Source organism: Mercurialis annua, linkage group LG8 (assembly GCF_937616625.2).
Source record: "Mercurialis annua linkage group LG8, ddMerAnnu1.2, whole genome shotgun sequence".
NCBI classification, from domain to species: domain Eukaryota; kingdom Viridiplantae; phylum Streptophyta; class Magnoliopsida; order Malpighiales; family Euphorbiaceae; genus Mercurialis; species Mercurialis annua.
This window is the reverse complement of record NC_065577.1, coordinates 2,246,569-2,490,970: the sequence shown is the minus strand read 5'-3', so window position 1 is coordinate 2,490,970 and position 244,402 is coordinate 2,246,569. Positions and strand designations below refer to the sequence as shown.

The following is a 244,402-nucleotide window of genomic DNA, read 5'->3' as shown; positions in this document are numbered from 1 at the left end:
TTTGAGTTGAGCTCGTGTTTTAAGCTATTGAAGTCAATTATCAAGTCGAATTTAAATATTACAATATTTGACTCAATAGATTTTGCGAGTCAAATCAGATATTAATTCATTGGGATTTTTATAAATTATTTAATTTTACAATAATAGCTTTACTTTTATACTAAACTTAATTTTTAAAAATTTTGTGTCAATTATTTCCAAATTATACAAAATGAATGTGCTCAGGGACCACCATAATTCAATTAGAAGTTATTAATTTAAAATTTGAGAATAATTTCTTTAATTGATTAAATATATGTTTGAATTAATTGTTTATGGCACGCGAATTCAGAAATTGCAATAATTCACTATTTCTCTTTCAATTTTAAAAATAATTTATATTTTTTTATTTTTACAACAACACAAACAAAAATTTATTATAAAAAAAACATTGGACATGTTTAACATTTTGTTTAAAAGTGATGAAAAAAAGACCGCCGAGTGACAACTCCAAGCCTATTTATTACAATAAGCGATATTTTTATTATTTATATATTTGTGCAGAATTATTAATTTAGGAATCCTCCAATCATTATGAATTCATGGCGTTTTAATCTAATCAATTTAAGAAGCTTTTTGTTGCTATAGTTAATGTAAAAATACATTAAATTAAAACTATACTAATGGTACATTATATTATAATTTGGATTTATTGTGTTCCAAATTAAGTCTTAAATGTTATTTAGTAAAGTAGTCAAGATTGAGTATAACCGTTTCTAATATTTAAATGAAAAATCCATGTTAATTTCCTCCAATAACTCAAAATTATTTTGATTTTCTTGTTCTATAATACTTGTGATGATAAATAATTTGTTATTTATGTATTTTTTTAGGATTTTAATTTGAATTATCTCAATAAACCAGTTTATCATTATAATTATGTGTTTGTAGGAATCATAAAATTATCATTGTAAAAGTTAACATTATTCATGCACATAAGATGGTTTAAGTAAAGTGATAAGTTGTTGGATTTATAAATTTAGATTTTATTATTAGATCTAGTTTTAGTTTACAAATTTGGGTGACCCTTGGTGGTTAGTTTAACCCTAGTCGATGACTGTATTTTTACAGCTCTCATCATCTTTTCTAGAATAGTTGACTCAGTATGTTGAGAAACCGTTCATGTAATTTTCGTTATTATTAATGGAAATTTTAGCTTTTGTTAAAAAAAAAAACCAATTGTGGTTTTATAATAGTGTTTTAGGAAGCAAACTGGTCTGACCGGTTCAATTAATTTGATCGCAAACCGTATGTTATTATTGAGATTAAATACTTTGTAGGTTACTAAATTTTAATTTATTTTAAAAAGATTAATGAAAATTCAATTTGTTTCAAAAAGGATATCGAATTTTGATTTATTTTAAAAATATTATCAAACTATCAATTTATTACAAAAAGGATACCAAACTTCTTAAAAAAATCACCAAAAGTTAATTTTAATCATCTGGATCACAGGGGCAATTTTAATATAATTATTTTCCGCATAAATTATACGTGTATAAATCCTCAATTTAATTAAAAACATTTCATTGATAAAAAAATTAATATTTGATAACCTTTTAGAAATAAATGAAAGTTCGGTATCTTTTTTAAAATAACTTGAAATTTCGGTAACTTTTTTGAATTAAACTAAAGTTTGGTATCCTTTATGAAATAAATTGAAAGTTTAGTAACGTTTTTAAAATAAATTAAAATTCTATAATTTTTTTGAAATAAATTAATAGTTCGGTGATCTATCAAGTATTTAATCCTATTATTTGATTCTTTCATAAAAATGAGAAAATTTATGATCCAACTTCTTTGAAGTGAAAGAACTCTTCAAAACTAATGACTATTCAATTCAATAAATTAAAAAAAAATCATATTGTTTTCTAATTAAAGTCTAATGGTGAACAAAAAAAATCCAAATTTTTATGACTTGTTATAATTTAATTCAAATTTTTTAATTTTTGTAATAATAGTCAAATTGAATTTTTATGTTGCAATAATAGCTTAATAGCCAAATTTTGATAAAAAGAAAATTAACCACCAATTAAGCTATTATTGCAACGGAATTTGGCTGTTGTTGCAACGGAAAAATACAATTTGGTATTATAAGAATTAAAAGATTTGAATTAAATTACGACAAGTTGTAAAAGTTTGATTTTTTTTACTATTAAACCTTTAATTAATTAAAATATATTTTTTCTACTAATTTATGAATTCATTAGCTAATTGGAGTTCTATGCATATGTATAAAATTTACATATGTAAACTAGTCGGAGTTCTATGCATAATAATTGAGAAGGAAAGGGAGTAATTTACCTTTTTTTTATAGACTAGAGATCCAATGGACAATATAAGTTATACAATGAGAATAATGCATACTCTTACAATCGTCATAAAATTTAGATCCTTATCTAACTAGATGAATGTGGCGATGTAGAAATTTAAATTCAAACCCTGCATAATTTCCACATAGTAAAAATACCAGTATGATCACTCTCCGACTCGATTTCTTTCATTCCTTAAACCTGATATTTAGGAAGAAAACATTCCTTTGGAAGATTGTTATGAAATCTCACTTTATCAAGACAATAGTCATAAATCATGTGATGTGACCTAACCCATTTAAACCATCTTCTTCTTTTTTTCAAATTAAAAGTATTAAATCTCTTATTATTTCACCAATTTGTAAGACTATCTGCCCAATGTTATTAGTATCAGAATTAGTTTAATAGTCCATAAATACATGTGGAATTCCAAGTCATTATTCACAATTCATAATCTGTTCCAAGTCATTATAGCTTTCTTCGATAAAAAGAAATACAATAATGAGTTCTAGTTTTTCTCTCATAAGCATGAATCGGCCCATAATTTAGATGAAAGTGATCATCCTGATTGGCTTCAACTACCGGACGATTTAATAGTAAAAATTCCAACTGTAGGACGTGGTGGACCGTGTAATGTTAAGTGGTGTTTCCAAAGTCATGAAGTAGGGTTGCTTTATCTATCCTCTTTCTCTCTCTAAAAAAATTGCTCTCCCTTCTCTCTAAAAACTTCTTCTCCATTTTCATATTTTGAAGGGTGGGAGAAGGTGATTTCCGATTAATCGGAAACCACCTCCTCTACGCCCATGAATAATATATATTATATAGTTTACTTTTGTTTTCAATAAGACCTCTTCGATTTGAAGGCTATCGCTCCGGTAAGGATCTTATCTTTTTTTGTAAGAATTTCTTTGTATTTTGTAGGATTTTGTGGCTTGATTTCTTAGATCGTTCAAGAATGTTTAGCGATTGTTCGGGCTTTCGAAGTAATCTCTTGTAGATCTACGATTTGAAAAGCTATTGATCTATCTTCTTAGAATTTCATTGACAAGATGATCGGAAATACAAACTTTCAAAGGAACAAGCGGGTCGTGTATGGCCGGTCTATCGGAGTAAAGGGCATATCCAAGTCCCGCTTCAACGGAACTCTTGCTTCTCGTTGCGTCAAAAATTTATGCGGAATCTATGGCTAGATTTGCCGCTCCTTCGATTTACTTAGCTTGTATGATAGTTTTGTTAGTTTTCTAGATCTACAAATTGAAAGATCATATTTTAATTTTGTGATGACTTTCTTTATGTAATTTAATCTTGATTAATGAATTCTAACTATGGGCCTAAAAACCCTTTGGTAAAAAAAAAGTAGGGTTGTTTTGAATAAGGACATTTCGGTTCATCAATTCCCGCTGGTGATGCTCCTTTCTAAGATCAAGTGTGATCATGTTCGACTATTCGACACCTCTCGGTCTCTAATGTACCGATAAAATCTTTCCAATTCAGTTGTTCGAAGAGGAAGATGGTGCTTCGGTTCTACTTCGGTTCTATTAATAATTCTACACAAATACATAAATAATAGGGATTATGTATTTGTGTAGAATTATTAATTTAGGAATGCTCCAATGATTATATATTCATAGCGTTTTAATCTAATCAATGTCAGAAGCTTAATGTTGCCATAGTTAATGTAAAAATACATTAAATTAAAACTATATTGCTGGTACATTATATTATAATTTGGATTTGTTATTTTCCAAATTAAGTCTTCAATATTATCCAATTCGAACCAGCATTAACTACCCTCGGTAATTTAGCCAAGATTGAATATAACCATTTCCAATATTTATATGAAAAATCCATGTTAATTTCCTCCGATAACTCAAAATTATTTTGATTTTGTTATTTTATAATACTCATAATGATAAATTATTTGTTATTTCTGCATTTGTTCTTTTAGGATTTTAATTTGAATCATCCCAATATACCAGTTTATCATTATAATCCTATGTTTGTAGATATCATAAAATTATCATGCACAGAAGATGGTTTAAGTTAAGTTATTGGCTTTAACCAATTGTCGTTTTATAGTATTTAGGAATCCAACTGGTCTGACCGGTTTTTAATCTAATTGCAAACCGAATGTTATTATTTGGTTCTTTCCTAGAAAGGAGAAAATATATGATCCAACTCTTTTGGGCAGAGATTTTTACGCTCCACACATTCATTTCTGCACTCCAAAATTCAGTAATTTGTCCTTAATGCCCTTAAGACTTCCACCTTTTGTCTTTTCCTAATACTAGTTTTGCATTACGTGCTATGCACGTGGCTCGTAACGTTACTCGTCAATGAACATATTAATAAATTAATTATAATTATATCAATTTTTTATTTATAATTAATATTAAATTAGTTAAAAAAATTTGTAAAAGTAAATATAATATATTAGGCTATTAAATTTTTTTCCATACTGAATTTATTTTTCTTTTGGTTTTATAATAATCATAATTAAATAATTAACTTAATTTTATTAATAATACCTTTAAAAATAATAATATATAAATTTAAATAATAATATATTGACTAAATACAGTATTTTAATTTTGTAGTTCAATCAAACTAAAAGATAGGTATTTCTACTAATTCGGAGACAATTTAGTTATTTTTTAAATACTAAAAACGAAATTGGAGATAATTTAACTACCTGTTCTAATTAGGACTTTAATTACAATAGTGAACTAATTAGTTAATGACTATAAAACCTTTATTTAGTAGTAAACTGAAAAGGATTATTCAATAAATTTGCCTCCCCCCCATCCGTGCTTTTATATATAGTATAGATTACTTGCACACTGTCAATTAATAATCTCCACCTTCATATTTCTTCTCCGTCCCTTCTACTCCTTTCTTATATTTTATTTTTTCTTCACATAACTGTAAATATTACCACTATATATTTTTTATCACCTTAATTTATAAATATATATTAATTTATTATTTTGAATATAACATTTGATAATTTAATTATTTAGTGTCCGTGATATAAAAATATATAAATTTAATTTTTTATATATATATATTGCTGTAATTTATTATTTTTTAAATATATTTTACACTGATTTCATAAAATTTATGAACATGAAAAAATATGAACATATCAATGGTTTAAAATTTTATAATTATAGTTGGACTGATACTTTTTAACGAAAAATGAAGCTAATGAAAAGAAATTCAATATATTTGATAAAATAATAATAAAATATTTAATTATAATTATATATATATATATATTGAAATTTTAATAAATTTAATCTACAATTTATATAATATACAAATTATTAATTAAATATTTATTCATATTTTTAGACCTTTATAGTAATTTTAGATGGGAGATTTTAAATATTTTGAGATAAAATATCTAATTGACTAAAAATAAAATATAAGTATGCAAATGTATATATATTAAATTAAGGAAGTTCACTTTTGATACTTTACAATCTAATTAATATCTTTCTAACTACTTTTGTCATACAGACTCTAAAATTGAAAGTGAGTATAACACAAGAAGTAAATTATATAATGTGCCAATTTATTCCAGCTAAGCATAAATGAATAAGGAGAGTACAGTAGAAAGGAGAGTGAGTGAGAAAAGGAATAAGATTTTAAGGTTAAATTGGTCAATCTAAGAAAATTATGGAGTGCAAACATCAACTATTGGAGTGTGAAAATCGGTACCCAACTTTTTTGAAATGAAAAAACTCTTCAAAATTAATAACTATTGAACCGGTTAAATTATCAAAAAAAATCATACGGTTAAATTATCAAAAAAAATCATACTCCCTCCGTTCCATTTAAGAAGGGACATATCTTATTTTTATTTGTCCCACTTATGAAGGCCATATCGTGTTTTTTGTGCCAATTTATATGAATTTTTCTTTTTTACCTTATTTTCTCTTTCCATAATTAGTATATACATAAAATACAACACTATAAATAGGGGTAAAATAAGAAAGCATTATAATAGTTAATGCTTTCTTAATCTATGTGAAAAAGTCATTTGTTCCTTCTTAAACGGGACGGAGGGAGTATTATTTTTTAATTAAGATCTAATGGTGAAAAAATCCAAACATTTATAATTTGTTGCAATTTAATTCAAATTTTTTAATTTTCTAATAATAATCAAATTATAGTTTTCCGTTGTAATAATAGTCTAATAGCCTAATTTTGATAAAAAGTTGGCCACTAATTTGGCTATTATTGCAACGAAAAAATGCAATTTAGCTATTATTATAAAAAAATTGAATTTAATTGCAACAAATTATAAAGATTTTGATTTTTTTCACTATTAACTTTTAATTAATTAAAATGTGTTTCTTCTACTAATTTATGAATTCATTAGCTTGTTGAAGTTCTATGCATATGTATAAAATTTACATATGTAAACTAATAGGAGTTCTATGCATACTATCCGGAAAAAAAGAGAATAATTTATCTGTTTTTGTTTAGATTGGAGATGCAACGAACCGTATAAGCTATACATTAAGAACAACGCACACATTTATAATCACCATAAAAATTAAATCCCTATTTAACTAGATGAATGTGGCGAAGTAGAAATTCGAACTCAAAGCCTCCATAATTCTCACAGAGTAAGAATATCAGTATGATCACTCTCCGAGCCGATTTCTCCCTTTTTATAAACCTAATATTTAGAAAGAAAACATTCCTTTGGAAGATTGTCATGAAATCTCTCTTTATCTAGACAATAGTCATAAATCATGTGATGCAACCTAACCCATTTAAACCATCTTCTTTGTATAGAAGTAAGAGTATTAAATCTCTTATTATTCCACCAATTTGTAACACTATCTGCCCTACAAAACCTTGGATTTCCAGTCCAAACACACCCATCAATGGTATAATTACTAAAAGATGCAATAAATGGAGATTTTGACCAATCAATTTTGACTTTTCCACCACTTGTTGCCCAATTTTCACCATTCCATATGCTAGCCTTGATGCTCATTGGTTGCCATCTTGGATATGCCACTCCTTTGTCTGCATGGTTTCTGTATACTCTAATTGGAATTGAATCCACCATGAACCTATTATAAACAACAGAGTTTCATCTATTAAGGTTTTTTTTTTGTCAAATTACAACTATAAGTAGTTATGTAGAATTCGGAAAAATTGCAAGGACTATTCAAAAAGGATTAATGTCATATAAAATTACCAACTTTACATATTTTGTCGTTTGATCACGCCGTTTAAAAATCGTACTAATTTTCATACACGAACTATCAATTTTTCTCAAATCCATAATATCGTTTAAAAATTCGGTTAAAATTGTTGAGTTGACAATCACATAGTGACATGCCATAACGAATCTAATGGTGACACATCGGCATTTTTCACCGGAATTTTGAACTGTATATGGATTTGAGAAAAATTGATAGTTGGTAGCAGTGACGAATCTAGACCGTAAATTGAGGTAGGGCGCAATTCAATTAAAAAAAACAAAATATTATACATTTAAAAATATGCACTAAAATTATCCTATTTTCTTTAATTAAAGTAGTGCATTTTCTATATAAAACACAATCAATTAATCTATTTTGAATGTAATTTTCTAGTAAAATATAATTGGGGTAGGGCCCAGGCACAGCCTGGCCCTAGCCTAACTCCGTCCCTGGTTGGTAGGAATATATGAAAATGACGATTTTTTTTAACGACATGATTAAAATGACAAAACGTATAAAACTAGTGAACTTTTATGATATTTTTCATTTTAAAAAGAAAAAAGAAATTCCCCAGCTTTTACACTTTTAACTACACTTTTTAGAATTTGGCACATAAAAATTCAACTTTATTTATTGCCATTTTACAGACCTATGTTATTATTTGGTTATTCTATTTATTAAAAATCGAAAAAAAAAACCGACATCTTTTGGTGAGAAAAATAATTTTGGGCCAAAAATATCAAAATATAAAAGGTTGAATTTTTTTAATCAAATTTTAAAAATATACTTAAATCGCTCAAAATGTGAAATAGTATATATTTTTTTAACAAATCCTACAAAATACAATTCATCTATAAAGTAATTTAACCAACTCGAGAGCCATTTAAAAATAATTCAAAATAATAGTCAAAATTTTAGTCGAGCTTCACCAATTATCAGTTATGGATTTTTTTTTATACATTAGAAATGTTGTCAATTGTGCACAAATGCATTTTATATTTTGATATTTTTGAGAAAGTTATAGTTAAAAAGTGGCACTTACACAATTTGATAAATGTTCCACAAGATAGAATATGTATGGAATTTAATTGTTGGATCGAACCAAAGATTAACTCTCTCTTCTCTATCATCAAACCCATCAGCATAAACATTGGTTTGAAGAATGTATGGTTTGCCAGCCACATTGCCAAGAAACTCAAAATCAATCTCATCTCTATTGGGTTGATTTGATGCCAACTGTAATAATATTCATCAATTCAAAAAAAAAACATATGAGGTCAAAATTACTATTTAGCCCGACATTTACGTTAAAATTACCTGTTTCCCTTCAATTTTAAATTTTTTATATATTTTGTTTCTAACGTTTAGATATTAGATAATTGAAGTTCCCCTATTGAAAAGTTTCAATCAAATTAAATTATATCGTAAACTATATATAATTTTTTTAATGTAAACTGAATTAAAATAATCAAACCGAACCAAATACGGTTGACCAAATTTGATTTGGTTCAATTTGAATAATACGAATCAGCTCGGTTCTGTGAAGTTTGAACCAAATACATCCTTTAGTACGTATACTTACATAAAATGCCACAACTGTGCCAGCTGAATTGCCCGGAACTAATTTTATTTGCACGTCAAATTGCCCAAACAAAAACATCTGATTCGAATCGAACGCCGATCCTGTGACATATTAATTCATTCGATTATGAAAGCTTATAAGAAACATGATAATTCATATATTCTACGTAAAGTTTCGTACCGGATTCTTGATCGAGCTTCAAGCTTCTCGACGTGCCATCTTCGGAAGTATTTACATGGCTAGGAGACCATGACACAAAAAAATCTTGGTTGAAATTTCCAGTAGATACAACAGAAGAAAATGAAATTTGGATGACGTTAAATATACAAAACCCAACTAGAACAATGAGTTTGATCATGATAAAGTTTGAAACGATCTTTGATGAATAAGGATTAATTGGTATATATTAGGAATATTATATAAAGGATTAAAATGCTCTATATTTATATAGGTATTGCATGGAAATGTGAAAAGAAAACGTAGTGTTTTGTTAAAGAAAGAATATCTTTTCAAAGAAGCAAAGGACCTCTTATTGTGAAAATTCCATTAATTTAATCTCCACAATTATGAAATTTCAGTTTAGTTACTTTAGTTTAGTTAAGTAATATGTTTCTTCAGTGAATATTAGCAGGTGTTTTAAAAACCGAGCCGATATGGCCGCTTGTTTATGATTCAACCGGTTCAACGACACCAATTCAACCAATTAAATTAAAAATACACACACACACACATATATTAGTCTACATAGTCAAAGTTTAGTGAATGATTAAAATTTAATAATTAAATCATGCTCTAACTATAAATACCGAAATCATATAAATTTTACGGTTTTATCAGTTCAATAGTTTTCAATACTTTTTACATTCTTGTCTAATTCAAAGATGTTGAACCGAAAATTTAATTTTCAAGACAAAATTGAACCGTACTGATTTTTTGGTTCACGGTCGATCGAACAAAATGGTCAGGCAAAACCATTGATAATTAGTGTGTAAATCATAATTGATGATAGCTTAATTTCTGGATAAAGTATTGTATAGTAAGCTTTGAATATGTCTCAGGCTTTCTCAAATCAAAGCCTTTTTGAAAAGAAATTAAGAAAGTGAGAAATTGTGTACTTTGTTTAATCTTTTATGAGTATTTTTTTGGTAGAATAACTTGTTCTTTCAAGCTTCTCTTTGTGCTATTTTGGAGGATTACATTTTATTCTTTGCCTCTTTGCCTAGGGTTTTTTTGTATGGATTATCTCACATTTTCTAATGTGCAAATATATTACAATCTCATTACATTCTATACATGTTTGTGTCAAAATTTAGGCAAAATTCGTATTTAGGTCTCTGTAAAGTCTAATTTTTTCCATTAAATCCCTATATTTATATTTGTCAATATTGGTTTCCTACTCATATAACTTTATAGACATTAGATCATTCTATTACGAAAATAAAAACTTCATGCGCTCTTAGTACGACTAAGATAATTTTTTTTTATCTATTTTTTACTTAAACTTTATTAAAATTTAATGTATGCTCTTTTATTCTTACTAACATTAAATGTCTAAATTGATTTTTAACAGTCTGAATTAACAAAAATGTGTTACACCCATGTATATTTTAGGGAATGTCAAAAAAATCACGAAAGTTACATGTTTTCTCATTTTAATTTTTTTCATTTTCATACACGAACTACCACTTTTTTTCAAATTTATATACGGTGCTAAGCTGGCACTCATTCATTGTTGTAAAATGACCTTCATCTCAACGAATTACACCAATTAGAATACAAATTAAAATTTAAAATCAGTTCAAAGGCCATAGTTCAAATATAATCAAAGTAAATTATTACCCATAGATTAATATTACTTCACTTTATAATTATGTATTTTAATTTTGTTAGTTCAAATTACATGTTTTAATTTAAAACTAATTTTAAATAAAATAATATCACGTGAATTAAAGCACAAGCGTCGGATTAATTAATATTTTATCTATTCTCTAATCTGTCACCATTGTTACCCCCGAAAATAAGGCAGGAAGTGGACGGCAAAAAATTTGCATGGTCCATCACGCCCAGCTCTGGTCGATACAAAATTCAAACAAAAACTACCCATGATCGGCTTGTTTCCACAATGACAAATAAGGTTTAATAGTAATAAATAACTTAAATAACAAAAACATTAAAGTTTTTATTAATTTAATTTGTAATATTTTATATATGTATGAACTATTTAATAAATAATATATATGCAATATAAACCAGTGTTGTAAGAATTAAACCGGACCGACCGGTTCAACTAATTTGACCATATACTCCATTACTATAATTTAGTTCAGTTTGATTTTTTTTTTTAAAGTAAAATTTATGGTACAATCTCTTTGAACATATTAGAAAAATGAAATTCAATTTTTTTTTGTATCGATTAGATTATAAAAACTGCTCGAGTCTTTATTCATTAGTTAGAATTTGATGTATTGACTAGTTACAATTTTATGTTTATATTTACATTTTAATTGTATAGCTCATTTTTTTTATAAAAAATATTCAGATTATAATTATTTATGTAAATTTATATATTTTTACTAAATCAATTAAATTAGTACTTGGATTAATTGATTTTAAACAATTACGGGAGAATTTTTTTCAGTCTGAAATAAATGATTTGTGACCATCTAATTCATCTTTGACCCTCCATTATTTTTAAAATCGGGAATAACCTTCCTCTAGCATTGACTTTATTACAAATTCTATATTTTTTTGAAATTTTCGGATAACATTCCGATAGCTACGTTAATTCCGCCCTTGACTATATACTGAAAGCTACGTCGCTTCGACCATCTGGTCCGGTTTTTAAAACACTCATGTAAACAAACCAACCCACCACCCTACCCACTACCCACTAACTGCCTAAGATTCATTTAATATCCTAAGTTCATTTTTAACAAACTAAAAGAGATGAAGTTTCCTAATTCTCACAATTTCCACTTAAAATCACTTAACCTCTAAAAACTTTCCACAACTTGAAATAAAAAAATAAAAAAATAGTTCACCTCAAGATCAAAATAAAAATATTAAAATAAGAAAAAATCAAATCTTTTACTAAACTAGAGTTTCATTTCATAAACCCTTCAAATTTCCAAAAAAAGAACTGCCCTTTCTTTAACCATCTCTAATTCCTTGCTTAGATTAGTCATTTTTAATAGCTCAAGCAATAAATATTTTCCACTCTCTCACTCTACATCTTCAGGTACTTCATTTTTTACTTAGATTGATTGATTAATTATCTTTTTTTTTTCGGATTATTTTGAGCTGTTTACAGTTTTTTTAATGGCCATTTGATGAATATTTTGTTGGTTTTGTAATTGGAAACTTGTTTTGAGCTAATTTGGCATTGTGGGTATTGATTTTAATGATAAATAGATCAAATCTTTTGGATTATTAGTTTGTGGGTTTTGCTAATTGGAAGATTTAGTGTTTGTTTTTTTTAATTGGGAACTTGTTTTGAGGTACTTTGGCGTTATGGGTTTTGATTTTAATGATGAGAAGTTTAGATTTTTAGGATTTTAATTTGTGGTTTTTGCTAATTTTGAGTTTTAGTGTTTGTGTTTGTAGATTTGATTTTTAGGGTTCCTCCTTTTGCATTGTGTTTCTAATTCTATAAAAAGTTATAAGCTTTCTTTTGTTGTATTGTAAGCCATTTCCATTTTGTGTTTGGATTGGATTTAATGAATTTTACATTTTCTGGTATGAAATTAGACTGAAAAATTGAATGCTTATTTTGAAGTTCAAAAGGAATATGATAGAAATGAGAGTGTAAATTGTGTTGTTCTAAGTAATGTTAGTCAGTCCTACAAAAATTCTCGGTTTGCATATCAAAATCTGAACATTACACTAGATTGAACTCCCTTTATGATCATCTTAATTGTTTCTTGTAATAACAACTATGAAAGACGTAATTACGAGAACAAAATTGTCTCGGTTGTGCCTTTTCCGAACACTTGATATAAAAAATGATCATAGGCGTTTCATTGAAGTTTTAGCTAAGTCTTGTCAATATGTTCTAAAATTTGGAGTGATATAGTATTTTATAAAACTTGAAGATGGTTGACCTTTTCAAAAGTTTGAAGGAGACCGCCTAAATGATCATAAAATTAGGTGTTTCATCGAAGTTGTAGCTAAGTCTCGTCAATTTGTTTTGAAAATTGAAGTGATATTGTATTTTAAACAACTTGAATATCGTGGACCTTTTCAGAGTTGGAAGGAGACTATCTTTTGTGTACCTTGATTGGGAGGGCAATAGATTTCAATACCTACATTTTTCTAAGTAATAAATGATTGAAGAAATATAGTTAAAAAGTTGCTTTAATGTGTCTGATAAAGGCTCCAGACTTGGTTAAAACTAGTGGACTTGGTTTTTCTTTTATTAACTTTCTTATTTTTTGTACTTTGTGTGAGATCTTTAGAAAATTCACGTGGTGCATGGTAGATTTAAGCTAGTTAAATGGGTGTCGGTTCCACGAGCTGCATAAAATTTTGGGACTGTTCTTCGGGGTTTTATGTATCCGTTGTTGGCTAAACTATTGAATTTGGTAGCTTCTTAGGATTTCATACTGTAGAGTTTTAATTTGGTTGTTCAGTATTATAGTTTTATTATCTTTATCAGTTTACGTTTTTTATTTTAAGTTTAACCGTGACATTAATTAATTTTGAATTTTTGGCCATATGCAGTTTTTTTACTTGCCATATCCAGAAGGCGACACGAGCAGTAGATTGTTGGAGTCCGTCATGATTAAACGGACACCAAATAGAAACGCTAGATCCAAAGGCTTCAAGGCTAAGCATGCTCTTCAGATTTGTTTATTGCTTGGTGTCTGCTTCTGGTTAATCTATCAAGTCAAGCATTCTCATGAGAAGAAGAAGGAGTTTGATGAGAAAGATGCAAAGGTCTCTATCAGAAGTCAGAGCGGTGACGATTTCTCAATCTTAGGAAGGAAAAGTCTACTGCCTCGAGTGCAGGAGACGAGTAAAGATGATAAACACGAGGAAGATGATGAAGAAGAAACAACAACAGAGGAAGAAGTTAATAAGAATGAAGAAAATAAACTTGAGCAAAAGCAGGTAGAAAATGAAATTAAGCGTGAAGAGGAAGAGCGAGAAGACGGAAACAATCCCGAAGACAAAGAAGAAGAAGAAGAAGAGGGGGAAGAAGGTTTTAAGAAGGAAGAAGCAAAAGAGGGAGAAGACGGAAAGAAGCATGAAGATGAGGCACGAGAATATGAAGAAACTAAACGGGAAGAGGAAGAGAGAGAGAAAAATGAAGGAAACAAGCCCGAAGATGAAGAGCAAGAAGAAGAAGAAACTAAGAGTGAAGAAACGGAAGAGGAGGGAAGAGGAGGGGGCGATGATGAGATAGATGAACATGATCAAGAGAAGACAGAAGGAGAAGTTGATCGTGAGGATTTTGTCGATGACGAGAAAGAGAGAATATTAGAAGGTGACGAGAAGGAAAGTACAAATGATGAAGGTGAAAATAAGGAGTCTCTAATAGACAATGAAGCTTCGACTGAGGATCGGGATCACGATGGCGGTGTACAACATGATCACGAGGCTCGGGAAGTTAATTACAGGGCTGATGATGCTTCCAGTGCGGTGACCCATGATACCCCAGCCATAAGCATGGACCTTGAGAAAGGAAGTTCGGATAGCTCAGATGTGAACTCAGTATTGAATAATTCAGAACTGGAGATGAATTCCGATAATCACAGTGGAGATCAGAATAACTCGACACTACCGCTGAAAGATGGTGAGAGTGACCCTTCATTGAATGTCACTCATGGTGAAGACAAGGGTGATGAGATTATCAACTCTGAAAAGCTGCCGAATAATGCAACGACAGATTCCCAATTTAATATTCAGATTGAAGCAAGCAATGACACGATGAATGTGAATGCAGAAGGTGGCAGTAATCCAGCTGATGGGAGCAATGAATCTTCTGGTACGACCGAGAAGAATGAAACGGTAGAGACGTATGATTCAAATAAATCTCAAAATGTGACCAGTGGTGGTGATGGGGAAACGTTGAGCTTAAAAACCACTGAATCAGAACAAGTCAACAATGCGGTCACTTCTGATGGCAAGGAACTGATTTCTAATTCAAATATCTCGGATATAAATGCGAATAGTGACTCGCTTTTTGGAGACTCAAATAATGGTTCAGATACGACCGTTAAACCTGAAGTTACAGCTGAAGTAGAGGTCAATACTGACTCAAGTTCAGCGAAAAATGAGACTACCGATGCTTCTCAAAATGAGAACTTGATCATCGAGAGTAAATCAGGTGAGACCGACGAAAGCACGGACTCTTCTGCAACAGATGGCGATGGGACTGAAGTTGTTCATGACCCCATTGACACATCCGATTCTTCCATTGGACAAGACGAGAAAGAGGCTCGCATTGATTTGGGTACGCTTCCAGATAATAACTCAGAAGCTGTTAACAGCCGCGATGCAGCAACAGAATAAGAACTCTTACAAAACATCTTTTCGTGCTTACTGAGCGACTTGAAGTTTGGAGTCGACTCGAAATATCAACCTCTGTCACATGTCAGTATGCGTGTTTTTTTAGCATTTCAGGGAAATGTCTGCAGTTCGACGTTGTTAACGGGGAGTTTGATGTTGTTAACGGGTTCGTATCCGTGTAATTTATGGTAACTTGATTTGTTTAAATTATTTAACTTTATTCTATAGGTGTATGCTGATGTTTGTTGTTTTTAAAAGCAGAAAGGTTTTGTTCAATGGTAATGTATCATAGATGTTGCAATTGGAATGAGTTTAGGTTGAGAAAATTTAGTTTGAGTTTCATCTTTAGATTGTCTGCTTCCTGGTTGTTTTGGTTAATTCGGTTAATTTTGTTTTTGGTTAATTTGATTACGGTTAAGATTTATGTGTGGCATCGGTTTAAAATATTTTGATTTTAATCGATAAGTTTGTGATGTCAAGTCATTTTGAAGTGCAAGCAAAAGTGAAAACACAAATTTAAGTCTTTGCACTATCCCATTTTTTTGAATTAGATCTCTTCATTTTTATTTTTAAGTTTCAGTTAATGTATTTTTAATATAGTAATAATTAAGTCCCTCTATCGCATACAAGTTGTAGTGGATGGATCCAATTAAAAAAAAGTGATAATAGAGGGATCCAAAGATATATTTTGCCTAAGCAAAATCAAAGTCGGTCAATATGTATGGGTTGGATAGCACCACTTGGTTAGCTAAAAACCAAGTCTTGTTGATTCATAAAATGTTAATCACAATTTACAACCCCACCACCTCTCCCATTCACAAGCCTAATGCTTCCTTTTCTATTGGGTAGGTGCATGAGAAATTTATAGACCGGGTCTAGGTAAGAATTTTCCGATAAGAAAATGACAATCAAACATATTGCTACTATTTGAAATTGTTATTTATTGGTGGTCCGATAGTAAAAAGATTTGAAAATGATTGGCATTGAAAATTCAGAAATTAAACTGAATTAGAGAGGTAAATTTGATTCGGATTGGTTTTTGATTTTTTTAATGTTTTAAAATGTAAATTATTTTTATCTTAAAATTTTATAATAGATAAACCAAGTCAATCGTTTAGGAGTGCTTATCCCATATAGCTATTGCGTCACGTTATTTTTACAACAAGATAATGAGTATTTATAATAGGGAATTTTTTAATTATTGTTTATTTTTTTATCATTCAATTTTTCACATAATCAGCGTACTATTGATTTATTGTCCGAATAATATGGCACAACGATTGTGTTGTATAATTATACATCGTTTGGACTCGGGAAACACCCTTGGCTTGCTATGCATCCCGGAAGAAAACAATAGGATAAATATTATATTCTCATCTTATTTGGAAAAGGTATGAGCTATCATACTAGGATAAGTGTTTTGCACCCTTTTCTGACAGAATAATTCATAATTCAGATTTCAATTTTTAATTCATCTCAGATTTAAATTTTGACATTACAGATTCACTTTTCTTGATTCAGCATTATTCATACATATTCAGAGATTAATTACAAATTATTAGTGAAATTTGTATAGCACTAATTTAATTTAGACATATTTAAGTTATGAACTATGTTCTTAAAAATAATACTCTATATTGATAGCACTATTTTTTTTAGGAAAGCAGTAATTTAATTTTAGACATATCTAAGTTATCAGTTATTTTGATCATTTTATTAAATATAACTTTTAAAAATAATTTAAATATTTTAATCTATTATTTAACGAATTGAAACAAATTATATCAAAACATCATTTAAATTTATTTTCGATTATATAATTCTTATATCTAACTTATACAACTCTCTCTAGACTAAAATCAAATACTAGTTATGTAAAATAATTATTTATAAAAATAAATAAATATCAAAAATAGGTATGAATTTGGATTAAAATATTTAAATTATTTATTAGGAATATACTCCAAAATTATAAATATAAAGAAATTATTAAGCTTGAATTGTTAAGTTTGACCTAGTTATAATTTCAAAACTTTCTTTGCAATTTCCACCAACATTGGATTCTGTTTACAAAGTCTTTTACAAGGTCTTCAAGTTATGACCAATAAATTTATAAGTATTTTAAAACTCAAATCCCTGGCCGACTTGGTGTAAGCATATGGTTCCTTACAATAAAATAATTTCAAAAACTAATGTGTTTACAGTTTAAACACGTACGTAAAACAGTTTTTCGCTATTTAATGAATTCAATGATTTTTTATTTATTCAATTTCGATTCAAAAAGGTTGAATTAAATTTTAATTTGAAGGAAGAACCGACTGAACTGACCTCTAATTCTCGGTAAAATCAACCGGTCCGATTTGATTATTAAAACAATAGAACTTTTAAATAAAAAAATACATTAACAAAACACATAGCACAAGAAAAGAATTAAAAGAATTGTTTATTTATATATAATTAAATAAAGCCTGCTTAGTCATTCCTCACTATACAAAAAAAAAAAAAATTAAACAATTTAATAAACATCCAGCTCAAAAACTTCTGTAACTAAATGTCAGCCAAAAGAATCCAAAACCTAACCAACTCATCAAATTATCCTAAAACGACAACTGAATCCTCAATTAAACGACAAAACTCTGACTCTGTTGTTGCCTCAGTTGTTTCCTTAGCTTCTGAGAGAATAGTTTACACGCATCCATACTCAGATCCATCGCCGCCGCTAATGCCACGTAAGCCGCCGCATCCTCCTTGCAATTCACATGCTGTACCCCGATTTCCACCTCCGGCGTACTGCAATTATTGTCGCCTTTCACCGTGGACGACATTACGAATCCTCTGTACAAAAATTGCGAAAAAACTCCGAATTCGGATCCGGACCATGACCCGGAACCTGACCCATACCCAGATCCGAAATCACAGCTGCTATGCGGGCTGCAAACCGGAGTGGTAACACTATTAGTCGTGTCGATGGTGAATTTGCCCCCGTTTTTAGTGTTCACGGTGGAATTGACTAACGTGGTGTTCGTTGGAGTGGCGGTCGCAGTGTCGTGAATTAATTCGAACCGGTAACCCAACTCATTGGTTTTCGGTTCCCGCCATGCTTCCATGCGGCCCCATGGTTTCCATGTACCGAGTGATGGGCGGAGGATTAACCAGGCTCCGGGGTTGGATCGGTCGACCCGATCCGAACCCGGGGATGGGACAAATGGTGTGACCATTGATGCCATTGCAACGGGTGACCCGGATAGATCATGGATTGTGATGGTCCAACCCTTTCTTTCTTTTGTTGGTTGGTCCTTTTCATTTCCGAGCCAATTTCTTGATGTGCTTGGTTCTAGAATTGATTGCCTGTAAAATCACAATGTAAGATTTAAAAATCAGCATTTCAATAAAAATCATCAATAAATTGAAATGAAAAACGGCAAAATATCGCAAAATTAATTTTTAAAAAAAATATAAAAGAGATTTCCGAAAAATATAGATCACTGAAACTGAAAAAACACCAAAATAAAAAAAATCGAATCGGAAGAAGTAATATTTTTACATAACAAGATAAATATAAACTACAAAAATTTCAAAAATGTTGTTAAAAAATAAATAAAACGATAAACTACAACACTCAAATAGATTTTAACAAAAAAAATAAAAACCAAATCAAAGGGTTTTCCCCGTCTCTAACGCCTATACGTCACGATCAATTAACTCACATTTAACAATTTTAGTTAATTATAGGACTAATACTCTCTAATCTTAAGTAATTAACTCCAAATTATATAAAACGAACGCGTTCACGGACAACGAGAATCCATTTTGGCTAAATATGAGTTAATCGACTCTACCGCACAAGTTCAGACACCGAATCGACCCTTTTCTCGTATTATAAAAGCAAATTACCTTTCTCCAGAGTTTCTCAGACCAAATTTACAAGTAAAAACAGCTTGTTTAAGATTTCCTTGAACTTGAAAAACCTGGGGACTACACTCAGGTTCGCCACCAAATTGAAACACAAATCTCGGGTCGGGTTCACCTCGAACACAAAAATAAAACTCAATCTTCTTCTTCGTATTATTATTATCTTCCCCAATTCCAATCCACCCATTATGCATAACACAAGCCCTAGTTTCACACTTTTTCAAGTCAATTAAAACCCTAACTTTCCCCACAAGCTTCTCACTCTTCACGAACCCGCACGAATTTTCACTTCGAGAGTATATTTCAAGAATCAAATTTGTGGGTTTTGTAGAGGCCGTGATTTTCTTGATTTGGGTACTGTCAAGATTGAAACTTGCCGCTAAAGAATTTGAAACGCAGTTATTTTCTTGATTTTGCAGTGTGGGAACTTTTGCTGATTGAGTGGTGAAATTCTTGAGCTTAATCTTGCAAAAATATGAGTTTTTTAGGGTTGAAAATGAGTTTGGAAACTTGATTGCCAAGTTACCGACTAGGATCCGGATGAATGGGCATGGATCCATTTTTGTAGTGGTGGTGGCGCCGCCGTGTGCGGTGGTTGGAGTGGTGGTGGGATTTGAAAAAGTGGGGAGAGATGGGGGTTTGAAGAAGTTGGGGGATATATAAGAGTTGGCAATTGGAATAATAATAATTAATAAAATAATGAGTGATATATTAGCTGTAATATATTAGCTGGGTTCTATTGGATTAAATGAGTAAATGGTATAATGTGGTCAAGCTCAGTTTGAAGGTGTGAGATCTCTTATTTTGTAATTATGTGATTAGTGTGTAATTAATTGATTAATTTTCATAGGATTCTCTAGTTCACATGGTTATGAAACTTAGAAACAGATAAGAGGGGGAATCATTAGTGGTAGATGATTAGTCATTTCCTAATTAGTCTTTTAATAAATTTATGAGCTTAGTATTGTCTTTTATTAAGAAATGATAAGGGAGATATCAAAGTTAAAATTTCAGATGAAATTAAAACGTTTTATAGCACTAGATTAGCATAAATTAAAATAAATTGCTTAATTAGTCATTTTTTTTATGAATTATCATATAAATTACTTAATATATTAATACAATTAGTAAACATGTTAGACAGAATAAACCCGTTTTATCTATTTTTGTGTGTCTCGTAAATTTGACTATACTGTTCATGCAAACTCATTTAAACTCAATTCATTCGTTTAATTTCATGTAGTATCGTGTATTTTAACAAAGTATAAAGTAAACTAATGGTCTTAATTTATTTTATGAAACTTTTGAAAAACCCTAGTCGTCTCTCTCTTTTAAAAAACCTCTCAAACTCTAATAAGTTTTTTTCTCTTATTCATTTGGGGGTGGTTTTTGGCCATTTTGGTCAAAAATCACCCCACCAATCTCTCAAATTTAGTTTTTTTCATAGTTTTTATCTTTAGTTTTTGAATAAAGTTTTTTTATTGGCCAATTTTGGTCTAGATCTAGAAATTATTTTCTATCATAATATTTTAATTGAGATTAGATCTAATCTAATTGAAATTAAGAGTAGTTTTTTTTCATCTTTGGAGATGAAATTGTTTTTTCCGGTGCAAACGACTTGGATCTCTGAAACAATTATAGGCAGCATCTTACGACGGATTTCATCAAGAACAGGTATGTTTTGCGTCAATATCGATGTTGTTGTTAATCTTCAAGAGAACAGATGTATCACATAAGATGTGATCAGTCGTGCATTCGAAGTTAGACTTCCTTAGAACGTTCAATAAATCTAGATTTTATTATTAGATCTATTTTTAGTCTACAAATTTGGGTGACTTTTGGTGGTTAGTTTAGCCCTAGTCGATGACTGTATTTTTACAGCTCTCATCATCTTTTCTAGAATAGTTGACTCAGTATGTTGAGAAACCGTTTATATAATTTTCGTTATTATTAATAAAAAATTTAGCCTTTGGTAAAAAAAAAAATTATTATATGGTATATAGATATAGAAAAAAGGATTTATAAATATATATACTTGGAAAGCAACATATCAATATTATTTATTCAAGAATAATAAATCATAATCGATAGTTTTGATCACACCTTAAAAATTTATATATTATTTTATTTATTATGTGAACAAAATTATAAATAATATCATAACTTGAATTATTTTACCAACAATTACTATATATATATATAATTTTTAAATAATAAAAATGTATGATATATTTAATTCTATAATCATGTTAAGAGAATAACAAAACAAATAATTTAAAAAATAGTAATGCAAAAAATGACAAAAAGGAAAATAAAGAAGATAAATTTAATTGGATGCAATCAATAATATGGTTAGAGTGTGGTTTATGAGGAAAGCGAGCGCACGGAAAGGCACAGTAAAACTGAAAGTAGGGGAAATATTTGGGTGGGAAGGAAGAGAAAGCGATAGAGTGGGGGGATGAGCTGGCAAGACAGTTTCGCACGTACAGTCAGCTATTTGGCCATTGCCAGCAAAGCAGTCCTTCTCTCTCATTTATTATTCCTTTTCTTCAATTTCAAGAATTCTTCTTTCATGAGATTTTTATACTCTTTAATTAATTTCATGGGTCGTTATTGATTTATGATATTAAATTGATTTGATAGTTTTGTCCAATTTATTTTTATTTAGAAAGATTAGAGCATCCCCAAATGGACTCTCTAAAATTGTCAAACTCTTTAAATTAAAGAGTTTGACAATAAATTAGGAGTCCAATGGACTCTCTATTCTTTATATTTAGAGTAGAGAGTGAAAATGGCTCTCCACATGTAGAGAGTCATTTTCACTCTCTACTTCATTTGTCAAATAGTAAAATTTTAAATTTTAAAAAATAAGGTGGTTATTTTTACTTTTAAATATTATATTTTTACTTTTAGTCAAAAAAATGAATAAATAAATGAATAAAACATTAAATAAATAAAAATTATTTTATCAATATTTAATATTTTATTAATATTTTATATGAAAACAAAATAAAATTTAATATTAGAGAGAAAATTAATTTAATATTATTATTATTTAATACTTTTATTTTATTATTAATTATTAAAATTATATATAATAAAAAAACTGATATTAAAGAGTCTATTGGAGTAAAATTTTAAATATCACTCTTTATCTTTAAGATGCTCTTTATTTTATAAAAGATGCTCTTTATTTTAAAGAATACCATTGGGATGCTCTTAGAGCACATCCGCTACTCTACTACACTTCATGCTAACAAAACAAATTATTTTTTCTTATTTTATTAATATTAGAGCTTTAAATGCTCTTTTTTTTCCATCTAAATATACAAATTATTATTCTTTAGAAATAATTCATTTCCAGATCCTTAAGCAATACTTGTTTTTTTTTCATTCGATCTTTAACCTATTTTTTATTCTTATTTGATCGTGCACCAAAATAAAAAATCATTTTTGAGTAATTGATTAACAAAAACGACACTATTTACGATAACAAATTGCATTTTTGAAAATAACGAAATAATGTTGTTTTTATGGTTTAGAGATTTAAAAATAATTTTTCGCTAAGTTGAGGGATCAGATAAGGACAAAAAATAATTTAAAAACTGGATGAATAAAATAATTATAGTTTAAGGACCTAAAATGGATTCTTTTCTATTATTTATTGATCAAACACCATTCTTATGAAATTTTGTTGAATTGGAACAATAGGAACATGATATAGCATAGTAAACAACAATTCGACCAAGGTATAATATAAAATCCAACCTTTTTCTGCAAAACATGAGACGCTTAGATAAAAAAGACGAATATTTTTTAATTGCATTCCGATCACTCCCGAAGCGACATACTTTATCAAATTTGAAGAATCAAAACGCCTAGTATCTATTCTATTCATTCAAATGAGAATATCTTTCTTCTTTAATTTAAATTTATTGAATGGTGGTAATTACAATTTTTGGTATTGATCAATGCAAATGGCCTTAAACATAACTAATACTCCCTCCGTCCTATTTTATTTGTCCATTATATTATATTTAGATGTTCTAAAATATTTGTCATAATTGTGTTATACACACATATTTTCCTCTTTTACCCCTAATATTTATGGATATAATTTATAGAATAATGTGTACCATAAATATATTTGTGCTGGCATTTAATGTTATTATTATTGTATTGACTATTTTTTTCTTTTCCAATATAGTAGTTCTAAATTAACTCAAGAATCAAAAAAGGGTATAAAAGAAGAATTGTTAGTATTTAATGTTTTGTTAATATGTATGAAAATAGGAAGTGGACAAATAAAATGGAATGGAGGGAGTATAATTTTATCAATGGCTAAATCACGATACCTAATACATATCACATATGATAGATACTCCTTCCATATCACATATGATAGATACTCCTTCCGTATGTGGAAAAATATATAGTAATACATTAGTTATGTCATATTTTTTTTTAAAAGACTAAAACTTTCATTGATAAAATAAAAATACATAAAGGAATAGTTTCTCAACAAATTAAAAGAACTAATCTAGAATAATGATGAGAGCTGTTTGATACATTCATCAAATAAGGCTTTTTCAACCATCAAAAGGTTACCCAAACACATAAATATTGAGACTACGATTTTGAAATCGCTTGATTCTTGAAACTTCAATCTTCAAACTTTTCAAGTCCTATCTTCAATATAGATCCAAAAACTATCTTCAATCCGCGAGATCTGATCTTCGTCTTTAAAGAAATTCTAAACAAATAGATTTTTATCTCATAACATCTTCGATTATCAAGAACATTCAACAAAAACTACAACAATTCTTAATAAGATTCTAGATCTAGAAAGATTTATATTTAAAAAGACATAAATATAAAGAAAAACATAGAAATATTAATAACTTGGGCGGAGAGGATGATTTTCCGATTTACATCGGAAATCCCCTTCTCCCACCCTTCACAAGATTAAGATGAAGAGAGTTTTTAAAGAGAAGGTAGAGCTTTTTAGAAAGAAGGCGTGTGTGATCGTCATAGATTATTTAAACAATAACTAAAAACATCTCATACCTAGACAAATTTGAAAAGCAAATTTTAGCAATTAAATACGAGTGTTTATTTCATACATTAATTATGTCATGTCATATTTACAACAAGCCAATGAGCATATGCTATAATTTTTTTAATTATTACTTAATTTTTTACAATTAATTTTTCCACATGACTAACGCATTATTGGTTTGTTGCACGAATGACATGGCACAACAGTTGCGTGCAATAATTTTTCATTAAATGCCTATAGAATTGGTGACATAGTTGAGTATGGAACAAAGGATAAATTCACCTCCTGAAACTGGCACGAAATATCAGAAAAGTCATTAGCACTGGTTTTGGTACAAATCAACCCGCAAATATATCAAAGTATATCAAATCAGGCCCCCTGACACAAAAACACCAGAAAAAGAGTTTGAGTATGTCTAATTTTAAAATTTAATCCTAATCAATATTGATTTAATACTAATTAAATATAATTAAACTTCTCATTAACTCAAATTAACTAAAAACCTAAAATCGCCACTAGCCATCTCAATTCCATCGCACGCCATATTTTCAGACGAGAACAGACACGTCTGAGACCAAACGGATCTGTTCTTGATATGTTCATCGTCTTTGAGGATAAACAGATTTGGGTCCATCTTCAAAGAGGATGTACACAAATTCATCTTCTTTATAGAGGATGAACCGAGTTCATACTCTTTCAATAAATTAATTGAGGATAAATTTAAAAAGTAATTATTAATATGTTTTTAATGTGTTAAAATAATAAATATTATAAATTAAAAAAATCAAATGTGAATACTATGGACCGGAGAAATTAATAATTAATTACATTTGATTCAAATTTAAATTAGTGAACCGTTAGTGAGATAAAGTTAGATATATAATGAGAAATAGGAAACTATATAATATAGATTCCATAACAAGAAAGATTCCATGCTATGATAAACTAAAATGGATTGGTGGTGATCACACACAGTGCGATCTTTGTGGAACATATAACTGGAACACAGCTGTTCCCACTTAGACCTTCCTTGGACGGTTCTTTGACCTCTCCATTACCTTAACCATAACCGAACCAGACTGGCCGATTCAATTGATTGAATCGGAATCGTTCTGATGTTGGACCAGTGATCTAATCGATTATATTTTTAAAACATATAATCGTCTGTCGTATCGGTTGAACCGACGATTAGACCCTGAGCCATACAAGTTAGGCCTAATTTATTTTTTATTTTAACTTTACTCAAACGGGTGGCCATGTTGATATGTTACACTATGAATATAGTCATATCGGTTCGACCACTATTTTAATTTTTTTAAAGCGCATACGGTCAATTTTTTTGAAAAATGAAATAGTGACCAAACCAGTAGAATTGTTGGTTAATGATTCAATCTGTTTACCAAATTATTAACTATTTAAATAAATGTAAGGACATTTATATGATATATAATAACATAAATTTATAGTATGAACTATGAAGATCCAAAGTTCAATCTGATTGTAAATTTTATTACTTCTAGCTAAGTTTTTTGATTTTATAAATTACTCCATAATATAATTTTAAGAATTTTATTTTATTGTGGTCGAATTTTCCTACTTAAGTAAGTTATTATTTTACTAATACGACAATCATTCTATGGCGGTTTATTAAAGACAAATGTACTAAATTGATTAAAAATAAATAAACACGTGAATATACACTCATTTAACGACTATCATATGAGCAAAATAAAGACTGAATTTATTCAATTAAGACGACTTTGCTATAATTAAAATTAAACATTAAAAATTATGCTATAATTGAAAAAATAAAAACAGTTATTTACAATTGATATAGTTCCTATAATTTTTAGTATAAGTCTATCTATTTAAAATTTTAACACTTCCATAAAATTTTAACAAAAAAATACATTAAAAATTTATTAAATAAATTATCATAAACTAATAAAATACAGTTTTATGGTTTGCGCGGTTGCATAGTTTTCAGTTTATTTCACTTTCGTTTGTTTATAGGATATTAAATTGTAGTATTTCTACATTAGAAAATGTAATTTAATTTACTATTTAGCTACCGTGGCGTATCGGTTGAACCTTTTGGTTTGATTCGGTTCATAAAACACTGGATCCAGTTCCATTACAGTTAATATTATCTTCAAATCCTTAATTATATAACCTACTTGATTAATCAATTACTTAGTCAGTTCAATTAAATGGGACCCATTTACAGCCACAGCCCACTAATCACATTTTAACGTTATTAGGTTGGTAAGTGGTGAATGGTCAGTCTTTATTTCATTTGGAATTTTCGAAATTTCCATTTTATCTGCCTGTAATTTTCTAGTATTTGATGTATGTATTTTCTATTTTGTAGATCTTCTTCTTTTATTTGTTGTTATTTGCTAAGACATTTATAATTATTTTGTGATTGTTCTATTTTATTCACTACATCACACGTGCATTCCAAAAATAATAGGACAAATCCACTTCAGGATATTATTAATAAATAATTAATTAATAGTAATTTTTTACTTGTTCATTATAAGGGTGAGAAAAGAACTAACCGGCCGAATTAATCGACTAAACCGATGAATTTTGTTCGGTTCAATTTGGTTAAAATAGTTAAATCAGTCAATTTAGTTTTTTATATAATAAATTTAGGTTGTGCGGTTAGTGGTTTGATTTGAATTTTAAATTCTTCAAACTAACCGAAACGACCGAACTAACAAAAATTTAATTTTTTTGAATTTTCTTCATAGCTTTTTCGGTTTGAACCAAACAGACCGAATTAATCGATTTATTCAGTCGGATCGGTTTTGAAATATTTTTTCTATCTTATTCGATCGATTCGGTTTTCAATTAAATGTTCGAATTCATTCGGTTCGATTTTGATTATTCGATCGAACGGTTAATTCGGTTAAAAGGATGTTAGTTTGGTTTTGATCAAACCAACTGCCTGCTCACCCCTAGTTCATGAACACCTATTTGATAGTTAAACATCAATTTTATTCGGTCGGATCGGCTTTGAAATATTTTTCCTATCTTATTCGATCGATTCGGTTTTTGATTAAAAGTTCGAATTCATTCAGTTCAATTTAATTATTCGATCGAACGGTTAATTCGGTTAAAAATATGTCAGTTCGGTTTTGATCAAACCAATTGCCTGCTCACCCCTAGTTCATGAACACCTATTTGATAGTTAAACATCAATTTTAACATAACACCCAACTTCATTTAGTTATCCTAAAAGCAATACTAATTTTTAGGATTAATGTCATAAAAATTCACCAACTTTATACGTTTTCTCAATTTAATCACATTTCTTAAAACTACTCATAAAAATACATCGACTTTTATTTTTTTCCCAAATTCATACACGGTGCTTATGTGTCACTCATTCATTGGTTAAAAATGACTTACACCTTAGCAAATTGCACCAATGAATGAGTGTCATGTCAGCAACGTATATGAATTTGGGAAAGAATGATAGTTGGTGTATTTTTATGAGAAGTTTTAAAGAACGTGATTAAATTAAAAAAAATGTATAAAGTTGGTGAATTTTTATGATATTATTTCTAATTTTTTATATAAAAATGTAATGTATTTTATTGATACATTTGCGATTGTAAATAAATGAATGAGCATGATAATAATAAAATAGTTGTTATTGAAGAAATGGCAGAATGAAAATCATAAAATATAAAATAACGTTGAGAGGATAAAACAAATATTTTTTATACAATCAGTGAGTAGTGATAAAAAAGAATGCTATCAATACCATCCCTTATTATTGTTCCTCGCTTGAGATAAAAAAATATAAATATAAATTTAACTTAAAAACAAAAAAAGTTACAAATCTGTTAATAATTCGTTGAGAATACACTACTAAAATGTTTGCTTTTAGCGACGGATTTTTCCGTCGCTAAAAGCATGAAATCCGTCGGGAAAACGTTTCCCGACGGATTTCCCGACGGATTCAATCCGTCGGCAAAATCCTCGTCGCTAAATTTTTGGCGACGGACCGAAAAAATTGGCGACGGATTTTTCAGAAATTGCCGACGGATTTTAGCGACGGATTTAAATCCGTCGCTAATTACCGACGGATTTTAGCGACGGATTTAAATCCGTCACTAATTACCAAAAAATAAAAAAAAAATAAAAATCGTAAAATAAATTATTATTATTTAATCGGTCACACACGTCACACTCCGTCAACCTCCATCCCCCACCCGTCCCCCGTCGCCCTCGGTTACCCATCCGTTGCCTCCATCACCCACTCGCAATTTTTACAAACTTCCCAGTAGGTCACCCATCCTTCCCACTGCTCCCACTCATTGCTCTTTAACTTTGAAGTTCTCCCGCGCGTATCTCCACCTGAACCAGCTCAGCTTCTTGTTATATATATATGTATATTTATATTTAAATGTAATTAAAAATGACAAATACTTCCTTCCACATTTTAATATAATTATTTTTTATAATTAATAGTTATTTTAAATAATTATTAATGAATAAATAAATAACAATATTTTCAATATATATATTTATGTTATATTTAAATAATATTATATATAATTAAAAAAATAATTATTATTTTTTCTTTAATAATTATTTTTCTAAATAATTTTTTGATAAAAAATTTATTTAATTTAATAATTTTTTGATAAAAAATTTATTTAATTTAATAATTTTTTTACGATTTTTTTTATTTTTTGGTAATTAGTGACGGATTTAAATCCGTCGCTAAAATCCGTCGGTAATTAGCGACGGATTTAAATCCGTCGCTAAAATCCGTCGCTAAAAACAGATTTTGCGACAGATTTGAAATTCGTCGCTAAATACATCAAAAATAATTGGCGGGAGTGTTCCGGCCAACTTTAGCGACGGATTTTCCGTCGCTAAAGTTGGCGGGAACACTCCCGCCAATTTAAATGACAATTTAGCGACGGATTTTAAATCCGTCGCTAAATCCGTCGGTAAAAAAAAATTAGCGACGGATTTTGAATCCGTCGCTAAAATCCGTCGGTAAAACACAGTTTTTTAGTAGTGATATTTATAATTTTTTTTAAATATATTCTCAACTTTGCAATGATTTTAGTACATTATTAAAATCCGTCTCTAATTTATCGATTTTTAGTAGAATTATTAATTCAAATACCTTTTTGATCAGGAGGTTAAAATTTTAACAGACAGCTCATGGTTTTCCATTTCTTGTACATGAATGCATTTCCAGCTCTTTCAAATCTGTGTGCTAAATATGGAGTCTCTCACATTGTGACAGGATATTTTTAGAGCATTGAATCATTGAAGTAATGATAGAGTCGGAATTATATAATTTTTTTTTTCATTTTCCAGATAATGTAGTATATAATTTCTTCTTGAGCTACTAGACAATTTATAAGTTTTTTCCATATTAAAAAAAACACACACACACATATATATTAACTTTTATATTTATATTTATATTTATATTTATATTTATATTTATATTTATATTTATGTCAATATCATTTGACATCTTTTGGTATGAGAGAAAATAAAATTTTGCTAAACTTAACGATAGGAGTAGATGGTTGCGTTATGGCTGGCAAATTAAGACCATTAACATAATTTGTGGCTAATCAACTTTAAATAAAACAAAGTACATTTTATAACTCTATTTTTTTGTTGTTGTTTGATGTCCATCTTTTTATTTTATTTTTCTTAATCCTTGTTTCATTCTTTTTGTCTTTTCTTATTTTTTTTTTAAATTCATATGCGTACTTGAAATATTTTTTTATGCCAGGTAAAATATGTTAAAATGTGTTCTTCTTTAACTTATTACTCAAAACATAACCTAAACTTTAGGTATGAATTGGTGTTGAAAAAAATACCTACGGTAAATTAGGTTTGGAATATGAAGGAAAAAAATTTAGGTGTGGAAATGATATGTACATAATTATTTTATTAATGTTATAACTAAAATCGATTGATGTATTTTATTGAATGTTATTTTTTATACATGTTAAAGGCATAATGCATATCTTTTGATACATGATAAATGAGGTGATATGAACGGATTTCAACTATAAAGCAATATATTTAACTTTTTATATCCACTCGAATTAAGTAAAGTTTACAGTGGGAGACAAAGCTATTTTTGAATATCAATTCATACTTACCTTTTAACCATTTTTAGCGCGTCAATATATTTATATATGTATATTTTGCCTAATAATGTCGATATCCTCACAGTAAAAAAAACTCAAAATTGCCAAGATATGACATTTTCAAAAAGTGAATTTCCTCAAAATTAAATTTCAAAATAACAAATAATATATTAAATTTCCACCTATATTCAAAATTTTATAACACTCTTTACTATCTAAATTAAATGCTCCGACTCTGATCTGCTTCCAAATTAAATATCCATAGCATTTTCATTTCGATTTAGAAGCAAAATTCTTACATAATTCGATCATATATATAGTTGATATGATGAAGTAGGATTAAATGTTACAAAGTTAATTACTAACGTCGAACACAATAAGTATACATATATTCCTTAACCAGGGGCGGAACTACGTTAAACGGTAAGGGGGAAACCGTCCCCCAACTCTCCTTGTCCGTAACGAAGTACAACTTAACTCGATCATAATATATATTTTCTTAAAGTAAGAAGCAAAAATTATAATCAAGGGGTAGCTGAAGAAGGTGGTGGAAAAGGGAAAGGGAAAGAAGGCGTAGTAGTTGGGAAAGATGGCACATTTGGAAATGGTGGACAATTTGGTAAATTTGGCTGTGGAGAATTGGGGAAATTGGGAAATGGTGGAGTTGGAAAATTAGAAAATGGTGGAATTGGAAAATTATTGGGGTATTGTGGATAATTTTTCATTGAAGGGAATTGTGGCATTTGCTGAAGATTACGAGCACCTAATACAACTTTTATGCATAGAGCAATGAGAAGAGCCAGCATGAATAAAATGAAATTTGTCATCTTGAAAGGATGATCAATTTAATGCAAAGAGATCAGGGTGAGAGAGCTCAATGCTAAGCTTATGTATATATATAGAGTCTAATTAGTGGGTGTGCTTTTAATTCGAATCGAATCAATCCAAATGAATTTTCGATAGTCAAACTGAACCGAATTTATATAAATTTTTAAAATAATTTTATGAATCAAACTAATCATAGCAATTGATTTAGTTTGATTTTTTTTTTTATAATAGCAAACCGAAATGAACCATGTTTGTTGGTGTGGTTCAGTTGTTCAATTTTGATTTGATTTTACACACCTTATGTGTAATGGATTAAACAATTAGAATCCTTTTTATATATATATAAATCCAACCAATTTTTTAAGTTCAGTATTTTATCATAATTTTAAAAGTTTACATCAATTCTAGTTTAATTTTAATAATTGTTTAATAGGGATATGATATAAAGTATTGAAATCAATTTACAAAAATTATACATATAATTAATATATATATTTATGATTTCAAATTGATTCTGATCCAATTTTAATTTTAATTGATTTTGAGTCGATTTTTGAACGAATCGGTTTCAATTACTCGGTTCAAAACTGGCCTGTGGGTAGGGTTGGTGGGTTGCAAAATGGACAGTGATCTTTTTTTGTTTTAATGTGACATGTTGACATTTGATAGTAGTTAATTTTGTTGTTTAATCATGTTGAGTATGTGAAATTGTCATACGACTTCAAGCTGTTGACCTAATGACCTATTTATTTGGTCGTCTAGCCATTTCGAAGGGCTTGTAGTTGGTGCCACCAAATTCTTTACATCGATGTCTTATCATTTAATCGTGTCGCGTTTAACATTTTTCGAGTTTAATTGGTGGAATAATAAAATTAGTTAGCATGTTTGACAGACGGGCATATAGAAGCTAACATTTTTAAAATCGGGCTGGAGATCAAACGCTTCATGAATAATTCATGATTCGGTCACTTCAACTGGAGTTTTTTAATTATTTTAATTAGTAATTAAAAATTAAAAAAATTATGTAATATTAATTTTTATAAATAAAATGATATATATATAATGTTATGGGCCATAGCTGTGATGTGAATAGTTTATGGGCCTTTAAGCTGCAATTATGGTTATGGGCTAGCAATCTTATGCGATGTAATCTGGGCCACTTCATCACCACCTATGCACGTTACCTGCTCGATCAAACTCCTGATAGAAACCGGTAAAACAAGACGCACCAAATTTTCCTCAAATTTGGCAACTTTTAACAAACATTTTTATTTGTTTTCTTTATATGCAAAATCACAATCACAAAAATTAATTGTCTAACTTCATCAAACATTATGGTAGAATACAAATATCTTAATTACTTAATAATCATACTCAACAAGGAGATTAATGAGCATTATTGAATTAATTTGTCTAAATCCATAACTTACAATAATTATTGAGCATTAATTCACTAGTGAGATACTAGTTTGTAACCTCCTCTCATATTTAATAAAATTTATCTAAAAAAAAACTCAAAAAATCCCTTGTGGGTAGTACCCAACATTAGTCTTATTCTCATAATCTAAAACATGTGACCCTATGCCATTATTTCCTCCAAAAAATTGGGAAGAATCAAACAAAAGTTTGTTCACTTGTTTAGCAACATTTTTCTTTAATTCCTCCAATGCATACCTTAATTCTTCTAATTCTTGCGATCCAAGTTTATCAATAGGACTCTCCCACCAACACATACTTTGGCTAGTTTTTTTAATTTGATCTAGTAATTCTCCTTTCTTTTTTTCATCTTCTAATTGATTAAGAATATGAGTCAGTTGTGAATTCAGCTCACGAACGTTGGCATTTCGATGCGCTTCGATCAAATGTCGGGACCCTGAATTCGGAAGAGGATGTCGAGCGTGGAATCGGTCCAAAATTAAATCAACCTCGGGGTGACCGAATGAAAACACCTTATTAGCCGGAGAAAAAACAAGAATTGCAATTTCAACCCCACAAAGTGTGCAAAGCTCACTAGCTTTCTTGAATAATCCGGCTCTACGTTTAGAAAACGTAACTTGTAAATGTGTTTTTCTTGAAATTTTCTCGATTGCAATTTTTTGGCGACCTAAAGTTGAACCTCTCTTTACCATTCTTGAAAAAATGTATATAAAGTTAGTAAATACTTAATCTTTTTTCCTTTGGTTTGGATTTGTGATTGTGAATTGGAGGGAATTGGGTATTTATAGGGTTTAATTCCCTCCATTTTGTCCAAATAATGGTGTTTTAGTGTCTTAATTGTATGATATTTTTTGTGATTCCTCAAGGATATGAAGGTTATGTAATCTTTTGCTTTTATTTGTATAGTAATTAGTATTATTATGAAACTAACAAAATTAACTTGCTATGTAGCTAGTTGGCATCTTAAATAAAACCATTTGACATTTGTAACTCAATGTCAACGTTATAAATGAATTAATAGTACCCTAAACGAGTATATCTTCTTTTACTTATTTTCTTCTTTTTAGTGATTATCTAAGTAGGGGCGATTATTTGGCTGATTAAACCAAACTTATCGGTTTAACTGACCTCTTTTGATTAAAACTAGATAAGTATTTTTGGTTAATTAGGTTAGTTGCGGATTAACCGAGTTAATCTAATATACTATGTATTTTTATTTTTATTCTATATTTTTTCTAGATTAATACAATTAGCCAAATTAATCGATAGAATTTAATTAGTCTGATATCGTAATTTTAGATTAGAGTTAATTTGGTTAAATTAATTTCAGTTGAAAATGATAATTTGGTTGATTCGGTTAAAGATATACAATAATTCAGTTAATTTAATTTTAATAATTAATCCATTTTAAAATGAACCTGCCATTTTCTCAACTCTATTGTGAAGTGCTACTTTAACTAATAAAAAAAAGATTATTTGCGAATAGTGAAAATTGTTGGATCATGTACATATGTGTATAGTGTATTTGGCAATATATACCAAAAATAAACAAAGCAAAACTTAATTTAAATTAGAATAATAAACTTTATTTTATGGTAGAATAATGAAGATTGGCTTAAGATCAAATACGAAACGCATGAAAAATCTAATGGGGTTTATTTTATAAATCCATTAGCCTCATAAATTATAATTTGTTGTCCAATAATGCAATTTTTGTGTATCAATTATGATCTATTCCATTTTTGTGCTACTAATTTCCAAGTTTTGCCGTTGCTCCATAGCTAAGTTAATTAATATTGTTGAATAATTCTAACAAAAAAAAGTTATTAAAATTTATACATATGCATTTTTAAAGAATTTATATAATTGACACCAAAAAATAATCCTAAATATTTCATTATGACAAAAGTTATTTTTCTCTTTCTTATATGCATTTTTAAATCATTAATTGATAGAATAGATATAGATGACGTACCATTGCAAGAATAAATTACATTTTCAAGAATAAGTTACATTTTTATTGATTCAATAAAAAAATTACATTATGAAGGGTTATAAGTTTGTATTATACTGCTATTTCATAGAATAAGGGTTTAAAGATGATAAAAATTAAAGTTGGACGATCCGATTGAGCGTGATTGAAGTATAGAAACCCAAATGCCATAAAATGCTAAACATCGGGGACCGGGTTATAGATTTTGATTTTCAAAAACAATGAGAGATAGAGGCGACTAAGCCGAGTCAGCAAATTATTCGAGATTAGTTAATGTAGAAAATATTTAAGATCATTTTGTTAATAATTGAGTGAAATTCCGATTCATTAGTCCGCTAAAATTTGGAGAGAAGATATTCGACTTGATTTATTCAATTTTTAATTATTGTATCGCGTGCAAATTCAAGTAACTAGATAAAAATTGACTAACAAATCCAATTTTACGTTGCAAATTTTAGAGTTTAATCGGGTTCGATATTATTAGTATCTAGGTTCAACTCAACATAATTGTATACCTATTATTTCAAATGTTAAAACTATAAAATTATACTAGTACTATTTAATATACATGAAATATACTCCTAATGTTTAACTTAAAAAGCAGATATGCCCTCTATTTTTATTGAAAGCAAAAATGGAACCAAATCTTTAAAATAGTATTTATGCATAAGTGAATCTAATTTATATTAAAATTTGTTATAAAGTTATGCAAAATGAATGTCAATAGTTTAAATTTTTATTTTTGTTATTTTAAACATAATTTGATTGCAATTATTTAAATATTTAAAATTTATGTTTGCACAATAATAATATATTAATTATTTACTTATTCCAATATAAGTTGATGACAAGAAACTTTTTACAGAAAAATAAATAAATATGTTTCACAATATGAAATTTTTTATATAGTTTGTTTAAATCAAGTTAAATAAAAGTTCATTAAAATATAAATTTTAAATAATTTCAAATATTTTATCTCTGCTGATTAATTTTTTTTACTAATAGTTATTTTGTTATATTTAATAATAAATTATATGTTCCATTCGTATTAAAATTATTTTATTTATTTACTATTTAATTAATAGTATAAAATATCAGTTAAAAGTACATAGTGATAATTTTGGAAAAAAAATGACATAATCAATTAATTACTTCCTAATCTTATTTATTTAAATCATTTTGATTTTTTCATTAAGTATTTTTCATTAAAAAAAGGCTAAGATTATTAGTCTAAAAATATTTAGTTGGAATAAAAGTAGTTTTATATATTTTTATGATTAGTTAATTATTGTTTTTATAACTTTATTCGAGATGATAAATATTGTGATTATTTTATAATTATAACCAGTTATTATAATGCTTATAGAAACATTAGATGTATATCATTCAGATTTTGTTTTGAATAAAATCTTGTATTATATATATATTCATATATTTAATATTTAATATATAAAAAAAATTACAAGATTATGAATAATATATAATAATGTGCCAAAAGAATAAATATATATTATAAGTATATAATAACCTCGAAAGCAAAGCATGAACGTCATGCTGGTAATAAATGAAAGCTAAAAGATCGTATTCATTGTTTTTGGTTTGCAAAAAGTGACTCGAAACGTAATAATTATTTAATTTATAATTTTGAAAAATTTGAACGTTTTTTATTTAAACTTCAATCCATAATTTTTAAACAAATATTTTATATATATCATATTTATTGTATAGAGTATTATCAATTATTTTTATTTTTTCATTTAACTCTGTGTATATATTTTTCGAATATAATTGTCATATAGAAAACCTAGATGATTATGCATACATACATAATTGATTCTTTTATATTTATATTTCATTTTGATATCATTAGGTTCAATATAACCAAATAATTAAGCCAAAATTTTCTTTTACTTATATAATCTATTTTGAAACTACTAATATTTCAATTTTTTGAACATAGCTATTCTTAAATTTGGGAAGCATAACCTCCAACTAAAATTCCATTTTAATTTTTAAAATATAAAATAATAAAATACAAATCAAACTTACCACATGACCTTAAAAAAAAAAACAAAACAGATCCAAAAACAATTACATTACAAATCCATTTAATTCTCACTACATGTGTGTGTTAAAAAATTCTTCAATATTATAAATTTTCTATTAATACCGTAACATGTTACATAACGGATTCAAATCTCCGATCAATAGAGATCACATCAATAGAGATCACATCAATTCTGACTAAAAAAAACTCAATGATGTGTCTCGTATAAATTTAAGATTTAAACTCATTACGCCATATATCATACTATCAATAAAAAAATTATAATTCTATAAATAAACTGATTTCGCGCAAGAAATCTTTCCGTATGTGGCTAATTAAGTAAATCAAGACATTGATATCAACTTCTCCAAAGATAGTTTAGTAAAATCCATTACCAAGCCCATTTCCATATCCAAAATTATTGAATCCAAGATGAGGATTGGTCATATTTGAAAAATCGAACATGAGATTATTATTTCTTGGATCCAAATTAGGAAAAATTTGAGGATTAGTAGAACTTGAAGCATAAAATTGTTGAGATTGAGCAGATTGAATTAGAAGTTTGTCAGCTTGCATTGCCACATTTTTCTTGAGTTGCTCCAATGATGACCTCAATTGATTTATTTGAGGCTTAGTAAGTGTTTCAAGTGGAGCCTCCCACCAATGTTGATTACGCCTTGACTTCCTCAATTGGGTAAGTTGTTCCCCTCTCTTTTTTTCAAATTCTATTTGGCTTGACAACTAATTAAAAAGTAATATTTCAATTAAATATTCTATAAAAATAATAACATTTTTAGTTAAAATAATGAGTTATGATAGATAAGTAAAATAAAAAATATTTTTTTATTCCTTGCTCGAGAGATAGTGTAAAGAATTAGGGTTTACTGCTAAAACCTGAAGGTTGAGCTTTCGATCACCTTTCCTATACATATATACATGATTGAAATATCATCTCAACATTTTATAGTAGTACTATTTAACGTAAAATTAAACTATGTGATATATATAGTAAAAAACACATCAAATTATGTCATTTAGTACGTAGTATCAAATGACGTAATTTGAAAATAAATATATGTCATTTAATTGATGCAGAGTTGAAATATATATATTTATACACACTCGTACCTGAGTGAGTTGTCCATTGAGGTCACGAACGTTAGCGTTACGATGAGCCTCAATGAGTTGCATAGTGGGTGAGCGTTGGGGAGGATTTCGTGTAAGGAAACGCTCGACCAATCCTTCAACACTCGGATGACCGAAAGAGAAAGCCTTATTTCCGGGTGAAAACACCACGATAGCAACCTCGGCACCGCAAAGAGTACAAAGTTCACTTGCCTTTTTGAAAAGGCCGGCCCGACGTTTTGAAAACGTAACTTGGAGGCTGCTTTCATTAGGCATCTTCGCCATATCGACCTTTTGACGACCTTTGCTCCTCTTTGACATCTCACTAGAATTTTATATAATATTATTTATGAGGTTTAGAGTGAATAACATAGATGATATGTGCAAGGATTTATAAGAAAATGTTGAGGATATAAGTTGTTTATTTTTACTATATTTCTTAGAGCCAAGTTTTTAGCCATTTGCTAAATTAATTTTTTTACTATATTTGGAGTCTGTAGAATCTCTTAAAAATAATATAAATGGAAATGAACACCCTCAAAATTAAGAATTATGGACCAAATTTGTAGATTATGATTCATCAAAAGAACTATACTTCCAAATTTGCAAATTTTATTGGAAATAATTTACTGTGTCTTACCCTGATTTTCTTACTATGGTGACTACTATCTTAACCCTACAACACTTCATTTTCAATAGTAAATCTTATTAGGGATAGTTTACCGTAGATGTTTTTGATTGATGTTAAAATTTGAATTTGTTTATCTTACTACAAGAAAAACAATCTATTTCATGTGTTTTTACTACTAAATTGTCACGACCCATTTTCATGAATCGTGACCGGCGCTAGGGTATGGGTATGGTTGTACCAAAATCCGTAGCTAGCCTTGCGAATAACCAATTTATAACATTTAAAACAATGTACCTGCATAAAACCACATGCTCGGGGGCAACCGAGACTTCAGCCTAATCTAGCGATACATATAAACAATATATATTTAAAGTACGCTTATCTTAAAATAATATCTAACAGCATGGCAATAATATATAATACCAAATCACTATAATCATGCCAAATCTGATAAAATAATAGTTGAACCATGCCAACCAACAATAGTCTAAAAATATAAGTGTAAGACTAAGACATAAATAAACTAATACTACTACTGCGGTCTAAGAGTTTAAAACAGTTCGACTCTTTTATTTCTGAAATAAATAAAGAACCTCCGAGAATGAAGAATCGGAGATCGACCAAATGCTCAATCACAAACCTGGAAAATTTGGAAAAAACAACGGGATCAGATTTACTGAGTAGAGTTTATATAACCATTTACATTTATTAAGTTAAAAAAAAACTTTAAAACGTTTAATAAAACATTTTCATTATGGATTATCAATGAAACCCTAAACCACAATTCTAAATCCATTGTCGTGTCGGTGAGACGTATCTCAATAACCGATCCCCGACTATCACTTAATAAACAGTGAGCCCAGGAGACGTATCTTCCACCGGTGCCCTCACTAAGGTGAGACGTATCTCAAACCTACCTCAATACCATAATAATCATTACCGGTGCGCACGCAGTCCCGAAGATGCCCATCGAGTAGCACGTTCCAAATCAAATCCACAATGCCGAAAAACAGTTCAAAAGCTGTTTATACATATACATATACAAAATATAATATTTGCTTAATAAAGAGATAAATAGAGATATAAACTCACTGCTTGCTATTCCACGTGAAACCTGACAAGCAGTCTAACTCTGGTTCGCCTCTGAAGTACGAACAGTCGACGGGTCTAAATAAGATATTAAAATCATAATTAAAAACAGACCCTAACTCTAGAGAGTACTAGACACCACATAGGACTAGCAGAACATAATATCAAGCCACATTTAAATAAACACTTAAATTAACACGATTCAATCACAACCCAAGTTATATAGTACAAATCATATAAACGCATTTCGAATGATTCGTAAAAATAATTTAAAAAAAATCCAAGTTGAAAATCAAATCAGTAAGTCAGCCGAGTTATTAAAACTACCAAGATTCTTCCCACTTGTTGGACGACTACAGTCCAGCCCAATCCAAAAGTTTATTAAATTATAAACCCGAGTTTATAAATTAAAATGCTTGATAAAAATAATCATCTATTTTAAAGTAGAACTCAATAACTTCAATTTCAAGTAACCCAAGTTACAAATCAAAAACTTAACTTGAATAAGTTTTTAGAAAATTATAGGGGCTAACTTTAAATTAGCCAAGTTGACATATCAATCAAAATTAAATATAATTACCCGAGTAATTATAATAATTTAGGTTTTAAAATAATTATCATTTTCAAATTGACAATTTATAATTGAAACGAAATCCCAAAGTTCAATATCAAAACCAACAACCATAGATGTGATTAACTAGAATTTAAGTTAAGGAATCGATTTGTTTAAAATAAAATAACTTAAGGACCACTCTAAACCTTTACCCATCACTTTCCATCAACATAGTAAGGCCAAATTTACTTCTGCCATGCACATAAATCACCGCAACAATTCAACAATATAAAGGTTATCATTTTCATTTAATATTTAAATAATCAACAAATTGCCATTAAACCCAATATAACTTCCATTAATTATAAACTAACCAATCAAAGAACTTCTAAGAAATCCAAATTCAGATTTGGGCATCTTTGATTCACGTAAAGCAGTAGCACATTAATTGAAATAAAAACGTTAAAAAGGTATAGTGTAACTATAAGCTGAAGAATTGCTACATAAAATTTCAATAAATTTCCAGCCATACTACTCATAATTAACCAATCAAAAACCAATCTTAATTTCATCCAAATATGAAGACATCATTAACCAACCACTAAAGCTAAAGAAAATTAAAAAAAATCATACCTTGAGCTTCAAAATTCGAAACCCTAAAATGAGGAAATAAGATTGCAAACAATCTATTTACTTCAAATTTCTTTAATAAATCGGCTATGGTAATGATTAGGGGAAGATTTAAGTTAAATTAGTTGAGTAATTGAGAAAAAGAGAAGGAGAAGAATGAATCAAGCTGATGGGGAAGAGAACAATGCTTTCTCAACTTCCACAACTCTCCTTTTAATTTTTAGGTTATGTAATATTTATTTATTATTATTATTTTTATAATTTAATCATTTGGGCCTAGAATTTAGCCCATGTCCTTCTAACTTACTACCAGCAGGTTGCCGAGGTACATCTGACACCTCGCGATTTCTCGATATTTATAATTTGTATTCTTTTATCCGGTAACTATTTACTTTTAAATTCCGAGTAGTAATCGAATACTGATTTCATAAATCCTTTAATTTCATTTTATCGACCCGAGAAAGCCGATTATTATTTTCATAAATTTTAACTAACTCAAATACAGATAATTACTAACTTCATTATATTTTTTTCTTTTATTCATCAGTTATATCTATTTATTGAATTACAAAGTTTTTAATCCGTATCTATACATTTTCATTATTTTCTCCTAATTTTTAAAATTTTAGCTTTAATTCTACTATTAAATCTTAAAAAAATTGACAAACCCGGTTTTATACCTCAGATGTTTTACCTCGACGGTACGGGGTATTACATTCTCCCCAACTTATTAAAAATTCGTCCTCGAATTGAGAACAAAAACGACTAACATAATACACAACATAAAATTACATACAAAACGCATATAACCAACGTAAAACTCACAAACCAGATACCCAAGGTAATCAAGGACAACAATAATAATAATTATGCGTAACGAACTCTGTCTGTTAAGAATATTCCTCAACCAAGTAACCAATAAAACTAAAACCCTGAAGCAGTTAAGCCCTGTCGAGTTCCATTTAAAAACATAATCCGGAAACCTTTTCAAACCATTTGGTAAAACAACTAAAAAAAAAACAAAATGGTACTCAGCCGAGTCAATCAAGACTTCCAAGCTTAAATCACGTGTCGGGCGACCCAAGTCAAATCCGAACCTAAGAAACCAATATAAACTAATGTTTAAAATTTGAAAATTCATTTGATAAAACAACATGAAGTTTGAAAAACAACGGAACTCAACATTACTTAACTAGTCAACAATTAATAACACACACCCAGAGTGTTCGATAAAATCTAGAACAACAAACATGCTAAAAATGGCACCACAAGTCTCAACATAGTAATTTCGTGCTTAACGACTTAAGCGCTTGCGTATACAAAACTCAACAGGTTGTTCCTCGAATGATAACTCAACATTACAACCCATACACTAAACAATCTCAAATGGTCACAAAAAGTAATAACACTAACTTTCACTTGACATAAATGATAACACCATATCTAGGTGACATTAACGAGAGAAAACAAACTCTCCCACTAAAGTTTTGACTGAAAAATTTAAAATAATCTAGAACGAAACCTCGAATCTCTCGCAATGATAACTCCAAACAAAATTTCCACTCGGGAAGGTCAACACAAGACGAAACACGTCGAAAACATATGGGGTATTACATTCTCCCAAACCTATGAAAAACTTGACCTCAATTTTTTTTTAAATCTGAAACCGACTCGCAGTTTAAACAGTCACAACACACTTATGCGCAAAATTCCGATTCTAATAACTTAGTGCCCCAACGATCACTCGATCAACATAATGTAAATAATCAACAATTATCCAATTAAGAACCACAATTACTCTTACAAGTTGGCTTCCAAAACTAATTTAAATCTATATGATTACTAACTCCATATTATCAAAGTTCAAGAACAAGCCCTAAGCTCAACTATAGTTCTTACAATTCCACACTCTATCGTTTCATACATGGTATTAAAAACACAAGCTGAAAAAAAATCTTCCGTTCTACAACACCTACTCACTTATCCACTTATAACGAGCTCGGCACCCAAAGCAATCGATAACTATACTCCACAACAACTAATTAATATTTTGGCCAAAAACAGCCGCTATTTGAATCATTTGGTCCAACGATTAACACCAATTTCGATAATTCCATTAACTTCGTGAATCATAAATACAAAACTCTTACCGTCATTCAAAAGAATACGTAAACTTAAGTCATGATAACAGAATCTCCAGCTGAGCAACAAAATCTCAATCCTAGTTATTCCTCCAATCATTTAAAAATAAAATAGGTCGTAATAATCTAAGTATCTAATCATCAACTTACATTCTAACTATGTCTCACAAACTTAACTTAATTCCATACAAGATATTGTTTTTGAACAAAACGATATCAAAACTCTCAACAATTAAACCCTCAATCTATAGTGTCGACCAACCAACTTTGTTGTCGAAACTCATCAAACACAATCATCAGATTTTTTTTCAAATCAACTAGTTCATATACCCAAATCAAATCTAAATTCTCAAAAAAAAAAAATTCCATCAATTGACTATAACCTCGTATACAACAAAAAGTCACCACGACCAATTTACGGATTGTTAGTTATGCTCAAAACCAAACTCATGGAAGTTTAAAATTTTCTAATACGCGGAACATTTTATATTCAAAATTTTCCACTTTTTTTTTTTTTTAAAAAAAAAAAAACTTAATATTTCACACCTCCTTTTTATATATAAATATTGAAGTACCTTTACCATTGGAAAACCATCAGTTTTGTAAACCCTTGATATATATATTTTTTTTTTAAATATTTACATTTTTAAATTCACAAATTCCCCTTACTTTTTAATAAGTTTGCAAATTTATGAAACAGTTCAAGTGACAAAACTTATGTTATCTTTAAATCAAACTTGTTAAAATAATTTATCATTTTTCGTAAAAATCAAACCATGGAAAAATCCTCTGTATTCAAAATACACATTGATGTTTCAAAACATCCAAAATTTAAGTCGCTCTCAAATAAAAACACGATTTGAAGAAAACCGTTCAACCGAAAAATTTACTATTCCCCTTTTTAAATCAAATTTGATAAAATTCTTTTCTTTTCATCAGGACGTAAAAATTTAGCAATGCAAACCTCTTTGTTTATGAAAACACCTTTATATCAATATACCGAAACATTTGAATAAACAACTTACTTTTAAAATTCCAGTGTAAAAAACATAAATGGAGCATAACCAAATCCCTTAATCTAACAATCCTCTAATCAAAATTGTAAATCTTCCACGAAAGTTTTATAATCTACATATAACTATATACCTCACTTAGCAAAACTAAATTCTCGCACGCAACCTTAAAATATTCCTTCAATTCCATACTTACAATCTACCGAATCATACGATACCACCAAAATAAATCAAAACAATATCTCCACTAAAACTCATAAGCATAAAGTAGTATCCAATAAAACACCAAATAAACTGAAACTTAATTCAGAGGAAACAACAGATCACGTACATTTCTACAAAACTTACCACCAATTCCCGCATCACACCGAATCAACTTAATGAAAACACCAAAGTATTAAATACACTGATTTATCATCTCGGGTCAGGATTTCCAATATACTTTTCCAGTATAATCAGAAACCACCAACCGTTCCAAGAAAAAAAAATTCCCTACACTTTCTTGATATCAAAACCCAAAGATTTAGACTCACACATAAAACACCAAATCCATCGAAACTAAAAATGAAGATATAGGAAACTAGGGTCTAAACAAAGATCTTACTCACAAATTAAGACCATACAACAAGATAAGTCATCCATGACCGCGTGAATTAATTCATCTCACGTGTTACTCCAAACGAAGAGACAAAATAAAAACAATCAAAACAGTTCAACCAAACATGACATTCAGCAATATCAGACCAACATACTTAAAAGACAAAAATCAAGACATGCTACAACAACCTTGAATTTTCGTAACAAACGCAACTTGCAATTATATCATCTTATAAGAGTGCACTTCAAAATTCATTTTGAAATTTAAAGTCAATCATAAAACTATTCAAGTCTTCCGGGAAAACCTTCTTTACAAGTTAATTGTTTTAAAAGTACTCAAGTATCTTAATTCGTAAAACCATCAAGTTAGCCGAGTCATTACAACTTCCAAGCTCAACTCCTAAATTTGGGTGACCCAAGTCAAACCCAAAACAACCGTTTATAAAACGTATTCTAAATATTTGTAAATCCGGAAAATGCACTTAAAACAAAATCTAAATTTTTTTAAATAAGAAGCTCGACGTCACCCAAATAGCAACATAGGACTCATCACTTAAGTGAGGAAACAATTAATTTTTTAATAAACTTTTAGAAAACACATACTTCGGCATAACTAGCAAATCGAGTATGAAACTAACGACACCAAAGTGTAACCAAAACACAACCTGGTAAATTACAAAAGTATTATTAATTCTTCAAAACAGTATCACCTTTCAAAATAATTTTATCACAAAAATCACTCTTTTCGAATTATTAGTCAAAATAAGTTTTGAATATGGGAAAAATATTTTACTGGCAACGTAATAAAAATCACCTTTTAGGGTATAATGCTCAGACTACTCATCCGACTTTTATGTCAAAACGTGAATTAAAAGAAAAAAAAATCTTAAAGAATTACAAAATCAATACGTGGTCAGCAACGAAAAGTCACAAAATGTGATACAAGATTTTACGATCAAAATCATTTAAACTAGACACAAGACCCAAGTCTAACGAAATATTATTTTCAATAATCCATGTTCTCGGCCAAAGTCAAAACTACTCACCAAATAACCCAGCATTATTAAAATCATTAAAGGCATCTAAGTCAAAATTATATTTCAGGTGAAATGCAACATCAACAAGATAACGTAAACAACATCATACCCAAGTATGAATTTAAACAAAATGCCAATATAAGATTTTTCCGATAAATCAAAAGCAACAATAATCACCCAAGTGAAACAACAACAATTTAAAATATTAGCATCAAATCAACATAATATAACTGACTCGACGCAATCCTATCGGTGTTGGCAGAAGGTTTTTAAAATCAAAAGATAACGTTTCAAAAGACAAGACTTGAATCCTAATTCCGCAGTAGTTCCTAGGACAAGTTAACCACTTAACATGTTAGAACAATTAAACATTTAACACATAAAAGGCCTTGGTTTGAAACCAAAGCTCTGATACCAAGTTTGTCACGACCCATTTTCATGAATCGTGACCGGCGCTAGGGTATGGGTATGGTTGTACCAAAATCCGTAGCTAGCCTTGCGAATAACCAATTTATAACATTTAAAACAATGTACCTGCATAAAACCACATGCTCGGGGGCAACCGAGACTTCAGCCTAATCTAGCGATACATATAAACAATATATATTTAAAGTACGCTTATCTTAAAATAATATCTAACAGCATGGCAATAATATATAATACCAAATCACTATAATCATGCCAAATCTGATAAAATAATAGTTGAACCATGCCAACCAACAATAGTCTAAAAATATAAGTGTAAGACTAAGACATAAATAAACTAATACTACTACTGCGGTCTAAGAGTTTAAAACAGTTCGACTCTTTTATTTCTGAAATAAATAAAGAACCTCCGAGAATGAAGAATCGGAGATCGACCAAATGCTCAATCACAAACCTGGAAAATTTGGAAAAAACAACGGGATCAGATTTACTGAGTAGAGTTTATATAACCATTTACATTTATTAAGTTAAAAAAAAACTTTAAAACGTTTAATAAAACATTTTCATTATGGATTATCAATGAAACCCTAAACCACAATTCTAAATCCATTGTCGTGTCGGTGAGACGTATCTCAATAACCGATCCCCGACTATCACTTAATAAACAGTGAGCCCAGGAGACGTATCTTCCACCGGTGCCCTCACTAAGGTGAGACGTATCTCAAACCTACCTCAATACCATAATAATCATTACCGGTGCGCACGCAGTCCCGAAGATGCCCATCGAGTAGCACGTTCCAAATCAAATCCACAATGCCGAAAAACAGTTCAAAAGCTGTTTATACATATACATATACAAAATATAATATTTGCTTAATAAAGAGATAAATAGAGATATAAACTCACTGCTTGCTATTCCACGTGAAACCTGACAAGCAGTCTAACTCTGGTTCGCCTCTGAAGTACGAACAGTCGACGGGTCTAAATAAGATATTAAAATCATAATTAAAAACAGACCCTAACTCTAGAGAGTACTAGACACCACATAGGACTAGCAGAACATAATATCAAGCCACATTTAAATAAACACTTAAATTAACACGATTCAATCACAACCCAAGTTATATAGTACAAATCATATAAACGCATTTCGAATGATTCGTAAAAATAATTTAAAAAAAATCCAAGTTGAAAATCAAATCAGTAAGTCAGCCGAGTTATTAAAACTACCAAGATTCTTCCCACTTGTTGGACGACTACAGTCCAGCCCAATCCAAAAGTTTATTAAATTATAAACCCGAGTTTATAAATTAAAATGCTTGATAAAAATAATCATCTATTTTAAAGTAGAACTCAATAACTTCAATTTCAAGTAACCCAAGTTACAAATCAAAAACTTAACTTGAATAAGTTTTTAGAAAATTATAGGGGCTAACTTTAAATTAGCCAAGTTGACATATCAATCAAAATTAAATATAATTACCCGAGTAATTATAATAATTTAGGTTTTAAAATAATTATCATTTTCAAATTGACAATTTATAATTGAAACGAAATCCCAAAGTTCAATATCAAAACCAACAACCATAGATGTGATTAACTAGAATTTAAGTTAAGGAATCGATTTGTTTAAAATAAAATAACTTAAGGACCACTCTAAACCTTTACCCATCACTTTCCATCAACATAGTAAGGCCAAATTTACTTCTGCCATGCACATAAATCACCGCAACAATTCAACAATATAAAGGTTATCATTTTCATTTAATATTTAAATAATCAACAAATTGCCATTAAACCCAATATAACTTCCATTAATTATAAACTAACCAATCAAAGAACTTCTAAGAAATCCAAATTCAGATTTGGGCATCTTTGATTCACGTAAAGCAGTAGCACATTAATTGAAATAAAAACGTTAAAAAGGTATAGTGTAACTATAAGCTGAAGAATTGCTACATAAAATTTCAATAAATTTCCAGCCATACTACTCATAATTAACCAATCAAAAACCAATCTTAATTTCATCCAAATATGAAGACATCATTAACCAACCACTAAAGCTAAAGAAAATTAAAAAAAATCATACCTTGAGCTTCAAAATTCGAAACCCTAAAATGAGGAAATAAGATTGCAAACAATCTATTTACTTCAAATTTCTTTAATAAATCGGCTATGGTAATGATTAGGGGAAGATTTAAGTTAAATTAGTTGAGTAATTGAGAAAAAGAGAAGGAGAAGAATGAATCAAGCTGATGGGGAAGAGAACAATGCTTTCTCAACTTCCACAACTCTCCTTTTAATTTTTAGGTTATGTAATATTTATTTATTATTATTATTTTTATAATTTAATCATTTGGGCCTAGAATTTAGCCCATGTCCTTCTAACTTACTACCAGCAGGTTGCCGAGGTACATCTGACACCTCGCGATTTCTCGATATTTATAATTTGTATTCTTTTATCCGGTAACTATTTACTTTTAAATTCCGAGTAGTAATCGAATACTGATTTCATAAATCCTTTAATTTCATTTTATCGACCCGAGAAAGCCGATTATTATTTTCATAAATTTTAACTAACTCAAATACAGATAATTACTAACTTCATTATATTTTTTTCTTTTATTCATCAGTTATATCTATTTATTGAATTACAAAGTTTTTAATCCGTATCTATACATTTTCATTATTTTCTCCTAATTTTTAAAATTTTAGCTTTAATTCTACTATTAAATCTTAAAAAAATTGACAAACCCGGTTTTATACCTCAGATGTTTTACCTCGACGGTACGGGGTATTACATAAATATTAAAGGATGTTGTAATTTTTACTGTTTTAAATGCGATAACAACTTTAATTTCCCTTCCAAATTTACTAAAAATTCTAAATTTATGTAATACACACGTAATGAATTATACGTGCATTACACGCACGAGCATTGAAAATTAGTTTGCGTACAACGCAGTACACGTTTGTGACTTCTTATGATACTTATATTTAAAGAATCTAGCATATGATTATAAGATATAACTATCATTTTTGAAATAACATATTAATAATAATAAGTTTAATTATCAGAGTAATTCTATTAATTTCATGTTTTAAGATGGAATTGAAGTGTGATATGGAGATTTAAAAAAAATTGAAGGAAGTAAAGGGCTTCTACATAAAAAAAAGAAAGAAGTTATTAAATAAGTAAAAAAAAAATTATACATCTTAGAAGTTAATTATTTCGCAGTATGTCCATAATTAATTCCTCAGAAGTATTAAAAATTATCATATAATTAAATATTTTACTTTTCAAATATCGATCTTGATAATTGATTTTTTTTTTAATATTTTGGAGGCTTAATTGCGAAAAAGCTAAATTTTTACGACTTGTTGCAATTTAAATCAAACATTTTAATTCTTGCGATAATAGCGAAATTGTATTTTTTTTTACTGCAATAATAGCTAAATTAATAACCAAACTTGTTATTTTCAATTAAGATATTAAGCTATTTTTTTTATGAATAATAATATATTAAAAAACATAAGAAGTGGCAAAAAATTAAAAAAAAACTCAAAATTTTTCAAAAAAATAAATAATAATTTGGATATTGTTACAAAAAAAAAAATATAATTTGGCTGTAAAAATTAAAAAGTTTAATTTAAATTGTAACAAGTTATAAATATTTAACTTTTTTCTCCCTTAAGTCCAATTTTATAAGCAAAGGCAGTACTGCTTATAAAAATAGACTAAGGTCAAAAAATTTAAGGGCATATTACTAGTGGCAGTTTGATAAATATATAAAAATTGATTAATTATAATTAAATCCATTTAATTAGACATAATCAAGATTGACTTAAATAGGATTTATTGCTACAAATCATGATTTAACTACATTGAAAACAGGCAAATAGAGCCACACAAAAGACAAAAATGGTGGCAAACTTTCACTTTTGTTCCTCGATTTTGTATGAAGTTTAATCGGGTTCCTGAATATGTGAAACTGACAATTTAACCCTAATGAGAAAAAATACCAAAATGATCCCTTGGTTAAATCCAGTTTAGTCTCTCAAGTTAAAAGAATTGCAGATTTCCCTTTTGATAAAATTTCAGTTTGTTCCTTAAAGTTCAAAAAGTGACTTAATAGCCCAACTATTTATTTTATTCTCTTAAATGTAATATGTATTAATTTTGCCCTCTTTTTCCCAATATGTTTGTAAATTTATAGGAAACTAAAATTAATAAAAATAGTTAATTGTCCCACTTCATTGCATTGTGTTTATTTGCCTTAATTAGATTAAGTAAATATAAAACAATTCCATAAATTATAAATGTCAAAATTGGACATCAACAATAATCATACTCAGCAAGGAGATTAATGAGCATTATTGAATTAATTTGTCTAAATCCAAAACTTACAATAATTGTTGGGCATTATTCACTAGTGAGATATTAATTTGTAACTCCCTCTCATAATTAATCACAATTATAAAAATAAAATAAAAAATCTCATGTAGATAGTACTGGACAATTTCTTTCACTATAATGTCATAGTTATATATCAAATACTTTAAAAATATATAATTAATATTTCTTCGATTTTTCTAATACCGATATAGGATGACAAAGTGAAAACTTTCCAACATAAAGTTAAAATGTGGAGTATATAATTTCTTTTGTCGAGAGAAACATATTTTTATTTTTTTGACCTTAGTCTATTTTAGTGATTTTCCGTTTTTTTTATAAGCAACTCACAATTATTAAACTTAAATTCTCCAACTTCATCTTTTTTTTTTCCAAAGCTCCAACTTCATCAAACATCACATGATGGAAGATTATTTTACAACACAAATCTCTTAATTAATAAGCATACTCAACAAGGAGATTAATGAACATTATGAGATTAATTTGTCTAAAAACTTACAATAATTATTGGACATTAATTCACTAGTGAGATACTAGTTTGTAACCCCCTCTCATAATTAATAATAATAATTAATCAAATATCCCTTGTGGGTAGTACCCAACATTAGGCTTATTTTCATAATCTAAAACATGTGACCCTATGCCATTATTTCCTCCAAAAAATTGGGAAGAATCAAACAAAAGTTTGTTCACTTGTTTAGCAACATTTTTCTTTAATTCCTCCAATGCATACCTTAATTCTTCTAATTCTTGCGATCCAAGTTTATCAATAGGACTCTCCCACCAACACATACTTTGGCTAGTTTTTTTAATTTGATCTAGTAATTCTCCTTTCTTTTTTTCATCTTCTAATTGATTAAGAATATGAGTCAGTTGTGAATTCAGCTCACGAACGTTGGCATTTCGATGCGCTTCGATCAAATGTCGGGACCCTGAATTCGGAAGAGGATGTCGAGCGTGGAATCGGTCCAAAATTGAATCAACCTCGGGGTGACCGAATGAAAACACCTTATTAGCCGGAGAAAAAACAAGAATTGCAATTTCAACCCCACAAAGTGTGCAAAGCTCACTAGCTTTCTTGAATAATCCGGCTCTACGCTTAGAAAACGTAACTTGTAAATGTGTTTTTTTTGAAATTTTCTCAATTGCAATTTTTTGGCGACCTAAAGTTGAGCCTCTTTTCACCATTCTTGAGAAAATGTAATTTAAATTACTAATTACTGATTTTTTAATTCTTTGGTATGGATTTGTTGTGATTGTAAATTGGAGGGAATTGGGTATTTATAGGGTTTAATTCCCTCCATTTTGTCCAAATAATGGTGTTTTAGTGTCTTAACTGTATGATATATTTTGTGATTCCTCAAAGATATGAAGGTTATGTAATCTTTTGCTTTTATTTGTGTAGTAATTATTATCATTATGAAATTAGTATTAAAATACACTTGCTAGTAGCTAGTTGGCATCATAAATAAAACCATTTGACATTTGTAACTCAATGTCAAAGTTATAAATTCATTAATAGTACACTAAATGAATGTTTCTTTTTATTGGTATGATTCTTCTTTCTTGGTAATGATTATTCGGTCATTCAAACCAAAATAATTAGTTTAACCAACCTGTTTTAATTAAATTGAGTTAATTTTTGTTGGTGTGGTTAGTTTAGTCCGATTAATAAAAAAATAAGTTAACCGAATTAACCAAAAAGTTGATATATTTTTATTGTTCTGCATTTTTATTAGTTTAAGCAAATTAATTTTTTTGATTCATGGTGTATCTTTTAGATTTTAGTTAATTTCAGTAAACTGATTTTGCTTGAAATTGATTATTCAGTCAATTTGATTAAAAATACAATGTAATTTTGATTAAATTGATCGTTCTAAGCCGAACCGACCGTCCCCAAAATTGTCAAGTGCTAGTGATGTTTTAATTTAACAAAATTTTCACTAACCAGAAAAATCCTTAACTAATTATTAATACATAATGAAACTGAAAATTGTTGGATAATGTACATATGTGTATTTGACAATATATTCCAAAAATAAACCAAATAGAACATAATTTATATTAGAATAATAAACTTAGTTTATGGTAGAATAATGAAGATTGGCTTAAGAACAAATAAGAAACGCATGAAAAATCTAATGGGGTTCATTTTTATAAACCCATATAATTGGCTTTATAATTACTTGTCCAATAATGCAAATTCAATTCCATTTTTGTGCTGTTAGTTTCCAAGTTTTACCATTGCTCGATGGCTAAGTTAATTAATATTCTTGAATAAATATTTATTCTAACAAAAATGTGCACCCAATTTTTCTTTGGTGCCAACTTCTGTATATAATAAATTTTATTCAAGATTACATTTAATTAAATTGCAGAAATATTATCGGTTAAAGTTAATTAATTTCTCTTATTTAATTTGGATATTTGGTTCAAGATTAATGAATTAAAAAAATTGTTCCATCATATTTAATTTTTTTAAGTGAGTTTAATCGGTAAGGAACTAAATATGTAGCCAAGAGAAGTATGAAAATATTCATGAAAAAAAAGAGAAATATAAAGAACATAAAAACAATAATATTTAAATGTAGAGAACAATTAAAAAAGAAAAAAACAACTTACGGCTTATGATGAGATTGAGATTAAAATAATGTACATGTATATTCTAAACAATTTTATGACAACAACTATAAAAAATATGAGCATTAATTAAAATTCATGAGAATAATATTTCGATTCAACTCGATCGGCATAATTATACATAATAAAAATACTCCTAATGTTTAACTTTTTTTTGAAATAAAAAGTTCTATTAATTAAAAGCTGATTGATCAGCCAGTACATAAAATTTGATAATCGAAAGGACATGCCCCAATCAATTAGATAAACTAAAATAGTCATATGCTACCACATGAGATTTTCTATCGTAATTAAAACAACATATATGCATCTCAATTAAGATAAAGTAGTCATGTGCTATCAAACTGATAATATTATAAAGCAAAAGTTGTTGTTGAAGGTATCCATTACAAAGGTAGACATGCCTCTGTTATTTCAAAGGAAGAATAAAACTAAATCTTTAAATATTATTTGTGTAAAATTAAATCTAATTCATATTAGATATTTATTTAAAAAATGCAAAATGAATGTTCTTTTTTGGTATTTTAATTCCTTGTTTTAATATTTTAATCATAATCTGATTGTAATTTATTTTAATATGGGTTAATTACATATAAAATCACCACCTTTACACGAAATTGTAAAAATAATTCGACCTTTAAAACGTGGCAATTCAGGGCACCACCTTTCGTTTCTTTTCAAAAATAACATGGGCACATTTTCAGTGGCATTTTGCTGACGTGGCATGACACGTGTCACTCCCATTGGGTGTCCAACTCAGCAAAATTTTATCTAAAAACGTGCTTATGTTGTTTTTGAAAAGAAATGAAAGGTGATGCCCTGAATTGACACGTTTTAAAGGTCGTGTTATTTTTGAGAATTCGTGTAAAGGTGATGATTTTATATGTAATTAACCCTTTTAATATTTACATTATATGTGTGTATATTGATAATAAATTTATTATTTCTTAATCCCACAATAAGTTGAAATCAAGAAACTTTTTACATATAACTATAACCTGTTTTTTTTATTAATTAGTAATATTATAGAAATATGTCTCATAATATCAAAATTTTACATAGCTAGTGTGTTTAAATCAAATTAAATAAAACTTCACTATATTTTTTCAAATAATTTCATATATTTTATATCTGTAATTGTTTTAATTAGTGGTTATTTAATTGTATTTAAATAATAATTTACATGTGCCATTTGTATTAAAAATACTCATTTATTTTTTAATCAATTAAAAGTATAAATAGTTAAATATATGCATTGTAATAACTTGAAAAAAAAAACTCAGTTTAATAATTACTAAATTTGTTGATTTTATTTATGTTGATTATTTCAATAACTATTTTTCTTATTTTAAAAAAAAAATTAAGATTGTGGAAAAAATATTTAGTCGGAATAATAATATAATTTAATATTTTATTAATGATTAATTAATTACTAGAGATGATAAGCATTGTGATTATTGTATAATAATATTCATTTTATTATATATATTTATGTAAACATTGAGATATACCATTAATTTTTTTTTTCTGAAGAGATCTTTTATTTACGTTTAATTATATATTTAATGTTTACTTGTTAAACGTAATAGCAAGACTATAAATAAATATTTAAAATTATATGCCAAAAGAATATATATATATAAATATTTTATAATTAAAATATAATCTCGCAAGCAAAGCACAAACATCGTGCTAGTAATAAATGAAAGCTAACATATTTTATTTGATGTTTTAATTTTATAAAAAATAAATTGAATCAGAATTATTATTTTTTTTTTAATCTTGAGATTTTTGAACACTCTTTATAAAAAATTTCAAACCCTAATTTTAAAAGAACTTTTTTTACATACATCAGATTTATTGTATGTATTATAATCAGTTATTTTTCTTTTTCATAAATAAAGGCTAGATATGATTATACATGCATATATATAACCGGTCCTTTTATATTTATATTCTTTTGAGAAGTTTTTATATTTGTATTTCATTTTGATATCTTTAGGTTCATTGGATATAACCAAAAAATGAATTTTTTTATCTATATATTCTATTTTTAAATTACTAATATATCTATTTTTGAACATAACTATTATAAATTTGGACAGCATATTCTCAAACTAAAATTTCATTCTTTATTGAAAAATACATCCAATATCATAATAGAAACCTGACTTACAACATGACCTTAAAAAACTATTAAAAAGACCAAAAATGAAAATTGCATAAGGAAAAATCATAATATTTATTACTATCTGTGTTTGTTCAAAAATTCTCTAATAAACCGAATTCATCATATAAAATAATAAATTTCTATTCATAGCATAATACGTCACATAACGGGTTCAAATCTCCAATCACTAGAGACATCATCAATTCTAATTAAAAAAATTAACTCAATGATGTGCCCCCTATAAATTTGAAATTCAAACTCATTCACGTATCATACTATCAATAAAAAAATATAATTCTATAAAATAAACCGAGTTCACGTAAGAATTTTTTGCGTCTGTGGCTAATTAAAAAAATTATGACATCAATACCAACTTCTCCAAAAGTAGATTAGTAAAATCCATTCTCATTCCCAAGTCCATTTCCATATCCAAAATTATTGAATCCAAGATGTGGATTAGTCATATTTGGAAGATTTAACATGGGATTATTATTTCTTGGATCAAAAATAGGAAAAATTGGAGGATTAGTAGAACTTGAAGCATAAAATTGTTGAGATTGGGCAGATTGAATTAGAAGTTTATCAGCTTGCACTGCCACATTTTTCTTAAGTTGTTCCAATGATGACCTCAATTGATGTATTTGAGGCTTAGTAAGTGTTTCAAGTGGAGCCTCCCACCAATGTTGATTCTGCCTTGACTTCCTCAGTTGAGTAAGTTGTTCTCCTCTCTTCTTTTCAAATTCCATTTGGCTGCCCAACTAAAAACAATACAATAATTAGCGATTCTATAAGCATAAATTTTTTAATTATAAGAATCAGTTAGGATCGATATGTAAAAACATACTATTTTTTAATTACTTGCTCGAGAGCAAGCGCGGAGAATTAGGGTTTGATGCTAAAACCCTAAAGTTGAGCTTTTGATAACCTTTGCTATACATATATACATGATTGAACCCACGGATTAAATGGCTGATATTAGTGTTATTTAACGTAAAATTGAACTCTGTGATATATATAGTAAAAAAATTAATTACGTCATTTAGTAGTATCAAATGGCGTTATTTGAAAATATATATACGTCATTTAATTAGTAGATGCAATGTTGAAATATATATATATATATATACATATATACACACGTACCTGAGTGAGTTGTCCATTGAGGTCACGAACGTTAGCGTTACGATGAGCCTCGATGAGTTGCATAGTGGGCGAGTGTTGGGGAGGATGTCGTGTAAGGAAACGCTCGACCAATCCTTCAACACTCGGGTGACCGAAAGAGAAAGCCTTCTTTCCGGGTGAAAACACCACGATAGCAACCTCGGCACCGCAAAGAGTGCAAAGTTCACTCGCCTTTTTGAAAAGGCCGGCCCGGCGTTTTGAGAACGTAACTTGGAGGTTGCTTTCGTTAGGCATCTTCACCATGTCGACCTTTTGACGACCTTTGCTCCTCTTTGACATCTCACTAGCGATATATATATATAATATTATTTTTGAGGTTTAGAGTGCATACAATAGATGATATGGGTAAGGATTTATAAGAAAATGTTGAAGATATAAGCTGTTTTTTTTATTATATTTCTTAGAGCAAAGTTTTTAGCCAGTTGCTAAATTAACTTTTTTACTTATTTTGGATGTTTTAGAATCTCTTAGAAATAATATAAATGGTAATGAACATCATCAATATTAAGAATTATGGACCAAACTTGTAGATTATGATTCATCATAAGAACTATATTTCCAAATTTGCAAATTTTCTTGGAAACAATTTACTATGCCTTTTTTTCTTACTGTGGTGTCTACTATCTCAACCCTACAACACTTCATTATCAACAGTAAATTTTTAAGATATTAGGGTTAGTTTACTATAGATTTTTTGATTGTTGTTAAATTTTAAAGAAAGAAATAATTCTTATTGTTTTAAATGCTATAACAATTTTATTTCTCTTCCAAATTTAATATCAATTCTAAATTTATGTAATATACACGTAATGAATTGTACGTGCATTATACGCACGAGTATAAAAAATTAGTTTGTGTACAACACACATATTTGTGACTTATGATACTTATATAGTTATATTCAAAGAAGCTAGCATATGATTATAAGTTATAACTATCAATTTTTGGGCTAGCAAATTAATAATAATAACTTTAACTATTAGAGTAATTCTGTAAACTCTAACTTCATGTTTTGAGATGGAATTTAAGTATAATATGGAAATTTAAAGAAAATTTTAAAGGCAATAAAGGGTTTTTACATAAATAAAAAACAATGTTATTAGATAAGAAAAAAAAGTGTACATCTTACAAGTTAACTATATATATGTCCATAATTAGTTCCTCTAAAGTATTCCAAATTATCTTGTAGTTTAATTTTTCACTTTTCAAAATATCAATCCTGATAATTGATTTTTTTAAATATTTTTATTTTAGTTAAGGTAACACGTGCAAATAAGGTTTGTTTTGTTCAAGCATATTTTTGACATCTTGTATATTCTAGATAATGTATAGCTAGAATAAACCTATATATATATTAATTGGATGGAATGTGCATATAACATATTATGACTACATCAATCAAAATTTACTACTATATAATAAAAGGAAAATAAATTATATATCCAACACAATAGTACTCAATTTGTTAAATATATCATACATAAAAAATTTAACAGTTCGATCCAACAATTATATATGTCAATTTTTGAATGGTACAAATGTAAAAGAAAAATAGTCAAATTGACAATATTAAAAAAGAATTTCACCGCATACTTTTAATGAAAATTAGTCCATTTCTAAAAGAATTCATAAACAAATCTCAAAACAAATATTTTTCCAACCTTTTTTTATAATAACTTATTGATATTTTATTTACTAACTATTATAATTTTAAAAACAATACGCATTTTTGTTTAAAATATGGTTTGATAAATTTATAGAATAACCAATAGGATATAGTTCAAACGGAATAAGCATCGTGCAATAAACTGCTAGGTCGTAGATGCAATTTCTCCCACAACCGCTCCCCCTTCCAATTATCAAAACAATTATAGAATATTTCATAGAGAAATAACTAAAGTTAATTAATTTCACATAATTTTTTAAAAATTAAATCTAAATATTAAAGAATAATTATATAAATAGAGGATATTTTTTATTTTGTTAATTAAATTTTAATTAATACTTGATATTTTAAAATACAATAGCTTTTATAAAACTTAATAAATATATAAAAATTTATAAACTTATGAAGTTTTTTAAGTATTATTTATCAAAAAAACTTATGAAAACCTAAAGAACAAAATTTAGAAAATACTAAGATTTTATTAAAGTTTTAATAAAACTGATACTAAAAAATATATAAATATTATTTATCAATATTGACTTAGTTAATTCCAAGTTATAATTTTAAATATTTATTTATTTAAATCAAATTATAACTACTATAATTATATACAATATACATGTAATGAATTAACCAGAAATTTTAAATAATTCAATGACATTGAACATATATTTTTTATATATGTAACTGTGAATCAAAAATAAATTAAAGACTTGATAAAATTGAGTTAAATTAATTTTTATATTTTCTTATTATACATAGAATCAATTTATAGCACAACAAAATTAAATGAATAAATTACAATTTATTTCTATTAATTTGGTCTTTTTTTTTCTCTAGTTGATACCTTAGAAATAATTTATACTCTCTCTGTCCCGTTTAAGAAGTCTCATATTCCATTTTGGAATTTCCTATTTAAAAAGTCTCATTACTATTTTTAGAATATTTTTCCATTAAATATTCTATTTTAACCTTCTTTTAGTCATCTTAAATTAACAATTTGAAAAATTCCACTATAATTAATAGGGGCAAAATATGAAAAACATAAAAAGATAAAAATAATAAATATTTTTTTAATCTGTGTGTAAAAATAAATGGGACTTTTTAAATAGGACGGAAGGAATATATATTATAACTATTAGGGGTAGTTTACTATAAATTTTGTTGATGGATGTTAAAAATCGATTTCTTTATCAAATCATGTGTCTTTACCATTAATTATTAAAGGACCTTATATTGTTACTATTCTAACAAATTTAACTCCCTTCTAAATTTGCAAGAAATTCTATATTTACATAATACACACGTAATGAATTATATGTGCATCCCACACACAAGCATTGAAAGTTAGTTAGTGTATGGCGCACCACACTCTTGTACTAATACATATAACTATCATATTTGGGCTAGTAAACTAAAAATAATAACTTTAGTTAGTTAGAGATTAAAAATAATAACTTTAATTAGTTAGATTGAGAAAGTAGATCGATTGAAAAAAATGAAAATGATAATTAAATAATTATTAGAGTAATTCTATAAACCCTGACTTTATGTTTTAAGATAGAATTAAATGTGATATGGAAATATTTTTTTTAAAGAAAATAAAAGGCTTTTACAAAAATAAAAAACAATGTTATTAAAAAGCAAAAAAGATAGAGTATATAGTTTACAAACTAATTTTATCAAAGTATATAAATAACTGAAAGATCTATAAAAATTATATATATATATATATATATATATATATATATATATATATATATATATACTCATTTAATTATCCATTGTAACTCAACACCAATTCTATAATTTATTAAAATTTTATACAAATAATTTTTTCTAATTTCACATAGTATGCTTACCCAAGTTTATCAAGATTTTTTGCTCGGTTAAAAAATATAATTTTAATTTTCACATAAAAATACTCAATTTTATAATTATTTATAATTACTTTTGTTGATACAATTTACTTATAATAATAATTTATAGATATTTCAAAATTTATTAATTCGTAAAATAAATAAAATAAAGATTGCAAAATAAAATGAAATAAAAAATTTAGATAATATTTTATTTATAAATTAATTTTGAGTATCACTTTTTTTAGATTCTTAAAAATATTAAATTTCCATCATTTTTAATAATTTATTGAGTGAATAATAAAATAGTGTTAGACACTAATGAGTAAATTATAATTAGTTAATAAAAATGTTTTGAATAAAATGTTTAGATATTTTAGAATAAATTTATTATTCTGAACTGGTATATTATAAAAATAAATTGAAAAAACTAAAAAATATTTCATTTTTACTTATAAGATTGATTGATTTATTGAAATGACACACACACGCACGCACGCACGCACGCACGCTAGCACACACGCGCACGCGCCCACTCGCACGCGCCCACGCACCCACGCACCCACGCACCCGCACCCGCGCACGCGCACACACGCACGCACGCGCGCACGCGCGCGCGCGCACACACACACACACACATATATATATATATATATATATATATATAAGAGTTGGTGACAAAAATTATAAATATAATATATACATAATTTTTTATGATTAATTTACTTTCAATATCTCAAATGAGGCTAACTTAATATCGATAGGTCAATTTAAATTATTGGACTTTTTTTTGATGCATATAGGTGTTATTTGATTTTAGACTGAATTAAAATTCTATTCTTTTGTTTGTTAAAATCAAATCGAACCGGAACTAAGAGATTATAAATTTCCAAACCGAACTAAGCTACTAAATATTTAAAAATATGTTGTCATTTTTATATTTTTAATAAATTAAAGTTAAATATAATGGTTTTTTATTAGATTATTACTATTGTGATATTGGCTCTATTATATGTAATATTTAACTACTAAATGTTAAATGATTTTATAAATATATATATATTATATATTATGTGCATTGTATACAAAAATAATTTTATTTACTATAATTAAAAAAAATTATTACAATCATTTCTTTGTTTGACAAATGAACCTCTTTTAACTTTTGACTTAATCACTTAGAAAAATTAAAATGTACAAAAAATTCCTAATTAAACTAATCTTTGAAGGATTTATACTTATTTTCAAATTGGTGCAATGAATATCATATGTATCTCACTTTTTTATATAAATATATAATGCTATCGAATTTTAGTTGTTATGTTGGAATTATTTTAATTATATAAATAATATACTTATATATTTAATTAAAATTTTATCAGTGTATTTGTTATGTTAGACTTAATGAACTTCTGTTTTATCTACTTATCATAATTTATAACTAATGCATTTTTATTTATTTAACTATCATAACTTATAATGAATGTTGTTTATCTTTCATTGTGAATTGCTAAAAAAATTATATTTTCTTTCGCATAATAATAAAACCAAATTTAATAATTCAAGTGCTTATATGATTGAGTGTTTTTAAAATATATGCAATGTCTTTTAATAATTTGGCTTCCCAAAATATAGTATTACATGTGTATTTTAGCTTTCTCTATTACTATTACTTTTCAGGTGTTATAATTAAATTTTTAATTATTTAATCTTTTTTAGTATTGTTCTAGTCAATAAATGTAGATATTTATCAAATTATTTACAAGTTAGTTACTATTATAATGTGTATATGATAGATTAACGATTGACTTAATTTAAAATTGTTAATTCTACCTTATTTTTATTTTTTACTTTCAATTGTAACGATTTTTAAAGTGGGATTTTTTCCACTTAAAAAGAAAAGGCTCAAATGTCTTTCATATATGACACAATCTCATTTTTTTATATTTTTTAAAATATTAAAAACTTATTTAGACTAAGTAACAAAGTTGATGACATATTTATTTATTTTTTTCAAAGTAAAGAAAGTCCTATTTAAGAAATGAATACGATTGAAATTTAAAAATTGAAAAATGAGATAAAATTAAAGATTTTAAATGAATACAAACAAAAAATGGTAAAAAGAAAATGAAATATTTTGGATGATTAGACCTTAACAATTCTAAATTTTTTAGCCATTTGCAAAAATACATATATTTTTGGCTAACTATTTATTATAATATGCCCTGATTTTTTTTATATAAAAGTACTTTTTTTTACAAATATATGCTTTTAGTAAACTATTCGTATATTTAAAAAGGAGTGTTGTTTTTATATAAAAGTACTTTTTTTTACAAATATATGCTTTTAGTAAACTATTCGTATATTTAAAAAGGAGCTAGGGGTGTAAATGAACCGAGCCGAGCCGAGCTTTAGAGTGTTCATGTTCGGTTCGTTTAGCGAACAAAGTGTTCATGTTCGGTTCATGTTCAGTCGAGTTTTAAACGGAGTGTTCATGTTCGGTTCGTTTAGATTTTATAGTGTTCATGTTCGGTTCGTGTTCAGCTCGTGTTCGTTCGTTTAGCCGCCTAACGAACACGTTCGCGAACGAGCTCACGAACGAGCTCGATAAGTACTAAACGAGCTCGTTCCCGAACAACCTCACGAACGAGTTCTATAAGTACTATACGAGCTTGTTCGCGAGCTCACTCGTTTAGTGGATAAACGAACAAACAAATACGAATATGAGTTGAATAAATTAAAAACAATATTCTAATCGAACTCGTTCACAAATATGAGCTGAATAAATTAGAAACATAATTATATACATTAATTTAAATATAAATTACTTCGCGAACACCTAATTGAGTTTCTAAACTAGCTTATTCGTGAACTATATACGAGCTCGTTCACGAACATGTTCACGAACTCTTATTCGAGCTGTTCGTGAACATAAACGAGCCGAACACCACTGTGTTCATGTTCGGCTCGTTTATATTAACGAACATAAAATCAAGCTCGAACTCGGTTCGTTTAGAATACGAACGAACATGAACCGAGCTCTTATCGAGCCGAACACCGAGCTGCTCGCGAGCGGCTCGGTTCGTTTACACCCCTAAAAGGAGTGTTGTTTAAAAAAAAAAAACAAGTTAAAAAAGTTTATTATTACTAAAAAAAATCAGAGCTATTTTTTAAAAAATTTCGAAAAAAGAAAACATATATGGCATTTGTTTTTCAAAAAAATTCAAAAATGTAATCCATGGGCCATGAAACAAAACCCAATATCCAAACCCTAATCCACCTTAAAACCCTTCTTCTCCAATCATAAACCCTAAAAAAAACAAAAACCCTAATTACCACTGTTACAGTGCCCCCCCCATTTCTCAACAATGGAAGAACCAAATGACAAAACTGACCTCATCAAACCCCAAACCACCACCCCACCAATGGACACCTCAAACTGGCCAATCCTCTTAAAAAACTACGACCGCCTCAATGTCCGTACCGGCCACTACACGCCGCTGCCGTCCGGTTACTCGCCGCTCAAACGGCCGCTCGCCGAATACATACGCTACGGCGTCATGAATCTCGATAAACCGTCAAACCCATCGTCACACGAAGTTGTAGCATGGATTAAACGGATCCTCCGGGTCGAAAAAACGGGTCACAGCGGCACTTTGGATCCGAAAGTTACGGGTAATTTAATTGTTTGTATTGATAGAGCTACCCGTCTTGTTAAGTCTCAACAAGGCGCTGGTAAAGAATATGTTTGTGTTGCTAGATTACATGATAAGGTTGTTGACACTGTTAAAGTAGCAAGGGCTTTAGAAACCCTAACCGGTGCGGTTTTTCAACGGCCGCCGTTGATTGCAGCGGTTAAACGCCAACTTAGGATTCGGACCATTTACGAAAGCAAGTTGTTAGAGTATGATTCGGATAGGAATTTAGTTGTGTTTTGGATTTCTTGCGAAGCGGGTACCTATGTTCGGACAATGTGTGTTCATTTAGGTTTGATTCTTGGTGTCGGTGCGCATATGCAAGAATTGAGGAGGGTTCGGTCGGGCATTTTGGGGGAGAAGGATAATATGGTTACGATGCATGATGTTATGGATGCGCAATGGGTGTATGATAATTATAGAGATGAGAGTTATTTGAGGAGAGTTGTAATGCCGCTTGAGATTTTGTTGACGAGTTATAAGAGGTTAGTTGTGAAGGATTCTGCGGTGAATGCGATTTGTTATGGTGCTAAATTGATGATTCCGGGGTTGTTGCGGTTTGAGAATGATATTGAATCAGGTGAGGAAGTTGTGTTGATGACTACTAAGGGTGAGGCGATTGCTTTAGGGGTTGCAGAAATGACGACTGCTGTGATGGCTAGTTGTGATCATGGAGTTGTGGCGAAGATTAAGAGGGTGGTTATGGATAGGGATACTTATCCGAGGAAGTGGGGATTGGGACCGAAGGCTTCGATGAAGAAGAAGCTGGTTGCTGAAGGGAAATTGGATAAGCATGGCAAGCCGAATGAGAAAACTCCTGCAGAATGGTCGCGGAATTTGGTAGCCTTGCCCACCGGAGGTGATTCTGTGGTTGCTAGCCTTGCTGCTGCTGTGAATGAGACAGCAAAGGTGACTGATGCAGTGGAGAAAGAAGTAGCGGACACAACAGAGAAAAAAAAGAAGCGGAAGCGTACAGATGACGAAGCTGGTGTATCTGATACAGAAATGTCCGAGAAGAAAAAGAAGAAAAAGAGAGAAAAAGCTATTGTAGACGGTGAGGCTAATGGTGACGAGGCAGATAGGAGTGAGGAAAAGAAGAAGAAGAAAAAGAAAGATAAGGATGCCGAGGAAACTCCAACTGTTGAGGAAGGGAAGACTAATGACGAGGAGGCGGATAGAAGTGAGAAGAAAAAGAAGAAGAAAAAGAAAGACAAGGACGCCGAGGAGGCCCCAACTGTTGAGGAAGGGAAAACTAATGGCGAGGCTGATAAAAGCGAGAAAAAGAAGAAGAAGAAAAAGGATAAAGACGCAGCCGAATAAGAGCAAGACCACAATGTTCCGAAAAATGATTGTTCGGTAATCTTTTAATTCAGTTTCAAAAAACTCTTAAACTCCTTTGAGTGTATTTTTGGTTGCAACATTTTGTAGTATGGTTTATCTTATGTTTTTTCTCCAAAGAGCTCTTGTTTGTATTGCTCGGTTCTTCCCAACCGGTTCAAATGCCAGTTGAACCGGAAACCGGTGATCTCACCTGATCGCCCACCGGTTTAGTTTTCAAAAATGATGCTTTATTGTATTTGTTCGTCTGGTAATCTACTTATTTGCTGGATAAAATGAATGAAAATATGCACGTGACGTTTACTATCAACACAAAGTTCTAGTAAAGATATGCTTGTTGGTTACTAATATATTGTTTAAATTTTGTTTTAAAATATCAAATTATAGCTGTTTATGCATGTGTGTGTATATATATATATATATAATTCTAGAATCAAACCGGAAAAAATGCAGTTTGGTTAGGTTTTTACCTAATGTTTTTATAATTTTTTTTTTACAAATGCAACAAAAAATTAAATTGGTAAGATGCAGTGTGCTTGATTCCTCGTCATGGGTTCCATTCCATGTATTTGATTGAAACCAAAGTTCAATAATTTATTGAAATATTAAAAAAGAATCGTCCAATTGAGACGACTTTAAGAAATAAACAATAATGTTAAAAATATATTCCGTAAATGCTAAACTATTCCACAATATAGTACAGTAACCCCCTCAGAAACCAAAACTGGATTGGGTACATTCGGATTCAGTATTTGCTATAAAGTCGATCATGTTAATGAGCATACCGTCTTATTGGGTATTCAGATATAGATCTTTTAGCTGTTGAGGATCTACCTCTGATGGGGACCGAGTAAGGGCACATTGTGCAGTTGTCGTTTTCGGGAAAGCTATGACATCTCTGATGGAATTAGCATCGGCCAACAACATAACCAATCTATCGAGCCCATAAGCAATCCCCCCTATAAAGGAAAAATGATCTCGCAAAATCATTTCAAAAGGTAGAAAGAATTGACTATCAAAAACTAGGTCGAGATAAAGAGTTATATACCATGTGGAGGAGCACCTATGTCTAAGGCCTCTAAAAGATATCCGAACTTTGCTTCCGCCTGCCATAAAAAAGAGTTTCAACTTAACTTGCATTCTTGCAAACCTAAGTTACACGTAAACTTGTTGAGTCTTATGTTTTGACGTTTCATTATTGAAACTTCAGTATTGTAAAAAATGCCCTTTTCGGCGTTTTTTGATTAACGTTTTCATTTATGATGCGAACAACTAGAACTAGATGGCGAGTTTTCTCACCTGCTCAGGGGAGATACCGACAATTTCTAATACCTTTTGTTGAACTTCGCGTTTATATATTCTCAAACTTCCTCCACCAATCTGACAGCACATAAAAAATCGAGAAAAACAGATTTGATTATTCTCTAAACCGAGCTTCGAGCCTATAGCGATAAGTCAAAAAAAGGTAAACTTACCTCAACCCCATTGTAAACCATGTCATAAGCAAGGGCTCGAGCGGAAGAAAGGTTTTCCATGTCTTCGGGATTGGGTGCTGTAAATGGATGATGTAACGCCTGCACGATAATGATCGTTTTGAAATATAAGCAAAATACGATAGCGTTTGGCGAAATACAGCTAGGTGGGGTGCTGAAAAGATAGACACTAACAGCTGACCCTGGAAAAAACTAAATGGAGACACAAAATGGTATCTTCTATGTTGCAGGGAAATAAAAAAACAGGTAGCGCAAAATGGCTTTTTCAAAATATATGAATAGGAACGTATAAACAACAAATTTATAGGAATCTACTTAAATATATTAAAATTTTATTTATATAAAGTATAATTTGATTAATTTTTTTAAATTCTGAAAGGCGAAAAGTGCAGAAATTTAGAGATTGTGATTTTAGGAAAAAAAAACTTCTTTGGTGGATTATAAATAATATATATAATAAACTTTGTGGTAACCAATAAAAACTCTCTTTTTTGTAGTTAACTCTTTATGTTTTTTTTTTAAGAATTAGACTTTCTATTAAGAAACAGGTTTCATATTTTTGTTATTTTTCTAAACGGCCCCAAAACATTTTGTAAGAGTTTTGGACATCGAAAAGTTTCGGAAACCCGGAAAAGCAGCTAATTCATTGGAAGAGAAATGACAAACCTCGAGTCTCTGCTCCATATCATTCCACTCAAACATCGGGAAATCAGTCACCCATAATATTGAATTTCTGGACTAGAAATCAGAGAAAAAAACAGAAAATGTCAGAATCATCGCATAACAAATAAATTTCACAATCTTAACAGGTCAAAAACATACATGGTCAATCAAGCCCATCTCATTAGCTATAGACATCCTAAGCCGATCCAGAGTTTTATTCACTGATGCAAAATGACCAACTGCAAACAAAATAAGGTCGCCTGCTCCAGCAGAGCATAGTCTCAGCAACTGTTCTTTATTGACTGGGTCCAAACTCGACACTAGAGCGGGAATTCCCTCAACCTCCCCTGAAAAGTAATTAAAATATTATTCCCGATGAAAAACATAAAATAGTAATGCCGCTCACCTATCATTAGGGGTGTGCAGTACTCAGTTATAACCGAATTAACCGACCGAAACAAACCAAATTTGAGTTGGTTTAGTTTTTGTTTAATTTGGTTTCATTATGGTTAATAATTTTAAAAAATAAATGGTTAATTCAGTTTGGTTTTCAGTATAAAATTTCTGAATTAACCAAACCGACCAAATTATACATGTAATGTTATTTTTGTAATTTTTTTTAAAAAATTAACATAATTTTATAATTTTTATAGGACTTAGATATCTGTTTACCCTATATATTTGTATGTAATTAAAAATTGACAACAAAATTTATTTATGGTTAATCAGTTAACCGAAATAACCGACCAGACCAAATAGTTATTCGGATAGGTTACAATTCGGCTATATATAATTTGGTTACAGTTAATTAGGTTCAGGCACACCCCTACGGTTAAAAATAAAAAATAGAAACAAGTTAGGAAAAAATACGCCTTACCATCATCCAAGACCTTGAGAAATGGCAATCCCTTTGCTCCAGATTTAATTGCTTGATTGTATATATCACCTTTCTTAAGAGCTGTGTTTGAGTAGCTTTTAGCACCTGAAGGCACACATAACACTTTGATTATGCCCCCATTTTGCAAGGTATCCACGAATACCCTGAAGGACGAGCCTGCAAAAATATCAGACACCTGTAGGACAAGAGAAAAATGTTTTTTACTCATACCACGGGATAATAAATAGCTTAAACACATGAAGACATACAGGAGTTGAGAGCACACAGAGAATCTAAAATTGTAGAAACCATATGAGGATGCACATTGGCCAAATTAATGCCGATTTCATAAACATCATCCGTTCATGAAAAAATAAAATAAATAAGAAGCCTATTTAATGTGCAGAAAAAGGAGAAGAGTCAAATGGGAATTGATCTGAGAACGTAAAAAAGGCCAGACTCGGACTAAACCTAAGCATTTGTAGAAAGAAGCTAAATGGTTGGGAAATCAAAAGCCCCAATTCTGTAAAACAGTAAAAATTGCTGTGAAAGGAGATTATTACATCTTTTAACTCCAGATCAAATCTTGTATCTGGTCTGTCTGAACCATAACGACTCATTGCTTCGGCGTAAGTAAGCCTAGGAAAAGGGTTGGGCAACTGTACACCTTTAATCTCCAGAAAAACCTGCAAAAGAAAAAAAAAGTCACTTTTCGTCTCCTTTCATCATATCCTACCCTTAGTTTAACTCCTGGCAATATGCCGTAGTGAAAAATTGTGAATATGCAGCAAAAGAATATTGACCATTCGAATCAAATCTTCATTGAGCTTCAGCATGTCCTCTAAGGGAGTAAATGCGAGTTCCATATCTAGCTGAGTGAACTCAGGTTGTCTGTCAGCCCTCAGATCTTCATCTCTAAAGCATCTGCAAAGAAGAAAAATTCAACCCAATTTTTCCGCTAATAACTGAATTATAACATTGCAAACCTTCAGTTCAGAGCCTTTAAGGTATTATACACAAAACCAAAAATAAAAAAATAACAAGTGTTCATGTTCTTCTTAAATTGTTGAGCAATTAAATAGTTGTCATATGAAACTCAATATCGGGTATAACTCACTAATCTCCTTGCAGCATACATAAATAGTCCCCGAGTCAAAAGTTGAATTTGCATAGAAAAGACAAAGGCAGCAATGATTACTGAATGATTGAATACACATAATTAAAATCCAACAAAGCCAGAAAAGATTACCTTGCAATTTGGTAATACTTGTCAAAACCAGAGACCATCAACATCTGCTTAAAGAGCTGAGGACTTTGGGGCAAAGCATAGAATGTTCCTGGCTTCAAAATACATGTAGTATGTTAGAATGGATTAGAGCAAAAACGCCATGTCAAAGCATCCACCTTAATATCTATAACAATAAGAAGCAAAGTTAATGTACACCTCCATAAGTAGCATTATAATCACCCAGAAACTTCGGAAAATTACCTTTAAAGGTGTATCTTTTAGTTAATGTTTATGAATTCCAAGTAGATGTTTATCTCATGATACATATAAGACATATAAAAAAATCATTTTATAAATCAAGCAGAAAAAGTTAAACAAAACGACTTAGATAAGCATAACATCAGTCCATATACAGCCTAGGACAGGGCGACGGAAAACTTAGAAAGAGTGGTTTTCTGATGACATTTGAGAAGAGTGCCAAGAGTCACATAAGGGCACTTCAATATTACAATAGCAGTTCAACGGAATGGCATTTTTGATAAATAGCAATATATCGTAACAACATACTTCAAATTCATGTGCAATGCAATAGCCTATCCCAATTACTTCGTACAAGAAAATTTTGGTTCAATTTTCATCTAAGTAATCAATTTAAAACTCAATGTTTTGATAATTTCTTCAGAAGGATGAACTAAAATTCTCTTAACTAAGATTTCACACGCCAATTTTCAAAGGGCACAATTCGCTCAACTTTTGGTTGCATATCAACCAATAGGGATGCAAAAGTACTAGCAGCAGCATCTTTCAGAAATAGAAAAATTACTTACGGGAACTTAACCAGTATATCATAACTTCTTTCTAATGTCAAAGAAATGAAAAGGAGGCTCAAAACTTCAACAAAAATAAAAGTACAAGAACGATCCTTTTTCTATTTGAGCTACTCTGATTGCAAAACAAAAGCGCGATGAACAAATGTCAAGTACCTGAACTCTCGAGGGCACCAAATAATCACGAGCACCTTCTGGAGTAGATCTAGAAAGTATTGGAGTCTCAATCTACCTTATAACCATGAAGATATAACAATCAAAACAAAGAGTAAACCTCTAAAAGGTTCAGCAAAAGAATTGAGATGAAGCTAAATAAGAAAAACATCCACTATTCTTCAGATTGTATACCTCCACAAAACTATGCACATCCTCTAGATATCTTCGAATCAATTTCACTACTTTGTGCCGCAACATTATGTTAGATGTCATTTGCTGCCGCCGTAAATCAAGGCATCGAAATCTAACAACGGATAAGTTAAACATAAATCATTCATCAAAAACTTTTTGGACCATAATGCTGGAGCATATATAAATTTCAGGAATATAAAATAAGAATCATCGCAAGTTAGCTACCTTAAACGAATCTCCTCTTTGACAGAATCCTTAGCATCATCCGCAGTGGTAACTAAAAACGGTAACTTACTTTTCACTGAATTCAAAACTTGAACATTCTCCGCCGCAACCTGCCATGGATAATAACACGAATCAAATCAATTTTGTCAAGCTAATCAATAAACATATCCTCTATTAAACCGATGAAATAAAATGCCAAATTACCTCAATCAATCCAGTTTTCATCTTCTTATTAACAGACTCACCGGGCCGAGACCGAACAACACCTTCAACAGCTACAACATACTCCAACCTCAAATCATTTATAATCGAATGAGCATCAGGAAACTCATCAGGAAGTGTAGTAACCTAAAATTTCACCATGAAATACAACCCATCAAAAATAAAAACAAAAAGAATTAAACTTATCAAGCAAACAAATAAATTAATACCTGAACAATTCCAGTATGGTCTCTGAGATTAAGAAAAGTGAGACCACCGTGGACTCTATGCAGAGCAACCCACCCACAAAGAAGGACCCGTTTACCCACATCATTTAAGGATAATTCTCCGCATAGCCCAGTTCGGGATACCCAATTGAGAGATTCTTTAAAGGGTACTGGTGGTTGTTGGTTTTGTGGCGGCGGTGGTGATTTGTGGATGGTATCAGTGGAGGAAGTAGAGGCGGAAGTGGATGAGAAATTTGCGGTGGTTATGGAAATTGGAGGTGGGAAACGGTGGTGGAGGAGAGTGTTGAGGAGTGGGAGTGAGGGTTTTGAGCGGAGAGTTATGAGGGGGAGTGATCGGAGAAGAAGAGACATGGTGGTGGGTGTGTGAGAGACGGTGGAATAAGGATTGCGTATGAATGATGAGGGTGAAGAAGGAATGGAGTGCACGTGCTATGGCACGTGACATTGGAAATTCTATAATGAATCTACATAAGAGTTCATTTTGCCCCCTTAGCTTTAGAATAAAATATCAATTGAGGATAAATTCATGACTTTGGACAAACACACCAACAGATTGGTATGTTTGGCTCACTTTATCCTCTTTATAGATGTGGTAAGGAAATAATTAAAACAATTGGGGCCGAGGTGGTAACATTGTTGAAATATATGGAGTTGAAGGGATAACATGAGTTAAAACGCCTATTTTAAAAGTGTTTGAATCAAAGCCACAAATTTGACCATATTTGATCTTTTTTCACAAGTTGAATTTGTTGATTAAATTCATCTTTTAAGCGATTTGTAATTTTTTATTATCAGAAAATAGATATAATCTAGGTTAGTTGTTAGATAAATGTTATGTCAAATCAGTTTCAATTTGCCTACGCTGCAATTCGAAATCGAGATCTCATGAATGCACTTGAAGAATCTAACCACCTGGGCTAACTCTGGTCGACATTTGTAATTTGATTGTTTAATTGAATTATTAATAGCATTAAATCATTTAGAAGGGTGAAGTTTTCAAATAGTTAAAAATAAAGTAAGAAACACATTTTTACAATAGAAGAAATAATATATTATGATTTTGTTATAATACCTTATCTTATTAAATTAAGGGTTAATTACATATAAAATCATCACCTTTACACGAAATTGTAAAAATAACACGACCTTTAAAACGTGACAATTCATGGCACCACTTTTCATTTCTTTTCCAAAACAACATTGACACATTTTTAGTGGCATTTTTGCTGACGTGGCATGACACGTGGCACGCCATCGGGTGTCCAAGTAAGCAAAATTTTATATAAAAATATGCCCATGTTATTTTTGAAAAAAAATGAAAGCTGATGTCTTGAATTGACACGTTTCAAGAGTTATGTTAGTTTTAGAAATTCGTGTAAAAATAATAATTTTCATTTAAATTAATTATAACTAATTTATTTATTTTATATTTAATTAGTCCTAGTATCTATGTATTTATAACCATCTCCACTAGAGGTTAGGGTGTGAAAATTCGGTATCTAACAACTCAATTAAAAAAAGAATTACTATTATACAAATTCATCAATTTTACATGTTTTCTTATCAAAGGATAACGTCACCACATGAAAAGAATTGGCTTAAACACTTATCGGTCTGTCGCAAAAACTGTAAATCTAATTAAGGATATCATCACTTTTCAACAAGATCATGAGGAACCACGATATAATACTTGACAAAGATTCAAGGAGCTGCAGAAAATTTGTCCTCATCATAACTTGTCTAGATAGATCCTGGTTCAGACATTCTATATAAGAGTCTGCATGAGAGTCTCTAATGAGGAGGACATGACAATAAATGCAGAACTTTAGTTGTTAGAGAAATTTGCTTCAAAGGCTCGACATAAAAATTAAATGGTGATGAATATAAACTGCGACCAAAGTCTTTCTTTCTTAAGAGATTTGTACCATTGCATCATTCGTCATAGTTTGGTAGTAATAAAATCTGGTAGAAGAAAAATCCCCTTACCGGTGGACTAAAGGTGAAAACTAGATAGCCAATCAATTGTCGATTAATTTAATTTATAACAGATGATCCGATTTGGTTTTCAAAATGTAAATAATTTATCACTCCACATTCTACTTTTTTAAACTGTTTTTTTTACGGATGTTATATTTTGAGTGAAAAATATCATACTATTAATGAATTGAATTAAAATAATTATTTAGACTCTGCTTCTATTAATTTTAAATGACACGGTGATAATTTAAAAATCTATTTGATATAACGAGTACATATGAGGCCGCATCAATATTATATATTATTGTCTTTTAATTTTTTCCATGTTTACTTTTTCTTTTTTAAAAATAAATTAAAAAATTAGTATTAATAAACATAATTATATTCCCAATCCGCTATTTAGGTAACAAAAATCAAGACAAATATAGATAAAAAATCCGAATAAAATAATTAACCATTCTGTTAACGGCTACTAAACTCACACAATATCTAACGACTCCCACCTTTTCACTTTTCAAATCACTTCCTCTTCAACGGTCATAAAAACTCTCAAATCTAAATTTAAAATCCCCCCATTTATTTCCAAAACTAGCCGTTACCACTCACTCTCCCTCACTTCTCTCTCTATCAAACCCTTCAAGATTCTCAAGAACTGATCACTACCCACTAATCTAAACCATTCAAAGACTCGATCTTTACTATTTTTCTGCCATTTACACAGCAAATTATCACTACCCAGTTGCCAATCAGTCCCAACAAGAAACAAAATTATTTCCATGGCTTCACCTGCAAGCAAACCCTCAAACCCTAGAAACTCAGAGGTTGTAAATCCAATGAGAAGGAGTTCTAATGGCAACCCATTTGCTAAACCTTCAATTATTGCTAATCCAAGATCTGGGTTTAACCCTAATACTCCTGCTAATAGTCCTTCAGGTTTGGTTTTTTCTTGAATAAATCTGTTTTTTTGTTTATTAATTTCATGTGAAGTTTCAAATTCTTGGCCTTTTTAGTTTTTTTTTTTTTTTTGTGGTGGTGAGAATTTATACATAAATGGTGTAATGTGTTATTGTTTGGAATTACTGAATGCAGGTTTGTTTTTCCTTGTATGAATCTGTTTTTTGTTTTGTTATTTTGCTCTTTGATCTTATGATCAGTGCAAAGTTCTTGGATTTTAGCTGTGTTTTTTAGTGATGTTGAGATTTTATACATAAATGGTGCGATGTGTCATTATTAGGAATTAGTTAAGGTTTAAATAAGTTGTTATGATCATTATAAATTTGAACTTAACAAATTGTTAAAGCAGCAATTTTGTGCTATTTTTCTTGTGGTTTTTTCTGTTGTATTTATGCTGATGAATTGATTGTATTGATTCTGGTTATTTGTTTTTTCTGCTCTTTGTTGATTGATTTTGTTTTCCAATTTGGTTTATGTTCTTTGGAAAATGTTTATTAGGATTATAATTTATTACTTTTGAAACAATGTTTAAAGTAGTCTTCTTTTGATTGGCAGATTTTTCGCTGAGAAATTCTGTTGGAAGAGAATTCTCCGAGGATAAGGAAAATGGAAAAGATCAGAAAACGAAACAGGAAAAAGTTAGATCACCGGCTGCTTTAAAAGGTGCGAAGCATTTCATGTCACCAACAATCTCTGCAGCTTCAAAAATCAATCCTTCTCCCAGAAAGAAGATTCTGATGGACAGGAATGAACCGATAATACGCTCTTCTATGTCGTTTTCTGATGGAAAAAGCCCTTTGAATGAAGATTTGGGAATAAAACCTGAGAAGGGTTTGAATCAGAAGAAAGAGGTCAAATTTGATCCAACTGTCACTTATTTGGAGGACTTAAAAAGTGACGATGATGATGTTGATTCAAGCTCCAAAGATGATTCGGATTCACTTTCGGAGAGTGTTGTTACTATGGGATCAGATTGTGTTAATCTTGATCCGAGTTTTAATATTAGTCCAAGGACTTCTTGTTCTTTGCCGATTCCTGATTTGGATGCCGATCCATCTATGCCTCCGTATGATCCGAAGACTAATTACCTTTCACCGAGACCGCAGTATCTTTATTACAAGCCGAATCCACGGATCGAGCTTTATCTTAACAAGGAAAGAGATGGCAAGCAGCTCGATGAGATTTTTGCTTCTGAAAGTTCATCGGATGCTGAAGTTACTGAAGAAGAAACACAGTCTGTTGACTCACAGAAAGAATCTGATAGCTCTTCAAGCGACATAGAGGCTAAGGAAGATGATCTCGAAGAAGAGATATTTGTGTGCAGATCAGATTCGACGGCTGTTACTGCAAAAAGATCGTTCAAGCCAAGTTTGTTCACAAGAACAAAGCTGACAGCTTTGCTTTTTGTTCTTGGTGTAGCTTGTTTATGGGCTTCGGTGACTAATTCACCGGTTATGGAACCTTCGGTGCTGAATAATCTGAGTTTTTCTTCTAATTTGTATGTTCCACCTGAAATCTCAGAGTTCACCAGGAACAATTTGGAAAGTTTAACTCAGAAGTTAAGGCAATGGTTATATGATTCTTTATTTTATCTTCAGAACCTAATTACCACCAGCTTCATGGAACAGCGTAAATCAAGTCCATTGCAGTTTGCCAATTTGTCTATATTGATCGAGGACGGCTTGCTTGATAATAATGTACTTCTGGTTGCTCATAGTACTTTTAAGTTTGACTCTGATGTGAACATTCAAGAAACTGCAGATGTCAAAATATTAGAAAAAGAGGATGAAGTTGCAGTCATTGAAGTAGTTGCAGCCATTGAAGAAGTTGCAGAAGTTCCCATTGAAGCTGCCGAGAATTTTCAAGAAGTTGTAGAAGGAGATGACGGCGAGCACGGAGAGTTAGATGACGAAGTGATTTCAGCACTTGACTTTGTTCAATATCAAGTGTTAGAATCTGATGAAGTTATTGTGACTGAATCTGATAATTTAGCATCTCAAGTAACCCCAGAAATGGTTGAAATTCCGCAGGACGTTCCTAATACCGTGCATTTTCTATCTGGAACTGACGTGGATTCGAATTCTGTTGCCGCTCAGAATTCTCAGACTGAGGATCCAGCATCTCAAGTAGTCCCGGAAATGGTTGAAAGTCTGCCGGATGTTTCTGATTCCGAGCATTTTCTAGCGGGAGCTGATGTGGAATCAAATTCTGTTGCTGTTGAGAATTCTCAGATTGAGGAGCCACTGTCACTTACAGCTGTTGCTTTCGTTATGGCGATTTCCTTTATTGTGTTGAGTGCACTTGCAGCTGTTGCTTTCGTTCATATCAAGAATCGAACATCATCTACTCAAAAATCGGGAAGCACAGGGGTTAACAAATTGCCACTTCCTTCTAGAAACTTGCAGACAGAGGTTGAGACAATTGCTGTCACATGCCCATCAGAAATGAGCAGCTTCAAGTACAGCAGCTCAGCCTATTACAGCAAGCATGAACAAAAAGGCATGGCAGCAAGTGAAGCACAAAGCCAAGAACGGAAGACTAAGCGAAGTACTCGAAGAGAATCGATGGCCACATCAGATTGCTCCATGGATTCGCCTTCTTATGGCAGCTTCACAACTTATGAGAAGATAACTAACAATCATGTAAGTACTACCTAATTTCATCCTCTGTGTACTTACTTCCATTTCAAGAATCACCCGGTACCTATGTTGCACGGAAACGGCACACTAAAACAGAATAACAAATATTAAGTTTGGAGGTTTGATATTGTTTCCGAAAATGAAAATAAAGTGTCGAAATGAAGAATATGATAAGGTTTCCCGTGCAACATAGCAAAGCACTTATATTCCAAAAAGTGTAGAAATGCAAAACTCGATAAGTTTTTCCGTGCAACACAGCAAAGTACTTGTGGTCTACTGCTGATATTCCATTGTGTTACTTTCATTTTAAGATTAATTCAGTACTGATCGATGTTGCACGTAAACATAACGCTAAGACAGAAAAAACAATAGTTTGAAAAGCGTTTTTCAAAAACGAAATGCTGAAATGTAGAACTCAATAAGTTTTCCGTGGTTTAGTCTAATACTGATATTCTTGTTATGTGTTTGTGAAGGGAAATGGAGAAGAAAACGGGCTTACTCCGGTGAGACGGTCGAGCAGAATCCGGAAGCAAGTCACCTCTCCGTGACGGAATGATACAGATAAATTCTTGCCACTTCATAGTTTGGCTGACTTAGGTTTTGATTTGTTTTGTAATCTGAATTTCTTTAGGGTGACTACTCTACTCAGCTAGTCAGTAGCTTGTTTATTTGTTGCTAGTCAGTAGCTTGTTTATTTGTTGCTAGTCAGTAGCTTTTTAGTTTCTTCAGTTGCTATGTAGTTTCTGAAACTGTTCTCTATATGCTTTCTTTTGCATTGATTTGAGAATGAGCATATCAGAATGGATCATAATCTTTTTTTCCTGTAAATTTTCCAGCAAATCAACAAATTTTCTTCATGTCTTCATTCTTATGAATTTTTCTGTGTATGAGTACTGGCCGAAAAGCTAGGAGGGGTGCATTCCGTTCCGATTGAACCAAACCTAACATAACTGATTTTTTTAAGATTTTAACCAAATTGAATTTATAATAATGTATTAAATAATTTGTAATCGGTTTGATTTGATTATTTTGGTTCGGTTTAACTGATATTTAAAGATTAATTGCAAAGTAAATCACAACTTTGCCAGTTTAAAATACGAACTATTGTCTTATGTTTTGCTATTCAGAACATGGAAATTTTTATGGACGTTATTCCCGCATTCATATTGATATTTTTTAGCTAAAATTGTTTGATGTTTTGTATTGTAAAAAGATTAATAGTTCGTAGTTTCAATTGTTAAAATTGAAAATTCGCGTTGCAATTGCAAAGCACGCTAATTTTTATGGACTTTATTCCCGCATTCATATTGATATATTTGTAACTAAAATTGTTTGATGTTTCTTATTGTAAAAAATTAATAGTTCGTATCCAATTGTTAAAATTGAAAATTCGTGCTACAATTGTAAAACACGCTAAAATTTAAATTTCTTATAATTAGCCCTTTAATATGTTCAAAACCAAACCTAATTGAAAAATTGAAATTTGTTTATCATGTTAAACCGAACCGAACTAAATCTGTTGGCTGGGTTTGGTTACCCGGGTTGATTCTGTTTTTTTACACTATGTGCTACTAGGCTTTTCAGTTTTTTTCTTCTACTCTAAATCTGACATGGGTCCATATGAAATGATATTTGGCATTTTTGAAGGAGAAAAATTTCTGGCCACTCAATATATTTTAACAAAAAACTTTAAGGTGTGAATAAGAACTGATTTATAATAGCCTCACAACATCAAAAAAACCATGGAAATGGAACCTTCAAAAGTTGTACAATTTATTAAAACTGGAAAATATATTCCATGGCCTTAAATATTAATTCTGCTTCTCCTTGCCAAATTTCTTCTTCTTCTAACAATTATCACTTCTTAAAACTGAAAAATACACCAAAGTACCACATGTTCAATCACACTTATACAAAAATATTTGCCAAGTCAGAAGAATCTGAATCTTTTTCTGGTAAGTTTATTATCATCCAATTGTATGTATGTGTAAGTCATCTATTCGAGTTCTACAATCCGGCTTTTTTTTCCGTCTTCGAAAACGCTTTTCAAGTTCCGAAAAGTATTATTTTGGTGTTTTTATTTTTATTTTTCTATTTTAACGTTTTTGTTTTCATGCGACGTAAGTTTGATCTTATAGTTCTGTTAAAACTTTTTCAGGGTCATTATCCTCTACAAGGACACAATTAGACCTCTTGGATCAACTCACATCCAACACTTCATCATCTGGTGATACAATTGGTATGTTAATAAGTTCATTTTCTATATAATTTTATTTATCATTAAGCTCGAAATATGGAAAATTTTGGGTTCGAATCCGCCTTTTAATAGCTGCTTTGGCAAAAACTATTGAAAAAATTTAAGTTTGAACTAAAATAGAGTTAGTTATTAAATAATACTTGATATTTAGTGGAATTTGCAATTTAATCATATTTTTTAATTTTTTTAATTACAATGTCATGCATGACTTCAATTTTTTGCAATTGTATTAATGGCCTTTCAATTTTTAGAATTTCAAGCGCGACCTTTAATTTTTTACAATTTCATACATGATCTTTTATTTTTTTTTGTAATTTACGCATGATCTTTCAATTTTTGACAATGTCATGCATGACCTTTTAATTTTTTACAATTTCAAGCAATACGGTCATCTAAAATCGATGTGGTCAATCAGAGAAGACCATGTGCACGCAATATTTAGCGGTTACATTGCAAAAATTGTAAAATCGTTACCGATCGCACATTTTTTAGTAATTAACGCTTTAAAATATAAAATTTTAATTTGTTGAAATTTGGTGATCAGGGTATGAAAGTGATGATAATTCAAGCAAAAGAACAATAAGGCAGCAACTTGCAAAATTGGTAGGAGAAAGAGATGAAGATGAAGAAGAATTTAGCATACCATTGGGTAAAAACTTAAAGAAATTTAGTCCAAAGTTTCTAACAATTTCACAGAAGAGAAATATAAAAAGACAAGCTTATTTAAATGAAGTTTCTCAAAGAAATGATTCAGTTTTCTTTGCTACAATTGGAGCTTTTGTAATTCTTCCTCCAATTTTAATTTTAGCAATTGCTATTTTAACTGGCTATGTACAACTTTTCCCATGATTTGTACTATATAATAAATTGCTCAATAGAAATTTTATAGCAATAACTTAAATTGTACGGAAATGAAAAATGTTGATATGAGAAAACGATTGTAAAATAATATATTTTACGAAGACGGTGACTACATTTATGTTAAGTTTGGTCACTCTTGTCGCGATGTATGAATATATGTAACCATGTCTGAATACGCAGGGGACTTTTGGAAGAAAATGTCATAAGGGATCTCAAGGTCGAAAATATGGCATTTCATTAGTGTTTTGAAAAATTGAAACTCGATAAAGGCGAGGAACAACGAGCTAGAAAACTAGAACTAGTCGTGAGTTGCTAATTAAAGATATAAACGCTTAATCTCAGCTCTAAGAAGGCTATAATTGACCAAACATATCCAAATATTTAGTAAAATTTTAATCCAAACCTTTCAATTGTATCAATTATAGCCAATTTTAACCGTTGCCAGTTGATACAAATGACATCTCGGCTGTTGCTCCTCGTCTGAATAATCAGCTGTAATTTTCTCGAATTATCGTTTTCTGCATTCTGTAAACAGGAAAATAATTTCACAGTTGATTCAAGAAATGAGCTTAACATTAAATTGAAGGCCAGATTGTATAAGTTTTTGTTGAATAAACTACACATTCAGAGGTTTACATTCTAAAATTGCATCAAAATGTTACATATATCATCAATCTCATCACAAAATAGAGAATAGACATCAACAACTTTAAATATTTATCAAGTAATAATCTTCGGATAACTCAACAATAAATCGGTCAATCAATCATCATCATCATTATAAAATACTGGATGCACCCCACACTCGATTATTCCATCATCATATCGTACTTCTGGCTCACGTTGCCATGATGAAACGAAGAATACGAAGTGTATTTGACCGAGAGGAGGATCATCTGGCAGTTTAAACATGTCACTCCAAAGAAACACATGTTTTGATTGGAGATTCAGAGGATTCATCAATGCATAGCTTTGTGTAATAACCTTATGCGTATGTCCATCTATAAGAATTTCACATCCAACTAAAACTGGAGAAGGAGAAAAATTGAACAGAGTGGGGTCCAAAACAGCACAAAGATATAACCCTCTAACGTCCAACAATCGCTCAAACTGTGTAAATTGGAAAGATATTGAAGATCCGCTCTTATTTTTGTACTTCATCCTCTGCTCCACTTCACTTCCGGGAATATGTAAATCAAGCTTCTTAAAACTAAACTGCACCATCAAAAATCATTACAAAGAGTTAAAAATATCATTGTTTCAATTGAAACAAAGAGTAATTTAATAATGCAGCATCGTTATCACTCCTTGTGTTTTTATCAGCTAACAACTAAAGGGAATTTTTTTCTATCTTTATCCGATGAGGGAGTATTAGATGAATGACATGTATAAATTTATTATATATATAAAATAATCATTGCACTCATACAAGTTACAACAAAACAATTCAACCAAATGATGGATGTTAATGTTATGCAAATAATTTTTCATAAAATCTGTCTAAACAAGAAATTCCAAATCAAGTAAAAGGAAAAGAGAATATACCCAAGGTCTTTCAAATATCCAGTTCGTCAGTTTATTACGCTCCTCCTCTTCCAGATTCAAGCAATTTCTAAAATTAAATCGGGAAACATTGTAGAATTTCTTCACCGGCTGAGATAATGATTTCAATGATGTGCAACCTCTTAAATCCAAATTCTTTAGAGACTCTAAATTATTTAGCAAATTCACCGGTAATCCTACTAGATTTTTACATGTACTGAAATCTAGCTCTCGAATAGACTTGAGATGGCAAATGCTGTCTGGTAAATCTCTTATACTACTTCCATATGCTCTAAGGGTCTTTAGAGACTCTAAATTCCCCAAGTTCTCGGGTAGTCGATGCAGATTATCACAGCGAGCAATAAATATTCCTGTAAGAAATTTTAGATTGCAAAGGCTGTCCGGAAGATTCTCTAGCTTACGACACCCATTCAAATACAATAAAATAAGTCGAAAGCACTCAATGTTTGGTAACACACTAATGTCTGAGCAATAGCTGAGATCAAGATGCTTAAGATTTTCCAGATGAAGGCAGCTTGGAAAGCTGCAAAGACTTGTACAATCGGATAAATCCAAATGAGTGAGCTTGCTCAAATAATTAATAGACGACGGAATCTCAACCAAACTACTGCAGCCCTTTAAGATCAGAATTTCAAGGTTTACAGCTTTAGATAAATCTGGAATTCTGACTAGATCCTTTGAATTGCCATTATCAGTTTTTGTAAACAGTGAAGAATCTGCAGTAGCTTGAATGAATCCATGAGCTAACAGTGAAGAGGTCAATTTTGCATTCCACATTCTACTGGCCTGTTTCAGTCCATATAAGGACTTCTTCAGTTTACAAACTTGAGCAGGATGAGAAGTTTGAAAACCTGGTGGAGGAACCATGTAAACATCTTCATGAAGTTCTCCATGGAGGAAGGCATTGTTGATATCTAATTGGTGTAAAAACCAATTTTTAGCTGCAGAAATGGCCAACAGTGCTCTTACTGTACTCATTTTTGCAACAGGAGAGAAGGTGTCTATATAATCCAGTCCACATTGCTGATTGTAACCCTTTGCAACTAGTCTTGCTTTACACCTTTCAAGAGTTCCATCAGCATGACATTTAACCTTATAAACCCATTTGCAACCAATGGGGTGTTTACCAGTAGGTAGAGAGACAAGATCCCAAGTTTGATTTGCTTCCAAGGCTTGAATTTCTTGATGCATAGAATCCTTCCAACAAGAATGTTTGATGACCTCATTATAAGAGTGAGGTTCAGTAATTTAATCAATTTGTGCAGTAAAGGCTTGGTGTTTATGAGAGAGAGAAGCATAAGAAAGGACTTTGTCAATATTGTGGGGACTTGTAATTGCTGCTGTATTAACATAAGAAGAAATAGGTGTATAGAGGTAGTCTTTGAGTTTAGTAGGAGGTTGGACAAATCTAGATGATCTTCTGAGATGAGATGCTGGTAATGGAATGGGTAGAGATTCAGGAATTGATGGAATAAGTAAGGTTTCAGGAATTGAATGTTCTGGTATAGGAAGAGAAGCAGAGGTAGAAATAGGACGATAAGAATCTTGGTTTTGGGTATCATATGATCTTGGAAATACAAAATCACAGATTGTTATGGCTGGATTTTCATAGGGGAAAACTGATTCATAGAATTTGACATCTCTTGAAACAAAAAACCTTTTTGAATGAAGATCAAAAAGTTTATAGCCTTTGGAAGTAGCAGACATGCCAATGAACATGCACTTATGAGCTCTGTAATCAAACTTGGTCCTTAACTCTTTAATAGTTGATGCATAGCATAGACATCCAAAAACTCTCAAACTAGAGTAATTGGGTTCTGTGTTATATAAAACTGCAAAAGGTGTTTTGTTTTGAAGAACAGGTGATGGAATCCTGTTGATTAGATAAGCATCATGAGACACACAGTCACTCCAAAAATCTATAGGCAGTGTTGCTTGAAACTTCAAAGCTCTAGCTACATTCAACAAATGTTGATGCTTTCTCTCAACTATACTGTTCTGTTGAGGTGTGTATATGCAGCTTGTCTGATGTATTATACCCTTAGAATTATAAAAGGATGGCATTGAAAACTCTAAAGCATTGTATGTTCTTATGCACTTTATTTTGCATTGAAACTGTGTCTCAACCAAACTGCAAAACTGCTGTACTAAACCTCTAGTTTCTCCTTTAGATTTAAGCAGAAACAACCAAGTATAACGACTGCAATCATCTACCACAGTAAGAAAGTACTTGTGACCATATAATGATGAAACTTTGGTTGGTCCCCAAACATCCATATGAACTAAATCAAAAGGTTTATTATTGACAGAAACACTTACAGGAAAAGGAAGTTTCTTTTGTTTTGCATAGTGACATATCTCACAATTACTATGAATAGGTAACTTTATATCTGAATTTGTGCCTTGTAGTAACTTTATTCTTCCATTGGATAAGTGCCCCAATCTATAATGCCATAGATCTTCTTTGTTGAAACCAGTAGAAGTTGTGACAGAACTACAAACAGGTGTTATTTCAGGGTCATAACAGCTTGTTACCCTTAGATGATATAATCCATTTCTTTTATCAGCTGAGCCAATCATCTTCAACTCCCTGATATCCTGAATGAAACAGTCATTAGAATGTAGGATCAAATATATGTGTTTAGACTGTTCAGTAAGTTTACTGGCAGAGATGAGATTGAATGAGAACTTTGGCACATATAGCACATTTTCCAGAATAGGAAATGAATGAAGAATTACAGTCCCAACATGAGTGACAGGAACACTTTCTCCATTTGGTAATTTGACAAACACTCCAGTAATAGGATAATATGTGCTAAAAAGATCTAAAGAACAGGCAACGTGGTCTGATGCACCAGTGTCAATAATCCATGTATTCTCATGAGGTAAGTTTGAACAAGAACTTAGAGAATAAATCATACCTTCTGCCTTATCATCTGGTTTAAAATTGCTGGACAATGTGTTCACATGAGTAGTAGACTCATTGTTTTGCTAAATAAGATTCAACAATTTTGAGTATTGCTCAGGAGTAAAGGTCATAGAGGTGCTTGCTGCATTGGATGAAGATCCAGCATATTGTCCAGAATAAGATCCAGTGGAATTGAAATGATTGTTCTTATTGCCTGCAGGATAAGAACCAGTTGGTGGCATGCCTCTACCTTTTGGTTTATAACCATGAGGGAAACCATGTTTTCTATAGCATATGTCAATGGTATGTCCAGAATAACCACAGTGTGTGCACTTCTTTTGATAATTCTGATTAAAAAAGAAAGGTCTCTTTGGTCCATTGTATCCAACAGCATTAGCATAGACTTGAGTTCCTTGAGAATCATAAAGACTATGTTCAACTGATTCAGTAGCATTGACTGATTTAGCACAGAAGAGGTTGGACTCTTTTACTTCAGGAATCTTAGTCCCTAATTGTCTTTCTTCTTGTATCACCATTGAAAAGACTTTATTAATTTCTGGTAAGGGTTTGAACATCATTACCAGTGATCTGACAGTATTGTAGCATTCATTAAGTCCTCTTATGAATCGAAGAACATAATCATGATGCTGAAAATCCCTTGCAAGCTTGATTGCAGTACAAGAACAAGCTGGCTCACATACACAATTAGGAATGGCTCTCAGATTAGATAGCTCGTCCCACATAACTTTGAGATTTGTAAAGTAATCAGTCACAGATAAATCTCCTTGCTTAAAAGCAAAAATTTCTTCTTGAAGTTCTGCAATCCTGGTTGCATCTCTTTGCGAAAATCTTTCCTCTAAATCATTCCATACATCAATAGCTCTGTCAAGCCACATTACACTCTTTCGTATATTTGGTGATAAAGTCTGAAAAATCCATGACTGTACCATCACATTGCTTCTATCCCAAGCAGCATATATTTCTTCTGTTTTTAATGGAGTCTTAATCGTTCCATCAATGAATTTCTCCTTATTCTTAGATCTTAGAGCCATTTTCATTGACCTAGCCCAAGAATGATAGTTTGATCCAATCAATGGTGTTGTCACTAGAATCAGTGAGGGGTTTTCATTAGGATGAAGGTAAAATGGACTCGAAGCCATTTTTTCTGGTCTCAAGGAATAAGAACCAGTATTCATGTTTGTAAAAGATCAAGATAAAATCTGTTTGGCAAGCAAGAAAGGAAAAATAATAAGAATCACATATTTGATGCAATCTGATCAGAGAAGTAAGAAAAAATCACAATGTCTGATTCGCAGTAATGAGAGGAATAAGGTGATATAATTTGTTTTCTGAGAATTGAACAGAATAGAAGAATATGAGCTGTTTAGTAGCTGAGAAAGTGAAAGAAAATTGGCAGTTACAGCCAAGAAAAATACAGAGAGCATTGCTCTGATACCATGTTAAAGAATGAGAAATTTGGGGTAAAAAGTCTACTTGTTTTATTAATCATCCAAATCAGTATATATACAAGACATGTGCCATGTCAGTGATCCTAATCTAATTGCCAACATGGCAGATGATTAAAACAGAAAGGAAAACAAGGATTGCCAACATGGCATAAAATGAGCGGGAAAACTAGCTAGCATAACTAACACACTTAACTAACTCATCTTGATAAATATAGAAGATCCAACGATCATCACTACCAGATGACGGAGGAATGAACTCATCATAGAATAGTGGATGCACCCCACACTCGATTATTCCACCATCGTATCGTAGTTCTGAATTAAATGCGTCAGAAATGAAGAATACGAAGTCTATTTGACCGAGAGGAGGGTTATCTGGAAGTTTAAATATGTCACGCCAAAGAAAAACGTGTTTTGATCGGAGATACAGACGATTCAACGACATATATCCTTGTCTAATAACCGCATGCGTACCGTCTATAAGAATTTCACATCCAACTGAAAATGATAAAGGAGAAGAATTGAACAAACTGGGGTTGAAAACAGCACAAAAATATAACCCTCTAAGGTCCCCCAATCGCTCAAATTGTGTAAATTGGAAAGACAGTGAAGATCCATTCTTATTTTTGTACTTCATCCTCTGCTCCACTTCACTTCCGGGAATACATAACTCAAGGTTGTGTGAACCAAACTGCACCATCAAAAATCATTACAAAGAGTTAAAAATATCATTGTTTTGATAATGCAACATCGTTGTCCACTCCTTGTGACAGTTTCAAGAGTGACAAAATTAATGAAAATATATCATTAATCGAACAAAATTGCTTAACACTAATATTCAGTTAACTTTTTATCTACTTATCAATACATAATTAATAAAGAAATTAAATTTCTTTTTATCAGCTAACAACTAAAGTGAATTCTTTTCTATCTTCATCCAATGAGTAGATGAATGACATGTATAAATTGACTATATATAAAAATAATCATTGCACTCATACAACAAAACAATTCAACCAAATGATGGATGTTAATGTTATGCAAATAATTTTTCATAAAATCTGTCTAAACAAGAAATTCCAAATCAAGTAAAAGGAAAAGAGAATATACCCAAGGTCTTTCAAATAGCCAGTTCGTCAGTTTATTACGCTCCTCCTCTTCCAGATTCAAGCAATTTTGAAAATTAAATTGGGAAACATCGTAGAGTTTCTTCACCGGCTGAGATAATGATTTCAATGATGTGCAACCTCTTAAATCCAAATTCTCTAGAGACTCTAAATTATTTAGCAAATTCACCGGTAATCCTACTAGATTTTTACAATCAGAGAAATCTAGCGTTTGAATAGACTTGAGATGGCAAATGCTGTCTGGTAAATCTCTTATACCACTTCCATCTGCTCTAAGGGTCACTAGAGACTCTAGATTCCCCAAGTTCTCGGGCAGTCGATGCAGATTTTCACAGCCATCAATACATATTTCTTTAAGAAATATTAGATTGCAAATGCTGTCCGGAAGACTCTCTAGCTTAGCACACCCCGTCAAATACAATGAAGAAAGTTGATGGCACTCAATGTTTGGTAACACACTAATGTCTGAGCAATAGCTGAGATCAAGACGCTTAAGATTTTCCAGATGAAGGCAGCTTGGAAAGCTGCAAAGACTTGTACAATCGGATAAATCCAAATGAGTGAGCTTGCTCAAATAATTAATAGACGACAGAATCTCAACCAAACTACTGCAGCCCTTTAAGATCAGAATTTCAAGGTTTACAGCTTTAGATAAATCTGGAATTCTGACTAGATCCTTTGAATTGCTTAGATCAATCTCTTTCAAATTCTTAAGATCCTGGAATCAAACGACACAAATTAACTTCACAATTAGTACTTGCATACATCTATACTAAATATAAAAGTATGGAAGGAGGACAAGCACATTTATCATTTTTTAATATTTAAAATTAAAAAAAAAACTACCAACTTAATTATCCTAATTCAACTCATACGGTATTTCCTAATCCAATTAAAACTCTTACTTCTTTCCAGATTCAATTGAAACTTTAACATTTTAAATTAAATTAGGTGATTAAATAATACTAATTAATAATTATATTTTAAAAATAAATTCATACAAATGATGGCAAAATATAATATTTTAAAATTTATGAAACAATAAATAAATACTTGATTCAATTTGAAAAACTAATAAAAATAACCTATCAATAATTTTTTTAAATAAATTAATAAGTGTTTTATTTAAAATTTAAATTTCATAAAAGTGCTTACCATAAGTTTTTTTTATTTAAGTTGGAATACTAACGAGAATTATTAAATAAGTGTTTTATGTAAGTTGGGAATTCATGAGAATGCCCTTTGGTGCTATTAATTATCCAGTCGTAAGCCCGCGCATTTGCGCGGAATCAAATTAGTAGTTAAGTAAATTATGATTTTATTAATTTTAACAAAAATCAATATGTTATTTTAATTTTATATATTTCTTATGTTGATTGTTTTTATATTAAAATATTTTTTTATTTTCTGATTATTTTATATTTATTTCTTATAATATGGACTAAGTACCAATTTTAAACATGTTTTATAATTTTTTATTTTTATCAATAAGACTGTAAATGTTTTTAGAAGAAATGTTATATCAAAATTTAATATATAAATATATGGGTTATAATATTAATATATAAATATAAAATTTAATAAAATAAAATAAACCATAGAATTTGGTATAACCAGAGCTAAAGTTGACAATTTATTAAATTTGACTAGTTTGTATTACTTTTCTTTTTTAATTGTTAGAAGAACAAAAAAACTGAAAATTAAATACTAACAGGATACAAAAAACACTTATCGAAATGTGAAATTTTTTATTTTATTTTTTTCATCAAATGATGTCGTTTTAATGGGGTTTAATAACTAAAACGACATCGGAAAGTAACTTTAAACTGTAAAATACCAAAAAAAGAAGGGTTGAACATTTTTTGCCAAAATTTAACCTTTCTACTTAAATCACTATAAACGGAAAAGGTTGGGATTTTAAATGCAAATAATCTCTTATTATTTTAGGTATACATTAAATATAAAATGCCTCAAACTTGTGTATTTGATTTAACTACTTCTTCCGTCTCAATAGAATTGTCTATTTTTTTTATATTTTTTGTCCCAAAACTCTTATCTCATGGCCTTAAATATTTTTTGTCCCAAAACTCTTATCCCATGGCCTTAGAATTGTCTAATTATAGTTTTAACAGAACTATATTTTTAAAAAAGTAAATTTTAAAATAAATTTTTTATATTATTCCTATTTAAAACTCATTAATGATCTAGTATTTAATGTCATCTATAATTACATGAGACTTTTGTGACTATATTAAATAAGAGCATATAGGAAAAATATTAAAAATTGCAAAATTTATGATATTAATTATATTTTTTAAACCATGTGATAATATAAAAGTGGACAACTATATTGAGATAGATGGAGTATAAAATTGAGATATAACCGTATAAAGTTAACGTACAAAAAAGTAGTTTTATTTTTAAAATTTATCTTATATGAAAATAATATAATTTACTACATTGTATTGATAATTTTTTTTAATAAAAATGGTAAAAATTTAAATTAAAAATATCAGATTAGTCTATTCTTTGCTTATTTAAGACTAATAGAGATCCATAGTTTGTTTTGAAACGTTTTAAAAGATTAATATTTGTTTTGACCAAAAATTATCATAGGATTTAACCTATCTATTATATGATAAGTTGAGGTTTCTTTCTAAAATTTTTAGTTTTATTTCATAAAAAGTATGAATATATTAATTAACTATATTAATAAGAAAAAGAGTAATAAAATATAAATAATGATAATTATATTGAAATAAAAACAATACAATAATACTAAAAGTTGAAATAAAAACAATACGATAATACTAAAAGCATATTTTAGCTATAAAATGTCATAAGGAAATAATAACAAAAGAATTTACATCTCGAAGTTTAAATTTGGTAAATGATATTTATTTCTTGTTTAAATTTAGTTAAAGTAATTTTAATATATGTATGCTTGAGGTAGGGGATGACATATTTATTGAGTTCTAAATAAATATTTAAAAATATTATTTAAATATAGATATAATAAGCTATTGAAATAATTGATTGTTTAATAAAATATGTTTATGAAGCAAATTTTGTTTGAAATAGAAGTTAGAGATAGTTGGCATCATCCGAATAAAAAAGACAGTTTTCATCAGTGAAGGCAAAAATTATTTTCAACCTATTTATCCGAATAAAAAGATTACATGAGGTAAGTTGAAATAAGTAGTTTAGATGGATTAGGATGTGTTTATAAAATAAAATAAAATTAAGTAATTAAGAAAAGTGGGAACTAATGAGAATAATCTATTAGTACTGAGTAAAACAAAATTTGTGTAAAATAAAATTATTATTTAATAAAATTAATAGTAATTAAAATAAGTGAAAATTTATATATAGTTTAATAAAGATGGGAACTCATGAGAATTTTTTATTTTGTGAGAATTAATGAGAAAATTCCATTCGGTGAGAATGAATGAGAGACCTCCGTTGGTTCTCTCAATTATATAAGTATATAGATTAGGTGATTAAACAATAATATTTTAAAAATTTATATTTAATACTTATTATATTAGTTCTCTCCTAAGATATTTTCTAATTCAATTAAAACTCTAGCTTCTTTTCTAATTGAGTTAAAATTTTAACTTTCTAAATTGAATTAGACGATTAAACAATAATTTTAATATTTAGTAAGTAACTAATTCAGTTTAAAACTATAACTAATTTATTATTGATTATAAATAAAACACAATGATATAATTATAAAACATTTATTCCAATGATCATAAGATATTTTCTAATCCAACAAAAAAATCTATTAATATATATAAATTATACATAAATTACAATAATATAATTATATACTAAATTAATTAATATAACAAATTTAATCGAGCTCATAAGATGTTTTATAATCCAACAAAATTCTAACTAATTTAATATCGATTATAATTTTAAAATATATTAGTATAAATATAATGAATTTAATTAATATAATAGTATACTTGCTACTACTTTACTTATTAGTGTAATTAATTAATCTATGCTATATATAAAAGTACGGATGGGGAGACAGGCAAATTTACCGATTAATCCTTACTAATCTATTACTAAATAAAAGTTTTATGGTCATTAATTAATTATTTATATAATTAATGACTAAAGATATATTCTAATTAAAATCCTAATTAGGTTTTATAATAATAAAAGTCCTACTTATAACAGAATTATAAGATAAATAAATGCATAAATAATGAGATAAGACTGTAACAAAATGCATAGAGAAAGAAAAATGGAGAACAAAAAACAATGAGATAGAGAAAAAAAAGCTCCTACAAAACATTGGAAACTAGGTTTTACATATTAAACTTCACGAATCACCCACTACTTCGATCTTAAAAGCTCAGAAAAAATAAACTTTATTTCGTGTTCAAGACAAGACATGGTGTAGCTTAATTATTTTTTAATTATCCTAATTAGGTATTATAATAAGAGTCCTACTTATTACTGAATTATAAGATAAGTAATCTACCTATTTTATTCTTGATTAATAACCTAATCCGTACACGTGACATTGTTATTTTACTGCTATTTTACAAAAACAAAAAAAATAGAGCAATCGATATATTTTTTTTACTTATAAAGATAGCCGATTTATTATTATTATATGGGAAGAATAATACACATCGTGGCATTCCTAATCCAACTACAAGTTAGATATATAGCCATATTTCTAATTTCAAAAGGACTTAATTATTACTATTTTAATTATTATTTAATTATCTACAATTTCAATTAAAGTAAACTACTAATAAATTACTATTTTAATTATAATTTGATATATTTTATTTATATTCTTTATAAATAAGGTAAAAAATTCTTAATTAACTACTATATTAATTATTATTTAATTATTTATATTTAAATACAATTTATAATTATAAAAGTAATTATTAATTAAATATAAATAATTAGTCTAATCCGTAATAAATATATTTATCATTATTTGACGAGTAACACACGAGCTACGTGTGAAACATGTAAAGCGACATTAGTATGATTAATACTATTAATCCAAATCATTCATATATTTCGTAATTGAACAAAAAAAGCGCTGGCAAGCAAATTGTTAGATCATGGATTCACGTCTCCCCATAAGCGATCCCCTTTTACAATTATCTAAAAAAAATCTAACTAATTGATTATTGATTATACATGAAATGTATTAGTATAATTATAATAAATTTAATTAATATATTATACTATAAATAAATGTTATTGACATCACTAACTAATTTAATATTAATTATAAATAAAATATATTAGTATAATAATAATGAACTTAATTAATATATAAATTAACGAGTTATGTTACGAGCCACATGCGTAACACGTAATGCGAAACTAGTTTATATAAAAATAGCATCCTACCTGAACTCGTTTCCATAGTTCTTTAAGTTTGCTCTCCACCATGTCAAGTTTAACAAGTTTTTCTGCGCTGAAATTAAGTGGCAGCGATTCCAAAGGGCATCCACTCCAGTGGAGAAACCTTAGCTCATCGGACACAGACTCAAGGCGCTCTGAAAAATGTATTTTGTTTTCTTCCTCTTCCTCTTCCTCTTCATTTTTATCATAGAATATGAGATATCTAAGATTTTCCATTTTCTCAAATGCTTTAGGACTGAATTGCACGTCTTTAATTTTTGACATGTTTAGTGATATACCTCTAATTGTTTCAACCCCCTGAAAATTAGCATCAAATATATGATTTAGTAAAAATAATATTTTCAGTTAAGAGTAAAAATAGAAAAAATAAGGCACACTTATTAATTAGTTTCTTGCCTTAATCCGTTTCACTGCATGACATATATCCTCAGGATGCGACAACCTTCGACGCTTGCCGAGTTGGTTTTCGCTGCAAATAATATCCTTGCCCATTTGTTGTATCAAGTCATGCATATACAACTTATTTTTTGATATATATATGAGACATTTGTCAATGAGACGGCTAATTCCAATTTTTGAACCCGGTAAGTCCAACATACTTTCAACCATATTTCTATATAGATCCGATTTAAGAAGGAAAACAATATCGAGGAAATTTTCTTTATCCTTCAAAGATAGTCCATCATAGCTTATTTTGAGTATGTTTTGAATTCTATCATCCGATAAATTTTGTAGTTGTTGCAGTTCATCTTCCCACTCTTCCTTACTTTTGCCATATAAATTGGAACCCAAAACCTTAAGAGCTAATGGAAGGCCTTGAGCATATTCCACAGCACTTCTTGAAAGTATTTCATATCCTTTTTCAGGAGTACTTTTCCTGAAAGCATGCAAGCAAAAGAGCCAAAGACTTTCCGTCCCGTATAATTTTTCAGCTTCATATATTTCTGCACCGCAATTCTTCAGCAGTTGTTTGTCTCTGCTTGTCATAATAATTCTACTCCATGGACCATAATTAACTTGTCCAATCAGCCGTTCTACTTGATCAAAATCACTCACATCATCAAGAACAAGAAGAACCTTTTTCCGTGAAAGTCGTTTTCTATTAAAAGGTGATAACAAAATGGGAGCAGCTGTATTTGAATTTTTTGTTTCCAATAATTCCGAAAGAATTTCACTCTGTAAACGATCAGGTGTGTAACTTTCTAACTTTTCCCTGACCCTTTCAATGAAGCACTGATTTGGAAATTGATGACGAATTTTATTAAACACTTCGTTAGCAATTGTGGTCTTTCCAATACCACCCATTCCCCAAATTCCTACAACTCGCACATCTATCGACTCAAGACATAATAATGACTCAACTTCGCTTACCCGTGAGTCCATTCCTACTAAATCGTCCCTACAAGAATCAAGTGGATACAAACTTTCCAAATTCTTTATAACATGTTCATTAATTTCCTCAATAAGAATAGAGTCATGCCTGGTCATGTGTAAAACACAAAATGATTAATCAATAATAAATTATTAAACTAAAAAACACTCAAGAGTATACTAAGTTTTGTGATTCCACAATCCACACATAGTGATTAATTAAGATTATATTTTAGTTTGTAAAGAAAGATAATAGGGACATGTTAACTTACTTAACATCTTGAGAAACCAAGCCTGACATTCCTGATGTTTCTTTCAAAACTCGACACCAATTCTCCACCTCGTCCAAGGAGTCTTTCAATTCATCTTTATGCTTAGCAATTGCAACACCATAACTCTCGGTCAGCTCTTGAACATGAGTTGGATCTATTCTATAAAAAACCAGTATGAGTATTTGTCCCATAGCCTTCATGCAATGGAGAATTTTCACCAGCTCCTCCAAACACCAAGGCGAAAATGCATAATTTTCCGAAAAAATGACTAGAGAAATATAAGATTGCTCGATCGTTTCCCAAAGGGAAGTTGAGACATATTTTCCTCTTTCAACGTTTTCATCCACAAAAGCATCGATTCCTTCGTCAACCAACGCTTTATGGAGATGGCTGAGAAAACCATCTCGGATATCAGCACCTCTAAAACTAATGAACACATCATATTTCTTAGGTTGAGAAGAAGAAGAAGCCATAAAGAAACAAGAAAATAGAAACTTAAGTGTACAAGGTGAAGAAGGAAATCTCTACAAATACTAATGAAGGGAATATCATTTTATGCTCAATAATTTAACAGTTAGTCTTCCACAAAGATAATTATTAATTGTTTTAAACGTAAGCAAAGATTATTTAATAGCTCATCTAATGTTTTTTTTCTTCAAAATCACCTTATTAGCAGGATCTTCAACATCAATTACATCATTAAATAATCATTCCTATTACAAATTAGTATAGTCAAATGAAATGAGGATTTTTAATAGCTATTAAATGCCCACTAGTCATAGTTTACTAGCCAAAATTTCACCTTCCAAAAAAACAACAACCAATTGAATAAAAAAATAATTTTTCTAACCTTTTTGTAACTAAATTATACTCCCTCCGTCCCATTTAAGAAGGGACATATTCCATTTTTATTTGTCCCACTTAAGAAGGCTATATCATATTTTTTGTGCCAATTTATATGAATTTTCTTTTTTTACCCTCTTTTCTCTTTCCATAATTAATGACTATAAGTTTATACACAAAATACAACACTATCATAAATAGGGGTAAAATAAGAAAACACTATAATAATTAATGTTTTTTTAATATATGTGAAAAAATCATTTGTCCCTTTTTAAACGGGACGGAGGTAGTATTAAGGTATGGCAGTCCAACTAAGCAAGATGAGATACACATTTGAAGATAACATTAATGTGTTTATTTCTTTCCGAGAAAGCACTAAAGTAGTAAGTGAATGAAACAGTAAAACAGAGATGATAAATGTTGGTTACTGCAAATTAAACATAAGATACCAAAAGGATTGTACATATGAAATTTAAGGCAACAAATTTGGTAAATTTCATTCTCAAAAAAATTGGTCCAAGAAATTCAAAGAAGTATATGTTGGATTATGCAGTAAGATTGTTGTCCAAAATTAAAGTTAAATTATTACTAACCGAAATAAACCTCTTTAAATAGAACATCTCAATATTTATATCTCCAATATAAGCAATCTGCAGTAGATTTCACTATTTTGCGGCCATAAATGAATAGAACCAATACATAGGACATATCAAAATGCAAAGCATAAACATGAACACATTGCAATTGTAGTAGAAAGCATAATCTGAAATTATAATATTCCATTTAAAAAAAAAACTTCTAAGACTCATTCTATCGAACACATTGTGTGCATCTTTCAGTTTTTCTATTTAAGCATACATACGGATCAATTCATTCCAGTCATGTATATGGTTTTCAATCCATTTCCAAGACTTCCCCATGGACTGTTTTAAACAAGCTAAAATCACCCACATGAGTAGAAGCATTAATAACCAAAAGAAAAGTAAACTCACCATCTAATGTTCCACTTTTTTTTTTTTTTTGAATCAATTGTCTTATATATGGACATTTAACAATTTTAACACAAAAAAAAAGGCAAAAGGTTCATATAAGCCCTCTGAATTACGGAAAAAGAATGTTTATATCCTTTAACTCCAACTCGATTCAACTCCATACACAAATTTAGTACAAGCTTACTTGAAGTTTTTCAAAGGAATGATTTGGTTTTTTTTTTTTGCTACTTTTGTGCCTTTCTGTAATTCTTTCTCTAATTATAATTTTAGCAATTGCCACCTTAACTGGTTATGTACAACTTTTTCCATGATTTGTATCACAAATATTATACTTGAATAGAAACTAATTTATACTGTTTTTCCAATTTGCTACTGCACTTGAGCTTATGTTTGAAGGGGTTCGCCAACTAGTATAGCGGAAAATTATGCTGCGCGAAAATAAAAATCTTGTCTGCCAACTATGTAGCAAGAAACTACTATTTTATACGAAAATGCGAATGTTAATACAAATAATGTTGAAATTAAAATGATAAAATTATATATTATACAAGGATATATTATATATCTTAAATTTTGCAATTTCAGAAGTATTTTCAAAAACAAAAACTCAACAAAGACAAGGAGGAAGAAAACTAGAACTAGTAAATCAAATTAAGTTATATATACACACAATCCCGGCTCTAAAGTATAAACACTAGGCGGGCAGCAAATCGGACCATAGACGATCAACCTGAGATGATGAGTTGCAACATCAATTGCATAGAATCAAGATCATGGCGAATTCCATGGCATGGATTTCGTGTTGAGTTGATTGCATCTAGGATATTGCTCGTCGTTCTGAATAGTCTGTTGTATATTTCTCGAATTATCATTTTCTGCATTCTGAAAACAAGAAAATACTTTCACATTACACTCAAGAAATGAGTTTCAAATTGGTCATTTTATTCTTGCAAAATATAAGAATACCGCATGACAACAAAAACATAAATAAATAAAAGTGAAAAGAAAACAGGATAGCTTACCCGTTACTTGAGGAGTACAAGGTTCATTTGTGCTTCGTATAGGCTACAATCGACCCATTATGAGTCTGTTTTACAGCAATCGATCATTAACTCATCACAAAATACTGGATGCACCCCACACTCGATTATGGCATCATCACATCGTAGTTCTGAATTACCAGTTTTTGAAATGAAGAACACGAAATCTATTTGACCGAGAGGAGGGTTATCTGGCAGTTTAAACTTGTCACGCCAAAGAAAAACATGTTTTGATCGAAAATTTGGGACATAGGCGCTTTCACAGACTAGTCTGGTTGATGAGCGTCTATGTTCGTCTGTAAGAACAACATCACATCCTATATCGACTACGTGAACTGGAATTAAAGAAGGATCAAGAGGAAGATGGAACAAATTGGGGTCAAAAACAGCACAAAAATATAACCCTCGAACGTCCAACAATCGCTCAAATTGTTGGAAAGACATTGAACATCCATTCTTATTTTTGTACTTCATCCTCTTCTCTACTTCACTTCCGGGGATACATAACTTTTGCTGGTTTGAGATCATGAACTGTACCATCAAAGATCATCATAAACAGTTAAAATTTAACTAAACAAGAAATTTCCAATGAATTAAAAAAGAGAGGTACCTTATATGGACGATTAAGCCAAGGTCTTTCAAATACGTAATCCATCATTTTATTACGCTCCTCCTCTTCCAAATTCACACAATTTTCAAATGCAAACAGGAGACGATAGTGTTCTTCCTTCACCAACTGGAATAATGTTTTTAATGATGTGCAATCTTTTACTTTCAAGCCCCATAGAGACTCTAAATTTAGCAGACCCAACGGCAATCTTACTAGATTTTTACAAGCAGTGAAATGTAGCCATTCAATAGACTTGAGATGGCAAATGCTGTCTGGTAACTCTTTTAGACCACTTTTATCTGCTCTAAGGATCATTAGAGACTCTAAATTTCCAAAGTTCTCAGGCAGTCGATACAGATTTTCACAGTATTCGATGGATAAATCAGTGAGATACTTTAGATTGCAAATACCGTCGGGTAGACTTTCTAGCTTAAAACAAGCAACTAAACGCAATGAAGAAAGTTGATATGATACGGGAGCACGTTCTAATCCAGAATGACATTCGTAGCACGCAATGTTTGGTAACATCCTGATGTTCGGGCAAAAGCTGAGATCAAGCCTCTTAAGACTTTCCAAATGAAGACAACTTGGTAAGCTGCAAAGACTTGAACATCTGGACAAATCCAAATCAATAAGCTTGGTCAAATATTTAATTGATGGGGGAATCTCAACCAAACTACTGCAGCCCCCTAACTTCAAAACTTCAAGGTTTACGGCTTTAGACAAGTCTGGAATTCTAACTAGATCCTTCGAATGTTTGAGATCAATCGATTTCAAATTTTTAAGATCCTGAAAATTAACACTACATGTAATTAACTTCACAATTAGCGCATGCATGCATGTATATAAAGTAATTTCCTACCTGAACTCCTGTCCATAGTTCTTTAAGTTTGCTCCCGACCATATCAAGTTTAACAAGTTTCTCTGCACAAAAATTAAACGGCAGAGACTCCAAAGGGCATCCTTTCCAATGGAGAAACCTTAGTTCATCAGACAAAGATTTAAGGTGATCAGAAAGATGTATTTTGTTTCCTCCCTCTTCATCTGTATCGTAAAATATGGGATATCTTCCTCCGGCCTCTTCATCTTTATCATATAATATGAGATATCTAAGATTTTCCATTTTCTCAAATGCTTTAGGACTAGACTGCACGTCTTTTATTCTTGACATGTCTAGCGATATACCTCTAATTGCTTCAGTCCCCTGCAAATTAGCATCAGATGTATGAATTACGAAAATAATGTTTTCAATCAAGAGTAAAAGCACAAGGAAAAAAGCGAAGTTATTAAGTTTCTTGCCTCAGGCTGTTCGACAGCGTGACATATATCCTTGGGATGCGACAACCTGCGACAATTGCCAAGTTGGTTTTCGCTGCAAATAATATCCTTGCCCATTTGTCGTATCAAGTCATGCATACCCAACTTATTACTTAATGATACATATATGAGAGACTTGTCAATGAGACGACTTATTCCAATTTTTGAGCCAGGAATGCCCAACATACTTGCAACCACATTCCTGTCAAGTTCCCAATTAACAAAAAAAGCAATATCTAGGAAATTTTTTTTGTCCTTCGGAGATAGTCCATCATAGCTTATTCTTAGTATTTTTTGAATTTTATCATCTGATGTATCTTGTAATTGTTGTAATTCATCTTCCCACTCTTCCTTACTTTTGCCATATAAATTGGAACCCAAAACCTTAAGAGCTAATGGAAGACCTTGAGCATACTCCACAGCACTTCCTGAAAGTATTTCGTATCCTTCTTCAGGAGTACTTTTCCGGAATGCATGCAAGCAAAAGAGCCAAACACTTTCCGTCACGTATAATTTCTCAACTTCATATATTTCTGCACCACAATTCTTCAACAGTTGTTTGTCTCTGCTTGTCATGATAATTCTACTCCACGGACCATAATTAACTTGTCCAATCAGACGTTCTACTTGATCAAAATCATTCACGTCATCAAGAATAAGAAGAACCTTTTTTCGCGAGAGCCTTTTTCTAATAAAAGGTGATAGTGAAATGGGAGCAGCTGTATTTGAATTTTTTGTTTCCAGTAATTCTGAAAGAATTTCACTCTGTAAACGATCAGGTGTGTAACTTTCTAACTTTTCCCTGACCCTTTCAATGAAGCACTGATTCGGAAATTGATGACGAATTTTATTAAACACTTCGTTAGCAATTGTGGTCTTTCCAATACCACCCATTCCCCAAATTCCTACAACTCGTACATCTACCGACTCAAGACATAATAATGACTCAACTTTGCTCACCCGTGAGTCCATTCCAACTAAATCATCCTTACAAGAATCGAGTGGATACAAACTTTCCAAATTCTTTATAACATGTTCAATAATTTCCTCAATAAGAATAGAGTCATGCCTGGTCATGTGTAAAACACAAAATGATCATTCAATAAGAAATTCTGAAACTAAAAAAAATACTTAATAAGAGTATATTGTGTATTGTGATTCCAGTGTGGAGTTAGGGCTGACAATCTGGGACGCATCATAACACGAAGTAAAGCAGGTTAAGTTTGAGCTTTTACGGATTATAGTCGTAAATAGGTCAACCGGTTTATGTAACGGTTGAATAATATGTTAAATGCGCCTAACTCATCTAAGATAAGTTTGAACATTTATTATAATTTAGTTAACTTAATTAAATTATTACATGTGATCAAGTGTACTCCTATAAGACATACTCCTTGTGGCATATAATATTTGTCACATTTGTCTTGCACATAAGAAATTAAAAAATAATTAACAGGTCTTAATTCATAAATATTTTTCCTAAGTTAACCATATCTTGAAAATGGTTGACATTTATGATTACTATTTTTATTTGTGTTATTATATTCTTTCAATAAATTATTAGGGGTAAATTTTGAAAAAATCACAATGAATACTCCCTTAATATTCTAAAGTGATAAATATTATAGAATAAAAAAAATCAAATGTGATAAATATTATGAACCATAGGAAGTCTAATTTATTAATTATTGTTTGTTGTATTAAGATTTATGGTTGTTTCAAGGTTTGTTATTTGATTATACCCACTTAATTAAAAATAGTGTTAAATAAGTTTAATAGGTAATCAATAAACGTGTTAAACATGTGATTTATTATGACTTTATTGATGAAACAAGTTAAAATGTGGCACGTGTTACCCCGTTTAATAAACGTGTCGTGTTTGCAAATAACCTAGGCATGCTGGTCAAGATGATGTTCTAATTAGCGACCAAAAGAAAATAGGGAGATATCAACTTACTTAACATCTTGCGAAACCAACCCTGACAATACTGCAATTTCTTTCAAAACATCGCACCAATTCTCCACCTTATCCAAGGAGTACTTGCATTTCCTTTTATACTTAGCAATTGCACCACCATAACTCCCGGTCAGCTCTTGAACATGAGTTGGATCTATTCTATAAAAAACCGGTATGACTATCTGTCCCGTAGTCTTCATGCAATGGAAAATTTTCACGAGCTCTTCCAAACACCAAGGAGAAAACGCATATTTTTTCGAGAAAATGACTAGAGAAATGTAAGATTGCTCGATCGTTTTTAAGAGGGAAGTTGTGACATCCTCTCCCCTTTCGAGGTTTTCATCGACAAAAGCATCGATTCCTTCCTCGACCAATGCTTTATGGAGATGGCTGAGGACACCATCGCGGACATCAGCAATGAACACGTCGTATCTTTTAGGTTGAGAAGATGAAGAAGCAGCCATAAGGAAAACAATATGCAAAGAAGCAGAAGGAAAGTTTAACAAATGCTAATAAAGGGAAGTGAACATCATTTTCGCTCAATAAATAAAAATGATTTAGAAAGAATAGGAGTAAATTAATTTAAAATTTGACTATTTTCAACATAAGCATAGATTATTTAACTCAACTAACCCAATTAAGCTGTTCAAATAATTTTCTTCATGGCAATTTAAATAGACTAGTGAGAAAGCAAGAAAAGTGGTTAAAGTGAAACAGATCATTAATTACCTACTAATCAAATTTAGCTATCTAAAAAGCACCTTCCAAGAAATTATAAAACATTTCCTCTAATTAAATAATTATTTTCCAGCAACATAAAGCAAGAGAGAATTGAGCAATTACTTTGACAAAAAATTCACATAAAAACTTCTTTTTTCTTTTGATGACAAGTACTCACACTCTTCCGAATCGAAGTCTAGGATCTCTGCCAAATTTCGGGATGTGAACTGCCCACAAGCCCATATACCTAACACTTCTGGTATATAATGGCCAGCACCAAATCAAACCACTCTATTTATCATAAAGGACGCAGTGCCTAGATGGCCGATGCTTAGACCACTTGACCAAACCCGGACAAAGCCTTATTAATTGATTAAACTTAATCAAACTTGAAAAGTTTTATACCTTTCTACATCTGAAGCCTGGAAATTCCCTTAATTGTGCTCAAAAAGCAATTGAAGACAATTTGTTTGAATTTATGTAAAAAGAACATTTAATTGAAGAAATTTCGATTTCTTACCTAATCTTTTATTGACAAATTGTTTTTCATCGCAAACAAAATCATTTCCATTCATTGTACATCTAATTTGTTTTTGTTTGATATAGAATAACACGGCATATTAAGCAACTTTGTTCGAAGTCCTGTAATTGAATAGATTATTGAATCAGTTGTAATGTAGACAGAGATTCAGTAGCTCAATTAAATCAATTTTGTAAGAGAACATTCAAAGTTTATCGGTATGTATAAAAAGTATTAGGGGTGTTAAAACGGATTGGCGGGTCGTGTTCGTATATTGTCGACCCACTCTATTGATACCACTAGGGTCAAGACGAGCACGACCCGTTTAATTAATTCATTAAGATAAACGGTTAATACGATTAACACAAATACACGACTAACATGAGTCACTTAACACTTAAAAATATTTAAATCATATAGATAGAATTTTAACCTCAAATTTGTCATTTAATACTCCAATTAAAAAAACTACAATTAATTTTATTTATATATTAATATAATTATGTTTAATTAATTTAATAATTTCATTTTTATTTTCTTGAAATTAAAACTATTTTATTTCTATATTATTATAAACTAGGTCGATGCCCGCGCGTTGCGCGGGTTGAATTTATTTTTTTAATTTTTTTTGATAGAAACCCAGTCATGTAGTTTTTAAGTCTTGAGAACACTTAGCTAGTCCTTAGGTTGATCAAAAGTGATAATTCATCCAATTCAAGATAAACTGTCTTAAGAAAATGAAGAACGGAAAACCTTCACCAGGACAAGGAAGATGACAGCTTGCTTATCTTCCTAAATAGTTTGCATCATGTAACGACCCCTACAGGTTATAACCGCGTCTTTGTATCCGCCCTTAAAACTTCGTTTTTCCCGGCACCACTACGATGCAGGGGGCGGCTATAGGATCCCGGGGGTAACATGTGGATTCTTAATGCGAAACTTAAAATCGCCCCTAATTGTATTACTTTAGAGGGGCCAATTGTATATGCTTTGTAGGGAAAGTTTTTATTTTTTTTGCTTATATTTATAAAAAAAAATCACTGGTTATTCCAATTGCCATTTTCTTGATTAAACAAACTAAAAGTATGAGATTCAGAACATGAGCAACGTTGCTTAGTAATCATAACCATTAACAAACATTTTCATTTATTGCAAACTGAATTCTAACAAAGCAATTTTTAATCTCTTGCATCTGAAAGTAATAACCAATATCTGATAACTAACAAAGTAATAACCATTAAATTTTACTCCCGCGAGAAGGAATGGAAAAAGATCGATCCAGTTGCGCACGAGAGGGTCTTTTAGCTCTAGTGAACCGGCGATTTCTGAGAAAGGCCTAAAAAGCTTTGTAGCACCTACAGCTCCTTGAGGTCCTATATGAAGAAAAGATTTCAGCAAGCAAGGAGCATATCTAGTTGCAGCAGTAGAGATGACACCGAGATCACCTCATAAAGGAGGCAGACTTCTCAAGATCCTGAAAACAAAAGGAAATAGCTTCATGGATGCCAATAAAGTAAAATGCATTAAATATCTATCTGACATTAGAAGTAAAATGCATGACATGAATAATTTTAATCTGACATTAGAAACATTGTTGAGATAAAAACATAATATCTTTGATGGACGACAACAACAATAAAAAACCACATGTTCTTTTTAAGCAATCCAGGTTTGTCTTTTAAAAGCCCTGTATATACCTAAAGAACAAAGTTTATAGATTCAGGTGAGCTAAGCACTCAATATTATGCTTTTGATTAATTGTTATGTATTTGGCTAATGAACATTTAATAGATTAAAGATAATAAACTCTAAAAAACATGGGAATCAAATGTAAAAAGAAGAAGCTTGGCCAACAGAATCACTCACTCATAGATGAAGCTTTCCTTTAATGAGGCAGTGCAAAACTGCATCTTTATGTTCTTAATCACTGACCTAGAAATATCCATGTTTGTCCGACAAGAAAGCTTCATCTTAATAAATAAAGAACATAATCAAAACTAATCCCTAGACTAAAAAATGACAAGATTATGATAATAATTCATTACAAAAGTCAATCAGCGCAAAAACAGGGAGTTCAAATGGTTAACGCAAACATAATTCTCAAGTTGCATCACAACAAGTAGAGTTATATTGATCAAGAGAGAGAGAGAGAGGAAGTACTTACATTGATCTGATAGAAGTGAAAATGCCCAAGATATTACCAAGTTCTCTATCCAAATTAGACCATTTAGAATTCTGTAAAATCAAAAGCGAGGCTAAATTTATGAAGGTAAAGAATGAAAATTGTAACTTAGGGTTAAAAGTCAAGAACAATTCCATACATGGATGTTATGTTTGAAAGTTCACATGCAACACCTTACCAGTTCGGCACATGGATTCCCCACAGTAGCAACCCACCCAGGAGATCCCAGTGAAGTATATAAGATATTAACTGCAGCTACTAATTCAATCACACCAATGAAGGTGATAAGATTCTAAGCTCCGAGAGATAATAATAACACTACTAAGTAGCTAATTAACACGCACGCATCCCAATGGAAAGAAAAAAAGCTCCTAATAATCAAAGAAAGTGGAAAGTTGATTACCGTCAGTAGGATTGGTATCTCCAAAGAAAATTGTAGCTGAGCAAGAGAGATGGACAGAGAGGCTTTCAATCTTATGACCTGCAATGGTTTAATTGAGTTAGTTGTTATAGCTTTTAGCTCAAAATGATTTTTAACAGTAGAAAGTGTTCCTAATTGCATTTACTTGATGTCTTATCCAAATGCAATTTTCAGGATTGATAATCACATACTGTATTTTATAAGTAACTGGAACTTACATAATGCTAATGCACATCTGTGGCAATATCTAATCATGAGAGCATAAGTGCTCAACTCTGTAACCAATTCTATTTGACTGCAAGCAAGAGAATAGAGTTCAGTGACAATGCATCACTATTCTCACCTGCAAAGCAGCTGTTGAAGCCAAAAGAGTATCAAGCTCAGAAACCAAACCATTCACTCCTTCCACCTAAACCACATAAGTTAAGAACAAAAGTTAAGTAACAGATTGCACTTGAAGATAAAAAAAACATGTGACATGTTTGTGCATATGCGTGCATCATCATTAATATAACCTTTGTAGAATACAACTTGTATGCTTTTATAATTTCAAAATAAGATAGCTATTCCAGTTATCATCAATTCAAACGTTTAAGTTTCTACTTATATTCATCAAAAAAAAGCTTCTACTTATAAAAAAATAGAGGAATCTTTGTCAGCATAGTGAAGCACATATTTATAGAAACAAGTCTAATCAGCTTAACCTCAACTCCAGTTCTTGGAAGAGCACCTACAAAAGCTTGACTACAGCATATTAACAACTGAAAGTAGCGCAAAATGAAGCATCAATCAAGCCAATTTACTATATCATCATTTCAGAAGCTATATATGCCATCCATACTATAAACAAAGACACCAACTTCTCACCTGGAAACAGATGGTGTTGAATTATCACAAATTCTATGGAAAAGAATAATGGGAGGCAAAAGTGAAATAGTTCAACCCTTCTGAAGTTGATTAGGGGTCAAGTCCTGCTAAAAGACAAGTCTCCAGGCAGTGGTATTAGATGCTTTGCATACAATGTCTCATCATCGGTTTCAATTGAAAATACAACAAAATCTTGCTAATAGACCCGCTCACAACAGTTCAAAAGAGCATTTATCTATTGAGTGCACTATATAGCTAGACCAAAATCTATAAAAAAGAACTGAATCACCAAACATCACCAATAGCAAGATATTGATGAACTAATGGACACTAATCGTTATAGCAAACTTTTGCTGCCCAATCAAAGAAACTAAAATTATCAGAAGTAGAGCAAGTCTTCAGTTCCAATTTGAAAAAATAACCTAATTAACTTTATTTATTAATATTTAAACATATTGAAATTGAATCAATAACCTAATCTACTATAACATTGATTCAATTAACTAAATAATATAAATAAGTTAAGCTAGCATAAAAGACAATCAAAGTTTCAAATACCATTATCATTAGGCTAAAGTAGTTGAGTGGATCCAATCAAAGATTTAAAAATTTAGATCATTAATATTATGTATTTGGTTAGATCAAGGCGAGAAAAGTTGCATTTACAGCAGCAGTACACACCTGCAATTGATTACATTGAATTGCAAAATTCAAATTACATTGAAATACTTTTAAGTGAGCAATAAGCAGCGGCAATTTTGAGAACGAATTCATATCATAGCCACTTTGGGTTTTCTGCATTCAAAGCTAAGAATTTACAGTTATAAACCTAGAAAACTTTAAATTCTCCCCTCAACTTATATCAAATGGGAAAGGTAGATTCTAAAGCAATTTGGCGAAAAGAAGCACATCACACTACCATTACCTCGAGATTAAATTTTGCAGAGGCTTGTTTTTATCAATCTCTCTGCAAAATCAGTATGCAAAACTCTAATCAGCTCGATTATTCCAAACTCCTTAAATAAACAAAGTACATATAAGTCAAAAATCAATGATGAATATCTTCACAGTAAAATAAAATTGAATGTAGATTCACAGCAAGTTTGCTCAATCATGAAGCCAGTGTTGTTTATATGGTGCCACTATTCATTATCAGCTTAAAATATTTGTACGTATTGTATATAGAAACAGTTCTAAAGAGGATAGCGACACAATAGAGTTTAAGTTTTTTCATTGTTCAACAAAATTTACTTTTTTCGTGTTGCAGTTCAGGTTTTTCATTTACGTGAACATAAACATGCAAAAGAGGTGTACTGTTCAGTGTTAATAAAAATACAAAATAATTAAAAGTTGTCACAGGATCCGCTATGAAGAATGAATTGCGCTGATATTATTTTCAAAGTTTGTTCTCTAACTTTTACAGCAATAATTAGAATCAATCTCCGCAATTGTAAAATCATGTCAATGTCGGTAGAGAATAACATGTGATTGTCATAGCGTAGTTCTTTGGAAGATTATTGACTAACGAAATGCAAAAAAAAAAAAAAAAACGAAATAAGTGGTTACTATAAAGGCATGAAACTCTAGCTAACACTCATTAAGTAATTGGTTAGAATTTTTTACCTTAGTAGCAACAATACATGTGATAGCTTGTACAGGTGAACCTGAGAAAAGCAAGAAACAAATATTGCCACAATTGCATTCATCTAGAGTATGAAGTTTGTTTTTCTGTCAACCAACTAATTAACACAGAAAAATGAACAGGGATCTTTAATCCGGGAAAAACAGATTTCGTATTGAACTTATAGAAGCAGTAAATTATAACGACTCTGTGTTCTATTTTGCACATAAACATCTGTACAATATTTTGTTAAAGAGGAAAGCCTTTAATCATTGCCTAGAACGCCTGAACCCATTCATTCAATCGAGCAGTTGATGTGCATACCAATGGGAATATAGTAACTAATGAATCTGGGTACCGTGGCACAACAAAACAATTGAACATTTCAAAATAAAACGTTACCTGAGTTGACGAGTTTAATATTTTCCGTTCTGAGATTCTGGAGCAAACTAAATTTGGTTGGAACATGGAAGATTGAAGAGGCAAATGGGGCTTTGTTTTTTCTATTGGGTGATGAAGTCGAGAGTTCTGTTTTATTTTTTTTGAATTTATGTGGTGCCACATAGCTGAACTTGAAGTTGATCGATTGCACAGTTGTGTAACGGCTTGAAGAGCAATGGAAGATGAAGCTGTTGGAGAAGGCCGAAGGACTCTGCGCACGTTACTGTTTGAGAGATTTTATGGGTATGGACAGTCCACATGTCATAATTTAAGAGTGCCACTTGTCAAAATTATGTTGAAATTTTTTTGTGGAGCTCAGGATTATAATATAGTATAGATAATATAATTTGTAACCAGTTAGATGGTTTCGCGAGTCAATCTGTGACACGGCACATTTATTTCGTGTCATAAACTGGTTGACACGTTTTCAACCAGTTTAGGGATGGGACAAGGCTCAACTCAGATTTGTCAAATTACGTGTTAGGCGAATCGTGTTATCAGCTATATGATCCGTTTTGACACCCCTAAAAATATAGGGGAAACAGAAAATACACCCCTAACTTATTGAAATTTTTTGTTCGATTTTATTTTAACGCGTTAAATTATGGTTCTTGATTGATTAGATTTGAGATTTTTTTTTAAGTTTTGAAATTGTTTTTTTTTTCATTATAAAAAAAGCTAAAAATATGCAATTCGATTTAGGAATGTCATGTAGGATTCACATTCCCCATGTCAAAATGTACACACCGTGCACACACTGTTAACACGTCGTTTAGGAAAAAGGCTTATTTGTCTCTTTTTAAAGACACTAGTTTCGCATTACGTGCTATGCACGTGGCTCGTAACGTAACTCGTCAATGAACATATTAGTAAATTTATTATAATTATATCAATTTGTATATATAATTAATATTAAATTAGTTAAGAATTTTTGTAAAGTAAATATAATATATTCGGTTATTAATTTTTTTTATACTGAATTTATTCTTATTTTGGTTTTATAATAACCATAATTAAATAATTAACTTAATTTTATTAATAATATCTTTAAAAATAATAAGATAGAAATTTAAATAATAATATATATTAATTTTGTAGTTCAATCAAACTAAAAAATAGGTATTCCTACTAATTTGGAGACAATTTGGTTATTTTTTACATACTAAAATAAAACTAAATTGGAGATAATTTAGCTACCTATTCTAATTAGGACTTTAATTATAATAGTGATTAATTTAATAACTAATTAGTTAATGACTATAAAACCTTTATTTAGTAGTAAACTGAAAAGAATTATTCAGTAAATTTGTCTGTCTCCTCCACCATCCGTACTTTTATATATAGTATAGATTAGGAGTTTAATTGCCCTTTTTAGCCTTAAAGGGTATATTTGCGCCTGACTGCAAACATTAGGGGCATATTTGTCCCATCCCTAAAAGGTATATAAAAAAAGTTTGTAACTTCTAAGATTTTTCTCAATATTTTTCTTTTGTTATCTCTTTCCTCTCAAAAAGAAGTTTTTTTTAGAAGAATGTGTTGGATGTATGCAGCGTTTAAGTCGTTTTTTACTATGCCAAATAACTTTTATGGTAGTTTTATAATCTTTATAATGAGTTATGGTAGGAGTTCTTAGCTCGGGTGGGAGCTTCGCTCTATACTTCATTATCTGTATTCCGGGAGAATTTTTTAGGGAAACTCAGTCCATTACGTCATCCGTGGACTAAACTAATAACATTATAACAACTCATTAAAATGAGGGTATTCTTATAATATCATTATTTAAAAGCGTAAAAAAATAAAAAATAAAATTACAAAAATATCCTCATTTTAATGAGGTGTTATAATGTTATTGGTTTAGTGTACAGATGACGTGGTGTGGATTGAGTTTACCTAAAGATCCCTCCTATTTCAGAATGGTTCTATTTTTAAATAGTTTCTTTCTTGTTTCGAGCTATTATTATTCCGGCTAACTATGCTTCTTTCTCAAACTGTGATGAGTATACTTCAGTCTTCTAAGCTTGCATCCGAATTTGACTTGTTGGACTTTTTTTTAATCGTGGGACCACCACGCAATTTAGTTTGATATCAATTTGAATTTATAGTTCAATTCAGGATGTATGGTTTGTTGTACGAATGGCATGTCTCAACAATTATGTTCTATAATTTTCCTTAATTCATTCCAATTTGAACATGTAATAAATTTTAATTGATTGATTTTCGACGATTTGAAACAAAACTGAGCCAAACTAATTTGATGCATAGCCCTAGCTCCAACTACAGTTAAATGCATTAGCTCATAGCGAGTGAAATTGTTGTTATCAAGCTAGCTTTATGAAATTAAGACCATCCTACTTTTAACATGGAGGAAATATCCAAGTACGGAACCATGAATAATTAAGGGAAGCATATGTTGGGTTCTCTAAAAGATCTCATACTAAATTTCGAGTTTGAAGATGATGAACTAAAATTTTGCAAAAATCTCGACAAAGGCGGGGAAAAGGAGCAAAAGAACTAGAACTACTCGTTTATTAAAGTTCTACACGCATTCTTTTCATCTCTAAATATGGTTGATAAACAAACAAAAGGGCATCACAGTCCTGAATAAAATCAGGACGATGGAAAATTCTATGGCATGGATTTCACGTTGAGTTGATTACATCTCGGTTTTTGCTCCTCGTCTGAATAATCAGACGTATTTTCTTGAACTGTCATTTTCTGCATTTCGGAAACAAAAAAATAATTCACAGTTCATTCAAGAAATGAGTAATTGCTCATTTTATTCTAGCAAAATATTAAACTTGGAACATATCAGTAGTTAAATATAAGGCCACAGGTAATAGAAAAATTGGAAAAACATTTTCAGTTGGATAAACTATTCATTTTCGCTGTTCTTCCATCTCAATCGGAGATTTGGTTTGATCTGCTTTAGCACTTCAATGATTTATTATCCTAAAAGATCAAACTACAAATAAAGAAACAGTGCAGCAATAAAAATGTTTCATTTACACTAATATTTAAAAGATTAGTTGCACAAGTAAATTGTGGTCTTAATTGCTATAATAGCCTCTCGTTGATGTAAAAATAGACGAGTCTAAGATGGACTATTTCTGTATCTTCCAATTATTTATCAAGTCATGATCATCAGATAACTCAACAATCAATCAGTCAATCATCACCATCATCATCATCATCATCACTACCACTGTCACTATCTGTTGATGCATAAATGAACTCGTCATAAAATACTGGATGCACCCCACACTCGATTATCGGATAATCACATCGTGGTTCCTTAGAACTAACTAAAAGGTAGAATACGAAGTCTATATGACCGAGAGGAGGGTTATATGGCAGCCTAAAATCATCACGCCAAAGAAAAACGTGTTTTGATTGAAGATTTGGAAAATAGGAGCGTTCGTAGACTCGTCTAGCACACAAGCTTCTATGTTCACCAATGAGAGTAACTGTACATCCAATATCAATTATTGTCAATGGAAGATTTATCAGATTGGGGTCAAAAACAGCACAAAAATATAGCCCTCTAATGTCCAATAACCGCTCGAATTGCGTAAATTGAAAAGACATTGAAGAGCCGTTCTTATTTTTGTACTTCATCCTCTGCTCTACTTCACTTCCGGGGATACATAACTGATGCAGATTTGAGATGGACTGTACCATCAAATATCACTACAAACAGTCAATAATACATAACTAATGAACAACTTAAATTTCATTGCAGTGTTCTTTTATCAGAATTTAACTCTAGCTGATGTTACATATAAAAATAAATAAAAATATTGTGTGCAGTACATTTATTAGGACTAGATAAAAAGCTTTCAATAATTAAAATAAAAAAAGGAGCTCTTATGCTCGAGACATTTTTTTGCCTAAACCTAGTTTGTGCCACACAACGACATAAGAATTTTTCATTTGATATATCCTAAATTTATGATTAATGTGTACTCTTGAAAAGTGTACTTCATACTTATAGAGTATAATTTTTTTGAAACAAACTACTCTCTGAGTCTCATAAAGATAAAAAAAAAAAAATTAACTTTCACAAGAAATAGGAAACTAACTAGTTATAGTTATTTTATAATAATATTCCTACAATACCCTTTTAATTTCTAAGGAATCATTGTAGAGCAACTATATTTAATGCTAATATGACTATATTGTAAGGGTATTTTAATAAAAAAATCTTACCTAAAATAATGTAGCGATTGTTTCTATCTTTATGGCACACAAGAAAAGTAGTAACTTTTTCTATAATTATCCGACGAATGGAGTATTGGATGAATGGTATATAAATTGATTATTTAAAAATAATCGTTACACTCGTCCCACAAATAAATGCAACATGTGTAGTGGAAGTTCGTCATTTTAAAACCGAATATGTTGGATGTTATGAAAATAAATTTTCATATAAAATATGAGTAAATAAGAAAATGTCAATCAAGTAAAAGGAAAAGAGAGGTACCAAATATAGGTGGCTAAGCCAAGGTCTTTCAAATACGATGTTCATCATTTTATTACGCTCCTCCTCTTCCAAATTCACGCAATTTTCAAATTCAAACTTGGTATGCTTGTGTTGTTCCTTCGCAGGCTGGAATAATAATTTCAATGATGTGCAATTTTTTACTTCCAATCCCCGTAGAGACTCTAAATTTAGCAAATTGACCGGCAATCTTACTAGACTTTTACAAGCAGAGAACTGTAGCCATTGTATAGACTTGAGATGGCAAACGCTTTCTGGTAAATCTCTCAAACCACTTCCAGCGGCTTTAAGGGTCTCTAGAGACTCTAAATTCCCCAAGTTCTCGGGCAGTCGATGCAGGTTTACACAATTCTTAATGGATAATATTGTAAGACATTTTAGATTGCAAATGCTGTCTGGAAGACTCTCTAGCTTATAGCACGCACGCAAATTCAACGAAGAAAGTTGATAGGATATGGGGGGGCGTTCTGATCCACCATGCCATTCGTAACAGGCAATGTCTGGTAACAGGTTGATTTCTGAGCAAAAGCTGAGATCAAGTTTCTTAAGACTTTCCAAATGAAGACAACTTGGTAAGCTGCAAAGATGTGTACAATTGGATAAATCCAAATCAACCAGCTTGCTCAAATATTTAATAGATGAAGGAATCTCAACCAAACTACTACAGCCCTGTAAGATCAAAACTTCAAGGTTTACAGCTTTAGACAAGTCTGGAATTTCAACTAGGTCCTTTGAATTTTTGAGATCAATCCATTTCAAACTTTTAAGATCCTGAAATCAAAGGAAACAAATCAACACTACATCAAATCAACTTCACAATTAACACTTGCATACATTTGAATAAAAGTAGCATCCTACCTGAACTCCTGTCCATAGTGTTTTAAGTTTGCTGCCAACCATGTCAAGTATAACAAGTTTCTCTGCACTAAAATTAAATGGCAGTGACTCCAAAGGGCATCCTTTCCAGTGCAGAAACCTTAACTCATCGGACAAAGATTTAAGGCGTTCAGAAATATGAATTATGTTTTTTCCAGCTGCATCTCCATGATGAAATATGAGATATCTAAGATTCTCCATTTTCTCAAATGCTTTAGGACTGCACTGCACGTCTTTAGTTATGAACATGTCTAGTGATATACCTCTAATTGTTTTAGTCCTCTGCAAATGAGTACCGAATGTATGAATTAGGCAAAATGATATTTTCAATTAAGACTAAAAACACAAGACAAAAAGTGAACTTATTAAGTTTCTTGCCTTATTCTGTGTCACTGCATGACATATTTCCTTGGGATGCGACAGCCTGCGATGTTTGCCAAGTTGGTTTTTGCTGCAAATAATATCCTTGCCCATTTGTCTTATCAAGTCATGCATACCTAACTCGTTAGTTGATGAAATATGCATGAGAGACTTGTCAATGAGACGGCTAATTCCAATTTTTGAGCCAGGAATGCCAAGCATAATTTCAACCATATTTCTATTTAGTTTCCATTTAAAAAGAAAAACAATATCTAGAAAATTTTCTTTGTCCTTCGAAGATAGCCCATCATAGCTAATTTGCAGTATTTTTTGAATTTTATCATCTGATGTATCTTGTAGTTGCTGCAATTCATCCTCCCACTCTTCCTTACTTTTGCCATATAAGTTGGAACCCAAAACCTTCAGAGCTAATGGAAGGCCCTGACTGTATTCCACGGCCCTTTCTGCAGGCATTTCATATCCTACTTCTGGAGTACTTTTCCTAAAGGCATGCAAGCAAAAGAGCTGAAGAGCTTCCGTCTCATATAATTCCTCAACTGTATATATTTCTGCACCGCAATTCTTCAGTAGTTGTTTGTCTCTGCTTGTCATAATAATTCTACTGCATGGACCATAATCAACTTGTCTAATTAGACGCTCTATTTGAACTAAATCACTCACGTCATCAAGAATAAGAAGAACCTTTTTTCGTGAGAGCCTTTTTTTATTAAAAGGTGATAACAAAATGGGGGCAGTTGTATTTGAACTTTTTGTCTCCAATAATTTTGAAAGAATCTCACTTTGTAAATGATCAGGTGTGCAACTTTCTAACTTTTCCTTGACCCTTTCTATGAAGCATTGATTAGGAAATTGATGACGAATTTTATCAAACACAACGTTAGCAATTGTGGTCTTTCCAATACCACCCATTCCCCAAATTCCTACGACTCGCACGTCTAATGACTCGAGACATAATAATGACTCAACTTTACTTACCCGTGAGTCCATTCCAACTAACTCATCCATACAAGAATCAAGTGGATACATACTTTCCAAGTTCTTTATTATGTGTTTCCCAATTTCTTCTATAAGATTTGAGTCATGCCTAGTCATGTACAAAACACAAAACGATCAAATATAAGAAATTATGAAACTAAAAAGAACTTAAGAGTATACTAAGTTTTATGATTCTAGTGCAGACAACCCAAATAGGCTGGTAAAGATGACGCTTAATTTGTAAAGAAAGATAGTAATGGAGATATATATATTAACTTACTTAACATCTTGAGAAACCAACCCTGACATTCCTGATGTTTCTTTCAAAACACGGCACCAGTTCTCCACCTTGTCCAACGAGTCCTTGAAATCCTCTTTATGCTTAGCAATTGCAACAGCGTAACTCCCACTCAGCTCTTGAACATGGGTGGGATCTATTTTATAAAAAATCGGTATGACTATATGTCCCATAGTCTTCTTGCAATGGAGAATTTTCACCAGCTCATCCAAACACCAAGGAGAAAATGCATAATTTTCCGAGAAAATCACTATAGAAATATAGGATTGCTCAATAGTTTTCCAAAGGGAAGTTGTGACATCTTCTCCTCTTTCAAGGTTTTCATCAACAAAAGCATCGATTCCTTCATCAACCAACGCTTTATGGAGATGGCTGAGAAAACCATCTCGGATATCAGCACCTCTAAAACTAATGAACACATCATATTTCTTATGTTGAGATGAAGCAGCCGCCATAGAAAAGGGAGGAAAGGAAAACAATATGCAGAAATGAACTTTTGCTCAATAAATAAACAATAATTGAGATAGGAGTAAATTAATCCAAAATTTGCTTATATTCAACATAAGCAAATATTATTTAATAGCTCAACTAACCCAAGTAAGCTGTGTAAAAATAAAGTCAAAGTATTCCTACTTAATTATGATTGAATAATCTTTCCCATGGCAAATTAGAATGGATAAGTGAGACAAATGATTAATGCCAAAATTAACTAACCAAAACAGAATCTTCCAAGAAATAATGATCTCTTGCCTCTAATTAGGTACTTAATTTCTAGTAACATCAAGGAAGAAAACTATTACCTACTCATCTAAACTAGTTATTAATTTTTATAAGTGTGTTAAATTTTTTTAATCAGTTATGGTTCAAGTTGCACTTACTCGAGTGAGAGTTTCACTCTATACTTGATTATCTCTAACTTAATGTGATAGTGATTCTATTTTCGAATGGGTCCGAGCTATTCTTAGCCTGGTTTACTATGCTCTCTCTTAAACTGATGCGTATGTTTCGATCTTATAAGCTTGCATGTTGCGTTTTTTCTCTCTTGTGTTAACCGGGTTTGACTTGCTGGATTGACTAATCATCTAGACGTTTTGTAGTTGTTTATAGATATTTATGTATAAGTTGTGGCATATTACTCTTTACTTTGGCATTTTTGTCGAATCTTTTGTTTCGACAGGACTCGCTATGTGCTAGAACGGGTCAGATATATAACAGTTATCTTTGATGGCTATTTTCAAAAGTCGCGAGTATAAAATATCAAAATTGTTTTACCGAACTGAGGAAACCAAACAATTCAATTTGGTTTCATATCAATTTGAACCTATAGTTTAATTCAGTTCGATATAAAAAAACATAAATTTTAATTGATCAATTTCAATCGATCAAACTGAACTGAACCAAACTAATTCAATGGCCTAGCGCGACAATACTGTTAAATGTATGAGCTCGTAGTGGAATTGTTGTTACTAAGCTACCTTTGGTCAAATACAAACTAGTCTGCTTTAACATGGACGAAGTTTCTGAATGCTGAACCAATGAACCGTGTATAGGTAAGGGCAGCATATAGTGGGATATTTCATAGAAAACCTCGAGGTTGAAGATAACGAACTAAAATTTTGCAAATTTCAAAAGTATTTTCAAAAAAACAGAAACTCGACAAAGACGAGGAACAAGGAGCAAGAAAAGTAGAAGTGAAGTTCTAGACGCATAATTCCATCTATAGATATGGTTGATAAAAGAGCAAAATGTCACCGCAGTCCCTAAGTAGAATCAGCATCATAACAAATTCCACGGCTTGGATTTTGCGTTGAGTTGATTACCTCTCGGCTCTTGCTCCTAGTCTGAACAATCAGCTGCATTTTTCTCGAATTATCACTTTCTGTATTCTGGAAACAAGAAAATAATTTCACAGTCCATTCAAGATATAAGTTTCACATTGCTCATTTTATTCAAGCAAAATACTGAACTTGGAACGTATCGGCATTTAAATTTAAGGCCACAGATAATATATATTCCAGTTGAATAAACAATAGTACATTTTTGCTGTACTTCCATCTCAACTGGAGATTTGGATTGCTCTGCTTTAAAACACTTCAATGATTTATTATTCTAAAAGATCAGACTAAAAACAAAGGAAGAATATCAGAAAGAGTACCGCAATCATGACTCGCAGTTTATAATCAAAATCTCATAAATTTACGATAATTTCTTACTCTCTCTGCAAAGGAAAAAAAAATGTTCCATTTACACTGAAAATAAAAAAAAGTGTTAAATTTTAATTAATCGTATCAATATAGGCCTATTAGTGTGACTCAAGAGTAAATAATGCATGATCAATAAACAAATTACATTGAATTGTAGTTTTTTTATCAGAATTTAATTATAGCTCACGAAACAAATTGATCAATCAATCAATACTGTTCTAGATCAATTATCTTGATTCATGCTATGAATAGTTTTGTGAATACGATTGTCTAACTTTTGTAAGTACAATATTTAAACCTCACATAAGAATTTAAATAGTTGCACGCTTTACATAAGAAATTGATATGATCAATGCTCATCAAGCACACAGAGAGAAACGAGAAATTGAAATATTTGCTTACCAGAAATGCATGAAAAAGTAGCTAATTCTCACGCCACATCTTTGAGCACTTATCATTCATGCAACAGAAAAACAAAGTCGCAGGCTCATCGGCCGACCGAATCTGTAGCTCATGGAAACGGGCCTTTCCAAAGTTGCAATGAGGACACGTTACATCTGCCGCAAAAAAAAAAAGTTAAAACATAACAAAAATATACAAGCAAAATATTTCTAGAATAAAATTTGAAGTCTATGAACTAGAAAATATTATAAACACAAGGAAGAGACGCACTATCAGTTTCAGAACCGCCTTTCATCATATCAGCAAGGGTAAAAACTGGCTCTACTTCTTTTTTCACCAGCTGATGTTTCCTCTTTATCTTAACCTGAAAAATAAATTATAAACAAACCATCTTATGCATTACTTAAATTATAGAATAATTAACAAAATAGGAAAACAATAACAAAATTAGAAATATATACCCGGGTCTCTATAGAACAAAAATAGGGGCAAGTAGAGCAATAAAATCTGGATGGCTGACCCATGCTTGGCTGCTCGTATTTCAATAAAATTCCACACGTCGGGCAAAATTCCATTCTCGCTCTAACTACTATTCTGAGACCAAAGGCGGCAACAAATACTAAGCGGAAGGTTACGAAGATATCAATATGTAAGGAGTGGTACATAATGAGCACAAACAATACAAGAAGAAATAAGAACATTAAATACACAACATCGTCCGAAGATTTCTATGCTTGAGCTAAGCGTGCCTAATTTGCAAAGACAGCATCCAAGTTCTAGCAATGCAAATTATGCAATTCGAGATAACTATGTAAAGGTAAATTAAATACACCGAAAATTTACGCACGAAGATGTGTGTTTCGTAGTAAAACTCATCGTTAAACTAATTAAAATGTCATTTCAAGAAAATAAATTCCTTAAGTATAGCGATTATACATTTTGAAATTCACTAACTTGACTTAAATCACCATTTCCAATCAAGAGAAATAAATTTGTCAGCAACCATTTCAAACCCTTAAACTCTCCATTAGTTTCACTAGCATCAAAGAATTAGAATACTGAATTTAATTGCACACAAAAACCTAAAACTACTGAATTTAATTGCACTCAGAACACAAATAAAAAGAACCAAATTGCATTCAAAACCTAAAAATATTACATGATTGAACCATACCGACTTGAAGAAGAAGAAGATGGACAAAGGTGACGGTGATGCGGCGCCGAAGGTGGCAAAGAATTCCGGTCAGTTTGTAGAAATTCAGTAGCTCAATTTAATAATTCGAACAAAAGCTCAATCCGGCCCTCAAATTTATGTCTCGGATCAAATAATTATATTTTAATTCTTTTAGATCAATTAAAGCATCAAACTTATGTTTTAAATCAAATAGATCACTTCACTTAATTAAGTGTTTTTTTAAATTTATATATCAAAATTAAATAGATCCGCTTTTAACGTAAACAATTTTAAAATTACTTAATCAAAATTAAAAGAGTTTGAAGATTTAATTAACCGATAAAATTTAAAATAACTTATTTAACCCAAACTATACAAGTTTGTAGATTTAGTTCCCAAAAATATTAAATTATAAGAGTATTTATTTAATATCAAAATACAAATTTAAAAAGTAGATTTACCCTTTATCCTAGTAAATTATGTAGCCAACGTTTTTCTCTTTTTGTTAATTTTATTTTCACATCCATTTCTCAAAAAAAAATTATGAGATTTGTATTAAACCTACTTGAGCACGAACTCTTATAATTTTAGAAGCCACATGATTTATATATTCTACTATATTTAATATAATTCTAATATTATTTATTTTAATATGTAGTAAAAAAACTACTTCATATTATATTAAATAAATTTAATTATTTAAACAGCTAAATAAGTTTAAATATATTACATAAATAAAGTTATCTATCGACATTTATTAAATATGTTTATACATCTCGGAGGTGTAACCCATAGTGTCATATTCATGTTTAGCTTAATTGTATTTCGTATTTGTACATACCCAGCCCGAATAATAATCAACCACAGTTCCTAATTCTATGGTCTCCTATCACAAAACCCTCTAAAAAAATATTACTAAACCCTTTAGAGTATATTAAATGGCTAGAAAACTCCTTTTGTCCAAATGACTAAAATACAGGTAAAAATCATTAATTAACTATAAAAAAATAAAAAACAAATCCAACCAAACCCATCCACACCAACTCAATCAAACCCACCCATCCAACCTCCTAACCGGCACCCACCCACCTGCCGTCTCCCGAAAACCACCACCATTGCCAGAAACATTCACTGCTGCCGCAGAACAGACCTGATAGGTCTCTTCTCAGTCGGACGAAGAACAAACCAACTAATAAGATCACGAGATGAAAACTTTATACAAATCAATGATATATTAATCAAAAATATTTGCTTTTTACTACTTTCTTGTTATAACTAATAGACAGATTAGAAGAAATACAAAAATAAATATTCTAATTTACATATTCTTTTTAATTTATATAAATAAAATTAATTAATTTACAAGACGTATCTATTATCCTTTTTGATGTAGTACGATACATTTATTTATTGTAATATTGATTTTGTATTTTTTATCAATTTTTTTCTATTTAAAACATATTCTCTCCGTTCTTAATTGATAGGCCACCTTATTTATATTTCAAATTATAACTTACTTTTGTTTTTGATAAATAATTTTGAAATTATAAATCTCAATTGATAGTAAATGTGCATAGTTTTCTCAAATAAATTAATTTCTCCATTCATAGAAAAAATATAATGCAAAACACACCGATAAAAAAAAGACTTAAATGCACAAAAAAATCACCAACTTTCGCTTGTTTTTGGTATTTAACATAATATTTTAATTTTCGCATATTTAACATGAACTTTCCAATTTTTTGCAATTAAGACCATGTGTGTTTTATTTTGAAAAATAGTATTATTTTACATTAAAAACGGCGTCGTTTTAATGTAAAACGGTGTCATTTTTCACCCAAAACGGTTCTGATGTCTTTAATTGCAAAATTTTGAAAGTTCATGTTTTTTTTACCAAAATTAAAAGATTATGTTAAGTACTAAAAACACGCAAAAGTTGGTGATTTTTTGTGTATTTAAGCGGAAAAAAAACTAATCATAACATATTATTTATATATTTAAAAAAATTATTGAAAGATTAAATTAAAAGAATCTCTTAACCAAATTATCATAATTATTCAAACGACCTACCATTTTAGAGTAGAGAAAGCATTGAACTATAATTAATACGTATATGTGTAATATGTAATTATTTAACTAATAATTAAAAGTTTATAATTTAAAACACTGCATATCAATTTAAAATAAAAAGAGTACTCCCTCTGTTTTAAAATAGTGGTCGCTTTAGGCATTTTCACACAAATTAAAAAAACAATAAACATATCTAAACTTATAAGTATTTTTACTAAATTAACTCGTTCTAAAACTTGTTAACATTAATTATTTTAACTCTTTATTTGTACTTTTGTATTATTTCAATAAATTAATAAGAAATACTGTAGAATAATAGCAATAAAATACTTTTTTTGATATTTTAAAATGACAAATATTATAAAACAAAAACATTTTCTGAAGGGGACAATATTTCAAAACAGAGAGCAATTAATTTCAAATTAAATAATGCACTTGATATTGTTTTGCATCAACCAAAACAAGGAAGATGACAGACTTTATAATGTTTTTATGTTGTTTTTTAATTGTTTACCACTTCTTTAAACAATTAATTCAAGATTCAACAAAAGTATGTTTAAACCATAGCTTGAGTAGACATTGTAACTCAAAAGAATCGATCAATTTAATTTCAAAATGTTTTTATGTAGTTTACATTTTTATATTTGGTATTTTTGCTATACAAAGAAACTTAAATTTCCCATTTTACTAAAGAATGAGTTTGGCATGTGATTCAACAATGAAATGCTGACTGCCGAGAGAACAAGCACACAAGAAACTGAAATGGCAATTTTTTTTTATCATCAATTATGCTTATAATTACAGACTAAGCAAAATAAAATAGCTCATAGAATCTCAAATTAACCTATAGCAAGTAATAGCCCTTCTGTTCCAATTGTGGAATCTTCACATTTGCTCCAAGAAATAACTCATCTCTCTTAATATTGGCTCGTACAAATTTACAACAGGGATCAAAATACAATGAGCAAATATATCCGCTGAGAATTCGGTTTTAAAACAATTTGGTTGAAAATACTTTGGAATTCAACAGATTCGATCTTCTCATACAATGAAACAAGAAAAATTATTGCACACAACCGTTGCCAAAAACAGTGGCTGAGCCAGGATTGTGACTCTTGGAGAGCAAAATTTAGTAATGAAAAAATCAGGACAACTGAAATATGGAGGGGACAAAAAGAGAAGCTGATGTTTAGCTTCCCCTATTTTCATATATCATTCGGTCTTTTATTAGTCGTTTGATCCTCAAAAAAATTGAAAAAAGGCCAAACGACACCGAAAATAAAATATAAAAATAACAGTTGCAGAAACTCTGCAACTAAAGAAAAACAACGGAAGCTCCATTGATTGACCCAGCCACTGGAATACCCCTTAGGAGGTCTCTAGCAAGCGGAGGGAGGCGGCTGCCCACCCTCACCCCTACCTCCGCGCCCCTGCCTGAAACTAGATCTAACTATTGTCCATATTTCACACAGGAACTCTAGATCACCGTAAAAGGGCAAGAAAAATATCCTTAAAAAGAGGGGTTAAATATTTTGGTAGATAAAATATAATTCAATTAGGACTGACCGAGCTTAGAAGACGAGAACATGGAACAGCTCTGGTATGTGGTCATTCTGGATCATCCAAAAACCCGTTTTTTTCACTTGCTCACTCATATAGACAACAAAATAAAGCAAATAAGCAAAAGCTACTGTACCTGTCAAACGGCTTCTCTCTGAGAACACACTCCCAGCTTCTCGATAGGAGAGCATTGGCAATTCAGAACTAGCTTCAAAACAAGTTGCATCTGAGCGGCCAACTCTTGCGACAAAAGGATAACATAATGCTCCAATAACTGGCTGTACAATAAATTCCAAGAACGCACACTCAAGTCCATGAGCAAGTCCTAAGAGACCATTTTGTTTGACATACTCTGTCACGGTCACAACTCTAGCAGTAACACTTTGTGCCAGAGCTTCGGTTACATTACCTAGTCCCATAATTTTCTGGATCCCACCTGCTATACTGTCAAAACTCTCTAGAAAATATAAATAAGAAGTTCATTTCACCTATGACTCTACTGCAATCAGCAAACTTGTGATTTAGTATTTAGTTAAATGTGCATGAAACCCAAAAGACATTAAGTCGGTCAAAAATAGAAATTGGAAAAAGAAGTATTACTGTATGACATCCAAGTCAAATGGTAAGGCAACTTCCAAGATACCAATCAACTAAACCTAGTGAGAATGGAAACTCTTAATAGAACAATAACACGAACTTTTCGAGAGTCTTTCAAATACTCAGTCTTTAAAAACATTTGATCAAAATCCGTATTTCGAAAATTCTTAAAACGTTATAAGCACAAAGGAAGAATAAACGTTAGGATTTCTTTATGTACTTTGATTTGACCCAACTGCACACTTAGTAATAAGAATGGTCGCTCAACCAGCATTAAAAATGACCAGCAGTAAAATATTTCAATACAATCTGAGCTTCAATTGTTGGCTGATCATAGAAATTCAAGTATAACACAATGCAATGTTTAAAATCTCAGAGCATGCAGACAAACAAGTAATTTAAAGTTGCGAATATTACAAAACTAAAGCTGCAAAATCCATTTTGCGAGCAAGAGAAAATCATTACCATGAGATTTGAAGTAAAAATTCAAAGACCACTTAACCAGTGAAAACTAGGATTAATGTTGTTCAAAGTCGCTCACTGTAAACAGTACTCAGTACTTATTGTTCATGAAAGTAGTAAAATTGTTCCCAAAGCTTTTAATCTTGTAACAAATACAATATTTTAAACAATGGAAATGCGAAAGAAACAAAGCTAAGTAGAAAAAATAGAAAACAGTTTAAGAGCCTCTTTCGAATAAGCAAAAGCAGCATTTGTTCATATTTAGAAAGACTTGATTTGCATAAGCTCCAAAAACTTCAGAAGAATCGGCAGGCCATTACATAAAAGACTGATGCATACACCTATAAGGGATCTGCAAAATGAGTAAAAACAAATAAAGCCAACAATTTCAAACGAAAACAATATTTAAAAACCTTCAACAAAAAGAGGCAAAAAATCATCAGTTAAAGGTAAATTAAACACTAGCATTAAAAAATCATTGTATTATCAATTTGATGGAAATCAATGAAGAAATTTAAATTGGCAAACTATGAACTCCAGAGTGCATCCGATGTTGTAGAAATTATAACAAAATCCTGCAAGAATTGTCAAGAACTCCGGGAAAATTAAACTCACCTTTAAGGGGAAGAAACAAGTTGCAAGAGTTGTTACCACACAGAGTTGTAAAATCAGTCTTTCAAGAGAAAATCAAGTCTAAAAAGACATGAGCATAATGCTACTGCTAGTAAAGTAAAGAGACTGAAGATGCAATAACATTGAACAAGTATCAATACTAAAACCCAACAGAAGTATACACATCGCATGAACACCATAAAGACTAATTAAGACTATTAGAGAAAGAAAACTGGTCAACCCAACAATATGACCAAATGCAACGAAACTGATATGAAGCTAGGTAGCACAGGGACGGACACAGGAAACATTGTTATTTTAAGGTTTCTTAAATTAAAATGAAGTTACATGTCTGAAACGTCAAGTTTCAAACACGTTGATTGAATGAAGTGTCTATGCTACCTAGTTGTGTTGTATGAGGCTATGAGCCCGTGTGTGTGTGTGTATGTATGTATATATATATATATATATATATATATAGAGTATATTTTCTCGTCATTAACAAAACTCGACATGAAACTTTGCAAGCATATCTTACCGAAGAGAGAACCTTTTCTACTGACCGATGTAAGGCCCTCCACCACCATATTGGCCAACACCATGCTGCCCTCTTCCAGAACTACCCTGCCCCACCTGCTGACTTGAGTAACCACCCTGCATCATTCCCTGATTCCCATATCCAATCACTCCTGGACTCGCTTGAGTACCATATCCACTCTGTATCCCAGTTGCTGCCCCAGGCACACCACCCTGGTTAACCCCAGCAGCAGAACCTAAATTTCCTAACAAATTAAGATTCAATCCAGCACCCTGACTAGCAAGCAATGCCGATAACGCCTGTCCAAGTGCAGGATTCAAAGCAGCTGCTCCAGCAGCTCCTTGATTAAACCCAAATCCCGGTCGAGCAGACGGCGCCATCAAATGCGCTGGACCAGGAGCATTATAACCGCCAGGATTCCCATTTCGATTATAATGAGATTTTTGAGCATTATGATGATGATGTTGCGGCTGGTGCTGCGATTTCCCATGTCTAGGTCCATCAACAGCCTTCTGACAATGCAAAACATGACCTTCGAAATTCTTATGGGGCTCCTCAAGCGCTCTCCGAGCACTCTCACTACTCTTATACACAAACAAACAAAACCCTTTCGGCTTCCCTGTTACCTTATCTAAACCTAAAGGACCTTCCTCAATCTCCCCAAACTTCGCAAAGAAACTCATTAGCGCATTAGGATCCAAATCCGCCCCAACATTACTCACATAAATCTTCCTCTGAGTAAACTCAGACACTTGCGGCTGAAACCCGCTCTGCCCACTCGGCGCTCCAGCTCCAGGAACCGGACCAGTGGACGCCAACTGAGACGAAGTAATCCGATTCCCAATCTTCTTCTGCGGCTCCACCAACGCCTTACGAGCACCACTTCGTTTCTTAAACAGAATAAAACCGTAACCTTTACATTTCCCCGTAACCTTATCGCAAACCGCCTTACAATCCTCAATTTCACCGAACTGCTTAAAAGAATTAATTAGGGTTTCCTCCGTAGCATCCCAACCAAGTCCGTGCACAAATATCTTCCTATGCGCCGGATCAGCGTCAGCTATTTTCCGAATCCGATCCGCCACGTCAGTGTGCTTATCAGAAGCTTCCTTTAGAAGATTCAGTATCTGCTCCTTCCCAAACGGCTCAAGCAATTTCTCAATCGGATCATCATCGTCATCGTCGTCGCCGCCATCGTTATCGTCCTTAATTTCTTGATCGCCGGGAACCTCGTCTCCGTCGGCTTCTTCTTCTTCTACTTCTTCCTCGATTTCTTCGACTTCTTGTTCGTATTCTTCGTCTACGAGTTCTTGTTTTTGTTGCTCTGGCTCGGCTTCTTCTTCTTGGTGCTGGAGCTTCTGCGGCGGTTCTGCTGACTCCGCGGCGGTGGCGGCTTTAGCGTCGTGCTTTCGCTTCTTTGCCATTGTTGATTGTACTGTGAGTTTTAGGGTTAGGGTTAGGTTTCTGTTGCAGTTGATAAAGTGGGAAAAAGAGTACGCCACTCTATTTAGGTTCAGTTTTTTTAGATTGAATCACTCATACGCCACTCGTATAAGTATCTTTGGTAAAAAAAGTGTGACTTCACCCCTATATTATGTCATGTTGCCGAATTGATCCAAATGTATTAAAATATGAAATGAAACTAATATTAGATTCTCTACTCTTTAAAGTTTTATATATATTGTTGTATTAGAGTAAAATATTAGGTTCTTTCCTCTCTGAAATATTAAACTATCAATTTTAATTATTTATATTTTGATTGTTCTCATGCTAACTTATATTTTGTATTCTATTTTACCTTACAATATTACATAAAACTAATACTTTGTTAATAATTAATAATTAAATTTTAACAATAACATTTATTAGGATTAGATATGTCCATAGGCCGGGTTCGAACCGAGCTTAACGGACTTTACTAACTTTTATGTAAGCCAAGGCCCGACTCAAGTCCGGTCCGAGCTCATATTTTCTACCCAAACCCGACCCTTACACTCAATAAAGCGGAAACGGTCCCGTTTTTATCGGGCCTGCATAAAAATTGTAAAAAAATGAAATCTCGAGTCCGCCTATCAAATAGCATGCTTTTTTCGTGCTCGGGTTTGGAACACAAAACTAATGTTCAAGCTTGGCCATAAAGGGACGCGCCTGAAAGGGCCGAGTACTCAACTCATGAACAAGTCTAATTAAGATATAAAAGCACTTCATACAAAATAAAACTAAAAAATCCAAAAGTAAAAAATAAAATATTAATTTTCTTAATATAATTGTGGCAAGTTTTTATGGCGTTTAGAAAGATGTATTTTATTTTTGTTTCTCGTCATTTTTATCATAGAATATGCCATGTCATGAAATTGATCCAAATGTATTAAGATATAAAAAAATATTGCATATTAAATAAAACAAAAAAAAAATCAAAAATCAAAAATAAACAATAAACAATAAATTTTTTACTTTTTTTAATATAGTTATGATAATTTTTTAAGGTGTTCAGAAAAATATATTTTGTTTTCTCCCTCTTCATCTTTATTATATAATATGAGATATCTAAGATTTTTTATTTTTCCTAAATGCTTTAGGATTGAAATGCACGTCTTTAATTCTATTTGCAACATGTATTTAAAAATAATTTCAAACAATTTACAATAGTCTTTGATAATAAACAAAATTGTCAATAAAAATTAAAAATTAACAGATAAAAAGATAGAAAGAAGAAGAATAAAATCTAGAATAAAGGATACCGGTGGCTATTGTGAAACATTCAGTTTTAAAAAAAAATTGAGACAAATTCGATCAATTTTTTATCAGTGATTTCTTATTTACTTTGTATTTTTATTGTTTGTTATATACCGAAATTATTAGATGAATTATAGAAAAAGTTATATAAAATTTGCTAAAGAACACCATTAAATGAAATAAAATAAAAGAAAACAACAAAAATGTAAAGTAGAAGAAGAAAATGAAAAGGAAGAAGAAAAAATAAAAAAGGAAAGAAAAAGAGAAGGGAAAAGAAAAAAAAAGTATGCAGTTGTCAAAACAGGATATTTAAAAATAGACTAATACAACTAAAACCATTAGAGTAAAAGAGTAAAAATATAAATGTTCAAAATAAATTTAAAATTGCAATCTTTTCTGCAATTTTTTCTTGCTATTTTTGTAAAATATTTTTAACTAAATCTAAATAGTAAAAAATATTTTTTACTTTTTTAAAAAATTTGCGAAGGAAATGATCGTTTCATTAAATTATAAAACCTCTTCGGCCATTTCAAGATCACTAAAAAATTATAAAACAATTGGCTAATAAATTAAAAAAAAAATCCACCTTCTTTAAAAGTAGCAATTTAAGCATTTCAAAAAATAGTTGACAAATAATGATATATCCTTTTTAAATAATAATTTGATCTTTCCTGTAATGAAAAAACAAACAAACTTTAATACTGAAGGAAATAATATATCCTTTGTACTATCTAATTTGATCTTTCCTGTAATGAAAAAACTAATTTTAAAAAAACAAATACTATAAACAAGAGATCTTCACATGAACACTATGGTTTCCACTAACAACAAACTTACACTTTAATACCAAAGAAAATGATTGATAAAAAATGGCATATAAAAAACAGATGAAATATAAAAGAATTAAGGCAAAAAGATTGATAAAAAATGGGGTAAAATGCAACCCAGCCAGTTCATGTATTATTGAATATGTTCCATCCGATATATTGCCAACAGGAGTCACTCATACAACTGATATGAATAACACGGGAACTCCTGTCGGCCGATATGCAGACATACCAGGGGCGGAATTTGCTCATTTCGCCTAAAAACAGTACCAATATCAGAAAAAGAACAGCTGAATTAACAGCAAGAACCTGCTTCACATGGTAGTGGCTTGAGCAAAAGGGCATTTCATACCCATTCAGTAATTACAGAAGCTAAAGAAATTGACTGTTCTTCGATTTTGCAAGAGAAGAGATTTTGACCGGCACCGAACATTCATATACAACGGAGTTCGTTTTGTTTTCAGTTCATGTCGAAGGTCTCCTTTTAGACTTGTTCTGCGGTAGGCTCAGCAAGAAATCGGTGAAAATGTACTCATAATCCGGCATTTTCCCATAACCTGCAATAAATTGCAGTGATGTCAAATCATCTGTGTCTAATAACAAAGTAGACATGAAAACATACACCAAGCGAACATTCCAGACATCGCATGAGACTAACTAAACATAAAATACAAACACTCCATTCCACTACAAATGCAGGTTAATCTGAAAAATCTCTAGGTATGACAGCTTCAATAAAATTATTATTTTCAACAGCATAGTCGTGTAAAGAAAATTCAGCAAGAAATTTTCTGGTCGCAACTAGTTTCCTGATTACAGCTTTTCAATAGAATGATTACTAGGTCAAAAAAATACCAAATCATAAGGGTTCATATTCCATTTTTTTAACTTCACAACAAAAATAGACTGAAATATTTCTGTAAGTACGAAAACAGTTTGAGAAGCACAGAACAGAGGGCCCAAATCATACCAAAAAAACAGCAAGACACTGATGATCCTACAAATTAGAAACTTGAAGACAAATTCATAAAGATAGATTACTTGCCAGGAAAGTAGTTAATGTCAATCACATAGAATACATCTTTAGTCCCATGCTCGCGAATCATATCGATGTTGAACAATTGGAGACCCTGAAAAATGCATTAAAATGAATTTGTAAAAAAACATAGAGGTAGATAAAGCAGTAAGAGAAATACAATGAAAGAGAAGAGAGAAAGGTTACCAGTCGACGACGAAGCTCGCTTGCTAGCTTCTCCAGTAAAGGAAGTGGAGGAAGTTCTGCAAGAAGGTACCAGAATAATACAAAATGAGAAATACCTCAACCAAATTATAAGTCATACTACAGACGCATAAGAATAATCCACTACGTTTATGAATATAAAACTAGCTCACTATGTTCAGCCTTGTGATACCACATGACACGGGCTAAAATTAAGAGAATTAATGCAACCGTCTTAACAGAATTTCAAGTTGGGAACAAAAAAGTAAACTATAACAGAGCAAGTACATCCCTTACGACTAGGAAAAAAAAAGGGTAGACCGGACACATTATAATACTACTTTAGCAGTAAAGTCAATTTTTTCATTCACCCCCATAGAAACAAATGTGAAGTTTCAAGAACAAAAAGCTTTACCACCAACAGAAGGATCCAAATCTGCATCATCTGCAGAAGCTGCGGCAGACGAGACCCTAGGAAAACGAAGCACACCCGCAACTTTTTCTAGCTCACAATTACTGACATTAGGCAGAGAGAAACGTCGAACGACCTTTATAGATTCACCAACAATGTAAATCTTAAAGAGAACACCACCTGGTACAGAAAGTACAAAATAAAAAGAATTCAAACAACAATACAATCACAGCAACAATAAAACAGAAAAAAAGTCCTTGCCTTGGCCAAAAGACATACCATGATTAACAAACTCTTGTAGAACCAATGGGGGTTCCAGTTCCGACAAAGAGTATTCATCATACGCAAGAAACAACTCATGCGACTTGGCAGTTCCATCCACTACCAGTGGTTTTGCAACTACAGTATTAACAAAGTAGTAATTAAACAACATAGCATCCAGTGAAACAATTGACGCAGCAGCAGAAAATTTAAGTAACTACCGGCATCATCGTAACCACAGCTGGCCAACAAAACTGTTCAACTAACGGTAAAAGGAGTCCACAGTTGCTCACTACATATCTATTCACCAAGTTGCACATATACATGAAATTTTACCTAGTGGCAACTTCAGCCCAGCTTTAGAAACTTCCTGAGGAATGGATGATGGATCTTTATTGACAACCATTTGCTTTGGAACACAAACTTTGCCTACAGGAACAATAAACCATTGCCTAACAAATCAGAATCACCAGAATTACAATCTTCAACAAAAAGCAAAGCCTTTTAACAGAAAGGACCCAAAAGAAAGAGAATAAAGAAATCTCCAAGTTGAGAATATGCTAAAAAGATTACCATTGGGACCAGCCAAGTTGAGATCAGCAACATCCTGAAGCATTGACTGGCGATTTCGTAGATGTTGTATAGCACTAGGAGGATCAAGGACAGTTACTTCTGGATTCTTTTGCTGGTAATCCTTTAGAGATGAAATGAAAAGGAAAATCAAATGGATAAGAATGAGTTGCTACAGTATAAACTGATGAAAATAATACGCTGCTTAAGTTTCAGAAACGAAAAATTTCATACATTGCATAATAATCAGTAAGTACATTCAATAGGCATAATGACAAGATTACAAACCTCAATAGCTTCACACCAGTCCTTTCCCAACAACTACAAGAGACATAAAATTCATCAGACATCTGCTTATAAGTTCGTTCAAATAGCTAAAAAGACATTGAACTATATTTCACCAACGACCTGATCAGTTATTCAAAAGCAGTACAGCATAGAATAAATAGATGCAGACTAAAGAGCTTTTCCAACATAAAGATACTACCAAAGGAAACATGTCCATGTGGTGCTTGTGTGTGCTGCTCCCTCTCTGTGTGCGCGTGGGAGAGAGAGAGAGAGAGAGAGAGAGCAAAGAGTTGATATAAATAGAGAAAGAAAGAGAGGGACTAACACTAACCTTGTGCAGAACAACATCAAAAGGACCTTGATCTAATAATGGCTTCTTTACGTCAATGGCAACAAACGAGATCCCTTTATTTCTGCACCAACAATTAAATTACTTTATTTAATAGACTGCGTAGATAAAGAGTCACCATTTAAAAAAAATTAAAGAAATTAAATGACCAAATGAACTTAATCCATCTATCTGAGCAAATTTACAAACTTTTTTCTCCCCCCTACACCCACAAGATAAAATCATTTCACAAATAAAAAGTTCAGAAAAAACAACAATGTAGTCTTCACTTATAGAATATTCTCTCATGTCATTTTTCTGCATCGAGAGGCTCATTAATCCATAAGCCACGCGGCAAGGATCGAACGCCCCTGGCCAAAACGTGTCATGTCCCGATGGAATTATAGTAATTTAGGTTTAAGCTTATTATAGTATAATCACAAATTGAAGATATCATCATTATTGTATGGAAGAAACCGACAACTATAGATCTTTGCTTAGAAAATTAAAGTCGATCTCGACAAATTGGTGGACCCCACAAGTGGATTTTCCAATTGTGATATCGCGGAGTACTGCGGCTGGACCAACCAATAAAACCTTCTATATATAAGACCATTGACCCGTGTACGTGCATGTTAAAATGAGATATTTAGCAAATCTAATACACTGAAGAAAAGAATGTGAAAGGTAGGCAGCAAAAGTCTAAGCACATAATCAGCAGCAACGACAAGCTAAAGGTTGAATCTAATACTATGTTCCAAAAGAAAAAAAACAGCAAAATTTATTAAACAATAAATAAAAAAAATCTTTAGAGAATCAATTAAATAACTTGCTGCATAGTAACCATTTTAAACTACAGAACAAAGCACCAAACATTGACTTTATTTATGTTCCTCCTCAGATGCCAATTGAAAGAGTACATTAAAAAGAATATTCCCACAAAGAATTAGAAATGCAAAATGAAAGATTCCAGATACCCTCAAGTAAAGTCTAAATTCTAATAGTAAAAATAATTGCAAAAACTATATCAAGATGTGATACGAACATACATAACCAAACAAATTATCATGTACCATTATCAACCAGAGTAAAAGCTCTGATCTTGAAATAAAGCCCCACATGAACCATATAATATTAAAAACAAAAACACCAAAATTTGCAAAAATCAAGAATTCTAAAACAACCCATTTCAGGAAATTATATAGCAATCTACAAAACAATAAACTCCACATACACAATCCAAAGATTACAAATTAAACATATGGTTTCATACATATAGATGTATAAAATCAAGAATCTTGATGTTAAGAAACTAAGAAACAGCAAATTTAAAAAAAATCAAAACACATCAAACACTTCATTCCATCAACGTTTCCCGTGGCATTTTGAACAGGAAACTTCATTTTTAGGTATATAATCAAGAATCTTGATGTTAAGACCAAGAAAGTACATATTTTAAAAAATCAAAAACACATTGATACTCATCGAAACACTTCATTCAATCACCGATTTCCGTGGCGTTTTGGACACAAAACTTCATTTCTAACATAAAAAAAAAACATTAAAATAACACCATTTCTCCGTGTCCGTGCTACCTAGACACTCATATACAAATGCATGCTTATACATTCATGAAAAAAAGAACAAAAATTTAGTATACCTAGCCAAAGCTTCAAGCTTGGGCTGTAAGAAACTCTTCCTCTTCTTGGATGTCAAGGCATACCCAACAACCACCGTTTTTTGAGGCTGTGGTATAGATAACAACGACGTCGTTTTCACCTCCTCCTTCTCCTCCGGCGAGATTTCATCGTTTATCCTCATAGCTCAAGAAACCCAGAAAAACCCTAACAACAAAAAAACTGAAAATTCAATAAAGATTGAATCTTTTTAAAAGAAACTGAAAATTTTTAAAGAAAGATTGAATCTTTTTAATCACTAAAAACAGAAATGGAAACAGAAAAATTGAATTCAATTACGTTTTCTTGTCTTTATTTGATTTGGGTTTGTTTGTTTGAGCGAAATTTGATTGAATTTCAAGTAAAGATTAGGGTTTGTTGCATTCAATTCGTAAGAACAATTGAGAGAAAACAAATAAAGAAATGAAAATGAAATTTTGGGAAGGAATTGGAAATTGTGAGTTAGTAATATTTATAGTTTTTTTTTTTGCTTTCACTTCATGAGATTTTTTATGCTGAGATTTGCAGGAGTGGGCTAGTGTAGAGCCAGCTTTGGAAACTTCTTACACATTTTTTATAATTCCTATTTATGCCCCTCGAATTTTTTTAAAAAAAATTAGCTATTTTTTAAATTTTTTTAGAGAGATTAAAAAATCATTATAAAAAATTTACTCAAGAAAATTTTACAAGTTATAAAATTAAAATATTTTTCTATATTTGATTATTTAGCTTGAATAAACTGAGAGTTTATAGAAATATTGAATTTTGAACATTCTTGTTTAATGAGATAGATAAAGATTTGTTATTTTTGTTGCAAATGTAAGAAATTAATTATTTGCTTATTAGATTTTCGACGATAATTATTTTTTGCATGTAATTAAAAGAAAAATAAACTGACGTCTTCATATTAATTATTTTTTGTCTTGCCATTGTATTTTTTATGAAATATTGATGAAATTCAGAAACATAAAAATTTATATCTGAAAAAATAGATTCTCATAAATATGGACGTGAGAACTTGAACAAAATAATTTATAGAATTAATGATTTGAGCAAAGTCGTGATAAAATATTTGTATTGAAAGATATGGTTGATCGCCTCCTTTTGAGATAGAGGTGATATTTATTAAATATTTCGGTTTAATATTGCTTTATTCAAAAGAAATAAAATTATGCACGAGTCAAACTTGTTAGTGAAATTTTTTTCAATAATAAAGTAAAATTAAGTTCATGAGCTTATTATCCTAAATTGGCAGTGTCTTCTCTTTAACGTACTCGTATGATATGAAGGCTACAAAAAGAACCCGCTTAACATCTAAATTAATCAATTGCATGGCTTGATTTAGAAAATTAGTTAACAAATTTAGATTTTTAAAATTTAACTTCTAATTTTTAGATTTATTATATATCTACAGGTTTTTTAATTGTGATTATTTAGATATGTAATTTATTTCTAAATTTATATTTTATGAGTTCTGTGTATTACATTGTTTGTTGGGAACTCTAGGTAGCCAAAAATCCTAAATTTTGCTGCGATTTATGGTTCAAATATTGTGGGTAAAATTTAAAATTTGTGTGGTCGTTTTTAAAAAAAATAAATTGATGAATGAAGATATCAATTTTATAGATACATACGACCAAAAACGACATTAATTTTATACAAAATAATGTATAAAATGCAAATGGGGTTATAGAATAAGAAGTTTAAAAAACGAGATGAGATGTTTTTTAAATTGTGTCTAAATCTGAAGAAAAAAAAATGTGAAACTTGAAAATATGCATTAACAATAACTCTTCTAATAATAATAACAATAATAATAATAAAGTTTTTTCTTCTTCCTTAGCTTACCACTTGATTGGAGAATAATTTCAATGAGAAAATGCTTATCCTTATTAGAATATTCTTATTTGAAAGAAAAATATATAAAGTGCGTATATTCTCAAAGTTATGCCAACTTAATTCGAAATTGTTCCATAAATTACCACAATTACTACCTAATTAAAATGCAACAAGTCATTGTTGAAAATTATCTAATCGTGTTTAAATTTTAAGAAATTTATATTGTTTGACATCTTAAATATACAGTACTATTATTCTATAACACCCCTATATTGTTTATTATTCTATATCAAACATTTAAAACTTAGTAATATTTATTTTTATAAATTCGACTTTCAGAAATGCCATCTTTATTATTGGCACTTATCACATGCCGATGTGGACAAATATGTTCAAACCCTATTGAGTAAGTAAACTATATCTTTTTCTTAATAGTTAAAAATTATCAAAAAATAGATAAAGTGATATAATTGAAGGATCAAATTAAAAATTAAGCCCAATAAACTTATTTGAATGCACTATAATACATTGTTTAGTAGAAAAGAGTTAAGTACTGATATTTTTATAAAAAAATTGTGTATAATATATTTTTGTAAAAAATCTGTTATAGTAATAAAATTGTATACCTCTTTCATCCCAAATTGATAGATCACTTTATTATTTTTGACATTTCAAATTATAAACCATCTTTAAAATTTTGTAAACCAAATAAAGATTTAAAATCTTATTTACTCCTATAATTATCCTCAAATAAATTATTTATTTTGAATTTTTAATATAAAATGACTAATAAAAAAAACGGTCACCATATATTATTTATATATCTATGAAAATTGGACACAAAAATTAACTTCAATTAATTTAAATATTTTTTAATTTTTATATTTATACAGAGAGAGTAATTAATAATTAGTACATTTGTGGCCTCTAAAATTAAGTTCACTAAGTCAATAAGATTAGTAAGGTTTAGTGTAGTTGTTACTTAATCTTCCACCTTGACTAAACTCATGGTACCTTTTTAACTTATTAATGTTTAATTATGTTATATAAAAAAGCTTAATTGTGTTTATAATAATTATATAATATGAACATGAAGTAGGTCTTATCCATATCATGGTATCATTTCCTTCTTTTGTGATCACCAAAAGGCATCCATGCTAGTTTTGTTGGATTCATAGTATTCAAATTAACAAATAATTTAGTATTGGATGATATATATGTAAATTGTGGGACTAAAGTTTCAAAATAAAGAGATTTAAAAAAATTCTGCTAGCATATCCCCTTATTATGGGGCAAAATCAAAGAGCGTTTAATAATTTTACTCCCTCCGTCCCGTTTAAAAAGTCCCATATTCTATCTTAGGATGTCCCATTTAAAAAGTCCCATTACTATTTTTAGAATATTTATTCATTGAATACCCTATTTTACCCTTATTTTAGTTATCTTAAAAGAGTTCTATGGAAAATTTCACTATCATTAATAGGGGTAAAACATGAAAAGACAAGAATAATTAATGTTTTCTTAATCTGTGTGTAAAGTCAAATGGGACTTCTAAAATGGGACGGAGGGAGTATTTCATTTTTCTCTTCAGTTTAACAATTGTACTTTTATTTTTGTTGTAATTTTGACCTACATTATTTTAATATTAGTGTATTATTTGAAAGGACGAACAAGACACACCTACCACTAATCATCTAGCTAGCTGCATTTCAAAGTCAATTGACCCTAATAAAAGTAGTATTTTTTATATTATAAAAACTAATATTCAATCTTTAGATTACTAAGTTGACAATAAAAATTGAATTTTGTTAAAATAAAATAAACCACATACACCTTATAATTTTATCCATCAGTCGCTGAGTTTTTTAGGAAAATTAATTTATACTAACATATACTATACAATAGTACAAGTATGACAAATCTTTCTTTCTCTCCATTAAAATTTTATACCTTCTATCTGAAAACCCTTAAAATTCTTTAGTATTTGGAATGTGATTTTTTTTATAATTTTAACCAGAAAATCACTTATTTTTTAGGAAAAAAAATTATTGGAAAACAAACTAAAATCGACACTTCATACCAACCTGAGAGTTTAGAATTATATTTATTTTTTAAAAAATTATGTTTCTGATCATGACTGACATACGAGTCAATTGGCTTTGTTGGTTTACATATATATAAGTTTTTGTTTAATTTTTTTATCAATAAATATTGTGTAGATGATTCAATTTGAAAAGTTAAAATTCTTATTAAATTTAGATATTGAAAATTTCAAGTTGATCAAGGTTATAAAAAGTTAATTGAAGATCAAATTTAATAAGATATATCGAATGTTGTAATTCATCTTTATCAAGTTGTATATATAATGTCAAAGTAATGAGATATAACTCAAATACGACATTGAGTAAATAACGTTCTGTTAAAGTCGCGGAATCAATTTCTTTCACGAACGTTTGAAAACCCTTTCTTTAAACAACAAATCAAAAGATATGGTGTCATTTAAAAAATAATTATTCTAATTAAATTTATCATGCTTTAAAGTTTGATCTAGTAAAATATTTCTTTTTCCAAGAAAGAGTTAATAGAAGAAGCATGTGTGACACATGTTTAGTTTCATTTCATATAGTAATAGAAAAGGAAGTGGGCAGTTTGTGGTGCGTTATGACTTGAAATCCTTGGAAGTACATGTTTTTTTTGGAAAATTGGGATTTCTTGTAACTCGTTTTGAACTATTTGCGAAATCTACTCAGAAACCACATTTATCTTTTCTTTAGTGTTTTTTTTCTCTCTCAACAACGAATAGTTATACAACATAATGACCGTACCACATTATTCATATAACAAACCAATAAAACGTTTGTCATGTATAAATATTTAATATTAAAAAAATAAATAAAAAATAAAAAATTATATCATAAATATTTATTAGTTTATTGTAAAAATAACATGACATATTCATTTTGTGGGATAAACTTTCCTAAATATAATATAATCAAACTCAATTTTATATGTATGCAAATAAACTATCCCATTTAAATTTATTTATAATTAATTATCTTCACCTATCAATATATTTACATTTTTCATAAAGTGTTTATTTAATTTTTTGGCTTAGTTTTTAATTTCTTTGAAAAAATTATTTTATTTAGTCTATAAAAGTAATTAGAATTATGCAAATTTAGTTAATTCTTGCTAAAATAAACTGAAAAAAGAATTGAAGAAAAAAAAAATTTTGTCACACATTTGGATGGGTTCATCTATTAAATGGAAAAAAGAGTGCGATTCGATAAAGTATGATGTTTTTTGTCAAACATGCACATGGAAAACAACAAAGTGGATGTTTTTTTAGGCCAAATGTTGTAAAAAGACCAAACCTTTCACAAAAGTTTCACAAAAGTCCTGACCTTTCAATTTTATCGATTTTAGCCAAAAACTGATTATTTGGTTTCACAAAAGTCCTGACCTTTCCATTTTGTCGATTTTGGCCAAAAATGAATTATTTGGTTTCACAAAAGTCCTGACCTTTCAATATTTGGCATGCCACATAGGCGTCACATAGGCAAATTGAAATCAAATTGAGAGTTGGCCACAATTGAAACCAAATAATTTGTTTTTGGCCAAAATCGACAAAATTGAAAGGTCAGGACTTTTGTGAAATTTTTATAAAAGGTTTGGCCTTTTTATGACATTTGGCCTTTTTTTTTTATCATTTTCACCTTAAAGTAATTTCATTAAAAAGGCATAAAAAAGGCTAAATCCATTTTAAGATTCTTAAATTTTCATTTTTTGGTTCATCAAGTTTTTCAAATTTTATTTAACTTTCTCAGGTCTTTAAACTTTTGTTTTTTGATTCATTATGTCCTTAAATGAAGATCCATTTAAACCCAATAAACCAAAAAATAAATAATTAGGGACTTGAGAAAGACAAATAAAAGTTGAAGGACATGATGAACCAAAAAATAAAAGTTTAACAATCCGAAAAAGTCAAATAGTTTTTAAGAAATCTAATGAACCAAAAGTATATAATTTAAAGACCTCAAAATATTTAGCCTTAAAATAAAAGTGAGTATACTTAAATTACTTGAGCATAGTTGTGGAATATTTTTATTTTTATGCAAACCACTCATGATAATTGATAATCATGACTACTAATTAAGTAACATCAACTTTAAATCAAGACATGGCGATTAATGTCTTCTTGTTCTTGCTCTCAAGGTAATTACAAAAGTATATAATATTTTTACTATGTTGATTTTGTTTTTTTTTACAAACATCACATGTCAAATGTGATTAATATGGGGCCACTTTTATTTTTATTCATGTTGTGGATAGGCATTGGCAATAAGCCAAAACACAATGGCATAATACATATTTGAGCTCTTTTGTTGTTACATATTTAACAATTAAGTTATGAAACAATGTTCATATTTATATTATCAATTGCAAACATATTATGTCTTTCCGACAATTTCCGTCAGAGATAAACTCGATGTCTTTGCATAGAAATTGGCGCAATTGAATTGAAGGACTTAATTTGGATGAAATTGATAGTATAAAAATCTAATATGAATGTCTTTTAGTACATGGATTTAATCGTTAAAAAAGTGATGGTAGTGAGATCACACGCGCACAGATTACTGGGAACATTTCTAAATTTTCCTTTTTAGCTTGCTTGCTATTCATAGCAAGTTGCAGACCAGGGCAAAACTTTTTAAATGGGGTGTTATTAATAAGGGATAATATTATAAAAATTCACAAACTTTATACGTTTTTTTTAATTTAATCACGTTTTTAAAACTTCTCACAAAAATACACAAACTTTTATTTTTTTTCTAAATTCATACATGGTACTGACGTATCACTCATTCATTGATGCAATTTGCTGACATGTAAGTCATTTTTAATCAATAAATTAAGATTTATATGAAATCTACCCTTTTTTTGTCAAAAGGATAGTTTTAATTCGATTTGCCATAGTTGTGATTTTTTTTTGTCCAATATTTTAACAATGATTTTTTTTGATACTATTTGATACCAAAATGAGGTTAGATAATGATTCCTTGTTCAATAAAAAATTCACAAGAACAAAAAAAAAACATGACAACAAAACAGAACAAAATGCTAAAAGATTAAAACTTTATTGGCAATGACACAGAGGCAGACTGTGTAAGAGAAAGGACAAGGACCACATTCCCCAAAACTTGTCCACAACAGTCCTTTCTGTAACGTAAAAATTGCCAACTTTTTCTCTGCAAATCTACCCATTTTTACCCTTCAATTGAGTAGTTGACCGTTACAATCAGGCAGGTAAGCCACTCTAAACCCGCCCTCTTATTTCATAATTTAATTTGAATAAACCAATTCGGACCTCAAATTTTTGTCTCGAAATTAAATAAATTATGTTTATTTTTTTTAATCATTAAATTTTTTAACTTTATATATTGAAATCGAATACATTATTTTAATCAATAAAATTCCAAATTTATGTCTTTAAATCAAGTAAATCATGCGTTTAAAATATACAAATCAGGTGTTACTTGAACTAAATTAAGAGAATTTAATATCTAATTGACGAAAAGCGTTAAAAATGACGTATATAACCATAAAATAAATTTGAGGATCTAATTAATTAAAAAATTAAAATTGATTTATTTAATCTTGAATACATATTAGAGGATCAAATTTACCCTTTTACACAATTTAATTTAGTTCATACCAATCTTAAACCCTAAAAGAATCATACTTAATTTTCAAGTGGGCATTAGTTTAATTCCTTAATAGATAACAATTAAGCTTTACTATTACACATATCTTTGTTTTCTCCACCATTACTGTACACTAAACTACAAACACTGGGCGGAGATTTCAATCCAAATCCATTGTTTCACTCACAAAGTTTGGATCTTTAATTCTCAAACACTTAAAAGATCAAATCTTTTCACCAAATTTCAAATACCCTTTTTTAAAAATGGCAATTTCTAGTGATTCTATACTCAGATTCCACCAAAAAATCCAAACTTTTGATCTAAAAAAGGGTGTGTTTAGAGTTGGTGTTAATGGTCATATTGTTTCTTGTAATGCAAGAAACAAAAGAATTTTAGGAGTTAGAGCAGTAGCTGAGGTGAATGTTAAGAGGGAAGTTAAAAAATTTGAAGTAAATTTTGATAATTTGAGTTTAGATTCTGCAGTAGAGAGTGAGTTAAGAGAGAATGGCGTTTCTGGTTTGAGAAAAACTAAGTTAGTGTGTACAATTGGGCCAGCTTGTAGTTCTTATGAGGAGTTGGAGAAGTTGGCTAAGGGAGGGATGAATGTAGCTAGGCTTAATATGTGTCATAATACTAGGGAGTGGCATAGTGATGTTATTAGGAAGATTAAGAAGTTGAATGAGGAGAAAGGGTTTTGTGTTTCGATTATGATTGATACTGAAGGTAGTCAGATTCATGTTGTTGATCATGGTGCTCCTTGTTCTCTTAAAGCTGAGGTATATGACTCGGATTCGACTCGGTTTTGAGTTTATAATGTTGTTGAATTGTTGGATATGTCTTATAGTATTTGATGTTTATTAGGTTGATGAAACCAGTACTTCTTTTGTTTAGTTGACATGTTATTTAGAATTGTAATGTAGTTGAACTAAGTAGCACGGACAAGGAAACGTGTTGAGAACTTAATGTTTCATCCACGAAATTTCATTTTAAACATAGGAAACCTTAAATTAACATCGTTTGATTGTGTTCAAGTGTCCTGTTTTTTCGTATTTGCGTCCGTGCTACATAGAGCTGAAACAACCTTGCAGTTCTTATGTAAGTTAGTTTCCTCCCCCTCCTCTTATAAATAGAACTCAGTGCTATAATAAACTGGAGTTTGTGGAGCTCTACGTTTCATGTTTCATTTTCAATTTTGGAAATGCTTCTGAAACTTTGAAATTTTTATTTATAAACTAAGATTGTAAAGATAATTCTTTTGTTGTTTCCCGTTTCAACGTTTTCTATTTGAAAGTTCCCCTGCAATGTAGACAGCATGAATGTGGACTTATTTATACGATTGTGTGATACAGATTTTTCTTATTTTAGGCTTGCTTATAGAGGAACGGTTGATTTTGTCTTGTTTCAGAGAAACCTTATTTGCCGAGTTGGCTTCTGATAACCATTTGTTAACACTGGTGCATTTTTGTAAACCAGGAAGGTTCTGTATGGGTATTTACAGCTCAGAAATTTGAGGGCTCACGTCCATTCACTGTTCGAGCAAATTACGAAGGTTTTTCTGAAGGTGGTCATCTGTCATTCAATCTACGTTGATCTTTTAGGTTTGAAATGCAAGGATAATATTTATTTTACGTAATTTTATTTCGTTATCTAACTCAAATTATTTCAGGCATTATGGTCGGTGATGAACTGATAATTGATGGAGGAATGGCCACCTTTCAAGTTGTCGAAAGGATGGGAAATGACTTGCGTTGTAAGTGCACAGATCCTGGTCTACTCTTACCTCGAGCTAAATTGAGTTTCTGGAGAGAGGGGAAGCTCTCCTATCAAGGTCTTCCAACTATATCCGAAAAGGTCGAGTTATTCTTATTCTTTTCTAGCAACGATTTCCGCCAATTCTTTTACATTTTGATCTTACGAAGCTCTACTTCTATATCAACTATGTTACTTTATGATAAATGTGTTTTTATTATTCTTAGATGCTTGGTAAAAATAGAAGAAATTTGCCTGCCGCTTCAGATCATTAGATTTTAAACTTAATATCGTTATGTATCAATAGTCCTCGTGTGTAGAGCTGCATCACAGCTTGTAGGGAATGAAAATGCAGCTTAGATAGATTAGCAGCTTTGCTGGTAGAAAATGTAGCGAATCTTGCCAATTTCTTTGCCTTCTCACAATTTATATCCTTGAATCCACAGGACTGGGTAGACATCAATTTTGGAATTTACGAAGGTGTTGATTTCATCGCCGTGTCATTTGTAAATGATGCTGAAGTTATCAACAATCTGAAGAGCTATCTCTCTACCAAGGCTTCTGAGTAAGAAAATACATCACTCGCAAAGTTGGTGTTTCGTATTATCTCATTTACAAAACTATATCTGTTTCTTCTCGTTCATACAATGTTTCAGATTTTCATCTCATTCCTCATGCGCTCATACTAATGTTAGCTTTTATTCAGGCTTTTCATTACTCACTCATTCATGAGATTCATACTTAATGAAAAATTGAAGTTTTTTATTAAAAAATTATCACCCTTTTTACTGTTTTAATTTAGGAAATTCCTTGATTTTTTTTGGCAACGAAACTCATAATTTCTCATGAATAACTTTTGCATCTTATACAGTTCAATAAGAGTATTGGCAAAGATCGAGAGTTTGGAGTCTCTTCAGAAATTGGAAGAAATTGTCGAGGCATCTGATGGAATTATGGTGGCTCGTGGGGATCTAGGAGTAGAAGTTCCACTTGAACAGATTCCAACAGTCCAAGAGGATGTAACCCGTATATGCAGGAAGTTAAACAAGCCAGTGATTATAGCTTCTCAACTTCTCGAGTCAATGGTTGAATATCCAACCCCAACTCGCGCTGAGGTACTATGCCATTCTGACTATGGCTGACAATTGTTCTTTTAAGTGGCATCATCAACAGGTCAAATGCTCCTTTTCTTACGGTTTTTTTTGCCAATGAAAAAGGTTGCAGATGTTGCTGAAGCAGTTCGACAATATTCCGATGCAATGATGCTGTCTGGTGAGTCGGCTATTGGACCATTTGGAGAGAAAGCTCTTTCTGTTTTGCGGATGGTCAGCAGCAGAATGGAACTGCAGATCTGTAATGAAAACCGGCCAAGGGTTTTCCGTCGACATGAACCTGGAGTTTCATTGGCTGATCGCATATCTGAAGAGATATGCAACTCTTCTGTTGAAATGGGTAATTACACATTTTATTTACAATTTTGCATTTCATATTCATTTACGGAACTCTTCTGAAGCTATGGAACTCTATATCTGTTACATATTCTTAATAAAAAGTAGTTTTCCGTTTCTCATTTCATTGTTTTTCATTTCAACATTTATGTTTCCGTGCAGCTAATAACCTTGGCATTGATGCTATCTTTGTCTACACGAAGCATGGGGAGATGGCATCACGATTGTCTCGGAACCGTCCAAACTCTCCAATATTTGCATTTACAGACGACAACAGTGTTCGTATGGCTTTAAATTTGCAATGGGGAATCATCCCAATACTCGTCGATTTGTCGGATGACATGGAAGCAAACATTTCAAGAACCATCGATCTTGTAAAAATAAAAGGTATGATGAAAGAAGGAAACACTGTTTTGATTGTCTCGGACATTACTCCGTCTTCTGCAACTCGAACAACGTTCCAAACGATCCAGGTCAAGACCATCGATTAGCGGAATTTTCGTGTTTCAGAATCTACTCATTGGGAAATGACACAATGGAAGCTATGCTTGTAGCTCTATACATAAGTGAAACTGAAGATTTTTGAATATAAAGATTTCCTCTGTAATTTGCTGTTACATGAAGATTGTGTAGTTTGAGCTGCAGAACATTAAATATTTTTATTTACAAATGTGTGGTTAGGTTTCAGTTACTTTTTTTGTTGTTGAATGTGAATATTTTGTTGATTTAAACAATCCAAAAACAATATGCTGCTTTTATGCTAATCGAGCGATATTATTGATGTTCTGATTCCTTTCGAAACTTAAGCGAAATTAAACTTAGAATAATTTAGATTTACAATATTTTTAGTCAAATAAAACCGAACCGAACTAGTTGATTCAATTGATTTTTCCATTTCGGTGGTTTTCTCGGTTTGTTTTGTACCTAAAGTGAACCGGAATGTTTTTACTTTCAAAACCGAATTGAATTGAAAAATCAATAATGTCAAATAAACCGAAGCAAATTTATTTATTTGGTTTGGTTTTTGCATACGCTTACAGTCTTACCTGCAATTTTGATACTCCAAAAGTCTCAATTTATAAGTCATTATTTTTAGAAGTTTTTTTTTTATTTTGGCAATTTTTATTTCAGTATGTTTATATGCCTACAACATAAGTATCACATAAATAAACTGATATCAAATTGCTCTAGTTTAAGGAGAGTTCTTGAGTTAGTAGTACATTGGTAATAATTTTTTCATAAAACTTAATAGATTCCTGTGTACTGGACTAATACTTTTTTTTTAACGGAAATGTGATTCATTTCATTGATTATGATAAACCGACTCATCGAGTCTCTCCTACTAGACTAATACTAGGCTAATGTTATTTTCCTATACATATGAATTTTCTAAAGTAGGCCAATTTAATATTATATGCTGACATAGGTCCTAATACTAAATATTATCCAAATCAATGTCTACATATTAAAAAATTTAAAGCAAAAATTAAAAAACACTACTTTAGTACTAATCATTGGTAGCTCTTTTGAAAATCTATGTGCCTAGAACTGGATAAGAACCATAATTAAATAGCAAATAAAATCAACTTTACATATTATTAAATTTTAAAGATATGTTTGTTTTTCATGGCTAGATTAATTATTCCTTCTTGACCACTATTAAAAATATTTTGATGACTGATTAATGTTGTTATTATCTGATGTTTTGTGATTAAATTATTAATTTTTTTAAGTTAGATAACTGAACTTATGTGCAAGAGGGACAAGTTAATTATTCGACAAACACATTGCACATTTAGCTACTAGTAAGGGGGAAAGGTCACCTAAACCACTTGCATACACATTTACTTGGCAAAGGATCTATTCGAGTAGGAATTAGTTTAAATGTGAAAAATTTAAAGTGTCGTCTCATAGTTAAGACCTATTTAAACCATCTCATGGAATTACCGAAAAAACTACTATTATGCCAAACAATGACTGGAGTAATTAGATTTTTGGAGACTAAAAAATAAATAAAAAATTTGCCAAATTTATTATTTTGACAATGTTAGATTGTTTTAATAGAAAGATCACATTTAGATAAAAAAATAAAATTAAAAGTGAAAATCTAATCTTGTAGTTAAGTCGCTCCAAAGGCAAAATGTGATTAGAATTTCGAATCCTACCTTTGCAATCTTTGAATTTTATGTATTTTTTTACGGTTAATCTCAATAAAATACTAAACGTTTGCAACTTTTGTCAGTTATAACCAAACCTTTTAAAATTGTCTAGTTTAGCTATTTTTGGGATATTTAGAACCTTTTCTAGCCATTCGCGAAAAAAATTAAAAAAATCGTCATTCGTGAATAGGTTAAATTAGCCGATTTTGATTGATTTTGCTAATAAATGTTTCAAATATTCCATATCAATCAAAATCGGCTAGTTTAGCCCATTCACGAATGATAATTTTTTTGACTCTTTCGCAAATGGCCAGAAAAGGTTCTAAATATCATAAAATTGGCTAAACTAGACAATTTTGAAAGGTTTGGTTATAACTGACAAAATTTTCAAACGTTTGGTATTTTATTGGAATTAACCCTTTTTTTATCTATTTATAATGGCGGGAGTTTGTTGTTAATTGCACAGTACACTTAATAATTTATAATTCTATTATGAGTGATATTTGAAAAGTATAATCGATGCAGTTGCTCCCACCTTACTTTCAGTATTTTTTTTTATTTTTCGCCTTTTTAATAAGACTATTTTTTTAATATCTCGTAGTCCATTATTTGTTTGTATTTCTGACTACGCAACCTATAGATTAAGGTTTTTTTTTTTGACATACATTTAAATGTAAGTCAAATAAAATAAATCCATCTTATATTAAAATAAATGTCTTATATCCCTGCAGAAAGAGTTAATAACTTAATATAGCTAGAAAGTAAAAACCAAAATTTTACATTTTCATAAAACTATTCAAAGTAAATACAAAAAGTGAAATTAAAGTATGTTGTTTCTGATCTTCTTATCCAAAAACAATAAATATTGTTTTATAAATATAAAAAAGGCATGAAACATAAAGTCCTTTAAATGTTTTCACAAAGATCACATTAAAATTTACTATTTATAATTTTGTCAACTTCAACCCTTATTTTCGCAAGTGAGTGTTGGCCCGGATGGCAACACTACGCTTTGCATCTTCAGAGGGCGTGGGTTCGATCTACCCCTCTGCCAGCCAGTGAGCTGAAAATGAATTTCTAAAAATATTAACAGCTAACCTAGTATAATTCTATCTTTGATAAAAAAAAAGCCCTTATTTTCCTATAAACAATACAAATAAACCCCTATACTGAACACTATCGGTAATGAAAATGACTACCAATCATAAAATATCTCATTAATTAAAGGCTTAATAGTCTAAAAATACTCAATTTATTTAATTTTTTAGTTTATAGTCCAAACTTTCAAACCTTCAATTTTAACCCATTTCTCAATTTTCAGTTTCGATTATAGCCAATTGCTCAAATTTGAGTGGAAAATAAATTCAATATACGCTTCATATTACTTCATGTTTGGATTTTTTAATGGTAAAACGATAAATTAGAATAATATGAAGCAATATGAATGATATTTAAACTTCTTTTCAGTTTAACTTGAGCAATTAGCTATAATTGAAATTGAAAATGGAAAATGGCTAAAATTAAAGATTTTGAAAATTTGGACCATAAACAAAAAAATCGAAAAAGAGTATTTTTTTATGATTAAGCCTTAATTAAAATACCGTCATACGTCAATATTTTAATTATTTTAAAATTTCTTTTGAGCTTAGAGTTATTTCCATCGTTTCACTATTAACAGGATTTAGCGTGGAGCTGATTTATACTGTTTTTAAAAACAATAAGGGCTAATGTAATAAAACAATTAATAAAAGGACTCATATGCATTTCCTTTAAAATTTAGAGGGTTTTTTCTGCCCATAAAAACTAATAAAATCAGTTTAACTAAATGCTGACTAGAATTGTGTGGGCAATTCTATAAGTTGACGTCACTTACTTCTAAGCCACAAAACTCACCCTTCACACGCAACATCCTCTGCGCACATTAGCCTCTTCCACACCAATCCACTAACATACGCCTTTCTAAGTGACGCCAGAACAAATTCCAAAACATATTCATTAATTCTTTTGTCTCCATTGTTTTTCTTTTTCTTCTGCATTCAAATCATTAATTTCTATTTTGATTACAACCTTTCAATGATTTTTAAAACCTTTTAATGCCAAATAATCTTAAAAAGAAATTAAAAAAATATGGCTTCTGTTTATGTTTTGAAATCAACCCTCTCTCCAATTTCATCTCCACATGCAAATTTTACAAGGAATTCTAATTTTAAGAAGAAAACAATTTTCAAATTGAAAAAAGTTAGCTCTAGAAGTTATTTAAACAAGCAAAAGTTTAGTGTTTGCTGTTCTGTACAAGATGGGGATAGTCAAACTAATGGCAAGTTTCAATCTTTTTAGCTCTTTCTAAAAAAAATTAGTTTTTTTTGGCTACAAAGTTTCGATCTTTTTGCTTTTATGAAGTGAAATTTTTGGTTTTATTTGAAGTTTATGATTGCTCTTTTAATTGGGTACTTTTGGATTGTGTTGTTTTTTTAAGTTAATGAATTTTAATTTTTATTGGTTTTTTGTTTTTTTTTGGTGATAAAGTTTTAATCTTTTTGCTTGCTTGTAGTGAGATTTTTGGTTTTCTTATAAGCTGATAATTGTTCTAATAGGATGCTTTTGAGTTATGTTGTTTTTTTATGTTATGAATTTTAATTTTATTTGATTTAGTGAATTTTTCTAATTATGGTGATAAAGCTTTAATCTTTTTGCTTGCTTGTAGTGAGATTTTTGGTTTTCTTATAAGCTGATGATTGTTCTTCTAATGGGATATTTTTGGGTTATGTTGTTTTTTAAGTTATGAATTTTAGTTTTTAAGTGTTTTTTAGTGAAATTTTTCTGTTTTTTTTTGGGGATGATTGTTGATTTGATTGGAGTTTTTTGTATGTTTGTAGGTGAGGAAGCACCAGAATCATTGTTTATGAAGGAATTGAAGAGGAGAGGAATGTCACCAACATCATTACTTGAGGAATCTGATAGGGGTGGTGGTTATGGATTAGAAGATAAAATTAAGATGGGAGAAGAAGAAGAGGATTTAGGTTTTTTTAAAAGAAAAGCGGTTTCAACTGGATTCGATAAAAGTCTTTCTAATCAAAGAGATATATCCATGGCACTGAATAGTGAAGGATTAGAGGTTTTTCTTGACCTTTTCAATAGTTATAATTAGAGATTATGTTTATCAAAATCTAATTTGTTCATAATCAAAAAGATTAGGAAATTTAGATTCTTATACATCGAATTGTGCATTTACTGGTAGATATATGTAGCGCGGAAACTGAAATGCTGAAACGGGAAAAGCCGAAAAGAATAAATGGGAAAATGCTATTTTTAGGAAGAATATAGAGCGTATTTGTAGCATTTCTGAGTTTTAGGAATATTTTTTAATAAGAATTCGAGAAGTTTCTGTGAGACGTGCTTTTGTTATCCACTTTGAACTAACATTCACTATGAAACATAATTTGTCAATTTATTTGCTAGAAACTCATTTTTTCTTTTTTGCAAATATGATTTTCGAACTTTGGTAGACATTCATGGATACAATACATGTAGTGTTATACTTTGAACATGTCACCTTTTGGAATTGTTCATCTCTTGGCATGACGAATTGTTGGTTGTTTGGCCTGTGTCTTATTGATTTCTAGGAAATACCTTAAATGAATGAGCTCTATAAATCCTTAACAGAAAGAATCAAGCTTTCATTCGTTCTTTTTTCTGATTTTGAAATGTTTTTGTCAGTCTGAAATAAACTTGCATCTTGAAAGCTTGTTTGTAGGAATTTTTGGATCAATGCTTAAAGTTTAATTTTGAGACATTGTATTAATTGATTGAGGCATTGCTTTGTGATTCAATAAGTTTCTTTTGTTTTTGGAAAGGGTATGATATGGCTATTACTTACATTTCTATCTGTTTTCAGGGTTTAATTCCTCGTGCTAAGCTTTTGTTGACCATTGGAGGAACTTTCTTCTTGGGATTTTGGCCATTGATTCTCGTCACTGTGGGGTTATTTTACGCCCTCTACTTTGTAAGTGATATTAGTTTTTGTTTTAGTTTAATAATGTGCCTAAAAAACTGATGCTGCATTAAGTCGAGGAGCTGTTTTCATAGGCTAGACACTTGATTATATTTATGGGCGGTGCAAAATTATTTTAGATCGATTTTGCTTTATTAGTTGTATTCTGATTTGCTCGTTCAGCTATATTCTGGAGGTATCCATTTATGTTGGTATATTGAATGTGATATCTAGGATGTTAGAAGTTAGTAGTTTTTTACTCTTAAGTTTGTTTTGATAGCAATCATCAACGTAGATAGATGCTACATCATGGTTTGTGGATATTGTACAATTACTTGATCTTAGGACTATGTTGCTCGAGAACATTATGTGTCAAGTCCTATGTTTCAACGTGTCATTTCCCGTTTCTAGAAACACTTATGAAACTCCAAAATTCTAAATTTATTACAATTGTTTTAAAAAATATCATTTCGCCATTTCCAATTCGGCGTTTGTTATATCTGTGTTTTTGTTTCAGTGCAACATAGAGTAGTAGTGTAGTCACTAGATCTATTGGGTTTGGGTTTATCAGGACTAAGAAAGGTTCTAATGTCTTGTTAAAGACCTGGCAAGTTAATACCTAACTCATCGATGAATGCATGAAGTGTTGTGATTTTAGAAAATCCAATGTCTTCGGTTGGATGTTCCGTCTTTAACTCGGTCATAAATGACTTTGAGATTGTTTTTACTTGCGTAGCGCGAACATTCTTCAATGATTGTGATGTCTACATTTTTTGCAGTTTTGTTAAATTTGAGTTGGAATAGAAAAGCTTCTAAATTTAGCTTTCTATATGTCATGCGAATGATGACTCGAACCGTAATTCTTTGATTAGCTAGCCCTTCTCGTGAATTTACATGTGTTTCGGTTCACATCAGCTCATGCTTCTCTGTTTTGCTCGAACATTTCTACTTTTTAACTGATGCATCATTAAAGCTTTTTCATTTTTTTCTGGCAGTTTTTTGGATCAAGTTTCGTTCATGACGGAAACAACGTGCCTGTCTTGCCTCCACCTTATATCGATCCATATGAACTTCTGGAAGATGAAAGGATATCTCAAATAGCACCTAGTTTAAAATGAAGGAAGAAATATTTCTTCCAACTTTAGTTTGTTTTATAAAATTCCACAAAGTTCTGTAATTTGTAACTTCTTGTTAATTCTTTCTCTATGTAAATACTTATAGCTCTATAAAAACTTCTCTGAACATCTTAATAGCCAGATCTTGAAGCTGCATATGATAAAGAATGTGCACCATGACACCAAAAATTAATATAATTTTATGAAAGTAATTTTTTAAATATTATAAATAAATAATAAGTATGAACTAAATTTGGTCCAATTTTTTTTTCATGGTAAATTAAAGAATTAATATTCTTATATGTATTATATTTGTTTTACGGTTTAGTTGTTTTCATAATGTGCTTCTTCTAACTTGATTCATTCAATGCGAAATTTAATTAAATGATAAGATATATAAAATAACTCAAAATTACTGAAAATAATACAATTCGAGATAATTCGAATCCTAAATAATGAGTTATATACTTGCCCTATCCGATCGGATTATCACTTCCTCCACCTACATTTGCAAGTTGTAATAATTCCAAAAACAAAATAAAAAAAATTTAATGTGCCTTAATTGAGTATCTACTTTACCATAGCATAAGAAAAAACCTGTTTATTTTTGGAGTAACTAAACATACTAACACTATTATTATTGTTTTTTCTCGTGCACTAGTTTAACGATAAATGTTTACGCGAAAGAGAGCGTAAGAAAAAGGATAATTTTCATGTTTATTTTGTTGGTTAAAAGGGTACTAATTTAATATATTATTATTACAATCGCGTAAATAATAATCACTTCTGACTATGTAGCATTGAAACGAAAAATGTCAAAATATTAAAATAAATGTAATGTTTATAAAAATAATTGTAAATATGAAATTTTGAAAGTATTTAAATATTTTATAAAAGTCGATTAATTTAAATTTCCGTGCAATATAGTTTCCCAATAGTCAAAAGCAGTAAACTTTTTTCCAAATTGAAAATCTGAAAATTAATAATGTAATCTGGAGATTTTGACATTATTACTTCAGATTTCCATAAACAGGAGCATCAAATTAATGAACCTGCCCTTTTAAAAACAATTTCTTGTCATATAAATTTCCTTCTATAAAAATATCATTTCAGCTATATTTTCTACAATCTACATTACAAAATAAAAAAAAATCTTTGGAGATGCTGAAAACAGCAGAAGATGATGGTCGTAAGAGAACTGGTATTCATCATTTTTCTCTATTTTCATTTTGTTTGCACACTCGAGACTCTTGTAGTCGTTTTCCCAGTTAATCATTATATTAATCTTTGTCAAAAAAAAATTATTTGCACTTCATTGCATTTCTTAGAACTATAAGAATAGTTAATTTTAGAATAACTAAATAGAGTCGGAATTAGGGGACAAGATCGGTAGTTGTCTCTCTAACGGTCAGTTACCGATTGTTTTCACTTGTCATTCTATGATTTTCATTTTATTTTTTCTCTTAACCGTCTCATTTAACCTTTTTCTTCAGTCACCAATTATTTTTCTCTTTTAGTTTATAGTTCCGTTATTTTGAAAATTTTTTTTTCACTTAAAATCTTCATGTATTATTGTAGTTCGCTTGATTTTATGCTTATTTTTGTTTGATAATCGTCTCATTTTATCTCTCTTCTTGAATCACTAGTCGTTTTTTCTATATTCATTTTATCTTTTTAATTAGATATACTATTTTTTTCATCTCCATTAATTTTCTTGAACTTAACTTCATTTAATATGTATATTTATTGTTTCTGTTGGATATCCCCTCAAATTTCCTCCCTTCTTCATCAAAGATAATTTTCCCACTCTGTCCTCTCTTTTCATTTCCTAATTCTGTTGGTATAATTAAATAATTGATATCTTTTTCTATATTTCTACCAGTTTTCTTGAACTTCACTTTTATTATGGTATATATTTTTACAATTTTAATTCGACTATTATCTCATCTTGTCTCTTTTCTTTATGTTTTTTTTGTTATTTCCGCTCTCTTTTTATTTTATGATTTCACCGGTTCAATAAATCTAATTTTTGTTATTTTTGTTATTTTTGGTTCCGCCAATAGAAATTAAGTTTATATTTTTTCTTTATTTTATCAGATTTCTTGAACTTCATTTCATGATATTTATTTTAATTGTTTTTGATTTGTTTGATTATTGAAGGAACATTGATGACAGCAAGTGCACACATAATAACAGCAGTGATTGGATCAGGAGTGCTATCTCTGGCATGGGCCACAGCTCAATTGGGCTGGATTGCTGGGCCTTTTGCTCTTCTATGTTTTGCTGTGATCACTTGGTTTTCTTCATGTTTATTGGCTGATTGCTACAGATATCCTGGGCCCATTGATGGCTCTAGAAATCCAACTTATATTTCCACTGTCAAAGCTCATTTGGGTAGGCCCAGCCCAATCTCACTTCTTTTCTAATTTCAAGATAATAAAAGTTAGATGTTCAAAACCGATTCGAATCGAAAAATTTGATTTGGTTAAACATTATAAACATTTGACTTTTTCGGACGATACAGTTTTGAATTTTATTAAATTTTAACGCAAATCAAACCAAATTAATCAAGTCAAACCGATTTAGTTCAAATTTAGGTACAATTTGGTTTTAATATTTTTTTTTTAATTTGATTCCGATTGAATGGAAATGCTATCTTTAGAGAAGTAATTGAGGGGGAAAAGTAAGATCTTTTTTAGATTGATAAAATGAGTTTTTTTAATTTTATATTTTTTAAAAGGAAAGACATTTGATCTAAATAATTATTTAACTCCAAAAAAATATTTAAAAATTTCAAGAAAATGCCAATATTTGTTGAGCAGTAAATTTTTATATTTTTAGTTTTTCTCTGATTTTACTTCATAGGTGGGATCAAGTACAAGCTTTGCGGCTTATCTCAATATGGAAACATGGTTGGAGTATCTATTGGTTATACAATTACAGCTTCCATTAGCATGGCGTAAGTTCTGACTCCAAAATCTTATAGTAATATATATGATTCTTTTTTTTTTAATTTAAACTAGTATTTAAATAATTAAATCGGAATAGCGAGTTTAACTAGTTCGACCAAAACCGAAAGTCAATTCCATTTTATACTATGATATACAATAACAGCTTCCATTAGCATGGCGTAAGTTCAACTAGTTCGACCAGAAATTGAAAGTCAAAAATACGGTTTAAGTTTTCATAGCAGAAAAATGACAATTATCGAAAATTATTAAACCGGCTAAATCGTAGAATCATTTAGTTTCTTATTTACTAGTTAGAATGTATTCCCTTTGCTAAATTTTCATTTAATTTGCTATCTAGACTTTCTATTCATGATATTATATTATATTCATCTTAATTTACATAAAATGAGCATATATAATTTCAACTATTGAATTATTTTTATTTCACTCTATTTTTTGTTTTGTTTTTGGTACTAAAAATAATTAGGGCAATATCAAGAGCAAACTGCTTCCACAAGAAGGGACATGATGCAGGGTGTCACACATCAAATAATATGTTCATGATAATATTTGGGATAACAGAAATTGTTCTAAGCCAAACTCCTAATTTTCATGAGCTCTCTTTTCTCTCCATTGTTGCTGCTGTTATGTCCTTTGCTTACTCTTCCATTGGTCTTGGCCTTTCCATTGCCAAAATTGCAGGTTTTTAACATTTTCAAAAAAATATTTTTTATCTTGATAAAATTGAAAATAGATAAAAAATATTATATATTTAAGAATTTGGCGGTTGGGTTTGCTTCACGAGAAATATTTATGTGAAACAAATTCATCATGTAGTATTATGGACCATTCATTTATAGTGTGACACATGATGTGATTGAGTTAAAATCACTGAGAGTTTTATTAATTTGCCCGTTTTAGTAAGAATCTAAAAAGAGATCCTTTCATAGACTCTAGTGGCCATGTCATGTATGGAAAGTGACCAATAACATTATTGTCATCGTTTTGATGATGTATTATAATTTTATTGGTTATTTTTACAAATGATAAGGTAAAATAATCTTATATAAGAATAATTATAGTGTGATTTTAACTCAATTATACTACATATTTTGTAACAGATTGATAGTTCGTATTACTATATGACGTGATTTTTTAGTTTTAGTAATTAGGTTATAATTTTATGTTACATTAATTTTGAAAAAAATATGTTTTGATTGCATATACTTTTATTTTAAAGATAGATATGCCGCTCGAAATTCAAATGTAATATAACATGAACAATCGCTTTAAACAATGAATAATAATATTTTAATTTCAATGTGCTCAAATTTATTTAATTGTGAAAAATTTAGTAATAATATGATTTTAAATTTATTTAATTTAGAATCTTGATTTTGCTATTAACAATGATTAGGAGGGAGCCATGCTAAAACAAGCCTAACAGGAGGAGCCATTGGAGTGAACATGTCAAACACAGAGAGAATATGGAATACATTTCAAGCCCTTGGTGACATTGCTTTTGCTTTTGCTTACTCTATAGTTCTCATTGAGATTCAGGTACTTCATTACATCATATCGAAATATATCGCGTGTTTTGCAATTTCAATACAAAATTCTAATATTTAGAAAAAAAATTACATTAGTCGTGTTTGAATTTTTTTCAAATATTTCATTTCGGTAATTGAAATTCTACAACTTTTTTAAAAACATATCAAGCACGTGTTCTTCATCATTTTTGGTCATCCGTACGACAAAAATAAAAAGAAAATATCGTTTTTACTTAAATATATACGTCAAATTAGTAAAAAATATGACAATTATATATTTGTATTAACAGAACTAAATAGCAAATCATATTAGTAAATTTAAAAATTATTTTTAATCTTGTTAGTAATACGGTGATCTAATAACGGCTAAAACACTAACTTGAAATATTTTTAAAACATTAGTTTTTTAGAAGAAAAAAGAAATTAAACCCTAGAATAACACATTAAAAAAGTTCAAACAACATTGATGTAATTCTTTCACTTTTTAGTTTTTATAATCCGCATCATCGATTGTAAATTCAATCAATAAGTGCTGACGCGTAATGCCGGAATCTAAAATTGATAGGTTACGACGTTCATATGAGCGCCGATTGGTCTATTTTTTGTGTTGAAATTGTAAATACTCTGTTACTAGAATTCATGTTTTTATTTACAATTAACTCTAATACTGTTTAAAAAATTGAGGTGATATATTGAATGAATTGTAGGATACATTAAAGTCAAGTCCACCAGAAAACCAAGTGATGAAAAAGGCATCATTGGTTGGAGTAACAGTGACAACATTATTCTATTTGATGTGTGGAACATTAGGGTATGGAGCATTCGGGGATAAAGCACCAGGCAATTTATTGACAGGATTTGGGTTTTATGAACCCTTTTGGCTTGTTGATTTTGCCAACATTTGTATTATTATTCATCTTGTTGGAGCTTATCAGGTATTATTCCTTAATATGTTAATAATACTTGCAACTTTTTTTAAGGGGTTTGCATTCCGTTTGAACCGAATAAAATCAAATCGAACTGATTTATAGAAATTTAAACATCTCAAAACCAAAATAAAACGGTTTGGTTCAGTTTTTGGTTTAAATTGAATATAAGTGAACATATTTTTTTGAGTTAATTTCAAACAAATTATAAATTTTAGCTTGTTTTACAATTTTATTATAAATTTTTAGTTTTAGCAATCGAAAACATGAATATTTGTTTTTTGCAATTTAAAATGCTGAACAATTTTTTAAATGGAAAAATTGATTCGAGCACCATGACAGCGTCTATATTAGCATTTTTCAAAAAACAAATTGCCTAAGTGTTTCAAATTATAAGATAATTTGTGTTTTAAATTGTAAAAATTAAAAATTCGTATTAAAATTGAAAAATACATTAAAGTTCAAGATTCATATTAAAAAAAGCAAAAAAATCAATTTGGTTTAAACCGAATGCACACCCTAGAGTACCCATTTCGGCTAGGAGATTTAATAATTGTTTTAAAATACATTTCTCTATAGGTCTTCAGCCAGCCATTTTTCAAACTAGTCGAAGACTGGAGCAACAACAAATGGCCAGAAAGCAAATTCCTAACAAAATCATACAAAATTTGTGGAATTTACCAACTAAATTTCTTCAGACTAATTTGGAGAACAAGCTATGTGATTTTAACATCTTTAATAGCTATGATTTTTCCATTATTCAACAGTGTTTTAGGTCTACTCGGAGCTCTCTCATTTTGGCCATTGACTCTCTATTTTCCCATAGAAATGCACATTTCTCAGGCTAAAATTAGAGCTTATAGCTTCACTTGGATTTGGCTCAAGATTTTGAGTTTTGTCTGCTTTGTTGTGTCACTTATTGCTGTTGCTGCTAGCATTAGAGGAATTGTTAAGGATCTTCGTCACTTCAAGCCTCTCAATTCCGTTTCTTAAGTTTTTAGTACGAGAAAAATTCTCGTCTAAATCGGAGTTCGTAGTTACCTCTTCGTTGCGGGTATTGGTCTATTATGAATTCGGTTTAGATAAGAATTTTTATGGGATTTAGACGTTCAAGGCATTGTTATGGATCTTCATCACTTTAGGTCTCTCAATTCTGTTTATTAAGTTTTGATATTTTGTTAAGTTTTTTTTGTATGAGAAAAAATTCTCGACTAAATTGGAGTTTCGTAAATACCTCTTGTTGAAGGTATGATTTGTTATGAACTCGGTTTAGATAAGAATTTCTTCATAGTATACATGTATTAGTTGTTGTAGATTGTAATGAATAAGATTGCAAGATTGGAGATTGTAAAATCCCTCAAATGAACATATTGCTTTCTTATTTTCAGATTTAATTGTTTGTTCCATTGTGCTGTCACCTTTCTTTTGATTATTCTATATGAATATATTTTAACAAATTGATATCTTTATGATTTTTATTAAAAAAAATTACATTTCATCTTTTTTTTATTTACATAATCCTATTACATATATACCAAATGATTTTATATATCCATATTATTTTAACAGACATTTTCTTATAAAAATTGATTTATGGCCCATTGATTTTGTGAATATAGACGGTTAGCTGAACTTATGTGATTTTTTTTAGTAGCCCATAATTATTTTATAAAAGCAGATGTCTATTTTGTTTTCATAAAGAAATAACTTAAAATGTTTCATATGAATTTCAGAGAGTTGATGGAAAAAAACATTCTTAAACTTTTCATGCATACTACATAACCATTAATCTCCATAAATTATAATCAATGATTATTAGAATTTAGAAAAATTTGTCTGTCGAAAGAAGCATAGAACGGAACTTTTTGGCAAACACAAGAATGAAAAGGCAAGTGAATATTCATCAAGTCTGATTACGGATACTGAAGCAAAGATAGCTTCAAAGTTTAGAGCATAGGTTCATAACAGATAACAATCAAAACACACACAGGATCGATAGTATAAGAAACTAAGCTAAGGCACTCAATAATCTTCACCTTCATCATCATCGCCCTCAGCCGATTCAGCGCCAACTTCCTCATAATCCTTCTCGAGAGCAGCAAGATCCTCACGAGCCTCAGAGAATTCTCCTTCCTCCATACCCTCACCGACATACCAGTGAACAAAAGCACGCTTGGCATACATGAGATCAAACTTGTGGTCAATTCTGGAGAACACCTCAGCAACACTGGTCGAGTTTGAAATCATGCAGACAGCTCTCTGCACCTTAGCAAGGTCGCCGCCAGGAACAACAGTGGGTGGCTGGTAGTTGATACCGCACTTGAATCCAGTTGGGCACCAGTCGACAAACTGAATGGTACGCTTGGTCTTGATGGTAGCAACTGCAGCGTTAACATCCTTGGGGACAACATCTCCACGGTACATCAAACAGCAAGCCATATACTTTCCATGACGGGGATCACACTTGGCCATCATAGATGAGGGCTCAAAAGCACTGTTGGTGATTTCAGCAACAGAGAGCTGTTCATGGTATGCTTTCTCAGCTGAGATGACGGGAGCGTAAGAGGAAAGCATGAAATGGATTCTCGGGTACGGGACCAAGTTAGTCTGGAACTCAGTCACATCCACATTCAATGCACCATCGAACCTCAAAGAAGCAGTCAATGAGGAAATCACCTGAAAATTTCAAACAGATGAATATTACAATCCGTACTCAACACAATTAAATTATCACTAATTATCGGATGAATGACTACATAAAATCTTATATTCACACCTGAGAAACAAGTCTGTTAAGGTTGGTGTAAGTCGGGCGCTCAATGTCGAGAGATCGTCTGCAGATATCATAGATGGCCTCATTGTCGAGAAGCACAGCAACGTCGGTGTGTTCCAACAGAGAGTGAGTTGAAAGCACACTGTTGTAAGGCTCAACAACTGAGGTGGAGACCTGAGGTGATGGGTAAACAGTGAAGCCCAACTTAGACTTCTTTCCGTAATCAACCGACAAACGCTCCAAGAGAAGTGATCCAAGACCAGATCCGGTACCACCACCAACAGCATTGAAAACAAGGAATCCTTGTAGCCCAGTACAGTTATCAGCAAGCTTCCTGATACGGTCCAAGCACAGATCAACAATCTCCTTGCCAATGGTATAATGACCACGGGCAAAGTTGTTGGCAGCATCTTCTTTGCCGCTGATGAGCTGTTCAGGGTGGAAGAGTTGGCGGTAAGTTCCAGTTCTGACTTCATCGATAACAGTAGGCTCAAGATCTACAAATACAGCACGGGGAACATGCTTTCCAGCACCGGTTTCACTGAAGAAAGTGTTGAAGGCATCATCTCCTCCGCCAACAGTCTTGTCACTTGGCATCTGGCCATCAGGCTATACAAACAACAAAAGAAAAAAAACCATAAGCATCTCACACTTCAAACAAATTATAAGAAACAAAAGCATTGATTACAAATAAAACCTTAGATCTAATAATATAAACAAATGTCAATCAGATATGCAACACAAATCAAATATAAAAGCAATTAACAACATTAAATCTAACATTCTAGATGTCATATTCTCAAGAAATGATTCATACATTTATAAGCAGAGAGTAACCAGACACAATTTGCACAATGATCAAATTTTCATCAGCATGAACAAGTTCATAAAACTCATAGATCTAAATTCAAATCAATACTTAAGCAATAGACAGTCTAAAATCTAACTATTTAGACTGCATGTTATTAAGAAACTAATCACACATTAACATAATTTAACACAAATTTTACCTATTATCAAATTTCAACAGCAAGAACACCGACACAAAACACACAAATCGATTAAAAAACAATAAACAATGTCAGATCTATCTACTTGAATGATATATAATTAAGAAACGAATCCAATATTGATAAATCGAGACTAATTAGACACAAATCTAACAATGTCAGATCTAGCTGCTAAAATATCATTAAAATGATTCGTGCATTACTAAATCGATGCTAATTTGACACAGATCCGATTTCAAATCAACAAAATAGCAATAAATAATGACAGATCTAGCTGTTTAAATATCAACTTACTAAGAAACTCCTCACACATTAACAAATCAAGCCTAATTATGTACAAATCTAACAGATTATCAAATTTCTAAGAAACTACTCGCATATTAATAAATCGAGCCTAATTACACACAAATCTAGCAGATTATCAAATTTAAACAGCGTGCGATCGAAGAATCATACCTGAATGCCATGCTCAAGGCAGTACAGCTCCCAGCAGGCGTTTCCGACCTGAATTCCGGCCTGACCGATGTGAATCGAGATGCATTCTCTCATTTTCGCTAGATCTGAAAAAAATTAAACTGACAAAATTGACAAAATTAGAGAATCTAACCGAAACAAAGGCGTTTATTATGACGCCTTGTTTTTAGTGAGAGAAAGGACGATCTAGAGAGAGAAGTAGAAAAATCTGAGGGATGGAGGCTGAATAAATGTTTTAAGAGAGGTATTTATTGTTGGGGAAAATTAACGGAGGTTGTGATGTCTGGTAGAAATTTAACCGTTGTTTGGTTAAGTTTGGGGTGGGAGGTGACGTGGGGGATTGTGATTGGCGGTTGGGTTAACTATGGTTGGGATTTTGTTTTTCTATTTTTTGAATGTTTAAATTTGGTTTTGTTTGCCGCTCGTGGCCAGCTAATGAAAAGAACATGTAACCTGACAGATGGGTGAGTGAAGGATAAGTTACCTGGTTTGTTTGGAAATGGGGGTGATGCTATCCTGTTATTGGATTGGTTTTATTTAATTCTATTTCCATGCTATTTTTATATTTTTCTAATTTTCTACTATAAGAGACAACAAAAATTAATCTGAAATTTTATAAATTAAATAGGATTCGTTTCTAAAATAATTCTCAATTTTTTTATGTTTTTTAAGTTTTTATTATGAACTTTGTATTTAATTCTAACTTAACCACAATTGCAAAGAAAGTCGTGATACATTCAATTTACAGAATAATTCATAATAAAAAATTCTTAATTAAACATATTCATAAAATAAATAAATCAAACCAACTAAATTTCAGAAAAGGAAAAGTTAAATAAATGTGCAATATTTTACATTTGATTGATTGAGTTCATATATCTTTTACAAATCCGGTCTAGATAAAAATGTACGGTTACTTATATACGTCGGATATCTATATCCAGCTCATGATTTTATGAATTCGTAATCATAGCAAAGTAATAATATATATTATATAATTCAGGAATTGTGAATTCATTTTTCAATTGAAACAAATAGTTGATTTAGAATAGTGAAGACTGTGAAGTAGTATTATGTAAGGTTTCTTTTGACAAAGTATTATGCAAGGTTGCTCTATGATTTAATACATACATCATATTCTTACAAACAACTGATCTTGCACTTTAACTATGTAATCATGATGAAGTTTCACTTGCACACAAAGCAACACAAAAATTGTTAGAATTTGAGAATGATAGGAAAATGATAATTCAGCCCACAAATCTAATTATTTAAAAATAGATACTCGTCATCAAATCCCCTCCATATTTACGAGCAGATTGAAGAATTTTCATTCTTGCTGCGCCTGCAAGTTTTGAGACCACATGAACTGAACCTATGTCGCACAGACATGCACGGATATGAGGAAACAAGACACTTGGATACGGCGAAACTCGTTTCTGAAATAAAATGAAGTGTATATGCTACTTAGAAGTGAACTTACATATGGCTTTCCCAATGTTTTGCATTTCTACCTTCTGAAACTTTTTTGTATGGGTACCATCCCATATCCGGGGTCACTGCTTTGAATAATCCAGACCAATCTAGATAGGGCGACAAAACTCTCCCGAATATTTTTAAAGTTAGCTCTATATTCATGCTCGAACATGAGATCTCTGGTTAAGGGGGAAGGAGCCTTGTCACTTCATCCTAACCTCCGCTCGTCATTGTTTTAAGAAAGTAAAGAACACAACTTTCAAAGGGAATCCCATCACCCATAGCACAATTAATGTTCGAATTAAAACTCGAAATAAATCAAGAACTGCAAAAGATGTCCCTTTACTCTTTTGTGAGAAGAAAGGGTATGAATTTCATCTCTTGAGAATGTATATAATATACAACAACATTGTAGTGTTTAACATGTCATCTATGTTGAAGACTAAAACATAGAGGTGGCAAATGGGTGTTTTTGGGCGGGTTTGGGTGGGTTTCTTTGGGTTTGGGCATTTTTGGGTTGGGTAATTTTGGGTCACAATATTTTTGGGCAGTTTTGGGTTGGGTAATTTTGGGTTGGGTTGGGTCATGAAAATCCAAAATTACCCAAAATAGAAAGTGAGCTACTTGAAATCTATATTTGAGATAAAAGGTTCAAAATAAAAAAAACCAAATTAATTTTTTTTCAAAGAAATTACTTTTCAAAATATTATTTTTCAGAAACAAATATTTTCCGGGAAAAAAATAATTCTCCCGAAAAAATAATTTTCTGGAAAAAATTAATTTTCCGGGAAAAAAATAATTCTCCCGAAAAAATAATTTTCTGGAAAAAAAAATTAATTTTCCGGGAAAAAAAATAAATTTTTTCGAAAAATAATAATTTTCTGGAAAAAAATAAATTTTCCGAAAAAAATAAATTTCTGGAAAAAAATAAATTTTTCGAAAAAAAATAATTTTCTGGAAAAAAATAAATTTTCCGGGAAAAAAATAAATTTCTGGAAAAAAAAAATTTCTGGAAAAAATTATTTTGAAAAATAAATTATACAACTTATAAATATTATTTTAAAAACTCAAATACTCTTCATATTGAAATTTGTTTGAACTTAATTTCACCCATTGGGTCATTCTTATAAACCCATTTTAGCCCAAAAAATTTTGGGCTGAAATGGGTTGGGTCAAAAATTACCCAAACTTTTTTTGGGTGCAAATGGGTTGTATTTCTTTGGGCGGGTTAGGTTGGGTGTTTGGGTTGGGCATCTATTTGCCACCTCTAAAACATCTATAACTAGCATTTTTCTGAATCAAAAGTTTATAATTGAGTAATACATATGCCTACCTCTTGTGCGAATATACATAAAGGAATAGCATTGACCTGCCTCTATACGGTAAAAGCTTTCCTGTGTCTTTATTTCGAATTCTATAGTTATGAATCTGCTCTTCATATTTGATGTCATCTTCTTGACATCCTTTTATTTTGATGTCTTCCTTCTAAGAATGGTTCTATTATTGACTGGGATCTTATTCGTAAATCACATTGCAGGTTGAGCGCCAGTCCACTCGTGGCGGTCACCGTCTGGTTCATTTGTCTGAAGATAACGGATTTCTTGCAGATAAGTAATGGCGGACCATATTCCACGTATTAGTAAGATGCTTACAAAAACTACACTTCCAAGTGTGCAGACCACCTGCATTTTTAAATTACCAACAAGCAGAGACATCAGTGAAGGAGAATCTAAGAACCCATCCAACGACGAGCTTCTAGGGGTGTTCATTCGGTTAGAAAATTTAAAATCAAAACCGAAACAAAGGAAATTAATATTTTTAACATATATCTAACAGCATTTAGATATAATGTATAATCTAGAGCAATTATCATAACCTAAGTTGCACGGAAACGGAAACGGCGAAACGGATTTTTCCAAAATATAGGAAACGGAAACGTGAGAGAAACGTGTAAATAGTAAAAAATATAGGGGTATATTTATAAATATTAAAAGTTATAAAATTATGCAATATATATATATATATAATTTATTTTTATATAAATAAATTATTATAACAATTGATAAGATAAATTATTAGAATATATAACAAATATAACATATCATTAAATTTCATAATAAAAAAGTCTATGATTTAAAATAATATAACAAATACTCTTATAACATATCAATATTCCATAATCATAAAGTCTATGGATAATTGATTAGATACTTAACCTTTTTTAGGGTTTTCTTTAACTATTTAAGCATTTTTTTTATATAGGAAACGGGTTTCTTTTTAGAAAACGAGTTTCCAACTTTTAGTATTTGCAGAAACGAGTCTGAAACGTTTCCGAAGAGTTTCTGAGAGTTTCGGAAACGGAAACGTTTCCGAAACGGGGAAACTCACCCTACATAAAGTTTCCGTGCATCATAGATCATAACTATAGACAAAAATATCATCAAAGAATTTAGATTGTATCGCATTCTGAGCAACCCAAAGATGAAAAACGGAATGTAAGGACCTTAAGTAGAGCTCATTTTCAGTCGGATCATAAACCAATCAAGCTTTGGTGCAAGCCAACCGTTATCAGCTCCTTAAAAACTAGATGATTTTGATATTCTGCCCTACTTCCAAATCCAAAAGCATACAAAAGAAGCCCTTGTCTTTGATCACTTCATCATCCAGTTTCAGTAACCGTCCTTTTTAATAGAATTGTGGCAGCTCTTTGATTTGTTAGTGAAGAAACATTGCCTATTGATGCCTAAGTCCAACATGGGGTATGGAAGCTTTTGATCCTTTTGTTCTAGGAAGAATAACCTCTCGTCATATTGCAGCAGGCACATTGGGAAAAGCATGAAAAAAAGAGGCTCAAATGGTACAATCCCTCCATGGCCCACAGGGGCGGCATAGCATTATAGGTTGAGGGAGCAATCGCTCCCCGCCTAAATAAAAAATTAATAATTTAAACTCCAATGTTTTATTTACTATGCATAATTTCATATTTTTGTATAATTTGTGAATCCCCCCCCCCCCCCCCCAAAGTCTACTCCAATTTCCCACCTAAAGTCTAATCCTAGTTCCGCCCCTAGTGGCCCATATCACATTGATCCATTCTACTTTGTTTCTTTCAGTATGTTAGGTTCCCAGTAATTCACTCACACAAGAAACTAACTAATCTCCTCTTAGTTTATCGCTGAAAATTCCATAACAACAAAGCCTAACTGACTACATGAGATCACTCCAAAAATAACACACCGGTGATTAGACTCATTATGATTCTCTCAAATGATGCATCTTCAAAAAGGAAAACAACTCATGTTTATCTGTTTATTCAGACCAAGATAATAGCTCTAAGATACATCATAGAGATCACATAAACATCCTTGAAGCATAAGCACCTTAATCCCAATGGGTCAGTCAAACTTGACTGCAACAAACCGAAGAAGCTGACCTGAAGAAACACTCACCAGTGAAGGAACCTCACATGCAAACAATGATAGAACAAACTGGAGGAATTTGATAGTGCTTTCATGTATACTATAGCATGTTCGAACAGTCACCACTTAGGAAGCCTAATACCTGAGCTACTTGAGGTTAACAACATAATTTTAATCACAACAAATGGAAATTTGGCATGCATAGTGGGAATTGTCTGACTCTTGCCAAGCTTGAATAGACCAAACAAACATGAAGTAGATCATTTGGCCGACATTGCACCCCCTCTCTATTAATATTAATTTGAAACATGCAGAAAACTTCATATCACACAGTAGAATTACGTACAAATTTACAACACTGCCTTCATTTAACTAATGCCTAAAATGAAAGAACTATCAACTTTAAAAGACATTATGTACAGATACAAAGACCCATGACACAGAAGACTGGGAACTTTGAGAAATCAAATGTGAAGCATCTTGCTGGAATTTTTTTAAGTATGCACTGAAACTATACACAATAGCAAAACCAGATCAGTGAATCTGAATGATCACACTAGAAAAAGTTTATACTCTGTGTTAGTAGTAGAAGAACAGCGAGTCACTAGGAACATGTTATCTGCTATAACTTAATTTTCTTTAGCATCTAGATTTAGCTAGCTCATCATCTTAAATGGATTTCCACAGTGTACGCTATCCAAATTAGCTGGAAATCTCACTACAAGAGCCTTAAAAAGCAGCATGGAACTCTAAATTTTAGGATTAACTATCTTAATCTGCCATTTTTTTATACTTTACTAGTTATTTCTTTTCCTTAATGCTTTCCATAAAAACCAATTATATTAATCAATTGGATGACATTTCTACTGTAAAGATAATAAATTACCTCAAGAAATGCCTTCAAAACCCACAAAAATGCAAGAATAAGCACTCCATTAACAGAAAACCCAACCTGCAACAATTAAAACACAGAAATCCAAACAAAATCAAATCCAAAAACCATTAATCAAATCCAAAAACCACAAAAAACAACACAAAATCTCTACCAATTTAGTCGAGATGGAAACAGGCAAAACTGATCTAACAGCTTTTCTAGCTCGTTTAGACACTTTCTTGAAAACATTTTCAATAAACCGAACTAACAGGTCCAAACTCCGATCATCTTCTTCCTCATCCTCATCGTCGTCATCATCGCTGTCAATCCGATCATCGAATAATAAATTATTCTCGATCGAACGGCTCCAATTACGCGGATCATTTACAGAATTAGCGGTGGATTTAGCAATGCTTCTTCGAGAAGCTTTAAGTTGAGGTAGTGATTTGTAATTATGCCTAATCGGAGATAAAAATTGGATCGTTAATAATTTAGGGTTAGGGTTGAAACAGTTAACTCCGTTACTTGAAGAAGATGAAGGAGATGGTGAAAGACTGACGGCAAATGACATGGCTGTGACGGAAATAATGATGATGGTGGAGTTTTCAGTTCAGGTGACAGTTTTGTTTGCAGTCTAGCTGAATGAAAAAGGGAGTTGTAAGTGGTCCTTTAACTTACTAGTTATTCTTATTTAGTTTCTCTTAAAAGAAAGTTGTGCTATTTAAGCCCCTATATTTTTCTTCATTGGAACAATTTGGTCCAAAATTTTAAATTTTAAATATAAAATATTTAATTTTATTTATGAAAAATAACACTTAAATATTTCTGTACGTTATTTCTAATACTTACATAAATAAATAGAGTATCATTATTTTATTTTAAATTCTTATTAATACAAAATTATGTAATTTCAAACAATAGATTTCTATCTCAGATATTCATTAATTTTAAAGGGTTTTGATGGATGAAATTAATATAAAGGTTAATTTGTAATAAGATTACAAATTATGACGTGTTTTACAATTACAATACCAATTTTTTACTTTAGAAATCTCAAATTCTAACTTCCAATTTTTTAACAATGTAGATTACATATAATATATTTTTTTAATGATGTTGACTTTCTATCTTCTGGTGTTCATATTAGCAAAAATATATCAAAAATTCAATCTTGTTGATAAAATTTAAAAGTTAGTGTTTAAAATGGCACTAAAATTAAAAATAAGTATTGTAATTACAATATACATTAAAATTGGAAATGTCATCGTAATGAAACCACGAAGAGCTCATCATCTTAATGAAAGCTCGGAGGGCTCGTTGCTCGAACGAAACCTCAGAGGGCTCATGATATGTTCCTCATCACCCAAAAAAAACTGTGTTCCACATCTCTTTAGAACCTGAACCAAGGACTTGGATTCTACCACATAGGGTTAAAACTTAAAATATCACCAAACATATACATTAGATAAACTATTAACCACCAAATTCATTTAAAGAGACCAGCACAACATGCACACTGTTGATACCCAATTTTTGACGTCGATAATTTTATTGATTATCTTAGACTTATTTAACTAATAGCCCAATTAAAGGAAATAAATACAATAATAAAAGGGAGACAACCAATTCCTTTTATTATTTTTAGCTTCTTACAAAATTAGAAAAAAAATGAAGAAGAAAGGGGCAAAATTAATACATCTTACATCTCAAAAAAATAAGGTAAATAGTTGGGCTATTCAATAACCTTTTAAAATTTAGGGACCAAATAGAACTTTACTAGATAGAGAACTTTACTAGAGAATTAATTTGTTGTTTAACTTTAAGGACTAAATATTAATTTATAAAGGGACCATTCAGTTAATTTTGAACCTCAAGGATCAAATGGAATTTTTACCAAAGAGCCAATCTGCCATTTTTTTTACTTCAGGGATTGAAATAAAATTTAGCCAGAGATTATTCTATAATTTCTCTCGCCACAGACTAAATTGCCAAATTTTTATATTCAAGGACTGGAATGAACTATGTGCAAATTCAAAGGACTAAAACTGAAGTTTGCCATAAATATTTGTCTTTTGTGGCACTATTTGCTACAGTAGCCCGAAATAGTGTTTTTGCTGTAGCTGAACTATGATTGTCAAGTGCAAATCCAATTTATAGACACAAAATCAAGATTATGGCTAATTAAGTACATTTAGGCACAATTAATCACATTTATCATAATTACAGAACTGCCATTGCCTTAGCCTATAAATTAAGTCCAAAATTCATTGCAAAGGACATCAGGGAATTTACATAGCAATATGCCCATTGAAATTCTCCACAGCTTCTTCCTTTTTCTCAATGTGTGCTACTGAGCTGAAATGTAGTCCTTTGTTGTGTGGAGACACTATCCAAGTTCTGCCATGACCAAAATACATTGCACAAATCCTCACCATCTTTCTTCCTTTTTCTTTGAAGCTGAAATTCAGCCTGTCTTCTCACATTCTCTCTTTGCTATAGCATAAATAGCCCCCAAAAACTTACACTGAAAATAAAGAAGAGAAGGAACATTAGCCCTCCTTTAGAAAAAAAAAATAGAAAAAGTTGTTGAGAAATTCTGCACATTCTTCCATTCCTTGCTCCTCTCCTTCATTACCTTTGTTCAAGCTTAAGATTTCTACAAACACAAAGAAAGAAACAAAAACAGTTCCATAAATCATCTCAATCACTTTTGTTGTGTTCATAGCCAACAAATAAGTCAATTTTCTTATAATATGCAAATCTGGATTGCAAATCAACTATATTTACAAATCAGAATTCTAACTTTTCTCAAAACAAAATCTAAAATAATTAAATCAAAATCTGGGATTTTACTGTCACAAACCCAGTAGAATGAAATCTCAAACACCAAATTCAAAATCATACATTGCAGCTATAATCAAACCCCGTGACTAAGATTTATAGCGAAAGAGATGAGTAGCAGATTACATCGCTTGTAGCAATGGCAAGCTCTCAACAAACAAGTTAATCAACAACATTCAAGGAAACAGACGACATTAGCAACTAAGGTATACACACATGACATTCAGCTTAATTAGCATTTATACATATATTTGAACTACTCTTTTATTTATTTATCTTAATATATGCTGACTGAAAAGTTCCTCTGGAGTTAAGAAAACATTTCAGTCAGCTTATTTTAAGGGTTCATGGCGTAATGAACCCTTAAAAATCGAACATATGAAATTAGTTACAATCTGAACTTGAAAAGATTTTAAAAATCTGTTCGCTGTGTTTTTATATTAAGATGGATATTAGATCATTCCTCTACATAATTAAAATCAAGAAAACCTAGTTTGACAAAAATGTTTTAAATCAATACAAAAAACTATAATCAGCTATATCCACCCAACAACAGCAAAAATCAAAAAAATCCAAAAGAAATGGTATAATAAAATAAACCTTTCTTCATCAGTTCAGAGCCTCCATCCTTCTCCTCCGGTTCGATCTCAGTTCAACCCGCAAGCCAATCTTTCTTCGGTTCAAGACAGGAACTAACCGGAGAGCAAGAGGCGCCGTCGCCAAACCGAATCCGGCTATCCCATTTATCCTTGCCATTCTCAATTAAAACTGAAACTAGAGCCATTAAACAAATTCTTCAAGAAAGCAAAAAATTTAAAATCAAAAAGAACAGTGGATTAACTTGAATCATTAGAATTTCGTTAGCTATAGTCTTCTTAATCGTGTATTTGTTTTGTTTTGTTAGAAGAGAAGAATTGAAAGAAAAAAGAAAGCTAGGGTTAGGAGCTGAAAATCAGAAATAAAAGAGCAAATAATGGAAAACTTTTAGTGGAATTATGTGTCGGCCAAAATAGCATTTTTGAGACAAAAATTAGGTTAATTAAAATAGAGGGTCTACATTCATTAGGTCTTAATCTAATGGCTAAGAATTTTTATCATTGATGGATTGGACTGAAATTATATAATTATTGGATTTTATAAAGATTAATTTAAGTCCATTGTATAAAAGCTCATCATTTTATGATTATAAACAAATTAATTAGTCCACTTAAAATATTTAATTTTTGTTCGATTTTATTTATTCTCATAACTTTTTATTATTATTATTTTTAACCCCCTTTTTCATACTGTCAATGTTTTTATCAAAAATTTATTTTACATCTTTTCTCACATAATTTCGAACTACGCGGACTTTGATCCCATTTATTGGGTACGTAGGCCTCTCGGAACAACAAATTCCGAGATCAAGTTCACCTTTATCAAATCCTTATTTATTTTCCAAAATCCTCATTCCTCGTTTTCAAACTCTTGTTCCTTTATCAAATTTAAAATACAAACTACGTGGATTTTGATTCCGGCTTAACGGATACGTAGGCGTCTCGGGCGAGGCTCAAATCCAAATCTTTTAAAATTATTTTTCTCTTAAAATATTATTTCACTTCAAATTATGTGGACTTTGATCCCGGAATCCGGGTACGTAGGCATCAAAACTTAAAAATGTTCGATTCAAATCCCTCCATTATTTTTCTTTTTCTTAATTTATTTAAATATCGCTTAAAATAATAACGATTCGGTGTTAGAGCGTTATTATTAAAAATAAATATTAATTCTTACATGTTTTATGTATTTAAGCCCAAATCCATATAAATAAATTAAATAATACAATGGTGAAACACTATTAAATTAAACACAAAGCATATAAAGAACCAGTTTATCTGGGCGGGATAGGGTGATGTGATTTCTTCCCTATACGTAACCAACCCCGAACCCACTAATAGACCAGTACCATAAGTGGACCAATCCCACTCATTAGATTGGTGGCGACTCCCAAAAACCTGACAATGTCAAGCACGGGAAGTCAGCCAAGTCGCACAAAGTCTCGAAATAATCAAAAACTCCTGGATGCGACCGAGACCGGACGGCACGGTGCGACACACACTAACAATTATTTATAGATTTATCAAAATGAAAACAAAGTATATTAACAGACTCATACAATGAGTAATCAGCCTAGTAGATATGGCAGTACACTTGATTAGTACTTAATATGTGTACATACTAGTTCCAAAATGTTTCCAACTAATAGGAAACCTATCATTAAACACCCTATGCGTTAAATCCTCCAAGATAATTAGGGGCCATATACCGTCGTATCACATCTCTTTCTCGCATCATTCGGGAGAGGTTTCCAGGAGGCTGGTAAATTTGAGTCCGCCGACCATAAGCAAAAGGGAAACCGAAGCCTGGAAGGCGGTCATAATCACCACCTGCAATTCCACCACCAAATGGTTGGGGAGCCATAAAAGGTGGATGCAACATAGTATATGATAAGCTCCCTCTCTTCATTCTCTCCCAAGCTGAAACAAACTTCTTTTTCCAATGGGTCGTTGGTGGCTGTCGCGGTTCACACCGAAATTCCTCTTCATATCTCTTCTTCCACAAATCATTGTTGGAACACAAGTACTGCATCTCTTTGCAAACACACGTCACTTTCGCAACATCAACACCAGGAACATACTCCAAAATCTTAAGCTTTATATCAGCTGGCAAAAACATCAAGCAAGGGGGAAGGTCCAAACCCGTCTTCTCACAAAGATCGATCAACAATGGCAAAGCAAGCTGATCTTTTACAGTTTTCCACAGCTCAAAAACAATATTTTCATTATACGAATCACTTTCATAATCCCTATCACTCTTATCCCAGTTACCCCAAATCGAACCAATAACCGGCACAAATCTACACTTATCCAAACATGACTTATACACAGAAGATTGACTCATAGACAACGACCCATATACATTAACAAACTGCCCTAAAGTCTGAAACTTCAAAACAACAAAATCAGTCACATTATCATTACCTAAAAGTTCAGGAACTGTGTAACATACCGAAGTAGTAAAGTTCATCAAAGGCTGCTCTTGAAGAATATGAAAAAGATCAACTCGTAAACCCAACACCGAATCGAACCCAATAAAACCAGATTCCAAAAAAACAGCATGAATTGCTATAAACAGAAGCTTACTATCACTAAAATCATCACCAAATTCTTCATATCTCAACACCCTCTTCAAGAAACACGGCTCCGTAAAACCCTTCTCATCTTTATCAACATCCATATGATCCACATTCTCCGGTTCTTGATTCTCAATTCCTTCACAGCCCATTACAGATTTTCCCTTACAAATCACATTAACACAAGAATCTTGAAATAAAGATTCTTTCTTCGGCGGATTCGATTCAAGACCCTTCATTTCTTGATAATTCTCTTCACAACCCATTACAGATTTTCCTTTACAAATTTCTTCAACAGAAGAATCTTGAATTAAAGATCCATTCAACGCACCACCCTTCAATTCTTGAGAATTCTCAGTTTCTTTTACAGAATTTTGAAAATTAGCCTCTTGGGTCTGTTGAATTGGAGCGAACTCAGATGGGTTTCGAGTGAAATAGATTAGATCGCCGGAGGTGATGCCGAGAGACTTGAGAGAATCTTGATTAGATGTTGATGAGAGTTCATGTTTTCCGTTGAGGGAGAAATGCAGAGAATTTGGGGAAGATGAAGAGGAAATGGCGAGAATTAGGGTTTCTTTGAGTTGTTGGAGATTGGATTCGTTGGGTAATTCTAATTTGATTGTTTCTTTGGATGGTAGTGATCTAAGCCTTAATTTCATGGTGGAGTTTTGAATTGGGGATTTGATTGAATTAGGGTTTTGGAGATTAATGAAATGAATTGAAATTTTTGAGTTATAGAAACCAGATAACTTGCTAGCGAAGGTAGCAGGACTGTGAGATGATACTAGCCGTTCGTGGAAACACGTGTCAGCTAACGAATATATCAGAATGTGTTAGTTATTCGATGAAAGTTAAACGACCAGTGGAATTGCAAACGACATAAGCCTGTAAAGATTTTGTAAAAGAACATAGAGTTTCCGAGCATCAGAAGTTGAGACACAGCTGAACTGCACATTTCAGAAAGCCTGTCGACATAGAGTTTAGAGTTGTGATTGGCCAATGTGGGCCTAGCTTGAATGGCTAAGGCACCTCTAAGTGCATCAAGAGGTTGTGGGTTCGAACCACGCCTTGGTAACTAACAACTAACAAATGAGACTCGAAAGAGTCGATTCCCATCTTTAACAAAAAAAAAAAAAAGAGTTGTGATTGGGATATAATTTTTAAAAATTAAAGGCTAAATCGTATTAAAAATCACATACTTTAGGCACAAATTTTAAATTTTAATAATATCAAACACCGAATTCTGGCGATTTGAAATAATGAGAAGTTTTATAGTTAAAAAATTGCTGATGTGGATTCCGAACAACACTTATTTGAGTGTTCACATTAGCATTTTCTAGCAAAAAATAATCTGTTATTATGAATTGTTAAAAAATAACAAATATTTATGAAGTCGTCAAATTTAAAACTTTGTGTTAAAATTACAAAGTTCATTATGTTTAAAATAATTAAACCAAAATCAAATATGGAACTAAAGAATAAACTCTTAAAGTTTTTCTTTACATCGAAAATTCATTATCACGAATGCATAAGAAAATTGATAGAAACAAACCAAACGAAGTTTTTTATCAGGATGAAAGATGTATGTTTGCTATTCCAGATCGTTTTTTATTACTAAGAACACTGATAAATTTTTCGATAAAAGAACGCTAATATAAATACTAAAACACATCAGCACTTTTTATTAAAAAGATATTCCGTATTATGAATTGCCGAAAGAAAAAATTAATAGTTCATATGTGACATTGTCAAGATTTTAAGTTCCTATTATAGTTACAAAACACTACATTTCATAAAATTTACATTTAATCCTGCCAAATATACAAATCCCATTTTTTCTACAGATCACCTCTGAAGAATGGATCACTAAAAAATGGACTAGAAAAAGTTCCTCCTCCATTAGGGAATAGAGTGAGGAAACAAATGAGGCCAAGAACAATGCCCCAACTATATCTATCATTTCCTAAAGGTGTAATCTCATCTTTAGCAGGCAGTTCTTCGCCTCCCCGGAAGAACGTTGCGAATAACCCCCACGCTAAACACAAAACACTTCCGCTTAAACCACCTATACCGAGCAGAAGTGATGTTGCGAAAGACAGAAGAGTCGCTGTGCTTCGTCCGAACATTGCTTGCGCTATACGGCCTCCTTCAAGTCTACCGCAGGGTAGTAAATTTAACGAAGTCACCACCATTCCTGAAAATGTCGTAAACTTGTTAAGAATTAATGAACGATGCCGGTTTAATAGAACTATGTAGGAAATATAAGAATGCATTATACAAGTACTGGAAAAAGGTACATTTCTTAGCTTTTGATACGAAAAGCGATTCTAGGCAAATGCAGACTTCATTCTCGATTCTACGAGAATTTTTTTTATAAAAACCTTTCATTTTCTTCTCTTCAAGAGTTATATGAGAACTCCATGTCTCAACCTTTGAGCATAGCTAGCGAAACAGGCTACTCGCTCTCTCATAATCAAGGCAGGTATCAACCTTTCGCTAGTGATCGGTATAAATCAAAGATGCAAAAACTTACCTAAAAGTCCAGCAAAAGCAAGAGGATCAACCGGAACTCCAACGCCCTCAACCGCGTAGGGCAATACATTCCCGAGATCATCTGTATAAGGTCCAATAACATATTGGATGAAAGAAAGCAAGGGATTGTTGTAAAAGAATTGCGGCCTTATATACCTGCAAAACAAATAAAAAAACATTAAAAAACAGCTATAGATCTCTACGAAATGAGGGTAAATGAAACGGAATAGTAGAGATCTTACAATGCATTGTCTCCGCCATTGAAGCTACCGTCTGCTACAAAAGCAGCAACTGCTAGCGCTAGTGATGTCAAATACGCGCTAGCTGTACGTGCTACTGGGATATCAAACAGAGCATTTTTGTTCGGAAGTAAAGACTCATAGTTGTTCATGACTCCCAAAGATCCTGTCCAATTGGACGGAACCAGAAAAGACGGGCTAAGTTTAACACCATATCTAGCTGCTGTTAACCTTGTTGCTATCTGCAGAATACGAAAAAGATGTGTAATTGAACTAGAACTGAGTTTAACTAACCCTGCAAAAAGACTGAAATAAAGAACAGTTTTTTTTTTCTGTTTGTTCATTGATTAGAAGTTCTTGTGAACTAAGGTTATGAGAACTCTATAGTAGATTACATTTGATGACTTATGCATGGTGATTAGAGGATGACTAACCTCGGAAACTCCCAAAATGGCGAGGAAGCCGCCAAAGAGGGGAACAACATCGGCTATATAGTCATCAAAAGTCGCATCCGGTTTTAAGAAAAAGCCACTCATCAAAGCAATTGTCCCGAAAGTTGTAACACATAATGCAACCGCGCTGACATACCCCCACGGCGTGCTTAGTTTGGTAGACTCGAACTGGAGATCGATTTCTGCCTTTGGTTGTACCACACAAGCCTTTCAAACAAAAATTAATGATTTTTTTAATCAAAACACCATAACGACAAATATAACAGTCATTTAATTTGTCTGCTAGAACAGAAATCATTTATCTTGATAGCTTGAACTAAGTACAGTTGAAGGGTGAACAACTGAGCATACAGGATTAAAGGCACTTGTAGCTAAAAATGCATAGTCTATATCGCACGAAAACAAAAACATTGAAAGGAGAAACGGCGAAACAATATTATTTCTAAGAACAGATTATAGACATAAAGTTTCAGAATTTTAAAAGTACTTCTGAAAATCGAAAAAAACGTCAAAATATAGGACTCGCTAAATTTTCGTGCAACATACTGCATTACCTGTTTTGTTATGTCATCATTTTTCTCCTCCATGAACCATACTACAACCTGTCTCCCTGCTGCCTCGGACAGTTTCTTCTCCAGCTTTGGAATCACTTCTTCAATTGGTCTTCTTAAATTCCCAATGAAAATCCCACCATCGCCAAATCTTCGAACATCGGTTGCAAAGAATGTGTCGAATCCGAAGCAACTTTTTAACTGTCATACATATATATATCAACATGATAACATTTCTATCAATAAGATAATCTTGAGTACATCAAACCAGAAGCTTCCAAGACCAAACAATATCAGAGTTCAATATATTTGCAATTTTCAACATTAACTAAATGTAATAAAATGCATATTTTTTCAGTTTTTTACAAGTAACAGTAATAAACTACATACTCCTCCTATTCTAGCTAAATCAGAAACAAAAAAGCCCTATTTTTACAAGAATTAGGTTATAAATTTAAAGTTTCGGAGTTTTATAAGCACTTTCCATATAGAACTCGACAAGTTTCGTGCAATGTAGCTATTCTACAAATAACAGTAGCTCATTACATCACTTCTTCATATGAGTTTGTTACTCAACTCAGTTGAATACATCTCCACAGATATTGGATGCCAAACCAAATATGTAGTCTAAATACAAACACCATCTTAATCAGACGAAATCAGAGTCTAGGTAGCACGGACACATACACGGAAAATGGGACACTTGGACACGGAAAATGGCGAAATAATGTTATTTTAAGGTTTTCTATATGAAACGCCAAGTGTCGGACACGATTTTCAAAACCAAAAAAACATTGATTGAATGAAGTGTCCGTACTACCTAAATTAGAGCAATTAAGCATATCTTAGTGAGATTTATGAATCCAATTACCTTATTAAGATCAAGAGCCTTAAAAGCCTCCTCAGCCATGCTCAAAATCTCCTTCTCTCTAGTCAAATTATCCCGAACTATCCCATACAACAACCCCATCAACGGATTATCATTACTCTCTCTATCAAGCTCCTTAAGCTTCCGATCAGCTCGCTTCTTCTCCAGCTTAATCGCGGCCTCGATCGACGGATTCCCCATGAACTTCTTGAACTCATCATCTTCTTTCCAGTCCATTTCTTGCTGCTTCTCCTTCTCCTCCTCCTCCGGCTCATTCTTTTCCTCAGACACCGCAGCCATGGAACCCGAAGCTGAACTACTCCGTTCAGTTTCTTGGTCATCTTTAACAGAGAATTTAATAGGTTTTAATAAGTTTACTTGTCTCCCAAGTGAACGGTTTAGAAGTGATGGTGAAAATGGGTTGTTTCTTGAAGAGAGTGGAGAATAAAGCAGTGATGACGTGGAGAAAAGAGTGGCTGCCATTGAAGAGTTTTGAGTAGTGTAAAGTATAGAGAGAAGGGCGCCATGGGGAAGATGATTTAAAAGATGAGTTAGAAGATGGGAATTTTCTGGAGTTGAATGTCCAGAAAGTTGGAGAAGTGTGTAAGAGATTGACTGTTGAGGATATGACAAATTTATATAATTTCATATTTATACTCCAACATGCTTTAAGTTTAACTTAATATTTTAAATTGATTTATATTTTTTATTATTTTTAACTAATTATTGATACATATGATCTATATTAAAAGTAAATTTTTAAATTTAAGATTATTATATTAATAAATTTCGTCAAAATTATAATTTATATTCTATTAAATTATTTAACTTTTAAATATAAATTAATTTTTATAGTTTATTGATATTATATAGTTAAAATTTAGTGATTAATTAATACATTCGTTTTTCTTCCGTTTTAAAACAATCGTTCACTATAATTTTTACATATAATTTTAAAAAATACATGGATCTCCATGAAGAATGATCTTCGTTCTTCATGGTTCTCTGCATGAAGAACATATCTGGGGTCGGAGAAGATGACTGGACTGGAAAATTTCCGGCGCTAATTGGGTGGCGGCAAACGGTGATCAGTGGTGGATGGAGTGACCGAGTGAGTTGGATTTGATTGGATTGAATTGCTTTTTTCATTTTTCTTTTTAATTAAATTTTAATACTTTTAAGGGTGTTTGGGTGTTTAAAGTTTTTTGTATTTTTGGTGACATGTCAACTAACATGGCGCAGTCAATTTTTTTTTTAGAAATGGCAGCCGCAAAAAAAACAGTGCCAGGGGTATTTTTGCTCATAAAGGCCTTGAATGAGAGTCGCCATAAATATAGAAGGTTTAGTAAAATTTTTTACAATAGAGAGGTTTATTGATAGAAAGGGCAAAGTGGAGGGTCCGTAATTGATTATTACCCTAAAAAGTTTGAACATATCTTTTGCAATGCCTCATATTAATTAGATTTTCTTTTCATTGAAAAATTTCAAACTTGAAGGACATACTAAAATACTTTTTCAGTTTAATTTAAATTAAATATTAAAAAGAGTTAAAATTAATAATTTTAAAAGTTTGAACTATAAAAAGTAAAAAGATAAAATTTTAAACCTAAAATAGTTAGACCAAACTATTTTTAAAATTTAAACTTCTGCATGTTTTACCAATTACGTCCAAACTTTTTAATTTTTATAATTGTATCGAATTTGATTTTTTTTAATTGTAACTAAAACTTTGAACTTCATTTGCATCTTTTGTCGATCACGGCCAAATTTTATATATACGTCTAAATTTTAAAAATATTAATATGAACTTTTTTCCGCAATTGATTAAAATAAAAAAACTTTGATTTAATTAATGAAATTTAAAATTTTAGTTATAATTGTAAAAAAGCTTTCAGATCAAACATAATTGTAAAGACTAAATTTTTTGACCTTAATTTATAAAAAACGCAAATAATATGAATTTAAAAAATATACTAGGTATTTTCCCAATTTTTGGAGAGATCATTCATGGTCTTCGTCTTTTATTTCTTCAGTTTCTTGTGACTTATTAAAGAAACGAAGGTACCCAAAATTAATTCTTTTTCAGCTACCAATTGAAATCACAAAACCAGCAAGAATAAAGCTTCTGAATTTCCCAATTTGAGGGTTTAAACGACGAGAAAAAAAGTTAAAGAAAATACAATTTTCTGAAGGTATGATTTTTTTTTCTTCACTCTTTAGCTAATTTTTTAATTTGTTGCAAAATGGTACAATTTAAGCTCCATTGTTGGAATTTGTTGTTGAATTAATTGTGGAATATTTTGAAAAGTTTTATTTTTCTAGGTTTAGAATGTTGAGAGATTATTAGGGTTGTAGAATTTAGTTGCAGTTTTTAGGGTTTTGTTGAGTTTCTGTTCATGTTTAATTGAGTTTTGGATTCATAGTTATAGAAATTATGTGGTTCTTCAGTAAAATTTAGAGTGAGCTTGAATTACCTATGCCAGCAATGCCCTGTATCTCATGCTGATTGAATTTTTATTTTGTGCAAAAGCCTCCTCTAGCTGGCTCCATGGATCCTCCTCGAAATTTCGTTCCGCCGATGCATATGCAAGTAATATATATCTTATCAATCAATGCTTTTATGATTTTACTCCAATCACTTGAATTAGATACTGATAAACTAAACTTCCTCCATCAATTATTTCTGCAGTTCCGACCAGTTGTTCCGGCTCAGCAGTCACAGCAGTTCATGCCTATGGCTTCTCCACATTTCCAGCCCGTTGGCCGAGGTGTCCCTATGATGCATCCTGGGTTGCCTTCTCAACCACCACACTCACAGTTTCCTCCGTCAGTACAGCAATTGCCTGCTAGGCCTGGACAACCGGGCCTGGGTCAACCACCATCACAGGTTATTCCTAGTATTCCAGCTCCAATCAACTATATGCCTGGTTTAGGTGGCCCAGGAGCACCTCTCCCTTCTCCATATTCGGTAAGACAGTGACTGGCCTTGAAAGTTAAGGGTCTGTTCGGTTCAAATGAATTTCTACAAGATATGTGTTTGGTTCAAATGGATTTTCACAATTTAAATTTGCATTTACACTCCAAATACAATATTCAATTTATTTCATTTCATTTAAAATTAGTTCTATATTTAGAATTCGGGATACCTTACACAAAAATTCATTTTCAAATGATGTTCATATAGAATGTATTTAGAAATGAAAGGAATTTTACACTAGAATTTAACCAAATAATACCTAAGTATTATGGTTAGTTTATTTATCCTTCACTAACGCAATAATGATCTTTTTCAGTTTGTGCAGTCATCTTATGTGCAACCCCCAGTAGCTTTTAATAATGTACCTCAGTACCAGTCAGTTTCTCAAATGCACGCACCAAATATTCCTGCTGGAGGGCAGGCGTCATCGTCGTCTATATATCAAATTTCTGCTCCTGTTACTCCTTTGCAGGTCAATGGTGAACAATCTTCGGTTGCCCCTGCTGCTGTTCTGGTTGAAATATCTCTTTCTTGTTATTTCACTGCTATGTTATTATCTTTGCCCTTTCGTTCAGTAGGAGTTAATTTTAAAATTTGTTAAACCGTTGGCATTAAATTCACAGACAACAGGTGTTCATCCCATTAAGCCCACTGTAGAGACCACGACAGACTGGAAAGAACATAATGCTGCTAATGGAAGGAGGTATGTATGATTTGGTTAGGTTCTCCCTATCTAAGGTGTTTGATATATACTAAGTTTTTCTGTAGCAGTGTTTCCAATTGTAGGGTGGATTATATTACTCATGGACAATCTAAAAGTCCATTCATGTTATAAATGATAAGTGTTACGAGCATTTCAACTTTATTTTGACAGAGCAAAGGCATCTATCTTAATGTGGCATTTTTTTCTTATCTAGATTGCCTTTGCTTCCCCATCTTTCTCTCATGCATATTTAAAGGTTTTCTGACCCTCTGATATGGTTTAAATGTTGAGTAGGAGAGTTGACTGTACATAACTAATTGTATTTGAGCATATTTAATTATGATTTAATTGACGCCTTGGCACTGGTATTTTCATGTCTCCTCCATAATGGACAATACCTTAGAAATTATGCTCTGCTATAGCTTAAAAAAGTTGGGCGTGTCCTAAAAGCTTAAATGATAGTAATGTATTTGGTTAGACTTGAATGTAACTTGTTTTATTGCCTTTCTGACATGGTTAGTAACATAGGTTGCTTATCAAGTAAAAAAATAGTGACAAGAGAAAACTGCTAACTAATGGGCTGTGCATTGCTTACTTGTCTGTGAAAACCTGGCATTGTCAAGTAATATCCAATATCAATACCTCAAATAATGTCAGCCCTTTTGATATATATGGTTCCCACTCCTAATGTATGGTATCTGTACTATTTATTTTTATCTTCACTGTTGTTACTTTTCATGATGCTCATAACTCAACTGTGATAATGCATTTCTCTTGATGCCATGCACTTTTTTATCATTATCACGAGCATGGCTGTAGGCTGTTGGTTATTAACTAATGATGTAGTGCAAAATGCATCAGTTCATTCAGCATTCTGTGCTATTCCTCATAGTTATCAGAGGCGTGCCTCAGGCAAGAGGCCCCTCAGGCAATGGCTGAGGGGCCTCTCTTGCCTAGAGGCGGGCGATAGAGGCGCGCGCCTCTGTTCACAACAAGTCTGTTTTATTTCTCTTTTTTAAACTAAACCTTAATTTGACCTAATAACTGTTAAATGAGTTCTATTGAAAATTAAACTCTTTAAAAAGGTCAGCTAGGCAGCAGCCACCTAAAAAATATTTAACCTAATTACTTAAATTGTACTCTTTTTAAATCACGCCTCACGAGCAAAAATAGAACAAATAAAGCTAACATCTCACTTCGAGTTCAAGACGTATTTTTTTAATTAGAATTTAAAATTATGATTATGGTACTTTAAAGTTTTTAATTTATACTTAAAAAACTTTTAAAATACATAGGGTTTATAATCATGGTACTTTATATATATGTATATATATACATATATATATATATATATATGTATATGTATATATATATATATATATATATATATGTATATGTATATATATACACATAATTTTCTCTATATGCGCCTTTTCTCCAAAACGCGGGCACCTTAGGACCCCTCGTCGCCTCAGGTCTCATTTTGCCAACTATGCTATTCCTGATCAAGAGGCACATCTACTTGTCTTTTCTTAGCATCTTTTTATTATGTTCTCATTATGTTTGAAAATGAATGCGCCTTTTATAATGAATTGATATTCAAAGAGTTTTGGTAAATATTTTTTTCCTGAATCTACTTCTCTTTGCATGATGTCAGGTATTATTACAATAAGAGGACAAGACAATCTAGTTGGGAAAAGCCTTTAGAGCTGATGACACCAGTTGAGGTGAGGTCATTTTAATAATATTGTCTAGCCTCTTAACTTCAAACTTTGTAACCAGCAGCTTAATCTGTGATTTTATATGTTTCACTCTGCATTTTAAACATGATTGCATTATGCTTCCTCACATTCAAATTTCTTGTTACTTGTTCCCACCTGGTCTGTTAATGCATGGGCAGATTTATACAAGCCTAAAGAGTAAAGCTGCCACATCAGCTATTTTGTTAAGGTCCAGATTTTCCCCAAGCAAGTAACATTTGCTTTTGGATATTAATATCTTGTTGAGGTGGTTGTATAAGATTGGTTGATTGGATTGTCAAATACTTACCCTTTCCAGTTGCTCTTGATTGAAACTGTGTCTCTAGGGGTGGAGCTGGGATCTTAAACTTGGAAGGGGCATAATGGATTAAATTCGTAAAATATTAGTCTGCTCATTTGGGTTTGTACTTTGTACCCAGGATATAACTTCATTTTTGGTTTGTTCCTTTTCCTAATTTTTCTGTTTCCAAGTCTGCACATGCCTGGCACTGACTGGCAATATATTGAAAATCTGGTTATTATGTAGTATCTAATACTGTTGTAGAAAGAAAATCTATCTTTGTTGTTGCGTAGTATGGTAGAAGAAAATCTTATTACCACATTTCTAGGTTGGCAGATGCTTGTGATTTATTTAGATGCTTTACTATCACATACTGTCTTCACTAATTCTTCTTTAATTACTACTTATGCACTCATGAAGCACTCTTAGAAGGTATGTGTTTACAAGGTTCTAGACAATTTGTTTTCTGTTGATATCTTTTATGTAGTAGGCTTAAGTGGTATATGCATTCCTAAAATTCTACATTGAATTTCTGTTATATCCAAACATGCCTCGCATGATTCCATAGCTTGAAAAAGGTGCTTACAGGTACTTGCTGTGCTACACTATTGAGAGGTAGGATATGCTGTGGTCTTTGCTGCTTGCACTGCCTACTTTATCCTTGAATGTTAGTAATTTCCGTCATCTGTGTTATTCATTGATTCAAGCGTTTTCTTTATCCTGTGTTAAACACCATAAGGGTGCATCTGGTAGGGGTCCAACAACTTGAAAACTCAGCACCTTAATTTTTGCACATGCTTGGTACAGAATGGGATGCATGCAACTTTCAAAAGGTTAAATTTTAACACCAAAATGGAGGTTAAACATTAATCCTCCGTATAGATGAGTAATGGGGAGTAAAGGTCTCACTATGTGATTGTTTGTTTATTTTTTATTTATGATTAATATTTTTTCCTGTTTATCTTTTATATTGTTTAATTAAATACTTATAAGAAGTGGGACATGTATATACAAGTTATTTGTTTAACTTCTATCAAGCAAATATAATTTCTATTCTTAAACAAATTCTTCACCATCTTATCATTTATCCCTTCAATGGTACCCCTTTAAATTTTGACTCCATATTTTACACCCATCTAAGTGAACGTCCATTATGAAGTCTTAGATTTATAACAATCCTTGCATTCAGATTCAGTTCAAAAATTATGATTCTGGCCATGGCATGTAAGTTGCTGTTGATTTCCCTAGCTCCTAGAACACAAGTATTATTCCTGCTCCTCTAGTAAATGCACAACAATAGTTTTAGAGTTTTCTTTGTTCTATTTTTCAAAGCTAGATTCTATGCACATAAATAGTTTAAGTGACGAGTTGTGCGTTTTGTCAAAAATACTTGAAGCATGTTTGGGCTTGTGGTTCAAATTGGAAAACCAGTCTTGGCATAAAAAAAGCAGCTTTCTGGCTCTTTTGTTGAATTATCTCAGATTTTAGAGAAGCATAAGAATGGATGTTCATAAGTTCCTGGTATTTGGTTTCTTTTATTTAGTCATAAATCTTTGTTGCATGCAAAGAAGCTTAGTGACGGAGCAATAGTAATTATGTGTATTTTTTCTTCACTTTCTGAGTTCTGGTCTACTACAATAGTTTTGAGATCATTTCTGGCTCAGCCTTTTCCCTGTTGTTTGGCTTTTGGATCCGGAAGTGTATTTATGTCCTAATATGTATTAATCCCAGTAAAATTATTTAATTTCTTGCATATGATTTTATTACATTTAGCAACAAATTCTGTCCGATTTGTGATCGTATTTTGACATAGTAATCTTTCAGTTCTTCTATTTATGCAGTCTGACTATGTTGTCTTTGGGATTTTGACTATAAATAATCTTATTATATTCAAATATACCGTATATCAGTTAAGAGTATCTCTATTCATCTTGTTTCTCTTACCATGACAGAGAGCAGATGCATCAACTGACTGGAAGGAATTCACCAGTCCTGAGGGAAAAACGTGCGTGATTAATTAGGGAAATATATTCATGTGCTGACTTCTTGAGGATCTTTTTACTTATAAGTCATTGAAGCATTTCTAATGATGTCATTTGGCTGTTCATTATTCTCATGTAGGTATTACTTCAATAAAATTACCAAGCAGTCGAAATGGGAAATCCCTGAAGAATTGCAGGTTTCCTTTGATAGACCTGTTTGTAGGTTGTTTAAAAGTTTATATGCTGTTTTTAGATTTCTTACTTGCATTCAATAAACCCTCTGCTTTTAGTTGGCCCGCAAGCGAGCTGATGAGGCTGCTGCAGTGGAAACACAGACTGAATCCTTGGAAAATTCTCATGCCCGGGCTTCTGTTTCTCCATCTGTGAATAAAACTCCATCTATGGCAGCTGCTTCAGCTTTAACAGCTCAAGGGACACCCTCGAGTCCAGTTCCAGTCACCCCTGTTGCTGCTGCTGGTAATTTGCAATCTCAGCCAGCTTCTGAATCATCAGCCTTACCTGTTACGGTATCTTCTGTAACAAGCAACTCAGAAGAAGTTCAGATGACTGAGAATATTGCTTCTAATGTTTCTGGAAGCTCTGAAATTACTGCCACTGCGGCTGATACCTCAATTTCACCAATGTACTTTGTTCTTAAAGTTATTGCTCTCTTAGTATTGTCCAACTTTGTTTGATAGTTTAAGTGACATAGTGTGTTATTTATGGTATTAATTTCTCAGGAAAAACTCCAGCAGTCAAGATGATCCTAGTTCTAAAAACAAAGCTACTGCACTTGATAAAGAGGTTTCTATTTTTTGTCTGGTTAACTATGAATATCGGGACTTGCTTTACTAGCTATTTGATGTGGTTAACAGGGAGCCGCAAAAGGTGCAGCAGCAACTGAAAAAACTGACAGTTTTTTCTTGGAAGAAAATACCGTTGCTCATGAGTCAGTAACTTATGCTGATAAGCTGGTGTGTTGTCCATACTCCAGTATTGTTATGGCTTTCTTTTGGCCATCATTATCATCTTGATCTTACTATGTTCATTCCTTCTTAGGAGGCGAAGGATGCATTTAAAGCACTTTTGGACTCTGCAAATGTTGGGTCCGACTGGAGCTGGGACCAGGTAGTTCCATACTGATGTGTAATTGTGTATTTTCACTTCTAGGAGCATCTGACTTTTCTGCTGACTGTGTCAGGCCATGAGAGTGATAATTAATGACAGAAGATATGGTGCACTGAGAACACTTGGAGAGCGGAAGCAAGCATTTAATGAGGTTGTTTTCACTTTTATCAACTCAATTGTGGTTCATCATGATGGTCGATCTAAATCAGTTTTGGGCATTATTTTTCGTTTTATTTCTTTCTGGAGCCAGTACCGAGCTATTTATTCTGACTGTTTTCAATATGGAATTTATTTAGATATTGATTTTATTTTGCAGTTCTTGGGCCAAAAGAAAAAACAGGAAGCAGAAGAAAGGCGGAGTAAGAATAAAAAAGCAAGAGAAGAATTCAAGAATATGCTAGAAGTGAGTTTTTTTTTATAGGGATCTTTTATCCATTGTGCTCAAATAATTTAAGAGTATTCTTTTACCTTTCTTTACAGGAATCTAGAGAGCTGACATCAACCACAAGATGGAGGTTTGTACTTTCTGATTTTAGTTCAATTTTCAAGTTTTTTTTGGTGAATGGTTGCTTGTGTTCATAATAACATATGTATTCGAATGCCAAATTTACCATTCAGCAAAGCAGTAACATTATTTGAAGATGACGATCGTTTTAAAGATGTTGAACGAGAAAGAGATCGCAAAGATCTATTTGATACTTTCTTGAAGGAACTTGGAGAAAAGGTAAAGACTTAACTTGACTTTGTACTCGTATTTCTAGAATTTTTTATGCATACAATAAATTTAAACCAAAAAGTGTAGATGTGTTAGGTTTCCTTTTCTTTCCTGATGGTGCTTGGAGTATATATTTTGCTATGTGATCATTGTAGCATGATTTGATATCTTTTCTCATTTGTCCCACACTTGATGTTGCTCACTACTGTTACATGTTCTTAACAACATAAGTATTGTACTGTCTTCCTGAATTGTGATGTTCTGTGAATCAGAGATTTGATGAAAACTGGGAGATTTGAGACTGAAATTAGTATCTTTATTATTCACTTTTGAGATTGTCAGTGTGCTGAAGTGGTAATCAGAAGTTTAGAATCTAATTTTAACATTAACATGCTTGGCATTCTCTTCTTTTAAGGGCAATGGTTAAACCTTATTGACAGTGTAGGAAGCTTTATCCCAATGATTGAATATTTAAGCTTGTATGCTTTGGGTTTTAAACTTGATATGTGGTTAGGAACGAGCAAAGTCGCAGGAAGAGCGCAAGAGGAATATTGCTGAGTATAGGCAGTTTCTAGAATCTTGTGACTTCATTAAGGTATCTTCTTGGGAGCTTGTGAACTGTGATTTGCTTTTGTGGGTCTACTTCTGTAAAATTTGACTCTGTCATTCTATCCAGGCAAGCACCCAGTGGCGAAAAGTTCAAGAGCGATTGGAGGCAGATGAAAGGTGTTCTCGTCTCGAAAAAATTGATCGTCTTGAAATTTTTCAGGTAGTCTTTAATTACGACTGATAACCTTCAAATTTTCTTTGAGCTAATTTCAATGCAACTTTTCAGGATTATTTACATGATTTGGACAAGGAAGAGGAAGAGCAAAGGAAGATCCAGAAGGTGTAACTGGTGTCTAGATTCCTACGTGGCAAATAATCCTCCATCTTGCTGATTATGTACTTACCTAAAAAATTTAAACTTTTTCTTTTCTTCATATTAGGAAGAACAGAGAAAGGCAGAGCGTAAAAATCGTGATGAGTTTCGCATGCTATTAGAAGAACATGTTGCTGCAGGAACGGTGACAGCTAAAACTCACTGGCGTGATTATTACTTGAAGGTTTGTATCCAGAACTCCACTTTGAATTTTTTGTGTGGTGGGATTAATGTTAGCCCAAGTCAGAATCTGCTATTGTGAGTGCTCTAACAGTAATCATTTCTTTTGTTTCTGTTATTTTGAATTTATTAACCGTTCAGGTTAAAGATTTACCTGCATATTTGGCTGTTGCATCGAACACCTCCGGTTCTACTCCAAAAGATTTGTTTGAAGATGTCTTGGAGGAGCTTGATAAACAGGTATTTTGAAATTTCTACAAAGTCTTATTTTTGCCGCATGGCCTTAGAAATTATTTATAGGGTCAATATTTCCGTACACTTGGTGTTGATACGCTTTATCCATACTATTTTATTTTCAGCTTTGTTTGTGCCTGAACGTTCTCGTTCTATCCTGTATTGGGACTCATCATGATCATTAGTTTTGCCTTTTTATATTAGTTATAGTAAGCAGCTTTTGATTTTATGCTGATCAGGCAGGTCATTCTTACCTGCACTCTCCAGTAGTTCCCATATTTATTTTGTAGTTCATTAATCTAAATAGACATCGCAATGGCCGCTCATTCAAAAAATCTATGTTTTTCTGTGCATTTAATCTTGATTGTTGGATCAACACTAAGATATCCACTATAAATTCGGGCTGGCAGGGTCAAATTCATAAGTATGGCCTCCTTGCAGTGGAGGGGGAAGGCCAAAATATTCCAAGGCCTGCAATGTTAAAATTATGATCAAATTACTTAGAGGCCCTTGAGGTATACCATAATTAACAGTTTAGTACCTCTTGTTTCAAAAGTCTACTTAATGGTCCCTCAGTTTTGATTCCGTTAGTTGAGAGATCCTTTTGTTAATTTGAGGGACCAGATCGTTTAACGGATTAAAACTCGGGTACTAAATCGTTTAAAAATGAGGGACCAAATCGTTTAATAAAATTAAAAGTGAGACCAAATCGTTCACAAAACTAAAGGTGGGGTACCAAATCGTTTGAAAATAAGTGTCGAAATCAACGGAGGGACCTAATAGTTAACGGAATTAAAACTGAAGGACCATTAAGTAAACTTTTGAAACAAGAGGTACCAAACTGCTAATTATGGTATACCTCAGGGACCTTAGTGTAATTTGTTCTAAAATTATTGTGCTGAGGACACTTATTTTCTCTGTTTGCTCAGGCCGTTGAATTTGCTTTCAATTAGAGAAACAAGGCTTACATACTGTGCGCTGATGTCCATTATTTATTTGCTGGTTTTTAATTGTTTCGCACCTCAATTATATTTGCTGATGCCACTATATTTGCACTTTAATGTTATTGATCCTTTTTGGTTGCTGGTGGGATTTTTGTGAGAGACTCTGATGGTACTTGTGCGAACTTTGTTTTTAACAGTATCATGAAGACAAAACTCGGATAAAGGATGCTGTGAAGTTGAAAAAGGTAAAATTTCTATATGCAATAGTATCCTATTACCTATATCAGTAGTCTCTGGATGCCTTATTTGCTGGTAAGTTCTCAGGTAGCTATGGCATCAACCTGGACAATTGATGATCTTAAAGCTGCAATCATGGAGGATCTCAGCTCACCACCTATATCAGATGTAAATCTAAAGGTACTCTATTTCCTTATCTATTTGATCATTAAATTAATCCTGTCTCTTTAGCTTCATTAAATGGATTGTTTTAAATACTGGTAAAATTCTTTTGCACCCACCTTTCACTGGCTTATGTTCGTAAGAAGTTACTAATATATTTTAGTTATTAGTTGCTACTTGAAAAAGGAAAACTATCAAAAGAACAAAAACAGAACAAAAGGAGAAGATAAAAAATAAAAGAAATAAGGAAAAAGAGTTGAGAATCGAGGAGAGGGAAAAGGAAGGTGGAAGGTTTAGGACCTTGGGTTGGGGGGAATTGGGTTCCTGAAGTGAATTATCTAAGAAATCCATCATTTGTGCTTATATGTGAGTAAAATTTTCTGAACATGGTCCGATTTCAGGAGAGGACAGTGGAGCAGATTTCATGACAATGTTGTTATTGCATTTTCTTTAAATATAGTACTCATTTTGTCATCTTAGGTACCGTACCATAATTTTGTTGTTATGCCTCTTTGTAGATAATATTTGATGAATTGCTGGATAGAACCAAGGAGAAGGAAGAGAAAGAAGCAAAGAAGCGTAAACGTCTTGCAGATGACTTTCTTAATTTGTTGCATTCTATCAAGGTGTATCATTGGTGTTAAATGCACTTGATTTAAATTATTTTGGGAAGTTAGGATTAATTTAGATGTATTCTTCCTAACCATCCGCGTCATTGTTGCCTCATTTACAGGATATAACTGAATCTTCAAAGTGGGAGGATTGTAAAGAACTTTTCGAAGGTAGCCGAGAGTACAGGTATTTGATTATTAAGTTTGGAATGATGATGCAGTCATAAGGCTGTCATAATTTTATGATTAGTTCTATTATTTTGATTTTTATTGTTGCTGTTGTTATTTATTTTTATATATAATTATAGTAGGGGGAAGAAAGAAGAACAGTTGAGGAAAAGATTTTGATATTTCTTCCTGTCACGTATATTGTTTTGTCTATCTGTAATCTAATTTTATTGTGCGCCGACATGTAGTTTAATTACTGAAGTGAGTATCTGCAAGGATATATTTGAGGAATATATAGATCAACTGAAAGAACATGCAAAGGAGAATGAGAGGAAACGTAAGGAGGAAAAGGTATTTACTTAATTTCACATGTTCCTAAACGATTCTCCGCACGAGTATTTTCACCTACCTATATATGGTTACAATTAGATGAAAATGTAATATTTCCATGGCTAATCTCTCAAAACTATCCAACCTTTTCGATTTTTTTCATTCAAAAACGTCAGTTTACCCTAATTTTGATAAGTACATTTCAATTGTAGCCAAATAGGCATATATATGACCAAATCATTTTTTTTTCAATTTAAAGATACTTTAGAAATTAGGCTACAATTGATGGAAATAAAAGGTTGGTCATAAATGAAAAAAAAACAACTAAAATGCCCGTCCTTTTTTTTGTGTAAAAATCGAGTAATTGGCTATAATTGTAATTTACTTCTCATAATTTGGCCAATATTAGACCATAAATAAAAAAGTCAAAAAGGTTGGGTTTTTCTGAGTCATTAGGCAATATTTCCATGATGCATGCAATTACAAAAGTGGATAGCAAGGCTAAAAGTTTTTGGTTTTTATATTATAGGCAAAAAAGGAAAAAGAGAGAGAGGAACGGGACAAAAGAAAGTCTAAGCACAGAAGAGAAAAAGAAAGAGGACATGAACGGGACAAGGAGCACATAGAGAAGGAAGACGAAGATGCCGAAAATGCTGATATAACTGACTTTCATCTCAGTAATGATAGCAAAAGATCAGCAAATGACAGTAACAAGAGACAAAGGAAGAGGCATAGCGATACTGCAGATGATCCAAATGAGATAGAGAAAGATAGGTCTAAGAGTTCTCATAGACATAGTAATGACCACAAAAAATCTAAACGGGTATGCCGAGTTTAATTTCCGTGTCTTGTCTAACATGGTCGACTGTTTCACGAAGTTTATTGGCTGGTCTATTCATTTTAAACATTAAAATAGTTACATAAATGATGCAGCATGCCTCCGGTCACGATTCAGATGGTGAAAGCAGGCATAAGAGACATAGGAGAGACCATCGAAATGGTTCTCGTAGAAATGGAGATTACGAGGAGCTTGAAGATGGGGAATTTGGCGAGGATGGGGAAACTCGGTAGTTATGTCGTCCTACAGGTTGCTTCTTTCCTTCAATGCTTATATGTGTTGGAAGATATCGGTTTTCTGTAGTATATTGATTACAGTTTCAGCTGATTGTATTATGATTATCTACTTGCAATGGTTTTTACTTAATTTAGCCATAACCCCATGTAGCACTAACAGGAGTTTTTGGGTAATTTTTTAAGAAACGTCCCATTGCATGTATTATTTCCTTTATGAGTTTACGGTAGCACAATCTTTCTGTGTTTTATATATTCAGGATCCTTCTATATTTGTCCCCACCTGTTAAGATTTTGTCAGTTAGGAGTTGGAACATAAAGTAGATATGATACTCAGGGTATGTAAACTATCGTCTTATTTTATTTTGATAGCCAAATTTTGATTCGTTTAGTTTTGATTATTAAATTTTAATTTTATTCTAACAGGGGTTCTTCTGGCCAAATATGCATACATGACCATTGATTTCTGCTTTGAAAACTTGTCACGTATGAATAATTTGGCCTTAAAACTTTCCACTGAAATGAAATTATGTATACGTGATAAGTTTTTAGGCAACAAAGTAAATATCGATTGCCAAGTAACAAAAATTAGCAACAATCGATCGGCACTGTTCGTTAAACTTCCATTGAAATGAAATTAAAGTTTAGTAACTAAACTAAAACAAATGAAAGTTTGGTCACCAAATTGAAATAAAGTGATAGTTTGGGTATCTTGAGAAAATAACGTTTTGGTAATCATTATTCTTGACAGTATGCTATTTTACCTTTTGCTCTATGATTCTGCTATGTTTATTGGATTGACATGTTCTTGCAAGAAATGAGGCCTGATTTTCATGACAAACAACATTTGGGGAATCAGTGTATGCAAAGGAACTGCCTATACCATTTTGATCCTCGCCGGAGTTTCAGTTAAGAATTTTCTGGTGGTTATAATGAGCAAATGAACTGGTATCGTATTTGCTCGAGGATTTTTTTTGGTGCGGAAAATCCTCTTGTTCAAGCTTCTTGATGGTCTCTTTGGGTGGTAGTGCGGCATCGTCCTTGTTTTCGGAGATGCTCCCATAGCTTTTTGGATGAAGCAGCAGCCATTGAAATCCTGCAAAGTTTATTGTTATATCCGGAGAAGATGAGCTTCAGGTTGGTGGGTATATGAAGTTTTAACATATACAGGTGATGTATTGTTTGGAAGACTTAAGTAGCTCAGCTAAGCAGGTTTGAGACTGACAATTTTAGACACGACAGAAAAAACACTGAATTAAGCAAATTTAAATTGCATATAAATGTGTTTGTGTCGTAAACAAGTTAATATGTTTACGGCACACTTAATTTCATATCTAAATGAATAAAACATGATCTAATAATCTATTTAAACATGATTTTTATATACTTTTTAAATGTTACATAGTCTAAGTTTTAGATGTTTGTTAAATTCTCAACTGTTGTACAGTTGTTTGCATTATATATTAATATTATGTTGCTTATCTTCATAGATGTTCATGAATTTATTTGTGTTATTAAATAAATTCATATAATATACATATAATTAGATGATTTTAAATGTATGTTACGTTAAATAAATTTCATTAATTGTATGCATACTTGTGTAATTTATTTAAAAAAACATGTGCTTGAATTTTACATCTTAAATAGAATTTTTAATTGTGCAATATTGGTATTTCGACTATTTGTTTTGCAAAGATAGGTCGGCCTGATATAACTCACATGTACAAATTGCAATTTAAGCAATTAGTAAATTTTAGTGCATCCATTTTTCTATGTATGGAAAATACACAATCTTACAAGATCACGTCCTTAATAAAATGATACGGAGTGTTCGATGATCTTTTCTTTTATTAGGTTTGTTTTAGTTACAGGCGAGTTTTGACTTGTACAATTAATTAATTTTCAATGTAGATTCTGAAGAGTCCGACCTGAGTTGATTCCAGATCGAATTTGAGCTTGCATTTTAAAAATTTAAGGCTATTCAAATTCGTAATAACGCTGATAGTTTATTGAAAGAAACATTCATTATTTCATCAGCAATGATCAAATTATCTAAATTACATTATTGTAATCTAGAAATTTGAACCCTCAATCAATCTTCCTGCTTCCCAAGGTTTAATAAGCTCTTCAGTGTTCGTAACAAAATTCTTAAGATAAATTCCTTTATCTCTAGCATACCAATAACATTTATTATTGTCTAAACATTTGTCAAGCAATCGATCTCTAACATGAAATACTGTAGTAGCAGCATGAGAATTGTTGTCTGGTGCAAAATAACACCAAAAAAGAGTTGTTGCAAACAAATTTGTGCGAAATGACCATGAAAATTGAGACCCGACGACAATATTTTTGACTCCAAGATCGTCATCTTTTGATTTGCAATGAAGAAGCAAAGTTCTTTTGCTTAATCCGTTGATTACATGAACGGTAAATCGATCTTCATAATACGCATTTTGGGCAGAAGATGACAACAATTGTGCTGAAATGATTAAGAAAACTAGGTTGATTGTTTTATAGCTCATGATTTTAATAAGGTTTTATGGATTCTTTTGGTATGTATATTATTATAATGTGTATTCAATTTATAGAGTTAGTATAATTAATGTACATTGCTATTTGTAGAGAGCTTTGATTAGTATTCACCATTTGCAATTCATTTTGGTTAGGGCATATCTCACTTTAGATTTTTTTTTACTTTTTTTTAGAAGATCATACTTTTTTCCCCCAAGATAGAGTTAATTATGAAAATTCAACTTAGAAGGAATAAAAGTCATATAAGGACTTACATGTTATCTTTCAAAAAATTATACTATAAAATAATAGGCAACAATAAAATACAAGTAAAAGAAATCAAAAAACAAAGAAAATTCTAAACATAAATCCTAAAACTTAACACAACGAAATCATTGTAAGGGTGTTTCGAAATTTTCTTGCACCGCAATCAAACCGCTTGAACCGTTGAAGCCTACTATTTCCGATCGTCGATCTTCATCTGCATTAAAACTCTATAAAGATAGATCCATATCCTTTTCATTTCTTAAATCTACAATATTTTGAAGTTAAAGCTCAAACAAACACTAAATTTTTTTGTGGATCTAATAAATATGAACAAAGGAGAAAAAAAGACTTAAACTTTATTTCTAACAAGCAAGAAACAACACCCAAATCAAGCAAAAACTAGACTTTTATTCTAAAATTCATTGAGCTAGACAAGTAAATCTAGAAAAATTAGTAATATGGGCGGGGAAAGAAAAAGGAAATGTTTTTTTAGAGAGAAGTGAGAGCACTAAATTTTAAAATTGTTGAATATTTTAGATAATTAATTAATTTTCGGAATAATTTAATTTATAATATTTTATATTATTAATATTGAACAGTTCATATTTTTTCTCAAATATTTTATAAAAATAATAAAAATATTTAAATATTTATTTTAAAATTATACGGGAATATGGGGATCCCCATGGGGATGAGGAATCTACGGGTATGGGGATGGGGAAGGATTAATCCCCATCAAATAAATGGGGACGGGGATGGGGATAGCCTCCCCACCCCCACCCCGCCCCATTGCCATCTCTACCCGCAAGGGACCTATACTATTCGAATGAGGATTAATCTGAATATGAAAAGCTTAAAATTGTCGTCTCATAGTTAAAACCCGTTCAGAAAATCTCATGGACAATGTAATAAAAATGAAAATGTCAAAAAGTTGAAATAAAAATAAAAAAAGAAGTTTTAAAAAATTTAGCCTATAAAAAAAACAACTAGTATGGAATGTAATTATTTAAGGTTAGTGAAATAAAGATATTAAAGAGGCAGTAGATTCTATTAACAAATCCGCTAATTTTCCTTTTAAAATAGAAACTTGATATCAATTTTGGATTAATTAGGTTTAAGAAATAAGCAATTTCTGTTGAAAATGCTTTGCTTTCTGTTTTTTGGTTCAAAATCTATATAATTATTAAATTTTATTTATCTAAACTATTTCTACGGAATTTTCTAATAATTTTATTTAGACTTGAATGAATTATCAATTAAGAACTGCAAAAAAAAATTCAATGTATCCAGTTATAAAATCATTCAATTTAAATTTGAAAACAGAAACCTATTTATGCGATATATCAGATATAACAGTTGAATTTGAGTCGCGATTTATCAATTTCAAAATTGATAAAGAATGAGTTGAATTTGAGTCGCGATTTATCAATTTCAAAATTGAAAAAGAATTTGTTGAATTCGAGTCGCGATTGATCAGAGACTAACCTGAATCACTTAGTAAACTCATATCAGCTGTGATTCCTCGATTTTTATCTTGAATCGCGTACTGCGTTTGATTTTGTTTGAATCGTCTCTGAATTACTGATTATGAATGGAAACTGTAAGTTTGATCTTGAGAGAATCTTGCGACATGGAGATTGATTCAATTTTGGAAGAGAACAGCTCCTATTTAAGAGAGTCGTAATTTGGCAAATCAGGAAGCTTATTTATTATAAGAAACTTATGACAAACGGTATTATGGTTAGCATTAGATTGTTGTGGTAGCCGTGAGATTATTTAGCCGTTTTAGGTGTATTTGTCTAAAAAACTCATATATGTATGCAGCCGTTTAAAATTTGGGGTCAGAGTCTGCCTCCCATAAGGGATCTACACTACTCGAATGAGGATTAATTTGAATGCGGAAGGTTTAAAAGTGTCGTATCATAGTTCAAACCCGTTGAGAAAATCTCATTAACCATGTACCAAAAATGAAAATGTCAAAAAGTGGAAAATAAGTTTTAAAAAATTTGACCTATAAAAAGAAAACAGCTAGTATGGAATGTAATTTTTTTAAGGATAATGAAAAAAGATATTAAAAAGGTAGTAGATTCTATAAAAAAAATCCGTTAATTTTCCTTTTAAAATAAAATTTGATATCTATTTTGCATTAATTAGGTTTAAGAAATAAATAATTTCTGTTGAAAATGTTTTGCTATCTGTTTTTTTTTCAAATTCTATATAATTATTAAGTATATTTTATTTATCTAAACTATTTCTGCGGATTTTTTTTAATTTTTTTAATTAGACTTGAATAGTAAATATAAGGTTTGAATCAGATCCAGACTGAGTTTGAACTTGTATCTTAAAATCAACTATCTAAAATCCGCCCATGAACAAGTACAGAGAAAATATAATAAAGCTAATATAGTTTTTTGAATGAAACATTCATCATTTCATCAGAAATAATGATCAAATTATCTACATTACATTATTATTGTAATCTATATATTTGAACCCTCAGCCAATCTTCCTGCTTCCCAAGGTGTGATGAACACTTCAGTTTTATTAACAAAATTCTTAAGAAAAATCCCTTCATCTCTAGCAAACCAGTAACAATTATTATTATCTAAACATTTATCAAGCAATCGATCATCAACAATAAATACTGTAGTAGCAGCATGAGAATTGTTGTCTGGTGCAAAATAACACCAAAAAAGAGTTGTTGCAAACAAATTTATGCGAAATGACCAAGAAAACTGAGACCCGACAACAAAATTTTTTACTCCAAGATCGTCATCCTTTGATTTGCAATGAAGAAGCAAAGTTCTTTTGCTTAATCCATTGACTACATGAACGGTAAATCGATCTCGATGAGACGGAATTTGGGCGAAAGATGACAACAAATGTGCTGAAATGATTAACAACGCTAAGTTGATTGATTTATAGCTCATTATTTTTATGAGGTTTTATGTATTCTTTTGGTATGTTTATTGATATAATATGTATTTAGTTTATATATAGTTAGTTATGAAGTTGTATAATTAATGCTTTTTTTGCTATTTGTAGAGAGTTTTGATGGGAATTCACCATTTGTAATTCATTTTGCTTAAGGCAAATCTCACTTCAGATTTTTTTAGTTTTTTTAGAAGATCATGCTTTAAGTTGATGCTTATCATATTTATTAATTAGAGGTAAGTTTTCTTGTATGATGTATCAACATGTTCATAGAAAATCAAAATGTATGAACTAGTTTTCCAAATGTATTACCCGATCCTTGAAAATCAATTGAGATTCATGTGGTCCCTATTTTTTTTTTAATTAACAAGTCCTTAACAGATATGGAGCGGACTGAAAAAAATTACAACCACATGTCGTTAGTTAATGTTCAAAATTTACAAATCAACAATAAACGGATAATTTACACGACGTTAAAATTCAAGCGAAAGCATAACTAAATTGAGAAATTATGTTTTGACTTGATCTTTAATTATGTATGTTTTTTTTTTGCGTTTGATGTGTAAATTATATAAACGTTAATAGACGAGTGTGATTGTAAACTTTTCATTTTTATTAAAATAGGACGTGGTAATTGGACAAATAAAAATATAAGAACCTAATAAATTCAAATGGCTTCTAAGGATCGGATAAACATAAATTGCAAAATACATAAATCTTAAAATGAGTTTTGCCAAATATGTATCGATCAATAATAACATTTGTTTTCATTATAATGTTTCCCTCCTAAGGGTAGATTCTCAATTATAGTTATAGAAGAAGAGTTCTTTTAATTGGATTTTCCAAATTAAATGAAATTGAATTTATCGGTTTAGCTTTGCCTATTATTATAATATGAGATGAGTAAATTTTGAGCTACTTTAGTTACAATTTGGTCGAGATCAAAAAATTTACAATAAACAAATTGAATATTAGTTATTAGCTACTTTATGTTAACTATTTTTTATTAAGCACATGATGAAGATCATTCATGTTTATTAGAAGAACAGAAATACATTTTATTATTAATTATTAGCTAAACATGCATGGGAATTGCAATATGAATATCCAAAATACATATGATGATTATAATATAGTGATATTCTAATTACCCATACTCAATTTTCCTGCTTGCCAAGGTGCAAAAAACTCTTCAATATCCTTAGGAGCATTCCTCAAGAAAATTCCTTCATCTCTAGCAATCCAATAACAATCAAATTTATCACAATTTTCATAAAATCTAGGGTTATTCCAAAATACCCTAATTGTTACATGAGATTTATAGTCTTCAGGAGCCAAATAACACCAATGAAGATCCGGTTCGGAGTCGGTAACAATATCCCAAGAAAATTCCGACCCCATAAAATTTTTATTGATGCCAAAATCATCATATCTAGATGTGCAATGACTAATTAAGAACCTTGATCTTAATCCATTGATAATATGCATACTAAATGTTGATTGATTTTGATCATAGGCTAAAGAAGGACTGGAAAATGTTAGCAATGTTGCTAATATTAATAAGCATGCAAGGTAGATATTGCTAAACCTCATTGTTTTTTTCTTGTGTGTTTTGTGTATAATTTAACTTAAAGTCTTAAACCATTTATATTGTACAAATAAAAATTTGTAGGTGTAGAAAGTTTTCTTTTGTAAATGCAAATAACATTTAAAGATTTTATGCTGCCATTTGTAAAATGATATGCCAACATATGTCAATGTTTATTTATCATTTAGTGAGCCAAATGTTTATTTTAACCACGCATATATAATATTTTTGGCTAAATGTATGATTGTGCACTAACTTTTATTAATTTAATCACTTATATATTTCAATTTTCAAGATGTATAATTTCGTATTTAAAATTTTAAATAATTGTATGCTTGTAATTATCTCCATTTTGTTTTTAAAAATTACTTAACTTTTTTGACAAATTAATCTAGACATTTCATATCTTTAATTTATTATAATAAACTTAATGTTTAATTTTTAATCATATCTTACATCAAATTTCTATAATAATTCAATTATTATTTATATTGTATTTACAAAATTAATAAATTTACTAATTTTTAATAATATAATGTTTTATAAAAATAACTTTTAACATCGATAATTATTTACGTTAATTTATTATTAATTTTATTTAATAAAAAATGAAAAATAAATGTATTGAATTTGATTAAAAAAAATTGTAAGTGTAACATTGTACCTTTCAAAGAAAATATTATTACAAGTATAACATAAATTTCAAGAGGTTTTAAAATATACTCAATATTTATTACAAGAATACTATAATTGGAACATAACTCTACATAAATATTATAGAAATAAAAAAATGAAGTGTTTATTAGACTTTGTAATTCAGGTAAAATTTCTATAGTAATATATTTCATTTTTATAATTTTTACTATTTAAAAAATGATTTTTTTATAAAAGATATTGTAATATATTAAAATTGGTAAAATATTTAAATATACAAAAATGTCATTGATTTTTATGAGACTTTAAATTATTTTTAGTTTCAAAATAATATTGAACTTTTTGAAATACATATATTATTAAATAATCAAATACCATAAAGATATTAGTTTTTAATAAGGTATTAGTTGCAAATTAGGATTAGTTAGTTTTTAAGTAAAGTTATAATTAAGCATGCATATACTAATCAACGAGTTATAGTTTTAATGGTACAAGCATCATAACAATCTGCTAGATAACTAGTGCCTAGTCATCATCATCCATATCTTAGCTACTAAGTAAACTTTGATCATGAAGAAAAGAAACAGAACTGATTCTTGCTGATATAGTTCTCACCCTACCAAAAAAATATTTTTGAATAAACAATCCATTGTCGAATGCCTATCGCCTCAATCCAAAATCAATATCTTATTTTGTATTTATTTTTGTTCTTTTTTGTCATCGGCTTAAATAATGAAACAAGCTACTTATATTTATACTCCCATTATTAGTTTCCTCTAATACTTCATAATCCTTTAACTTTATTTAATACTTCATAATTTCTACAATAATGAAATTGAATGATACAAAATATCTAATACTTAGCACCCATTTCAATTAATTTTTAGGATGAATTTAAAATTTTTTCTCACGTGAAGTTTGTGATAACTGATTTTTTTTTTACTATGTTAAAAGAGATCATTCAATTCCAGCGGAGATTATACGTCATAATGCTCGCATGAAGAAAAACAAATCATACAATTGTTGCATTGCTCCAACACACCACAAAGAACAAAGAATCAAGCCAGTTCGTCGCGATTTAGGAATCCGATTCAATTTTTCATGCAATAAACGAGTTGTGCTAGGCTTTTCCCTTTAGGTTAGGTTTGTAGCTCATAATCTATAATTCATCATAATTTAATAATTTATTATAGATAATTAGAGTGAGATGAAATTATAATTTGGTGTCTGAAAATATGAAAATAGACTAATAAGATGTCAATTCAATTTGGCCCCTCTTAACATTCAATTTTTATATTTGAAAAATTCGACCTGTAAACCTTTTAAGTCTTTGAATTACTTTGATCACTCAAATTTTTATGTGCAAACGTTTAACTTTTAAGAATTATTTTGCGACAATTATGATTCAATACGCAAATTCGTTCTCGAAATGCCAATTTAATTTTTGAAATATTCAAGCAGAGTAATCGGTTTTTCAGCCGACTAAATAGAGAAAATGTAGTAAAACTCATAATTTATTTAGAGAAACAGTCATTATTTTATGAGCTATGATGAAACATCTAAAATACATCACTGCAATTTAGAATTTGATCCCTCCAATCTTCCTGCTTGCCAAGGTGCAACAAACTCTTCATTTTTGCTAGCAAAATTCCTAAGATAAATTCCATTATCTTTAGCAACCCAATAACAATCATAATTATTACATTTCCTAGTAAATTCAAATTTACTTAAAAATACATTAGTAGAAGCATGAGAATTGTTGTCTGGTGCAAAATAGCACCAATAAAGAGTTGTTCCAATTAAATTTATACTAAATGACCAAGAATATTGAGACCCAACAATAATATTCTTGATCCCAAGATCATTATCTTTTGATTTGCAATGAAGAAGTAAAGTTCTTGAGCTTAATCCATTGATCACATGAACAGTAAATTTAGGTGGTTTAAATATTGATCGGGGTTGATCAATGGCCAAAGATGTCAACAATTGTGCCAAAATGATTAAGAAAGCTAAATTGATTGTTCTATAACTCATTTTTTTATGTGATTTTATGGTTTTCTTGGTTATGTTTATTATTATAATGTGTATTCAATTTATATAGTTAATTATAGAGTTTTGTAATTAATGTATATTGCTGAGATGGAAAATCACCATTTGTAATTCATTTTGCTTAAGGAATATCTCACTTCAGATTTTTAACTTTTTTGAGAAGAATACTTTAGATTAATGCTTATCATATTTAGAAGTCAATGGATTTGATGTATCCAAGAAGTTTATGGCAAATCGTAGCGTATTAATTTAGTTTGTCACTTTTTGAAAAAAAACAATTAGGATTAATTTACAAATAAAATCACAAATTTTACCCTAATTTGCAATTACAACACAAAATTTGAAATTTGTCAATATCAATGATCAACTTTTAGTTTTTGGTAAATTGGTACACCGAATTAAAATAACATAGTAGTGTACAACCACGTGTTGCATGATTGATTAGTATACCAATTTGTCAAATAATAAAAGTTAGTACTGATTTTTCCGGAGTTTGTGTTGTAATTGCAAATCACACTAAACTTTGTGATTTAATTTGAAATTAATCCAAAAAATTACACTTGTTTCTATAAGGAGCAAATTAATCAAATTCTCTACTCCCTACTTTCATAATATAGAGGAAAACAGTTATTGGTACTAATACTTTTACTTTTTTAATTTGTTTTAATTTCAGCTTTAATTTCTTTTTATTCTAATGTTATTCAGTTTTTATTTTTCTAAAAATGAAAACAAACATAATAAATTTAAATTATCTCACACTCTAATATATTTTTTTCAATTATTTAATACAATAATTATTTATAAAGACCGAATAAATTATTCATAAAAAATGAATACAACAGAAATTGTTTTTCGTCTTAGAAAAAAATAGCAAAATAGAGTATAGTGTAGTAAAACAAAATTACGCCTCATAAATACAGCTCTATAATTAATCATAGTGCTAGTATTAAGATGAAAAACAATTTGCTTGATAGTTTCACCTCACTTGATTTCAACCCTATGAGAATGGGAATGAAGAACACACAGAGCATTTTAACTAAATGATACTCCATTAATACAGCTCTATTGTTGAGAAATAATAGAAGTTTGCATGTACGAATTATGAATCAATTTACCCGTTGTAATTCGAGAAAATATAATAAAGCTGATAATTTATTTAAAGAAACATTCATTCTTAAAAAACATTCATTCTTAAGGAGAACTTATTAAGTTATCAGCAATGATCAAATACCTAAAATACATCAATATAATCTAGAATTTGATAGTCTTCCTCTTTGCCAATATGCAACAATCTCTTCTTTGTTGCTAGCAAAATTCATAAGATAAATTCCACTATCTTTAGCAGTCCAAACACAATTATAATCACGACACTTTCTAATAAAACTTTTCCCACACGAAAATACATCAGTAGATGCATGAGAATTGCTATCCGGTGCAAAATAGCACCAAAAAAGAGTTGTTGCAAAAAAATTTGTATGGAATGACCAAGAAAATTTAGACCCCATATGAATATTTTTGACTCCAAGATCATCATTTTTTGATTTGCAATGAAGAAGCAACGTTCTTGAACTTAGTCCATTAGTCACATGAACAGTAAATTTTGGTAGAAGCATTATTGATTGAGGTTGATCAATGGCCAACGATGCCAACAATTGTGTCAAAAAGATCAAGAAAGCTAAATTGATTGTTCTGCACTTCATTTTTGTAATGTGATTTATAGATTTCTTTGGTATGTTTAATATTAAAATGTGTATCTAAGGACGCTTTATTCTATCGCCACTTATGAAAGGTCAGGCCGACACAATAGGCATTTATATAGTTTGGTATAGAATTGTGTGATTAATGCTTATTGCTAATTTTAGAGAGTTTTGATGAGAAAATACAATTTAGTTTAACGAATATCTCTACTTCAGTTTTTTTTAACTTTTTTTTAGAAGTCAATACTTTAGATTGATGCTTATCATATTTATTACGTTCATGCTTATCATATTTATTAACATTTTTTCTCTTCTAAATACACCTAAATTTTTTTTTTTTTGGTACAGGGTACATGAGGTGTCCTGAACGGGTCTCAACTATGAGACGGCACCTTTAAGCCTTCCACATTCAGACTAATCCCCACTCGAGCCGGGTAAGTCCCTTTCGGGAGGCAAAGCTCTGACCCCAAGTTTTAAACGGCTGCATACATGAGTACGGTTCGAACCCGCGACCTCACTTAAGCTAGAAGAGTGCCTTACCAACTCATCTACGCCTTGGGGTTTATACACCTAAATTATTTTAATGTCATAAAAAAAATACAAACTTCTAGTTTTCCAAATCCACACATGGAGTAAATTTTTTGAGGTGTCAGCCAAAAAATAACCTACACCTCAGCAAATTACAGCAATAAAAGAGTGTCACCTTAACACCGTATATAGATTTGGAAAAAAATAATAAAAATTTGTGTATTTCTATGACAAGTTTTAAAAGGCATCATTAAATTGAAAAAATATGTAAATTTTTTAAGTTTTTTTATAATATTAATCCTTTGAATTATAAATTTTTTTCTTCTCTAATTTTAGATTTGATCTCTTCAAAAAGTATGTAACAGAAAAAACCCCTTAAAAATAAAAATACTCCCGGTACAAATGGATAGTCAGCATAGAGTTTTTGTTTTACAAAATTACTCACAAATATTTGCGAATTTATTCACCACAAATGTTAAGTTCATTACTTTTGCTCTTACTTTAGACTCGATCACTCTATAATTATAAACTGAAAAAACAGACTTTCCTTCTTTAAGAAAACTCAAAGCCTTATAAAGAGCATCAAGTAAGATGTTTGCCAAGAAGAATTGACGAAATATATTTAAACAAACTATACAAATTTATATTTTAAAGTTTGATTTAAAATATATCATCTTTTTATATCATCTTTTTATAAATTTGCCTAATAGTAAAAAAAAAAAATACAAGTTCAATTTTCGTACCATCTCGTCTCATATCAACATCCTCAATAGTGGCCTCCCATTTTTTTTAGGAGTTGAAATGCCTCTCTAATCCTACATTGTGTAAAAAGATACCATGGTGACTCTAGGGTAGATGTTCATGGACTTGGGTACTTGTCCAGGCCTTTCCAAGCCCGCACCTTATGGTCGGGTTGGGTAGTAATTTTTTGTCGAGAAATGCCCGCTAACTTACAAACGGGCTCAGACTTTAATTTTTTACTATTTCTCATGTCAATCCGAAAAAGTCCGACTCGAGCCCATATATATAGTGTAAGGGTGAAGTTTAGATAGGAAATTTCAAACCCAAACCGGGATCGAGCCGGGCTTAGGTTTCATAAAAAGTAAAAAAGCTCGGTTAGCCCAGTCCATGAATATGTATATTTTAGGGTACACAATACAATCAATGTCACTCCTTTAACGAGTAAGCAACTCATCCCTAAAAAAAGTGATCCACCTACTCTAGAGAGAGAAAGCATTTGCTATAACACATTTAAAGGTTGATAGTACATCTCCAAAGTCAGAGAATAGCTGAAATTAAACTGGAACCGTCCGGTTACGCCGGTATAGAACCGCCTAAGGGCCGGGCCAAGGCCAATTTATGGATTCCTTGAACCGTGCCAATTTATTAGCCGTGGCTACCCTAATCCACCCAATTATAATACTTAGTTCGTCTAGCCGTTACAAAAATGGTTGAAAGAAGCAATTAAAACTAAAGACTATGATAAACTCATGTTGAATTTAAAATATGATTTAAACTTATGATAAGCGAAATCGAAGATTATTAACTATATTTATGATATCAATCAAATTGATTATGGATTATATTATTAAAATATAATTTTATTAGCAAAATAATACGCAGACAGAAATAATAATTTATTTATAATATAAATAACAAATAAAAATAGTGAAATCAATTGAAAATAGAAAATGTAACTAAATCGAATCGAGTCACGTGTATCACACACTTTTCTTAAAACAGATTTACTCTCACCGTATGTGAATTGCAACTGTTTCACAGGATAAAACGAAACACAACAACACCGAAGCGTTGTTCACAACAAATCAGAATTGTCGCCCGAACTCTAACACAAAAAAATATAATTTTGGAGAGAAAAATAGTTTTAAACTTTTTGAAACGTGTTTTTGCATTGGAATTGATGGCTTTATATAGCCATCAAAATTGCATAACATGCATCTTCTTTATTGTATAATAAAGGAGACATGTTACAAAAAATTAAATAGCAAGTTTTAAATAGCAAGGTACAAAACTTAAATTGATAAGTTAAAAAATAAAACAAAAAATAAACCGGGTGTTATATAATTTAAAAAGAAAATTAAAAATGCAAAATAAAACTTGAACGAGGCTAGTTTTATCATTGCATTTGTATGTACTGATCAAGCGCACACCTATTGTCCCTTAAAGTTGATTGATTGAATTGTGAGCTTTTAGGCCCACTAGCTTGTAGCTAAGCTAATGAATAATTCAATACAAACCACATCAAGTGAAGTTTCCCAACCAATGTGGGAATGAGTAATTTTTTTTTAAAATTTATTTTTTAAGGTGTGACTTTTGAGCATCAATTCTCATTCACCCTTTGAACTATTTTGAGTATATAATATACATTTTTGATCTAGTCACGGTAGAGAATACACAACCGCCAAGATCCGGCACTTTCAGATAGTGGGTCCATCTCAAAATTAAACATCAAAATGACAAATAATTATGTCATTTTAACACCCATATTTAATATTTGCCAACAGGTTTAGACTATAAAAAAAAACAATCAATGTGTTTCATATTAGATTATCAATTACTTTAAATTTTGAGAGAATATATTATCAAATTAGAAAATATAAGTCACGGTAAGATTACAAATTACAAGCTACCAAATAAAGCTCAAGTTGTAACAATAAACAAATCATACGAAATAATAAAACAACTTTTGATTTTGTCGAACATCATAAAATTTTACAAATCCGATTACGATTAATGTGATAGATTTCCATTTTTCATAATAAAATTTATGAGAATTAATATATATATATATATATATATATATATATATATATATATATATATATATATATATATATATATATATATATATATATATATATATATATATATATATATAGAGTAGATTTCATTACCTGGTGAGATGAAATTACATTTTGCTGCCTGAAAATATCATGGTAATTTAAGTGGATGTTAATTGTTCAATTTGGCCCCTTTAAACATTCAAAAAATCAAATGTCATATTTATATAAATTGACCACTTCTAAAGTGTTAAAATTAATTGGACCACTCTAACTGCTATTTTCAAATCTTTAGTTTTTTATGAACTATTTTTGCGATAATTATGATTCAATCCGCCAATTCATTCGTAAAATGCCAATTATTCCCCTGAGGAAGGCGAGCTATGGTGGCGGGTTCAAGAGACGGAGTTGGGGGGTTTTCGTTAAATTATTTATTTAAAATAATAAAAATCATTTTTTTAATATTTTTGTTTGATTTTATGGGGAAGATGGTATTTTGTATAATTTAAAACATAATTTTTTGTTAGAATATTTGATATATATGAAGGGTTTATTTTGAATGTTTTTCAAATAAAAAGAGTTCAATTTGATACTTCGGGATGGAATTCAAAGTCAAAAATACAGAATAGGTTAAAATTGAGAAAATTATAACTTCGAGTTTGTAATTTCTCTGCTTACTTTGGACTTGTAATCTGAATCGCATATTATATCAGCGTTTCATGTCTTAACATTAAGATGTATAACATGTTATTCATGAGCCTGATCGGTTGAATTTTTAATGATACTAAGTGTTATGGTAACTGGTATTTCGTTTATACATAGTTTATTTGTACTTTGTTGCTGTTTAATCATTTTAAATTTTTGTTTAATTTTAACCTTGATAACCGACTAGCTCTTTTTAAATTATAATTTAAAAATGTTTAAAATTAATGTGAAACACTATATAACAAGATCAAAAACACGTATTTAAAAAAAATAAAATTTCAAATTGTTGAGAAACAATAGAAGTTTGCATATGCAAACTAGCTAACTCGCAAGCATGAATTATGAACCAATCTAACTATTGTGATTCGAGAAAACGTAATAAAGCTGATAATTTATTCAAAGAAACATTCATTCTTAAGGAGAATTAACTAAGTTATCAGCAATGATCAAATATCTAAATACGTCATTGTAATTTAGATTTTGATACTTAATTTAATCTTCCTCCTTGCCAATATGCAACAATCTCCTCTTTGTTGGTAGCAAAATTCATAAGATAAATCCCACCATCTTTAGCAATCCAAAGACACAATGCATAACCCAGACATTTACTAATAAATTTTTTGTCACACCAAAATTATTGGAGCTTATCTATTTAACTAACTTTTAGTTAATTAGTGTGTTAGTTAGACTAACTAATTTTCCCACTCTTTACTTGCCATGTTGGCAATCTTTGTTTTCATTCTCTGCTGATCACATGCCATGTTGGCAATCTGTTTTGGATCAGTGACATGTCATAGTGTCTTGTATATATATACTGATTCAAGTGATTAATAAAGCAAGAAGGATTTTATCCCAAATTTCATTATCTTCAACATGGTATCAGAGCATTTTTCTCTAAATATTTTCTAGGTTGTAACCGCCAATTTTCTTTCATTTTCTCAGCTGCCAAACAGCTCAGTTCTTTGCCTTCTATTCTGTTTCTCAACAAACAAATTACATATTTCTTCTCATCTACTTCTTGCGATTCAGAAATTGCAACTTTTTTATCTTTTCAATCAGATTCTCATCAGGAATCTGAGATTCTCTTTTCTTCTTTTCTTACTTGCCAAACAGATTTTCATCTGTAAATTTCTGATCAATGAGTACTGGTACTTACTCTTTAAGACCAGAAGAAATGGCTTCTAGTCCATTTTTCCTTCATCCTAACGAGAATCCTTCTCTAGTTCTAGTAACAACACCACTGATTGGTTCAAATTACCACTCTTGGGCTAGGTCAATGAAAATGGCCTTAAGATCAAAGAACAAAGAAAAATTTATTGATGGAACAATTGCTACTCCAATGAAAACAGAAGAAATCTATGCTGCTTGGGACAGATGTAATGTGATGGTACAATCATGGATTTTTCAAACTTTATCACCTAATATACAGAAGAGTGTTATGTGGCTAGACAGAGCCATTGATGTATGGAAAGATTTGGAGGAAAGATTCTCTCAGGGGGATGCAACCAGAATTGCAGAACTTCAGGAAGAAATTTTTGCTTTTAAGCAAAGAGATCTAACTGTGACTGATTACTTTACAAATCTCAAGATCATGTGGGATGAGCTATCCAACTTGAGAGCAATTCCTAATTGCATATGTGAACCTGCTTGTACTTGTGTTGCAATCAAGCTTGCAAGGGATTTTCAGCATCATGATTATGTTCTTCGATTCATAAGAGGACTTAATGAAAGCTATAATACAGTCAGATCACAGGTAATGATGTTCAAACCCCTTCCAGAAATTAATAAAGTTTTTTCAATGGTGGTACAGGAAGAAAGGCAATTGGGAACTAAGATTCCTGTAGTGAAAGAAACCAATCTCTTCTGTGCCAAATCAGTAAATGCAGCTGAATCATTAGAACAGAATTTTTTTGACTCTCAAGAAACACAGACTTATGCTAATGCTGTTGGATACAATGGACCAAAGAGACCTTTCTCTTTTAATCCAAATTATGGAAAGAAGTGCACACATTGTGGTTATAATGGCCATACTGTTGACATATGTTATAGAAAACATGGGTTTCCTCCTGGTTATAAACCAAAAGGCAGAGGAATGCCACCAACTGGTTCTTATCCAGCAGTCAACAAGCCCAATTTCAATCCCACTGGATTTCACTCTGGACATTATGCTGGATCTTCATCTAATGCAGTAAATACTTCTATGACTTTTACTCCTGAACAATATTCAAAGATTTTGAATCTAATTCACCAGAACAATGAGAGCAGCACTCATGTCAATACACTGTCAAGCAATTTTAAGCCAGATCAGAAATCAGAAGGTATGGTTTACTCATTAAGTTCTTGTTCAAACTTGCCACATGAGAAAACCTGGATTATAGATACTGGTGCATCAGACCATATTGCTTGTTCTTTGGATACTTTTAGTTCATACTATCCTATTACTGGAGTATTTGTGAGATTACCAAATGGAGAAAATGTTCCAGTTACTCATGTTGGTACTGTGATCCTGCATTCCTTTCCCATTCTGGAAAATGTTCTATATGTGCCAAAGTTCTCATTCAACCTTATTTCTGCTAGTAAACTTACTGAGCAGTCTAAACATATCTGTTTGATCTTGCATTCTAATGCTTGTTTCATTCAGGATATCAGGGGGTGGAAGATGATTGGCTCAGCTGATAAAAGAAATGGCCTATACTATTTGAGAATAACAAGCTCATATGATCCACCTATAACACCTGTTTGCAGTTCTGTCACTTCTGCAGTTTTCAATAAAGAAGATATATGACACTATAGACTGGGGCATCTATCCAATGGAAGAATAAAGCTGCTGCAAAGTACTAATCCAGACATCAAGTTACCTATTCATAGTAACTGTGATATTTGTCATTTTTCTAAACAGAAGAGACTTCCCTTTCCTGTAAGTGTTTCTGTCAGTGATAAAGTTTTTGATTTAGTACATATGGATGTTTGGGGACCAACAAAAGTTGCTTCTTTATATGGTCATAGATACTTTTTGACTATAGTTGATGATCATAGTCGTTATACTTGGATTTTTCTGATGAAAACCAAAGGAGAAACAAGAGGTTTAGTGCAACAATTTTGTACTCTGGTTGAAACACAGTTCCAGTGTATAATAAAGTGCATTAGAACAGATAATGCCTTAGAATTTTTAATGCCAACCTTTTATAATTCTAAAGGCATCATACACCAGACTAGTTGTGTATATACTCCTCAACAAAACAGCATAGTTGAGAGAAAACATCAACACCTGTTGAATGTAGCCAGAGCTTTAAAGTTTCAAGCAACACTACCTATTGATTTTTGGAGTGACTGTATAACTCATGCTGCTTACCTAATTAACAGGGTTCCATCACCTGTTATTAAGAATAAAACTCCTTTTGAGGTATTATATAATCATGCACCAGATTATTCTATGATAAAAGTATTTGGCTGTCTTTGCTATGCATCAACTATTGCAGAATTAAGAACCAAGTTTGACTACAGGGCTCATAAATGCATGTTTATTGGTATTTCTGCAACCTCAAAAGGATACAAGCTATATGATCTTCATTCTAAGAGATTCTTTGTCTCTAGGGATGTTCAATTTTATGAATCTGTTTTTCCTTATGAGAATCCAGCTATCTCAGAAACAGATTTTGTCTTTCCAAAGTCATATAATACCCCAACACATGATGATTCTTATCCACCTATTTCAACCTCTACTTCTTTACCTATACCAGACCCTTCTACCAATTTCATACCAGAACCTCAAATTACACCCTTACCAATACCTACTCCTAGAAGATCATCTAGATTTATCAAACCTCCTTCTAAACTCCAAGATTACATTTACAACCCTATTTCTCCTTCTGCTAACACAGCAACAATCACAAGTCCTCATACCATTGATAAAGTACTTTCCTATAAACTTCTTTCTACTAAACACCACACTTTTTCTACACAGATAGATTCTATTACTGAACCTCACTCTTATAATGAGGCAATTAAACACTCATGTTGGAAAGATGCTATGACTCAAGAAATAAAGGCTCTGGAAACTAATCAAACTTGGGATCTAACAGTTTTACCTCCTGGCAAACACCCAATTGGATGCAAATGGGTTTATAAGGTTAAATACCATGCTGATGGAACACTTGAGAGGTGTAAAGCAAGGTTAGTTGCTAAAGGTTATAATCAACAATGTGGTTTAGACTATATTGATACCTTCTCACCAGTTGCTAAAATGAGCACAATCAGGGCCCTTCTAGCTATTGCTGCAGCTAAGAATTGGTTTTTACACCAATTAGATATTAATAATGCTTTTCTACATGGAGAGCTTCTTGAAGATGTTTACATGGTTCCTCCTCCAGGATTTCATACATCAGATCCTAATCAAGTTTGCAAGCTTAAGAAATCCTTATATGGACTCAAACAAGCAAGTAGAATGTGGAATGCCAAATTGACTTCTTCTCTTCTTGCTCATGGGTTTATTCAAGCTAATGCTGACTCTTCTTTGTTCACAAAGTCTACTGATGGTCATTTCATTGCTCTCTTAGTATATGTGGATGATGTTATTCTTGCAAGTGATCACTTTCCATTAATATCTGAGGTTAAAAGTTATCTGCATGATGCCTTCAAGATTAAAGACTTAGGTCAGCTTAAATACTTTCTTGGATTTGAGGTGGCAAGATCCAAGACTGGCATAAATTTGTGCCAAAGAAAGTATTCACTAGATCTACTACAAGATTCTGGTTTTACAGATTCTAAACCAGTTTCTTCTCCTCTTTCTTCAACTTCAAGATTGTCTAAAGATGATAGTCCTGCCCTTGAGAATAGTACTGAATACAGACAACTCATAGGAAAGCTTTTATACCTATGCAACACTCGTCCTGATATTCAATATGCTGTGCATAACCTGTCTCAGTTCCTTGATTGTCCCACTGCTAATCATCTCAGTGCAGTACATAGAGTTCTTAGGTATATCAAAAAGGCACCTGGTCAAGGCCTATTCTTTTCTACCTCAAGTTCTCTACAGCTTAGAGCCTTTACTGATTCAGATTGGGCTAGCTGTCCTGATTCAAGGAAGTCTGTAACTGGTTTCTGTGTATTCTTGGGAGATTCCTTGGTATCTTGGAGATCCAAGAAACAACAGACTATATCTCGTTCATCTTCAGAAGCAGAATATAGGGCAATGGCAACCACTTGTTGTGAACTTCAATGGTTTTTATATCTGCTGCAAGATCTACATATTCTTCATCCTGCTCCTGCTACTCTTTATTGTGACAATCAATCTGCTATCCATATTGCTCATAATCCAGTGTTCCATGAGAGAACAAAACACATAGAGATTGATTGCCACCTTGTTCGTGATCTGGTTCAGAAAGGTGTTATTCATCTTCTTCCTGTCAAAACTGCAGCACAACTGGCTGACTGTTTCACCAAACCACTTCCAGCAGGAGATCTCAATTATGCTATGTCCAAGCTTTGCATACAGAATCTATATGCAGCTTGAGGGGGGCTATTGGAGCTTATCTATTTAACTAACTTTTAGTTAATTAGTGTGTTAGTTAGACTAACTAATTTTCCCGCTCTTTACTTGCCATGTTGGCAATCTTTGTTTTCATTCTCTGCTGATCACATGCCATGTTGGCAATCTGTTTTGGATCAGTGACATGTCATAGTGTCTTGTATATATATACTGATTCAAGTGATTAATAAAGCAAGAAGGATTTTATCCCAAATTTCATTATCTTCAACAAAAATACTTTAGTAGATGCATGCGAATTATTATCTGGTGCAAAATAGCACCAAAAAAGAGTTGTTCCAAAAAAATTTGTATTGAATGACCAAGCAAAATCAGACCCAATATTAATATTTTTGACTCCAAAATCATCATCTTTTGATTTGCAATGAAGAAACAATGTTCTTGAACTTAATCCATTAATCACACGAACAGTAAATTTATGCAGTTTAATCATCGATTTAGGTTGATCAGCGGCTAACAATGCCAACAACTGTGCCAAAATGATTAAGAAAGCTAAGTTGATTGTTCTACAACTCATTTTTGTAGTGTGATTTTTATGGCTTTTGTTTTTCTCTGTATGTTTAATATTATACGTGCATCCAATATATATATATAGTTTGTTATTGAGTTTTGTAATTAATGCTTATAGCTAAATATAGAGAGTTTTGATGAGAAAATACAATCTAGTTTAATGAATATCTTCACTTCAGATTTTTTTACTTTTTTTTTCCATAAGATGTACGTAAGATTGATGCTTATCATATTTATTAGGGCTTTTGGAATAAAATCTAAAAAAAAAGAGCTAATTACACAGAACACGATTAAATACTAAAATATTCTCACTAATACGGATTCTCATATCTCGCTACAAAAATACATAAATCTTATTCATCTTTTCTTCTTCACGCTTTTACTTAATGTTTTTACGATTCAATTTATTGAAATATACGATTAGAACGAAGGAAAGCGTGTGATGGGTATCTTAGTTTAAGGGATTTGAGTTTACTGTCAATTTCATCAAAGATGTGTTGTTGTGCGGTTTCTCTAGTCAGTTTCATGTTTGTCCTTTTAATAATCGGGATTCTTGTCCTTCTCCGGCGGCGGCGGCGCTTCCTCCGCTGCTGTCGCAACTGCTCCTGTTGTTGCTTCGTGCGAAAGAACATATCCAGATTTATGGAGATTTTGATGAAGACGGCATGAGTTAGTAGAGTCGTGAATCCTTCTGAGCTGCTCCGAATCGCTGAGAGTGATGAAGCGCCATGATCATAACTTTGTTTGTGAAGCCACTTCTATTTTATGTTGGTTTATCTGATTAAAGTTTTTATAATTTGTAAAATAAATTAAAAAATATTACAAAACTTCATCAATTCCACATTATGTTAGTTTATCTGATTTTACTTTGCCTTTACTAGCTCATAAGTTTTCAAGTTTGCTCTGTACTTTCTCATTTTAAATGTTTTATTAGTTTTGATTTGCTTAGTGTAGGTGGTTGTAGTGTTTTCAAAGATGCACATGTTATGTTTGATAAAACTACTCAATGATAATAGAAATTGTTTATGCACTTCTTATAACTTCTTTTTGAGAGCAATTGAATAGAGATTTTGAAGATATGGACTACAAATAATTACAACATGAGAAGTTTTATTGTTAGCCTATAAAATGTTTTGCTTCTTACTCATGTCTCTACAGATATAATAGTGTAATTTATGTTTTTGATACTTATGTTGGTATGTAATTTATGTTTTTGAATTACTATTTGAATAATAGAGTTTTCAATCATTTCATTTTTTATCTGAAATGATTTGAAACCAAAAGTGCCATTAGCCTTTTTTGCTGATATGGAGACAAATTAAATAAATAAATAAGGTCTCATATTCATAACCGATAGTAAATCATTGGTAAACTGACTTATATTTTAGTAAACCAATAACAAACTGTTAGTGAACTAACTTATTTTTTAGTAACCTGATAGTTTACCGTTAGTAAATTTGTTTTTTAAGTAAATCGATAATAACTAATGGTAAACTTTAATTTTTTAGTAACAGATATTTTAATTTGGGTTAATTCCTAAAAAAATCACGAACTTTACACGAAGTTTCATTTTAATCATGAACTTTAAAAGTTGTCATTTAAAGGCACGAACTTTCATTTTGTTTCAAATCTATCGTCAAAGTAAAATCCGGTGTATTTTATCGAACCAAAAATTCCTAATCCTATATACTCTAACTAAAAGATAATAAGATTTAATGTCGATTTATAATTTGGGTCTTTCATTAATGGTTTATTGAAGAATTTAGTCAACAAAAATACACTGAAATGATAGATTTGAAACAAAATAAAAGTTCGTGCCTTTAAATGGCAACTTTTAAAGGTCATGATTAAAATGAAACTTCGTGTAAAGTTCGTGATTTTTTTAGGAATTAACCCTTTTAATTTTGCTGTTGGTTTACCAATGGTTTACTAATAGTAAACTAATAATTTTAAAATTAGTAATACTGTTAGTAAACTTTAAGTTAACTGTTGGTTATTTATAATTATTTTTTTAATGTTGCTATTGATTTTTTATGTAAACTTTTTTTTTTACTTGTGTATTTATAATGGTTTTATTGTTGGTTAACTAATGGTTTACTACTGGTACACCAATAATTTTAGTAGATTAAATAATAATTTATTTTAACATTTTATAATTTAAAAATAAAAAATAGTAATTTGATTTTTAAGTAAACCGATAGTAGACCATTAGTAAACTGTTAGTGAATTTACAGTAAACAGATTTTTAGTAAACCGTTAGTAAACCATTAGTAAACTGAATCGTATTTTTGCAAATAAAAAAAGAATTTTTATTAAAAAAATTGGTCAATCCGTAAATTTTAACTAATTTTTGTCAAAAGGTATTTTTGAGAATAAGTATGTGTTTTATAGGTATTTGTCTAAAAATCCCAAAAAAAAATCAAAATATGTGCAAAATTTATCTCCAAAATAAAAATTTGAAATCTAAATATTTTGTGAAAATACTCGCTTTCTCTCTCTAAAAAAACCTCTTTTTTGTTCTCCAACAAACTCTAACCGACTATATTTTTTTTTCTTTGGTTGCCGATAATCATTTAGTTTTATCGTTTACGGTAGCCATCTTTTTTTTATACTATTTTAATTTCTTAGTATAATAAATAGCCGACTCTTTTTCTTTGAGATGGTTGATGTGTTAATTAATTTGAAAGTCACTGATTTTTTTTATTTTAGTTACTAAACTTAGTTTTATTTTCTTTTTGACTATAAACTTCAATTTTTTTAAATAATTTTTCCGGCCAAAAAAATTTAGGAGGCAGCCGTATTTTAACATATGACAAACCAAATTTTGCTAGTTTTACTTTGAAAATTTATTACATATATATATAATTTTATTTTAAAAGGAATTTTTTTAGGTCAAATTATGCATACATGACAAGTTTTCATATTAAAAATAAATAATTTTGACTGCCATTTAAGTAATTTTAGCCGGAAAAAAATCAAAATCAAAATAAAATAAAATTCCATAGTCAAAATGAAAAATATTAAAATTTTATAAATAAAATAAAATAAATAGAAATTTAGCGATCCTCAAAATTAATTACCCCTATTTGATGTTATAAGACTACTACATGTTTGGATAGTAAACTGTTTGATGCTTTATTCTTTCAATTGGAGACTGTCCTTTAGGCTGCACCCTAAAAAATGGTATAAAATTATTTTTAGAAATGTATTTCTTTATTTTTATCTTGATGTGGATTTTACTATATGTAGTAACATTCATATGATTACGATGTGATGGACTTAATGGCGTATTTTAGTATGTTACGAGTACATAATTTGATACTAAATACTAGGTATTATGGTAACTGGTATTTTATTTGACAAAAAAATCTAAACATTTACAACTTGTTGCAATTTAAACTAAACCTTTTAATTTTTGCAATAATAGTTAAATTGCATTTTTTTGTTGCAATAATAGTCAAGTTGCATTTTTTATGTGATTTTTTTTGAGTTTTTTGGCACTTCTTATGACTTTTAGTATATTATTGTACATCAAAAAATAATAATAGCCTAATATGTTAACTGAAAACAACAAGTTTGGCCACCAATTTGGCTATTATTGCAATAAAAAAAATTACAATTCGGCTATTATTGTAAAAATTAAAAGATTTGGTTTAAATTGCAACAAGTTGTAAAGGTTTGAGTTTTTTTGCCATTAACCATTTTATTTACATATAGTTTATTTGTACTTACTTGGCGGCTGTTTAATCATTTTAAATTTTTAGTTTGTTTTAACTTTGATAATCAACTGAAATTGTACTTTTTTTTTATAAAAATATAATATTAATGTGAAATACTAATAAGATCGAAAACACGTATTTAACGATAAACAGCGTTTCAAAATTATTGAGAAACAACAGAAGTTCGCATGTGCATACTAGCTAGCTGGCACGCACGGATTATAGATCAATCTGACCGTTGTGATTCGAGAAAACATAATAAAGCTGATAAGAATTTATTCAAAGAAACATTCATTCTTAATGAGAATTAATTAATTTATCAGCAATGATCAAATATCTAAAATACACCATTGTAATCTAGAATTTGATCCTTAATTTAATCTTCCTGCTTGCCAAGGTGCTACAAGCTCGTAGTCTCCGGTAGCAAAATTCTTTAGATAAACCCCAGTATCTCTAGCAGCCCAATAACAATCATAATCTAGACACTTTTTAACAAAGCTGTTCTTACACCAAAATACTTTAGTAGATGCATGAGAATTATTATCTGGTGCAAAATAACACCAATACAGAGTTGTTCGAAAAATATTTACGCTGAATGTCCAATAAAATTGAGACCCAACAATCAGATTTTTGACTCCGAAATCATCATCTTTTGATTTGCAATGGAGAAGCAATGTTCTTGAACTTAATTCATTGTATACATGAACAGTAAATGGAGGTAGAAGAATGTGTTGAGGTTGATCAATAGCCAAAGATGCCAACAATTGTGCCAAAATGATTAAGAAAGCTAAGTTGATTGTTCTACGACTCATTTTCATAATGTGATTTTATGGCTTTCTTTGGTATGTTTAATATTATAATGTGTATCCAATTTATATAGTCTGTTATAGAGTTGTGTGATTAATGCTTATTGCTAATTATGGAGAGTTTTTATGAGAAATTACCATTTGTGATTCATTTACTTGGAAGGATTATTACTACCATATATCACCACTTTTTACGTTTTTTTTCGATTTAAACATAATCTTTAAAACGTGGCACCATATATTACAACATTTCATTTATATGGTATATAGCATAAATGTTTTATATGACGCTGTTTTGGTCATTTACACGGAAAAAAATATCATTTTTTCAAAAATTAAAACAGAAAACGTAGACCGAATTTATAGGATGAAAAGTTTAAAAAAATTGAAATATGAGGTGAGACGTTATGTACATTGTACTTAAATCGAGTAAAACGCTAAATAGTGGCGATATATGGTAAAATAACCCTTTTAAGAAATTATATATTCACTCCAGATTTTTTTTACTTTTAGAAAGAAAGTCATATTTTAGATTGATGCTTATCATATTTATTAATTAGTGGATATGAGGTGTCAAACAAGTTCATGACAAATCAGAGTGTATTAATTCAGTTTGCTAAATGTATAATGTTGGCCTAAAATTCACCCATAACTCAATATGACATAAGATCGGTTTGAATTTTGAACCGATTCAAATTGATTTAATTTCCCTTTTTTTTGCAAATGATACCAAATGCATTTTATAAAAATAGTAAATAAATTAAATCGAATTGAATCAAAATAGTTAATTTGGTTTTTCATTTTATGATATATCCAGTATTGAAAGGGGGGCCAATATTTTCATTTCAGAATAAGAGTAGGATCTGTTTTCAGTTTTTATTCTCCTCTGTTACAATTATAGTAGAAAATTTTTTGTTGAAAATTTACCTTTTCAATTTAAAGTTTTTCCGGTTCAATTTATATTATAAGTAAATTGGCATTTTTTACCCCAACCAAAATAAAAGACTGAATTTTGAAATAATATTAAATAAAATCAAATCAAATTTAAACTTAATAACAAGTAGAGTTGTAGGAAAAGAAACCCTTTCATTTGTTTAACATTGAACATGCTTTTAATTCAATCACAAATATTAAATTTGTTATTTTTTCTTTGTGAATTTTTTCCTTCATAAATGTCGTTTTTTTTACCTTTGGTATTAGATTTAGGGGTGTAAACGGGCCGAGCCGAGCCTGAGTACTGCCAAGCTCGAGCTCGAGCTCGAGTGTGTTTTACAGGCTCGAGCTCGAGCTCGAGCTCGAGCGGGCTTAAATTCTTAAGCTCGAGCTCGAGCTCGAGCAATATTCGAACTACTCGAGCTCGAGCTCGAGCTCGACTTGAATTTAATAAAATTAAAAATAATTATTAAAAAATGATCATATATGATACATTTAAATTATTTTTCACTTTATAATATACAATTTGACCTATTTATATGATACATATTTAAATTTAAAGCTAAAAAATATAATACAATTATAATAAAAATTATTATTATTTTTTAATATCAAGCTCGTTAGGCCCGTTTAGGCTCGCGAGCCTCACGAGCCTCAACAATTGATACTCGAGCTCGGCTCGAGATGAAGCTCGAGTAGGTCGAGCTCGAGCTCGGCTCGAATTTTTCGAGCCGATCTCGAGTCGATCTCGAGTAACTCACGAGTAGCCCAACTCGTTTACACCCCTAATTAGATTTGACTATTTTCTTCATGGATATATTGGTAAAGCGGAGATCTAAATTATTATTAATAAAAAAATTATTTATAACGTTTCTCTCAATAAATATCATTCAAAAACCTACTGGGCAATATCAAAAATTATGTTAGTTATTTCTAATTTTACACATGATGAAATTCTTGTAGATTAAAAGGAGTTAGACATAAAAATTGCTTATATTGAAATAATACATATATAAAATATACGTTAATCATAATAATATTATAATTTTTCATACTCAATCTTTCTTGTTGCCAAGGTGGAACTAACTATTCTAGAATAGTAAATATTATAAATATAAATTTTATTGCAATAAAAAAGTAGAGTTAGATATATAATTTTATTGTAATAAATAATTCTTTTTATAATTAAAGAAGTAAATACTAGAGATGTCCAATTAGAAAATAAATATTAAAAATAAAATTTATAAGAAATTAAATACTAGAAATGTCTAATAAGAAAGTAAATATTAAAAATACATTTTATTTTAATAAACAAGTAATATTTTGTTATTGTTAAAGAAACAATTCTAATTGATTTTTTTATTTAAATTGTTAATTAATTATTTTTAATGTTTGTGCACGATATATAGTAGCTTTTTTCCATTTATTTTAATATCTTAAAAAAATTATTACATACATGAGATGATATAATTAAACAATTCCATTTGTTAATTATATATAAAATTAAAATATTATTTTTAGTTATCAGAGATAGTAATCTATTACTTCCTCCGACCCATTTAAAAAGTCTCATATTCCATTTTGGGATAATACCATTTAGAAAGTTTTATTTTTATTTTTAGAATATTTTTTATTGAAATTTTTTTTTACTCTTCTTTTAGTCATCTTAAAAGAACTCTATGGAAAATTCCACGATCATTAATCGAAAAAAATATGAAAACACAAAGATAATAAATGTTTACTTAATTTATGTGTAAAAGCAAATGATACTTTTTAAATGGAACGTAAGGAGTATAAAACAAAGTAAATATTATAAATATAAATTCTATTGTAAGATAGAATCTTATTGTAAGAAAGTAAATACTAGAGATATCTTTTCTTAATTACAAATAAAATTAACATATTAATTTAATTATTAGAGATAGTATCCTATTATATAAAAGGAAGTAAAAATTAAAAATAAGAAATTTTGGGGGGTTTTTGATATATTAAATCTGAATGTATGATGATTGTAGTGATATAATCTTAGATTTTAAAACGTTATATATCAAATTTTAACCTTTCATATTTTTACATTTTATAATCCAAGATGTCTTTTCCAGCAACTTCTTTTTGTACGTGGCAATACCGAATAATTTCTATTGTAATAAGAAAATATAATATAGAGATAGAATCATACTGTAATAAGAATGTAATAATATAGAGATGTATTTGTTAGTTATATATAAAATTAAAATATTAATTTACTTATTAGAGCTTGTATTCCATTATAAAAGCTATAAATATTAAAAATTTAAATCATATTGTAATAAGCAAGTATATTTTTTTTTTATAATTGCGGAGGGAGAGCATTTGTAAGAAGATTTGAAATCACGATCTAGCAGTTTGCTGTCCAGCGTTTATACTATTTGAGGTATAGCTCATTGGTAATAAGCAAGCATAGTTTTTTTTTGATGAATAATATGTATATTAAGGCCACAAGAAGAGGCGAAAAAACCGAAACTCAAGGCTTTCGCACAAGAAATGGCTTGCAAAGAAACACAATAGAGGCTTAGGCCAAGAGAAACGGAAACAATCAAAAATCTGAGAACAGAATACAACGTGGATTTCGAAAGAAATCCATCCCTGAATATGGGAAACTCCTATCACAAAATTTAAAAAGAAAAGTCGCCTGCAAAAAACATTTAAAGATTACATCTTCCTTTGCCGTCTCTTTATCTTGAAAAATCCTTCCGTTTCTACACTTTCAAATATCCCAAATGATGAGATATCCAAGAACATGCCAAAGCCTCCAATATCGACTCAAAGGAATGATGTTGTTCCATTGAAGTAAAAAATCCTGAAACGAAGAAGGAGCAACCCAAACAATATCCAACTTAGCTATCACATTATTCCAAATACTCCAAGAAAAAGAACAATGGATAAGAAGATGGTCATGCGTTTCAACATTAGCACAAAGACAGTATAAAGAATTTTCTATTGGAACGATAGAACGCTTCGCCAGAAAATCAAGAGTAAGGACTCTTCCATGAATAGCAATCCAAAGAAAAAAATTTATCTTTGGAGGAGCGATCGATTTCCAAACTTGCATAAACGGATTGTCGATTCTTAGCCTTGCAAATGGGAAAACAGCTGCTGAACCAGAATTAAAAGCTGTTGAAATTTACAATAACAAAAAATAAATAATAGAAAATTTCCAATAAGAAAATAAATATTGTAGAAATAATTTTTTATAAGGAAACAAATAATGTAACTGTCTAATAAGAAAGTAAATATCAGAAATAATTCTTTTTATTTTTAATAAGGCTTAATTACTTAAAAACCACTCACCTTGATTTTTTTTTTGTTTACACCCTGACCTAGGAAAAAATTCATTTATACCCTGACGTATGTATTTATGTTTCACCTCTACCCCGAGACACTAAATTAACCTCTTTTCATTTAAAAAAAAAGTTTAAAATAGTTTTTCATTTTTAACCTAAGCTAATTAGAATTTAATTAGAAATGAATTTTTCTCTAAATGAAGGATTATTTTAAACTTTTTTCTAAATAAAAAGAGGTTAATTTAGTGCCTCGGGGTAGAGGTGAAACATAAACACATACGTCAGGGTATAAATGAATTTTTTTTAGATCAGGGAATAAACGAAAAAAAGTTCAAGGTGGGTGGTTTTTAAGTAATTAAGCCTTTTAATGAAGAAGTAGTAATATTTTATATTGTTAAAGAAACAATTCTATTAAACTTGATGCATAGAATTACTAGTATACAATATCGTGATTAAGTAATAAAGAGTAAGTAGAGTGTCAAAACCACGAGAAATGAATCTAATAACAATATAGTTAACTAACTATTGTTTAAGCAATCAAATAATTGATATTTTTAAATTTTTAATAAAACTAATGAAAACAAAATATATACCAAATAAAAGAAATTAACAATGATAACAAATAATTTATAATATTGCTTTCGTATGAATTATCGATACCTTATAAATCTAAATTATATGAATCACTTTTAATTGTTACGTGCAATAGAGGATAGATCAAAAATCGCTAATCCCGCTTTTGGGCTCGAACTAGCCTATTGATTATAACTCGACTACCCTAAATCGTCCTTACTGTCACGACAATAGAAAATAACCCACAATTAAAATCAAAGCATTATGATCAAGTTATCCACATAACACAAATAAAGTGGCATGACTCATGTTTTGTAATTATGTTCTACATATCTCTTCAGATTAAATTGCTTAAATCTCCTCCTCACAATTCGAGTGGTTATTATCTATTTAACCACAAGCATTAAACGCAATAATTAAGATTATATTAACAAAAAAAGATATGTAAATAAGTTTTTAGAATTTAAATCATACACCCGTATTACGCACAATACTCTAAATTAACTAATTTAACTAGACATGGTAAAAGCAAACAAGTAAACAAATAAGAATTGCATAATTAAAAAAAAGTGGGAAGAAATCAAACTTGATTTGTCTTGAAAATAATCCACTTCAATTAAACTTTAAACTTTAAAATTCAAATTGTACTTGGATGATTTTACAAGGTAAGATAAAGAACGACTAAACTAAAAACTAAAATTAAACTAACCTAATAAATAAAGATTAGAATGATTTATTTACATAATGAATTGAATGAATGAATAGCTTTGAGCTGAGCTCTATTTATAAAGGTCTTGAAGTTTAAATTTTACATTAAGTCATTCTCCTTTTATAATTAGGATTAAGTCTTGAATGTGTAGAAAAACACTCGTAATCCAATTTGGACTTTAATCTTTGATGTTCTCAATTTTCTAAAAGTAGAAGATTCCACCTTCTATGTTGTAAAAGAAGTCCGGGTCAATGTAGGATTAGTCCCCGATAAATTTAGCGCGTTTCAGGTGAAAAATTTAGCTTTTAGAATGATTCACGCCGAGTAGGGACATCTTGCAGCTCGGCAGGGCTATTTTCCAGAGACAGTTCCTACCGAGATGCTCATTCATGTGGTCTAGCGGGATCTCTGCGTAACCATCAACTTCAAAAAGGCATAACTCTTTGCATACACCTCCAGATGACTTGGTTCTTAATTCATTGGAAAACTTGAGATGTCTAGTTTATTTTTTATGATGAATATAAATTCATCAGAGGTCTCTAAGTATTCCGAAATTTTCAATTAATGGAGAAGAATCAAATCTGCAAGCAAGTTAATACAACGTGCAGTTTGTCAATCTTCAAAACTTCATAAGTTGAGATAGACAATTCTAAATGATGTAATTCTTAATAATATGGAAAGCTTAGGATGTTTGCTACAATTCATATCAAAAACACTTTCTCATTTAAGGTCTTGAAGAAGGACAAAACTATCAGTCATGAAGAAGGATCAATTTGACATATTTTTTTCATTCCTTTGCAATTACCTTTGATTCCCGGTCCATGGCTTTTTTGCATAAACTTCCTACAAAATAACACTTTTCCAAGTATAATTTCCTCAAAATAATATATAATGCACACATTATATTTAGAAAAGGTATTATACAAATTAAGCGTATGAAAAAGTTGAATGACACGATTATAAAGAAAAATAATATCAAAATGTTTTCCTGCGTAATATGATTAAATATGAATGAAAGAGATAAAAAGAAATTTTTGAAAATGGGATAAAATGTGATATGCATATGTATGTGAAATCGATAGACCGCTAGACTTGCTACGGGTTCCGGATCAACCACTCTCATTTCCTAGCGCCGTTTGCAACTCATGGATTTGGATCGGAACACTAGCCTTGCACCCCTTCAGCTAATTAACATAAATGCTAGTGATATACTTTCCAAATGACGATGCTAGTATCCAAACTTTGTTGTACTAATGATTTGTTTATGTGGTTTTATTTCCATAATTTGATTTGTTATTTTTCTTTTGTTGTAGTGGTAAACTCAACAAATTTGCTCAAAAAGATGTCGGCGCTGCTACAAAAGATGGGAAAAGCTTAAAAAAGTCGTAGGGTGTCCTTCCCGCTTCCTCCCAATTTAGGGTTTAGTAAAAGTCAACGAGTCTGTTGAGGGAGTAGCTCGTCATGCTGGCCTATCAACTAACTACCTTGGCAAAAGGAAGGGTCATATGCCCGAATCCTTGAAGGAGAAGAGACGGGAAGATAATCATCCTCCTTCTCGTCCCCAAGAAATTCTTCTAATATAATTTCCCATTCTAATAGAGAGAAGGTAGATACTTGGATCTTTTTCCAAAAAGATCCAAGAATGACATCGTGGTGTCCATGGTTAATGCTTTGATAGAGTAGCATAGTTCTGGTGCTTCAACGACTGATCCTGGTGTGGCTCTCAAGTTCTCAACATTATTTGAAGATCTGCGTTGCTTGTAGACTTGGATCATTATAGCAAGATGAAGGACCGAGATTTTGTTGATGAGCTACACATGTTATTTGTTTGGGTAAGTGTAATCAAGTTTTCATTGAGTGATTGCTTATGTTTCCTGCTCTTACGCTTTGCATGCTATAGGTTCAATAGAAGGGGAAGGGAAAGGAATAGGAGGTGAATTTAATTTTTTTCTGTTTGGATATAGAGAGATTTTTAGGTAGACTCGGTCTTCCACGTCATCCGTGGACTAACCTATCATATTATGACACGTTATTAAAATAGTGGCACTATTGTAATTTGTTTATTACTTTTTTACACTTTTGAATAGTAATATTACAATAGTGCCATTATTTTAACGACGTGTCATAATGTGATATCCATAAATGACGTGGTGGACTGAGTCTACCTAATAATTTGTCTTGGATATAATAATTGATGGAGAGGAAAAAGGAATGTAAGGTGACTTATTCATCTTTACTCTACTTGTACAGGTAGAAATTTATTCCACCGTGGTGCAGAAAAGCTAAACTCCTTTTAAAAAAGCAATTTTTGTACTAAAATATATTTTTTATCAGTCCCCCCCAAAGTTAAGCATTTTCTATGGTGGGTTTGTCACGATGTTCTACCTTACAACGTTAAACTGGTGCAAAAGAAAGTTCATATCTCCTCGTTGTGTCCTAGGTGTTTAGAAGCAGATGAGACTGTTGTTCACGCTCTTAAGGAATGCGAGATTATTCGAGGCTTGTGGCTAGTATCTCCGTTAGGCCTTCGATCTGATTCATCAGCTTGTTTGGAGTTAAAAGATTGGGTCTCAGCTATGTTCAGAGTGCTAAAAAAGATGATGTCCAGCCTTTTGTTCTTAGCCTTTGGGCTATCTGGAAGGATAGGAACAATCTAGTGTTTAATAATCCGAGAGTCCCGCCAAATAGATTATTCACCTGTATCGCTGGCCTGAAGAAGAATGTTCTGATGAAGGATACTCAGCTGCAAACCAGGTCTGGAATGGAGATAGAACATGGTTGCCTCCCCCGCTGCAGGTTTTGAAGGTTAACACGGATGCTGCCGTGTCAGTGGGTCGCAATCTTTCGATCGCAAGTGCTATTTGTAGAGACTCGCCTGGTAAGGTTGTTCGTTGTGGTGTTTCTGTTCTTTATGGCATAACTGATGTCGACTTTACTGAAGCTGCTGCTATCAGGTTTGGGGTGAAGTTAATCAGCAACTTGGGAGCTGCTAAGTTCTGTTTTGAGGCCGACTCCTTATCAGTCATCAACAGGTTGTAGAGGCCGAGTTCACCCATGAATAAGGTTCAACTTATTGTGGAGGACTCCATTGCTGCTGCTGCGGGTATTGACAGTAGCTTCACTCATATTCCGAGAACGAAAATCAAGTTGCCCATTCGTTAGCTAAATGGGGTATCTTTTTCGGTAAAAATTGTATTTTTGACGGATATGCTCCTTATCCGGTGAATGAGCTTGTAACTTTCTCTCTAAGGGGCCGTTTGGTTCGCCATAAAAAGGGGGAAATGGGAATGGAAATGGAAATGGTTTCTATTATTTGTGTTTGTCTTGTCAAATTGAACTAAGGAATGGAAATGTGATTACCCCTTCAATGAGAATCACCCATTTCCCCCTACTCCATGGAAATGGACTTTTGAGAATGAGAATCAAAATTTAACAAAATATTTTAGGATTGGGATTCCCTCAAGTTCAAAATGAACTTGAGGGGGTCATGTTCACGATCTACACCGTTCATTACAAAATGAACGGTGTATATCAAAAAAGCACAATTTTAATTAAATTAATCTACATCGTTCATTTTATAATGAATGGTGTAGATCGTGAACATGACCCCCTGAAGTTCAAATGAACTTGAGAGAATCCCAATCCAATATTTTAATAATAAATAATAAATATATAATTATTAAAAAAACTATTTTTAAATATTTATTTTAAAAAATAAACTTAAAATAATAAATAATATTTTTTTTTAAATTTTTTTTTACTTTTTTTTTAAATAATTTTTTTAACTTATTTTTACTATATAAAAAATAAAAAAATTATTTTTAATAAATAATAAATAATTTTTTCTATTAAACTTTACCCATTCTCATTCCTACACTAATTTTAAACCAAATAAAAATTGAAAACAATCATTCCCATTCCCATTCTTTCTCATTCCGATTCCGATTCCGATTATCAACCTTAAACCAACGGCCCTAAGTTAATAAAGCTCCTCTTTTCTTCTCAAAAAAAAAGTTAGATTACACACCTCTAAACATAACTTTCTTACCAAACAAAGTTTCAATTGTAGCTTGACTATGGTGTACGTGAAATTATAATAACTTTGTTCTAAAGCCATCACCATCATTCACCACTGCCATACTCAATAATAACAAACCCATTTGCATATCATCTATATATATTTATAAATTTTACTTTTATTTTTGTTCGTCTCTCAGTCCATTTCACTTACTTTATTATCAATCTTTAATTTTTCATTTATATCGAACATTACTTGAAGTTTAATAAAATGTTCAACAATTAGTATATCATAAGCAGTTTAATGAAGCCAGCTCCAAGGATCAAAACCACAACAATGAAAATATCACTACTAATGTTAAAAACAAAGACGATGATCAAGAAGAAAACTGGTTAACAAGCTAAGAGATATTTATAAATTATAGTAAGTGATAACTATAATTACATCTGCTAGTAATTATATATGTTTATCATTTTTTTGGCATGAGCACACAGTGAGATAGAAGAAGCTAAAAATAGAAAAATAGTTAATTAATTAAGATTTGGTTTTAAATTAGTAATTTTTATTGCAATAGCTAGTTTAGGATATTGGCGTAACAATCGCTCTACCATTGGAATAAAAAGAAATACTTATTGACATAATGAACATTTAACCAACATTTCCTATTTTTATAACCTAAAACAAACTATTTTCCTTCACAAAAATATTGGAGAAAACCCCGTATGACCATTACAACCTCTTCTCAATCTCTGTTCACAAACTTCTCCGGCGGCGCCACCACCTTCTCCGCCACCACCACCACCACCACCATCACTTCTCGTACAAACACAAAATCAAACCAGCTTATGTCCAAAAAGAAACCAACTAAGGCATAATTCATCATTTCTTGAAACACACGGCACAATTTCTTGATTCTCTAATATTTTCATTTTCAACAACTCTGAGTCATATTCTATGTGATATAATAGTCCGCTATTAATTGGCCATGGCGGATCTTGTTAAAGAGATTCTGAAAAGACCAATACAATTAGCAGACTCGGTTATAAAAACAGCCGATGAGGCACAATCATCCAAAGACGAGTGTTCAGAGGTCAAAGCGAAAACTGAAAAGCTAGCCACCCTTCTACGACAAGCGGCTCGAGCTAGTAACGACCTTTATGAACGTCCGACGAGGCGTATAATCGACGATACAGAGCAAGTTCTTGATAAAGCTCTTAATCTTGTCATAAAATGTCGTGCTTCAGGCCTTATGAAACATATGTTTTTCATTAACCAATCAGGAGCGTTCCGTAAAATATCAATGCAGCTTGAGAATTCGATAGGAGATGTTTCCTGGCTTCTACGAGTCTCAGTTTCGGCAGGAAATCGCGATGATGAGTATCTAGGGTTGCCTCCGATTGCTGCGAATGAGCCGATTCTGTGTCTTATTTGGGAACAAGTTGCTATACTTTATACAGGTTCGTTAGAGGAGAAGGGGGACGCTGCGGCGTCATTGGTTTCGTTGGCGAGAGATAATGATCGTTACGGGAAGTTGATTATAGAGGAAGGCGGAGTTCCTCCGTTGTTGAAGCTTGCGAAAGAAGGGAAAATGGAAGGTCAAGAAAATGCCGGTAGAGCAATCGGGTTATTAGGGCGTGACCCCGAAAGCGTCGAACAGATTGTGAATGCGGGTGTTTGTAGTGTGTTTGCGAAAATCCTGAAAGAAGGTCATATGAAAGTTCAGGTTGTTGTGGCTTGGGCTGTTTCGGAATTGGCTGCGAATCATCCGAAATGTCAAGACCATTTCGCTCAGAATAATATTATTCGGTTTCTTGTCAGTCATATTGCTTTCGAAACGGTTCAAGAACATAGCAAGTATACCATAGCTAGCAAACAACAAATGTCGATTCATTCTCTTGTAATAGCTAGCAGCAATCCTAACGCAAATGAACGAAAAGATCATGTAGACGAAAGCTCAAAAATGTCTCATCCTTTACACACCAAGACTCCGAACCAAATGATTAATGTAGTGACCAACACTATGGCCAAAAAGAATCAAAATTCGGGCGCTAGCACCCAATCGCAAAGTCCTACAAAACATCATCATCAGGCAAAAGGCCATCAACAGCACCATCATCAGCAACATCATCACGTTTTGACGGGAACTAGCATCAAAGGGCGGGAATTTGAAGACCCGGTGACAAAATCAGAGATGAAGGCAATGTCAGCAAGAGCACTTTGGCAACTGTGTAGAGGAAATGTGACTATATGTCGTATCATAACAGAGTCACGAGCGCTTTTGTGCTTTGCTATTCTGTTAGAGAAAGGTCCTGAAGATGTCCGATCTTATTCCGCGATGGCGCTAATGGAAATCACATCAGTAGCTGAGCAAAATTCTGATTTACGTCGCTCGGCTTTCAAGCCTACATCTCCTGCAGCCAAAGCAGTAGTTGATCAACTTCTTAAAATAATCGAAAAGGCTGATTGCGATCTTCTTATACCCTGCATCAAAGCTACGGGCAACTTAGCGCGAACTTTCCAAGCAACAGAAACAAGAATCATCGGTCCATTAGTAAAGCTACTCGACGAAAGGGAACCCGAAATCACAATGGAAACAGCAATTGCTCTCAACAAATTTGCAACACCGGAGAATTTCCTTTGCGTAAATCATTCGAAAGCCATTATAAACGCAGGAGGAGCTAAACATTTGATCCAACTCGTTTACTTCGGTGAACTAATGGTTCAAATCCCTTCATTGATTCTGGTTTGCTACATTTCATTGAATTGCCCAGATAGTGAAATTCTTGCAAATGAAGAGGTGCTAATTGTGCTAGAATGGTCATCGAAGCAGGCACATTTGATCCAAGAACCAACGGTTGAATCACTCTTACCAGAGGCAAAACAAAGATTGGAACTCTATCAATCAAGAGGTTCAAGAGGTTTCCATTAACTCTAATAATTTTGTACCAACATTTTATGACAAGAAAAAATATACATTTTTTTTGTTCAAGTGTATATAAATGTATTAGTATACTGATTTGTTTAGGAGATTCCGCAAATACTAAAATTGTTAGCCATATTACTTCTTGTTTTAAATTTATAAGACCTTACTGTAGAAATCCAAGCTAATATTACGATCTTCAAATCAATCAACTTTTACTTAGTTTATAGAGGTCTCGAACCCTATAACTAAGTCACTCATCAACCTCATTTATCTAATGTACAATATATTATTGATGGAGAAATTTTTGATAAACAACGTCCCCCGCGTTATTTGAAACAAAGTCGAACGTAAAATTCATCTAACTATTTCTCTTATTTATAGAATGTTGTAAATATAAAAAAGACTATGTCGGATGGCAAAAAGTATTAGGCGAAATGTATTTTTCTACACATTGTTTGCTATACTTGGTACATACTAAATCTTTGTTGGTTTGATTCGGAATTTATGCGAATTGTGCCAAATATGTACATTTAACCATCAAAGGGCCTAAATTATTTAAATAAAATACAATTTGGTAACTTAAGTATTTATTTTTAAAATGAATAAATCCACAAACAAAGAAGACAAACAAAAACAATTACTCTGCTTACAAATATGATTGTCTCAAATATGGCGTTTCATGTTGTTGCATTCAATCATATACAAATTAGACTTTACAGGATATAACAGGGCGTAAATTATTAGATTATCAAAGTACTCGAGAATAGTCCAAAATTCATATTTAGTCATAATTAAGCGATTACTTAGAAGTTGTTTTACACATTGATAATTTGTGCACAAATGCATTCATCATATAAAGCTAGCTAGATGTGATGTGGGGCTGTGCATTCGATATTTCGGTGTGGTTCAGTGGTTGACAGAGCAAAACGGAACGGTTTACGGTTGTAAAAAATTAAAATCAAACCATAATTTTTTGACTAATAACCAAAATATTTTAATACCGATATTTTTATTCGGTTCGGTATAGATTTCGGTTTTTAATTTGATTTTTAACATTAAAAAGGTTAATACTTTAAGGGTAGATACTTATTTTGGATGTAAAGTGACATCGTTGTATACTTAGATAAAACGACGTCGTTTTGCTTATTTGGTTTTCGGTTTATTCGATTTTAAAATTATCAAAACCGCACCTAATACCGAAAATGATATTCCTTCCTTTTTAAAATGAGTTATAGTTATTGGTAGAAAAATTTATTTCGTTTAAATTAAATTGAAATTAAGATACAGCTATTAAAATAAAAAAATTGTAAAATATTAAAAATGAATAAAGATTTTTTTTTTGACAGAGATAGAATCTAATTACATTTGTGGTTATTAGTTATTTTTCATTTTTAAAATTGGCTTTAAACTATTGACCCTACTGAGATTCGAAGCCGAAATCTCAGGAATGCACTAGATAGCTTTAAAAGATTTATATTCATTATACCTATTATTAAAATATATTCGTTAACTTCCTTATATACATCACTCCACATTTGATGACTCGCAGTCCTGTGAAATTTTATTGGACTCATTAAAATCTTAAATTTTTGTTAAATCTGTAAAAAATCTCCCAACAATGAATTGTTTTGAAGTTTTGAAATTTTTATAAATATAATAGAAATCAGGTGATACAATTGGGACTGACGATGACATAAACGTGTCGTGTACCCATTTTAAAATAGATATATTTTTCCAATTCGAACACAACTCGTTTAATTAATCGTGTCAAAATGTAGAACCTGAACACATAGGTGTTAGAAGTTATTTGTTAGAATTAATTTGTTCAATGAACAGCTCATAGATCCATCTTTATTACTTGTGACTATCGCTACATTAGTTATAATGGTCCCAAGAAATGATTAATGAAGTATTTATTAAATTTTTATCTGAGATAAAGTACTGTGTATTTTATTGAGTGATGATTATATTTATAAACTAATGTAAATGTACGGAAATGAATTACCAAAGAGAGTTTATCACGTAACGCCTGAAAACCGGATGGATAACAAAAATAAAGACCCTAATATAATCACTGTGTAGACACCATAACCCGCAAAATAATCTATCGATAACAAGAACCAACAATCTCAAATTTTTAGTTACATAAAAAAGTCCTTTTTTGTTATCCATCCGGTTTGTATATTTTGTATATTTTTGATAGATTATCTGCAGCAGACCCACCGCGGGTCTGCTCTTTGCAGCAGATCCACCGGCGTCGGTGGATCTGCTACAAAGAGCAGACCCGCCGTGGGTCCGCTATTTGCAGCAGACCCGCGGTGGGTCTGCTCTTTGCAGCAGACCCGCGGTGGGTCTGCTGCAAAGAGCAGACCTACGCCGGTGGGTCTGCTGCAGATAGCAGACCCACCGTGGTGGGTTTAAATTAATTTAAAAAAATTATTTTTTATTTAAATTAAAAATAATTATTTATTTATTTTTTAAAATTAAATGAGTTTTTATTTGGATAATTTTTTTTGCGGCAATGGACGGCGGCGGCCGGAAAAAACCGGCGGCGGCGGGTGGAAGTTTTCGGTTGGATGGTTTGATTTAATTGAGTTGATTGGTGATTTAAGTATGATTTGATTAGATGACTTTAAATTTGGTTAGATTAGGTTGGTTTGGTTTTTGTTATTGACCTTAGGGGTATTTTAGGTATTTTTTAGAAAATAAAGGGCTTGGGGCGGTTTTTTGGGGCGGTTTTAGGGTAAAAGGGGTTTAGCTGATCAGTAGGTAAAGTTTAGGGGGTTTACGGCAGATTTTTTTAGATCAGGGGGTTTAGCGTAAGATACCCCTAAAGTCAGGGTCCGTGGGTGATTATTAAGCGATATCAAGCCGCTTACCACTTGTACCAACCCCCATTGGTTCATGTGGATTTTACTTATATAGCCATGTTTACTTCATTAAATGAAATAGTATGGAATGGCATACCTATTCCATAAAAAATAGAATAACTATTATTTACTTTTTAAGAGGAGTGTTTCATAAAATTATGGAACAGAAATTCCGTGGAACAACTATTCCATGAAATAAATCAAAGAATAATTATTCTATATGGAAACTATTCCATTCCGCACTTATTTCATATGTCAGAGTAAAACTAAGGTTAAATCTGAAACTTTTAAATCAAAACATTATTTATTCGAAAACCATGGAACTCAATATCGCTTACCAATAAAGCAACACTTATACAATATGCTTAAAACTAGCCATTAGCCATAATATAATCTTAACACAAAATGTCGGGCGACACAAGTCTAACCCGACCCCACATAAGGAAGATTGAAAAAGCAAAGTCCTAAGAAAACCAAACCACGCGCCCGCGACACAGACATGTCGCGCCCGCAACAGAACAAAAATAATCAAAACCGACAAGTTTTTAGAAAATTCTATCAAGAACAATATATCAAAAGGGGAGCCCGATCCAACGGTGCATTAGGGAGATATAGACATTTTACTAAACCATGTCACATCTGGAAAACACATAAACACTTTTTCGATAAAACTCAGAACCTACTCAAAACAACACATCAAAGGTTATGCAAACCAAACCATGGTTACAAGGAGCCAAACCACCAAATACCAAACTAGAACACATCGAAAATATCATCTGAACAAGCCGGAAAAAACACGGGGTATTACAGTAGCGTTATGAATTTTTAATCATAAAAAAATACACTGAATTTTATTTTGATAATAAATTTGAAACAAAATAAAAGATCGTGTATTTAAACGTCACCTTTCAAAATTCGTGATTAAAATAAGACTACGTGATATAATCATATTCTAATAAGAAAGTATTACTAGAGAGCTGTCTTTTGTTAATTGTACATAAAATTAAAATATTAATTTACTTATTAGAGATTGTATGCCATTATAAAAGAAAGTAAATTTTAGAAATTTAAATTTTATTGTAATAAACAAGTATAGTTTTCATTTTAACAAAATTTCAGATCTAAAGTCAGCCATTAGTTTGAGCAAGCGGTTTCAAAAATCCGCTCTACTCGCAATACTCTTTTCTTTATTATCTTATATCCATGAAAAGCGTTAATGCTTTTTCTAACTGCCTCACTATTGGCTAAACAAGAAAGACAACGGCACCGTGGAAAGTTGAAGTTGTCGCGAACATGTAATATCCCGTAAAAATTGTGAAATTTAAATTGCGAGTTTCGAAAATTGTTTGAGTCGTTTTACATAATTTAATTTTGGTTCGGTTTTTAGGTTCTTTAAACCTTGGTTCAACCAGATGGTTGAACCAAGGGAAATAACTCAGGTCTCATAAGAGACCTGAGTATTTTTTTCTCGCACAGTCTCGTACGAGACTGTGCCTGTCTCGTACGAGACAGAGCCAGATTTGGCTTGGTCTCGAACGAGACTACAGTGTCTCGTTCGAGACCACCTCAGCTCTTCGTGGGGGCAGTTTTGTCCATATTTTTCTAACCTAATTAGCCCGTATAAAAACCTAACTCCTACACAAATCTGTTCTCCTCACGGCAAGTTAACCCTAGCTGCCATTCCCTTGAGATTTCGCTGAGAAATAACGTCGATTTCATCCTCCAAAGTTGTTGCTCCGGTAAGCTTCTTTGTTCTTCAAATTTCCAGATTTTGCTTATAATCGACACCTCTGAGTTTTTGATCGTTCTCTCTCGTTTCTAGATAGAAACTGATTCCGTTTGATCTCAGACGTTCTAGACTCGTATATCTACGATTCCCAACTTTTAGTTTGCTCAACGGTACGTTATCTTTCTCGTGATTGCTGTAACCGTTGCCGCGTTTACGTAAATTCTGTTTTTGAGTTTAAAATCGACCTCTTGGGATTTCAATTTGTTTGGCAGCCGTTCGGAGGTCGAAATCAATTCCGTTTGTTTTCCGTGAAAGTAGACTCACGCATCTACGTTTCTACACCTTTCGTTCGTCAAACGGTACGTAAACGAACCCGTAATAATCGACACCGTCTCACCGTACCTAGTTGTTCATAACTGAGTTTGTTTTTTTGTTTTAAAAAATAGCTACTGCCGAATGGTTATTCTTATGGGGTAATGTTTATGACTTCTTGAAATGATTAGATCGTTGTGTTTAGGTGATCAATTCTTTAAACTCTTAAAAATGGATTCTCGTTTTGATTCATGAGCTTCGTTGCATTATGTTCGGTTTTTAATTTTTGAACGTCGGCTTTAAACCATTGTTGTGTATTCTTGTTATTTTCTTGTTATGATTTAAGTGATGATTAAGGAATGTATATGGGAATAGTTAGTAGAGAATACGTGGTGATTTTTGATGAATCCATAGCTTGGGGATTTTGGATTCATTCTCTGTAATGTTTAAGAATTTGGTTGTTTGAGTTTGAATTTGGAAATTGGAGAAGATAATGAGGTGTTATTATTCTATTGGCCCATTTAAATTTGTTTTGGTTAAATGGTGACTTTGGTCACTGAAATTTTATGTATTAAATATATTGATTCCTAAATTTAAATTAGTAACTATTTTGTATTGATTTTGATTTAATTTACGAAATCAGTTTCGACTTGTTAATTAGCGTTTTAAATAATAATATTATTTATAAATTGAAATTACTTCGGCCATTAATATTTTAAGTTTAAATTAAATATTAAATTTATTATAGTTTATACGAAATATTATATTGTTGACTATATTAAATAAGTATTAGGGATTTTATTAATTTAAAAGTTGTCAAATTAATTATATTATTTTTAAGGTATAAAAAATAATATTTGAATATTTAAAATTAAATTAATAATTATTAATAATTATTATTTAATTGTTAAATTGATATTTTTGGCTTAGAATGCCTTTGGAATTAAATTTATATTTTAGCTTTGTTTGTTATTTAATTAAGTTAGATAATTGCCGGTAATATTTAATTACTTGAGTTTCAAGATATTGAGTTCTATTTTGATATTAATTAATATTTTATTTAATATTAATTATAAACTGTGGTTTATAAACTCTGGAATATTAGTTGGATCGGTTTGGACTTGGGTCACCGACATGTGGGTTTAGCTTGGTAGTTTTGAAAAACTTGGCTAACCCACTATTTGAGAAATTGATTTTATTTATCAATTAAATATTATTTTTATAATATTTCCGGATTGGCTTTAAGGCGAACTCAATAGTCTTGAATTAATTACGGCATTACAATTTATTTGAGAATTGTGTTTCTCTGTGATTTATCTGGTTATTTAATTGTGCTAGTCCTACGTGGTGTCTAGTGATCTTAGAGTTAGGGGTCGTACGGATATTAACCTATTTATTATTTTAGACCCGTCGACTGCTCGTGCTTCGGAGTCTACGCAGGGTTAGCTGTTTGCCAAGATCACGTGGATAAGCAAGCAGTGAGTTTGTAGTGCTATTTACCGCTTTATTAAGTCCCGCATCGTATTTTAATATTATAAATGCTTTTGAACTGTTTTTACGGATTATGGATCTGGATTGAAACGAGCTACTCGATAGGCTTGTATCGAGACTGTGTGCACCAGTATATACTCTGGGATCGGCAGACTATGGTCTTGCTTACGCTGGTAATTTGACGAGGATTTGTTCCCGTCCACTCTGGGTTTATTTTTCAGTATGCTATGTCATACTTACGCTGGGATCATTTCAATACTGTTATTCCATAATCATACTATATTAGTATAAACTGTTTTGATTTAAGGGTTTTAAACTTAATAAATGTAAATAGTATTGCTAACTCATCTCAGTATATCTGACCCCGTTGTTTTCCCAAATTTTCCAGGTTTATGATTTGAAAGTTGGTCCACTCCGAATCTTTATTCCTCGGAGGTTTATTTTCTTTTAATAAATTGTCAAACTACCTTTTTCTTAGACCGCAGTAGTAAACTAGAAGTCTATATTATTCTAGTCTGTTTGTCGGATTTGTCTAACTGGCTTTATTTTATGCTTTGGCATTACGATTGTTTAACTCTACTTATTTTTATTTAATGAAAGTACTTATATTTAAACTGATAGTTTAAGTTGGAGTCTCGGTTTCCCCGAGCATTAGATTTTCTGCAGGTTTATATGATTGGTGGTTTTCCGCAAGGCTTGCTACGGGTTTTGGTATAACCATATCCATACCCTAGCGTCGGTCGCGATCCATGAAATTGGGTCGTGACAGAACAGTACCGTGATGGACGACGGTTAGCCTTGTCTTCGACGACGGTTATTATTTTTTGAAGTTGATATTTCAAAACTACTATTATTGGTCTCAATGCTTAGTCATACCATCAATGAGTTCATGCCATGATGACTTACTTAAAGATGAGGAAATATAAAATTTTGGAAAAATGACTTTCTTTAATTGGTCCGTCTCCGCTTTAGTAGACGCCAAACGGTTTGTCTATCTTCTTTTTCACGTATTTTGGTCAATCAATCCAATTCAGAAAACGGTTAGTTTTTTTACTTGCTTCATATGATTAATTACTGTAATTCTTCTATATTAACTATATTGTCCCTAAACAAGAACATGGACAATCATAATGTCAAATTTTTTAATCCTTTTAACATTTCTAAACATGAGACAATTTGTTTTCCTCAACCAATTATCGTTAAAATTTATTGGTTCCATAAACAAACCAACTGCCCAGTATATAATCCATTTTATGAAAATTTATGTCTTTTTTTATCAAACCATGGTTTATAACCCAAAACTCATAACCGTTCACAATCATTGTTCTAGGCAGATTTTTATTTTTAGAAGCCTAAACAAATTATAGCAACAATAATATATCAGTTTATGGATTTTTTACATTTGTTCTACAAGATCAATTAGTTAAAGGTCTTCAAATTCAGCACCAAGCATAATGGGTTAGTGTGGATCGAATTCCTCACTTAATTGTTGCAATCGTGAGTTCAATTCCAAAGTTTGATTAATTGTTGGTTTTTTTTATTTATATTAAAAGTTATTTATAATTTTATATATATTTCTATTTCATTGAAAATTTATGTCAAACTTTCTTGAAAATTTGTTTCAAACAAATTTGATTTGATTCTAAATTTAAAACTTCCATATAATATAAATCTCTTTCATCCGCAGTTTTTCCTTATGGGTGTAGTAAATCAGTCTAAATGTCACGATTCTAACTATTGAAAACTCAATTGAAATAAAATCCATTATAATAAAGTTTATTATTTAAATTACCTACTATATATTATTTTTAAATATTTGTGTAATTATATGTTATTTTTTACTCTATTTAAATCTCAATAATTATACATAAAATTTTCATATCAATTTGTGAAGTTAAAGTACTCCTTGAGAGGTTTCATACTCCTTGTGAGAATATTGTACTCCGTGTGAGGTTAAAGTACGTTGATGAAGGCCTCTACTGCAATGTTCAAGATAAGTTCTGATGTAGCTATAATATAGTAACAGTTTTGTATGAAAATTTTGAGTTTTATCACTTATTGTAGTTCTCATTGTTTTTCAGGAATAATATCACCCGAAATTGCGAAGACACTGGAATAAGTCGAGAAAGATATTCCGTCAATAATAGAAGTCATAATTTTATACCGTTCGCTTACTTTCATATGTCAAGCGAATGTGTATTTGGACGGCCCATGAAGTGGCTAAAAAGTCCTTAAAGCCTCCTTTTTAGGAGTTATTATTGTAATCTCTGTTATCTAGTTCTCACAAAAATTATGTACTTCTATTAACAGAAATTAATACAATTGTTATTTTGCCAAAAAAAAACTGCCTCACTATTCTTATGAGTTTTGTAGGAGAAAGATTGTTTTAGCCAATATCGCCAAACTCATGTGATTTTGGAAAATAACAATATGAGGTTGGAGGCTGAACTCAAAACTACCAAAATCTTGGTCGAAGTCTGTAAACAACGATTTGAGGAGGACGAAAAAGAAGAGGTTAAATCCCCTAACTGCCGCCAAAGGCGGAGTGGCGAGGCCTGAGACCGAAAACGGAACCGTGCTATTGATTCATCGATAATATGCATACTAAATTTGATTGATTTTGATCATAGGCTGAAGAAGGAATTGAAAATTCTAGCAATGTTGCTACAAGAAAGCAAGCAATGTTGATATTGCTAAAATTCATTATTTTGTTGTTTATGTTTGTATATTTTAATATATATCATTTATTAATTTTATAAATAAAGATTTAATGTGTAAAAAGTTTTATATTATAAATATAAATAACATTTAAAGATTCTATGATAATTATGTTGTCATTTGTAAAATGATGTCAACATGTTAATGATAATTTTATCAAATGTTTTAATCTTCGATTAGAGTTTAAATATTTAATATTGGACTTTAATCATTTTTTTTAATTTTAAATTATGACAATCAACTAAAGTGTATTAGTCTTTTTGTAAATGTACAAAATACCGAGCTTCGAAATTATTGAGAAATAATAAAAGTTTTATGTGCAAACTAGCTAACTCGTAAACACGAACTATGAATCAATATAAACGTTTGTGATTCAAGAAAGCGATCATAAAACTGATGATTTATTCAAAGAAACATTTATTATTAAAGAGAATCGATTAGTTTATCAGCAATGATCAAATATCTAAAACACATCATTATGATTTAGAATTCGATCCCTCCAATCTTCCGGCTTGCCAAGGTGCAACCAACTCTTCACTTTTGCTTTCAAAACTCCTAATATAAATTCCATCATCTCTAGCAACCCAGAAACAATCATAATCATAGCATTTTCTAATAAATTCTTTTTTACACCAAAATACATCAGTAGATACATGAGAATAGTTATCTGGTGCAAAATAGCACCAAAAAAGAGTTGTTCCAAGAAAATTTATGCGAAATGACCAAAAAAATTCAGATCCGATAGTCATATTTTTGACTCCGAGATCGTCATCTTTTGATTGGCAATGAAGAAGTAGAGTTCTTGAACTTAATCCATTGATCACATGAACGGTATATTTAGGCTCTGCCAAAGATGTCGATAATTGTGCTAAAATGATTAAGAAAACTAAGTTGATGTTTCTATAGCTCATTTTTTTGATGTGATTTTCTGTTTTTTTGTTGTAAATTTTACTATTATGTGTATTCAATTTATATTGTTAATCATAGAGTTGTGTAATTAATGCATATTGCGATTTGATGGGGGGTTACCATTTGTAATTCATTTTTGTTTAAGTTTCAATTCAGATTTCTTTACTTTTCATTAGAAGATTTTACGTTAAATTGATGCTTATTATATTTATTAATTAATTACTGGGTAATTTACATGTTAATGGAAAATCACAATGCATTAACTCATTTTGCTAAATGGATATTTTGGACAAAATTCACTAAAACTAAATTTGACATATGAAATGACCACTCGTCCAAATTTGATTTAAACAAGGAAAGTGAAAATATGACTAAATTCTAATTGGAAATTACTAATTGGTATTTAATTGAAGGTTTTATGACAATTTAGTTAAAACTATAAAATTAATATGTTTATGCAATTGTTAGAGGTGCAATACAACTAAAATAGGTAAGCAGTCAATTTAATTTAAATAAAGAATCAATAGATTCGATTTAAACAAAGAAACTGAAAATGATAATTTATTATTTAAGTATAAAATTCATGGTTAATTGCAAATTAATACATGATTTTTTTTCTTGATTTGCAATTACAATATGAATTTTAAAATTTAATAAATTGGTACATCAATTTTTATTTTTAGACAAATTGGTACACCAAATTAAAAAAACACTAACGTAGATACTATAATATACAAACACGTATTGTTGCATAACTGGTCGGCATATCAATTTGCCAAAAACTGAAAGTTGGTGTACAATTTTTCAACTTTCGAAATTTATATTGTAACTGCAAATCTGCAAATCAGATAAAATTCGATTATTAATTTGCAATAACACTAAAATTAGTACATTCATTTATGTCATTGTTAAACGTATGATACAGCTAAAATAGGCAAGTACTCGATTTGATTTGAATAAGAAATTAACAAATTTGATTTAAACAAGAAAAGGGAAATATTGACTAAATTCTAATTGGATATTACTAATTGGTGTTTAATTGGAGGTTTTATGAAAATCTATTATTTAAATATAAAATTAATATATTTATGGAATTGTTAAATTTAGGGTTAAAGTCATAAAAACTCACCGACTTTACATGTTTTCTCATTTTAATCACGCAGTTTAAATTTTCTCATTTTCATGCACGAACTACTACTTTTTCTCAAATTCATACACAGTGCTGAGGTGTCACGGCTCCACTGGTGCAATTCGCTGAAGTGGAGGTCATTTTACACCAATAAATGAGTGCCACCTCAACATCGTGTATGAATTTGAAAAAAAAAGTAGTAGTTTGTGTATGAAAATGAAAAAATTTAAACTGCGTGATTAAAATGAGAAAATGTGTAAAGTTTGTGAATTTTTTTTTATATTAACCCTTAAATTTATACTTCAACTAAAATATTTAGTAGGCAATTTGATTTAAATAAAAAATTAATAAATTTGATTTAAACAAGAAATGTGAAAATTGACTAAATTTTAATTGGGTATTTAATTAAAAAAAGTCTTACGGTAATTTGTTATTTAATTATGAAATCAATAGCCAGATAATTATAACGGAAATCGGTTACTTTGGTCAATCTTTTTTTCTTCAGAGACGGATATTCATATAATCTTGCATTGCCATTATTGTTGGTCTTTTTGGTGTTCTATTCTTCAAAAAAATGCCCATTAATTCTAAATAAAATATATTAAATACTCATTAAAATATATTACAGAGACAGAATTTCCCAAATACCAAGATTAGGAACAATCATAGAAAATAATTAAAATCTTTAATTTAAACAAATAAATTGTTAATTTTGAATATTCTTAGCATATTTTTACCCGATAAATTATTTAAACATTTTACACATTACACTTTTAAACTATCAATACTTACAAAACACATTCATATACTTATTTATAATAAAATAAATTATTAATTTTGATAATGTATAACCTAAATATGTTTATATATTTTTTAAATTTATAAAATAACCATATTTATTGAAAAAGTAAAAAAATATTTATTAAATAATTAAAAAAATTAAAATATACTCTATTTATAAATTGGTGAATTAATTAATAAAAATTATATTTTGTTTATTGTTCCGAATAAATTAAATATACTTGTTTGCTATGAATTATTTTTCCATTGTGATTCGAGAAAACATAATATATAAAGCTGATAATTTATTCAAATAAACATTCACCATTAACAAAAATTAATTAGTTTACCAGAATTGATCAAATATTTAAATTACATCATTATAATCGAGAATTTAATCCTTGATCTAATCTTCCTGCTATCCAAGGTGCAACAAACTCGTCATTTTTGGTAAGAAAATTCCTAATGTAAATCCCACTGTCTTTAGCGATCCAAAAACAATCATAATCATAACATTTTCTATGAAATTCTTTTTTACTCCAAAATACATTAGTAGATGCATGAGAATTGTTATCTGGTGCAAAATAGCACCAAAAAAGTGTTGTTCCAAGAAAATTTATGCGGAATGACCAAGAAAATTCAGACCCAATAATAATATTTTTAACTCCAAGATCATCATCTTTCGATTTGCAATGAAGAAGCAAAGTTCTTGAGTTTAATCCGTTGATCACATGAACGGTAAATTTAGGCTCTCTGAATCTGATTGATTGATCTTGATCATTGGCCGACGATGTCAATAATTGTGCCAAAATAATTAAGAAAACTAAGTTGATGCTTCTATAGCTCAATCTCATACTTAATTTTGATGTGATTTTATGTTTTCTTTTTCTTGTAATATGTATTATTATGTGTTTTTAATTTATATTGTTAATTATAGAGTTGTGTGATTAATGCATATTTCTATTTGTAGAGAGTTTTAATGGGATATTACCATTTGTAATTCATTTTGCTAAAGGCAGATCTCACTTCAGATCTCTTTACTTTTTATTAGAAGATTATATTTTAAGAAATTTTTTTAAATAGACTTTGTACATCACGTCATCTATAAACTAAAGTTATCACATTATGACACGTTAGTAAAATAATAGCACTATCGTAATATTACTATTTAAAAGTGTAAATAAATAATAAATAAAATTACAATTATACCACTATTTTAATGACGTGTCATAAAATGATAGGTTAGTTCACATATGACGTGGTAGAATGAGTCTATTTAAGAATTTCTCTATACTTTAATTGATGATTAGATAAATTTTTAGATAGATTCAGTCCACCACGTCATCCGTAGACTAAACCTATCATATTATGACATGTTATTGAAACAATGGCACTATCGTAATATTACTATTTAAAAGTATAAAAAAAAGTAATAAATAAAATTACGATAATGTCATTATTTTAATGACGTGTCATAAGTGATAGGCTAATGCATGAATGACATGGTAAACTGAATCTATCTAAAAATCTCTCTCGATGCTTATTATAATTCTTAATTTGTGGGTATTTTTGGAATATAATGTAGTTTCATACATGTTCATGACAATTTATAGTAAATTATTCTTTTCGTCTCATTTGAACTTATAAAATTCTTCATGCACCTGTTTTTAAATACTAGTTTCGCATTACGTGCTATGCACGTGGCTCGTAACGTAACTCGTCAATGAACATATTAGTAAATTTATTATAATTATATCAATTTTTTATTTATAATTAATATTAAATTAGTTAAGAATTTTTGTAAAAGTAAATATAATATATTCTGTTATTAAAATTTTTTTCATACTAAATTTATTCTTCTTTTGGTTTTATAATAACCATAATTAAATAATTTACTTAATTTTATTAATAATATCTTTAAAAATAATAAGATAGAAATTTAAATAATAATATATTGACCAAATACAGTATTTTAATTTTGTAGTTTAATCAAACTAAAAGATAGGTATTCCTACTAATTTGGAGACAATTTAGTTATTTTTTACATATTAAAAACTAAATTGGAGATAATTTAGCTACCTATTCTAATTAGGACTTTAATTACAATAGTGATTAATTAAAGGCCTAAACACTCAAAAAACCCTCACCTTTAATTCTTTTTTCAATTCCACCCCGACGTTGAAAATTTGTCAATTTTACCCACTTTTGAATTTTCCGTTTTCAATTGTACCCCAATTTTTAAATTTTTGTTAATTTTTTAACTTAAATGATGAAATCATTCAATTAACTAAGTTTAAACATGAAATTAAATTCTTTTTTATTCAAAAAAGTAGAAATAAGTCCTTTATTTTTAAAAACTAACTAAAACCCATAATCATATTAACACTAACTTAAATTCTTAATTAATTTAACTAAATTTAAATAAATTTT

The 244,402-nt window shown here is 30.8% G+C and overlaps 28 protein-coding genes and 4 long non-coding RNA genes across 56 annotated transcripts; 10 read left to right on the top strand and 22 right to left on the bottom strand.

The window, feature by feature from the left end:
• Positions 1-6,818: 6,818 nt before the first annotated feature.
• Positions 6,819-9,553, bottom strand: LOC126659865 (probable xyloglucan endotransglucosylase/hydrolase protein 10). Its single transcript, XM_050353188.1, has 4 exons — positions 9,342-9,553; positions 9,162-9,262; positions 8,622-8,815; positions 6,819-7,444 (listed from the first exon to the last, which is right to left on the bottom strand). Exons 1-4 carry the CDS (start codon positions 9,517-9,519, stop codon positions 7,042-7,044), a joined length of 876 nt encoding a protein of 291 aa, XP_050209145.1. The 5' UTR covers positions 9,520-9,553; the 3' UTR covers positions 6,819-7,041.
• Positions 9,554-12,248: 2,695 nt separating this feature from the next.
• On the top strand, positions 12,249-16,001 carry LOC126660581 (uncharacterized). Of its 2 annotated transcripts, none has more exons than XM_050354146.2 (2): positions 12,249-12,399; positions 13,881-16,001. In XM_050354146.2, exon 2 carries the CDS (start codon positions 13,938-13,940, stop codon positions 15,672-15,674), a length of 1,737 nt encoding a protein of 578 aa, XP_050210103.1. In that variant the 5' UTR covers positions 12,249-12,399; positions 13,881-13,937; the 3' UTR covers positions 15,675-16,001. The 2 variants fall into 2 exon arrangements, with proteins under 2 accessions (XP_050210103.1, XP_050210102.1); XM_050354145.2 differs by lacking the exon at positions 12,249-12,399 and adding an exon at positions 13,555-13,741.
• A 2,097-nt stretch (positions 16,002-18,098) lies between these two features.
• On the bottom strand, positions 18,099-20,255 carry LOC126661267 (uncharacterized). The gene is made up of 2 exons (XM_050355096.2): positions 19,566-20,255; positions 18,099-19,019 (listed from the first exon to the last, which is right to left on the bottom strand). The coding sequence occupies exons 1-2, from the start codon at positions 20,141-20,143 to the stop codon at positions 18,293-18,295; spliced, it is 1,305 nt and encodes a 434-aa protein (XP_050211053.1). The 5' UTR covers positions 20,144-20,255; the 3' UTR covers positions 18,099-18,292.
• A 12,875-nt stretch (positions 20,256-33,130) lies between these two features.
• On the bottom strand, positions 33,131-33,745 carry LOC126660565 (agamous-like MADS-box protein AGL61). Its single transcript, XM_050354131.1, has one exon. It carries the CDS (start codon positions 33,743-33,745, stop codon positions 33,131-33,133), a length of 615 nt encoding a protein of 204 aa, XP_050210088.1.
• Positions 33,746-37,471: 3,726 nt separating this feature from the next.
• Positions 37,472-38,539, bottom strand: LOC126660564 (agamous-like MADS-box protein AGL62). The gene is made up of 2 exons (XM_050354130.1): positions 38,222-38,539; positions 37,472-37,834 (listed from the first exon to the last, which is right to left on the bottom strand). The coding sequence occupies exons 1-2, from the start codon at positions 38,537-38,539 to the stop codon at positions 37,472-37,474; spliced, it is 681 nt and encodes a 226-aa protein (XP_050210087.1).
• Positions 38,540-39,364: 825 nt separating this feature from the next.
• Positions 39,365-41,325, bottom strand: LOC126661200 (uncharacterized). The gene is made up of 2 exons (XR_008789616.1): positions 41,125-41,325; positions 39,365-40,016 (listed from the first exon to the last, which is right to left on the bottom strand). It is a non-coding gene; the product is annotated as an uncharacterized LOC126661200 (long non-coding RNA).
• A 5,339-nt stretch (positions 41,326-46,664) lies between these two features.
• On the bottom strand, positions 46,665-48,625 carry LOC126661201 (uncharacterized). The gene is made up of 2 exons (XR_008789615.1): positions 48,425-48,625; positions 46,665-47,316 (listed from the first exon to the last, which is right to left on the bottom strand). It is a non-coding gene; the product is annotated as an uncharacterized LOC126661201 (long non-coding RNA).
• Positions 48,626-51,319: 2,694 nt separating this feature from the next.
• LOC126660563 (agamous-like MADS-box protein AGL61) lies at positions 51,320-51,937 on the bottom strand. Its single transcript, XM_050354129.1, has one exon. It carries the CDS (start codon positions 51,935-51,937, stop codon positions 51,320-51,322), a length of 618 nt encoding a protein of 205 aa, XP_050210086.1.
• Positions 51,938-55,948: 4,011 nt separating this feature from the next.
• LOC126660562 (agamous-like MADS-box protein AGL62) lies at positions 55,949-57,020 on the bottom strand. Its single transcript, XM_050354128.1, has 2 exons — positions 56,703-57,020; positions 55,949-56,317 (listed from the first exon to the last, which is right to left on the bottom strand). Exons 1-2 carry the CDS (start codon positions 57,018-57,020, stop codon positions 55,949-55,951), a joined length of 687 nt encoding a protein of 228 aa, XP_050210085.1.
• A 6,507-nt stretch (positions 57,021-63,527) lies between these two features.
• On the top strand, positions 63,528-65,605 carry LOC126660822 (H/ACA ribonucleoprotein complex subunit 4-like). Its single transcript, XM_050354513.2, has one exon. It carries the CDS (start codon positions 63,635-63,637, stop codon positions 65,279-65,281), a length of 1,647 nt encoding a protein of 548 aa, XP_050210470.1. The 5' UTR covers positions 63,528-63,634; the 3' UTR covers positions 65,282-65,605.
• A 279-nt stretch (positions 65,606-65,884) lies between these two features.
• On the bottom strand, positions 65,885-71,847 carry LOC126660766 (aspartate--tRNA ligase, chloroplastic/mitochondrial). Of its 2 annotated transcripts, none has more exons than XM_050354431.2 (15): positions 71,392-71,847; positions 71,165-71,308; positions 70,961-71,070; positions 70,736-70,847; positions 70,544-70,615; positions 69,582-69,673; positions 69,136-69,256; positions 68,896-69,018; positions 68,333-68,528; positions 67,615-67,802; positions 67,459-67,530; positions 66,775-66,873; positions 66,632-66,679; positions 66,348-66,405; positions 65,885-66,258 (listed from the first exon to the last, which is right to left on the bottom strand). In XM_050354431.2, exons 1-15 carry the CDS (start codon positions 71,758-71,760, stop codon positions 66,089-66,091), a joined length of 1,974 nt encoding a protein of 657 aa, XP_050210388.1. In that variant the 5' UTR covers positions 71,761-71,847; the 3' UTR covers positions 65,885-66,088. The 2 variants fall into 2 exon arrangements, with proteins under 2 accessions (XP_050210388.1, XP_050210387.1); XM_050354430.2 differs by having other exon boundaries at positions 66,599-66,679; positions 71,392-71,846.
• Positions 71,848-73,902: 2,055 nt separating this feature from the next.
• On the top strand, positions 73,903-77,840 carry LOC126661145 (uncharacterized). Its single transcript, XM_050354944.2, has 3 exons — positions 73,903-74,319; positions 74,896-76,982; positions 77,453-77,840. Exons 1-3 carry the CDS (start codon positions 74,163-74,165, stop codon positions 77,525-77,527), a joined length of 2,319 nt encoding a protein of 772 aa, XP_050210901.1. The 5' UTR covers positions 73,903-74,162; the 3' UTR covers positions 77,528-77,840.
• Positions 77,841-78,695: 855 nt separating this feature from the next.
• On the top strand, positions 78,696-80,221 carry LOC126660944 (uncharacterized). Of its 2 annotated transcripts, none has more exons than XM_050354669.2 (3): positions 78,696-78,934; positions 79,138-79,206; positions 79,781-80,221. In XM_050354669.2, the coding sequence occupies exons 1-3, from the start codon at positions 78,778-78,780 to the stop codon at positions 80,083-80,085; spliced, it is 531 nt and encodes a 176-aa protein (XP_050210626.1). In that variant the 5' UTR covers positions 78,696-78,777; the 3' UTR covers positions 80,086-80,221. The 2 variants fall into 2 exon arrangements, with proteins under 2 accessions (XP_050210626.1, XP_050210625.1); XM_050354668.2 differs by having other exon boundaries at positions 78,702-78,934; positions 79,138-79,218.
• A 5,822-nt stretch (positions 80,222-86,043) lies between these two features.
• Positions 86,044-96,092, bottom strand: LOC130014740 (disease resistance protein RPV1-like). Its single transcript, XM_056103897.1, has 5 exons — positions 94,226-96,092; positions 92,979-94,062; positions 92,568-92,879; positions 87,148-87,882; positions 86,044-86,728 (listed from the first exon to the last, which is right to left on the bottom strand). The coding sequence occupies exons 1-5, from the start codon at positions 94,696-94,698 to the stop codon at positions 86,204-86,206; spliced, it is 3,129 nt and encodes a 1,042-aa protein (XP_055959872.1). The 5' UTR covers positions 94,699-96,092; the 3' UTR covers positions 86,044-86,203.
• A 568-nt stretch (positions 96,093-96,660) lies between these two features.
• Positions 96,661-101,448, bottom strand: LOC130014919 (disease resistance protein RPV1-like). Its single transcript, XM_056103980.1, has 6 exons — positions 100,985-101,448; positions 99,010-100,096; positions 98,573-98,935; positions 97,711-98,499; positions 97,083-97,631; positions 96,661-96,942 (listed from the first exon to the last, which is right to left on the bottom strand). Exons 1-5 carry the CDS (start codon positions 101,446-101,448, stop codon positions 97,140-97,142), a joined length of 3,195 nt encoding a protein of 1,064 aa, XP_055959955.1. The 3' UTR covers positions 96,661-96,942; positions 97,083-97,139.
• A 1,905-nt stretch (positions 101,449-103,353) lies between these two features.
• On the bottom strand, positions 103,354-108,064 carry LOC126660428 (uncharacterized). 16 transcript variants are annotated; one of them, XM_050353930.2, is made up of 10 exons: positions 107,718-108,059; positions 107,318-107,358; positions 106,620-106,661; positions 105,046-105,122; positions 104,810-104,887; positions 104,585-104,664; positions 104,389-104,459; positions 104,091-104,156; positions 103,670-103,698; positions 103,354-103,597 (listed from the first exon to the last, which is right to left on the bottom strand). In XM_050353930.2, the coding sequence occupies exons 1-9, from the start codon at positions 107,877-107,879 to the stop codon at positions 103,671-103,673; spliced, it is 645 nt and encodes a 214-aa protein (XP_050209887.1). In that variant the 5' UTR covers positions 107,880-108,059; the 3' UTR covers positions 103,354-103,597; position 103,670. The 16 variants fall into 16 exon arrangements, 9 of the variants coding, with proteins under 9 accessions (XP_050209887.1, XP_055960046.1, XP_050209893.1 ...); XR_008789750.1 differs by having other exon boundaries at positions 103,354-103,698; positions 104,091-104,188; positions 104,580-104,664; XR_007635348.2 differs by having other exon boundaries at positions 103,354-103,698; positions 104,091-104,194; positions 104,580-104,664; positions 107,718-108,058.
• A 2,192-nt stretch (positions 108,065-110,256) lies between these two features.
• LOC126660426 (disease resistance protein RPV1-like) lies at positions 110,257-117,526 on the bottom strand. Of its 5 annotated transcripts, none has more exons than XM_050353925.2 (7): positions 117,391-117,526; positions 116,605-116,670; positions 114,767-115,212; positions 113,509-114,595; positions 113,113-113,412; positions 112,237-113,025; positions 110,257-110,471 (listed from the first exon to the last, which is right to left on the bottom strand). In XM_050353925.2, exons 2-7 carry the CDS (start codon positions 116,641-116,643, stop codon positions 110,382-110,384), a joined length of 2,751 nt encoding a protein of 916 aa, XP_050209882.1. In that variant the 5' UTR covers positions 116,644-116,670; positions 117,391-117,526; the 3' UTR covers positions 110,257-110,381. The 5 variants fall into 5 exon arrangements, with proteins under 5 accessions (XP_050209882.1, XP_050209880.1, XP_050209883.1 ...); XM_050353923.2 differs by lacking the exon at positions 110,257-110,471 and adding an exon at positions 110,737-111,425; XM_050353926.2 differs by lacking the exon at positions 110,257-110,471 and adding an exon at positions 110,737-111,425 and having other exon boundaries at positions 113,509-114,112.
• LOC130014918 (DNA-directed RNA polymerase III subunit RPC10-like) lies at positions 117,412-117,965 on the bottom strand. Its single transcript, XM_056103979.1, has 3 exons — positions 117,852-117,965; positions 117,661-117,754; positions 117,412-117,545 (listed from the first exon to the last, which is right to left on the bottom strand). Exons 1-3 carry the CDS (start codon positions 117,963-117,965, stop codon positions 117,412-117,414), a joined length of 342 nt encoding a protein of 113 aa, XP_055959954.1.
• Positions 117,966-119,297: 1,332 nt separating this feature from the next.
• Positions 119,298-123,153, bottom strand: LOC126660429 (uncharacterized). Its single transcript, XM_050353938.2, has 2 exons — positions 122,331-123,153; positions 119,298-119,753 (listed from the first exon to the last, which is right to left on the bottom strand). The coding sequence occupies exons 1-2, from the start codon at positions 122,611-122,613 to the stop codon at positions 119,635-119,637; spliced, it is 402 nt and encodes a 133-aa protein (XP_050209895.1). The 5' UTR covers positions 122,614-123,153; the 3' UTR covers positions 119,298-119,634.
• A 117-nt stretch (positions 123,154-123,270) lies between these two features.
• LOC126660427 (UBP1-associated protein 2A-like) lies at positions 123,271-125,933 on the bottom strand. The gene is made up of 2 exons (XM_050353928.2): positions 124,404-125,933; positions 123,271-123,605 (listed from the first exon to the last, which is right to left on the bottom strand). Exon 1 carries the CDS (start codon positions 125,825-125,827, stop codon positions 124,421-124,423), a length of 1,407 nt encoding a protein of 468 aa, XP_050209885.1. The 5' UTR covers positions 125,828-125,933; the 3' UTR covers positions 123,271-123,605; positions 124,404-124,420.
• Positions 125,934-128,056: 2,123 nt separating this feature from the next.
• Positions 128,057-133,243, bottom strand: LOC126659716 (inositol-tetrakisphosphate 1-kinase 4-like). 2 transcript variants are annotated; one of them, XM_056104040.1, is made up of 11 exons: positions 133,021-133,243; positions 132,705-132,903; positions 131,048-131,129; positions 130,717-130,749; positions 130,432-130,552; positions 130,195-130,287; positions 129,877-129,996; positions 129,601-129,777; positions 129,189-129,244; positions 129,012-129,096; positions 128,057-128,523 (listed from the first exon to the last, which is right to left on the bottom strand). In XM_056104040.1, exons 2-11 carry the CDS (start codon positions 132,863-132,865, stop codon positions 128,432-128,434), a joined length of 1,020 nt encoding a protein of 339 aa, XP_055960015.1. In that variant the 5' UTR covers positions 132,866-132,903; positions 133,021-133,243; the 3' UTR covers positions 128,057-128,431. The 2 variants fall into 2 exon arrangements, with proteins under 2 accessions (XP_055960015.1, XP_050209009.1); XM_050353052.2 differs by having other exon boundaries at positions 132,705-132,888; positions 133,021-133,242.
• A 7,109-nt stretch (positions 133,244-140,352) lies between these two features.
• Positions 140,353-144,225, top strand: LOC126659715 (pyruvate kinase isozyme A, chloroplastic-like). Its single transcript, XM_050353051.2, has 7 exons — positions 140,353-141,040; positions 141,738-141,825; positions 141,931-142,115; positions 142,460-142,578; positions 142,885-143,128; positions 143,231-143,465; positions 143,624-144,225. Exons 1-7 carry the CDS (start codon positions 140,528-140,530, stop codon positions 143,950-143,952), a joined length of 1,713 nt encoding a protein of 570 aa, XP_050209008.1. The 5' UTR covers positions 140,353-140,527; the 3' UTR covers positions 143,953-144,225.
• A 3,420-nt stretch (positions 144,226-147,645) lies between these two features.
• On the top strand, positions 147,646-150,865 carry LOC126659717 (uncharacterized). The gene is made up of 4 exons (XM_050353053.2): positions 147,646-147,937; positions 148,497-148,735; positions 149,516-149,623; positions 150,607-150,865. The coding sequence occupies exons 1-4, from the start codon at positions 147,748-147,750 to the stop codon at positions 150,727-150,729; spliced, it is 660 nt and encodes a 219-aa protein (XP_050209010.1). The 5' UTR covers positions 147,646-147,747; the 3' UTR covers positions 150,730-150,865.
• Positions 150,866-151,870: 1,005 nt separating this feature from the next.
• LOC126661187 (amino acid permease 6-like) lies at positions 151,871-157,510 on the top strand. Its single transcript, XM_050355003.2, has 7 exons — positions 151,871-151,927; positions 152,887-153,120; positions 153,592-153,685; positions 154,165-154,379; positions 155,095-155,237; positions 155,935-156,162; positions 156,733-157,510. The coding sequence occupies exons 1-7, from the start codon at positions 151,888-151,890 to the stop codon at positions 157,144-157,146; spliced, it is 1,368 nt and encodes a 455-aa protein (XP_050210960.1). The 5' UTR covers positions 151,871-151,887; the 3' UTR covers positions 157,147-157,510.
• A 524-nt stretch (positions 157,511-158,034) lies between these two features.
• LOC126660178 (tubulin alpha chain) lies at positions 158,035-160,638 on the bottom strand. Its single transcript, XM_050353525.2, has 3 exons — positions 160,393-160,638; positions 158,930-159,535; positions 158,035-158,829 (listed from the first exon to the last, which is right to left on the bottom strand). The coding sequence occupies exons 1-3, from the start codon at positions 160,483-160,485 to the stop codon at positions 158,176-158,178; spliced, it is 1,353 nt and encodes a 450-aa protein (XP_050209482.1). The 5' UTR covers positions 160,486-160,638; the 3' UTR covers positions 158,035-158,175.
• A 2,523-nt stretch (positions 160,639-163,161) lies between these two features.
• Positions 163,162-166,880, bottom strand: LOC126659553 (protein SHORT HYPOCOTYL IN WHITE LIGHT 1). Its single transcript, XM_050352849.2, has 3 exons — positions 166,352-166,880; positions 166,192-166,257; positions 163,162-163,568 (listed from the first exon to the last, which is right to left on the bottom strand). Exons 1-3 carry the CDS (start codon positions 166,748-166,750, stop codon positions 163,413-163,415), a joined length of 621 nt encoding a protein of 206 aa, XP_050208806.1. The 5' UTR covers positions 166,751-166,880; the 3' UTR covers positions 163,162-163,412.
• Positions 166,881-168,310: 1,430 nt separating this feature from the next.
• On the bottom strand, positions 168,311-170,107 carry LOC126659727 (uncharacterized). The gene is made up of 2 exons (XR_007635058.1): positions 169,621-170,107; positions 168,311-168,835 (listed from the first exon to the last, which is right to left on the bottom strand). It is a non-coding gene; the product is annotated as an uncharacterized LOC126659727 (long non-coding RNA).
• Positions 170,108-171,113: 1,006 nt separating this feature from the next.
• Positions 171,114-172,917, bottom strand: LOC126661227 (F-box protein SKIP22-like). The gene has a single exon (XM_050355044.2). It carries the CDS (start codon positions 172,849-172,851, stop codon positions 171,286-171,288), a length of 1,566 nt encoding a protein of 521 aa, XP_050211001.1. The 5' UTR covers positions 172,852-172,917; the 3' UTR covers positions 171,114-171,285.
• A 1,015-nt stretch (positions 172,918-173,932) lies between these two features.
• Positions 173,933-177,451, bottom strand: LOC126659685 (probable zinc metallopeptidase EGY3, chloroplastic). Its single transcript, XM_050353012.2, has 6 exons — positions 176,838-177,451; positions 175,970-176,167; positions 175,398-175,622; positions 174,967-175,205; positions 174,726-174,880; positions 173,933-174,386 (listed from the first exon to the last, which is right to left on the bottom strand). The coding sequence occupies exons 1-6, from the start codon at positions 177,315-177,317 to the stop codon at positions 174,031-174,033; spliced, it is 1,653 nt and encodes a 550-aa protein (XP_050208969.1). The 5' UTR covers positions 177,318-177,451; the 3' UTR covers positions 173,933-174,030.
• Positions 177,452-178,805: 1,354 nt separating this feature from the next.
• On the top strand, positions 178,806-192,622 carry LOC126659650 (pre-mRNA-processing protein 40A-like). Of its 2 annotated transcripts, XR_007635043.1 has the most exons (29): positions 178,806-179,026; positions 179,365-179,424; positions 179,524-179,802; positions 180,128-180,325; positions 180,435-180,514; positions 182,172-182,241; positions 184,507-184,559; positions 184,676-184,733; positions 184,827-185,179; positions 185,277-185,340; positions 185,412-185,510; positions 185,596-185,664; positions 185,738-185,815; positions 185,981-186,067; positions 186,145-186,179; positions 186,283-186,388; positions 186,894-186,974; positions 187,056-187,148; positions 187,215-187,268; positions 187,369-187,485; positions 187,623-187,721; positions 188,857-188,904; positions 188,984-189,076; positions 189,577-189,684; positions 189,792-189,856; positions 190,086-190,188; positions 190,697-190,990; positions 191,101-191,576; positions 192,054-192,622. XR_007635043.1 is itself a non-coding variant. In XM_050352965.1 (28 exons), the coding sequence occupies exons 2-28, from the start codon at positions 179,383-179,385 to the stop codon at positions 191,236-191,238; spliced, it is 2,964 nt and encodes a 987-aa protein (XP_050208922.1). In that variant the 5' UTR covers positions 178,806-179,026; positions 179,365-179,382; the 3' UTR covers positions 191,239-192,622. The 2 variants fall into 2 exon arrangements, 1 of the variants encoding a protein (XP_050208922.1); XM_050352965.1 differs by having other exon boundaries at positions 191,101-192,622.
• A 35,174-nt stretch (positions 192,623-227,796) lies between these two features.
• On the top strand, positions 227,797-230,219 carry LOC126659990 (uncharacterized). The gene has a single exon (XM_050353322.2). The coding sequence runs from the start codon at positions 228,097-228,099 to the stop codon at positions 230,038-230,040; it is 1,944 nt and encodes a 647-aa protein (XP_050209279.1). The 5' UTR covers positions 227,797-228,096; the 3' UTR covers positions 230,041-230,219.
• A 4,347-nt stretch (positions 230,220-234,566) lies between these two features.
• On the top strand, positions 234,567-237,050 carry LOC126661416 (uncharacterized). Its single transcript, XR_007635654.2, has 5 exons — positions 234,567-234,643; positions 234,727-234,803; positions 234,906-234,992; positions 236,351-236,423; positions 236,825-237,050. It is a non-coding gene; the product is annotated as an uncharacterized LOC126661416 (long non-coding RNA).
• Positions 237,051-244,402: the final 7,352 nt, after the last annotated feature.

Excerpts from the sequence above, each read along its gene's own strand:
- LOC126659865 (XM_050353188.1), bottom strand. The coding sequence starts at position 9,519 with ATGATCAAACTCATTGTTCTAGTTGGGTTTTGTATATTTAACGTCATC. Across the intron at positions 9,263-9,341 it reads GAAGCTCGATCAAGAATCCG|GATCGGCGTTCGATTCGAAT; the intron begins GTACGAAACTTT and ends AATATGTCACAG. Across the intron at positions 8,816-9,161 it reads GCACAGTTGTGGCATTTTAT|TTGGCATCAAATCAACCCAA; the intron begins GTAAGTATACGT and ends ATATTATTACAG.
- LOC126660581 (XM_050354145.2), top strand. The coding sequence starts at position 13,709 with ATGTATCCGTTGTTGGCTAAACTATTGAATTTG. Across the intron at positions 13,742-13,880 it reads TGGCTAAACTATTGAATTTG|TTTTTTTACTTGCCATATCC; the intron begins GTAGCTTCTTAG and ends GGCCATATGCAG.
- LOC126661267 (XM_050355096.2), bottom strand. The coding sequence starts at position 20,143 with ATGGATCCATGCCCATTCATCCGGATCCTAGTCGGTAACTTGGCAATC. Across the intron at positions 19,020-19,565 it reads CTGAGAAACTCTGGAGAAAG|GCAATCAATTCTAGAACCAA; the intron begins GTAATTTGCTTT and ends GTGATTTTACAG.
- LOC126660565 (XM_050354131.1), bottom strand. The coding sequence starts at position 33,745 with ATGGTAAAGAGAGGTTCAACTTTAGGTCGCCAAAAAATTGCAATCGAG.
- LOC126660564 (XM_050354130.1), bottom strand. The coding sequence starts at position 38,539 with ATGTCAAAGAGGAGCAAAGGTCGTCAAAAGGTCGATATGGCGAAGATG. Across the intron at positions 37,835-38,221 it reads TCAATGGACAACTCACTCAG|TTGTCAAGCCAAATAGAATT; the intron begins GTACGAGTGTGT and ends CTTTTTAATTAG.
- LOC126660563 (XM_050354129.1), bottom strand. The coding sequence starts at position 51,937 with ATGGTGAAAAGAGGCTCAACTTTAGGTCGCCAAAAAATTGCAATTGAG.
- LOC126660562 (XM_050354128.1), bottom strand. The coding sequence starts at position 57,020 with ATGTCAAAGAGGAGCAAAGGTCGTCAAAAGGTCGACATGGTGAAGATG. Across the intron at positions 56,318-56,702 it reads TCAATGGACAACTCACTCAG|TTGGGCAGCCAAATGGAATT; the intron begins GTACGTGTGTAT and ends TATTGTTTTTAG.
- LOC126660822 (XM_050354513.2), top strand. The coding sequence starts at position 63,635 with ATGGAAGAACCAAATGACAAAACTGACCTCATCAAACCCCAAACCACC.
- LOC126660766 (XM_050354430.2), bottom strand. The coding sequence starts at position 71,760 with ATGTCTCTTCTTCTCCGATCACTCCCCCTCATAACTCTCCGCTCAAAA. Across the intron at positions 68,529-68,895 it reads TTGATCTGGAGTTAAAAGAT|GTGTCTGATATTTTTGCAGG; the intron begins GTAATAATCTCC and ends CTTGTCCTACAG. Across the intron at positions 66,406-66,598 it reads TCGGTATCTCCCCTGAGCAG|GCGGAAGCAAAGTTCGGATA; the intron begins GTGAGAAAACTC and ends TTTTTATGGCAG.
- LOC126661145 (XM_050354944.2), top strand. The coding sequence starts at position 74,163 with ATGGCTTCACCTGCAAGCAAACCCTCAAACCCTAGAAACTCAGAGGTT. Across the intron at positions 74,320-74,895 it reads TCCTGCTAATAGTCCTTCAG|ATTTTTCGCTGAGAAATTCT; the intron begins GTTTGGTTTTTT and ends TTTGATTGGCAG. Across the intron at positions 76,983-77,452 it reads AGAAGATAACTAACAATCAT|GGAAATGGAGAAGAAAACGG; the intron begins GTAAGTACTACC and ends GTGTTTGTGAAG.
- LOC126660944 (XM_050354668.2), top strand. The coding sequence starts at position 78,778 with ATGGCCTTAAATATTAATTCTGCTTCTCCTTGCCAAATTTCTTCTTCT. Across the intron at positions 78,935-79,137 it reads AGAATCTGAATCTTTTTCTG|GGTCATTATCCTCTACAAGG; the intron begins GTAAGTTTATTA and ends AAACTTTTTCAG. Across the intron at positions 79,219-79,780 it reads ATCATCTGGTGATACAATTG|GGTATGAAAGTGATGATAAT; the intron begins GTATGTTAATAA and ends TTTGGTGATCAG.
- LOC130014740 (XM_056103897.1), bottom strand. The coding sequence starts at position 94,698 with ATGGCTTCTTCTTCTTCTCAACCTAAGAAATATGATGTGTTCATTAGT. Across the intron at positions 94,063-94,225 it reads TTGGTTTCTCAAGATGTTAA|GCATGACTCTATTCTTATTG; the intron begins GTAAGTTAACAT and ends ACACATGACCAG. Across the intron at positions 87,883-92,567 it reads AACTATGGAAACGAGTTCAG|GATCTTAAGAATTTGAAAGA; the intron begins GTAGGATGCTAT and ends GTTTGATTCCAG.
- LOC130014919 (XM_056103980.1), bottom strand. The coding sequence starts at position 101,448 with ATGGCTGCTTCTTCATCTTCTCAACCTAAAAGATACGACGTGTTCATT. Across the intron at positions 100,097-100,984 it reads TTGGTTTCGCAAGATGTTAA|GCATGACTCTATTCTTATTG; the intron begins GTAAGTTGATAT and ends ACACATGACCAG. Across the intron at positions 98,500-98,572 it reads AACTATGGACAGGAGTTCAG|GATCTTAAAAATTTGAAATC; the intron begins GTAGGAAATTAC and ends GTTAATTTTCAG.
- LOC126660428 (XM_050353930.2), bottom strand. The coding sequence starts at position 107,879 with ATGTGGCACCACATAAATTCAAAAAAAATAAAACAGAACTCTCGACTT. Across the intron at positions 107,359-107,717 it reads TATTAAACTCGTCAACTCAG|GTTCACCTGTACAAGCTATC; the intron begins GTAACGTTTTAT and ends TGCTTTTCTCAG. Across the intron at positions 104,665-104,809 it reads AGATACCAATCCTACTGACG|TAGCTGCAGTTAATATCTTA; the intron begins GTAATCAACTTT and ends TGATTGAATTAG.
- LOC126660426 (XM_050353923.2), bottom strand. The coding sequence starts at position 116,643 with ATGCAGCTGATTGTTCAGACTAGGAGCAAGAGCCGAGAG. Across the intron at positions 114,596-114,766 it reads TTGGTTTCTCAAGATGTTAA|GCATGACTCAAATCTTATAG; the intron begins GTAAGTTAATAT and ends GTACATGACTAG. Across the intron at positions 113,026-113,112 it reads CACTATGGACAGGAGTTCAG|GATCTTAAAAGTTTGAAATG; the intron begins GTAGGATGCTAC and ends CTTTGATTTCAG.
- LOC130014918 (XM_056103979.1), bottom strand. The coding sequence starts at position 117,965 with ATGGAATTTTGCCCGACGTGTGGAATTTTATTGAAATACGAGCAGCCA. Across the intron at positions 117,755-117,851 it reads TTTGTTCTATAGAGACCCGG|GTTAAGATAAAGAGGAAACA; the intron begins GTATATATTTCT and ends TTTATTTTTCAG. Across the intron at positions 117,546-117,660 it reads AGGCGGTTCTGAAACTGATA|ATGTAACGTGTCCTCATTGC; the intron begins GTGCGTCTCTTC and ends TTTTTGCGGCAG.
- LOC126660429 (XM_050353938.2), bottom strand. The coding sequence starts at position 122,613 with ATGGGACTAGGTAATGTAACCGAAGCTCTGGCACAAAGTGTTACTGCT. Across the intron at positions 119,754-122,330 it reads AGAGAGAAGCCGTTTGACAG|TTGGTTTGTTCTTCGTCCGA; the intron begins GTACAGTAGCTT and ends TGATCTTATTAG.
- LOC126660427 (XM_050353928.2), bottom strand. The coding sequence starts at position 125,827 with ATGGCAAAGAAGCGAAAGCACGACGCTAAAGCCGCCACCGCCGCGGAG.
- LOC126659716 (XM_056104040.1), bottom strand. The coding sequence starts at position 132,865 with ATGAGGATAAACGATGAAATCTCGCCGGAGGAGAAGGAGGAGGTGAAA. Across the intron at positions 130,553-130,716 it reads ACTGGTGTGAAGCTATTGAG|GATTACCAGCAAAAGAATCC; the intron begins GTTTGTAATCTT and ends TCATCTCTAAAG. Across the intron at positions 129,245-129,600 it reads TTTGGATCCTTCTGTTGGTG|AACTTCCTCCACTTCCTTTA; the intron begins GTAAAGCTTTTT and ends ACCTTCTTGCAG.
- LOC126659715 (XM_050353051.2), top strand. The coding sequence starts at position 140,528 with ATGGCAATTTCTAGTGATTCTATACTCAGATTCCACCAAAAAATCCAA. Across the intron at positions 142,116-142,459 it reads TTCCAACTATATCCGAAAAG|GACTGGGTAGACATCAATTT; the intron begins GTCGAGTTATTC and ends TTGAATCCACAG. Across the intron at positions 143,129-143,230 it reads CAACCCCAACTCGCGCTGAG|GTTGCAGATGTTGCTGAAGC; the intron begins GTACTATGCCAT and ends CCAATGAAAAAG.
- LOC126659717 (XM_050353053.2), top strand. The coding sequence starts at position 147,748 with ATGGCTTCTGTTTATGTTTTGAAATCAACCCTCTCTCCAATTTCATCT. Across the intron at positions 147,938-148,496 it reads TGGGGATAGTCAAACTAATG|GTGAGGAAGCACCAGAATCA; the intron begins GCAAGTTTCAAT and ends GTATGTTTGTAG. Across the intron at positions 148,736-149,515 it reads TGAATAGTGAAGGATTAGAG|GGTTTAATTCCTCGTGCTAA; the intron begins GTTTTTCTTGAC and ends ATCTGTTTTCAG.
- LOC126661187 (XM_050355003.2), top strand. The coding sequence starts at position 151,888 with ATGCTGAAAACAGCAGAAGATGATGGTCGTAAGAGAACTG. Across the intron at positions 153,121-153,591 it reads CACTGTCAAAGCTCATTTGG|GTGGGATCAAGTACAAGCTT; the intron begins GTAGGCCCAGCC and ends TTTACTTCATAG. Across the intron at positions 156,163-156,732 it reads ATCTTGTTGGAGCTTATCAG|GTCTTCAGCCAGCCATTTTT; the intron begins GTATTATTCCTT and ends ATTTCTCTATAG.
- LOC126660178 (XM_050353525.2), bottom strand. The coding sequence starts at position 160,485 with ATGAGAGAATGCATCTCGATTCACATCGGTCAGGCCGGAATTCAGGTC. Across the intron at positions 159,536-160,392 it reads GCCTTGAGCATGGCATTCAG|CCTGATGGCCAGATGCCAAG; the intron begins GTATGATTCTTC and ends TTGTTTGTATAG. Across the intron at positions 158,830-158,929 it reads TTAACAGACTTGTTTCTCAG|GTGATTTCCTCATTGACTGC; the intron begins GTGTGAATATAA and ends TGAAATTTTCAG.
- LOC126659553 (XM_050352849.2), bottom strand. The coding sequence starts at position 166,750 with ATGTCATTTGCCGTCAGTCTTTCACCATCTCCTTCATCTTCTTCAAGT. Across the intron at positions 166,258-166,351 it reads TTTCCATCTCGACTAAATTG|GTTGGGTTTTCTGTTAATGG; the intron begins GTAGAGATTTTG and ends TAATTGTTGCAG. Across the intron at positions 163,569-166,191 it reads TTTTGAAGGCATTTCTTGAG|GTGGTCTGCACACTTGGAAG; the intron begins GTAATTTATTAT and ends TTAAAAATGCAG.
- LOC126661227 (XM_050355044.2), bottom strand. The coding sequence starts at position 172,851 with ATGAAATTAAGGCTTAGATCACTACCATCCAAAGAAACAATCAAATTA.
- LOC126659685 (XM_050353012.2), bottom strand. The coding sequence starts at position 177,317 with ATGGCAGCCACTCTTTTCTCCACGTCATCACTGCTTTATTCTCCACTC. Across the intron at positions 176,168-176,837 it reads AGGCTCTTGATCTTAATAAG|TTAAAAAGTTGCTTCGGATT; the intron begins GTAATTGGATTC and ends TATGTATGACAG. Across the intron at positions 174,881-174,966 it reads AATGGCGGAGACAATGCATT|GTATATAAGGCCGCAATTCT; the intron begins GTAAGATCTCTA and ends TTTGTTTTGCAG.
- LOC126659650 (XM_050352965.1), top strand. The coding sequence starts at position 179,383 with ATGGATCCTCCTCGAAATTTCGTTCCGCCGATGCATATGCAA. Across the intron at positions 180,515-182,171 it reads AATGCTGCTAATGGAAGGAG|GTATTATTACAATAAGAGGA; the intron begins GTATGTATGATT and ends GCATGATGTCAG. Across the intron at positions 189,685-189,791 it reads ATTTGTTGCATTCTATCAAG|GATATAACTGAATCTTCAAA; the intron begins GTGTATCATTGG and ends CCTCATTTACAG.
- LOC126659990 (XM_050353322.2), top strand. The coding sequence starts at position 228,097 with ATGGCGGATCTTGTTAAAGAGATTCTGAAAAGACCAATACAATTAGCA.